The 255,425-nt window shown below is 44.9% G+C and overlaps 5 protein-coding genes and 1 non-coding gene across 9 annotated transcripts in view; 1 reads left to right on the top strand and 5 right to left on the bottom strand.

Annotated features, from left to right (window-relative positions):
* Positions 1 to 13,285: 13,285 nt before the first annotated feature.
* On the bottom strand, positions 13,286 to 144,063 carry kiaa0586 (KIAA0586 ortholog). The gene is made up of 26 exons (XM_056296270.1): positions 143,992 to 144,063; positions 143,484 to 143,577; positions 143,236 to 143,389; positions 134,799 to 134,948; positions 133,249 to 133,372; positions 111,387 to 111,537; positions 110,791 to 110,925; positions 103,891 to 104,090; positions 97,543 to 97,615; positions 97,185 to 97,415; positions 96,051 to 96,234; positions 95,749 to 95,934; positions 93,851 to 94,011; positions 78,727 to 78,825; positions 74,799 to 74,980; positions 67,493 to 67,617; positions 66,962 to 67,125; positions 60,196 to 60,358; positions 58,906 to 59,068; positions 49,863 to 50,155; positions 49,653 to 49,726; positions 40,214 to 40,315; positions 39,190 to 39,409; positions 33,272 to 33,429; positions 28,859 to 28,940; positions 13,286 to 14,293 (listed from the first exon to the last, which is right to left on the bottom strand). Exons 2-26 carry the CDS (start codon positions 143,568 to 143,570, stop codon positions 14,145 to 14,147), a joined length of 3,810 nt encoding a protein of 1,269 aa, XP_056152245.1. The 5' UTR covers positions 143,571 to 143,577; positions 143,992 to 144,063; the 3' UTR covers positions 13,286 to 14,144.
* On the bottom strand, positions 127,104 to 129,962 carry irf2bpl (interferon regulatory factor 2 binding protein-like). The gene has a single exon (XM_056295992.1). The coding sequence runs from the start codon at positions 129,524 to 129,526 to the stop codon at positions 127,691 to 127,693; it is 1,836 nt and encodes a 611-aa protein (XP_056151967.1). The 5' UTR covers positions 129,527 to 129,962; the 3' UTR covers positions 127,104 to 127,690.
* An 11,136-nt stretch (positions 144,064 to 155,199) lies between the features above and the next one.
* LOC130126660 (uncharacterized) lies at positions 155,200 to 166,923 on the bottom strand. The gene is made up of 6 exons (XM_056296269.1): positions 166,557 to 166,923; positions 163,254 to 163,330; positions 162,858 to 162,930; positions 159,210 to 159,279; positions 155,382 to 155,610; positions 155,200 to 155,211 (listed from the first exon to the last, which is right to left on the bottom strand). Exons 1-6 carry the CDS (start codon positions 166,900 to 166,902, stop codon positions 155,200 to 155,202), a joined length of 807 nt encoding a protein of 268 aa, XP_056152244.1. The 5' UTR covers positions 166,903 to 166,923.
* Positions 166,924 to 186,020: 19,097 nt separating this feature from the next.
* On the top strand, positions 186,021 to 188,157 carry timm9 (translocase of inner mitochondrial membrane 9 homolog). Of its 3 annotated transcripts, none has more exons than XM_056295969.1 (4): positions 186,021 to 186,481; positions 186,776 to 186,836; positions 186,935 to 187,030; positions 187,621 to 187,758. In XM_056295969.1, exons 1-4 carry the CDS (start codon positions 186,114 to 186,116, stop codon positions 187,627 to 187,629), a joined length of 534 nt encoding a protein of 177 aa, XP_056151944.1. In that variant the 5' UTR covers positions 186,021 to 186,113; the 3' UTR covers positions 187,630 to 187,758. The 3 variants fall into 3 exon arrangements, with proteins under 3 accessions (XP_056151944.1, XP_056151945.1, XP_056151943.1); XM_056295970.1 differs by having other exon boundaries at positions 186,215 to 186,503; positions 187,616 to 188,157; XM_056295968.1 differs by having other exon boundaries at positions 186,218 to 186,481; positions 187,616 to 188,157.
* Positions 188,158 to 216,848: 28,691 nt separating this feature from the next.
* The window catches only part of arid4a (AT rich interactive domain 4A (RBP1-like)), a 68,590-nt gene continuing 30,013 nt past the window's right edge, over positions 216,849 to 255,425 (bottom strand). Inside the window, exons 12-25 of one of the 2 annotated variants that reach the window (XM_056296128.1) lie at positions 248,025 to 248,097; positions 247,242 to 247,336; positions 244,538 to 244,635; positions 236,960 to 237,194; positions 235,742 to 236,013; positions 232,027 to 232,188; positions 231,712 to 231,796; positions 230,082 to 230,289; positions 227,440 to 227,502; positions 224,948 to 226,345; positions 220,070 to 220,174; positions 219,718 to 219,945; positions 219,209 to 219,355; positions 216,849 to 218,188 (exon numbers count right to left, since the gene is read on the bottom strand). In XM_056296128.1, coding sequence (XP_056152103.1) covers positions 218,085 to 218,188; positions 219,209 to 219,355; positions 219,718 to 219,945; positions 220,070 to 220,174; positions 224,948 to 226,345; positions 227,440 to 227,502; positions 230,082 to 230,289; positions 231,712 to 231,796; positions 232,027 to 232,188; positions 235,742 to 236,013; positions 236,960 to 237,194; positions 244,538 to 244,635; positions 247,242 to 247,336; positions 248,025 to 248,097 — 3,273 coding nt within the window. In that variant the 3' untranslated portion in view covers positions 216,849 to 218,084. The remainder of the gene's footprint in view (positions 218,189 to 219,208; positions 219,356 to 219,717; positions 219,946 to 220,069; positions 220,175 to 224,947; positions 226,346 to 227,439; positions 227,503 to 230,081; positions 230,290 to 231,711; positions 231,797 to 232,026; positions 232,189 to 235,741; positions 236,014 to 236,959; positions 237,195 to 244,537; positions 244,636 to 247,241; positions 247,337 to 248,024; positions 248,098 to 255,425) is intronic. The other variant, XM_056296129.1, reaches the window with a different exon arrangement.
* LOC130126939 (small nucleolar RNA SNORD53/SNORD92) lies at positions 237,884 to 237,964 on the bottom strand. Its single transcript, XR_008811786.1, has one exon. It is a non-coding gene; the product is annotated as a small nucleolar RNA SNORD53/SNORD92 (small nucleolar RNA).

Raw genomic sequence — 255,425 nt, 5'->3', positions numbered from 1 at the left:
CAGACTCACAGATAGTCACAAAGACACAGACGGAGAGACAGACACACAGATAGACACACAGACACACAAACAGAAAGACACACAGACAGAGGGACGGACAGATACACAGATAGACTCACAGACAGTCACAAAGACACAGACAGACACACACACAGACAGACACACAGATAGTCACAAAGACACAGACGGAGAGACAGGCACACAAACAGAAAGACACACAGACACACAAACAGAAAGACACACAGACAGATGGACGGACAGATACACAGATAGACTCACAGACAGTCCCAAAGACACAGACAGACACACACACAGACAGACACACAGACAGTCACAAAGACACAGACGGAGAGACAGGCACACAAACAGAAAGACACACAGACACACAAACAGAAAGACACACAGACAGATGGACGGACAGATACACAGATAGACTCACAGACAGTCACAAAGACACAGACAGACACACACACAGACAGACACACAGACAGTCACAAAGACACAGATGGAGAGACAGACACACAGATAGACAGACAGACACACAAACAGAAAGACACACAGACAGAGGGACGGACAGATACACAGACAGACTCACAGACAGTCACAAAGACACAGACGGAGAGACAGACACACAGATAGACACACAGACACACAAACAGAAAGACACACAGACAGATGGACGGACAGATACACAGATAGACTCACAGACAGTCCCAAAGACACAGACAGACACACACACAGACAGACACACAGACAGTCACAAAGACACAGACGGAGAGACAGGCACACAAACAGAAAGACACACAGACACACAAACAGAAAGACACACAGACAGATGGACGGACAGATACACAGATAGACTCACAGACAGTCACAAAGACACAGACAGACACACACACAGACAGACACACAGACAGTCACAAAGACACAGATGGAGAGACAGACACACAGATAGACACACAGACACACAAACAGAAAGACACACAGACAGAGGGACGGACAGATACACAGACAGACTCACAGATAGTCACAAAGACACAGACGGAGAGACAGACACACAGATAGACACACAGACACACAAACAGAAAGACACACAGACAGAGGGACGGACAGATACACAGATAGACTCACAGACAGTCACAAAGACACAGACAGACACACACACAGACAGACACACAGACAGTCACAAAGACACAGACGGAGAGACAGACACACAGATAGACAGACAGACAGATGGACGGACACACTGACACTCAGACAGACAGACAGACGGACGGACAGACACACAAACAGACAGACACACAGACACAGATGGAGAGACAGACAGACAGAGACAGACACACAGACAGACAGATGGACGGATGGACGGAGACACAGGCGGACAGACACACAGAGATGGACGGACAGACAGATTAACAGACACACAGACACATGGACAGACAGACACACAGACAGACAGACAGACAGTACTACCACGGGATACCTGTTACCATGACTACCACTCTATCCAGTACTACCACAGCATACCTGCTACCATGACTACCACTGTATGCAGTAATACTACAGGATACATGTTACCATGACTACCATAACCAGCAGTATTACAGGAAAGATGAAGGATGATTGATGGATGGGTGAAGCAGGATAAATGAAGAGTAGAACAGACAGACAGGATGGACAGCACAAAAGACATGATCCATTTTGGTCCACAGTCAACAGAGCAGAACACAGAGTCCATCTTCACGTCAGGCTTTCTATATTACTAGACTTGCTGCATTATTTATGTCAGCTTTGTTACAAAAGACAACACACACACACACACACACACACACACACACACACACACACACACACACACACACACACGGCAAGCTCCCTAAAGAATGAAGGACAGAATCCCCCAAGATTTAGAGGAAAGAAGAGAGACTAGAAGTACACACACCTCCCACTTCCTGCAGCTGCAGAGAACAGCTGCAGGAAGTGGGACAATATGTGCGTAAGTGTATGTGCGTATGTGTGTATATGTGTATGTGTGTATATGTGTATGTGTGTGAGCGTGGGGGGACAGACAGTGTGATCACCTTTCCTTTCTTTTCCTTTCTCAGTTGTTCTTCTGTCGTTGCTTTCAACTAAAGCAAATCCTGTCTTCCAGACCGCTGCGGTGCTCTCTCACGCTACAGCTGTGTGTCTGTGCCTGTGTGTGCGCGTGTTGTGAGCTACTGTACACGTGTCGACAGTATCCATGTAAGTATTAAATATTAAAAATGGAATATTACTTAATAAAACAAGGTATAGTATCAGAGGGGTGGGGCTAAATTGGCTGAAAAGTTATACGGGAAACAGACAATTTGTGCAGATAGGTGACTACAAGGAACATGCATGGACATTACTTGTGGAGTCCCACAGGGGTCAGTATTAGGCCCTAAATTATTTGCTCTGTAATATCAATGGCATACGTAAGGTATATCAAGTCTGCTGAAATTCATTTTATTTGCAGATGACACAAACATTTTTTGTTCCGAGGAACGTTTACAGGCGTTTTTGGAGTTGATTACAGCTTAAATGAAAAAATTAAAAAACCATTAAATCTGAACAAAACTAAGTTTATGTTATCTGAAAATCGTAAAATCGACACACAAGTAGAAGTAATGATCAACAATATTAACATTGAAAGAGTATATAAAAATAAATTGCTGGGTGTGATACGTGAGCATAACATCTGCTGGAAGATGCCATTTTTATTCGTGAGAATAAAAATGGCGAGGAGCACTGGAGCTGTGGGGAAGGCAAGGCACATGGTGGATCATAAAGCATGGTACATTGTGTACTGTTGACTTGTGTTGCCATATGTGAGTTAGGGTGTGGGGGTGTGGGGGAACACCTACAAAAGCATCCTACAATCGTTATGTGTACTACAAAAAAAGAGCAACAAGGACAGTAAACAACGTAGGCTATAGGGAACACACTCACAGACTGTTTTTAAACTCACGGGCTATGGAGTTCATGGGCCTGGTAGAATTCAGGACTGCACAAACGTTGCACACAGCAGATATAATCTACTTCCTGGCAGCATACAACAACTGTTCTCAGATGGGGGGGGGGGGGGCAAGGTAAGAGGAAAACTTAAATAAAAAATCCAGGGCTCCTGTGTGTACCCAAAGTTAAAAGAGGTCAGCTGGTGGCAGCAGGGCCTTTTCCTATCGGGCTCCATTGTTGTGGAATAACCTGCCTGCTGCCATCAGACCATCAGAGTCTGTTGAGTCTTTAAAGCCAAACTTAAAACTCATCTTTTTGTCTTAGTTTACAGTTAGCTGCCTTTTAGTTGAGTGCTTCCCAACCTGTACTGCATGGTGGGTCGGTTTCTGTCTCAATTAATTTACCAACCACTCTTCTGCCCACAAGATTATAGATTATAGAGAACAGATTATAGAGTACAGATTATAGAGTATAGATTATAGAGTACAGATTATAGAGTATAGATTATAGAGTACAGATTATAGAGTATAGATTATAGAATACAGATTAGAGTATAGATTATACAGTACAGATTATAGAGTACAGATTATAGAGTATAGATTATAGAATACAGATTATAGAGTATAGATTATTGCGTATAGATTATAGAGTACAGATTATAGAGTACAGATTATAGAGTATAGATTATAGAATACAGATTATAGAGTAGATTATTGCGTATAGATTATAGAGTACAGATTATAGAGTATAGATTATATAATACAGATTATAGAGTATAGATTATTGCGTATAGATTATAGAGTACAGATTATAGAGTATAGATTATATAATACAGATTATAGAGTATAGATTATTGCGTATAGATTATAGAGTACAGATTATATAATACAGATTATAGAGTACAGATTACAGTGTATAGATTATAAATATATTTTATAGATTATTGACTAATGCAAACTGTTCTCTTCTCTCCCGTTTTTTCTCCCTCTGAACGATGTCTCCTCCTTTCTCTTCTTGTGTGTGTGAATGGTGTGATGTGAGTCTCCCTTGTGTGCACGTGTAGTCTGTCCTCCTCCCTGGTTTCCATGGTGATGGTGGTCGCCACCTGGACACTGTTTGGCATTCCTCTCATCACATTTTCTTTTTATATATCTTATAAATCCATATAATTTTGTTGTCCTGTTTCACTGTTACATGCTTCTCTCACTCTGATGTGTTACTAATGTGTTTTGCTTTGTTTTGTTTTTTTAACAAGGTGGTGCTGGTCATGTGGCTCAGGTCCTGCGCTGTTCCGGTGGCATCTGGACACTGCTTGGCATCCTCCTCATCATATTCTTCATACATTTTACAATTCCATTATAATTGTGTTATCCTCTTTCAATGTTGTATTGTGTAAATTGTGTAAACACAACATCCATTGCACGTTGTGCGTCTGGGGAGAGAGATCCTCCTCTGTTGCTCTCCCTGAGCTTTCTTCCTGGTTTTCTCCCTGTTAAAGGGTTTTAGGGAGGTGTTCCTCATCTGATGTGAGGGTCTAAGGACAGGATGTTGTGTTGCTGTAAAGCCCACTGAGGTACATTTGTAATTTGTGATATTGCGCAACACAAATAAAACTGCATGTGTTTGGAGTCAGTGGCGTGCTCAGCCTCTCTGTAGTTAAGTAATACATTTGTGTTGGGTGCTCTTTGGTCCAAGGTTAGTAGTTTCAGATGAGGAAAAGAGAACAAATCTGTGTGAGCGAGGCCCTCCGTGTCATTAAAATGTCTTTGTTGGAACTTGGACATGTCCAGAAAGGACCTAAAGATGCCCACGCGTAGCGGCTCGGGCCTTCTGCAGGGCACAGCGACACACAACAGGGCTGAATGGGTTTTGTGCAGCACAGAGCACAGGTGGTAGTTGCTTGATTGGATCTGAAGCAGCCAATTGCTAAGACCCGCCCCTCACTAAGACCCGCCCCTCACTAAGACCCGCCCTCACTAAGACCCGCCCCTCACAGTGATCCTAGAGAGCAGTCACGTGCCAAACACAGTTCACTGTAAAGAGAAAACAAAAACACAGATTAAGTGTACACACACCCACAACTACTATAGCACAATAAAGGTACATGTTCACAGTGACTCAGAAAGACAGTAGACTATAAATTAGACATTTTTATAAAAAAGGCCTATAGTCTGTCTCCTCCTTCAAACCGGGATATTCCATTGCCTTAAAATTCCAGATCCAAACAGTTTCCTGCTGCAGCAACTTTTTCAATCTATCCCCCCCACGTACAGCTTTCTGTATCATCTCAACACCCCGGACTCTTAAGGATGAAGGGTCGCTATGGTGCATTTCTCTATAGTGTTTGGCCACTGGATGATCTTCATTGTTGATCCTTATTGCATGTTTGTGTTCAGAAAACCTTCTTTTAGTTTCCTCTTTGTCCTACCTACGTAAAAGCACCCACATGGGCACTGTAGGCGATACACAACAAACTCAGCATTACAACTGATAAAGCCGTTGGTTTTGTCTTCTTTTGGGGTTTTCAGGTCAAGGAATGTCTTGCACTGAATGACACCCACACAGTGTTTACATCACCCGCACTTATGAGTCCCCCAAAGGTCTTCATGCAACCATGCTTATTCTTTGGAGCCTGGCAGGTAGTAACTCCTGACAAGAGTCAGGAGTTTTATAAAACCTTGAGTGCGGGATCTCCCGTCTTTCATTGAGGACACCACTGATGTTTTATGCAAACTGATGAATATCAACAATGCTACTGACTGTTTCATGGGGACTTTGGATGTAGCCTCTCTTTATACTAATACTGACCACCAGGAAGGCCTGTTAGCTTTACAGCATTATCTGTCATTCCGCTCTGATAGCGCACCACCCAACCAGTTTTTACTCACTCTGACAGAATGGACTTTACACAATAATGTCTTTCTTCTCCAGGACTCTTTTGACAGACAGCTTAAAGGCACAGCTATGGGTGCGTGTTTTGCGCCGAATTATGCAAACCTTTTCTTGGGTCACTGGGAAGAAACATTCATATACAATCAATTGAATAATCATTTTTGTGATGAGATTGTATTTTGGGGTCGCCTTAATGATGACATCCTTTTAATTTGGTCAGGAAGTGAGGGTGAACTCTTACAATTCCATGGTTACATCAATGCGACAAATTCTAACATCAACTTGTCAACTGTCTATTCCAAAGTGTCTGTAAACTTTCTAGACTTATCGATTTCTATTGATGGGAGGAGTGGCTCTCTACAAACCACAATATCTAGAAAGAGTACAGACAGGAACACTTTACTCAGATCTGACAGTTTCCATGCCAAGGGACTTAAAGACAACATTCCCTTTGGACAGTTTCAGCGTTTGAAACGCATTTGCAGCAATGATTCAGATTTTGAAAAACAGGCCAAAGACATGAAACTGAGATTTTGTGAAAGGGGTTATTCCCCAATTTTGATTGATGGTGCAGTAAAAAAAGCCCAGTTCCAAAATCGGTCTGACCTCTTAACGAAGAATAAAAAAACTAATATGGTTAAAAACAATCCCAGACCAGGCTTCATAACACAACACGGCCGCTGTGCCTCCAGGATGAAACACATAATCAGCTCCAATTGGAACATGATTAATAGTGATCCACTTCTAAAGGAACTTTTCCCAAATCCACCTATGACAGTGTTCAGAGAAGCACCGTCTATAAAAGACAAACTAGTCAGGAGTTACTACCTGCCAGGCTCCAAAGAATAAGCATGGTTGCATGAAGACCTTTGGGGGACTCATAAGTGCGGGTGATGTAAACACTGTGAGGGTGTCATTCAGTGCAAGACATTCCTTGACCTGAAAACCCCAAAAGAAGACAAAACCAACGGCTTTATCAGTTGTAATGCTGAGTTTGTTGTGTATCGCCTACAGTGCCCATGTGGGTGCTTTTACGTAGGTAGGACAAAGAGGAAACTAAAAGAAGGTTTTCTGAACACAAACATGCAATAAGGATCAACAATGAAGATCATCCAATGGCCAAACACTATAGAGAAATGCACCATAGCGACCCTTCATCCTTAAGAGTCCGGGGTGTTGAGATGATACAGAAAGCTGTACGTGGGGGGGGGGATAGATTGAAAAAGTTGCTGCAGCAGGAAACTGTTTGGATCTGGAATTTTAAGGCAATGGAATATCCCGGTTTGAAGGAGGAGACAGACTAAAGGCCTATTTTATAAAAATGTCTAATCTATAGTCTACTGTCTTTCCGAGTCACTGTGAACATGTACCCTTATTGTGCTATAGTAGTTGTGGGTGTGTGTACACTTAATCTGTGTTTTTGTTTTCTCTTTACAGTGAACTGTGTTTGGCACGTGACTGCTCTCTAGGATCACTGTGAGGGGCGGGTCTTAGTGAGGGCGGGTCTTAGTGAGGGGCGGGTCTTAGTGAGGGGCGGGTCTTAGCAATTGGCTGCTTCAGATCCAATCAAGCAACTACCACCTGTGCTCTGTGCTGCACAAAACCCATTCAGCCCTGTTGTGTGTCGCTGTGCCCTGCAGAAGGCCCGAGCCGCTACGCGTGGGCATCTTTAGGTCCTTTCTGGACATGTCCAAGTTCCAACAAAGACATTTTAATGACACGGAGGGCCTCGCTCATACAGATTTGTTCTCTTTTCCTCATCTATCACAAATAAAACTGACTTGACTTGACTCCTTGCTGGTTCATTAAAGCTTTATCTACTGTTTATCTACCAAAAGAACCAAGTCAATACCTGACATTAATAAATAGATCCAAACACAGACACAGACATGTGACCACACAACCTCCTCCTACCAGCACTACCTGCAGCACTGTGTAACCTGTCTGTCCGTAGAAGAAGAAAGAAAGCCACAGTCTACAGTTACAATGAAGGTGTCCTCTGCATGTAACCCTCCTATTGTATAGGAGCAGTGGGCAACTGCCGTGCCCGGGGACCAACTCCAGTTCTTCCCATTGCCTTGCTCAGGGGCAAAGACAGGAGTATTAACCCTAACATGCATGTCTTTTTGATGGGGGAGGAAACCCACGCAGACAAGGGGAGATCATGCAAACTCCGTACATAAAGGACCTGGGACCGCCTTGGGTTCGAACCCAGGACCTTCTTGCTGTGAGGCAACAGTACTAACCACTGGGCCACCGTGCCGCCCCATAAGATTCTTCTTCTTTCAGCTTGGTCCCTGTTTCTCAGGGGTTGCCACGGCAGATTTTTGCCCTCCATAGCGTTCTTCATGAAGCATCCCTCTCTGGAAGTCCAACCCTCCTCATGTCCTCCTCTATCTGGTCTCTCCATCTTTTCCTTGGTCTTCCTCTTTTTCTTTTGCCAGGTATTTCCAGGTCCAATACCTTCTTTCCTATATAGTCTATGCCTCCTCTCTGTACGTGTTCAAACTGTCTCAATCTTGTCTCGCTCAACTTCTCATTCATTCCTCTGATCTTGAACGTAGCTCTCATGTCCTCATTTCTCTTCCAGTCTAGTCACTCCCAAGGACCAACGCAGCATGTTCATCTCTGCTACCTGTAATGTGAATTCTAGCCTCTCTGTTGTTGTCACTGCTTCCATAACATCGAGCATGGCAGGCCTAACCATCAATTTGTATACTTTGCCCTTTACCATCAACGGTATTCTTTTGTCACCAAGTACTCCAGCTACCTTTCTCCATGAATTCCACCCAGATGGTGTCCTTTTCTTGACTTCCTTCTAACAACTGTCAATCCTAGGTACTTGAATTCGTTAACTTCTGGGACATCTCCTCCTGGGGTCAATCCTGGACTTTCTACTTGCGTATTTATACACAGGTACTCAGTCTTTGTTCTGCTGATCTTTAGTCCTGTAATCTCTTGTGCTTCTCGACAGTCTTCAAGATCTCTCGCCAACCTTTCCTTGTCCTCATTTGCTAGCACGATGTCATCAGCAAACATCAAGCTCCATGGTGGCTCTGTCTTAAGTTGTTCCGTGAGGCTGTCCATCAGTACCACAAACAGGAAAGGGCTCAACGCCCGTCTTTGATGCAGTCCTACCTTTACCTCAAACTTGCTTGTTGTTCCCACTGCACATTTAACTACGATCTTGCAGTCCCTGTACGTGCCCTGAATTGTGCTGATGTAAATTTCTGCCACTCCCTTCAGTCTCAGGCAATATCACAACTCCTCTCTCGGTACTCTGTCATATGCCTTCTCCAGATCAATAAATACGCAGTGCAATTCTTTCTCTCTTTCAATGTATTGTTCAGCGAAGGTCCTGAGTACATATTGCATGTGGTACTTCTTCCCGGCATGAATCCAAATTCTTCTTCCCCTGTAGTCACTTCCTTCCTAAGTCTCACTTCAATCACTCTCTCCCATAGCTTCATTGTATGTCCCATCAATTTTATCCCTCTGTAGTTGCAAATTTGAGCATCCCCTTGTTTCATGTAAATTGGTACCACTATGCTCTTTCTCCATCCACAAGATTATCATAATTATATAATGTATTCATGGTTTAACTTTGACTCATTTTCGTGAATCACCATTGTCCAGTGGGGTCCTGCACCAATGGTTTTGGGGATGTACCACCATGTTTGACAAGAGTGATGTTTTGACTTTCTTCCTATCAAAACTCTCCAATTGTTGGGGATGCCTGACAGCTAACGCCCATCATGCACCGCTCCTCCTTTGGCTTACACATGCCGTTGGCTGGTGTGTCTTCTGTGTGTGTGTGTTTGAGGGTTCACACAGTGTGTTCATTGAGAGAGAGAGAGAGAGAGAGAGAGAGAGAGAGAGAGAGAGAGAGAGAGAGAGAGAGAGAGAGAGAGAGAGAGAGAGTTGGCGGAGGAGAGAGAGCGAGAAAGAGAGAGGGGGAAGCAGGGCCAAAGACATGGTTGATTTAATTCAATCTGACTTCCTGTCCAGTTGGTCCATCTGCTGCTAGGAACGGGGGAGGGGCTGAGGAGAGGGAAAAAAGGAAGAGAGAGAGAAGACTGAAAGCTGGGAAATGCCAAGACAGACAGACAGTCACATTGTACTATTACTACTATTACTACTACTACTACTACTACTACTACTTTCGGCTGCTCCCGTTAGGGGGCGCCACAGCAGAACATCTGTTTCCATCTCTTCCTGTCCTCTGCATCTTCCTCTGTCACACCAGCCACCTGCATGTCCTCTCTCACCACATCCATAAACCTCCTCTTTGGCCTTCCTCTTCTCCTCTTCCCTGGCAGCTCCATATTCAGCATCCTTCTCCCAGTATACCCAGCATCTCTCCTCCACACATGTCCAAACCATCTCCATCTTGTCTCTCTTGCTTTGTCTCCAAACCGTCCAACCTGAGCCGTCCCTCTAGTATACTCGTTCCTAATCCTGTCCTTCTTCATCACTCCCAATGAAAATCTTATCATCTTCATCTCTGCCACCTCCAGCTCCTCCACCTCCTGTCTTTTCATCAGTGCCACTGTCTCCAAACCATACAACATAGCTGGTCTCACCACCATCTTGTAAACCTTCCCTTTAACTCTTGCTGGTACCCTTCTGTCAGACATCACTCCTGACACTCTTCTCCACCCACTCCACCCTGCCTGCACTCTCTTCTCCACCTCTCTACTGCACTCCCCATTACTTTGGACAGCTGACCCCAAGTATTTGCACTCATAGCCTCTATACAATGTATTTCCTATGCTTGTGTTTTGGAGGACATCATGTAAGACGACTGCACAGATGAACTGTTGGTGTTTTCATATATTTCATTCTTTATAGGAATTCAGATGGATCCCTGAACACCTCTCCTCCCTCACAGGCTCTACTGTGGCAAGTGGGTGGGGCAGGTATCTGTAGGCAGGGCGGATGTCTGTAGGTGGGGTAGGGTGTGTAAGTGGGTGGTGTCACAAGTAACAGCAGTGTGAACTGAAGTTTCTTGTTTGTAACATTAACAGATATTGAAATTGCTCAAACATTTTTGACGTCCTGAGGGCGTCCGGGCGGCGTGGCGGTCTATTCTGTTGGCTACCACCACGGGGATCGCTGGTTCGAATCCCGTGTTACCGCCGTCTTGGTCGGGCGTCCCTACAGACACAATTGGCCGTGTCTGCAGGCGGGAAGCTGGATATGGGTATGTGTCCTGGTCACTGCACTAGCGCCTCCTCTGGTCGGTCAGGGTGCCTGTTAAGGGGGAGGGAGAACTGGGGGGAACAGCGTGATCCTCCCATGTGCTACGGCCCCCTGGTGAAACTCCTCACTGTCAGGTGAAAAGAAGCGGCTGGCGACTCCACATGTATGGGAGGAGACATGGTAGTCTGCAGCCCTTCCCGGATCAGCAGAGGGGGTGGAGCAGAGACCGGGACGGCTCGGAAGAGTGGGGTAATTGGGCGGAAAAAAAGGGGGACACATAAACAGAATGTTTTTTTGACGTCCCCTCACTGCTTCACCTTCACTCCATGAAGACGCGACAACTTGAGAGGACATGCGTTTGATCTTGTTTCTCATATTGTCTTCCGTCTCAAAACACCACCACAAGTCTGTCAACTCTGACTTGTGTCCCTGAAAAACCTCAACAATACTTTATTGCCTGACTCAAATGTTGTCAGAATTACAGTATATGAAAATAATAAATACAAATACATCAGAACCCCTTGTCCTGCTGGTAGAAATACACACCTACATGTAGACTATATGTGATGTTCATATTCCTATTCCTATTCATATGAATATTAATGAATATCAATGTGAATATTATTATGAATATGAATATTCAAATGCTATGACTGATAAATGTTGACAAAAGTTGGATTTCCATCTGTGTAATAAAGTTTATTAAAAGACTTTAGTGTAAAATGCTGACTTTAAACACACGCGCGCACACACACACTTTTCTTACAGTGACTTATCATGTGGACTGGTCTACAGGGACGTCGCGCTGTGCCGTCGACAATATGAGTACACGCTACTACTGTTGTAGTTTAACCACAATAACATCATAGTATACAGAGTACAACACAGTACAACCACAGTACTACTGTGTATGACATCCAATGGCGTGATATCATGTCTGTCTACCACCCACACTTTCTTCTATAGATATCATGCCTACCACTGGCAATTTCTTCTAGATGTCATGTCTGCCACTCACACTTTCTTCTAGATATCATGTCTACCACCCACACTTTCTTCTAGATATCATGTCTACCACCCACACTTTCTTCTAGAGATCATGTCTACTGCCCACACTTTCTTCTAGATATCATGTCTACCACCCACACTTTCTTCTAGAGATCATGTCTACTGCCCACACTTTCTTCTAGATATCATGTCTACCAGCCACACTTTCTTCTATAGATATCATGCCTACCACTGGCAATTTCTTCTAGATGTCATGTCTGCCACTCACACTTTCTTCTAGAGATCACGTCTACCACCCACACTTTCTTCGAGAGGTCACGTCTACCACCCACACTTTCTTCTAGAGATCACGTCTACCACCCACACTGTCTTCTAGAGATCACGTCTACCGCCCACACTTTCTTCTAGAGATCATGTCTACTGCCCACACTTTCTTCTAGAGATCACGTCTACCACCCACACTTTCTAGATATCATGTCTACTGCCCACACTTTCTTCTAGATATCATGTCTACCACCCACACTTTCTTCTAGAGATCATGTCTACTGCCCACACTTTCTTCTAGAGATCATGTCTATCACCCACACTTTCTTCTATAGGTCATGTCTATCACCCACACTTTCTTCTAGAGGTCACGTCTACCACCCACACTTTCTTCTAGAGGTCATGTCTACTGCCCACACTTTCTTCTAGATATCATGTCTATCACCCACACTTTCTTCTAGAGGTCATGTCTATCACCCACACTTTCTTCTAGATATCATGTCTATCACCCACACTTTCTTCTAGAGGTCACGTCTACTGCCCACACTTTCTTCTAGATATCATGTCTAACAGCCACACTTTCTTCTATAGATCATGTCTACTGCCCACACTTTTTTCTAGATATCATGTCTACCAGCCACACTTTCTTCTATAGATATCATGCCTACAACTGGCAATTTCTTCTAGATGTCATGTCTGCCACCCACACTTTCTTCTAGAGATCACGTCTACCACCCACTTTCTTCTAGATGTCATGTCTACCACCCACACTTTCTTCTAGAGATCACGTCTACCACCCACACTTTCTTCTAGAGATCACGTCTACCACCCACACTTTCTTCTAGAGATCATATCTACCATCCACACTTTCTTCTAGAGATCACGTCTACCACCCACACTTTTTTCTAGATATCATGTCTACTGCCCACACTTTCTTCTAGATATCATGTCTACCACCCACACTTTCTTCTAGAGATCATGTCTACTGCCCACACTTTCTTCTAGAGATCATGTCTATCACCCACACTTTCTTCTAGAGGTCATGTCTATCACCCACACTTTCTTCTAGAGGTCACGTCTACCACCCACACTTTCTTCGAGAGATCATATCAACTGCCCACACTTTCTTCTAGATAGCATGTCTATCACCCACACTTTCTTCTAGAGGTCATGTCTATCACCCACACTTTCTTCTAGATATCATGTCTACTGCCCACACTTTCTTCTAGAGATCACGTCTACCACCCACACTTTCTTCTAGATATCATGTCTACTGCCCACACTTTCTTCTAGAGATCACGTCTACCACCCACACTTTCTTCTAGATATCATGTCTATCACCCACACTTTCTTCTAGAGGTCATGTCTATCACCCACACTTTCTTCTAGAGATCACGTCTACCACCCACACTTTCTTCTAGATATCATGTCTACTGCCCACACTTTCTTCGAGAGATCATGTCAACTGCCCACACTTTCTTCTAGATATCATGTCTATCACCCACACTTTCTTCTAGATATCATGTCTATCACCCACAACTTTCTTCTAGAGGTCACGTCTATCACCCACACTTTCTTCTAGATATCATGTCTACTGCCCACACTTTCTTCTAGAGATCACGTCTACCACCCACACTTTCTTCTAGATATCATGTCTACTGCCCACACTTTCTTCTAGAGATCACGTCTACCACCCACACTTTCTTCTAGATATCATGTCTGCCACCCACACTTTCTTCTAGAGGTCATGTCTGCCACCCACACTTTCTTCTAGATATCATGTCTACCACCCACACTTTCTTCTAGAACACTCCATTGGCAGAGGAATCTGTGTCTGCTGGTCCCTCCAAACCGACCTCCTCCTCCTCCTCTCTCTGCTCCGGCACCACACTGGGAAGATGGACGGACGTCTTCCTGGATGCTCCACTGGGCTCCTCCTGCTCTGTGTGTCCTACAACATGAAACAAACACACCTCAGTCACAGAGGTCAAAGGTGTTCCCATTAAAACATGTCAACCATGTTTTCAACAAGTTCAGGGTTCCCTCTTCTCTCCAGCGCGTGCACGCACACGCACACCAATATTGAGGAACCTTGTTGACTGAGGAATGTATCATTGTGTTTGTTTGAAAGGGGCCCAGAAGTCTGAAGATCTTTAACCCTGACGTTGTGTGTGTCTGTGTATGTCAGTATGTGTGTGTGTATGTCCGCATGTATGTGTATGTCAGTATGTGTGTGTATGTCAGCATGTGTGTGTATGTCAGCATGTGTGTGTATGTCAGCATGTGTGTGTATGTCAGCATGTGTGTGTATGTCAGTATGTGTGTGTATGTCAGCATGTGTGTGTATGTCAGCATGTGTGTGTATGTCAGTATGTGTGTGTGTATGTCCGCATGTGTATGTGTATGTCAGTATGTGTGTGTGTATGTCAGCATGTGTGTGTGTGTATGTCCGCATGTGTGTGTGTATTTCAGTATGTGTGTGTATGTCAGCATGTGTGTGTGTGTATGTCAGTATGTGTGTGTATGTCAGCATGTGTGTGTATGTCAGCATGTGTGTGTATGTCAGCATGTGTGTGTGTGTATGTCAGTATGTGTGTGTATGTCAGCATGTGTGTGTATGTCAGTATGTGTGTGTGTATGTCAGTATGTATGTGTGTGTATGTCAGCATGTGTGTGTGTATGTCAGTATGTGTGTGTGTATGTCCGCATGTGTATGTGTATGTCAGCATGTGTGTGTGTATGTCAGCATGTGTGTGTGTATGTCAGCATGTGTGTGTGTATGTCAGTATGTGTGTGTGTGTGTCAGTATGTGTGTGTGTATGTCAGCATGTGTGTGTGTATGTCAGTATGTGTGTGTGTATGTCAGTATGTGTGTGTGTATGTCAGTATGTGTGTGTGTGTGTGTGTGTGTGTGTGTGTGTGTGTGTGTGTGTGTGTGTGTGTGTGTGTGTGTATGTGTGTGTGTGTGTGTGTGTGTGTGTGTGTGTGTTGTTTAGTCCACCCTGTCAGTTGCACTGCAGCAAGTCTTGTATGTGTTGTGTTCTCTCCAGTCCAGTCAGCTCAGTGTTGGAGTCTGAACTCTTGTCCTTACTGCCAGTCATGACACATGACAGGGGACATGTGTCACCATCTTACAGTGCTGTGAGGGAACCTACTGCCCAGTCCACATGACCCCTGTAACCCCAGTCCACATGACCCCTGTAACCCCAGTCCACATGACCCCTGTAACCCTGTAACCCCAGTCCACATGACCCCTGTAACCCTGTAACCCCAGTCCACATGACCCCTGTAACCCTGTAACCCCAGTCCACATGACCCCTGTAACCCTGTAACCCCAGTCCATATGACCCCTGTAACCCTGTAACCCCAGTCCACATGACCCCTGTAGCCCTGTAACCCCAGTCCACATGACCCCTGTAGCCCTGTAACCCCAGTCCACATGACCCCTGTAACCCTGTAACCCCAGTCCACATGACCCCTGTAACCCTGTAACCCCAGTCCACATGACCCCTGTAACCCTGTAACCCCAGTCCACATGACCACTGTAACCCCAGTCCACATGACCCCTGTAACCCTGTAACCCCAGTCCACATGACCCCTGTAACCCTGTAGCCGCAGTCCACATGACCCCTGTAACCCTGTAACCCCAGTCCACATGACCCCTGTAACCCTGTAACCCCAGTCCACATGACCCCTGTAACCCTGTAGCCGCAGTCCACATGACCACTGTAACCCTGTAGCTGCAGTCCACATGACCCCTGTAACCCTGTAACCCCAGTCCACATGACCCCTGTAACCCTGTAGCCGCAGTCCACATGACCCCTGTAACCCTGTAACCCCAGTCCACATGACCCGTAACCCTGTAGCCGCAGTCCACATGACCACTGTAACCCTGTAACCCCAGTCCACATGACCCCTGTAACCCTGTAACCCCAGTCCACATGACCCCTGTAACCCTGTAGCCGCAGTCCACATGACCCCTGTAACCCTGTAACCCCAGTCCACATGACCCCTGTAACCCTGTAGCCGCAATCCACATGACCCCTGTAACCCTGTAGCCGCAGTCCACATGACCACTGTAACCCTGTAACCCCAGTCCACATGACCCCTGTAACCCTGTAGCCGCAGTCCACATGACCACTGTAACCCTGTAACCCCAGTCCACATGACCCCTGTAACCCTGTAGCCGCAGTCCACATGACCACTGTAACCCTGTAACCCCAGTCCACATGACCCCTGTAACCCTGTAACCCCAGTCCACATGACCACTGTAACCCCAGTCCACATGACCCCTGTAACCCTGTAGCCGCAGTCCACATGACCACTGTAACCCTGTAACCCCAGTCCACATGACCACTGTAACCCTGTAACCCCAGTCCACATGACCACTGTAACCCTGTAGCCGCAGTCCACATGACCACTGTAACCCTGTAACCCCAGTCCACATGACCACTGTAACCCTGTAACCCCAGTCCACATGACCCCTGTAACCCTGTAACCCCAGTCCACATGACCCCTGTAACCCTGTAACCCCAGTCCACATGACCCCTGTAACCCTGTAGCCGCAGTCCACATGACCACTGTAACCTTGTAACCCCAGTCCACATGACCCCTGTAACCCTGTAGCCGCAGTCCACATGACCACTGTAACCCTGTAGCTGCAGTCCACATGACCACTGTAACCCTGTAACCCCAGTCCACATGACCCCTGTAACCCTGTAGCCGCAGTCCACATGACCCCTGTAACCCTGTAACCCCAGTTAATGGCACACACATATCTGCATATGAACTGGTTGTTTCTTTCAGTTGTTATGCCACTGTATTGTTTATAAGGGTGGGACACCTGCAGTCAGGTGAGGACACTGTATTGTTTATAAGGGTGGGACACCTGCAGTCAGGTGAGGACACTGTATAGTTTATAAGGGTGGGACACCTGCAGTCAGGTGAGGACACTGTATTGTTTATAAGGGTGGGACACCTGCAGTCAGGTGAGACACTGTACTGTTTATAAGGGTGGGACACCTGCAGTCAGGTGAGACACTGTACTGTTTATAAGGGTGGGGACACCTGCAGTCAGGTGAGACACTGTACTGTTTATAAGGGTGGGGACACCTGCAGTCAGGTGAGACACTGTATTGTTTATAAGGGTGGGACACCTGCAGTCAGGTGAGACTGTATTGTTTATAAGGGTGGGACACCTGCAGTCAGGTGAGGACACTGTATTGTTTATAAGGGTGGGACACCTGCAGTCAGGTGAGACACTGTACTGTTTATAAGGGTGGGGACACCTGCAGTCAGGTGAGACACTGTATTGTTTATAAGGGTGGGACACCTGCAGTCAGGTGAGACTGTATTGTTTATAAGGGTGGGACACCTGCAGTCAGGTGAGGACACTGTATAGTTTATAAGGGTGGGGACACCTGCAGTTAGGCGAGGACACTGTATTGTTTATAAGGGAGGGGACACCTGCAGTCAGGTGAGGACACTGTATCGTTTATAAGGGTGGGGACACCTGCAGTCAGGTGAGGACACTGTATCGTTTATAAGGGTGGGACACCTGCAGTCAGGTGAGGACACTGTATCGTTTATAAGGGTGGGACACCTGCAGTCAGGTGAGGACACTGTATCGTTTATAAGGGTGGGGACACCTGCAGTCAGGTGAGGACACAGTCGTTTATAAGGGTGGGACACCTGCAGTCAGGTGAGACACTGTATTGTTTATAAGGGTGGGGACACCTGCAGTCAGGTGAGGACACTGTATCGTTTATAAGGGTGGGGACACCTGCAGTCAGGTGAGGACACTGTATCGTTTATAAGGGTGGGGACACCTGCAGTCAGGTGAGGACACTGTATCGTTTATAAGGGAGGGGACACCTACAGTCAGGTGAGGACACTGTATCGTTTATAAGGGAGGGGACACCTGCAGTCAGGTGAGACACTGTATTGTTTATAAGGGAGGGGACACCTGCAGTCAGGTGAGACACTGTATCGTTTATAAGGGTGGGGACACCTGCAGTCAGGCGAGGACACTGTATCGTTTATAAGGGTGGGGACACCTGCAGTCAGGTGAGACACTGTATCGTTTATAGGGTGGGACACCTGCAGTCAGGTGAGGACACTGTATCGTTTATAAGGGTGGGGACACCTGCAGTCAGGTGAGGACACAGTCGTTTATAAGGGTGGGACACCTGCAGTCAGGTGAGACACTGTATTGTTTATAAGGGTGGGGACACTGTATTGTTTATAAGGGTGGGGACACCTGCAGTCAGGTGAGGACACTGTATTGTTTATAAGGGTGGGGACACCTGCAGTCAGGTGAGGACACTGTATTGTTTATAAGGGTGGGGACACCTGCAGTCAGGTGAGACACTGTATCGTTTATAAGGGTGGGGACACCTGCAGTCAGGTGAGACACTGTATCGTTTATAAGGGTGGGACACCTGCAGTCAGGTGAGACACTGTATCGTTTATAAGGGTGGGACACCTGCAGTCAGGTGAGACACTGTATCGTTTATAAGGGTGGGACACCTGCAGTCAGGTGAGACACTGTATTGTTTATAAGGGTGGGGACACTGTATTGTTTATAAGGGTGGGGACACCTGCAGTCAGGAGAGGACACTGTATTGTTTATAAGGGTGGGGACACCTGCAGTCAGGTGAGACACTGTATTGTTTATAAGGGTGGGACACCTGCAGTCAGGTGAGGACACTGTATTGTTTATAAGGGTGGGGACACCTGCAGTCCAAGATGTCCCTTAGGGCCCAGACAGACCAGACCGACTGCTGCATCGCCTCACGTCGCCTGCCGTTTGGGCCACAAAGCAGCACTGAACACACTGCAAGTAGTACAGCCAGCTAGCATGTAGCTTCTGCACTGACTGGCTAAGCTGAACAGCCAATCAGAGTGACCTGTCTCACCCACGGGCTCCACTGATTCAACATGCTGACTCGGCGGATGGGTCCGACTAGTGCCGACGGTAGGGTCACAGACGCTCACCGACGGCCCGACATTGTTCCAGGGCGCCTTCGGCTGAAGAGGTGACTTCGCTGAGGGATGAAGGCTCATTAAGTATAAGGCCGAGTTGTTTAAGTTGCGTTGTAACTCCTGCAGTCGTGCCGTCTTTAGTTCTCAAGGCTTTTGTGTCTTCATGCAGTCTTTACTTCTGGTGTAAGACAGGGTCTACTGTTGGGACAGACCACCACTTCCCTCGTGGCTACCACCCTGTCGACGCAGAACGTCATGTAATCCGTTATGGTGAGAGAAGCCTCATGCAGGTCTGGAGCATGGAGCATGGACCAAGCTGCAGACATAACCCCCCCCCCCACTCCACTGGCAGGACGTGCCAGAGCGGTCAGTAACCATCCAGGTGGACCCCCCCCCCCACTCCACTGGCAGGACGTGCCCGAGCGGTCAGTAACCATCCAGGTGGACCCCCCCCCCCCCCCACTCCACTGGCAGGACATGCCAGAGCGGTCAGTAACCATCCAGGTGGACCCCCCCCCCACTCCACTGGCAGGACGTGCCAGAGCGGTCAGTAACCATCCAGGTGGACCCCCCCCCCCCACCCCGCTGGCAGGACGTGCCCGAGCGGTCAGTAACCATCCAGGTGGACCCCCCCCCCCACTCCGCTGGCAGGACATGCCAGAGCGGTCAGTAACCATCCAGGTGGACCCCCCCCCACTCCGCTGGCAGGACGCGCCAGAGCGGTCAGTAACCATCCAGGTGGACCACCCCCCCCCACCCCCCCACTCCGCTGGCAGGACACGTCAGAGCGGTCGGCTCACACAGCGAGTAGCCATCCAGGTGGAGCAGAAAGTCCGGGACTCCCTGGTGAAGCCAGGTCTCAGTGAACACCACAAGATTAGAGTCCCGGTATTCAGCTCCTTCTTGTTGACGCGACGCTCGCCCATCTTACTTATCAAGACGTCTCATCTGACGACACAGCAGTGATGTACCAGTTCATCAGTGGAGACGTTATGCTCTGCTACTACAGCTACTGCTAATACTGCTGCTACTACTACTGCTACTGCTACTACTACTACTGCTACTGCTACTGCTACTACTACTACTGCTACTGCTACTGCTACTACTACTGCTACTGCTACTGCTACTACTACTACTGCTACTGCTACTGCTACTGCTACTACTGCTACTACTACTACTGCTACTGCTACTGCTACTACTACTACTGCTACTGCTACTACTACTACTGCTACTACAGCTACTGCTAATACTGCTACTACTACTGCTACTACAGCTACTGCTACTACTGCTACTGCTACTACTACTACTGCTACTGCTACTGCTACTGCTACTACTGCTACTACTACTACTACTACTGCTACTACAGCTACTGCTAATACTGCTACTACTACTACTGCTACTGCTACTACTACTACTGCTACTGCTACTGCTACTACTACTACTGCTACTGCTACTGCTACTACTACTGCTACTGCTACTACTACTACTGCTACTGCTACTGCTACTACTACTGCTACTGCTACTACTGCTACTGCTACTGCTACTACTACTGCTACTGCTACTACTACTACTGCTACTGCTACTGCTGCTACTGCTACTGCTACTGCTACTACTACTACTGCTACTACTACTACTACTACTGCTTTCAGCTGCTCCCGTTAGGGGGCGCCACAGCGGATCATCCCTTTCCTTCTATTCCTGTCCTGTGCATCTTCCTCTGTCTCACCAGCCACCTGCATGTCCTCCCTCACCACATCCATAAACCTCCTCTTTGGCCTTCCTCTTCTCCTCTTCCCTGGCAGCTCCATATTCAGCATCCTTCTCCCAGTATACCCAGCATCTCTCCTCCACACATGTCCACACCATCTCAACCTTATCTCTCTTGCTTTGTCTCCAAACCAAAAAGTGGAGACGCTATCCTGATCCAAACTTGCGTCATAATCATAACATCTTTTTTATTACTTTTTTACCTTTTCCACCTTCATTGGATAGTGACAGTAGAGAGAGACAGGAAAGGCAGGGGATGAGATGCAGAAAAGGGCTCGGGCCGGATTTGAACCCAGGCTGCTGCAGTAAGGACTCAGCCTTATGTGGTACCCCTCTAGCAGGTGAGCCCCGGGGCGCCCCCACAATCTAAACATTTGTCCCGTTTTTAGCGCCACCACCATCCAGCTTCAACAAAAGCAGCTCATTTCTGCCATACGCCTGTTTGACTGGTGAAACACGAAAGAATTTGTGATTTTAGGGTTCATATTTGTACAGGAAGTAATCACCAGCTGGTCAGTACCGTACTGTGTCGTTCTCTGCATGCCTGTGATTTTAGGGTTCATATTTGTACAGGAAGTATCACCAGCTGGTCAGTACCGTACTGTGTCGTTCTCTGCTTGCCTGTGATTTTAGGGTTCATATTTGTACAGGAAGTAATCACCAGCTGGTCAGTACCGTACTGTGTCGTTCTCTGCTTGCCTGTGATTTTAGGGTTCATATTTGTACAGGAAGTAATCACCAGCTGGTCAGTACCGTACTGTGTCGTTCTCTGCTTGCCTGTGATTTTAGGGTTCATATTTGTAAAGGAAGTAATCACCAGCTGGTCAGTACCGTACTGTGTCGTTCTCTGCTTGCCTGTGATTTTAGGGTTCATATTTGTACAGGAAGTAACCATCAGCTGGTCAGTACCGTACTGTGTCGTTCTCTGGTTGCCTGTGATTTTAGGGTTCATATTTATACAGGAAGTAATCACCAGCTGGTCAGTACCGTACTGTGTCGTTCTCTGCTTGCCTGTGATTTTAGGGTTCATATTTATACAGGAAGTAATCACCAGCTGGTCAGTACCGTACTGTGTCGTTCTCTGCTTGCCTGTGATTTTAGGGTTCATATTTGTACAGGAAGTAATCACCAGCTGGTCAGTACCGTACTGTGTCGTTCTCTGGTTGCCTGTGATTTTAGGGTTCATATTTGTACAGGAAGTAATCACCAGCTGGTCAGTACCGTACTGTGTCGTTCTCTGGTTGCCTGTGATTTTAGGGTTCATATTTGTACAGGAAGTAATCACCAGCTGGTCAGTACCGTACTGTGTCGTTCTCTGGTTGCCTGTGATTTTAGGGTTCATATTTGTAAAGGAAGTAATCACCAGCTGGTCAGTACCGTACTGTGTCGTTCTCTGCTTGCCTGTGATTTTAGGGTTCATATTTGTACAGGAAGTAATCACCAGCTGGTCAGTACCGTACTGTGTCGTTCTCTGCTTGCCTGTGATTTTAGGGTTCATATTTATACAGGAAGTAATCACCAGCTGGTCAGTACCGTACTGTGTCGTTCTCTGGTTGCCTGTGATTTTAGGGTTCATATTTGTAAAGGAAGTAATCACCAGCTGGTCAGTACCGTACTGTGTCGTTCTCTGCTTGCCTGTGATTTTAGGGTTCATATTTTTACAGGAAGTAATCACCAGCTGGTCAGTACCGTACTGTGTCGTTCTCTGCATGCCTGTGATTTTAGGGTTCATATTTGTACAGGAAGTAATCACCAGCTGGTCAGTACCGTACTGCGTCATTCTCTGCTTGCCTGTGATTTTAGGGTTCATATTTGTACAGGAAGTATCACCAGCTGGTCAGTACCGTACTGTGTCGTTCTCTGCTTGCCTGTGATTTTAGGGTTCATATTTATACAGGAAGTAATCACCAGCTGGTCAGTACCGTACTGTGTCGTTCTCTGGTTGCCTGTGATTTTAGGGTTCATATTTGTACAGGAAGTAATCACCAGCTGGTCAGTACCGTACTGTGTCGTTCTCTGCATGCCTGTGATTTTAGGGTTCATATTTGTACAGGAAGTAATCACCAGCTGGTCAGTACCGTACTGTGTCGTTCTCTGCTTGCCTGTGATTTTAGGGTTCATATTTGTACAGGAAGTAATCACCAGCTGGTCAGTACCGTACTGCGTCGTTCTCTGCTTGCCTGTGATTTTAGGGTTCATATTTGTACAGGAAGTATCACCAGCTGGTCAGTACCGTACTGTGTCGTTCTCTGCTTGCCTGTGATTTTAGGGTTCATATTTGTACAGGAAGTAATCACCAGCTGGTCAGTACCGTACTGTGTCGTTCTCTGGTCGTCAGGGATGGTGAAGTTGCAAGAACTTATCATGTGGTGAAACAAAACTACAGTTTTCTGTCCTCTCAGCACATCCACAAGCCCGAGTTCAGCAGTCCTGATAAACCAGCTCCACCAGCTCCTGCTGGTCCTCTGGCCAGGTCGGGTCGATCTGGTTTATCAGGACTGTTTGTGAAGCTCTGATGGAGGGAAGAACACGGGACGTGAATGGAGGACGAGCTCTATGTTGAACTGCAGAGAATCTGGTTTCATGTCTACACATGATAAAGGCAGCTGGACCAAGCAGATAAAACCAGATCCACATACAGAGGAAAACAGACCCCTCTGTGTGTGTGTGTGTGTGTGTGTGTGTGTGTGTGTGTGTGTGTGTGTGTGTGTGTGTGTGTGTGTGTGTGTGTGTGTGTATATGTGTGTCATCCTCCCACCTCCTTACTCATGTGTCCACAGTGGTCTAACACAAAACAATGGCAGATCTTTAGTTAGCGTGTCATGTGTGTGTTCTTGTTCTTCCATCTTTGTGAGGACCAGTTTGAGTGAGGACATTTCGACCGGGCCTCACTTCTTGAAGTGTGTGTTAGGGTCAGGACTTTGGTTTAGGGTTAAGGTTGGAACTAGGATTAGGTTAAACGTAGGGTAAGTGTTCAGGTTAGGCATGTAGTTGTGATGGGGAAGGCCATTGTTAAGGGTAGGGAGTTGGATGTAGTCAATGAGGGTCCTCACAAAGATAGAGGTACAAGAATGTGCCTGTGTGTGCATGCGTGTGCGTGTCTGTGTGTGTGTGTGTGTGTTTGTGTCTGTGTATTGTCCGGTCATTTCCTGATCCCTGTAATCCTGCAGCATCCTGTACAGAACTCCCCTCAGCTCTGGAAGGTCTCTTGTATGTTGGCCGTGTGACCTACTGACCCGCGCTGCTGATATTCATCACTCACATGCAGATTTACTATTTGCCATTCTAATATGTACTACTTCAATACTACTGCTCATGTTATGAAATGTACTAGTCTCATCATATGATGTCCCATTGTGTTTTAGGACAACACAAATGTTGTAGATGGAACATGTGAGTCACATTTCAGGGGAATAAATCAGGTTAGTGGAGGACTGCAGCTATAAACAAAATGTTCCAGACTCTCTCTCGCTCTCTCTCTCTCTCTCTCTCTCTCTCTCTCTCTCTCTCTCTCTCTCTCTCTCTCTCTCGCTCTCTCTCTCTCTCTCTCTCTCTCTCTCTCTCTCACACACACACACACACACACACAGTCTTACTAATTCAGGCCTGTTGTGTTGTGTAAACATTACCATATATGGCCTGAGCTGACTACAGTAACACACAGACGGAGACACATCATTCCAAAATGTCTCATTCTTGGATGCTTAAATTCACATTTGCAGATCTTGAGCAAACCATAAATAACTCGTTGGGTTTGGATGATCAACCAACAGAGTGACGAAGAAGAACGAGTATATTAGAGGGACAGCTCAGGTTGGACGGTTTGGAGACAAAGCAAGAGATAAGGTTGAGATGGTTTGGACATGTGTGGAGGAGAGATGCTGGGTATATTGGGAGAAGGACGCTGAATATGGAGCTGCCAGGGAAGAGGAGAAGAAGAAGGCCAAAGAGGAGGTTTATGGATGTGGTGAGGGAGGACATGCAGGTGGCTGGTGTGACAGAGGAAGATGCAGAGGACAGGAAGAGATGGAAACGGATGATCCACTGTGGCGCCCCCTAACAGGAGCAGCCGAAAGTACTATTAGTAGTAGTAGTAGTAGTAGTAGTAGTAGTAGTAGTTTTGATGATCTACCAACAGGGATTTCAGTACAGCTGTGGATGAGCTGAGAGAGAAGGGAAGAACAGCTTTCTTCACCAACTGAACAAAAGTCAAATTGAAATCCCAGTATCCACTAAGTCCACTAACCAACCCAAACCATCAGAACCTGCAGCATAGGGGCAGAACCAGGCCAGTATCCACTACATACTCCACGTTCTACTATCATGTCAAGTCCAGTACCAACCAGGATCAGCGCTGAACCAGGTCCAGCTGTCTTCCTGTTGGCTGGTCCTGAAACAGCCCAAGAACCAGACAAGGAGAGCATCCACTAAACCTCCCAGTAGAGCTGTGCGATATGACCAAAATCTCATATCACGATATAGGTCATTCATATCACGATACTGATACATATCATGATATATGTCTTTCATAACACGATACCGATTCATATCACGATATAGATCATTCATATCAAGATACTGATACATATCATGATATATGTCTTTCATAACACGATACCGATTCATATCACGATATAGGTCATTCATATCACGATACTGATACATATCATGATATATGTCTTTCATAACACGATACCGATTCATATCACGATATAGATCATTCATATCAAGATACTGATACATATCATGATATATGTCTTTCGTAACACGATTCCGATTCATATCATGATATAGATCATTCATATCAAGATACTGATGCATATCATGATATATGTCTTTCATAACACGATTCCGATTCATATCATGATATAGATCATTCATATCAAGATACTGATACATATCATGATATATGTCTTTCATAACACGATTCCGATTCATATCATGATATAGATCATTCATATCAAGATACTGATGCATATCATGATATATGTCTTTCATAACACGATACCAATTCATATCACGATATAGATCATTCATATCAAGATACTGATACATATCATGATATATGTCTTTCATAACACGATACCGATTCATATCACGATATAGATCATTCATATCACGATACTTATACATATCATGATATATGTCTTTCATAACACGATACCAATTCATATCACGATGTAGATCATTCATATCACGATACTGATACATATCTCGTTATGGGTCATTCATATCACGATACTGATACATATTACGTTATGGGCCATTCATATCACGATACCGATACATATCATGATATATGTCTTTCATAACACGATACCAATTCATATCGCGATGCCGATACATATCATGATATAGATATATGCCATTCATATCACGATACCGATACATATCACGGTATGGGTCATTCATATCATGATACGATACATATTATGATATAGATATATGTCGTTCATATCACGATACCGATACATATCACGATGTGGCATTCATGTCACAATACCGATAATATCACGATATGCCATTAATGTCACGATACCGATACATATCACGATGTGGGTCGTTCATATCACGATACTGATAGATATCACGATACAGCACGTTTTCTGTAAATTCACTGAATAAATGGTTTATATAAACTGACCACATGGAAAGGCCTATTTCCTATTACATTTTGAATTATATACTTGACAAAAAAGGTACTTACTAATATTTTATTATTTTTCTCCTTTTATTCAGAACCTTTGCGCAAATTTTCAGTTAAGCATGTAAAAATTGCACATATACCTTACGGATTTCCTCCTCTAGTTTGGCTGACACTCTTGATATAAATGAGGCAACCCGACTTGAGTGAAGTGTTTGTGGCTTGGCATTGTGTACCTTGGTCGAGTGTTCATACCAACTCACAAAACCCCCGTTTCTCCACCATGTAAATTGGGGCCATGTCTTTGCAGATGTAAGTTGCAGCAGCAGTCGTTATCTCCTTCCATCTCTGTGATTCTTTGACATATGGCGTGCTACGGGCAAACGCCTCTTGCAACGTCTGAGCCTGGGGTTTGTTTTGAGCACTCGACTGTGCTTTTGCGGCTCTCATGTAGACTCTCTCCGCACTGTTTGACATGACTCTTGTGCAGGTGGTAAAAGAGGCTAGTGGTGTTTGAGTCTGTTGTGGGGACCGGCGTGCGGCATATTTTGCGAAGTACGGTTTTTCTGGTCCGTGTCAGACTTTTCATACCCAAACCAACTCCATACGACAGAAGTAGCCCCTCTTTTAGGTACAAGCTCCTCGTTTTGTCCTGGCTGGTTGGAGGAATTACCCCGTTCTTTGTTTATGTTCACTGTCCTCCATGTTTGTATTGCCTTCATGCAAATCTTCTGCCTGTGTCCGTGCTGTGCAAAGAGCAGAAAGGGTCGTCCAAATGACGACAAATATTGCTGTAAAGTGTGATTTGTGACACAACGAAATAAACGATAGAGTTTAATATGAAACGATAGACGTTTTCTATCGTCACACGATATATCTGGTCGTATTGCACAGCCCTGCCTCCCAGTGAAGCTGAATTGTGTTTGGCCAAACAGACAAACAAAGCCAGGAGAGCAGGAAGTGTTGCAGGCCGACTGACAGGACGAAGAGGACGTGCTAACATGAACAGACTGCTGATAGACACAGGCAGACAGACGGGCCAACGAGCTGACGCTCAGTCTGCTCTGATCAAATGAACAGGATCTCCTCACTCCATGTTCTGCCACAGAGCCTGCAGGTCTTCAGGGTGGAAAACTCGTGGCCTGCTGTCACATGAGGAGAAATAAGCATCACTGCTGATGAAGAGCTCCACCCATACCATGATGATACATGATACAGTGGAACTAGATGAGTGCTCTCAGTAGAGAGCAGATCTCCACCAGCCGTATCTCCTCTTCTCCGGTGCTCCGAGTTGGACCAAAAAGCAGCTCAGCAGTTAGAACTCCATCACAGTATCAAACAGGTTCTTCAAAGGTTCTGAATCACCACAACCATGAGAGGTCCTTCATCATACGTACAGTTGTAACTGTGCACAAACACTATCAGGCTGACAGGCCCAGTAGTAGGGAGATTAGCAGCACACACACACACACACACACACACGTACACACACACCCATAGACACACATACACACACAAACACACATACACACACACACATACACACACGTACACACACATACACACACGTACACACACACACATACACACACACACACACACACACACTCACATACACACATACACACACAAACACACACACACTATTATATGACTTTTAGGCAGCGTCCACGTCAGTCTTGCTCATCCTGGAAGCAAACAGTGGCCCAGGACCAACTTGCTCTCCTACGGCCAGCAAAACCTCCTGCACCGTCTCGCTGGGCTCCAGCGGGACTATCCCAATCCCATGACGGATGGACAGAGTCAGCGTCTCGGAGGACACCATTCCTCCTAACAACAACCCGACTAAACCACTAACACTCGGTAAAAAGTCCTGAGAGAGTCTACCTGATCATTCACTTAGCACAGCTGAGGATTACAGGGAAATCCCCAGAAATACAGCACACAACTCAAACCTCACACTCACCACCCAACCTCCCAGCATGCACTGCAGAGAGAGAGAGAGAGAGAGAGACAGACAGACAGACAGAGAGGGGGGCACATTGCCTTCTCGTGTGGAGTAGGAGACAGCAGAGTGAAGGTGCAGACAGCCAGAACTGGTGTATGTGTGTGTGTGTGTACCTGGGTCTGTCTCCTCATACTGTCTGACCATGATGGGAGCCGGCCTGAGGGCCTCAGGGGTCTGTAGGGGTCCAGCCTCAGCCTGGACACACACACACACACACACACACAACACGAAGAATGTGTTTGGTCTGGTCCGTGGGATAAGTTTATTTTAATGACGTTAAGATTAGTTTAGTCTATTTAGTTTATGTGAACTTTGTTTAATCTAGGATGATCTAGTTTAAAGGTTCCTGCCGGGTCTGGCCTAGTGGACTCCATTTTGGACCAGTCTATTTTGTCAGGCCTTCATCATCCCTGCTACACATATCACAGACATCACAAGTAAACCAGCTGACACCAGAAATAACAGCTTTGTCCTGTCTCATCTAGTGTGTGATGGTTTTGAGGTTCTGAGGAAGAGGAAGAGGGGAAGAGAGACCGAGACGTGAGGTTGGGTGAAAGAGGAAGAGGGGAAGAGAGAGACAGAGACGTGTGAGGTTGGGAGAAAGAGGAAGAGTGGAAGAGAGAGACAGAGACATGTGAGGTTGTGAGGAAGAGGAAGAGGAGAAGAGAGAGACAGAGACATGTGAGGTTGTGAGGAAGAGGAAGAGGGGAAGAGAGAGACAGAGACATGTGAGGTTGGGAGAAAGAGGAAGAGGGGAAGAGAGAGACAGAGACATGTGAGGTTGGGAGAAAGAGGAAGAGGGGAAGAGAGAGACAGAGACATGTGAGGTTGGAAGAAAGAGGAAGAGGGGAAGAGAGAGACAGAGACATGTGAGGTTGTGAGGAAGAGGAAGAGGAGAAGAGAGAGACAGAGACATGTGAGGTTGGGAGAAAGAGGAAGAAGAGAAGAGAGAGACAGAGACGTATGAGGTTGGGAGAAAGAGGTAGAGTGGAAGAGAGAGACAGAGACATGTGAGGTTGTGAGGAAGAGGAAGAGAGGAAGAGAGAGACAGAGACATGTGAGGTGGCAGAAAGAGGAAGAGAGAGAAGTGTGAGGTTGTGAGGAAGAGGAAGAGGGGAAGAGAGAGACAGAGACGTGTGAAGCTGGGAGAAAGAGGAAGAGGAGAAGAGAGAGACAGAGACGTGTGAGGTTGGGAGAAAGAGGAAGAGGAGAAGAGAGAGACAGAGACATGTGAGATTGGGAGAAAGAGGAAGAGGAGAAGAGAGAGACAGAGACGTGAGGTTGGGAGAAAGAGGAAGAGGGGAAGAGAGAGACAGAGACGTGTGAAGCTGGGAGAAAGAGGTAGAGGAGAAGAGAGAGACAGAGACTTGTGAGGTTGGGAGAAAGAGGAAGAGGAGAAGAGAGAGACAGAGACGTGAGGTTGGGAGAAAGAGGAAGAGGGGAAGAGAGAGACAGAGACTTGTGAGGTTGGGAGAAAGAGGAAGAGGGGAAGAGAGAGACAGAGACGCGAGGTTGGGAGAAAGAGGAAGAGGGGAAGAGAGAGACAGAGACGTGAGGTTGGGAGAAAGAGGAAGAGGAGAGAGACAGAGACATGTGAGATTGGGAGAAAGAGGAAGAGGAGAAGAGAGAGACAGAGACTTGTGAGATTGGGAGAAAGAGGAAGAGGGGAAGAGAGAGACAGAGACATGTGAGGTTGGGAGAAAGAGGAAGAGGAGAAGAGAGAGACAGATACGTGTGAGGTTGGGAGAAAGAGGAAGAGGAGAAGAGACAGACAGAGATGTGTGAGATTGGGAGAAAGAGGAAGAGGGGAAGAGAGAGACAGAGACGTGCGAGGTTGGGAGAACGAGGAAGAGGAGAAGAGAGAGACAGAGACATGTGAGGTTGTGAGGAAGAGGAAGAGGGGAAGAGAGAGACAGAGACATTTGAGGTTGGGAGAAAGAGGAAGAGGGGAAGAGAGAGACAGAGACATGTGAGGTTGGGAGAAAGAGGAAGAGGGGAAGAGAGAGACAGAGACATGTGAGGTTGGAAGAAAGAGGAAGAGGGGAAGAGAGAGACAGAGACATGTGAGGTTGTGAGGAAGAGGAAGAGGAGAAGAGAGACCAAGACGTGACGTTGGGAGAAAGAGGTAGAGTGGAAGAGAGAGACAGAGACATGTGAGGTTGTGAGGAAGAGGAAGAGGGGAAGAGAGAGACAGAGACATGTGAGGTGGCAGAAAGAGGAAGAGAGAGACGTGTGAGATTGTGAGGAAGAGGAAGAGGGGAAGAGAGAGACAGAGACGTGTGAAGCTGGGAGAAAGAGGAAGAGGAGAAGAGAGAGACAGAGACGTGTGAGGTTGTGAGGAAGAGGAAGAGGAGAAGAGAGAGACAGAGACGTGTGAGGTTGGGAGAAAGAGGAAGAGGGGAAGAGAGAGACAGAGACATGTGAGATTGGGAGAAAGAGGTAGAGGAGAAGAGAGAGACAGAGACTTGTGAGGTTGGGAGAAAGAGGAAGAGGGGAAGAGAGAGACAGAGACATGTGAGATTGGGAGAAAGAGGAAGAGAAGAGAGAGACAGAGACTTGTGAGGTTGGGAGAAAGAGGAAGAGGGGAAGAGAGAGACAGAGACGTGAGGTTGGGAGAAAGAGGAAGAGGAGAAGAGAGAGACAGATACCTGTGAGGTTGGGAGAAAGAGGAAGAGGAGAAGAGACAGACAGAGATGTGTGAGGTTGGGAGAAAGAGGAAGAGGGGAAGAGAGAGACAGAGACGTGTGAGATTGGGAGAAAGAGGTAGAGGAGAAGAGAGAGACAGACACGTGTGAGGTTGGGAGAAAGAGGAAGAGGGGAAGAGAGAGACAGAGACCTGTGAGATTGGGAGAAAGAGGAAGAGGGGAAGAGAGAGACAGAGACATGTGAGGTTGTGAGGAAGAGGAAGAGGGGAAGAGAGAGACAGAGACATGTGAGGTTGGGAGAAAGAGGAAGAGAGAGACGTGTGAGGTTGTGAGGAAGAGGAAGAGGGGAAGAGAGAGACAGAGACGTGTGAGGTTGGGAGAAAGAGGAAGAGGAGAAGAGAGAGACAGAGATGTGTGAGGTTGGAAGAAAGAGGAAGAGGGGAAGAGAGAGACAGAGACATGTGAGGTTGGAAGAAAGAGGAAGAGGGGAAGAGAGAGACAGAGATGTGTGAGGTTGGGAGAAAGAGGAAGAGGGGAAGAGAGAGACAGAGACATGTGAGGTTGGAAGAAAGAGGAAGAGGGGAAGAGAGAGACAGAGATGTGTGAGGTTGGAAGAAAGAGGAAGAGGGGAAGAGAGAGACAGAGATGTGTGAGGTTGGGAGAAAGAGGAAGAGGGGAAGAGAGAGACAGAGACATGTGAGGTTGGAAGAAAGAGGAAGAGGGGAAGAGAGAGACAGAGACATGTGAGGTTGTGAGGAAGAGGAAGAGGAGAAGAGAGACCAAGACGTGACGTTGGGAGAAAGAGGTAGAGTGGAAGAGAGAGACAGAGACATGTGAGGTTGTGAGGAAGAGGAAGAGGGGAAGAGAGAGACAGAGACATGTGAGGTGGCAGAAAGAGGAAGAGAGAGACGTGTGAGATTGTGAGGAAGAGGAAGAGGGGAAGAGAGAGACAGAGACGTGTGAAGCTGGGAGAAAGAGGAAGAGGAGAAGAGAGAGACAGAGACGTGTGAGGTTGTGAGGAAGAGGAAGAGGAGAAGAGAGAGACAGAGACGTGTGAGGTTGGGAGAAAGAGGAAGAGGGGAAGAGAGAGACAGAGACATGTGAGATTGGGAGAAAGAGGTAGAGGAGAAGAGAGAGACAGAGACTTGTGAGGTTGGGAGAAAGAGGAAGAGGGGAAGAGAGAGACAGAGACATGTGAGATTGGGAGAAAGAGGAAGAGAAGAGAGAGACAGAGACTTGTGAGGTTGGGAGAAAGAGGAAGAGGGGAAGAGAGAGACAGAGACGTGAGGTTGGGAGAAAGAGGAAGAGGAGAAGAGAGAGACAGATACCTGTGAGGTTGGGAGAAAGAGGAAGAGGAGAAGAGACAGACAGAGATGTGTGAGGTTGGGAGAAAGAGGAAGAGGGGAAGAGAGAGACAGAGACGTGTGAGATTGGGAGAAAGAGGTAGAGGAGAAGAGAGAGACAGACACGTGTGAGGTTGGGAGAAAGAGGAAGAGGGGAAGAGAGAGACAGAGACCTGTGAGATTGGGAGAAAGAGGAAGAGGGGAAGAGAGAGACAGAGACATGTGAGGTTGTGAGGAAGAGGAAGAGGGGAAGAGAGAGACAGAGACATGTGAGGTTGGGAGAAAGAGGAAGAGAGAGACGTGTGAGGTTGTGAGGAAGAGGAAGAGGGGAAGAGAGAGACAGAGACGTGTGAGGTTGGGAGAAAGAGGAAGAGGAGAAGAGAGAGACAGAGATGTGTGAGGTTGGGAGAAAGAGGAAGAGGGGAAGAGAGAGACAGACACGTGTGAGGTTGTGAGGAAGAGGAAGAGGGGAAGAGAGAGACAGAGACATGTGAGGTTGAGAGAAAGAGGTGAAGAGAGACAGAGACATGTTTGTCACCTGTGCTGAAGTGTGTGTGTCCTTCAATGATGGGTGGGGAAATGATTGATCAGTCTGGAGGTCAGAGATCACCACACTAGTCCTGACTAGTTCAACTGCCAGGTCTCCCATGGTAACAAGGCTCTGATTGGTCACTTCAAAACTCAGCTGGGTGAGATCTGAGATGAGAGAGAACAAATAGAACACAGCCTTCAAGTCACATGTGTTCAAAACCAAACCAGATCCAGTAGAATCCCATTCACTCATGTGCTGAACACCAAAAACCAACACATGGAATACAGATGTCGACCACACACACACATACACACACATACACACACACACACACACACACACACACACACACACACACACACTGCAAAGTGTGACGTGCAGGCTGGTGTGACACAGTGTGAAATGAGGGCTGGTGTGAGAAAGTGTGGGGTGCAGGCTGGTGTGAGACAGTGTGAAATGCAGGCTGGAGTGAGACAGTGTGGGGTGCAGGCTGGTGTGAGACAGTGTGAAGTGCAGGCTGGTGTGAGACAGTGTGGGGTGCAGGCTGGTGTGAGACAGTGTGGGGTGCAGGCTGGTGTGAGACAGTGTGGGGTGCAGGCTGGTGTGAGACAGTGTGGGGTGCAGGCTGGTGTGAGACAGTGTGGGGTGCAGGCTGGTGTGAGACAGTGTGGGGTGCAGGCTGGTGTGAGACAGTGTGAGGTGCAGGCTGGTGTGAGACAGTGTGAGGTGCAGGCTGGTGTGAGACAGTGTGAAATGCAGGCTAGTGTGAGACAGTGTGAGGTGCAGGCTGGTGTGAGACAGTGTGGGGTGCAGGCTGGTGTGAGAAAGTGTGGGGTGCAGGCTGGTGTGAGAAAGTGTGAGGTGCAGGCTAGTGTGAGACAGTGTGGGGTGCAGGCTGGTGTGAGACAGTGTGAGGTGCAGGCTGGTGTGAGACAGTGTGGGGTGCAGGCTGGTGTGAGACAGTGTGGGGTGCAGGCTGGTGTGAGACAGTGTGGGGTGCAGGCTGGTGTGAGACAGTGTGGGGTGCAGGCTGGTGTGAGACAGTGTGGGGGGCAGGCTGGTGTGAGACAGTGTGGGGTGCAGGCTGGTGTGAGACAGTGTGAAATGCAGGCTGGTGTGAGACAGTGTGGGGTGCAGGCTGGTGTGAGACAGTGTGGGGTGCAGGCTGGTGTGAGACAGTGTGAGGTGCAGGCTGGTGTGAGACAGTGTGGGGTGCAGGCTGGTGTGAGACAGTGTGAGGTGCAGGCTGGTGTGAGACAGTGTGGGGTGCAGGCTGGTGTGAGACAGTGTGGGGTGCAGGCTGGTGTGAGACAGTGTGGGGGGCAGGCTGGTGTGAGACAGTGTGGGGTGCAGGCTGGTGTGAGACAGTGTGAGGTGCAGGCTGGTGTGAGACAGTGTGGGGGGCAGGCTGGTGTGAGACAGTGTGAGGTGCAGGCTGGTGTGAGACAGTGTGGGGTGCAGGCTGGTGTGAGACAGTGTGGGGTGCAGGCTGGTGTGAGACAGTGTGAGGTGCAGGCTGGTGTGAGACAGTGTGGGGTGCAGGCTGGTGTGAGAAAGTGTGAGGTGCAGGCTGGTGTGAGACAGTGTGGGGGGCAGGCTGGTGTGAGACAGTGTGGGGGGCAGGCTGGTGTGAGACAGTGTGGGGTGCAGGCTGGTGTGAGACAGTGTGGGGTGCAGGCTGGTGTGAGACAGTGTGAGGTGCAGGCTGGTGTGAGACAGTGTGGGGTGCAGGCTGGTGTGAGACAGTGTGGGGTGCAGGCTGGTGTGAGACAGTGTGGGGGGCAGGCTGGTGTGAGACAGTGTGGGGTGCAGGCTGGTGTGAGACAGTGTGAGGTGCAGGCTGGTGTGAGACAGTGTGGGGGGCAGGCTGGTGTGAGACAGTGTGAGGTGCAGGCTGGTGTGAGACAGTGTGGGGTGCAGGCTGGTGTGAGACAGTGTGGGGTGCAGGCTGGTGTGAGACAGTGTGAGGTGCAGGCTGGTGTGAGACAGTGTGGGGTGCAGGCTGGTGTGAGAAAGTGTGAGGTGCAGGCTGGTGTGAGACAGTGTGGGGGGCAGGCTGGTGTGAGACAGTGTGGGGGGCAGGCTGGTGTGAGACAGTGTGGGGTGCAGGCTGGTGTGAGACAGTGTGGGGGGCAGGCTGGTGTGAGACAGTGTGGGGTGCAGGCTGGTGTGAGACAGTGTGAGGTGCAGGCTGGTGTGAGACAGTGTGGGGTGCAGGCTGGTGTGAGACAGTGTGAGGTGCAGGCTGGTGTGAGACAGTGTGAGGTGCAGGCTGGTGTGAGAAAGTGTGAGGTGCAGGCTGGTGTGAGACAGTGTGGGGTGCAGGCTGGTGTGAGACAGTGTGGGGGGCAGGCTGGTGTGAGACAGTGTGGGGGGCAGGCTGGTGTGAGACAGTGTGGGGGGCAGGCTGGTGTGAGACAGTGTGGGGGGCAGGCTGGTGTGAGACAGTGTGGGGGGCAGGCTGGTGTGAGACAGTGTGGGGTGCAGGCTGGTGTGAGACAGTGTGGGGGGCAGGCTGGTGTGAGACAGTGTGGGGGGCAGGCTGGTGTGAGAAAGTGTGAGGTGCAGGCTGGTGTGAGACAGTGTGGGGGGCAGGCTGGTGTGAGAAAGTGTGAGGTGCAGGCTGGTGTGAGACAGTGTGGGGGGCAGGCTGGTGTGAGAAAGTGTGAGGTGCAGGCTGGTGTGAGACAGTGTGGGGTGCAGGCTGGTGTGAGACAGTGTGGGGTGCAGGCTGGTGTGAGACAGTGTGGGGTGCAGGCTGGTGTGAGACAGTGTGGGGTGCAGGCTGGTGTGAGACAGTGTGGGGTGCAGGCTGGTGTGAGACAGTGTGGGGGGCAGGCTGGTGTGAGACAGTGTGGGGTGCAGGCTGGTGTGAGACAGTGTGGGGTGCAGGCTGGTGTGAGACAGTGTGGGGTGCAGGCTGGTGTGCCTTCAGCACCTCTGGTAGCGTCTGCATTACATCACATTAAATATAAGCTAAAGTGTCCTGTGTGGCACACGGCACTAAATCCGTCAGGGTGAGGACAGGACAAACATCTAATTTGTCATCTTGACCTGGATGGTGTGTCAGTATCAAGTTAGCCAGTAAACTGGATGGTGTGTCAGTATCAAGTTAGCCAGTAAACTGGATGGTGTTTCAGTACCAAGTTAGCCAGTAAACTGGATGGTGTGTCAGTATCAAGTTAACCAATAACCTAGATCGTGTTTCAGTACCAAGTTAGCCAGTAAACTGGATGGTGTTTCAGTACCAAGTTAGCCAGTAAACTGGATGGTGTTTCAGTACCAAGTTAGCCAGTAAACCGGATGGTGTGTCAGTATCAAGTTAGCCAGTAAACTGGATGGTGTTTCAGTACCAAGTTAGCCAGTAAACTGGATGGTGTTTCACTACCAAGTTAACCAGTAAACTGGATGGTGTTTCAGTACGAAGTTAACCAGTAAACTGGATGGTGTTTCAGTATCAAGTTAACCAGTAAACTGGATGGTGTTTCAGTACCAAGTTAACCAGTAAACTGGATGGTGTTTCAGTACCAAGTTAGCCAGTAAACTGGATGGTGTTTCAGTACCAAGTTAGCCAGTAAACTGGATGGTGTTTCAGTATCAAGTTAGCCAGTAAACTGGATGGTGTTTCAGTACCAAGTTAACCAGTAAACTGGATGGTGTTTCAGTATCAAGTTAACCAATAACCTAGATCGTGTTTCAGTACCAAGTTAACCAGTAAACTGGATGGTGTTTCAGTACCAAGTTAACCAGTAAACTGGATGGTGTTTCAGTACCAAGTTAGCCAGTAAACTGGATGGTGTTTCACTACCAAGTAAGCCAGTAAACTGGATGTTGTTTCAGTATCAAGTTAGCCAGTAAACTGGATGGTGTTTCAGTACCAAGTTAACCAGTAAACTGGATGTTGTTTCAGTATCAAGTTAGCCAGTAAACTGGATGGTGTTTCAGTACCAAGTTAACCAGTAAACCGGATGGTGTTTCAGTACCAAGTTAGCCAGTAAACTGGATGGTGTTTCAGTACCAAGTTAACCAGTAAACAGGATGGTGTTTCAGTATCAAGTTAACCAATAACCTAGATCGTGTTTCAGTACCAAGTTAGCCAGTAAACTGGATGGTGTTTCAGTACCAAGTTAGCCAGTAAACTGGATGTTGTTTCAGTATCAAGTTAGCCAGTAAACTGGATGGTGTTTCAGTATCAAGTTAGCCAGTAAACTAGATGGTGTTTCAGTACCAAGTTAGCCAGTAAACTGGATGGTGTTTCAGTATCAAGTTAACCAGTAAACTGGATGGTGTTTCAGTATCAAGTTAGCCAGTAAACTGGATGGTGTTTCAGTACCAAGTTAACCAGTAAACTGGATGTTGTTTCAGTACCAAGTTAGCCAGTAAACTGGATGGTGTTTCAGTATCAAGTTAACCAGTAAACTGGATGGTGTTTCAGTATCAAGTTAGCCAGTAAACTGGATGGTGTTTCAGTATCAAGTTTACCAGTAAACTGGATGTTGTTTCAGTACCAAGTTAGCCAGTAAACTGGATGGTGTTTCAGTACCAAGTTAACCAGTAAACAGGATGGTGTTTCAGTATCAAGTTAACCAATAACCTAGATCGTGTTTCAGTACCAAGTTAGCCAGTAAACTGGATGGTGTTTCAGTACCAAGTTAGCCAGTAAACTGGATGTTGTTTCAGTATCAAGTTAGCCAGTAAACTGGATGGTGTTTCAGTATCAAGTTAGCCAGTAAACTGGATGTTGTTTCAGTACCAAGTTAGCCAGTAAACTGGATGGTGTTTCAGTATCAAGTTAGCCAGTAAACTAGATGGTGTTTCAGTACCAAGTTAGCCAGTAAACTGGATGGTGTTTCAGTATCAAGTTAACCAGTAAACTGGATGGTGTTTCAGTATCAAGTTAGCCAGTAAACTGGATGGTGTTTCAGTATCAAGTTTACCAGTAAACTGGATGGTGTTTCAGTACCAAGTTAGCCAGTAAACTGGATGGTGTTTCAGTATCAAGTTAGCCAGTAAACTGGATGGTGTTTCAGTATCAAGTTAGCCAGTAAACTGGATGTTGTTTCAGTATGAAGTTAGCCAGTAAACTGGATGGTGTTTCAGTACCAAGTTAGCCAGTAAACTGGATGGTGTTTCAGTACCAAGTTAGCCAGTAAACTGGATGGTGTTTCAGTATCAAGTTAGCCAGTAAACTGGATGGTGTTTCAGTATCAAGTTAGCCAGTAAACTGGATGTTGTTTCAGTATGAAGTTAGCCAGTAAACTGGATGGTGCCTCAGTAACACGTTAGCCAGTAAACTGGAATGTGTTTCAGTACCACGTTAGCCAGTAAAGGTGTCAGGGTGCTTTGTGGAGTGGTGTTTCTATGATGGCTAAGTGGTGTTGATGAAGTTCTTCTAAAGCCAGGTTTGAAGAGATATTTTGTTTTCTAGGCTCTTCACCTCTCCACAGCTGCTTCCTGTTGGAGGGTCAATATTGGTGTTGGCTGCAGTGGGGGGGGGGGGTTCCAGTTAGAGCAGCAACTTAGACGTACTGTCTGTGCGAGAGCAAGGAAACAGAGCAGCATTCACGACTCTGAAAACACATCACACACTGTTTCCAACGCAGGAATGTGTGGACCTCCCACTGGATTCACCCCTCCACCCCCAACAGCCTCCGTCCAGCCTGCAAAACTGGGGGATAACCTGAGAAACACCCACTCCTAATACAGCTTCCATACACATCAACACACACACACAAACAGACACAACTTGACATACTGTACTTTCAGCCTGTTAACAGCTTTCATTCTGGCTTGGTAAGTCATTTTAACCACAGACCATCACATTCTGAACTATTCTAGAACCACTGTTTCTGTTTTAGCAGCCAGAAGTTCAGAACAGAACTGGATCAGAACCACAGGTCAGTCCTCTAAAGACTCCTGATTACCTTCACACATAGACAGTTGTCCAGGAGAGGACGCTTGCCTCTGCCCGGCTGACAAACTCCTCCCACAGCTGATGGAATTTGTAGTCTCTGAGACCATGCTCCTGGCATTTGTAGTCCTTTTTGGTTTGGTATTCCTGTCACTGGGTTCCAGCAGGGAGAACCTCTGATGTCCATTTACCTCCCCCATGCTCACCTCCTCCCCCTCCTCCTCCCAGAAGCCCTGAGGATGCAGACGGTCAGAGGTCATGTGACAAAGATGATAAAACATGTTTGTGATGCCTAAACTGGAGAAGAGGAGGAGAGAAGAGAAGAGAAGTGAGAAGAGAGTTTTGCATGTACAGATGGGTAACAAGTGAAAGGAAAAACCAATATAGAGTGTCTCTTAGAAAGGTATTGGGCTACCACGAGCCTCCAGAACATCTTCAGTGCTCCTTGTCATACAAGTGTCTGAACTCTAATGGAGGGATGGAACACCATTCTTCCCAAACATATTTCCTCAATTGTTGTTTTGATGGTGATGGAAAGCGCTGTCTACTTGGTCCAGCATCTCCCATAGGTGTTCAACTGGGTGACGATCTGGTGACTGAAGGCCATAGCATGTGATTTACTTCATCTTTATCCTCATTAAACCATCAGTGAACCCTCATGCCTGTGGATGGGGGAATTGTCATCCCGGAGGAGACTGCTCCCATCAGGATGGAAATGTTTCATCATAGGATGAAGGCGGTCACTCAGAATAACTTTTTATTGATCTGCAATGACCCTTCCCTCTAAGGGGACGAGTGGACCCAAACCATGCCAGAAAAATGCCCCCCACAGCATAGCAGACCCCCGGACCCCCTCGCTGTAGGGGTCCAGCATTCAGGTTTTTCCTACAATTTGGCACCTGTCTGGATGTGTTCTTCAAACATGTGATAATCGTGCCATCTAGTGGTCAGACATATAGTTACAATTTATGGTCAAGAAGTGTGTGTGTGCGTGTGTGTGTGTGTGTGTGTGTGCGTGCGTGCGCGCATGCGTTTACCTCGCGCTGAGTGTGCGAGAGTCCCCGGTCGATCTTGGCCAGCAGGGTCAGGAGAGGGTTGTGGTGAACTTTGACCTGCCCCTCACTGGGGGGGTCAAATTCCTGACGGAGGAAAACTGTCATTATGGAAACTTCAGAGTGCAGGTTGATTGACTTCATGCAAAACCTTTTTTAGCGTCTCTTAAATTTGTTCTTGGCCTGGTTTGATGTCATGATACCATGCCTGGTTTGATGTCATGATATCATAACTGGTTTGATGCCATGATACCATGGCTGGTTTGATGTCATGATATCATAACTGGTTTGATGCCATGATACCATGGCTGGTTTGATGTCATGATATCATAACTGGTTTGATGTCATGATATCATAACTGGTTTGATGCCATGATACCATGGCTGGTTTGATGTCATGATATCATAACTGGTTTGATGTCATGATATCATAACTGGTTTGATGTCATGATACCATGCCTGGTTTGATGTCATGATATCATAACTGGTTTGATGCCATGATACCATGGCTGGTTTGATGTCATGATATCATAACTGGTTTGATGCCATGATACCATGGCTGGTTTGATGTCATGATATCATAACTGGTTTGATGTCATGATACCATGCCTGGTTTGATGTCATGATACCATGGCTGGTTTGATGTCATGATACCATGGCTGGTTTGATGTCATGATACCATGCCTGGTTTGATGTCATGATACCATGGCTGGTTTGATGTCATGATATCATAACTGGTTTGATGTCATGATATCATAACTGGTTTGATGTCATGATACCATGCCTGGTTTGATGTCATGATATCATAACTGGTTTGATGCCATGATACCATGGCTGGTTTGATGTCATGATATCATAACTGGTTTGATGTCATGATACCATGCCTGGTTTGATGTCATGATATCATAACTGGTTTGATGCCATGATACCATGGCTGGTTTGATGTCATGATATCATAACTGGTTTGATGTCATGATATCATAACTGGTTTGATGTCATGATACCATGCCTGGTTTGATGTCATGATACCATGGCTGGTTTGATGTCATGATACTATGGCTGGTTTGATGTCATGATATCATAACTGGTTTGATGTCATGATACCATGCCTGGTTTGATGTCATGATACCATGGCTGGTTTGATGTCATGATACCATGGCTGGTTTGATGTCATGATATCATAACTGGTTTGATGTCATGATACCATGCCTGGTTTGATGTCATGATACCATGGCTGGTTTGATGTCATGATACCATGGCTGGTTTGATGTCATGATACCATGCCTGGTTTGATGTCATGATACCATGGCTGGTTAGATGTCATGATACCATGGCTGGTTTGATGTCATGATACCATGCCTGGTTTGATGTCATGATACCATGGCTGGTTTGATGTCATGATACCATGCCTGGTTTGATGTCATGATACCATGCCTGGTTTGATGTCATGATACCATGGCTGGTTTGATGTCATGATACCATGGCTGGTTTGATGTCATGATATCATAACTGGTTTGATGTCATGATACCATGCCTGGTTTGATGTCATGATACCATGGCTGGTTTGATGTCATGATACCATGCCTGGTTTGATGTCATGATACCATGGCTGGTTTGATGTCATGATATCATGCCTGGTTTGATGTCATGATACCATGCCTGGTTTGATGTCATGATACCATGGCTGGTTTGATGTCATGATACCATGGCTGGTTTGATGTCATGATACCATGCCTGGTTTGATGTCATGATACCATGCCTGGTTTGATGTCATGATACCATGCCTGGTTTGATGTCATGATACCATGGCTGGTTTGATGTCATGATACCATGGCTGGTTTGATGTCATGATACCATGCCTGGTTTGATGTCATGATACCATGCCTGGTTTGATGTCATGATACCATGGCTGGTTTGATGTCATGATACCATGGCTGGTTTGATGTCATGATATCATAACTGGTTTGATGTCATGATACCATGCCTGGTTTGATGTCATGATACCATGGCTGGTTTGATGTCATGATACCATGGCTGGTTTGATGTCATGATACCATGCCTGGTTTGATGTCATGATACCATGGCTGGTTTGATGTCATGATACCATGGCTGGTTTGATGTCATGATACCATGCCTGGTTTGATGTCATGATACCATGGCTGGTTTGATGTCATGATATCATGCCTGGTTTGATGTCATGATACCATGCCTGGTTTGATGTCATGATACCATGGCTGGTTTGATGTCATGATACCATGGCTGGTTTGATGTCATGATACCATGCCTGGTTTGATGTCATGATACCATGGCTGGTTTGATGTCATGATACCATGCCTGGTTTGATGTCATGATACCATGGCTGGTTTGATGTCATGATACCATGCCTGGTTTGATGTCATGATACCATGGCTGGTTTGATGTCATGATACCATGCCTGGTTTGATGTCATGATACCATGGCTGGTTTGATGCCATGATACCATGGCTGGTTTGATGTCATGATACCATGCCTTGTTTGATGTCATGATACCATGCCTGGTTTGTAAAATGAATGTGATACCATTAAACCTTCAGTAAGCAAAGTCAGCACGCTTAAGGCAGAGGATGAGGATGGCTGGCTGTGAGGACTGTACATAAAACAGAACTACAGTCTGTGAGCTATCTGATGAGCTGTTGAAGATGTGTCAGTGAGATTAGTCTCTATTAAACAGGTCATCTTGACTCTTATTCCTCCAGCTCAACATCTGAGTTAATCATTTATAGACAGAGAAAGACTTAAAAACTAAGAACTGACAAAAAAGAATTGAATTACAATCCAGAGTGCAGCCTGGTTTCAATTCAGCTGAGTATATACTATACACACACACACACACACACACACACACACACACACACACACACACACACACACACACACACACACACACACACACACACACACACACATATACTACTACTACTACTACTACTACTACTACTGTGGGCTACTCCCATTAGGGGTCGCTATATTTATATATATAAATACAAATATATACATGTATATATATTTGTGTTTTTGTGTGTAAATGTGTGACTTTGTTAAAAGAAACACTCAACGGTAGGGAAAGTACTCAACAAATAAGGAGCAAAATAATCCAGTGAGTTAAGTAAATTCTTTGTGAGACAGTACAAGCCTGTTTCATGCCATAAGCTAATATATGTGTGTGTATATATATATATATCCATCCATTATCCAAACCGCTTATCCTGCTCTCAGGGTCGCGGGATGCTGGAGTCTATCCCAGCAGTCATTGGGCGGCATGCAATATATGTACATATGTTTGTATGTATCAAAACAGAGACTATCCTAGACTAGTCTAAACTTGATTATGCAATACCCATGTGTAGACCTATTGTATTTAAATTTATTTTTGATTTTGTCTCATACTGAACTACTCTTCTCATGAGGTAACAATGCATGAAGGCATGCAGGTCTCTCCTCCACAGAAAGGCATGTTGTATGGATTCACATACGTCAGGTCTGCTCCGCTCATCACTTTTAATCTTTTTCTTTTTTTTTTGTGAATTTTTCCCTCTTTTGCCCCCCAGTTGTACTTGGCCAATTACCCACTCTTCTGAGCCGTCCCGGTCTCTGCTCCACCCCCTCTGCTGATGCGGGGAGGGCTGCAGACTACCACATGCCTCCTCCCATACATGTAGAGTCACCAGCCGCTTCTTTTCACCTGACAGTGAGGAGTTTCACCAGGGGGACATAGCACGTGGGAGGATCACACTATTCCCCCCAGTTCCCCCTTCCCCCCAAACAGGCACCTCGACTGACCAGAGGAGGCGCTAGTGCAGTGACCAGGACACATCCCCACATCCGGTTTCCCACTCACAGACACGGCCAATTGTGTCTGTAGGGACGCTCGACCAAGCCGGAGGTAACATGGGGATTCGAACCGGCGATCCCCATGTTGGTAGGCAACGGAATAGACCACTACACTACCCGGATGCCCCACTTTTAATCTTACCAACAAAAGAACCTAGAAAATTGAGGTAATTGCTGAATGACATGCTTTTTTAATTAGTTCTTTCTCATTGTTTAAGAACTACTGTGGGTGTTAACACTTATATGATTCATGTCATAGTTACATATTCAGATGATGTTGACGATGTTTACAGGAAACTTTAGGTCTAGTTTTAGTTTGATCATTATAACTGGATCACATGCTACAATACCACAACCAAACCCAGATCAGCAATGCATAACAGTCACCTCTCTGTGAAGATCAGCACTGCGTAACAGTGACCTTTCTGTGAAGATCAGCACTGCGTAAGTGACCTCTCTGTGAAGATCAGCACTATGTAACAGTGACCTCTCTGTGAAGATCAGTCCTGCGTACCAGTGACCTCTCTGTGAAGATCAGCACTATGTAACAGTGACCTCTCTGTGAAGATCAGTCCTGCGTACCAGTGACCTCTCTGTGAAGATCAGCACTGCGTAACAGTGACCTTTCTGTGAAGATCAGCACTGCGTAAGTCACCACCCTGTGAAGATCAGCACTATGTAACAGTGACCTCTCTGTGAAGATCAGTCCTGCGTACCAGTGACCTCTCTGTGAAGATCAGCACTATGTAACAGTGACCTTTCTATAAAGATCAGCACTGTGCAACAGTCACCTCTCTGTGAAGATCAGCACTGTGTAAGTCACCACCCTGTGAAGATCATCACTGTGTAACAGTGACCTCTCTGTGAAGATCAGCACTGTGTACCAGTGACCTCACTGTGAAGATCAGCCTTGCGTAACAATGACCTCACTGTGAAGATCAGCACTATGTAACAGTGACCGCTCTGTGAAGATCAGCACTGCGTAACAGTGACCTTCCTTTGAAGATCAGCACTGCGTAAGTCACCACCCTGTGAAGATCATCACTGTGTAACAGTGACCTCTCTGTGAAGATCAGCACTGTGTACCAGTGACCTCACTGTGAAGATCAGCCTTGCGTAACAATAACCTCTCTGTGAAGATCAGCACTGCGCAACAGTGACCGCTCTGTAAAGATCAGCACTGCGTAAGAGATCTCTCTGTGAAGATCAGCACTGTGTAACAGTGACCTCAGCACTTTTTTGATCATTTGGTCTTAGTTCAGCCGTAACAGTAACAGTGACCTCTCTTTGAACACCAGCACTGTGTAACAGTGACCTCTCTGGGAAGATCAGCACTGCATAACAGTGACCTCTCTTTGAACACCAGGACTGTGTAACAGTGACCTCTCTGGGAAGATCAGCACTGCGTAACATTGACCTTTCTGTGAAGATCAGCACTGCGTAAGTGACCTCTCTGTGAAGATCAGCACTGTGTAACAGTGCCTGCTCTGTGAAGATCAGTCCTGCGTAACAGTTACCTCTCTGTGAAGATCAGCACTGCGTAACAGTGACCTCTCTGTGAGATCAGCAATGTGTAACAGTGACCTCTCTGTGAAGATCAGCAATGTGTAATAGTGACCTCTCTGTGAAGATCAGCACTACGTAAGTGACCTCTCTGTGAAGATCAGCAATGTGTAACAGTGACCTCTCTGTGAAGATCAGCACTATGTAACAGTGACCTTTCTATAAAGATCAGCACTGTGTAACAGTGACCTCTCTGTGAAGATCAGCACTGTGTACCAGTGACCTCACTGTGAAGATCAGCCTTGCGTAACAATGACCTCTCTGTGAAGATCAGCACTATGTAACAGTGACCTTCCTTTGAAGATCCGCACTGCGTAAGTCACCACCCTGTGAAGATCATCACTGTGTAACAGTGACCTCTCTGTGAAGATCAGCACTTTGTACCAGTGACCTCACTGTGAAGATCAGCCTTGCGTAACAATGACCTCTCTGTGAAGATCAGCACTGCGTAACAGTGACCTTCCTTTGAAGATCAGCACTGTGTAACAGTGACCTCTCTGTGAAGATCATCACTGTGTAACAGTGACCTCTCTGTGAAGATCAGCACTGTGTACCAGTGACCTCACTGTGAAGATCAGCCTTGCGTAACAATGACCTCTCTGTGAAGATCAGCACTATGTAACAGTGACCGCTCTGTGAAGATCAGCACTGCGTAACAGTGACCTTCCTTTGAAGATCAGCACTGCGTAAGTCACCACCCTGTGAAGATCATCACTGTGTAACAGTGACCTCTCTGTGAAGATCAGCACTGTGTACCAGTGACCTCACTGTGAAGATCAGCCTTGCGTAACAATGACCTCTCTGTGAAGATCAGCACTGCGTAACAGTGACCTTCCTTTGAAGATCAGCACTGCATAAGTCACCACCCTGTGAAGATCATCACTGTGTAACAGTGACCTCTCTGTGAAGATCAGCACTGTGTACCAGTGACCTCACTGTGAAGATCAGCCTTGCGTAACAATGACCTCTCTGTGAAGATCAGCACTGCGCAACAGTGACCTCTCTGCAAAGATCAGCACTGCGTAAGAGATCTCTCTGTGAAGATCAGCACTGTGTAACAGTGACCTCAGCACTTTTTTGATCATTTGGTCTTAGTTCAGCCGTAACAGTAACAGTGACCTCTCTTTGAACACCAGCACTGTGTAACAGTGACCTCTCTGGGAAGATCAGCACTGCATAACAGTGACCTCTCTTTGAACACCAGCACTGTGTAACAGTGACCTCTCTGGGAAGATCAGCACTGCGTAACAGTGACCTTTCTGTGAAGATCAGCACTGCGTAAGTAACCTCTCTGTGAAGATCAGCACTGCGTAACAGTGACCTCTCTGTGAAGATCAGCACTACGTAAGTGACCTCTCTGTGAAGATCAGCAATGTGTAACAGTGACCTCTCTGTGAAGATCAGCAATGTGTAATAGTGACCTTTCTGTGAAGATCAGCACTGCATAACAGTGACCTCTCTGTGAAGATCAGCAATGTGTAACAGTGACCTCTCTGTGAAGATCAGCAATGTGTAATAGTGACCTCTCTGTGAAGATCAGCGCTGTGTAATAGTGACCTCTCTGTGAAGATCAGCACTGCGTAACTGTTATGTCCCTGCCCATTCTGTCATCTGAGGTGGTGCCTGAGAAGGCGGAGCCAGTGAAGTGGTGCTGATTGCTGCACTGACTGCAGACGGGCAATACCTGAGGTCTTCCCCTACTGACCCCTATAAAAGCTCACAAGTCCATGTAGTCAGGCGGCTTAGCAAAATGATGGGGACAAGCCGGACAAAAGCACCAAATTTTTTCCACGTGCTCTCCATCACCATAGCTTTCAATTTTTGATGGGAGCCACTTCATCAAGATGGCGGCCATCTTGGATTTCAAGATAATTTCCAATATCTCAGCTTCCAAGCCAGAAGGTCAATCCTGATGTCAAAATATACATTTTCTGGGTCAACAAATGTATTAAAGCTATTGAGAATATCAATAGATGACTATTTTTTCTGATATTAGATAATTTAGTTCATTCTGGCAATATATCTGCACAATTATGTACATTATGCACAACATATTTTTGTAACACACAGCGTGAGCATTCCAGTAGACAATAAGGTAAGTAAAGTTCATGCAGGCCTTCAACTACATGGCAGCGAATCTGCACACTCCCGTGACCATAGATGCCCAACACTTTTGACTTCTGGAGCGCTACACAGTTGTCCTTTACGACAAGACGAGTGATTTGGAATCTGTCAATGAAGCACGGAGAGAGTTGTTCTGCCAGAAGAACAAAATGATGGAACACATTCCACCAACGCAAGATTCACTGCTGCAGCACGTGAAGTGAGTTGCTTACCAGTCTGGGATCTGGGCGACATCTGAACTGGCCCAGCAGCCGACACCCAGTCCAGAAGGATGGGGATGGACACTGGATGGAGACAGCCAGATCTGGCTTCCTGTGTGGAGCATTCTACTGATGGCGTCAAAAGCCTGCAGCGAACTAGTCAAGTGCAGTTGTCAAAGCACAAGTGGTTGTGGTGCAAGGTGCTCATGCAAGAAGGCACACTGGAATTGCACAGATCTTTGCAGTTGTAAATGTGACATAATTTGAATATACTTTATCTTAGAATATTATATATTATCTTAGTAAAGATAATAAAGTTCAATTCAATTCATGCATGTTGTCAGTTTTTCAGTGTACATGTATATGACCTATATTAACATATGTCTGACCGTTTAGAAACGGAGTTGAAAATTATGTAAATATATTGTCAGAATGAACATATTTATTTGATCTTGGCACAAATAATCATCTAGTGATATTCTCAATAGCTTTAATGCATTCATTGACCCAGAAAATGTATATTTTGACACCAAGATTGACCTTCTAAGTGGCTTGGAAGCTGAGATATTGGCACTTAAAGATTTTACATCCAAGATGGCCACCATCCGTCATCTTGATGAAGTGGCTCCCATCAAAAATTGAAAGCTATGGTGATGGAGAGCATGTGGAAAAAATTTGGTGCTTTTGTCCAGCGTGTCCCCATCCTTCTCAAATCTGGTCCTAAGCCGCCTGACTAATGGACATGGAGAGGTCCTCTCACATTTTTGAATGCTGTTTGTTTGACTTTTTGTAAACTTTAGTTAACTTTTGCCTGGCACTCATGCTTATGTTCTATATCCTTTCTTTTTTTGATTTTGGGACCCTCCTTTCATTTTCATTTTTTATTTTGGCTTTACCAGGCAGGGCAGTGAGTATTGTTTCCGTTGTCCGTTTGTGTGTAGTGTATTCATCTTAGTTTACCCTTATCACTGCCCTGCCTTAGTTATCCATGAGTTTGCCGTTTGGTTCTTTGTTGTTGTTGTTTTGTTTTTGTTTTTTATGCATTGACCAAGTTGTAATAAAATGGAAATAGTGACTCTGAACTGTTTTCTTTAGCGGCTTTCTTATGGTGTGGCTCTTGCAGCACTTTTTTGGTCTTAGTTCAGCCATAACAGTAACAGTGACCTCTCTGTGAAGCTCAGTACTGTGTAACAGTGCCCTCTCTGTGAAGATCAGCACTGCATAACAGTGACCTCTCTGTGAAGATCAGCACTGTGTAACAGTGACCTCTCTGTGAAGATCAGCACTGTGTAACAGTGACCTCTCTGTGATGATAAGCGCTGCGTAACAGTGACCTCTCTGTGATGATCAGCGCTGCGTAACAGTGACCTCTCTGTGATGATCACAGCTGCGTAACAGTGACCTCTCTGTGAAGATCAGCACTGCCTAACAGTGACCTCTCTGTGAAGCTCATATGCAGAAGCTCTTGGGCTCAACAGAAGACTGGCTTTACTGGGCCACTCCCAACAAACACTGCTGGTACTGGTGGTACTGTATGATTGTGTAGTACTGGTGGTACTAGTGTATGAATTTGCAATACTGCATTGGTACTGGAGTATGAATGTGTAGTACTGGTGGTACTGTTATATGACTGTGTAGTACTGGCTGTACTGGTGGTGAAATTCTCACCATGTCCTGTAGCTCCTGGAGAGAACTTGAGAAGCTACTAGTGCCTAGAAAAGATACACTGTCCTCCTGCAGAGCTAAGAGACAGAGAGACAGAAAGTCAGGGATAATCTCCAGGTAGTAGTTCCATGCTCAGATGAACATACTGATCTGTTTCTGTGTGTATTTGTGTTTGTCTGCATGTCTCAGGATTTCTCAGTAAGTCAGTCTTACCTGTCGTAGTCAGTAGCTGGTTGGGGTTGATAATCAGTTCTCCCTCTGAGATGTGTTTCATGGCTGTGTCCGTCCCCACTGTGACTGAGGACCTACTACCAGTACTACTACTGCTAGAAGTACTACTACTAGTACTACTGTCTCCGGAGGAAGTGGGGGGTAATTGTGTCGGCTCAGGCCTGGGGGCAGAGGTTGAAGAGAGGGTGGGAGAAGAGGGAGTCTGGGGTGGAAGTCTGGAGGGAGGTGGAGAAGGAGAGGAAAGAACAGGCTCCTTTTCTTCGACTGACATCACCCTGAAGACAGGCAGAATGAGACACAGAGAAACAAATGAGAGACAGAGAGACAAACGGTAAAAATAAAATGGTACATGTTCAATTTTTTTGGCTTAGAGTTTATTTTATTAGAGCGGCACCAGAGTAATACTGTTTACTTATTATCTTTTTCCAGCTCTTATCAGGGATCAACAGCCATATTTCCACTGGCGAATAAACGGATTATACAGATATTAACAGGTGAATTGACTGAAAAAAGAGATGAAAGCAAAACACTGTTGAAAAGTCTCCATCATAGAGTTGCTGTTGTAAGTCAAGGTGACCAGCCGCAGCCTTGCCTGTCTTTAGTCTAATCCAAATTTGTCAGCTAGTTTCTGAATCACATTTGGTTCTATCATTCACAACTAGTATGTAAGAAAAGGCCCTCACACCACTACTGACTCCAACACAACAAAAGTCATTCAGCTTGACTTCCAGTATGGCAGACTAGGCAGCAAGTCGGAAAAGCTCTGTCACCATTCAACATTTATTTGATAATTGCTGTATTTAACCAAAAAACAGTAAATTGGTTGGGATTATGAATGGGAAAACCTAGTGCATACTGCGTAGAGGCAATACCAATGGCACATAGGACGCTTAGGGGATGGACAAGAGACAGACAGGGGACCGTTTTCCCCATTCTAAAATTTCATATCAAATCTTTAAAAATTCCAAATCGACACATTTTGAATTGAATTACTTACAACTCAGTGCAGTACTAAGCTCATGGGCTTGAAATATAAAAGTGTCGAGTAACGTTGACAACTAAAATCAAACTGGAATGTGGAAAATTCCTGAAGTAGCAGTCCCGTTGAGAGTTTTTATAGCAGTCCCGTTTAGAGTCAGTTCCGTTAACAGTCTCAGCAGAGTTCCGCTAAAGTACCACAAGTCCGTTTAGAGTCCCGTCCAAGTACCAGTTCCGTTACATTCCCATCCGAGTATCAGTTCTGTTTTACCAGAGTTCCGTACCACTATCATTTCCGTGACAATACAGTCCCGCCTGAGTCTCGCCCAGGTCCCCTGACCGTCCCCTGTCCGTCTCTTGTCCATCCCCTGAGTGTCCCATGTCCCGTTGGTATTGATGGTATTGCCCCTACGCAGTACGCACTAGGTTTCCCCATTCATAATCCCAACCAATTTATTGGTTTTTGGTTAAATATCAATCTTTTTGGAAGCATGTAGCGCAAAAATACAGCAGGTTTTAGGTATTGATATTTACAGATTGGATCACCACCACAGGTGTTGGACGTAGTATAGAAACCAAGGTACTTAACGCACTTTTAAAACCGTTATTAACGGGGGGGTAGTTTCGGCAGGTAACTTGTACGAAATATAAAAATATTGTATGTCATCCTTTTTACACATCATAACAAGTTGGACGGGCAGAAGCAAGTCATGTAGGTGTGCAGCGTTAAGTGGACATCCATTAGCAGATATGATCCCTTTTTGAAGTTACGTTGATTGTATAACAGGTCTTTACTGGAAGTTTCGTTTATTTAATGAGGCATGCTACCGCCTTTATCAATACACCCAACAGATCTTTACGTTAAAGATTCAGAAATTATTCATAAAAGAGAAACACCCTGACACGGCAGTGTCACCACTGAACCTAGAAACTCAACCCCATTAAATATTGTCTTTGAGTGATGAGTAATAAGGTGGGACACGCTGCTTGCTAAAATCGACTTTAACGAGCTATAATTGAGGTTATTACATGATAATTTATGGTTAGAGCTACTCAGTAGATTGCAGGAGACTTTTGCCATCTTGTATTTCAAGCACTACCTAAGAGAACTGAGAAGGGTAGGATGTAATCATAAATATCTTATTAAAACGTTAACCCGCTTTTTTATAGCAACAGTTTTGGAAATTTCATGTTTAATGATTCAATACCACCTCATTATATCATAACCCATCAGCTGTGACATATTAGTGATGTCATAATGGCTTCAGGTACGTGACAAAAGGTGGAATTGTTATTATTATTGAGTTTGCATTGGCAGCATCCATCGAAGTATGTAACACTAACATACGTAGGAGCCCAACAGTGAACACTAACAGTAACAGCATAGGAACCCAAAAGTGAACACTAACAGTAACAGCATATGAACCCAACAGTGAACACTAACAGTAACAGCATATGAACCCAACAGTGAACACTAACGGTAACAGCATATGAACCCAACAGTGAACACTAACGGTAACAGCATAGGAACCCAACAGTGAAGACTAACGGTAACAGCATAGGAACCCAACAGTGAACACTAACAGTAACAGCATAGGAACCCAACAGTGAAGACTAACATTAACAGCATAGGAATCCAACAGTGAACACTAACAGTAACAGCATAGGAACCCAACAGTGAACACTAACGGTAACAGCATAGGAACCCAACAATGAACACTAACAGTAACAGCATAGGAACCAAACAGTGAACACTAACAGTAACAGCATAGGAACCCAACAGTGAACACTAACGGTAACAGCATAGGAACCCAACAGTGAACACTAACGGTAACAGCATAGGAACCCAACAATGAACACTAACGGTAACAGCATATGAATCCAACAGTGAACACTAACAGTAACAGCATAGGAACCCAACAGTGAACACTAACGGTAACAGCATATGAACCCAACAATGAACACTAACGGTAACAGCATATGAACCCAACAGTGAACACTAACGGTAACAGCATATGAACCCAACAATGAACACTAACGGTAACAGCATATGAACCCAACAGTGAACACTAACGGTAACAGCATATGAACCCAACAATGAACACTAACGGTAACAGCATATGAACCCAACAGTGAACACTAACAGTAACAGCATAGGAACCCAACAGTGAACACTAACGGTAACAGCATATGAACCCAACAATGAACACTAACAGTAACAGCATATGAACCCAACAGTGAACACTAACAGTAACAGCATAGGAACCCAACAGTGAACACTGACAGTAACAGCATAGGAACCCAACAGTGAACACTAACAGTAACAGCATAGGAACCCAACAGTGAAGACTAACAGTAACAGCATAGGAACCCAACAGTGAACACTAACAGTAACAGCATAGGAACCCAACAGTGAACACTAACAGTAACAGCATATGAACCCAACAGTGAACACTAACGGTAACAGCATATGAACCCAACAATGAACACTAACGGTAACAGTATATGAACCCAACAGTGAACACTAACGGTAACAGCATAGGAACCCAACAGTGAACACTAACAGTAACAGCATAGGAACCCAACAGTGAAGACTAACAGTAACAGCATAGGAACCCAACAGTGAACACTAACGGTAACAGCATATGAACCCAACAATGAACACTAACGGTAACAGTATATGAACCCAACAGTGAACACTAACGGTAACAGCATAGGAGCCCAACAGTGAACACTAACGGTAACAGCATAGGAGCCCAACAGTGAACACTAACGGTAACAGCATAGGAACCCAACAGTGAACACTAACGGTAACAGCATATGAACCCAACAGTGAACACTAACAGTAACAGCATATGAACCCAACAGTGAACACTAACAGTAACAGCATATGAACCCAACAGTGAAGACTAACAGTAACAGCATATGAACCCAACAGTGAACACTAACAGTAACAGCATATGAACCCAACAGTGAACACTAACGGTAACAGCATAGGAACCCAACAGTGAACACTAACGGTAACAGCATAGGAACCCAACAGTGAACACTAACAGTAACAGCATATGAACCCAACAGTGAACACTAACGGTAACAGCATATGAACCCAACAGTGAACACTAACAGTAACAGCATAGGAACCCAACAGTGAACACTAACAGTAACAGCATAGGAGCCCAACAGTGAACACTAACGGTAACAGCATAGGAACCCAACAGTGAACACTAACAGTAACAGCATATGAACCCAACAGTGAACACTAACGGTAACAGCATAGGAACCCAACAGTGAACACTAACAGTAACAGCATATGAACCCAACAGTGAACACTAACGGTAACAGCATAGGAACCCAACAGTGAACACTAACGGTAACAGCACAGGAACCCAACAGTGAACACTAACAGTAACAGCACATGAACCCAACAGTGAACACTAACGGTAACAGCACAGGAACCCAACAGTGAACACTAACGGTAACAGCACAGGAACCCAACAATGAACACTAACGGTAACAGCATATGAACCCAACAGTGAACACTAACAGTAACAGCATAGGAACCCAACAGTGAACACTAACGGTAACAGTATATGAACCCAACAATGAACACTAACAGTAACAGCATATGAACCCAACAGTGGACACTAACAGTAACAGCATAGGAACCCAACAGTGAACACTGACAGTAACAGCATAGGAACCCAACAGTGAACACTAACAGTAACAGCATAGGAACCCAACAGTGAACACTAACGGTAACAGCATAGGAACCCAACAGTGAACACTAACGGTAACAGCATATGAACCCAACAGTGAACACTAACGGTAACAGCATAGGAACCCAACAGTGAACACTAACGGTAACAGCATAGGAACCCAACAGTGAACACTAACGGTAACAGCATAGGAACCCAACAGTGAACACTAACGGTAACAGCATATGAACCCAACAGTGAACACTAACAGTAACAGCATATGAACCCAACAGTGAAGACTAACAGTAACAGCATATGAACCCAACAGTGAACACTAACAGTAACAGCATATGAACCCAACAGTGAACACTAACGGTAACAGCATAGGAACCCAACAGTGAACACTAACGGTAACAGCATAGGAACCCAACAGTGAACACTAACAGTAACAGCATATGAACCCAACAGTGAACACTAACGGTAACAGCATATGAACCCAACAGTGAACACTAACAGTAACAGCATAGGAACCCAACAGTGAACACTAACAGTAACAGCATAGGAGCCCAACAGTGAACACTAACGGTAACAGCATAGGAACCCAACAGTGAACACTAACAGTAACAGCATAGGAACCCAACAGTGAACACTAACGGTAACAGCATAGGAACCCAACAGTGAACACTAACAGTAACAGCATATGAACCCAACAGTGAACACTAACGGTAACAGCATAGGAACCCAACAGTGAACACTAACGGTAACAGCACAGGAACCCAACAGTGAACACTAACAGTAACAGCACATGAACCCAACAGTGAACACTAACGGTAACAGCACAGGAACCCAACAGTGAACACTAACGGTAACAGCACAGGAACCCAACAATGAACACTAACGGTAACAGCATATGAACCCAACAGTGAACACTAACAGTAACAGCATAGGAACCCAACAGTGAACACTAACGGTAACAGTATATGAACCCAACAATGAACACTAACAGTAACAGCATATGAACCCAACAGTGGACACTAACAGTAACAGCATAGGAACCCAACAGTGAACACTGACAGTAACAGCATAGGAACCCAACAGTGAACACTAACAGTAACAGCATAGGAACCCAACAGTGAACACTAACGGTAACAGCATAGGAACCCAACAGTGAACACTAACGGTAACAGCATATGAACCCAACAGTGAACACTAACGGTAACAGCATAGGAACCCAACAGTGAACACTAACGGTAACAGCATAGGAACCCAACAGTGAACACTAACAGTAACAGCATAGGAGCCCAACAGTGAACACTAACGGTAACAGCATAGGAACCCAACAGTGAACACTAACAGTAACAGCATAGGAACCCAACAGTGAACACTAACAGTAACAGCATAGGAACCCAACAGTGAACACTAACGGTAACAGCATAGGAACCCAACAGTGAACACTAACGGTAACAGCATAGGAACCCAACAGTGAACACTAACAGTAACAGCATATGAACCCAACAGTGAACACTAACGGTAACAGCATAGGAACCCAACAGTGAACACTAACGGTAACAGCATAGGAACCCAACAGTGAACACTAACAGTAACAGCATAGGAACCCAAAAGTGAACCGCCCGTTTAGTTGAAATGTGTGCCCTTCTTGGACTGTGACGTCCACATTGGGGAAGACAGGAGCCTCCACATTGGGGTTTACAGGAAACCTACACACACAGACCAATATCTACTTTTTGACTCACACCACCCTCTGGAACACAAACTGAGCATCATCAGAACTTTGCAACAGAGTTGACAATGTGCCCAGCAGCACTCAGGCCCAACGAGAAGACCACAAACACCTGAGGGGAGCTTTAAAAACCTGCAGCTACCCCAGTTGGACCTTTGTGAAAACTGCAACACGTTCCAAAAAGACCAACCAGGTGAGCGACAAGGAGAAAAGGAACAGAAGGAAGAACACAGTCATCTCGTATGTTTCTGGGGTCTCCGAGAAACGCAGGAGAATTTTCAACAAACACCGCATCCTGGTATACTTCAAACCCAGCAACACACTCCCACAAAGACTGGTTCATCCCAAAGACCGTGTACCACACACCCGCAACAGCAATCTGGTGTATGCTGTACAATGCAATGAGGACTGCACTGACCTATACATAGGAGAAACCAAACAACCACTACACAAACGGATGGCCCAACACAGAAGGCCACACTCCTCAGGACAAGACTCAGCAGTCTATCTACACCTAAAGGAGAAGACACACTCCTTCCAGGACAGCAACGTACACATTTTGGACAGGGAAGATAGATGGTTTGAAAGAGGGGTGAAGGAAGCCGTCTATGCGAAACTGGAAAAACCATCCCTCAACAGAGGAGGATGTCTGCCACACCACCTACCTCCCACTTACAATGCCGTCCTTTCATCTCTACCCAGGAGACTCAAGATGCCTAGCCTCCAAGAACAACAGTCGCTCACTAACGGCTCCAACGACTCATGACCACTGAATAATGAAGTCGAAATTAACACCCCCAATGACCGTCGCTGCTAAACAAACGCAAATCAATAGCTCCGATGGTGACGGGCACAGCTGGACATCGGAGCACAGGAGAGTCACGCATATCTATGGCTCTGTTAGCGACGGGCGTTGGTAAACATCGGGACACAAAGAGCCATGGACATCTATAGCTCTGACAACGACTCCAAAGAAAATTCTGGGTGATTTTCGGAAACCTCAAATAATTGCCCACTAACGATTTTTTTGTCAAATCAAACCTATCTCAACTTCTTCTGGGTGTAAAATTAATTTTAAAACGTGTGGTTCTCTCAAAAATCCATGATAACATTCTGAATTGATGACGTCATAATGACGTCACAATGAAGTCCGAATTTTCTCAATGCTTTTAATGCACAGTCCAAACGATTATCTTTCAGACTCCTGTTGGAATAAGGCTGTATCTATTATGGTTTTCTCAAAATAAGGCCGCCCGTTTAGTTGAAAAACCGTCTATCCCGTCGTCGTATATACTATATATATATGTTACACTGAATTACGGAGAATTTCGAGCGATCACTACACAAAAACCAAACACTCTAGGGGCTTGAAATTTTGTGGGGTCCCTAACTCGTACCGAAACATAAAGCTTTAAAATTTTCAGCGATATTGATGGACTTTAAGGTACTTAAACAGAGCCCTGAAATTAAACTTTTTTCTTTATCTTGTTGAGCTACAGAACTGTTGATGGAGACAATGGTTGGAAGTTCGTTTTCACTATATCATGGCTTAGATACATAAGTAGCGGGATACCAAGTTTAAATTAATTTTTCTTTGTTCTTCTCAATTTGCCATAAAGACAGCGTGAAGTGCAGGATTTAAGCACAAAGTGAATAGCAGTAAAAGGGAAAGGGTCAACAGGTTTACAGGTACATGGGATTTGAGTATCCCCCCCCGTTTTTTTTGTTTTGTCCCCCCCCCTTCTCTTTGCTTTCTTATTACCACACTAAAAGGATCATCTGGAACCTTTGCTAAGATATGGAGGCCCTTTCTGGGTTTCTGTGACTCTCTACAAGAACCCCTTGAAAGAGTAGGGTAGAAGCCATAAATGTCCTATTACAGTAATGAGCACCCCCCCCCGTTTTTTTCTGTTTTGTTTTTACTTTCCCCCTTCATCTTTTCTTCCTTTTGTTTAAAAATTAATACAATTATTTGATTATCTTATGTTTTCCCTTCTTTACCTAAATGTATTCTGTAACCTGTGATCCTATGAGTGAGTGGGTGAGTGGGGTGGTAGTGATGGGAATGGGGTTTTCAATTTGTTAATACATGTGATGAATAATACTTCGTATCTGGGGATGAGTAGCTGATTTGACGTTATACATGTTTTGTAATTCTTGTGAGATAAAACATTTGAAAATCAATAAAATATATTTACCAAAAAAAAAAAAAAAAAAAAGTCATTCAGGTTTTTTCCAAATCAGAGTAAAAGTTTATTTCCTCTCCTGTCTCAAATCTGTAGCCACTTTTACTAGAAGACAAGAGGTGACAGGACATTTAAAATGTCAGTCTATCTTTTGTGCATCCAGTGTGTATCTTCTTTTTCTTTCGGCTTATTCCCTGTTTCTCGGGGGTTGCCACAGTGGATTTTACAGTTTCCATCAGGACCCTGTGAGGGCACAGCACCGATGGCAGTCGTTGTTAACCCGGGCCTTGACCGATCCGGTATGGAGCCTCGATCGATCCAATATGGTCTTGTCAAACCACACACTTATAGTCATCTACACAAGTAAACAAAAAATATGTCGTACCTGTATGTGTGTATGTATGAGTCTGTGTGTATACACGTACAGAGGTCGTGGTCTGGACTGTGCGTGTGTCTTCAGTTTGTAGTTTGGGTCCTCCTCATCCAGGGGGAGATGAGTGTCTACCCGGGGCAGGAGGCTGTGGGAGGTGCCAGGAGGGGAGGGCTCTGGGGTGGAGAGGGGTGTGGCTACTGGCTCTGGATCAGTCTCTGAGGCCAAAGGGAGGGAGTCAGTCAATGGTTAAAGCAGGTCTCGTTCATCTTACGTGTTAACAGTAACCTCTGGTAATCTGGTGAGAAGCAGCTGGTTATCCCACCTACACAACACCACGTGCACACACATGAAGCCATTCTCTTCCTGCCTGTCATAAGATCTGAATGCTGTCAGCTGTTATAACCCATGCAAACTGATCAGCTAGTAAAATTAAGCTGTTGTAGTTACACTATAAGATCGATAGAGGGCATTCAAATACTTCTATTTTGTTACCTAGCGTGCTATACAGGAAGCGTTTCTAGACTTCCTGTACGCCACGTTTAGAAGAGTGAGAGAAGGAGATGGGAAACAACTGCCGAGGGGAAAGAGTTGCAGTTGTAGAGTGTTGTGTTGTTTAAAGAAGTAGTCCTTGGTTCTTTTAACTTGCTTTAATAGCATATATTCCAGTTCAAATCAGAGCATTCACTTTTAATCTACCATCTCAGTTCCCTGTCGTTCTCGGTCCTCCTCTTCTTGCGATATCTCATCAACTCTCTGTCTAATCAGCTATACCAGTGTTTCCCAACCCAGTCCTCAAGGATCCCCTATCCTGCAGTTTCATTGAAACCCTGCTTGTACTTACTAAACCAATAATCTCACAGCACTGAATTATGCAAGGTGTACAAAGTCTAACATAATTCATTGCTGATTGGTTGAATAACTACAAACAGGTACCTATTCAGGGTTGCAAAGCAAATCTGCAGGACAGGGGGTCCTTGAGGACTGGGTTGGGAAACACTGAGCTATACTACATAGAGTATTGAAGTTATTAAATTGTGTTATACTGTCATATGTTCTCTGCCTACTGCACATGTTGTATTATTTGTACTATTTCACTATCCTAGGATGCCTAACAACATCAAGCAAAGAGACTGCTGATGGAAACTAGCCTTTTAGCTAACTCGGGTACATTTACATTTGTTCCATTGTTGATTAATGTACATTGTCCCTCCCCAAATAAACGCTAAAAAACTACTTCGAACTTGTGAGGCCAAGTTCAGTGTTGCAGTACCCAGGTCAGCATCCGATCTGTAGCTGAACACGTATTAATTGACAGAAGAACAACTCAATGCTGGTTTCCAACCTGTGGCTGAAGCCTGTTGCGTGGCCTCTGTGGGCTCTGGATGGGGGCTGTGCTCCAGGCTGGTGGGCTCAGAGGGAAGAGGCGTGGCCAGGAGGGGGAGCTGTTGGCTGGGCTCAGCTGAATTGGGCTCTGGGGTGAGGACTGGGGTAGGAATCAAACTCTCCTGAAACAAAGAGACTACCAGGATTCAGTATTGATTCAGTCTAGACCAAGTTTATATTTAGTCTAGACTCAATTTAGATTCAGTGATGAAGGGGTTTCAGTCTAGTGTGTTACAAGTTCACTCAGCTTGAAGTGAATAAGTGCTAAAATGTACCACAGACTACTATGGTGACATCAAGAGAAAGTCGTCTACTTTAATGCCAGTCATTTTATTCATGTATTAATAACAGATTTTTGAAATGGTGAATCATGAGAGAAACCTCTTTCGGTTCTCGCGCTCATCTATCTCAAATCTACTCTATCAGAACAGACACAGTGTCAGTTCAGATAGTCTCAGCCTAGAATTAGAACATGATGATATTAAAGCAGCAGTACACACCCTTTTTGCTTTAACGTATCATTATGATTGCACAGTGTAATGACTACAGAATAAGGACACCACCATCAGCATTTAGATTAGTTCCCTATGCAATTCTGTCTGCCACCGGGTACGATCTCGCGAGAAAATGAAGGCTCAATTTATGGCACAAAGGAAGTGCGTCAACCACTGCACAGCCAAAATAGGAAGAGGACAGAACAAAAGGTAGATGTACCTTTTGTTCTTCAGACACTGTACTCATATTATTATTATCTTTATGACTGATTTGAAGTTCAACTCATTAAAAACTGTTTCTCTTAATGCTACGGGAACAGTATTAAAAGAAAAGAAATAGTCCTCTTCATGTGCAAAATGGATGCCAACATTATTCTTTTACAAGAAACGCATTCATGTGATACAGACAGTAAATTTTGGAAAAGACATTGGGGAGATCGAGCATATTTTTCTCATGCTTCTCATCACTCAGCAGGTGTCGCTCTTCTGTTTAACAAATTTACAGGCGACATCTTAGAAACGTTCAGTTCTGAGGATGGCAGATGGATTATGGCTACAATCAAACTAAATAACCTTCTGGTCATAATATGTAATGTATATGGCCACAATGCAGTAGCCCAAGCTGAAATGATGTTCACTCAAAAGTAAGGGCTCTACAAGACAAAACAAAGATGTGTTTCTGATTCTAGGAGGGGATTTTAATGACGCTCCGAATGACTTGATAGACAGGATACCGGAAAGAATCTCTCAAAATTCCCAGTTCAAAGCCACATGTTATCTAAGTGAGAAGTTGTCAGTAACGGATGCATGGCGATTCTTTAACCCTGGCTGTAAAGAGTTTACTTGGTGTAATGCTAGATGTACACAACATTCCAGAACAGACTTATAGTTAATTTCTACATCTTGCATACGATACATATCCGAAGTCTCACATTGTTATGCTGCTTTATCTGATCATAAAATGATTTCTATACACTTAGTTGGTTCCAAAGAAAGTAATAAGAAACTACAAGGGTACTGGAAACTAAATAATAACTTATTAAAAGACAAAACCTTTCAAGATTATTTGAACAGATGGCACAAATCATTTTTAGGAAAAACGAAATGAGTAATACTCAGAAATGGGAATACTCTAAATCTTAAGATTGGAGAAACTGCTATTAATCGCAGCAAAAACATTAAAAAAGCTAACAATGCAAAAGAAAATTAAATTATGAAAATTTGAAGGTTTTATTATATAAAGAAGGTCTTTCAGAAAATGAGAAAGCAAAACTAATGCAACTCCAGAACGAAATAGATAATTTATAAGTTAATGCTGCTAAAGGAGCCTTTGTATGATCCAGGGCAAGATGGTTAGAACAAGGTGAAAAAAACTCCAATTATTTTTTTGCGCTTGAAAAACGTAATTGCAAAAGAAACAATATGTCAGCATTAAATAATGAATGGCAACGTTACTACCAATCCCAAAGAAATAGCTGAACATTTAGGATCCTTTTACAAAGAACTACATACATCTAGATTTGAACCAGAACGCTGTGAAGAATTCTTAAATAACATTACAGAATATAGCCCTACCATTTCAGAACAGTTTAAAACTAATTGTGACAAACCCATTCTCAACAGTGAATTTATAGAAGCCCTAAAATGTATGAAAACTGAGAAATCACCCGGGACTGACGGTTTATCCTCTGAATTCTACTTTTGGGATATTATTGAAGCCCCACTTATGAATATGGAAAGAGAATGTATTGCTAACTGACAACTACATGAAACAAGGAAAAACTGTATAGAGAATGTATTGAATATGTATAGAGAATGTATTGCTAAATGACAACATTGTATAGAGAATGTATTGTACAGAGAATGTATTGTTAACTGACAACATGAAATAAGGACTAATTAGTTTGATACCCAAACCAAACAAAGACTCTGTGTATAGAAAATTGGAGACCAATCACTCTTCTAAATGTAGATTATGAATTATTTGCACTTGTATTTGCCAAACGTTTAAAAAGAGATCTTGGAGAGATTATTAATGAAACCCAAACGGGCTTCATGGCTAACCGACATATAAGTAATAATATAAGATTGGTTCCAGATTTGCTTGACTATTCTGAATATGTGGAGTCACAGGCAGTCATTGTATTTCTCAACTATAAAGCATTTGATACAGTGGGACCATTTATATACAAGGTTTTAGACTTAATGGGTTTTGGAGAAAACTTCATTTCGGTAGTAAATGTGCTATACAAGGACATCAACAGTAATTTAATGATTTAACCCAGTACTTCCAAAAGAGTCCCTGTTAATAGAGCGGTGCGTCAAGGTTGCCCAATGTCCCCTTTTTTATTTGTGGTTGCTACAGAGTTCCTCTCATTGAAGGTTTTGAATAGTCCCAATATAAATGGTCTGTCTATATTTCAAAGAGAAATTCAAATAACACAACTAGCTGATGATACAGTTTTATTTTTAAAAGACAAACACCAAACTGAACCAACTAAACAACTAATTACAGAATTTTCAAAAGCTTCAGGATTACATCTTAACACAGGAAAATGTGAAATCTCAAGCCTATATAATACTGATAATGGAAGCACATACAATATTCCGGTGGAAAAAACTGTCAAATACTTAGGAACTGATGTTACTAAAGCTATGACAACTAGACAACAACTTAACTTCTTTCCTAGACTTAAAAAACAGAAAGTGTTATGAAAATGTGGCTTCAACTTGACCTATCTATTTTTGGCAGAATCCTTTTAACCAAGGCGGGAGGTATTTCAAGGCTTGTATATCCCACTCTATCATTATTTGTCCAAGATTCAACATCTCAAGAAATTAACAAAATACTCACTAACTTTACATGGAAAAATAAACAACACCGCCTAAAGAAAGATGTTCTTTCAGGATCCAGAAAAGAAGGGGGATTTGAATTACTAAATGTTGATTTAAGTAACACATTTAAGATAAAATGGATTAAGGAATGTCTTAAAGCCCCAAACTCTATTTGGTGTTTTATCCCATAAAATATTTGTAGAAAACTGGGTGGACTTCATCTCATACTCACCTGTAACTTCTGTATTAATATTCAGCCTCTGAAATCATCTAAATTTTACCAACAGGCTCTCCTAGCTTGGACATTGTGTTACACCCATCATTTTCCCCACATAAAACTATTATATGGAATAATGGAGATGTTATGGTTAGGAAAAAATCTCGATTTAAGCAGAACTGGGTTGACAAAGGTATCGTTTATGTAAATGACCTCTTTGACACTAGGAGCGTATTGTTAAGCTATGAACGTTTCCTTCTTATCAAATCCTTCCCTGTTACGAGCAGAGAGTCAAACTGTGTAATAAAATCTACTCCTGATGCTCTGTCCCTTCTACTGACAAGTCACCTCCAGTTCCAAGAAGCACTGAGAGGAGAAGCCCTGCTGGTGAGAAACGCTGTTGATATGAGGGACTCTGAATGTAACAACCAACATCTTATGGCAGAAGGACAACATCTCCTAGAGGGACAGTGTTTTGGGACAACGTTTTTATAGACATCGACTGGCAGAAGACCAGATGGTTACTGCCATGTAAGTTCTGTATTACTAACACGATAAATGAAGTGCATATCAACATTTTACACAATATATATCCAACGGATTTGTATTTCTCTAAACTCTTAGACATTGGTAACAAATGTAGCTTTTGTAATGATGAACCAGAATCTGTAACACATTTATTTTACCACTGTACACACACCATTACTTTTTGGGCCCAAATGGAAAATTATACATTGTGTAAAATTAATGATAATATTAAAATTGAATGTAAACATGTCATTATGTATTTCAAACAAGACATTGAGTTTATTGTGAATTTGTTAATTTTGTATGGTAAATTTCATGTACATAAATGCCGATTTACAAAGGTTTCCCCCAGTTTTATTGGTTTCTATGCGAATGTAAGGAATATATTAAAACTCTGACTTTCAGCTCACTACAAAAAGTAACAAACCCATGAAGCTGTACAAGCATATTTTCAAAGAGGAATGATGTCACTTGTTTCTTTTGTTCGTTTTTTCTCCTTTCTTTCTTTGTCTTCTTTCATTCTGTTTGTTTGTGTGGGTTGTTTCTCATTTTCATAATCCCTAGTAGATTTGTTTGCATGTGTTGTTTATTCAGGATCCTGTCTTGCTGTACCACTTTGTGGCGTGCATGTCTGCTGTGTTTGTACATGTCAATATTTTGCAATAAAGTTTATTAAGATGTAAAAAAAAAAACAGGACAGCACTTTTGTTTTTCCTGGTAGTAGCAGAAATGGCGGCAGGTGGAACAACCGACATGAGGTAGGAAATACTGCCCGGAAAAAGAAAAAGAACCCCGGTGACAGAGGAGGAAGAGAAGGGAAAGAGACAGAAACACAAGTCAAACAAGAGCGAACCTCAGACGGGCACTCACTCGATAGAGCGAGGCGAGCTCCGCTGTTGTAAAAAAAACTCTGGCTGGGGGGAAAGGGATCTCGACGGGATAGCAGAGTTCGACACAACACATGGGACTTCAGGGGAGTCCGAACTAATATTCAGTTGGCATTCTTTCTGCAGGATCCGCGAGGAACACAACCTGCCTACTTATCACGACAATGTTACACTTTCATTCAGCAGACGCTCTTATATGAAGTGACGTACATCTGACAGTTACAACACAACACAAGCAAGGCTCTAGTGAGGAGGCAACAACACAAGTGGCAAAAAATTTGGTCAAGTCCGATAGCACACAGGTGTCAACAGCAGCGCACAAAGGCAATGCATAGTGTGCATAGAAGCCATTTTTTTCTTTAATATTAATACCATCAGGTGTGGAGGTGTGGGGGGCGGCACGGTGGCGCAGTGGTTAGCGCGGTCACCTCACAGCAAGAAGGTCCTGGGTTTGAGCCCCAGGGTAGTCAAACCTTGGGGGTCGTCCCGGGTGGTCCTCTGTGTGGAGTTTGCATGTTCTCCCCATGTCTGCGTGGGTTTCCTCCGGGTGCTCCGGTTTCCTCCCACAGTCCAAAGACCTGTAGGCCAGGTGACTCACCATACTAACTTGTCCCTAGGTGTGTGTGTATGTGTGTGTGTGTGTGTGTGTGTGTGTGTGTGTGTGTGTGTGTGTTGGCCCTGTGATGGCCTGACGGCCTGTCCAGGGTGTCTCCCCGCCTGCCACCCAATGACTGCTGGGATAGGCTCCAGCACCCCCGCGACCCTGAGAGCAGGATAAGCGGTTTGGATAATGGAAGGTGTGGAGGCGTTGGAGAAAGCCTATCTCTTAGGCTGAGCCCAGACACCCTACGGAGGAAACTCATTCCAGCCGCATGTATCCGCGATCCCATGCGATCTCAGAAAGGGTGAAATCGCGATACGAGCGGCTGAAATGAGTTTCCTCCGTAGCGTGTCTGGGCTCAGCCTTAGAGATAAGGTGAGTAGCTCGGACATCTGGAGGGAGCTCGGAGAAGAGCCGCTGCTCCTTTGCGTCGAAAGGAGTCAGTTGAGGTGGTTCGGGCATCTGATTAGGATGCCTCCTGGGCGCCTTCCTTTGGAGGTTTTCCAGGCATGTCCAACTGGGAGGAGACCCCAGGGTAGATCCAGAACTCGCTGGAGGGACTACATGTCCAATCTATCCTGGGAATATCTTGGGATCCCCCAGGAGGAGCTGGAGGGCGTTGCTGGGGAGAGGGACATCTGGAGTGCCCGAATTAGCTTGTTGCCACCGCGACCCGACCCCGGAGAAGTGGCTGAAGATATAATACACTAATGATACTACCAGATGTTTTATTCTGCCTGTATCATAGCACTGAGATCAGGGTTTGTAGTTCAAATTAGGATTCTTACAGTTGTTTCTTGCTTTGGACAGTAACAACTAATAAATGGAAAGCGATCCAGTTGTCCTTGTGACAGCGGCGCAAACAATAAAAACACTTGGAAACGCGGGGGGGGTGTTTGAAAGGTTGTCTACAGCCGCTTTAATTAAGTGCATTTCTTATTCTTCTGGCTAAAATCAAGATTCTAAGTCTTCAGTCTCCTTCCAGTAAAATATTATAAAGACATCAGAGTGGCATCTGTCCACTTCACTCTCTGGTACCAGCCTGTACTTGTGGCTTGTGGTAGTGCCTGTGGTAGTAGCAGTGGTAGTACCCATGGTAGTATACATGGTAGCACTCGTGGTTGCAGGGGTGGTAGTACCTGTAGTAGTAGTGGTAGTAGTACCTGTGGTGCTGTTGGTTCCTGGCCGGGTATCTTTGTGTTCTGTCCCAGCATCACAGACACAGTCTCAGCCACCGCTTCACACACCAGCTGTCTGAGCAGCACCGAATCCACTGGAAGACCTGCATCGACAAAGAGCTGGACACACCCTCCCTCTGCACCCTGCACTGCAACACATAGACACACACACACACAGATATATATACACATACACACACATATACAGACACATATACAAACAAACACAGATACACAGCTATATGATTAAATCATGTCAAACGACAGAGCGTTTTTACAGAACTAGTATAGTAATAACACCGAACTAATTCTGCACCAACATAGTAATCATACAGTGCTAACACACTATCAAAGGTAATAACAGTACTAGCTAGCATGGTACTAATACAGCACTAACTTAGTACGGTAATAACGTGTTACTGATATAGTGTTATCTCTGTAGTAGTGTGTGCTTTGAATAAGTCAAAATAAGTACTGAACTCTGACGTTCTCATCAGTGTCAGCCAGTCTGCTCACCAATCTCTGAGGCCACGCTCTGATGCTCCAGCTCTGATTGGAGGATGGAATCATTGTGGGCGGGGTCAGAGGGAGGAGGGCGGTACATTTCTGAGATCATCCTGGCCATCAACTGTTGCTCCACCCTGATTAAAATAAAACAAGATAAAACAAATCTTCAAGTCTTGGAAGTGACAAGGACTCACTATCCATTTCAAACTCAAATCCCACTGCACTGTGGAGTTCAAATCCCACTGCACTGTGGAGTTCAAATCCCACTGCACTGTAGAGTTCAAATCCCACTGCACTGTGGAGTTCAAATCCCACTGCACTGTAGAGTTCAAATCCCACTGCACTGTGGCGTTCAAATCCCACTGCACTGTGGAGTTCAAATCCCACTGCACTGTAGAGTTCAAATCCCACTGCACTGTGGCATTCAAATCCCACTGCACTGTGGCGTTCAAATCCCACTGCACTGTGGAGTTCAAATCCCACTACACTGTGGAGTTCAAATCCCACTGCACTGTGGCGTTCAAATCCCACTGCACTGTGGAGTTCAAATCCCACTGCACTGTAGAGTTCAAATCCCACTGCACTGTGGCATTCAAATCCCACTGCACTGTGGAGTTCAAATCCCACTGCACTGTGGCGTTCAAATCCCACTGCACTGTGGCGTTCAAATCCCACTGCACTGTAGAGTTCAAATCCCACTGCACTGTGGAGTTCAAATCCCACTGCACTGTAGAGTTCAAATCCCACTGCACTGTAGAGTTCAAATCCCACTGCACTGTGGAGTTCAAATCCCACTGCACTGTGGAGTTCAAATCCCACTGCACTGTGGCATTCAAATCCCACTGCACTGTGGAGTTCAAATCCCACTGCACTGTGGCATTCAAATCCCACTGCACTGTAGAGTTCAAATCCCACTGCACTGTGGCATTCAAATCCCACTGCACTGTAGAGTTCAAATCCCACTGCACTGTGGAGTTCAAATCCCACTGCACGTTGTGCTGCACAGCACACACTCAACTACTTTGAACAATAAGACAAAAAAGAAAAAAAACACATCAAAAACACATGAGAGAGGGGGCGTCCGGGTAGTGTATCGGTCTACTCCGTTGCCTACCAACACGGGGATCGCCAGTTCAATCCCTGTGTTACCTCCGGCTTAGTCGGGCGTCCCTACAGGCACAATTGGCCGTGTCTGCGGTTGGGAAGCCGGATGTGTCTTGCTCGCTGCACTAGCGCCTCCTCTGGTCAGTCGGGGCGCCTGTTCAGGGGGGAGGGGGAACTGGAGGAAATAACGTGATCCTCCAAAGTGCGACGTCCCCCTGGTGAAACTCCTCACTGTCAGGTGAAAAGAAACGGCTGGTGACTCCACATGTATGGGAGGAGACATGTGGTAGTCTGCAGCCCTCCCGAGATCAGCAGAGGGGGTGGAGCAGAGACCGGGACGGCTCGGAAGAGTGGGGTAATTGGATGGATACAATTGGGGAGAAAAAGGGGGAAAAATCAACAACAACAAAAAAACGGAAAGAAGAAAAAGTAAAACATACCCAAAGTCATGTAGCAAGAATAAACATGTCAGTGCTCCGTACTACCCACATGTCAACCAGGTGTCATGGGAAGAAAAATATAGTAAATGTTTAGCGATAAATTAAACTTATACAGTTACACAACTCTTCATCGTCCCTATATCTCTTGATAATAAGATCTTTGTACTTTTTCTTGAACTATGCAGTGTTTGTACTGTGTTTGAGTTCCATGCTCACACTGTTCCAGTTTTACCCCACAGGTTGAAATGCCCCTGCTCTTCACAGTTGTACCAACACGTAATTTCTTGAAGTTTAATTTCCCTCTCACATTATATTCCCCTCTCTAGCTGAGGACATTTGAGTGTATTACTGGGTAGTAAGTAGAGTGTTTCTTGTGTATTACTGGGTAGTAAGTAGAGTGTTTCTTGTGTATTACTGGGTAGTAAGTACAGTGTTTCTTGTGTATTATTGGGTAGTAAGTAGTAAGGAGAGTGTTTATTTTATATTACTGGGTAGTAAGTAGAGTGTTTCTTGTGTATGACTGGGTAGTAAGTAGTAGAGTGTTTCTTGTGTATTACTGGGTAGTAAGTAGAGTGTTTCTTGCATATTACTGGGTAGTAAGTAGAGTGTTTCTTGTGTATTATTGGGTAGTAAGTAGTAAGGAGAGTGTTTATTTTATATTACTGGGTAGTAAGTAGAGTGTTTCTTGTATATTACTGGGTAGTAAGTAGAGTGTTTCTTGTGTATTACTGGGTAGTAAGTAGAGTGTTTCTTGTGTATGACTGGGTAGTAAGTAGAGTGTTTCTTGTGTATTACTGGGTAGTAAGTACAGTGTTTCTTGTGTATTATTAGGTAGTAAGTAGTAAGGAGAGTGTTTATTTTTTATTACTGGGTAGTAAGTAGAGTGTTTCCTGCATATTACTGGGTAGACTTGTCCGCGGTGGCGTAGCGGTCTAAGCATCGGCTTGGTGTCGATGCAGTTGCCCACTGGGGACTGGGGTTCGCGCCCCGGTCTCGTCAGATCCGACTATGGCCGGACTCGGTGAAGCAGCAATCATTGGCAACGCTGTCTTCGGGAGGGGGGCGGAGTCGGTTTGTGTTCGTCATGTGAATGCGTCTCTGTGTGTGTCGGAAAAACAGTGGTTCGGCTTGGATTCGCCTTGTCACGAAAGTGGGGAGGCGCTTTCCTTCGAGACTGCCGGCCGGAGAGATGCAGTTGGCGAACGCATGCAATACGAGGGTGGGTGTTTGAATTAAGATAGGGATCAATTGGCCACTAAATTGGGAGAAAAAAGGGAAAAATCAGAAATAAATTTATAAAAAAAAAAAATATTACTGGGTAGTAAGTACAGTGTTTCTTGTGTATTATTGGGTAGTAAGTAGTAAGGAGAGTGTTTATTTTATATTACTGGGTAGTAACTAGAGTGTTTCTTGTGTATTACTGGGTAGTAAGTAGAGTGTTTCTTGTGTATGACTGGGTAGTAAGTAGTAGAGTGTTTCTTGTGTATTACTGGGTAGTAAGTAGAATGTTTCTTGCATATTACTGGGTAGTAAGCAGAGTGTTTCTTGTGTATTATTGGGTAGTAAGTAGTAAGGAGAGTGTTTATTTTATATTACTGGGTAGTAAGTAGAGTGTTTCTTGTATATTACTGGGTAGTAAGTAGAGTGTTTCTTGTGTATTACTGGGTAGTAAGTAGAGTGTTTCTTATGTATTACTCGGTAGTAAGTACAGTGTTTCTTGTGTATTATTGGGTAGTAAGTAGAGTGTTTCTTGTGTATTACTGGGTAGTAAGTAGAGTGTTTCTTGTGTATGACTGGGTAGTAAGTAGAGTGTTTCTTGTATATTACTGGGTAGTAAGTAGAGTGTTTCTTGTGTATTACTCGGTAGTAAGTAGAGTGTTTCTTATGTATTACTGGGTAGTAAGTAGAGTGTTTCTTGTGTATGACTGGGTAGTAAGTAGAGTGTTTCTTGTGTATTACTGGGTAGTAAGTACAGTGTTTCTTGTGTATTATTAGGTAATAAGTAGTAAGGAGAGTGTTTATTTTTTATTACTGGGTAGTAAGTAGAGTGTTTCTTGTATATTACTGGGTAGTAAGTAGAGTGTTTCTTGTGTATTACTGGGTAGTAAGTAGAGTGTTTCTTGTGTATTACTGGGTAGTAAGTAGAGTGTTTCTTGTATATTACTGGGTAGTAAGTAGAGTGTTTCTTGTGTATGACTGGGTAGTAAGTAGAGCGTTTCTTGTGTATGACTGGGTAGTAAGTAGAGTGTTTCTTGTGTATTACTGGGTAGTAAGTAGAGTGTTTCTTGTGTATTACTGGGTAGTAAGTAGAGTGTTTCTTGTGTATGACTGGGTAGTAAGTAGTAGAGTGTTTCTTGTGTATGACTGGGTAGTAAGTAGAGTGTTTCTTGTGTATTACTGGGTAGTAAGTAGAGTGTTTCTTGTGTATTACTGGGTAGTAAGTAGTAGAGTGTTTCTTGTGTATGACTGGGTAGTAAGTAGAGTGTTTCTTGTGTATGACTGGGTAGTAAGTAGAGTGTTTCTTGTGTATGACTGGGTAGTAAGTAGTAGAGTGTTTCTTGTGTATGACTGGGTAGTAAGTAGAGTGTTTCTTGTGTATGACTGGGTAGTAAGTAGAGTGTTTCTTGTGTATTACTGGGTAGTAAGTAGAGTGTTTCTTGTGTATTACTGGGTAGTAAGTAGAGTGTTTCTTGTGTATGACTGGGTAGTAAGTAGTAGAGTGTTTCTTGTGTATGACTGGGTAGTAAGTAGAGTGTTTCTTGTGTATTACTGGGTAGTAAGTAGAGTGTTTCTTGTGTATTACTGGGTAGTAAGTAGTAGAGTGTTTCTTGTGTATGACTGGGTAGTAAGTAGAGTGTTTCTTGTGTATGACTGGGTAGTAAGTAGAGTGTTTCTTGTGTATGACTGGGTAGTAAGTAGAGTGTTTCTTGTGTATGACTGGGTAGTAAGTAGAGTGTTTCTTGTGTATGACTGGGTAGTAAGTAGAGTGTTTTTGTATAATACTGGGTAGTAAGTAGAGTGTTTCTTGTGTATTACTGGGTAGTAAGTAGTAGAGTGTTTCTTGTGTATTACTGGGTAGTAAGTAGTAGAGTGTTTCTTGTGTATGACTGGGTAGTAAGTAGAGTGTTTTTGTATAATACTGGGTAGTATGTAGAGTGTTTTTGTATAATACTGGGTAGTATGTAGAGTGTTTTTGTATAATACTGGGTAGTAAGTAGAGCGTTTTTGTATAATACTGGGTAGTAAGTAGAGTGTTTCTTGTGTATTACTGGGTAGTAAGTAGAGTGTTTTTGTATAATACTGGGTAGTATGTAGAGTGTTTTTGTATAATACTGGGTAGTATGTAGTGTTTTTGTATAATACTGGGTAGTATGTAGAGTGTTTTTGTATAATACTGGGTAGTATGTAGAGTGTTTTTGTATAATACTGGGTAGTAAGTAGAGTGTTTTTGTATAATACTGGGTAGTAAGTAGAGTGTTTTTGTATAATACTGGGTAGTAAGTAGAGTGTTTTTGTATAATACTGGGTAGTAAGTAGAGTGTTTTTGTATAATACTGGGTAGTATGTAGAGTGTTTTTGTATAATACTGGGTAGTAAGTAGAGTGTTTTTGTATAATACTGGGTAGTAAGTAGAGTGTTTTTGTATAATACTGGGTAGTAAGTAGAGTGTTTCTTGTGTATTACTGGGTAGTAAGTAGAGTGTTTCTTGTGTATTACTGGGTAGTATGTAGAGTGTTTTTGTATAATACTGGGTAGTAAGTAGAGTGTTTTTGTATAATACTGGGTAGTAAGTAGAGTGTTTCTTGTGTATTACTGGGTAGTAAGTAGAGTGTTTCTTGTGTATTACTGGGTAGTAAGTAGAGCGTTTTTGTATAATACTGGGTAGTAAGTAGAGTGTTTCTTGTGTATTACTGGGTAGTAAGTAGAGTGTTTTTGTATAATACTGGGTAGTATGTAGAGTGTTTTTGTATAATACTGGGTAGTATGTAGTGTTTTTGTATAATACTGGGTAGTATGTAGAGTGTTTTTGTATAATACTGAGTAGTATGTAGAGTGTTTTTGTATAATACTGGGTAGTAAGTAGAGTGTTTTTGTATAATACTGGGTAGTAAGTAGAGTGTTTTTGTATAATACTGGGTAGTAAGTAGAGTGTTTTTGTATAATACTGGGTAGTAAGTAGAGTGTTTTTGTATAATACTGGGTAGTATGTAGAGTGTTTTTGTATAATACTGGGTAGTAAGTAGAGTGTTTTTGTATAATACTGGGTAGTAAGTAGAGTGTTTTTGTATAATACTGGGTAGTAAGTAGAGTGTTTCTTGTGTATTACTGGGTAGTAAGTAGAGTGTTTCTTGTGTATTACTGGGTAGTATGTAGAGTGTTTTTGTATAATACTGGGTAGTAAGTAGAGTGTTTTTGTATAATACTGGGTAGTAAGTAGAGTGTTTCTTGTGTATTACTGGGTAGTAAGTAGAGTGTTTTTGTATAATACTGGGTAGTATGTAGAGTGTTTTTGTATAATACTGGGTAGTAAGTAGAGTGTTTTTGTATAATACTGGGTAGTATGTAGAGTGTTTTTGTATAATACTGGGTAGTATGTAGAGTGTTTCTTGTATAATACTGGGTAGTAAGTAGAGTGTTTTTGTATAATACTGGGTAGTAAGTAGAGTGTTTTTGTATAATACTGGGTAGTAAGTAGAGTGTTTCTTGTGTATTACTGGGTAGTAAGTAGAGTGTTTCTTGTGTATTACTGGGTAGTAAGTAGAGTGTTTTTGTATAATACTGGGTAGTATGTAGAGTGTTTTTGTATAATACTGGGTAGTATGTAGAGTGTTTTTGTATAATACTGGGTAGTATGTAGAGTGTTTCTTGTGTATTACTGGGTAGTATGTAGAGTGTTTCTTGTGTATTACTGGGTAGTAAGTAGAGTGTTTTTGTATAATACTGGGTAGTATGTAGAGTGTTTTTGTATAATACTGGGTAGTATGTAGAGTGTTTTTGTATAATACTGGGTAGTAAGTAGTAGAGAGTTTCTTGCTTTGAACATTATTTGTGCTGTGTTAAATTCAGCGAAATCCCTGACCTTCAAGGCACGTGACTTTAAAAACAGCTTCTTGGTGTGTTCACCATATCCTACACTATAAACTACCCTCATGGCTCGTTTGTGTAGTATACATAATGTTTGTAGGTTGTGCAGTATACACAATGTTTGTAGGTTGTGTAGTATACACAATGTTTGTAGGTTGTGTAGTATACATAATGGTTGTAGGTTGTGTAGTATACACAATGTTTGTAGGTTGTGTAGTATACATAATGGTTGTAGGTTGTGCAGTATACACAATGTTTGTAGGTTGTGTAGTATACACAATGTTTGTAGGTTGTGTAGTATACATAATGGTTGTAGGTTGTGCAGTATACACAATGTTTGTAGGTTGTGTAGTATACACAATGTTTGTAGGTTGTGTAGTATACATAATGGTTGTAGGTTGTGCAGTATACACAATGTTTGTAGGTTGTGTAGTATACACAATGTTTGTAGGTTGTGTAGTATACATAATGTTTGTAGGTTGTGTAGTATACATAATGGTTGTAGGTTGTGCAGTATACACAATGTTTGTAGGTTGTGTAGTATACATAATGGTTGTAGGTTGTGTAGTATACACAATGTTTGTAGGTTGTGTATGCCAAGCCTGCCGACAGCACAGGTTAAAAAAAATAAAAAGATAAAACAAAACAACAAAACGGAACTAAATGGAACAAAAGAGGTGTCTTACCAGTCCACCAACCGAGACTCCAGGGTCTCTCTCTGCTGGATGAGGCCAAAGGCGGAGGTGTGCTCCTGCTCAGGTGGAGCCACAGAGGGCTGAGGAGGGAAGGAGGGTCCATGGTACATGACAACTGGAGAAGATGCCTGGCCAGACAACTCCATCACCTTCTCAGACACAGCACTCTCCTCCTGACAGACCAAAGGAGAGGGGGGGGGGGAGAGAATAGAGGGGAGGAGAAGAGAGGTATCATCTTCATATTGTGACAGAGAAGTGTTTTCTTGTCCATTTGCTGTGTGAACTGATCTATTGTAATTTGAAAGTTCTCAATTCACTTGGTGTTTCATGATAATGAAGATGAAGTTCATGCAGTGGATTGTGATTATTTTGATTTACAGTTTATTCCAGGTTGGGTTTTGAATATTTATTGGAGCTACTGTTAAACTAGAATAAACACGACGTTTATTATCTTTTGAGAAACTTTATTTCTCTCAACGCACCGGCCATCACGCCAGCCAGCTGCACTCACAACAAGTAAAACATTTCCCTCCAAGACCGTCTGGTCCACCGTGCATGCGTCCCCAGTATCCACAAAAGCCATGCTGCGAACATTTACTGTACTGAACATAATATAGTGAGAATACATGTTAACAATCTCGCTATACTTTTTAAAAGAAAAAAAACACAGTGAAGTCTGTTGTTACAAAGCAGGGATATAGTGAACATCAACAGTTACATTCCCAAACATGTAGTCAAACAAAAATAAAAAATTGCCATCCATAAAGGCTGTGTTAAGAGCAAGGCATGAAAACACCTTTTAGGAAATGTCCCATAGTCCTTCACTAAGAGCTTTCAAAAGCACAAGGGCAGATGCTCCTTTCTTAGTTAAACAGTCAGCAAGTTGAGTTTTAGTGTCTGACCAGAGAACCCTTCCGATTTTCTTGCTGTGTATGAGCTCCTTTATGCTGCTTATTTCCAGACGGAGTCTCTTCTCTGTCACTTGTTTCGTTGACTTCAGAGCATCATACAGAGAATGATTGTCAGTCACACACACCAGTGAGGGAGCGTTTAGCCCAGCGTTCCCAGTGGTGAGCTCCGAAAAGAGAGTTGCTAGAAAAACTGCAGTGTCTATTCCATCTGACATAGCAAGAGTACTCCACACTACACGTCTAATTCTTTTAGACTGCCAAGAAAGAGGTGAAAACTTCCCTTTCTCTCCCATGAGGACAATAAGAATACCCCCCTGTGTGCCACCATCTGGTAGATTTCCAAGAGATGCGTCACTGAAGACAACCAACTTTAAAGCATCATTGTTTCCCAAGTCTTGGAATCTAAGAGTCACCTTTTCTGATTTGAGCTTACGAATAACTTTATTCACCTCATGAATAGACTGCACTGTGGCATGTTTAGTACTCGATGCCAAACTACAAGCATCAAACATAACATCGGGTCGAGGTTGCTTGGCAACCCATAGGATCTGTCCTATTTTTGACCTAAGTTGTTCTTTTTCCGTTTCGCTAAGAGGGGCATCCCTCTGGATAGCACGAGCTGCTTGTAAAGGAATAGGCTGAAGGTTTTCAATGTAACCGCACTGATGTACTTCTACTACACCATTAACAGTAACAAACTCCATGCCAACATAGTTAAAGTTGTCATTCTCCTCACGCCCAACAAGGAATGCTGCCTTGAGTTGGGGAATCACTTCTGCTGAGAAATGTTCTGAGCCTGCCCAAAAAAAATCATCGACATGGCAAGCAAGTAGCCCAGTTACCCTTAACTCTTTATCTAACCAATAAAATACTGCTGGATCTACTTGTGACATTTTCCCTCCTGTGCATATCATTATTTCTTTTACTGTACAGTCTCTGAGGGGGACCATGAACACTTATCCAAGTGTGGATGATGGAGTTGACTATTTCAGACGACCTCTTTGTTTTTACGATGTTTCCGGCGCTGAAGCGGGTGAAACGGTCGATGATGTGGAGATACCATACACCAGGTTCAAGCTCATGCAAGTCCACCGCGACAGTTTCATTATACTCTGAAGCTAATGGTAAACCCACAGCGGGCTTTGGCTTTGTGTTACTGTAACGTTGACAAATGTCACAGTCCTGTACTATTTGTTCTAACACAGTCCCACATTCTTTATCTCTATTTCCTAAGCTGTGAAGAAGCCTTAGTAGTCTCTCCGCAGAAGCGGGACCAAACTGCTTATGCAGCTTCAGGAGAACTTTGTGTTTCTCATCTGGGGACATGTTCTCTGTGACTGTAAGGACCTCATCCTTTTCACTGGGGGACATATTTTCTTTACCTCTGATGTCTACACAGTAATGTCCAGAACTTGTTAACTCAAGAGGCACTGGTTGCTTGAACATCACAACTCTGTCATTTTCCATATCCAAAACAGTGCCTGCCTTTTTCAGGGATGTCTTACTCAGTAATAGTGGTATGTCAGCTTTGACTACTTCTGTCTCAACTTTGCACTTAGTCTGTCCAATTGTTGCAGGTACCTTAACTCTTCTGGTGGAGTATACTACATTTCCATCTCCAAATCTAAACGGTCTAGAACTGGGCACTTCTGTTTTCATCAACTGGTTTACCTGGACTTCGCTAAGATCATTAACATAGCTGTCTAGCCACTTCTCGCCACATACAGTGCGAGTACAAGCAGTATCAATAATAGCTGATCCTAAAGATTCAGTCAAAAGGATCTCTGAATCTGACATAGTAGATTTTGAGTGCAGTGTAATATTACATTCTTCTACATCTTCAGTGACTTTCACTTGTTCACTCTCTCTGTGTGGGCAATTTTTAGCCCAATGAAAAGTGCTCTGACAAATGGCGCATCTAGACCTTTTACCAAACTTATCAAGAGGATTAGTCCCAGGTAATGGTTGCTTATGTTGTCCACCCTGCGACGTCACATTTAGTTTATTAACGTAACCCTTTCCGCGGGATCTCTGTTCTGTGAAAAAAGCTTCATCTTGATTCACTTGAATTCCACTTGTGGCGCTTGCCAGCTTGCCACCGAATATCCGCTTCAGTGCCGATTTCATCGAAGAAAACGTCAAATCCTGAGTCAGTGCTAAGTGTCTGTTCCTTTCATCAAGACAGGCTGTGTCTAGTAGCTTAAAGGCTAACACAGCATCGGGCAGCGTCATGTTATATCTTTTCATCCGGTTATATCGCTGCTCAAACTCAATGACATAGTCCGCCTTGGACAAGGCACTGTCTTTTGTAATACTGTCAAAATGAGAGTACGCTTCGTATGCGCGGTCTTTTTCCTCTCTAAGAAACACTCCATCTAATTTCGCCAATAAAGTTGTCATACCATTGTTCTTGTCTAAATCTTCCACAGGTATTTCCAATGCCGTTTCTCTCGCTCGCCCGTCAAGTCCCAAAGCAACCGCGAGAGAGAGCCTGCTGCTTCTTGTCAAGTTCTGTAACTCGCATCCATATGTTGACTTCATTCTTCCAACATTCATACGGCCTAGCCTCGTCAAATTTCGGCGGAATTTTATAACTTGCAGCCATCTTCTAACCGTCCTCTGCTACCAATGTTAAACTAGAATAAACACGACGTTTATTATCTTTTGAGAAACTTTATTTCTCTCAACGCACCGGCCATCACGCCAGCCAGCTGCACTCACAACAAGTAAAACATTTCCCTCCAAGACCGTCTGGTCCACCGCGCATGCGCCCCCAGTATCCACAAAAGCCATGCTGTGAACATTTACCGTATTGAACATAATATAGTGAGAATACATGTTAACATTACAGTCCATGGTTGGTATCCTTCCACAGTAAAATATCCTGTCTGCAAAAGACGATCATTCTCTTTTTAACCAGAAAGAGGCACTGTGGAGCTACAGCCATTCTCCCTGAGGAGGTTGCTCTGTGAGGGAGAGGATGTGGGCATGGCCTACAGGATGGTTACCTGGACGACATCAGTGACTGACAGGAAATCTGTTCCAGGAAACATGCTTTCCTCTTCCTCCTCCTCTTCTTCAAGCTCACTCTCAGCTATGGCCATCATCTGCAGAAAAAAGCAAGACACAAAACACAGAACACAACATCATTCAATCATTCATCTCTCCGTCACGTCTCGATCATCCATCATCATTCTGAAAGTCTCTCTGGATAACAGAGTAAGAAAAATGACCAGCATGTAAATGAACCAGGATCAGGGGTGCCAGTCACATGGTGCCCTTATGCCTGACAATCAGATGTACCCCTCCATAGACACACACACACATACATACATACACACACACACACACACACACGCACACACACACACACATTCATACCTAGGGACAATTTAGTACGGCCGATTCACCTGACCTACATGTCTTTGGACTGTGGGAGGAAACCAGAGCTCCCGGAGGAAACCCACACAGACACGGGGAGAACATGCAAACTCCACACAGAGGACGAGCATCAAGGTTTGACTATCCCAGGGCTCAAACCCAGGACCTTCTTGCTGTAAGGCGACCACGCTATTCATTGCACCACTGTGCCGCATATATATATATATCTATATAAATATAGATATATATATATATAGATAGATAGATATATAGACATACAGATATAGATAGATATATAGCATATAGATAGATAGATATATAGATAGATCAATACTGATACAGGAAAAACGTTTTAATACATAGCAGTACGAGCCTGTTTCGTGCGTCGTGCACTCATCAGCTGCTAACGTGTGTGTGTGTGTGTGTGTGTATATATATAAATAATCCACTGAGTCAAGTAAATTCTTTATGAGACAGTACAAGCCTGTTTCATGCCATAAGCATGAAATGATTTTGCTCTTTTTGGTGAGCACTTTCCCTACCGTTGAGTGTTTCTTTTAACCTTTTAACAAAGTTTTATATATACACTACCGTTCAAAAGTTTGGGATCACCCAAACAATTTTGTGTTTTCCATGAAAAGTCACACTTATTCACCACCATATGTTGTGAAATGAATAGAAAATAGAGTCAAGACATTGACAAGGTTAGAAATAATGATTTGTATTTGAAATAAGATTTGTTTTACATCAAACTTTGCTTTCGTCAAAGAATCCTCCATTTGCAGCAATTACAGCATTGCAGACCTTTGGCATTCTAGCTGTTAATTTGTTGAGGTAATCTGGAGAAATTGCACCCCACGCTTCCAGAAGCAGCTCCCACAAGTTGGATTGGTTGGATGGGCACTTCTTGCGTACCATACGGTCAAGCTGCTCCCACAACAGCTCAATGGGGTTCAGATCTGGTGACTGCGCTGGCCACTCCATTACCGATAGAATACCAGCTGCCTGCTTCTGCTCTAAATAGTTCTTGCACAATTTGGAGGTGTGTTTAGGGTCATTGTCCTGTTGTAGGATGAAATTGGCTCCAATCAAGCGCTGTCCACTGGGTATGGCATGGCGTTGCAAAATGGAGTGATAGCCTTCCTTATTCAGAATCCCTTTTACCCTGTACAAATCTCCCACCTTACCAGCACCAAAGCAACCCCAGACCATCACATTACCTCCACCATGCTTAACAGATGGCGTCAGGCATTCTTCCAGCATCTTTTCATTTGTTCTGCGTCTCACAAACGTTCTTCTTTGTGATCCAAACACCTCAAACTTGGATTCATCCGTCCACAACACTTTTTTCCAGTCTTCCTCTGTCCAATGTCTGTGTTCTTTTGCCCATCTTAATCTTTTTCTTTTATTGGTCAGTCTCAGATATGGCTTTTTCTTTGCCACTCTGCCCTGAAGCCCAGAATCCCGCAGCCGCCTCTTCACTGTAGATGTTGACACTGGTGTTTTGCGGGTACTATTTAATGAAGATGCCAGTTGAGGACCTGTGAGGCGTCTGTTTCTCAAACTAGAGACTCTAATGTACTTATTTTCTTGCTCAGTTGTGCAACGCGGCCTCCCACTTCTTTTTCTACTCTGGTTAGAGCCTGTTTGTGCTGTCCTCTGAAGGGAGTAGTACACACCGGTGTAGGAAATCTTCAATTTCTTAGCAATTTCTCGCATGGAATAGCCTTCATTTCTAAGAACAAGAATAGACTGTCGAGTTTCAGATGAAAGTTCTCTTTTTCTGGCCATTTTGAGCGTTTAATTGACCCCACAAATGTGATGCTCCAGAAACTCAATCTGCTCAAAGGAAGGTCAGTTTTGTAGCTTCTGTAACGAGCTAAACTGTTTTCAGATGTGTGAACATGATTGCACAAGGGTTTTCTAATCATCAATTAGCCTTCTGAGCCAATGAGCAAACACATTGTACCATTAGAACACTGGAGTGATAGTTGCTTGAAATGGGCCTCTATACACCTATGTAGATATTGCACCAAAAACCAGACATTTGCAGCTAGAATAGTCATTTACCACATTAGCAATGTATAGAGTGTATTTCTTTAAAGTTAAGACTAGTTTAAAGTTATCTTCATTGAACAGTACAGTGCTTTTCCTTCAAAAATATGGACATTTCAATGTGATCCCAAACTTTTGAACGGTAGTGTATATATAAAGCAAGAGTGTACGTTTGTATGTTCGCTTAAAACTGCAGAAATACTCATTGTAGAACAAAAAGAAAGGTATCTTTAGAATCAGCACTTTCTAAGGATTGCACAGTATGAAAAATATTTCAAAAACCAAGTAAAATTTTTTATTTATTTGCGAAATTGAGTTTATCTTGCTCGCTCTGGTTTTTCTTCTTCTGTCCCCTTACAGCAGTCCCTCTCCACCATCCATCGTCTCACAGTGCCACCGAGTGGCAATGGAGTGTAGTATCCACAAACAAAACATCTCCCTCATTACTCATGGAAATATTACTATCTCATTATGACTTGAACTTAGCCTAAGCAGCTTTAATCAGAATCATAATACTTTATTTATCCCCGAGGGGAAATTGAATTGAATTTAAACATTTTCCATCTGGAGAGGCAAGCAAAAAAAAAAAAAGATCTTCACATGGACCACATACAACTTCCAAAAAAAACAAAAACAAACAAACAAACAAACAAAAACCCCTGAAATACAGGAGCACAATTTGGTGGGTGTGTAAAACGACAGGTTAGGCGTCTTACACTGTGAAATTGCAGCTGGTGATGGGGGACATTTGATTGTTGATGTTTGCCATAAACCAAAACGGACTTTTGAAACAACTGGAGTAAATCTTTCTGCTCCATGTTTCTCATGTAGCTGCCCCCACAACTGGTAGTGCAGAAAAGCTTTCTATCCTAGCGCCAAATAGTGAGACATGCAGCGTGGTTTACCCTGAGGTGCATGAGTACTGAGTGACTAATACACACTGGCAAAGAAGCTTGATGAATGGATTGAAATTATGAAATTTGATAATTTTCGTTAATAAGATTCGTTTATTTCACATTCGTTTATCACATGTATCATATCATAAATTATCCTATATTTATTTCATCATCCATGATATCGTAAAGATCACATCGTGTTGGTTGTTTTGGTGAGAACACTTTCCCACTTTCCCCGGGCAACACCAGGTACCTCTCCTAGTATATATATATATACATATACACACCACTACTACCACTACTTTCGGCTGCTCCCGTTAGGGGGCGCCACAGCGGATCATCCGTTTCCATCTCTTCCTGTCCTCTGCATCTTCCTCTGTCACACCAGCCACCTGCATGTCTTCCCTCACCACATCCATAAACCTCCTCTTTGGCCTTCCTCTTCTCCTCTTCCCTGGCAGCTCCATATTCAGCATCCTTCTCCCAATATACCCAGCATCTCTCCTCCACACATGTCCAAACCATCTCAGTCTTGTCTCTCTTGCTTTGTCTCCAAACTGTCCAACCTGAGCTGTCCCTCTAATATAATCGTTCCTAATCCTGTCCTTCTTCATCACTCCCAGTGAAAATCTTATCATCTTCATCTCTGCCACCTCCAGCTCCACCTCCTGTCTTTTCATCAGTGCCACTGTCTCCAAACCATACAACATAGCAGGTCTCACTACCATCTTGTAAACCTTCCCTTTAACTCTTGCTGGTACCCTTCTGTCACAAATCACTCCTGACACTCTTCTCCACCCACTCCACCCTGCCTGCACTCTCTTCTTCACCTCTCTCCTGCACTCCCCGTTACTTTGGACAGTTGGCCCCAAGTATTTAAACTCATACACCTTTGTCACCTCTACTCCTTGCATCCTCACCATTCCACTGTCCTCCCTCTCATTCACGCATATGTATTTCGTCTTGCTCCTACTGACTTTCATTCCTCTTCTCTCCAGTGCATACCTCCACCTCTCCAGGCTCTCCTCCACCTGCACCCTACTCTCACTACAGATCACAATGTCATCTGCGAACATCATCGTCCATGGAGACTCCTGCCTGATCTCGTCCGTCAACCTGTCCATCACCACTGCAAACAAGAAAGGGCTCAGAACCGATCCTTGATGTAATCCCACCTCCACCATGAACCCATCTGTCATTCCAACCACACACCTCACCACTGTCACACTTCCCTCATACATATCCTGCACCACTCCCACATACTTCTCAATACCACACCTCCTCTCTCGGCACCCTGTCGTATGCTTTCTCTAAATCCACAAAGACACCATGTAACTCCTTCTGGCCTTCTCTATACTTCTCCACCAACATTCTCAAAGCAAACATCACATCTGTGGTGCTCTTTCATGGCATGAAACCATACTGCTGCTCGCTGATCATCACCTCTCCTCCTCTTAACCTAGCTTCTATTACTCTTTCCCAAATCTTCATGCTGTGGCTGATCAACTTTATACCTCTGTAGTTGCTGCAGTTCTGCACATCACCCTTGTTCTTGAAAATCGGTACCAGTCTGCTTCTTCTCCACTCCTCAGGCATCCTCTCACTTTCCAAGATTGTGTTAAACAACCTAGTTAAAACCCCCACTGCCATCTCTCCTAAACATCTCCATGCCTCCACAGGTATGTCATCAGGACCAAGTGCCTTTCCACTCTTCATCCTCTTCTTAGCTGCCCTCACTTTCTCCTTGCTAATTCACTGCACTTCCTGATTCACTATCCCTACATCATCCAACCTTCTCTCTCTCTCTCATTTTCTTCATTCATCAGCCCCTCAAAGTACTCCTTCCACCTTCTCAACACACTCTCCTCACTTGTCAGCACATTTCCATCTCTATCCTTGATCGCCCTAACCTGCTGCACATCCTTCCCAGCTTGGTCCCTCTGTCTAGCCAATCAGTACAAGTCCTTTTCTCCTTCCTTAGAGTCTAACCTGTCATACAACTCACCATACACCTTTTCCTTTGCCTTTGCCACCTCTCTCTTTGCTTTACGCTGCATCTCCTTGTACTCCTATCTACTTTCTTCATCTCTCTTACTATCCCACTTCTTCTTTGCCAACCTCTTCCTCTGTATAATTTACTGTACTTCCTCATTCCACCACCAAGTCTCCCTGTCTTCCTTCCTCTGTCCTGATGACACACCAAGTACCTTCCTAGCTGTCTCCCTCACTATTTCTGCAGTGGTTGCTCAGCCATCTGGCAACTCTTCACTACCACCCAGTGCCTGTCTTAACTCCTGCCTGAACTCCACACAACAGTCTTCCTTCTTCAACTTCCACCATTTGATCTTCAGCTCTGCCTTCACTTGCTTCCTCTTCTTGGTCTCCAAAGTCATCCTACAGACCACCATCCGATGCTGCCTAGCTACGTTCTCCCCTGTCACCACCTTGCAGTCTCCAATCCCTTTTAGATCGCGCCTCCTACATAAGATATAGTCCACCTGTGTGCACTTTCCTCCACTCTTGTACGTCACCCTGTGTTCCTCCCTCTTCTTGAAATATGTATTCACCACAGCCATTTCCATCCTTTTCACAAAATCCACCACCATCTGTCCTTCCACATTTCTCTCCTTGACACCATACCTACCCATCACCTCCTCATCACCCCTGTTCCCTTGACCAACATGTCCACTGAAGTCCGCTCCAACCACCACTCTCTCCTCCTTGGGTTCCCTCTCCACCACATCATCCAACGCACCCCAGAATTCTTCTTTCTCTTCCATCTCACACCCAACTTGCGGGGCATATGCACTGATAACATTCATCAATACACCTTCGATTTCCAGCTTCATACTCATCCCTCTGTCTGACACTCTCTTCACCTCCAACACACTCTTGACATACTCTTCCTTCAGAATTACCCCTACCCCATTTCTCCTCCCATTCGCACCATAGTAGAAGAGTTTGAAACCACCTCTGATACTCCTGGCCTTACTCCCCTTCCAACGGGTCTCTTGCACACACAGTATGCCTACCTTTCTTCTTTCCATCATATCAGCCAGCTCTCTCTCTTTACTAGTCATACTGCCAACATTCAAAGTTCCGACTCTCACCTCCACACTCCTAACTTCCCCCTCTCTAGCTGCCTCTGGACATGCCTTCCCCATTGCCTTCTCCTTCGCCCAACAGTAGCAGAGTTTCCACCAGCACCCTGCTGGTTAACAGTACCAGTGGTGGTCGTTGGTACAATCTGGTATGGAAAGCTTATTTATGAGCAGCATATTTCATTTGGTAAAGATTTTATGCCGGATGCCCTTCCTGACGCAACCCTCCCCATTTGTCCGGGCTTGGGACCGACACTAAGAATGCACCGGTGATTCAAGTAAAAATTTTAATAGACAGTACAAGCCTGCTGCATGCCATAAGCAATCATCAGCTGTCAATAAAGCTACACAGGAAAGAACTTATCATATTACTGCCTCGTCATGCACATCACATGCACAACGTCCAGTGGGGAAGGGAGAGGTGCCTACATTCAAAAATTCAAAAACACGTGATCGCTAACTGTCCACTGGGGGGGGGGGGGGTTACATACAAGGTTAATGGTGTTTGTCTATTGTCATGATTTATTTATAATTACAAAATAGGTGCTTATATCTATGTGTGCAACTGCTGGCCAATTCATTGCTGTTATTCAGTGTGGACATTTCTGGTTTGCAGATGATAAAATATTGTTCAGTAAGACATAAATTGCGCATTTTACTACTGGTTGAATATGCTTTGTTCTTTGAGAGGATTTTCCAGGTGGTTGAATAATTAATGTTTCTGTCCACCAATGACCAAATATAAGGGCTTAAACATGTGACATTCTTTAAACAGTTGTTTCTGAAGCTACACATGTGTGCATTAAACCTCTTTTTGAATGTTCCCTCTGTTAGACCCACATCTCTGTTTTGCCGTTGTCATCTCTCGTCAACATAGCTTGGTAGATAACTCCTTTCGTCTGCCATTTTCTCTTGAGGGGGCGTGAGTCCTTCACACGGCAGTTGCAGTTGGGGGTGCCAGTATGTAATGGTGGGTTGTACTTGAGCTTAAAATTGTAGCTGCTCTTTTGTAATGCATCTTGGTATGGGGGTGCAGCTTCATTGAAGTTAGACTCATTTGATGATAATTTTCAGAGTCTTCTAGTAATGTTTTTTGGGATGTTAGAACATTCCAGAAAACATTAATAAGAATTACTGCTCTGATGGCCAAGCAGAATACACCGCCGTTCTTGCAATCCGCTCGTCATGTGGCTAGGAGGTTCATATCCCAGACTCGCTGTAACTGGTCACGGCCATAGCATCCACGGGGTAAGGCATTCGTTAGGCCACCCTTACCCGAGGGATAGTGGGTGTAGATTGGTGTAGTGTTCGGGGACTCGTCGTTCTCCAGCGACCCCTCTGGCCCATCCGGGCACCTGCAGCCAAGCCACCGAAAGCATTCTCCCTACGCCTCCTTCGTGGCCTGAAAGTGATGCAATCCATGCGAGGAGGCTTCAGCGTGTAAAATAACGAGAGCAGCCGACACGAGTTTGAAGGAAACTGGTGTTATGACTATCTCCTTTCTGTGGAAATGTGAGCCAGGGGAGTTATTCGACAACAGTTCCAGCCATATGCCATTGGGTTAATCGGGTGGGATAAGGGGAAAAACTAGAAATACATTTATAAAAAATAAAAAAAAACATTAATAAGAATTACAAAATTGCAGCATTACAAAAGAGCAGCTACACTTTTAAGCTCAAGTATTTTTGAATGTAGGCACCTCTCCCTTCCCCACTGGACGTTGTGCACATGATATGCATGATGAGGCAGTAATATGGTATGTTCTTTCCCGTGTAGTTTTATTACATTACATTACAGTCATTTAGCCGAAGCTTTTATCCAAAGCGACTTACAATAAGTGCATTTCACGTAGGAGATCAGGAGAACTACAAGTCATCCGAGATCATAAGTGCATCTAAACAAGCATCTAAGAGCAAAACCAATGCTTAAGTAAAAGTGCAAGAAAGAGATTTTTTTTAACGAGTGAATACAATAAGTGCTAAGAACAAGTAACAGGCTAGAAGTTCTTAAAGAGGTGAGTTTTCAACCTGCGCCGAAAGATGGGCAGCGACTCCGCTGTCCTGACATCAGTGGGGAGTTCATTCCACCACTGTGGGGCCAGGACAGAAAAGAGCCGTGACCGGGTCGATCGGCAGCAGGGGCCTCTGAGCGACACGGCAACCAGGCGTCCCAAGGCAGCAGAGCGAAGTGGTCGGGTGGGGGTGTAGAGCTTGACCATGGCCTGGAGATAGAAATGAGCTGTTCCTTTCACTGCCCTGTAGGCTAGCACCAGAGTCTTAAACTGGATGCGAGCAGCTACTGGGAGCCAGTGTAGGGACATGAGAAGGGGAGTTGTGTGGGAGAACTTAGGGCGGTTGAACACCAGACGAGCTGCAGCTTTCTGAACAAGCTCCAGAGGTCTGATGGCCGACGCCGGGGCACCAGCAAGGAGGGAGTTGCCGTAGTCCAACCGGGAGATGACCAGAGCCTGGATGAGCACCTGTGTCGTCTCGTCGGTGAGGAATGGGCGAATCCTCCTGATGTTATAGAGGAGATATCTGCAGGAGTGAGCAACCGATGCAACGTTTTCAGCAAACGACAGTTGGTCAACCAGGATCACACCCAGATTCCTCACAGTCCGAGTTGGCGTCACCACAGTGTTGTCAATGGTGATGGCCAGGTCTCGGTGCGGGCAACCTTTCCCCGAGAGGAACATCAGCTCTGTGTTGTCCAGCTTGAGCTTCAGGTGGTGTGTCGCCATCCACTCTGAGATGTCAGTCAAGCCCGCAGCAATGCACGTCTCTACTTGTGTGTCAGAGGGAGGAAAGGACAAGATCAGCTGGGTTTCATCGGCATAACAATGGTAAGAGAAGCCATGCGAGCGAATAATAGAACCCAGGGATGTCGTGTACACGGAGAAAAGGAGAGGACCCAGAACCGAACACTGTGGAACGCCTGTAGTCAGTCTGCGAGGCTCCGACACAGATCCCCTCCATATCCGCTGGTAGGAGCGACCTATCAGGTAGGTTGAAAACATTGAGAGTGCAGAGCCTGTGACACCCAGCCCCTCAAGGGTAGAGAGGAGGATCTGGTGGTTCACTGGGTCGAACACAGCTGACAGGTCCAGGAGTATCAGAACAGAGGAGAGAGAGTTTCCTCTCGCAGAGTGCAGGGATTCTGTCACTGCAAGGAGGGCAGTCTCTGTCGAGTGACCCATCCTGAACCCAGACTGGTTGGGGCCCAGGAGGTTGTTCTGGTGGAGGTACAAAGAAAGTTGGTTAAAGACAGCACGTTCGAAAGTTTTGGATAGAAAGGGTAGAAGGGAAACCGGTCTGTAGTTTTTCACATCAGAGGGGTCAAGTGATGGTTTCTTGAGAAGGGGGGCGACTCTAGCAGTCTTGAAGGCAGATGGAAAGCATCCTGCCTGAAGGGAAGTGTTGATGAGGTGGGTTAGAAAGGGAAGGAGTTCAGGTGCTATAGACTGAAGAAGAGGGGAGGGGACCGGGTCGAGGGAGCATGTGGTGGGGCGACTGGATGTGATGAGATTGAGGACCTCGTCGGGGGAGAGGGGAGTAAGGTGGGATAGGGTGGGACATGGAGAGGTGAGGGACGGTGCAAGCAGCACTAACAAGGTGGTGAGAAAAAGAGGATCTGATGTCATTTACCTTCATGTCAAAGAAGTTAGTGAAGTCATCAGGGAGAAGGGAGAAAATTGGAGGAGGAGGTGGGGGTTGAAGAAGTGTAGAGAAAGGGTCCGCGGTGGCGTAGCGGTCTAAGCGTCGGCTTGGTGTCGATGCAGTTGCCCACTGGGGACTGGGGTTCGCGCCCCGGTCTCGTCAGATCCGACTATGGCCGGACTCGATGAAGCAGCAATCATTGGCAACGCTGTCTTCGGGAGGGGGGCGGAGTCGGCTTGTGTTCGTCATGTGAATGCGTCTCCGTGTGTGTCGGAAAAACAGTGGTTCGGCTTGGATTCGCCTTGTCACGAAGGGGGGGAGGCGCTTTCCTTCGAGACTGCCGGCCGGAGAGATGCAGTTGGCGAACGCATGCAATACGAGGGTGGGTGTTTGAATTAAAATAGGGATCAATTGGCCACTAAATTGGGAGAAAAAAGGGGAAAATCAGAAGAAAAAAAAAGAAAAAAAAAAGAAGTGTAGAGAAGGTTTCAAAGAGTTTCTTAGGATTAGAGGCAGAGGATAGGATTTTAGAGCGATAGAAGGCAGCCTTACCAGCAGAAAGGGAGGAGGAGAAAGTGGAAAGAAGAGATTGGAAGTTGAGAAGGTCCTCTGGGAGTTTGCCTTTTCTCCATTTGCGCTCTGCCACTCTCAGGCTCCATCTGTCAGTACGTACTGAGTCGGTCAGCCAAGGGGCAGGTGGAGTTGGGCGTGCAGGCCTGGAGGTGAGGGGACAGAGATTGTCCAGAAAAGAGCAGAGGGTAGAGAGAAGAAGATCAGTAGCAGTGTCAGGGGGTAGGAGAGAGAAAGATTCAGGTGTAAGGAGGATAGAGGTAACAGAGGAAGAAAGATCAGTGGCAAAGAGAGAGTGGAGGTGTCTATGGGTGGAAACCATGTGGGTAGGGGAAGGGGCTGAGGGGGGTGAAGAGAGGGAGAGAGAGTAAGACATGAAATAGTGGTCAGAGAGCTGGAGGGGAGTAACAGAGAGATTGGAAATAGGACAGTGTCTAGTAAAGATAAGGTCCAGCTGGTTGCCGGCCTTGTGGGTAGGAGGAGAGGGTGAGAGGTGAAGGTCAAAGGAGGAGAGGAAAGAGAGAAGAGGATCTAGCTTGTTAGTGTGGATGTTGAAGTCACCGAGAAGGATAAGTGCAGAGTCATCAAGAGGGAAGTGCGAGGCAAGTGTGTCGAGCTCCTCCAGAAACTCACCAAGGGGGCCTGGTGGATGGTACACAACCACAATGGTGAGTTTGACTGGATAAGAGACAGTAACAGCATGAAATTCAAAAGAGGGCAGAGAAAACTGTGGAATGGAAACAAGAGAGTATTTCCATTTCAGGGAGATTAGCAGGCCAGTACCACCACCCCGCCTCCCAGCTCTGGGAGTGTGAGAAAAAGAGTATACATCAGACAGAGCTTCGGGTATGGTAGTGTTTTCTGGCATGATCCGGGTCTCAGTTAGAGCAAGAAAGTTGAGGGAGAGCAAGGATGCATAGCCTGAGATAAACTCAGCTTTCGGCACCGCAGACTGGCAATTCCAGAGCCCTCCCGTCACCACCTGCTCAACGTGAGTGAAGAGAGGGGGATAGATGAGATTGGTAGGGTCACAGCGCCTAGGAGTGACCCAACGTCTATGCCAGCCCGGGGAAGAGGAAAGGACAGGAATGTGAAGGAAACACATAGTCTATACTAGGTACATAAAATACAGATGACTGACCGGATCTAAAAAGAGCAGTCCATGCTTGACGAAGTCTTGGCTTGAAAAAGTCGCGCTTGCCTTTGTTCACTCTAGCCTTCGTTCAACCTAGGCTTGTTTGCCTGACGCGTATCAGCAGTGATTTAAAGAACACTGATTGCTAACTGTCTGCCATGAGTGCAGGCAACACCCTGGCCACTTAACACCCAATTGGCTAAAGAGGTACACTGAAAATAGGTTTATTGCCCAGAAACGGGATACTTATGTAAAACTCTATCAAACCTCACACAATACTATTAAAACTGCAAACAGCAAATTACCAAGGAATATATTTATAAGCTAAAAGGATAACTAGGTCAAAACGGCTGGGCAACAAGAAATATTTAAGGGCACACTAGGTGAAAAACAGCTACAGCTAGAATAAATAAATAAGACATGTAAGTAAATAAAATAAGACAGCTACAGCTAGAATAAGATCCCACTAGGAACCAGCAGCAGATGTATAGAGAAAATTACTAATACTCAAGCAGCTGGAGTAAGACTAATAGCAACTTGTTAAGCAAGAAAGATGATACTTACTCTATTCTAGATGAACCAACAATTCAGAATCACTCCAGAAGTTAAGATGCACACTGTACTGACAGCTGACGATTGCTTATGGCATGAAGCAGGCTTGTACTGTCTATTAAAGATTTTCTTGAATCACTGGATTATATATGTGTGTGTGTGTGTGTGTATGTATGTATATATGTATGTATGCATGTATGTATGTATATATACATACATATACACATACATACATGCATGCATACATGCATACATACACACATACATACACACGCACGCACGCACGCACGCACGCACGCACGCACGCACGCACGCACGCACGCACGCACACATACATACATACATACATACATATGTAAATCCAGATAAGGATATATATATATACACTACCGTTCAAAAGTTTGGGATCACATTGAAATGTCCGTATTTTTGAAGGAAAAGCACTGTACTTTTCAATGAAGATAACTTTAAACTAGTCTTAACTTTAAAGAAATACACTCTATACATTGCTAATGTGGTAAATGACTATTCTAGCTGAAAATGTCTGGTTTTTGGTGCAATATCTACATAGGTGTATAGAGGCCCATTTCAAGCAACTATCACTCCAGTGTTCTAATGGTACAATGTGTTTGCTCATTGGCTCAGAAGGCTAATTGATGATTAGAAAACCCTTGTGCAATCATGTTCACACATCTGAAAACAGTTTAGCTCGTTACAGAAGCTACAAAACTGACCTTCCTTTGAGCAGATTGAGTTTCTGGAGCATCACATTTGTGGGGTCAATTAAACGCTCAAAATGGCCAGAAAAAGAGAACTTTCATCTGAAACTCGACAGTCTATTCTTGTTCTTAGAAATGAAGGCTATTCCATGCGAGAAATTGCTAAGAAATTGAAGATTTCCTACACCGGTGTGTACTACTCCCTTCAGAGGACAGCACAAACAGGCTCTAACCAGAGTAGAAAAAGAAGTGGGAGGCCGCGTTGCACAACTGAGCAAGAAGATAAGTACATTAGAGTCTCTAGTTTGAGAAACAGACGCCTCACAGGTCCCCAACTGGCATCTTCATTAAATAGTACCCGCAAAACACCAGTGTCAACATCTACAGTGAAGAGGCGGCTGCGGGATTCTGGGCTTCAGGGCAGAGTGGCAAAGAAAAAGCCATATCTGAGACTGACCAATAAAAGAAAAAGATTAAGATGGGCAAAAGAACACAGACATTGGACAGAGGAAGACTGGAAAAAAGTGTTGTGGACGGATGAATCCAAGTTTGAGGTGTTTGGATCACAAAGAAGAACGTTTGTGAGACGCAGAACAAATGAAAAGATGCTGGAAGAATGCCTGACGCCATCTGTTAAGCATGGTGGAGGTAATGTGATGGTCTGGGGTTGCTTTGGTGCTGGTAAGGTGGGAGATTTGTACAGGGTAAAAGGGATTCTGAATAAGGAAGGCTATCACTCCATTTTGCAACGCCATGCCATACCCAGTGGACAGCGCTTGATTGGAGCCAATTTCATCCTACAACAGGACAATGACCCTAAACACACCTCCAAATTGTGCAAGAACTATTTAGAGCAGAAGCAGGCAGCTGGTATTCTATCGGTAATGGAGTGGCCAGCGCAGTCACCAGATCTGAACCCCATTGAGCTGTTGTGGGAGCAGCTTGACCGTATGGTACGCAAGAAGTGCCCATCCAACCAATCCAACTTGTGGGAGCTGCTTCTGGAAGCGTGGGGTGCAATTTCTCCAGATTACCTCAACAAATTAACAGCTAGAATGCCAAAGGTCTGCAATGCTGTAATTGCTGCAAATGGAGGATTCTTTGACGAAAGCAAAGTTTGATGTAAAACAAATCTTATTTCAAATACAAATCATTATTTCTAACCTTGTCAATGTCTTGACTCTATTTTCTATTCATTTCACAACATATGGTGGTGAATAAGTGTGACTTTTCATGGAAAACACAAAATTGTTTGGGTGATCCCAAACTTTTGAACGGTAGTGTATATATATATTTAAAATAAACACTCAACAGTAGGGAAAGTGCTCAACAAATAAGGAGCAAAATAATCCAGTGAGTCAAGTAAATTCTTTATATGAGATTATGGCATGAAACAGGCTTGCACAAGACTTTACTTGACTCACTGGAATATATACATATACATATATTATATACATACAAACTGAGCGTACTGCATTGCTGTGATTGTTTCCTGTAGTATGCTGCCTGCAGAATGCCACTTTTCAAGCCCCTTTCCCTCCCACTCTTCCAATCCCGTATCAAGACACACCTTTTCTCCATTGCCTTCTTGTGCCCTCCCCCCCCCCGTCCTCTCTCATCCACCCCTGGTCTGGGGCAGGCTGGGGACCGAGCGCTCGACCTGCCCCCTCCCTCGACTCCTTCCCCAAGCGCATCGGACACTGCTTGGGTCTGCCCACATTCAGGTCATTGGTCGGGACTCACCTCTTCAGACTTCATCTGTGATTTATGTGATTTGTGATGTTTGTTTTTCTTTCCCTTTTGTATCTGACCAAGTGGGAGAGTACTGCTGGCGTCATGTGTGACTGCCGCTTCTCCCTCTCGTAGCCCCCCTTCCTATCCACCCCTGTATGTCTGCGTTATGTTTAGCTGTCATCTTGTTTCACCCCATTTATTGTAAAGCAATTTTGAGTATTAGAAAAGCGCTATATAAGATTGGTTTATTACTATTATTATCATTAGATAAAGAAACAAAGAAACAGGTGGGGCCTGGTGTGTGGCTAAGGGGCACTTAAGTGGTAATTTCACCTGTGACTGAGCTGCTGTGACGCTCTCAGAAATGCCCGGCAGGGTGGCCTTGTTGGACATCTGGGGCCCTGAGGGGGTGGTGGTCTGGGCTTGGGAGAGGGAGTCATCAAACAAGAGAACCCTGGAGGGCTGAGGAAGAGCAGTGTCTATCCTCGGCTGGCCTGGAACAAAGAAAGAGAGAGAAAGGGTGGGGGTGGGTGGGGGGGTAATAGATTAGATTTACTAACCAAACACAGGAAATGAGGGGCATCTGGGTGGCATAGTGGTCTATTCTGTTGCCTATCAAACCGGGGCTCTCCGGTTCGAATCCCCGTGTTACCTCCAGCTTGGTTGGGTGTCCCTACAGACACAATTGGCCGTGTCTGCGGGTGGGAAGCCAGATGTGGGTATGTGTCCTGGTCGCTGCACTAGCGCCTCCTCTGGTCGGTTGGGGCGCCTGTTCAGGAGGAAGGGGGAACTGGGGGGAATAGCGTGATCCTCCCACACGCTACGTCCCCCTGGTGAAACTCCTCACTGTCAGGTGAAACGAAGCCGCTGGTGACTCCACATGTATTGGAGGAGACATGTGGTAGTCTGCAGCCCTCCCCCGATCAGCAGAGGGGTTGGAGCAGAGACAGGGACAGCTCAGATGAGTGGGGTAATTGGCCAAGTACAATTCAGAGAAAAATGGGGGGGGGGGCACAGGGAATGAATGGTATTAGCCTTCAGATCATAATGGTCATGGATTAGCAAGGAGGAAGTGAGGGCAGCTATGAAGAGGATGAAGAGTGGAAAGGCAGTTGGTCCTGATGACATACCTGTGGAGGCATGGAGATGTTTAGGAGAGATGGCAGTGGGGTTTTTAACTAGATTGTTTAACACAATCTTGGAAAGTGAGAGGATGCCTGAGGAGTGGAGAAGAAGCATACTGGTACCGATTTTCAAGAACAAGGGTGATGTGCAGAACTGTAGCAACTACAGAGGTATAAAATTGGTCAGCCACAGCATGAAAATATGGGAAAGAGTAATAGAAGCTAGGTTAAGAGGAGAGGTGATGATCAGCGAGCAGCAGTATGGTTTCATGCCATGAAAGAGCACCACAGATGTGATGTTTGCTTTGAGAATGTTGATGGAGAAGTATAGAGAAGGCCAGAAGGAGTTACATTGTGTCTTTGTAGATTTAGAGAAAGCATACGACAGGGTGCCGAGAGAGGAGGTGTGGTATTGCATGAGGAAGTCATGAGTTGTGGAGAAGTATGTAGGAGGCGGTGGTGTATAAGGCTGGTGTGACAGAGGAAGATGCAGAGGACAGGAAGAGATGGAAACAGATGATCCACTGTGGTGCCCCCTAACGGGAGCAGCCAAAAGTCGTAAAAGTAGTAATAGTAATAATAGTAGTAGTAGTAGTAGTAGTAGGTGTGGAAATTGACTGGCCTGCAAAGAGCCCTGATTTCAACCCCATCCAACACCTTTGGAATGAATTGTAACACTGACTGCAAGCCAGGCCTCTTCCCCAACATCAGTGCCCGACCTCACTAATGCTCTTGTGCTGAATGAGAGTGAATGTCAGCAGCCATGTTCCCAAAATCTCATGAAACATCGTCACAGAAGCGTGGAGACTGTTTAGCACCAAAGGGGAACCAACTCCAAATTAATGGGCATAGTTTTGAAATTAGATGTTCAACAAGCACATATGGGTGTGATGTTTGGGTAACCACATACTGTGGGCCATGCAGTATAACTTATAATGCCTGCTCACACGATGACAACAATCCAAACTACAATGTTTGGGAAGGAGATGCTAATTGAACAATGAATTTTCTGCTGCCAAACAGGATCCATCAGCCGATATTTCAGTATGGAATTCATTTCCACAAAAGACTAATTGCGACTGACCATTACAGACATTAGTTACTGACCGAGAGGAATGGCCATGGGGATGAGGGAACCCTCCACAGGGTTCACTGGACGCTCACAGGTCACACCGGGGGTCATGTGGAAGGGTCTGAAGATGTAATGGAGTGGTTGCCCAGCTGATGAGCAAAGAGGAGAAGAAATGGGTGGAGCCAAGTTGGTCTGTGTCTTTGTGGTTTTCACTTTCACTCCTGAGTAACATACATACATAAAGACAGAAAGGCAGACAGAGAGAGTCAGACAAACACAGACACACAGACTGTAGGCGTATCAAAGATGGTTGGATTTGATTGGTTGGTGAGGTGACCTGTGATCCTCTCCACCAGACGAGGCCGGGCTGACTTCCTTCTGGGCGAGGCAGGTGAGCTGAATCGCAGGTATGGGCTCCTCAGGGTCCGCCTGTGGCCCTCATATGGAGCCCTGCCATAGAGACGCATCAGACATTTCTGTCTTTCTCCCTCTCTCTCTCCACGGCCGGGATCTGCTGCACTCTAGTCGTGTGTGGGGAAGCAGAGAGAATGAAATGCCCTTTAGTGGAGTAAGGTGTTCAAAACCTCATGGATGGGTAAATAATGTGTGTATGTACAGTGTGATAATGTGTGTGTCTACCTACGCAGACTGAAAACATGTTTGTGTTCTGTACAGACTCACTCTGTGTGTTATACACAGGGTGATGTGTTCTTGTATTAGGAATTCTTCCTCCCTGATTTAATCCAAATTAACCTCAACAATGTTTTGCCATGAAGCCATGCAACATAACAGTGTTGTGCACTATTTTCTAAAATGTATTTCTGATTTTTCCCTTTTTTCTCCCAATTTAGTGGCCAATCGATCCCCCCCCCCTTTTTTTTTTTAGTTCAAACACCCACCCTCGCACTACATGTGTTCGCCAACTGCATCCCTCCGGCCGGCAGTCTCGAAGGAGACGCCTCGCCACTTCCGTGACAAGGCGAATCCAGGCCGAACCACTGCTTTTTCTGACATACACAGAGACGCATTCATGTGACGAACCTAAGCCGACTCCGTCCCCCTCCTGAAGACAGCATTGCCAATTATTGCTGCTTCACTGAGAGCGGCCATAGTCGGATCTGACGAGACCGGGGCGCGAACCCCGGGCCCCAGTGGGCAACTGCATCGACACAAAGCCGATGCTTAGACCGCTACACCACCGGGGACCCAGTGTTGTGCACTATTAACACAAAGAGAAGGGAGGGCAAAGAGTTGCTCCTCCACAGCATTCACTGGTAAAGACACCATGTAATGAGAGCAGACTGTATAGGACCGATATGTCCAGAGGGAAAAAGATGTTTAAAATATAATAAAAAAATAAACACAACAGGTACTTCCTGTACAGTCTGTGACTGAAATCATTCTTGTTTCAAGGGAAGAAAAAAGTAAATAAGATAAACTTGAACAGGACAACCGCTCCAGACTGTCGCACCGCTCTCTGTCCAGCTCGGAGTCGACCAGATGCTTCCTTCTGTTCCAAGTTCCTGTCCGTCTGTCCTCCACCTCCTCTCTCCTCCATCTTGATCCCTGCTTTTCTGGGCATGCTCTGTAGCCGCTCCTTCACTTTTCTGCTCCCGGTGGCTTTCTTCTGGAGCGTGAGAGGAGCATCTCTGCCTTTAGAGGAGTCTTTGACTGGACTGTTGGTGTGTGAGGTCATTTCAGCCTGCAGGACGAAAGAATCAGTGTGGCATTTAGGATGTGAAGCTGACACCACTCAGCCAGAGAACAGAGTTTGGAGAACAAATGAGGGAGAAATGAATGAGGTGCTGTTTGGACGAAGTGAGGCTGACCTGGATGTCTTTGGTAAGGCTGCTGATCCAAGCGTCCACCATCCTCTTAATATGCACCTCTTCACTGTAATCTCTGCAGAAAAAGAGAGGAGGACGAGAGACAGAGAGACTATGGTCTTCATGTCTGACTGCTGCCAGTCAAAGTGACAGTTCAATCTGGGACTGCCTCTTCACCGCTCTGTTTATATCCACCATCCATAACCACACAGGCCTACAGTCGTGCAAACACACACGCACACATACACACATATATACACACAGAAACACACACACGAGCACATCTAGGCTTCCCCGTATGAGCAAGCTGTGAATATATGTGTATCATCTGGTTGAGCAACTCACTAACCATCACACCCAGACAGACCCTGACTCAGACCACTGACATCCTCATCTCCTGTCACACCAAACTGAAACCCAGGCTTGTTACTGGCATTTCTTTTTGCCATGAAAGGGTCCATGACTTGAAATCCAAGGAAACAGCTTCCAGAAACAGTAGAGTATACTTCAGCATTTTCCCTGAGTCCTGTCAATGTGAACCGGTCTCACATAATCCCAGAATTCCCACATGTCAGCCAACATGCTGAACACACCACCAATATCCATATTCCACACATAGAACAGGAGACGACAACAGCTCCACATTCTACCAACCAGATGTCCTGTCTGCTCCGCAGTGTGAACAGCCGACAGAAGAACAGCAACACAAACCTGCATGTGGTGAAAATAGACAACGTACATGAAAAAGAACAACACACCCATCTACCATTTATAAGAGTCAGTCTGAACAAAGAGGTGACACACACAGGTGTTCAGACGACAGGATGGAGTCTGGATCCTCTGCATGTGAATGAAAGGGGGATTCATCAACAGTTGCAGGATTTTTTTTTGACCCCCCCCCCTTTTTCTCCCAAATTGTACTTGGCCAATTACCCCACTCTTCTGAGCCATCCCAGTCTCTGCTCCACCCCCTCTGCTGATCCGGGGAGGGCTGCAGACTACCACATGCCTCCTCCCATACATGTGGAGTCACCAGCTGCTTCTTTTCCCCTGACAGTGAGGAGTTTCACCAGGGGGACGTAGCGCGTGGGAGGATCACACTATTCCCTCCAGTTCCCCCTCCTCCCTGAACAGGTGCCCCGACTGACCAGAGGAGGGGCTAGTGCAGCGACGAGGACACATACCCTGATCCAGCTTCCCACCCGCAGACACAGCCAATTGTGTCTGTAGGGATGCCCGACCAAGCCGGCAGTAACACGGGGATTTGAACCGGCGATCCCTGATGTTGGTAGGCAACGGAATAGACCCCCACACCACCCGGACGCCCCCAGTTGCAGGATTTTAATGTGAAAGAGGCTCACATGTAACTCTCTGATATTAGCTATCTGAATCTCTCAAAAAGCCAAAGACAACAAGAGAAGTGAGAGAAAAAATACAAATACTTGAAAAGACATCGTTTCACACCAGTATGTCTTTCTACAAGCTAAGACATCGTTTCACACCAGTATATCTTTTTACAAGCTAAGACATAGTTTCACACCAGTATGTCTTTCTACAAGCTAAGACATAGTTTCACACCAGTATGTCTTTCCACAAGCTAAGACGTAGGTTCACACCAGTATGTCTTTCTACAAGCTAAGACATAGTTTCACACCAGTATGTCTTTCCACAAGCTAAGACATAGTTTCACACCAGTATGTCTTTTTACAAGCTAAGACATAGTTTCACACCAGTATGTCTTTCTACAAGCTAAGACATAGTTTCACACCAGTATGTCTTTCCACAAGCTAAGACATAGTTTCACACCAGTATGTCTTTCTACAAGCTAAGACGTAGGTTCACACCAGTATGTCTTTCCACAAGCTAAGACGTAGGTTCACACCAGTATGTCTTTCTACAAGCTAAGACATAGTTTCACACCAGCATGTCTTTCTACAAGCTAAGACATCGTTTCACAACAGTATGTCTTTCCACAAGTTAAGACATCGTTTCACACCAGTATGTCTTTCTACAAGCTAAGACATAGGTTCACACCAGTATGTCTTTCCACAAGCTAAGACATCGTTTCACACCAGTATGTCTTTCTACAAGCTAAGACACAGGTTCACACCAGTATGTCTTTCCACAAGCTAAGACATAGTTTCACACCAGTATGTCTTTCCACAAGGTAAGACATAGGTTCACACCAGTATGTCTTTCCACAAGCCAAGACGTAGGTTCACACCAGTATGTCTCTCCACAAGCTAAGACATCGTTTCACACCAGTATGTCTTTCCACAAGCTAAGACGTAGGTTCACACCAGTATGTCTTTCCACAAGCTAAGACATAGTTTCACACCAGTATGTCTTTCTACAAGCTAAGACATAGTTTCACACCAGTATGTCTTTCTACAAGCTAAGACATAGTTTCACACCAGTATGTCTTTCCACAAGGTAAGACATCGTTTCACACCAGTATGTCTTTCCACAAGCTAAGACGTAGGTTCACACCAGTATGTCTTTCCACAAGCTAAGACATCGTTTCACACCAGTATGTCTTTCCACAAGCTAAGACATAGTTTCACACCAGTATTTCTTTCCACAAGCTAAGACGTAGGTTCACACCAGTATGTCTTTCCACAAGCTAAGACATAGTTTCACACCAGTATGTCTTTCTACAAGCTAAGACATAGTTTCACACCAGCATGTCTTTCCACAAGCTAAGACGTAGGTTCACACCAGTATGTCTTTCCACAAGCTAAGACATAGTTTCACACCAGTATGTCTTTCCAAAAGCTAACACGTAGGTTCACACCAGTATGTCTTTCCACAAGCTAAGACATAGTTTCACACCAGTATGTCTTTCCACAAGCTAAGACGTAGGTTCACACCAGTATGTCTTTCCACAAGCTAAGACGTAGTTTCACACCAGTATGTCTTTCTACAAGCTAAGACATAGTTTCACACCAGCATGTCTTTCCACAAGCTAAGACGTAGGTTCACACCAGTATGTCTTTCCACAAGCTAAGACGTAGTTTCACACCAGTATGTCTTTCTACAAGCTAAGACATAGTTTCACACCAGCATGTCTTTCCACAAGCTAAGACGTAGGTTCACACCAGTATGTCTTTCCACAAGCTAAGACATCGTTTCACACCAGTATGTCTTTCCACAAGCTAAGACGTAGGTTCACACCAGTATGTCTTTCTACAAGCTAAGACATCGTTTCACACCAGTATGTCTTTCCACAAGCTAAGACATAGTTTCACACCAGTATGTCTTTCCACAAGCTAAGACGTAGGTTCACACCAGTATGTCTTTCCACAAGCTAAGACATAGTTTCACACCAGTATGTCTTTCTACAAGCTAAGACATAGTTTCACACCAGCATGTCTTTCCACAAGCTAAGACGTAGGTTCACACCAGTATATCTTTCCACAAGCTAAGACATAGTTTCACACCAGTATGTCTTTCCAAAAGCTAACACGTAGGTTCACACCAGTATGTCTTTCCACAAGCTAAGACATCATTTCACACCAGTATGTCTTTCCACAAGCTAAGACGTAGGTTCACACCAGTATGTCTTTCTACAAGCTAAGACATAGTTTCACACCAGCATGTTTTTCTACAAGCTAAGACATCGTTTCACAACAGTATGTCTTTCCACAAGCTAAGACATCGTTTCACACCAGTATGTCTTTCTACAAGCTAAGACATAGGTTCACACCAGTATGTCTTTCCACAAGCTAAGACATCGTTTCACACCAGTATGTCTTTCTACAAGCTAAGACACAGGTTCACACCAGTATGTCTTTCCACAAGCTAAGACATAGTTTCACACCAGTATGTCTTTCCACAAGGTAAGACATAGGTTCACACCAGTATGTCTTTCCACAAGCCAAGACGTAGGTTCACACCAGTATGTCTTTCCACAAGCTAAGACATAGTTTCACACCAGTATGTCTTTCCACAAGCTAAGACGTAGGTTCACACCAGTATGTCTTTCCACAAGCTAAGACATAGTTTCACACCAGTATGTCTTTCTACAAGCTAAGACATAGTTTCACACCAGTATGTCTTTCTACAAGCTAAGACATAGTTTCACACCAGTATGTCTTTCCACAAGGTAAGACATCGTTTCACACCAGTATGTCTTTCCACAAGCTAAGACGTAGGTTCACACCAGTATGTCTTTCTACAAGCTAAGACATCGTTTCACACCAGTATGTCTTTCCACAAGCTAAGACATAGTTTCACACCAGTATTTCTTTCCACAAGCTAAGACGTAGGTTCACACCAGTATGTCTTTCCACAAGCTAAGACATAGTTTCACACCAGTATGTCTTTCTACAAGCTAAGACATAGTTTCACACCAGCATGTCTTTCCACAAGCTAAGACGTAGGTTCACACCAGTATGTCTTTCCACAAGCTAAGACATAGTTTCACACCAGTATGTCTTTCCAAAAGCTAACACGTAGGTTCACACCAGTATGTCTTTCCACAAGCTAAGACATAGTTTCACACCAGTATGTCTTTCCACAAGCTAAGACGTAGGTTCACACCAGTATGTCTTTCCACAAGCTAAGACGTAGTTTCACACCAGTATGTCTTTCTACAAGCTAAGACATAGTTTCACACCAGCATGTCTTTCCACAAGCTAAGACGTAGGTTCACACCAGTATGTCTTTCCACAAGCTAAGACATCGTTTCACACCAGTATGTCTTTCCACAAGCTAAGACGTAGGTTCACACCAGTATGTCTTTCCACAAGCTAAGACATCGTTTCACACCAGTATGTCTTTCCACAAGCTAAGACGTAGGTTCACACCAGTATGTCTTTCTACAAGCTAAGACGTAGGTTCACACCAGTATGTCTTTCTACAAGCTAAGACATCGTTTCACACCAGTATGTCTTTCCACAAGCTAAGACATAGTTTCACACCAGTATGTCTTTCCACAAGCTAAGACGTAGGTTCACACCAGTATGTCTTTCCACAAGCTAAGACATAGATTCACACCAGTATGTCTTTCTACAAGCTAAGACATAGTTTCACACCAGTATGTCTTTCTACAAGCTAAGACATCGTTTCACACCAGTATGTCTTTCCACAAGCTAAGACGTAGGTTCACACCAGTATGTCTTTCCAAAAGCTAAGACATAGTTTCACACCAGTATGTCTTTCCACAAGCTAAGACATAGTTTCACACCAGTATGTCTTTCCACAAGCTAAGACATAGTTTCACACCAGTATGTCTTTCTACAAGCTAAGACATAGTTTCACACCAGCATGTCTTTCCACAAGCTAAGACGTAGGTTCACACCAGTATGTCTTTCCACAAGCTAAGACATAGTTTCACACCAGTATGTCTTTCCACAAGCTAAGACGTAGGTTCACACCAGTATGTCTTTCCACAAGCTAAGACATAGTTTCACACCAGTATGTCTTTCCACAAGCTAAGACGTAGGTTCACACCAGTATGTCTTTCCACAAGCTAAGACGTAGTTTCACACCAGTATGTCTTTCTACAAGCTAAGACATAGTTTCACACCAGCATGTCTTTCCACAAGCTAAGACGTAGGTTCACACCAGTATGTCTTTCCACAAGCTAAGACATCGTTTCACACCAGTATGTCTTTCCACAAGCTAAGACGTAGGTTCACACCAGTATGTCTTTCCACAAGCTAAGACATCGTTTCACACCAGTATGTCTTTCCACAAGCTAAGACGTAGGTTCACACCAGTATGTCTTTCTACAAGCTAAGACGTAGGTTCACACCAGTATGTCTTTCTACAAGCTAAGACATCGTTTCACACCAGTATGTCTTTCCACAAGCTAAGACATAGTTTCACACCAGTATGTCTTTCCACAAGCTAAGACGTAGGTTCACACCAGTATGTCTTTCCACAAGCTAAGACATAGTTTCACACCAGTATGTCTTTCTACAAGCTAAGACATAGTTTCACACCAGTATGTCTTTCTACAAGCTAAGACATCGTTTCACACCAGTATGTCTTTCCACAAGCTAAGACGTAGGTTCACACCAGTATGTCTTTCCAAAAGCTAAGACATAGTTTCACACCAGTATGTCTTTCCACAAGCTAAGACATAGTTTCACACCAGTATGTCTTTCCACAAGCTAAGACATAGTTTCACACCAGTATGTCTTTCTACAAGCTAAGACATAGTTTCACACCAGCATGTCTTTCCACAAGCTAAGACGTAGGTTCACACCAGTATGTCTTTCCACAAGCTAAGACATAGTTTCACACCAGTATGTCTTTCCACAAGCTAAGACGTAGGTTCACACCAGTATGTCTTTCTACAAGCTAAGTGATCCGGAATGACTTCATATCAGCACCATCAGCTACCTGTTCGTAGACACGGCCTCCAGCTGATAGTTCAGAAGCTCTGTGTCTTTTGCTCGTAACATGGCCTCCAGGTTCTCCTCTAGAACCTTCCGCTGTCTCTGGACCTGGCGCAGAACCTGGCCAGCCTCCTCAAACATGGAGGGAACCACGGGCTTTCTGTGGAGAGACAGGATGCTGCTGTCCTGGCTGTGTTGAGGCTGCTACAGGACAGATGGAGAGAGAGATCAGGAAAGACAGACATGTATCCCAGTAAATGTTCCTCAATTGCCTTCCTGTCTCAATCCCTTTCTTCGCAGCCAGAAAACACACACACACACACACACACACACACACACAAACACAAACACACACACACACACAAACACAAACACGTGTGGTTTGTCAAGCTTAACAGATGTTATAAATAGTAAGTATTAAAAGGTTTAACTACTCCTGCCATTTCATGTTGGAGAATAAATCAGCTACAGGTGCTGGACATCAACGTGGGGCTATATATAGAAACGACGGGCTGGCAGTCTGCAACAAACCGGCAAGAGAAGTCGAGAGAATAAACAATAAAATGTGCAGCATATTCGCAAGCAATGGGCTGAAAATGTCAGTTGAGGTGAGGGGGCGCTGCTGAGCAGGCTTGCTGTAGGACGTGTTTTGCAGGTGCTCCGCCGAAATGTGACTTAATTTATACTTTTTTGCACTATTTTACACTTTTTAATCTTTCGAGCTTTAGTTTTGCAGCTACTTGCGTTAAGTGACTTATTTTTCAACTGAGGACGATCTATGATGGCAAACAGAGGGAAAGCCGACGCTCCCAAACCAGGCCGCGGCAACAGGCCTCGGCCTTCTCCTGAGCCAGAGCTCTACTACTGTCACACTACTGCCCTTGTATATAGCACTGTATATGCTTAGTGATGTCTCATACTAATTTAAAAGTGCCTTCAAATGGGGGGGGGGGCATTAAATTCATTAGTTTTAACTGTAAAGGACTCATAACCCCACAAAACATAGCAAGGTGTTGCATCATCTTCACACTCTTGGTGCTCAGGTGATCTTTTTACAAGAAACCCATCTTATAGCTTCTGATCACGCCAGACTGAAAAGGGGATGGGTGGGTCAGATGTACCATTCTACATTCCAGGGCAAATCACGGGGGGTTGCTATTCTGCTGCACAAATCTGTTCCATTTATTTATTCATCTGCTATTTCTGATCCAAATGGTAGATTCGTTATTGTTACTGGCTAAATACATAACACTTACTTGATTTTGGCAAATGTATATGCTCCTAATTATGATGATGAGGCCTTTTTTAAACGTCTCTTCTCAACTCTCCCTGATATGTCCTCACACTGTTTGATTTTAGGAGGTGACTTTAATTGCTGACTCAAGCCTCAGTTGGACCGCTCCTCCTCTAAGGTTTGCTCACCTTCGATATCTGCCAGAGTAATCCAGTCTTTCATGGAAGAGTTTGCAGTTTCTGATGCCTGGCGCTTTTTCAACCCTTTTAAAAGGGAATATTCTTTCTTCTCCCATGTGCATCACACTTTCACCCGTATTGACTTTTTCTTGGTTGATAATAGACTACTTTCATCGGTGTCAGACTGTAAATACAATGCTATTGTTATATCTGACCATGCTCCAATCTCAATGAACATTTTTTTAAAAACATAATCAACACGCACTCACCATGGCGTCTTAATACACGCTTACTATCGAATGAGAATTTTGTTAACTTTGTTTCACAACAGATTGACTTTTTTGTGAGTGTAAACAAAACACCTGATGTGTCTGCTTCTTTGCTGTGGGAGACATTAAAGGCATATATTAGGGGGGAAATAAGTTCTTATTCAAGACATGAGAGAAAAGTTAGAGAGGAAAAATTATCTAGGCTGGCAAAGAGTATTTCTCAACTTGATAACTTGCATGCTTCCTCCCAGTCCCCAGATATTTACAAGGAACGTCTCTCCTTACAAGCTGAGTACGATGCCCTCATGACTCATCGCACTACTGAGCTCCTGCTCCAGTCGAGTTCCTGGTTCTATGAACATGGTGATAAGGCCAGCAAGCTACTATCACACCAGTTGCGCCAAATGGCTACATCGCGTCACATTTCTCAGATCCAAACAGATTCAGGTAAAACTACTGACCCTTTAGAAATTAATAATATTTTTAAGGAATTTTATGTATCTCTTTACTCTTCTGATCAAGGTCCATCTCCTCCTAATTATGATACCTTCTTTGAAAATTTAGCTATTCCCTGTATTGGTCTATCAGACGTGAAAGAATTAGAGAATCCAATTACTATTTCAGAACTTCACGCAGCTGCTACATCTCTGCAAAATGGGAAGTGCCCAGGCCCAGATGGTTTTCCGTTAGAATTTTATAAGAGGTTTTGGCACAAGCTGGCCCCTTTACTATTAGATATGTTTAACGAATCACTTATCACTGGTCATCTTCCTCAAACTCTTAATCAAGCCTCTATTTCTCTTCTCTTGAAAAAAGACAAAGATCCCTTAGCTTGCTGCTCTTATCGCCCAATAAGTTTACTTAATGCTGACTTTAAATTGTTATCCAAATTACTAACACTACGCCTTGAATCTGTTCTCCCTTCTATAATTTCTCAAGATCAAACAGGATTTATTCGAAATAGGCATTCATTCTCTAATCTTAGACAAAGGGAGTCATCTACCAGGCACCGGTGACAAGAGAAGACAACTGCAATGTGGACACTTAGGTGGGATTAACAGAGGGCCCTTTTAAAATGAGGTTTAACGCCCATATGAGTAGCTTCAGAAATGAGCATGCAAGAAATGCAGCGGCCTTAAGCCGCCACATTTGGTCATTGGTGGACAAGAATATCAGTGACTCTATGTCATGGAAAATCCTTACAAAGAGCAATGCACATTCACCTGACAACAAAAGATGTGACCTGTGCCTAGCAGAGAAACATTTCATTATTTGCAGACACCGAAACAAATATCTGCGTTGTAACTACAAGTAAACCGGTGTCTTTATTACCCCCCTCATTAGATAATACACATGTGATGACCTTTATTAGATGTAGTATTTTTATATTTTAACTGTCTGCTCTTCCAGCTGTGCTCCAGCACCACTCCACTATATGATACACATAAAGTACCCCAACTGGATGTTATCTTGTTATATTTTATTTAAATGTATGCTTTTTCAACAGTGTCCCAGCCCTTTAAGTCCTTGCTTCTTCAAAACGAGCCCCAGTCCCTACCTCACTGGTCGTAATGCTTTCTAGCCCCCCACTGGTTGCTGAGCATCGCAACTACCTACCCCACTGGTTGTAATGCTTTCTAACTCCCCACTGGTTGCTCAACAACCCATCAACGAGAATATGGGAGCACCACCCAGTCAGAACGAGGTGCAGGATGCCATAAGGAAGATGAAGAACAACAAGGCCGCTGGACCCGACGGCATCCCAGCAGAAATCCTGAAGGATGGTGGGCCAGTTCTCCTTAGTCACATCCATGCCCTGCTCCTCAAAATATGGGAAAAGGAGGAAATCCCTGCACAAGTTAGGGATGCCCTCATTGTCTCCATCTTTAAGAAGGGAGACAAGGCAGACTGCGGAAATTATCGTGGCATATCCCTCCGGTCCACCATTGGGAAAACTCTCACCCGGGTTTTGGCTAATAGGCTCCTCCCCCTGTCAGAGAACATTCTCCCTGAGTCTCAGAGTGGATTTTGCCCAAATAGAGGTACCATGTACATGATTTTCACTGCTCGCCAACTACAAGAAAAATGCCGGGAACAAAATCAACCACTATACATGGCCTTCATAGACCTCACCAAAGCCTTTGACTCCGTGAACCGTCAGGCTCTGTGGCTGGTTCTGGCAAAATTGGCTGCCCGGACAAATACATCTGGACACTGAGACTATTGCATGACAATATGGCAGCCACAGCACTCAGTGGCAGTGGAGATGAAACGGAACCCTTCAGGGTTCACACTGGAGTCAAGCAGGGCTGTGTCATTGCTCCTACCCTGTTCTCCATCTTCATTTATGCTATCCTCCATCTTACAGGTAAACACCTGCCACAAGGAGTCAGAATCATGTACAGAACCGACGGACAACTCCTGAACATCAACAGATTCAGGGCTAAAAGCAGAACCACCACCATATCAATCATGGAGCTGCAGTATGCCGATGACAATGCCCTTGTGGCCCATTCAGAAGAGGACCTACAGTGCATTCTGGATGCTTTTGCCAAGGCATACAAGCAGCTTGGTCTGGCCCTTAACATAAAAAAGACCCAGATCCTCTACCAGCCACCACCCAACACAAATAACCCTGCTCCAGCCCCAACTATCTATGCTGACAAAACCAGACTGGAAAATGTGGACCACTTTACATACCTCGGAAGCCTTCTATCATCCAAAGTTAATATTGATGAGGTAATACACCACCGCCTCAGCTGTGCCAGTGGGGTTTTCTCAAGACTGAGGAAAAGGGTCTTTGAAAACCGCGACCTCCAGTCCAGGATGAAAATTCTGGTCTACAGAGCGGTAGTGTTGCCCACCCTACTGTATGGATCACAATCCTGGACCACATACAGCAGGCACCTGAAGGCACTAGAGGCACATCATCAGAGGTGCCCCCGAAAAATCCTCAAGATCACCTGGGAAGATAGTCGCACCAACACCAGCATCCTGGAGGGGGCTAACATTCCCACTATCACTGCCACCATCACCCAACACCAGCTCAGATGGACTGGCCATGTCATCCATATGCCTGACTCTCGCCTTCCAAAACAAGTCCTATACTCCCAGCTTCTCACAGGACAACGGGCCCCGGGTGGTCAAAAGAAAAGGTATAAGGATAACATCCAAACAAACATCAAAAAATGCCACATAGACCCTAAGACCTGGGAGGATACAGCAACCAACAGGGCGACCTGGAGAAAACTTGTCCGGGAAGGAGCTGCACTTTATAATAATGATCTCCACTGTGCTGCAGAAGACAAGTGCAGACTCAGAAAGGAGGGAGTTTCCACCAAAAAGGCCCAAACCAATCCCACGACTACCAGCGTCCACCGCTGCCCACACTGTACCAAAATATGCAGCTCCAGGATCGGCCTCTTCGCCCACCTGAAGACCCACAAGGACCAAGAAGGAGGACAGTCATACTCGACCCCGAGCGACCGCCAATGATGATGGTTGCTGTGCATCGTAACTACTTACCCCACTGGTCGTAATGTTTCTGATGTTATTTTTCAAATGCTTTCTATCCTCCCATTGGTTTCTGTGCACCGTAACTAGGGGCGTGGCACAGGGTAACGTAGTATTTATTGGCTGTGTGTTTTTTCTTTGTTTTTTAACCACACTGGCAGCGGATGAGTGCGTGACACACAAAACAGGCTTGTACTGCAATGTATTAAAGTTTTTTTCCTGCATCTATCTTATGTATATATAGATAGATAGACACACAGACAGACAGAGACAGATAGATAGACAGACATAGATAGATAGATAGATAGATAGATAGATAGATAGATAGATAGATAGATAGATATAGGTATATATATATATATACACTACCGTTCAAAAGTTTGGGATCACCCAAACAATTTTGTGTTTTCCATAAAAAGTCACACTTATTCCCCACCATATGTTGTGAAATGAATAGAAAATAGAGTCAAGACATTGACAAAGTTAGAAATAATGATTTGTATTTGAAATAAGATTTTTTTTACATCAAACTTTGCTTTCGTCAAAGAATCCTCCATTTGCAGCAATTACAGCATTGCAGACCTTTGGCATTCTAGCTGTTAATTTGTTGAGGTAATCTGGAGAAATTGCACCCCACGCTTCCAGAAGCAGCTCCCACAAGTTGGATTGGTTGGATGGGCACTTCTTTGAGCAGATTGAGTTTCTGGAGCATCACATTTGTGGGGTCAATTAAACGCTCAAAATGGCCAGAAAAAGAGAACTTTCATCTGAAACTCGACAGTCTATTCTTGTTCTTAGAAATGAAGGCTATTCCATGCGAGAAATTGCTAAGAAATTGAAGATTTCCTACACCGGTGTGTACTACTCCCTTCAGAGGACAGCACAAACAGGCTCTAACCAGAGTAGAAAAAGAAGTGGGAGGCCGCGTTGCACAACTGAGCAAGAAGATAAGTACATTAGAGTCTCTAGTTTGAGAAACAGACGCCTCACAGGTCCCCAACTGGCATCTTCATTAAATAGTACCTGTTAGAGCCTGTTTGTGCTGTCCTCTGAAGGGAGTAGTACACACCGGTGTAGGAAATCTTCAATTTCTTAGCAATTTCTCGCATGGAATAGCCTTCATTTCTAAGAACAAGAATAGACTGTCGAGTTTCAGATGAAAGTTCTCTTTTTCTGGCCATTTTGAGCGTTTAATTGACCCCACAAATGTGATGCTCCAGAAACTCAATCTGCTCAAAGAAGTGCCCATCCAACCAATCCAACTTGTGGGAGCTGCTTCTGGAAGCGTGGGGTGCAATTTCTCCAGATTACCTCAACAAATTAACAGCTAGAATGCCAAAGGTCTGCAATGCTGTAATTGCTGCAAATGGAGGATTCTTTGACGAAAGCAAAGTTTGATGTAAAAAAAATCTTATTTCAAATACAAATCATTATTTCTAACCTTGTCAATGTCTTGACTCTATTTTCTATTCATTTCACAACATATGGTGGTGAATAAGTGTGACTTTTCATGGAAAACACGAAATTGTTTGGGTGATCCCAAACTTTTGAACGGTAGTGTATATATATATATATAGAGAGAGAGAGAGAGAGAGAGAGAGAGAGAGAGAGAGAGAGAGAGAGAGAGAGATATGTGGGTTTTCCTGGGAGTTTAAAAGAAAGCTATAGACCAATACCACTTTATGCAGGCTGACACTTTGGAAACCTACTCTGGAGATGACGGGAGGAGGAAGAGGAGGCTGAGAGGAGGAGGAGGAGGAAAGGCAGGCTCTCCCTCCAGGGCTAAAGACAGCAAGAGGGTTTGGGTTGGATGGTCTGATCTCCTTGGCATGGAACCACTCCATCTGTGAGAAGGAGAGAAACAGAGACAGAAGGAAAGAGAGACAGAGACAGACAGAGAGTCAAGTCTGATGCTCTAGACACACAGAAATACACACATGAACACTCAGTGCTTTGTAACAACTTCTCAAATACATACACATGCAAAGACAATAACAACCACATACACACACTCCATCCAACCTGATGAATAAGTGTTTGTGTTCTGAACTGAGAGAGGACTGCTATTACCACCGCATTTACTACTACTATGTTATCATTATATCTGAGACTGTATTGTTGAATATATGCTATGGCAATATTTGCAAAAAATGCTGAATTCCATGCCAGTAAAGCAAATCAAATGAAGATGAAGAGATGGACAGATACAGAGTGGCAAACGGTGAATTGATAGTTGATGTTTACCCACCTGGCATCTGCTTAAATGTAACGCAATTCTATTCTAATCTATTCTATTCCATCTCACCTGCGTGTTCTGCTGTGCCGTCTCCTGCAGCACCTGTTTGGCTCGCTTCACTGCAGACTGGCGGTGATTGGCTAAAGCCTGAACATGACTTCCAGCAGGTGACTGGATTGCTGTAGGAATGGCAGGAGCCTCTGGGTGGTGCTGGTTGCTCCTGCATGGGACAAAGCAGCGATGACCAACCTCTCCATATCTATATGTACTAATATGTATATTCTGCCCTCTAGATGTACTAATGTGTATATTGTATAGTCTACATGTAGTGATATGTATAGTGTACTGTGTATATGTATATTCTGCTGTCTATATGTAGTAATATGTATAGTGTACTGTGTATATGTACTGATATGTATAGTCTGATGTCTATATGTAGTAATATGTATAGTGTACTGTGTATATGTAGTGATATGAATATTCTGATGTTTATATGTAGTGATATTTATAGTGTACTGTGTATATGTAGTGATATGTATAGTCTGATATCTATATGTAGAGATATTTATAGTGTACTGTGTATATGTATTGATATGTATAGTCTGATATCTATATGTAGTGATGTTTATAGTGTACTGTGTATATGTAGTGATATGAATATTCTGATGTCTATATGTAGAGATATGTATAGTCTGATATCTATATGTAGTAATATGTATTGTGTACTGTGCATGTGTAGTGATATGTATAGTGTACTGTCTACATAATAACAATAACTTTATTTATATGGCACTTTTCTAAAACAATGTTACAAAGTGCTTTACAAACAGTACTGTCTATATGTAGTTAAAATTCAACCACTGAGGATGCGCAAGCCAGTGCATTCTTAGTGCCGGTCCCAAAACGGGATAAATAGGGAGGGTTGCGTCAGGAAGGGCATCCGGCATAATTTCTTTTTGCCAAATCAAAAATGCGGCTCATACATCAGATTTCCATACCAAATCGGTCAAGGCCCGGGTTACCAACGACCGCTAGCGCTACTGCTGGCCAGCAAGGTGCTGGTGGAAACTATGCTACTGTTGGGTGAAGGAGAAGGAGAGGGGGAAGGCATGTCCAGAGGCAGCTAGAGAGGAGGAAGGGTAGGAGTGTGGAGGTGAGAGTTGGAACTTTGAATGTTGGCACTATGACTGGTAAAGGGAGAGAGCTGGCTGACATGATGGAAAGAAGAAAGGTAGGCATACTGTGTGTGCAAGAGACCAGGTGGAAGGGGAGTAAGGCCAGGAGCATCGGAGGAGGGTTCAAACTCTTCTACCATAGTCCAAATAGGATGAGTAATGGGGTAGGAGTAATTCTGAAGGAAGAGTATGTCAAGAGCGTGCTGGAGGTGAAGAGAGTGTCAGACAGAGTCATGAGTATGAAGATGAAAATCGAAGGTGTATTGATGAATGTTATCAGTGCATATGCCCCGCAAGTTGAGTGTGAGATGGACGAGAAAGAAGAATTCTGGGGTGAGTTGGATGACGTGGTGGAGAGGGTACCCAAGGAGGAGAGAGTGGTGATTGGCGTGGACTTCAATGGACATGTTGGTGAAGGGAACAGGGGTGATGAGGAGGTGATGGGTAGGTATTGTGTCAATGAGAGGAATGTGGAAGGACAGATGGTGGTGGATTTTGTGAAAAGGATGGAAATGGCTGTGGTGAATACATATTTCAAGAAGAGGGAGGAACACAGGGTGATGGACAAGAGTGGAGGAAAGTGCACACAGGTGGACTATAATGTAGAACGCACGATTTAAAAGAGATTAGAGACTGCAAGGTGGAGACGGGAGAACGTAGCTAGGCAGCATCGGATGGTGGTCTGATTTTGGAGACCAAGAAGAGGAAGAGAGTGAAGGCAGAGCTGAAGATCAAATGGTGGAAGTTGAAGAAGGAAGACCGTTGTGTGGAGTTCAGGCAGGAGTTAAGACAGGCGCTGGGTGGTAGTGAAGAGTTGCCGGATGGCTGGGCAACCAATGCAGAAATAGTGAGGGAGACAGCTAGGAAGGTACTTGGTGTGTCATCAGGACAGAGGAAGGAAGACAGGGAGACTTGGTGGTGGAATGAGGAAGTACAGTAAATTATACAGAGGGAGAGGTTGGCAAAGAAGAAGTGGGATAGTCAGAGAGATGAAGAAAGTAGACAGGAGTACAAGGAGATGCAGTGTAAAGCAAAGAAAGAGGTGCCAAAAGCAAAGGAAAAGGCGTATGGTGAGTTGTATGACAGGTTAGACACTAAGGAAGGAGAAAAGGACTTGTACCGATTGGCTAGACAGAGGGACCGAGCTGGGAAGGATGTGCAGCAGGTTAGGGCGATGAAGGATAGAGATGGAAATGTGCTGACAAGTGAGGAGAGTGTGCTGAGAAGGTGGAAGGAGTACTTTGAGGGGCTGATGAATGAAGAAAATTAGAGAAAGAGAAGGTTGGATGATGTGGGGATAGTGAATCAGGAAGTTCAGTGGATTAGCAAGGGGGAAGTGAGGGCAGCTATGAAGAGGATGAAGAGTGGAAGGGCAGTTGGTCCTGATGACATACCTGTGGAGGCATGGGGATGTTTAGGAGAGATGGCAGTGGGGTTTTAACTAGATTGTTTAACACAATCTTGGAAAGTGAGAGGATGCCTGGGGAGTGCAGAAGAAGCATACTGGCACTGATTTTCAAGAACAAGGGTGATGTGCAGAACTGCAGCAACTACAGAGGTATAAAGTTGATCAGCCACAGCATGAAGATATAGGAAAGAGTAATAGAAGCTAGGTTAAGAGGAGGAGAGGTGATGATCAGCGAGCAGCAGTATGGTTTCATGCCATGAAAGAGCACCACAGATATGATGTTTGCTTTGAGAATGTTGATGGAGAAGTATAGAGAAGGTCAGAAGGAGTTACATTGTGTCTTTGTAGATTTAGAGAAAGCATACGACAGGGTGCCGAGAGAGGAGGTGTGGTATTGTATGAGGAAGTCGGGAGTGGCAGAGAAGTATGTAGGAGTGGTGCAGGATATGTATGAGGGAAGTGTGACAGTGGTGAGGTGTGTGGTTGGAATGACAGATGGGTTCAAGGTGGAGGTGGGAGGTGGGTTCTGAGCCCTTTCTTGTTTGCAATGGTGATGGACATGTTGACGGACGAGATTAGGCAGGGGTCTCCGTGGACGATGATGTTTGCAGATGACATTGTGATCTGTAGTGAGAGTAGGGTGCAGGTTGAGGAGAGCCTGGAGAGGTGGAGGTATGCACTGGAGAGAAGAGGAATGAAAGTCAGTTGGAGCAAGACGTAATACATATGCGTGAATGAGAGGGAGGACAGTGGAATGATGACAATGCAAGGAGTGGAAGTGATGAAGGTGTATGAGTTTAAATACTTGGGGTCAACTGTCCAAAGTAACGGGGAGTGCAGAAGAGAGGTGAAGAAGAGAGTGCAGGCAGGGTGGAGTGGGTGGAGAAGAGTGTCAGGAGTGATTTGCGACAGAAGGGTACCAGCAAGAGTTAAAGGGAAGGTTTACAAGATGGTAGTGAGACCAGCTATGTTGTATGGTTTGGAGACAGTGGCACTGATGAAAAGACAGGAGGTGGAGCTGGAGGTGGCAGAAATGAAGCTGATAAGATTTTCACTGGGAGTGATGAAGAAGGACAGGATTAGGAACGAGTATATTAGAGGGACAGCTCAGGTTGGACGGTTTGGAGACAAAGCAAGAGAGGCAAGATAGAGATGGTGTGGACATGTGTGGAGGAGAGATGCTGGGTATATTGGGAGAAGGATGCTGAATATGGAGTTGCCAGGGAAGAGGAGAAGAGGAAGGCCAAAGAGGAGGTTTATGGATGTGGTGAGAGAGGACATGCAGGTGGCTGGTGTGACAGAGGAAGATGCAGAGGACAGGAAGAGATGGAAACGGACGATCCGCTGTGGCGCCCCCTAATGGGAGCAGCTTAAACAAAAACAAGATTGTCTATATGTAGTAATATGTATAGTAACTGTCGACATGCAGAGTGATCTGTATACAGTCTAATATGTACAGTATAACATAGGCATCCCTGTACATGATTTTCTATGAACACATATGCAGAGTGAAACTCAACTGTTAGTTGACTATCACTACAGCCTTCAACCTGCTGTGACTAGAAAGCATGACATGACATGAAGCCATGTGGGAGGATATGAATATTATTAAACCATTTCTATGAAACGGTTCTGCTCTGCTGTTCCTTCAACATGGGAATAAGAAAACAAACACATTTGCATCCAATCTGATGGTGTGCGTGTGTTACAGACAAGACTAGTGATGGTTAGTGATAGCTCTGCCATCAAAAGTTCCAACTGGCGGGAGATCTGCCACAGAGGTATAGAACAGCTGGAAATGGAGAGAAATGTGAAAAAAAAACAGCAGAAAAGGGCGTCCGGGTAGCGTAGCAGTCTACTCCATTGCCTACCAACGCAGGGATCACCGGTTCAAATCCCCATGTTACCTCCGGCTTGGTCGGGCGTCCCTACAGACACAACTGGCCTTGTCTGCAGGTGGGAAGCCGGATGTGGGTATGTGTCCTGGACGCTGCACTAGCGCCTCCTCTGTTCGGTCGGGACGCGTGTTCAGGGGGGAGGGGGAATTGGGTGGGAAAAGCGTGATCCTCCCATGCACTATGTCCCCCTGGTGAAACTCCTCACTGTCAGGTGAAAAGAACCGGCTGGCGACTCCACATGTATTGGAGGAGACATGTGGTAGTCTGCAGCCCTCCCTGGACCAGCAGAGGGGGTGGAGCAGCGACCCAGACAGCTCATTAGAGTGGGATAAATAGCCAAGTACAACTGAGGAGAAAAAATGGGGGGGGGGCAACAAAAAAGACTAAGGAGACACACAACCATGCCTGCCCCCACTAACTCAGACTTCATGTGCCCAACATGCGGTAAAACTTATAGATCAAGAATTGGACTCTACAGTCATCAAAGAACACACCATTAACGAGGAGGGACATCATCATCGAACTCCATGGACTACCAGCAAGCAAGCGTGTGTGTGTGTGTGGGGGGGGGGGTCGCGTGGTAATCTGCCCATGGGGGCAATAGTAGTGACATCATCCTGTATCGCTTCAGTGCTATGTGACACATAGCGAGGCTGAGGCAGCCGAGACACATGAGAACATAAGGCTGTGCCGCCCCACACAGCAGGCTGTACTGTGTGAAAACATAAGGCTGTGCTGCCCCACACAGCAGGCTGTACTGTGTGAAAACATAAGGCTGTGCTGCCCCACACAGCAGGCTGTACTGTGTGTATGAAAACATAAGGCTGTGCTGCCCCACACACCAGGCTGTACTGTGTGAAAACATAAGGCTGTGCTGCCCCACACAGCAGGCTGTACTGTGTGAAAACATAAGGCTGTGCTGCCCCACACAGCAGGCTGTACTGTGTGTATGAAAATATAAGGCTGTACTGCCCCACACAGCAGGCTGTACTGTGTGTATGAAAACATAAGGCTGTGCTGCCCCACACAGCAGGCTGTACTGTGTGTATGAAAACATAAGGCTGTGCTGCCCCACACAGCAGGCTGTACTGTGTGTATGAAAACATAAGGCTGTGCTGCCCCACACACCAGGCTGTACTGTGTGAAAACATAAGGCTGTGCTGCCCCACACAGCAGGCTGTACTGTGTGAAAACATAAGGCTGTGCTGCCCCACACACCAGGCTGTACTGTGTGTATGAAAACATAAGGCTGTGCTGCCCCACACACCAGGCTGTACAGTGTGTATGAAAACATAAGGCTGTGCTGCCCCACACAGCAGGCTGTACTGTGTGTATGAAAACATAAGGCTGTGCTGCCCCACACACCAGGCTGTACTGTGTGTATGAAAACATAAGGCTGTGCTGCCCCACACACCAGGCTGTACTGTGTGTATGAAAACATAAGGCTGTGCTGCCCCACACAGCAGGCTGTACAGTGTGTATGAAAACATAAGGCTGTGCTGCCCCACACAGCAGGCTGTACTGTGTGTATGAAAACATAAGGCTGTGCTGCCCCACACAGCAGGCTGTACTGTGTGTATGAAAACATAAGGCTGTACTGCCCCACACACCAGGCTGTACTGTGTGTATGAAAACATAAGGCTGTGCTGCCCCACACACCAGGCTGTACTGTGTGAAAACATAAGGCTGTACTGCCCCACACAGCAGGCTGTACAGTGTGAAAACATAAGGCTGTGCTGCCCCACACACCAGGCTGTACTGTGTGTATGAAAACATAAGGCTGTGCTGCCCCACACAGCAGGCTGTACTGTGTGTATGAAAACATAAGGCTGTGCTGCCCCACACACCAGGCTGTACTGTGTGTATGAAAACATAAGGCTGTGCTGCCCCACACACCAGGCTGTACTGTGTGAAAACATAAGGCTGTGCTGCCCCACACACCAGGCTGTACTGTGTGTATGAAAACATAAGGCTGTACTGCCCCACACACCAGGCTGTACTGTGTGTATGAAAACATAAGGCTGTGCTGCCCCACACAGCAGGCTGTACTGTGTGAAAACATAAGGCTGTGCTGCCCCACACAGCAGGCTGTACAGTGTGTATGAAAACATAAGGCTGTGCTGCCCCACACACCAGGCTGTACTGTGTGTATGAAAACATAAGGCTGTGCTGCCCCACACAGCAGGCTGTACTGTGTGTATGAAAACATAAGGCTGTGCTGCCCCACACAGCAGGCTGTACTGTGTGTATGAAAACATAAGGTTGTGCTGCCCCACACAGCAGGCTGTACTGTGTGAAAACATAAGGCTGTGCTGCCCCACACAGCAGGCTGTACTGTGTGTATGAAAACATAAGGCTGTGCTGCCCCACACAGCAGGCTGTACTGTGTGTATGAAAACATAAGGCTGTGCTGCCCCACACACCAGGCTGTACTGTGTGAAAACATAAGGCTGTACTGCCCCACACAGCAGGCTGTACAGTGTGAAAACATAAGGCTGTGCTGCCCCACACACCAGGCTGTACTGTGTGTATGAAAACATAAGGCTGTGCTGCCCCACACAGCAGGCTGTACTGTGTGTATGAAAACATAAGGCTGTGCTGCCCCACACACCAGGCTGTACTGTGTGTATGAAAACATAAGGCTGTGCTGCCCCACACACCAGGCTGTACTGTGTGAAAACATAAGGCTGTGCTGCCCCACACACCAGGCTGTACTGTGTGTATGAAAACATAAGGCTGTACTGCCCCACACACCAGGCTGTACTGTGTGTATGAAAACATAAGGCTGTGCTGCCCCACACAGCAGGCTGTACTGTGTGAAAACATAAGGCTGTGCTGCCCCACACACCAGGCTGTACTGTGTGTATGAAAACATAAGGCTGTGCTGCCCCACACAGCAGGCTGTACTGTGTGTATGAAAACATAAGGCTGTGCTGCCCCACACAGCAGGCTGTACTGTGTGTATGAAAACATAAGGTTGTGCTGCCCCACACAGCAGGCTGTACTGTGTGAAAACATAAGGCTGTGCTGCCCCACACAGCAGGCTGTACTGTGTGTATGAAAACATAAGGCTGTGCTGCCCCACACAGCAGGCTGTACTGTGTGTATGAAAACATAAGGCTGTGCTGCCCCACACACCAGGCTGTACTGTGTGTATGAAAACATAAGGCTGTACTGCCCCACACAGCAGGCTGTACTGTGTGTATGAAAACATAAGGCTGTGCTGCCCCACACACCAGGCTGTACTGTGTGAAAACATAAGGCTGTGCTGCCCCACACACCAGGCTGTACTGTGTGTATGAAAACATAAGGCTGTGCTGCCCCACACAGCAGGCTGTACTGTATGAAAACATAAGGCTGTGCTGCCCCACACACCAGGCTGTACTGTGTGTATGAAAACATAAGGCTGTGCTGCCCCACACAGCAGGCTGTACTGTGTGTATGAAAACATAAGGCTGTACTGCCCCACACACCAGGCTGTACTGTGTGTATGAAAACATAAGGCTGTACTGCCCCACACAGCAGGCTGTACTGTGTGTATGAAAACATAAGGCTGTGCTGCCCCACACACCAGGCTGTACTGTGTGTATGAAAACATAAGGCTGTGCTGCCCCACACAGCAGGCTGTACTGTATGAAAACATAAGGCTGTGCTGCCCCACACAGCAGGCTGTACTGTGTGAAAACATAAGGCTGTGCTGCCCCACACAGCAGGCTGTACAGTGTGTATGAAAACATAAGGCTGTGCTGCCCCACACAGCAGGCTGTACTGTGTGTATGAAAACATAAGGCTGTGCTGCCCCACACAGCAGGCTGTACTGTGTGTATGAAAACATAAGGCTGTGCTGCCCCACACACCAGGCTGTACTGTGTGTATGAAAACATAAGGCTGTGCTGCCCCACACACCAGGCTGTACTGTGTGAAAACATAAGGCTGTACTGCCCCACACACCAGGCTGTACCATCAGTGTTGTGTTTTTATGGAACTGGACAACATTTCTGAATGACATGCATTTGCCTGAACATGCCTGTCATCACCCATCATGCTACAGATGAGTATTTGTCCTTTGACCTCCTTATTACTGGTGACCTCTCTGTGATGGTCATTATGTGTGAATGTAAGTGTGTCTGAACGAGACCAACATGGTGTAAAAAGCTTTTGAATGAACAACACAAAGGCAGCACAAGTACAGCCTGCTTCCAGTGTGTTAAGGGTTAACCAGAAAACTGCCTCTCTGTGTCCAGAGCACATTCCTGAATAAATGATGTTTTCAGTCAGGCAGGTCACCATGGAAACCAGGAGGGGGAGAACCGAATGGGGGGAAGGGAGGAGAAAAAGGTTCCCCGTCTGTGTGTCTCTCTCTGCAGGAGCTCGGTGTCTCTGCTGGACTGGGTACTGGCTGGACATCAACACCATGACAACTGTTATTAGTGTCAGTTCACACGGACGTGATTAAACCACACTAAGTCAGAGGACAGTCTGTCAAAATCTACAGAACCACCAAACTGGTTTACTACTGAGCTGTCAATCATAATGTCAGAAGTCAGCTCTACCCCCCCAACACACACACACAAGTTTCTGTTTATTTTCAGGTGCAGTGCTTTCAACTGTGTGTGTATGTGTGTGTGTGTGTGTGTGTGTTGCCAGCCAAGGGCACCTTAAGCACATCTGTCAGGTAGAATAACAATGAAGGCACTTCCCACATGCACACCCTACATACAATCTCTCTCTCTCTCTCTCTCTCTCTCTCTCTCTCTCTCTCTCTCTCTCTCTCTCTCTCTCTCTCTCTCTCTCTCTCTCACACACACACACACTCACACACACACACACACACACACACACACACACACACACACACACACCAGGTGTTTTTTGGTTTGGCTCAGAAGATGAGGAGAGACTCATCACAGAGACAGAAATCTCTGCAATGCACCAAACCACCATGATTTCTACTGTCACCATGACAACTACACTGTCACCATGACTACTACTACTGTCACCATGCTACTACTACTACTATTACTACTACTACTGTCACTATGACTACCACTACTACTGTCACAATGACTACTACTACTGTCACCATGACAACTACAACTGTCACCATACTACTACTACTACTAGTGCTGCTGCTGCTACTACTACCGTCACCATGACTACCACTACTACTACTACTACTACTGTAACATGACTACTACTGTCACATGACAACTACAACTGTCACCATGACTACTACTACTACTACTACTACTACTACTACTGTCACCATTACTACTACTACTGTCATCAAACTACTACTACTATCACCATTACTACTACTACTGTCATCAAACTACTACTACTGTCACCATTACTACTACTACTGTCATCAAACTACTACTACTGTCACCATTACTACTACTACTGTCATCAAACTACTACTACTGTCACTATGACTACTACTACTTTCATCATTACTACTAATCCCACCACCACCACCAATACCTACTACTACTACTACTACTACTACTACTACTAATATGACTAGCAGCAGTACTGCCATGGCTACTACTATGAGGTTAAAGCGGACTTCAGAAATTGGACTATGTTCCTCTGTTCATATTTCCACGAACACAACAACTTTCACTCCAAATGTATTGGACTGACAGAGGACTTAGTGTGTCAGGTCATCATGGTGGTCTGTCTGTCTGTCTGTCTGTCTGTCTGTCTCTCCTCTGTCAGGCAGGCTGATTGTAAAGAGAGCAACAGATGAGATCTGTCTTGTGTTCTCTGACCACACCGTCTCTCTGTAGGCCTCCTCCACCACCATGCCAGACAGCAGCTCTGCCACTGCAGTGTGTGTGTGTGTGTGTGTGTGTCTGTCTGTCTGTCTGTCTGTCTGTACAAACCTCTACAACCGCCTGTGAAACTGTTTCTGTGCAGCAGAAATGTCTGGATGTGTGTAACACTGCAATGTGTTCATAAGTGTGTGTGTGTGTTTTGCAGCCTTTTGTAGGCACACACTGACTGCTTGGAGTGTGCACTGATGATGCACCGTGCACAAGCATGGATGTCAGTCTATTCTGAGGAAGGCCTGCAGCAGTGCATGCTCCAATGTGTGTGTGTGTGTGTGGGGGGGGGGGGATCTTAACTGATGAGACCCGGTTCTTGAAATGCCTCTATGTTGCCATGGTTACTATCAGCCGATAACAGACCTCCTGGATGCTGCATGACAAATACAATCCAGCACCATCCATCACACATGCTGCTGCTGTAAACAGATGTAAGAGGCTTCAGGTCCATTTCTGCAGAAATGAAGACATGGCAGAGGCGAGACTGTGGACACAACTGTCATGTCACTAGAGTGACTTAATCCAACACATAAGTATGATAGGGATTCAAACAGTAACAGACTCATTGGAAGTAATAGACTAGTCATCCATCATCATTTTATCTCTCCGTCACGTCTTTGTCATTCCTGGTTGTTGGCTAACAGACACCATGTCAGGGTGTTGGGACTATGGACTTCCTGGTTGTTGGCTAACATACACCATCTCAGGGTGTTGGGACTATGGACTTTTTGGTTGCTGGCTAACAGACACCATGTCAGGGTGTTGGGACTATGGACTTCCTGGTTGTTGGCTAACAGACACCATCTCAGGGTGTTGGGACTATGGACTTCCTGGTTGTTGGCTAACAGACACCATCTCAGGGTGTTGGGACTATGGACCTCCTGGATGTTGGCTAACAGACACCATCTCAGGGTGTTGGGACTATGGACTTCCTGGTTGTTGGCTAACATACACCATCTCAGGGTGTTGGGACTATGGACTTTTTGGTTGTTGGCTAACAGACACCATCTCAGGGTGTTGGGACTATGGACTTCCTGGTTGTTGGCTAACAGACACCATCTCAGGGTGTTGGGACTATGGACTTCCTGGCTGTTGGCTAACAGACACCATCTCAGGGTGTTGGGACTATGGACTGTTGGTTATTTCTATGATCTAATAAAACCAAAAGTTTGCGGAAGGTTTTGTGAATGTGTATTCAGTATGGATGAGTAACGTGGCGCATTGAAGTAATAAAATCCTCAGTGTGTGTATTGATGGAGAAATCAGTTTTTTTACCCAAGTGCCTACGCGTACCAGAATGCATTGCAGCATGCTAGCTTCTGTATCATCGCCCATCAAATCCTTTGCACTAAAGTTGTAGGACATGATTACTGAAGTTTGAAACATAGCTTGGCCAAGAGAATGAGGATGCTCTTTCAGAACCGCATCTTTACAGTAGATTAGAGTGGAGATTAAAAACCCAGGATAAACTAGACTGTAGATTTTCTCTCTGCCAACTGACATCACAATACATCAGTTAACGGATGGAAAAATCTCAGTTTCACTTCTAGCCAGAGATACAGAAAAATCAGGACTGACAGGTGTTCTTAATATGCTAGTAAAGATAATGAGACATAAGGTGGAAAATTGGCAGAAGTTCCCTTTAAGAGTTGCTCTGTCCTTGAAAATATTCACCTGTTGACGTTTTGCACATTTTGTGAAGGAATTGTGAGTACAGAAAAGTTATGAAATTGTAAAACAGAAGTGGTCAGACTGTAAAAAAGGAATAGTCTCAGTATTGTCTTGGGTTAAATGTCTATGGTGGCGCCCCTCTGGCCAGAAGACGTCCCAGCTCGCTACACCAGCACTCTGTTGAATCCCACACAAAGCATTTAGACATGATTTCACACCACCGTATGAATACGTTCATGATGCCACAGGCCTGAACACCTCTGACAGGAAGAGAGCGGTCAGGAAATGTCCAGCCCCCGACCGTCTACTTCCAGCAGACAGACCAACAGACAGACCAACACAACAACAGTCAGACAAACAGGTAGAGCAACAGTCAGACCAGCAAACACTGCAATACATAATCCAACAGACAGTCCAACAGTCAGAACAGCAGACATTCCAATACATAATCCAACAGACAGTCCAACAGTCAGAACAACAGACAATCCAACAGTCAGAACATCAGACAGTCCAAAACATAATCCAACAGTCAGAACAACAGTCAGAACAGCAGACAGTCCAACAGTCAGAACAGCAGACAGTCCAACACATAATACAACAGTCAGAACAACAGTCAGAACAGCAGACAGTCCAACACATAATCCAACAGACAATCCAACAGTCAGAACAGCAGACAGTCCAACACATAATACAACAGTCAGAACAACAGTCAGAACAGCAGACAGTCCAACACATAATCCAACAGACAATCCAACAGTCAGAACAGCCGACAGTCCAAAACATAATCCAACAGTCAGAACAACAGTCAGAACAGCAGACAGTCCACCACATAATCCAACAGTCAGAACAGCAGACAGTCCAACACATAATCCAACAGTCAGAACAACAGTCAGAACAGCAGACAGCCCACCACATAATCCAACAGTCAGAACAACAGTCAGAACAGCAGACAGCCCACCACATAATCCAACAGTCAGAACAGCAGACAGTCCAACACATAATCCAACAGTCAGAACAGCAGACAGTCCACCACATAATCCAACAGTTAGGACAGCAGACAGTCCAACACATAATCCAACAGTCAGAACAGCAGACAGTCCAACACATAATCCAACAGTCAGAATAGCAGACAGTCCAACGCATAATCCAACAGTCAGAACAGCAGACAGTCCACCACATAATCCAACAGTCAGAACAGCAGACAGTCCAACACATAATCCAACAGTCAGAACAGCAGACAGTCCACCACATAATCCAACAGTCAGAACAGCAGACAGTCCACCACATAATCCAACAGTCAGAACAGCAGACAGTCCAACACATAATCCAACAGTCAGAACAGCAGACAGTCCACCACATAATCCAACAGTCAGAACAGCAGACAGTCCACCACATAATCCAACAGTCAGAACAGCAGACAGTCCAACACATAATCCAACAGTCAGAATAGCAGACAGTCCAACGCATAATCCAACAGTCAGAACAGCAGACAGTCCACCACATAATCCAACAATCAGAACAGCAGACAGTCCACCACATAATCCAACAGTCAGAACAGCAGACAGTCCACCACATAATCCAACAGTCAGAACAGCAGACAGTCCACCACATAATCCAACAGTCAGAACAGCAGACAGTCCACCACATAATCCAACAGTCAGAACAGCAGACAGTCCACCACATAATCCAACAGTCAGAACAGCAGACAGTCCAACACATAATCCAACAGTCAGAATAGCAGACAGTCCAACGCATAATCCAACAGTCAGAACAGCAGACAGTCCACCACATAATCCAACAATCAGAACAGCAGACAGTCCACCACATAATCCAACAGTCAGAACAGCAGACAGTCCACCACATAATCCAACAGTCAGAACAGCAGACAGTCCACCACATAATCCAACAATCAGAACAGCAGACAGTCCAACACATAATCCAACAGTCAGAACAGCAGACAGTCCAACAGTCAGAACAGCAGACAGTCCAACAGTCAGAACAGCAGACAGTAACACATAATGCAACAGACTAGGGCTGGGTGGGACATCGGCTTTTTACGTTATATCGATATATTTTCAAACAAGATACAGGATGAGACAATACCGTTCATATCGATATAGTCTGACGTTGCGTTAAAATACATAACACCCGTTTCTTAACACCAGAACGAGCAGGACTTCAGTCCTACCCAAAACCACCGTGGGCGGTCAACATGACGGCCGGTGTTTAAACTCTACATATATGTGTCAAGATAAATACCCAGCTGAGATATTAATGCATTACATGTGTTAGTGTGTCTGTTAAGAAACTAACTGACACCAACAGTAACATTTTAACAACTATAATACTAGTTTTAAACAAGTTAAACTTCAGAGACACATGGTCCAACTTGAATAGCAAAACTGAAAAAGTGAAGATATTACCTGAAAAACCAAACAGAAAACACATACTGTTAATCTAACAAACGTAACAAGGCTGGTAAAACCGGAAATGTAAGAAAAGAACTGAAAATAAATATTGAAAGTCCCAAACAACGACCGCAGTTTAAAAACTACTAGAACGACCGTGGGCGGTCATTTTGACCGCCGCGGTTTTTAAACTCTATATTGCGTCAAGGTAAATACCCACCTGAGATATTAATGCATTACATATGTTAGTGTGTCTGTTATGAAACTGCTGACAACCAAATTACCGTTTGAACAACTTTAATACTGTTTTTAAACAAGTTAAAATGGCCGCTGTCCAACGCCTGTAAATACTAAGGCGCCTCGGTGGTAGTCACGGTGCGTCTGTAACCAGACATGTTGGACATCACACGTCAAGCTGAGACTGTTTGTCTACACTAGAGGGCGCTAGTGTGTTTCTAGGACACAGCCACGAACTTCACACAGGAAATGATGCGGCCAACACACGTCACAAATACTGACATGACGCACACCATCACGCAGACATTACGAGACGGTCATTTTGACCGCCCACGGTCGTTTTAGGTAGATCTGCGTAACTTTTTTTATGTGCGATTTATCTAAAACGCATTTTAAATGCAAATACATGCAATTTCAGGAGAATTCGGGGAGGTCTGTAGCTTCTTTTTTTTTCTTTACCAAGTTATTAGACTCTTAAAATCCAAAATGCGGTTTGCATTATCAGAGATAGGCTTATTCTTATTGAAAATAGGCCTATCTAGTTTAGATAAGTTTTCATGTACATGTTTGATGTATTGTGCAGCGGTGTGTTTTAACACAGGGAAGGAAACCCTGCCTGCATTTTATTTGGATGCTCTGCAATAAACGTGCTAGTGACGTCTCACATGCTTCGGCCCACAACTGACCATTTCGCCCACGTCGTAGGAAATACCCACATATACAGCGTGTATCGCCACGCAGCCTGAAAATACCCAGATATAGGTTTTGGTCCATATCGCCCGGCCCCACCACACACAGTCCAACAGACAGACGGGTGGATGTGCGCTAGTCGACAGTTGAGTTTCTACGTCAGGAGGAGAAGCAGAGATCGGCCGCAGGTGCATTTGGTGGAGGAGACGATGGAGACCTAGGCAGTTCCACTGGACTCTGGCACTTGGTTCCACGGTGTTGCGCTCTTTACTCCGAATCCAGCAGTCCAGCTGCACACACGCGCGGAAGCGTCGTAAAGGCAGCTAGCTCGCTGATATGACCGTGATGTAACTGTGTGGAGCAGACATTAAAACGCCAGACAAGAAAGCCAAACGGCCACTTTAATGTCCTCTTAGATTCACGCCCGTTTTAGAGAAAAGAAAAGTCACATTTCACCACTGACATTCATATCAACCAAATTTATTAGCATTAAGTCAGCTCAAGGCACGTTACAACATGTGGTCTTCTTTTTCTGTCACTACAGAACGGAAATAAAAAGGTCCATGACTACGCCAGCTTCCGGTCCAGCCTCCGTCACGTCCCCCGTGAACCAATGGGCTGGCTGGATGAGAGCGACTGAACCGAGAAAACATTCAATTAAAAAGGTTTTACGTTTCAAAAAAGTACTATTAAATAGTTTAAAGGCCTTTTATAAAAATAAAACAATGTTTTAAATTATTTAATAATCCAAAAACATGACATCATTTTTCGTAAAAGGCCTTTAAACTATTTAATATTGTTAAATAGTTTAAAGGCCTTTGATAAAAAATAAGTAACGTTTTAAATGTCCCCGTGTCTGTCTACACGCGTTACGTCAGCCTCCCACGTGACATGACGTCACACACTTACTGTAGCCTGCGGCGTCTCGGCCAGACAGCGGCAGCGGCGGCGCGCTGCTGGTTCCACTATTCATATTCACATGTAGGTCCTATTGATATTCACATGTAGGTCCTGCTCCTAACCTGTCTTGTGCTCTGCTTTGTTGCGGGCCGTCATCACGGGTCTCTCTCCTTTTTTACCTTCACGTCTCCCGCGAGGATTGTGGCTATCTCGCCCTGCATGAAAGCCCAGGGCACGTTGGAGCCGACCAGGGGGCATTTGTCCCCGCTGGGGCAGTAGACCTCCCCGGAGGCGCCCTGAGCCTTGATGCTCTCTCGGGAGCAGGGGAAACAGAACTTGTGTCCGGGGACGGAGGGACACTGGACGAAGTGCGTGTCCTCCAGCCGTTCGTGGCAGATGGTGCAGCAAAGTGCCCCGTTGGCCGCCATGGGGCAGTCGGGAGCGGGGGACGCGTGTGTCTGCTCCATGCCGGAGTGCGCGCTCCCGCCGCTGGAGTGGGAAGGCACGCCCCCTCCGGCCAGCTCTAGCTCCGCGCTGCGGGAGGCCAGCCTCCTCTGTCCGGAGGCGGAGGCGGGGGACGACGGGCTGCTGCTGCTGGCGTGTCTGGATGAGGAGGTAGTGGAGTGAACGGAGTCTCTATCCTTCGGGGAGTGCGCATTCCCCAGTGTGTCCGCGACGGACATGAGCGCGGCCATGGGCGACTGGCCGCTGTGCGGCGGTGCGGACTCGGGGGGCGTGGTGCGGCTCGAGTGGACGGAGTGTCCGGGACCGGTACCCAGAGGAGGAGGTCCGCAGTGAGAGGCGGAGAAGGAGCCTGCAGTCATCCACTGTCTGTGCTGCTCCTCGGCGGAGTCCGGCTCCGGGGACGCTCTTCTCTTCCGCACGCCGGCGCGGGCTGGGCTACCGCCGCTGCCGGAGGCCGGACCGCGGCCGGACAGGAGCAGGGAGGTGGGCAGGAGGGGGCAGCTGCCGTCCACGTGGGGCTGAGGGAGCATATCTCCACCCAGCGCCTCCTTGAAGAAGCGGAGCGGCTCCGGCAGTAATTCTCCGAGCAGGCGCCAGTCTCCGGAACCGGGTTTCTTCTCGTACTCCAGATACTTGAAGCCAGACGACAGACCGCGTCCCAAGTCCTTCATACAGTCCTGGTACATCTGCTTGGCCACGCCCGAGGCGCTGGAGAACACGGTACCGGAGCCGGTGGGGTACTCGATGAAAATCCTTAATTCGTAGTCCAGTCCGGCTTTGGACACGGCGTCAAAGGCGAACACGCGACCCAGCAGGCCGTGGTCCTTCTTGAAGCGGACGTGAAACGGACTGCAGCCAGAGAGGGTGAGCAGAGTCTCCCGGACCAGTTTGGGCTTGTTGGTCCACTCCTCCTGCCGGTTCCGGAGGCTCTCACTCAGCTCCATCAGAACCTCCGCGTTCCTCTGTTTCTCCTTCAGCTCCTGGTCCTGCTCCGTACTGGACACTGAGCCCGGTCTCTTCCCTCCCTGCTCGCACGACAGGGCGGCTCGATTCGGCAGAGTCTGCGGCAGGAGGTTTGGAGGGACGTTCAGCGGTCCGGACACGGACACCAGCCCGTGACTTCTGCTTCTGTTCGGGCTCTGTCGGTTCAGTTCCGGAGGTCCGTCGTCTGGTTTAGGAAAGCCGTTTGGAGCCGCCGGTCCGTTGGACAGTCTGCTGCCGTAGTCGAACCGAGTCCGACCGTCAGAGCCCAGACAGTAGCGGTCCAGACCGGCCTGCAGCGGTCTGGCCGCTCCGTCGCTGTGGCTCGTCGGGCCGCCCGCCTCTCTGGCCGCCACCTTGGTCGCTCCGCCGTGCGCTCTCTTAAGGTTCCGTGCGGTCCCGATAACGAACTCCACCCGGTCTGCGCCCTCGTAGTTGGCGCAGCCGCGGCAGACGGGCTCGCTGAAGTCCCAGATCATGGCCCAGGGCATGCGGGGGAGGTCGCACAGATAACACGACTGTCTCCGGGAGGAGCTGGAAGACATGGTGGCTCCTATTCGCCTCCTCCGCCAAACTGATTCAGCAGCGAGTCTGGAGAAAACAAAACCTCCTCCTCCTCCTCGGCAAACAGATGTGGGGGTTCGGCTTTTTTTCCCCACGCGTCTCACATCCTGACTCCAGGACTGAGGAATTTAGATGGTGTAACCCCCCATCACACACACCCCTCCTCCGGTTGGAATGCCACCCGGTTGGTTGGTTGGGTGACGTCATCCCCTCCATGTCCCACACTTCTCTTTGAACGAGAATGACATGACACTTGTTGGTCTCTCTCGCTCTGTCTCTCTGTCTGTCTCTCGCTCTCTCTCTGTCCGTCTGTCCGTCCGTCTCTCTCTGTCGCTCTCTGTGTCTCGAGCATGGAAACGTTTCATAAAGACGTGTGTGTTGCTAGGCAGCTTCCCCTGGTGTGTTCCTCATATTACACCTCCAGCTGCAGGGAACATGTGTTTCCCGTCATGCACGTTCACATGTGGCATGTACTGGAGCACAATAACATTCTTACGCTCTCTGCTTCAACACGATGGACACAAGGACCCCCCCCCCCAAAAAAAGACGGAACAGAGACAGATGACAGAGTACATTACAAATAGTGTGTGTGTGTGTGTGTGTGTGTGTGTGTGTGTGTGTGTGTGTGTGTGTGTGTGTGTGTGTGTGAGGACGGTAGTGGTGGGGGAAGGGGAGAAACATGAAACCAACAGTAGGGGGTGAGAGAATCACAGCTGTGTGTGTAATCCACACTTAAACTATTATCATACTGTAGTCTCTGTCTGTCTCTATCTGTCTGTGTCCAACTGTCTGTCTGTTTCTCTGCCTGTCTGTGTCTCTGTAAGTCTGTCTGTCTGTCTCTGCCTGTCTGTGTCTTTGTAAGTCTATCTGTCTCTGCCTGTAAGTCTGTCTGTCTGTCTCTCTGGCTGTCTCTCAATGTATGTCTGTCTATCTGCCTGTCTCTCTGCCTGTGTCTGTAAGTCTGTCTGTTTCTCTGCGTGTCTGTCTCTGTAAGTCCGTTTCTCTGCCTGCCTGTCTGTCTGTAAAGTCTGTCTGTTTTGCTGTCTCTGCCTGCCTGTCTGTCTCTATCTGTCTGTGTCTCTCTGCCTGTCTGTAGCTTAGGTGAAATCAGTTGGGCTGAATAGGACATGTCTTTCTGTGTCCATTGCATTTAATTAGCTGTGACCATCAGTGGTCCATCACCACATGATGTTCAGTAGGTGTGTTCATCACACGGCGCTGCATGCTGAGATATGCAGGAGCTTCATGCTGAGACATGCAGGAACTGCATGCTGGGATATGCAGGAACTGCATGCTGAGATATGCAGGAGCTTCATGCTGAGACATGCAGGAACTGCATGCTGGGATATGCAGGAGCCGCAGGCTGAAATATGCAGGACCTGCATGCTGGGATATGTAAGAGCTGCATGCTGGGATATGCAGGAAATGCATGCTGAGACATGCAGCAGCTGCACGATGAGACATGCCTAGCTGCATGCTGAGACATTCGGGAGCCGCATGCTGAGACATGCGGGAGATGCATGCTGAGACATGCGGGAGCTGCATGCCGATACATGCATGAACTGCATATGCAGGATCTGCATGCTGAGACATTCGGGGAGCTTCATGCTGAGACATGCAGGAACTGCATGCTGGGATATGCAGGAACTGCATGCTGAGCCATGCGGGAGCTGCATGCTGAGACATGTGGGGAACTGCATGCTGAGCCATGCAGGAGCTGCACGCTGAGACATGCAGGAACTGCATGCTGAGCCATGCGGGAGCTGCACGCTGGGTTATGCAGGGGCTGCATGCTGAGACATGCAGGAATTGCATGCTGAGCCATGCGGGAGCTGCATGCTGGGTTATGCAGGGGCTGCATGCTGAGACATGCAGGAACTGCATATGCAGGAGCTGCATGCTGTACTACACATGAGGGAAGAGGAATTATTTTGTACGGTAGATTTTTGTTCGCTTACGATGACTTTAATGCAACATTGATGATTCAAGAGGAAACATAAAATGTGCACTGAGGTCTGCTGCACTTCTTGAATACCTTCAGATTTCAAAGTATTTGCAATTGATAGTTTTGTTCCTGCACTTATGAAACCTATTTACAATATTTGCTTGTTTATTTTTGCCCAACACAATTGTTCATGTCTAAACCTCACGATAAAAATACAATAGATAATTCACATCATTTCATTAAAATACAAAAAGCTGCGGTGCCAACGATAATGCGAAAGATTTAAAAGATCATATAATACGTACGCACAGAGTCAAATCCTCTTCGCAAACACAATTCAAAGACTTGATGTCGGAAATCGTCACAGTAAACAGCAGCTGAAGCTGATCTGCGACACGTATCATTCATATTATCATCACCCGGTCTGCCGCGTTCACTACAACTACCTCCACCCAATGCGAACTACATCCTGAAGTATTGCCGACATGGAGTACCTATCAGAGCAGTGCATGCTAACATGGGTCCAGGAAATCACAGACACCGAGCGACTGACCGTCCAAAACAGCCTACTGACTGTTTGATCACACAACTTGAGCTACAATTATGTCTTTATTTGTATTAAACAACTTGAACCTCTCTCTCTCTCTCACTCTCTCACTCACACACACACACACATACACAATATGTGTCGTGTTTATGTGCACGAGTCATCAGTTTCAGGCTGGACTATCACACACGTCAGCAGCACACTATCAGAATGTGTGCTGGATGATATTTTCTCTGTCTCTGCTTACTGAAAATGTACGGGTGTGTTGGTGTGTTGGTCAGCTGGTGTGTTGACATGACTGTCAAACCACCAGCCTTGCTGACGCAGCTGCAGATCATGGACAACACACACAGGAAGGACCTGTAACACTTCCTACAGGTCCTATCAGATGACAGCAAACAGGGAGGGGAGATAGGAAAATAGCTCTGGTTTTGTCTATTTGATTTTTTTTTACCCCCCCCCCCAACCTTTTCTCCCCAATTGTATCTGGCCAATTACGCCACTCTTCCGAGCATTCCCAAATTCTGCTCCACCCCCTCTGCTGATCAGGGGAGGGCTGCAGACTACCACGTCTCCTCCGATACATGTGGAGTCACCAGCCGCTTCTTTTCACCTGACAGTGAGGAGTTTCACCAGGGGGACGTAGCACGTGGGAGGATCACGCTATTCCCCCCAGTTCCCCCTCCCCCCCAAACAGGCGCCCCGACTGGCCAGAGGGGACGCTAGTGCAGCAACCAGGACACACACCCACATCCGGCTTCCCATCCGCAGATACGGCCAATTGTGTCTGTAGGGACGCCCGACCAAGCCGGGGGCAACACGGGGATTCGAACCGGGATCCTCGTGTTGGTAGGCAACGGAATAGACCGCCACGCTACCCGGGTGCCCCCTGTCCATTTGATTTAGTTCTCACCTGTACCAGAACAGAACACAGTTAATATTCAGTTTTCCTTCTCTAAGGTTTTGGTGCCATGCCAAACTGTTGCATTCTGGGAACTAAAAAAACCTTCAGCAGGCGAGGCTCATGAGCAAGAACAAAAACACAACATTCTCTTCATTCGTCCAAAGGGCTTTTTCGTTTAAGATGTGAACAACAGACAGACACAGAGCAAGCTCAAAGTCACACACACACACACACACACACAGAGCCAAAGACAGGTGAACCGGAGCATGACGACATGGTCTAAACATTGAGACTGGCCCAACCCCACCTGTTTTGCTGCGGGAGGTCGTTGCTGGGTGTTGCTATGGTAACTGGGTCAGTCTCTGCTGCAGTGGCTCCAGTTTGGGGGCTACGTTGGTTACTGACGGCCTCAAGGTGTCTGTCACTTCCTCCTGTACAAGCACATACACACACACACATAAAGGACAGGCCACAGTAAGCAGTTCGTATGCATCCTGAACTCTGACCTTCTGCCAGAAGCCAGTTACTGCAAGGCTGCAGGATATTATACGTCTGTCTCTCTATCTGCCTGTCTGTCTTTTTATATATATATATATACACACGCATACCCACATCCGGCTTCCCACCTGCAGACACAGCCAATTGTGTCTGTAGGGACGCCCGACCAGGCCAGAGATAACACGGGTATTCGAACTAGAGCGCCCTGTGTTGGTAGGCAACGGAATAGACCGCTACGTTACCCGGACGCCCCCTGCCTGTCTGTCTTGATTCATAACACTGTGTGTGTATGTTGGTCTGTATATGTTTTTCCATCGATATCCATGTTTCCATCAAGATATTTGTTCCAACCAGAAACGTAAAAAGCCAAAAAAAACCATAGTCCTGCACAAGCACCGTTCCTGCTACTGCGTGTAGTGGGATCCTGCAGGCCATCGCAGACCAATCCTGTCACTGTTTCTACTGGTTTATTCTGTTGTTTGCATGGCCGTCCTGCTGCCCGTGTGTACAGGGATGTTTTATCTGCTTTAAACCAGGCAGTGGCACCACACTCACATCTGGTTCAACACCTGCTTCATAAGAGTTATGCTACATGGTCTGTGATGAAACCAACAGGATTCAAACACCAATCCATCCATCCATCCATCCATCCATCCATCCATCCATCCATCCATTATCCATCCATTATCCATCCATCCATCCATCCATCCATTATCCATCCATTATCCATCCAGCCATCTATCCATCCATTATCCAAACCGCTTATCCTGCTCTCAGGTTCGCGGGGATGCTGCAGCCTATCCCAGCAGTCATTGGCAGCAGGTGGGCAGACACCCTGGACAGGCTGCCAGGCCATCACAGGGCCGGCCTGCCCGCCCACACACACACACACGCATGCACACACACACACACACACAACAGAGCGTTGTCGTTGGGGATGCTGAGATTTGACTGCTGAAACAGCACAGTTGCTATGACAACCTGTTTTCTGGGACCCCAGCACTGAAACCAATTCAAAACGGAGTTACTTTTACATGAAACACAACCCTTTATACAACTATCATAAAGCAATACGTTCACAACCCATACCAACACACAACAGATGGATGGATGGATGGATGGATGGGTGGGTGGGTGGATGGATGGATGAAAGATAGATGGTTGGATGGTCAGATGATTGATTCAAAATAAAGAAAATTTGGGGCAGTTTTGAACTTGTTGATTTTCAGGATCTGTTCAGAGACTCAAGACCGTTCTAGGTGTGTGTCAGGTAGATCCTACAGCAAATAACAGCAACACTTGTAAGAGTGTGACATGCTGAACGATGGCATGTGGTTTAGGCCAGACTAGCACACTGACCATGCTTTGTGCTGGCTGTTGTCGCTGCTCTCTGTGGTCTGGTCCAGACCAGCGACCCTGAACTGGACCTGGGAACCATCCCACAAGGGCCAGGGGTCTCCAGGGGCCTCTGACCAGCTCCTCCAACTCTCTGCTGGGCGGTGGACGGTGCTGGAGAGGAGGGACAAGGAGGGACAACCACAGCTTATAAACCACAGCAGACGGAATGAGATGAGTGACATTTAATCCATCAATCAATAAAATCTAAATAGAAATCTCTAGGTGTAGCATGACCTCAAAGATCCTGTTAAACCTTCCACTCTGAGAGGAAACAGCAGACTTCTGATGTGTTGTGTGTCAGCCATCATGCTAAACACAGCACCAGTGTAAATTCATATCAATGTTCCACACATAGACAGGAGAAGACAACAGCTCCACATTCTACCAACCAGATGTCCTCTGTGCTCTGCGGTGTGAACAGCTGACAGAAGAACAGCAACACACACCTGCATGTGGTGAAAGTAGACAACCTACATGAAAAAGAACAACACACCCATCTACCATCTTTAAGAGTCAGTCTGACAAAGAGGTGACACACACAGGTGTTCAGACGACAGGATGGGGTCTGGATCCTCTGCATGTGAATGAAAGGGGGAATCATCAACACTTTCAGGATTTTGGTGAGTCTTAATGTGTGAACCAGCTAGTGTGAGAGTACAGGTCATGTCTCTAGCACCGCCTACTGGACGAAGGTATAAAAGCACTTTAGCTTAGATTAACACTATTCGATAATGATAATAAACTTTATTTGTATAGCACCTTTCATACATAAAATGCAGCTCAAAGTGCTTTACATTAAAAACAGGGGAGACAATAAAACTCAACAACAATACAGATAAAATAAGTTAAAAGTAATAAAACACAGACCTAGGCAAAAAACACAAAAAAGGCAAGAAATAAAACCACAGTACAAGATAAAAAATAAGAGTAAAAGAAATATAAAGTGGAATTAATTAAAAGCAAGAGCATGAAGATGGGTCTTGAGCTGATTCTTAAAACTATCTATGCACGTTGCTTCTCTTATTTGTTGGGGGAGTCTATTCCAAGCCGTCGGTGCATAAAAACAAAATGCTGCTTCGCCATACTTTTTGCAGTTCATTCTAGGGACCGTGAGCAGGCCAGCACCAGAGGATCTAAGAGAGCGGCTCGGAACAGCATCAGATCAGCAGTCAGACAGGTATGAGGGTGCTGAACCATGTAGAGCTTTAAACACCAGTAAAAGAATTTAAAAATCAATCCTCAATGCTACAGGAAGCCAGTGTAAAGATGCTAAAACTGGGGTAATGTGATTTCTCATCCTGGTTTTTGTTACGACCCTTGCTGCCGTGCTCTGTACAAGTACTGTATTGTGTTGACTCAATACCATACTAACAACAACTTTTTATAGCGCCTATCACGGAACCAAGGACGCTTTACACTAGATAAGAAAAAAAGATTAAAACAAAGATCAAAAGACTCACATATCACAATACGAGTCACAATATGACTCACATATCACAATACGAGTCACAATATGACCCACATGTCACAAGTCACAATATGACTCACATATCACAATACGAGTCACAATATGACTCACATATCACAATACGAGTCACAATATGACTCACATATCACAATACGAGTCACAATGACTCACATATCACAATACGAGTCACAATATGACTCACATATCACAATACGAGTCACAATATGACACATATCACAATATGACTCACTTATCACAATACGAGTCACAATATGACTCACATATCACAATGAGTCACAATATGACACATATCACAATATGAGTCACAATATGACACATATCACAATGAGTCACAATATGGCTCACATATCACAATGAGTCACAATATGACTCACATATCACAATACGAGTCACAATATGACTCACTTTTAACGTGTGTGTTAAACACACGTCCATATTTCAAGATGAGGGAGGAACACAGGGTGACGTACAAGAGTGGAGGAAAGTGCACACAGGTGGACTATATCTTATGTAGAAGGCGCAATCTGAAAGGGATTGGAGACTGCAAGGTGGTGACAGGAGAGAACGTAGCTAGGCAGCATCGGATGGTGGTCTGTAACATGACTTTGGAGACCAAGAGGAAGGGAGTGAAGGCAGAGCCAAGGATCAAATGGTGGAAGTTGAAGAAGTAAGACTGTTGTGTGGAGTTCAGGCAGGAGTTAAGACAGGCACTGGGTGGTAGTGAAGAGTTGCCAGATGGCTGGGCAACCACTGCAGAAATAGTGAGGGGGACAGCTAGGAAGGTACTTGGTGTGTCATCTGGACAGAGGAAGGAAGACAAGGAGACTTGGTGGTGGAATGAGGAAGTACAGCAAAGTATACAGAGGAAAAGGTTGGCAAAGAAGAAGTGGGATAGTCAGAGAGATGAAGAAGGCAAAGGAAAAGGCGTATGGTGAGTTGTATGACAGGTTAGACACTAAGGGAGGAGAAAAGGATTTGTACCAATTGGCTAGACAGAGAGACCGAGCTGCGAAGGATGTGCAACAAGTTAGGGTGATCAAGGATAGAGATGGAAATGTGCTGACAAGCGAGGAGAGTGTGTTGAGAAGGTGGAAGGAGTACTCTGAGGGGCTGATGAATGAAGAAAATGAGAGAGAGAGAGAGAGAGAGAGAGAGAGAGAGAGAGAGAGAGAGAGAGAGAGAGAGACGGCTGGATGATGTGGGGATAGTGAATCAGGAAGTTCAGTGGATTAGCAAGGAGGAAGTGAGGGCAGCTATGAAAAGGATGAAGAGTGGAAAGGCAGTTGGTCCTGATGACATACCTGTGGAGGCATGGAGATGTTTAGGAGAGATGGCAGTGGGGTTTTTAACTAGATTAACACAATCTTGGAAAGTGAGAGGATGCCTGAGGAGTGGAGAAGAAGCATACTGGTACCGATTTTCAAGAACAAGGGTGATGTACAGAACTGTAGCAGCTACATAGGTATAAAGTTGATCAGCCACAGCATGAAGATTTGGGAAAGAGTAATAGAAGCTAGGTTAAGAGGAGAGGTGATGATCAGCAGCAGCAGTATGGTTTCATGCCATGAAAGAGCACCACAGATGTGATGTTTGCTTTGAGAATGTTGATGGAGAAGTATAGAGAAGGCCAGAAAGAGTTACATTGTGTCTTTGTAGATTTAGAGAAAGCATAAGACAGGGTGCTGAGAGAGGAGGTCTGGTATTGTATAAGGAAGTCGGGAGTTGCAGAGAAGTATGTAGGAGTGGTGCAGGATATGTATGAGGGACGTGTGACAGTGGTGAGGTGTGCGGTTGGAATGAGAGATGGGTTCAAGTTGGAGGTGGGATTACATCAAGGATCGGCTCTGAGCCCTTTCTTGTTTGCAATGGTGATGTACAGGTTGACGGGGGAGATCAGGCAGGAGTCTTCATGGACGATGATGTTCGTGGATGACATTGTGATCTGTAGCGAGAGGAGGGCACAGGTTGAGGAGAGCCTGGAGAGGTGGAGGTATGCACTGGAGAGAAGAGGAATGAAAGTCAGTAGGAGGAAGACGGAATACCTATGCGTGAATGAGAGGGAGGGGTAAAGGTGACGAAGGCATATGAGTTTAAATACTTGGGGTCAACTGTCGAAAGTAATGGGGAGTGCAGAAGAGAGGAGAATTTCAATTTCAATTTCAATTTTATTTGTATAGCCCAATATCACAAGTGGGCTTAACAGCAACACAACATCCTGTCCTTAGACCCTCTCATCGGATGAGGAACACCTCCCTAAAAACCTTTAACAGGGAGAAACAATAGGAAGAAACCTCAGTGAGAGCAACAGAGGAGGGATCTCTCTCCAAGACGGACAGCATGCAATGGATGTTGTGTTCACGCAATTTACATAATACAACATTGAAAGAGGATAACAGAATTATAATGGACATAGAATTTATGAAGAACATGATGCACAGGATGCCAAGCAGTGTCCACGTGCCAACGGAGCAGTCCAGGACCCAAGCCACGCAACCAGCATCATCATGTAATAAGAAAAACTTAGGTGAGGAGAGGAAGGGCAGGCAGCATCCAAATGGCGGCCACCATCACCACGGAGACCTGGGAGGAGAACCGACTGCACATGCATGCAGGAGAGACTCACATGACACCATTCACACACAGAAAAGGAGAAGACATCATTCAGAGAGAGAGAAAAGACATGTTAGAGAAGAGAACAGTTTGCAATAGTCATTAGCCGTAATCAATTAAGTCATCAATTCGTCATAATCTATACTCTGTAATCTATACTCGATAATCTCGTCGGCAGAAGAGTGGTTGGTAAATTCATTGAGACAGAAAACCGACCCACCATGCAGTACAGGTTGTGAAGCACTCAACTTAAAGGCAACTAATTGTAAACTAAGGCAAAAAGATGAGTTTTAAGTTTGGATTTAAAGGACTCAACAGACTCCGATTGTCTGATGGCAGCAGGCAGGTTATTCCACAACAATGGAGCCCGATAGGAAAAGGCCCTGCTGCCACCAGCTGACTTCTTTTTAACTTTGGGTACACACAGGAGCCCTGTATTTTGAGAACGAAGAGCTCGAGATGGCATGTGAGGTTTAAGGAGATCAGACAGGTAGGATGGAGCAAGCCCATTTAGGATTTTATAAGTCAGCAGAAGCACCTTGTATTGTGATCTAACATGGATAGGAAGCCAATGAAGGGAGGCAAGAATTGGTGTAATATGGTCAAATTTCCTAGATTTAGTTAGGATTCTAGCAGCAGCTTTCTGAACCATCTGAAGACTTTTAGTACTAGAATGTGACAGACCTGAGAACAGAACATTACAGCAATCAAGTCTGGATGAAACACATGCATGTATTAGAATCTCTGCGTCAGCCATGGAGAGAAAAGACCGAATTTTAGATATGTTACGTAAATGAAAAAAGGCAGTCTTGGTGATTTCTTTAATGTGCTTATCAAAAGAAAGGCTGGGATCAAACGTAACACCAAGATTTTTGGCTGCCACACTTTGTGAAACCACAGAGTGCAGGCAGGGTGGAGTGGTGGAGAAGAGTGTCAGGAGTGATGTGTGACAGAAAGGTACCAGCAAGAGTTAAAGGGAAGGTTTACAAGATGGCAGTGAGACCAGCTATGTTATATGGTTTGGAGACAGTGGCACTGATGAAAAGACAGAAGGAGGAGCTGGAGGTGGCAGAGATGAAGATGATAAGATTTTCACTGGGAGTGACGAAGACAGACAGGATTAGGAACGATTATATTAGAGGGACAGCTCAAGTTGGACGGATTGGAGACAAAGCAAGAGAGGCAAGATTGAGATGGTTTGGACAGGTATGGAGGAGAGATGCTGGGTATATTGGGAGAAGAATGCTGAATATGGAGCTACCAGGGAAGAGGAGAAGAGGAAGGCCAAAGAGGAGGCTTATGGATGTGGTGAGGGAAGACATACAGGTGGCTGGTGTGACAGAGGAAGATGCATAAGATAGGAAGAAATGGAAACGGATGATCCGCTGTGGCGACCCCTAACGGGAGCAGCCAAAAGTAGTAGTAGTAGTAGTAGATCACAATGAGTCACAATATAACTCACATATCACAAGGAGTCACAATATGACTAACATATCACAATGAGTCACAATATGACTCACATATGACAATATTACACTACATTACATGACATGACATTCCAGTCATTTAGCCGACGCTTTTATCCAAAGCGACTTACAATAAGTGCATCATTTAACGTAGGAGATCAGGAGAACTACTAGTCATTAGAGGTCATAAGTGCATCTAAACAAGCATCTAAGAGCAAAACCAGTGCTAAAGTAAAAGTGCAAGAAAGAGTTTTTTTTTTAATGAGTGAATACAATAAGTGCTAAGAATAAGTAACAGGGTAGTAGTTCTTGAAGAGGTGAGTTTCCAACCTGCGCTGAAAGATGGGCAGGACTCCGCTGTCCTGACATCAGGGTGGAGTTCATTCCACCACTGTGGGGCCAGGACAGAACAGAGCCGGGACCGGGTCGATCGGCAGCAGGGGCCTCTGAGCGACAGGGCAACCAGGCGTCCCGAGGCAGCAGAGCGAAGTGGTCGGGCAGGGGTGTAGGGCTTGACCATGGCCTGGAGATAGGAAGGAGCTGTTCCTTTCACTGTCCTGTAGGCTAGCACCAGAGTCTTAAACTGGATGTGAGCAGCTACTGGGAGCCAGTGTAGGGACATGAGAAGGGGAGTTGTGTGGGAGAACTTAGGGTGGTTGAACACCAGATGAGCTGCATTTTTCTGAACAAGCTCCAGAGGTCTGATGGCCAACGCCGGGGCGCCAGCAAGGAGGGAGTTGCCGTAGTCTAGCCAGGAGATGACCAGAGCCTTGATGAGCACCTGTGCCGTCTCACCGGTTAGGAATGGGCGAATCCTCCTGATGTTATACAGGAAAAACCTGCAGGAGCGAGCAACCGATGCAACGTTTGCAGCAAATGACAGCTGGTCGTCCAGGATCACACCCAGATTCCTCACAGTCTGAGTTGGCGTCACCACGGTGTTGTCAATGGTGATGGCCAGGTCTCGGTGCGGGCAACCTTTCCCCGAGAGGAACATCAGCTCTGTCTTGTCCAGATTGAGCTTCAGGTGGTGTGTTGCCAACCACTCCGAGATGCCAGTCAAGCACGCAGCAATGCGTGTCTCTACTTGTGTGTCAGAGGGAGGAAAGGACAAGATCAGCTGGGTGTCATCGGCATGACAATGGTAAGAGAAGCCATGCGAGCGAATAACAGAACCCAGGGATGTTGTGTACAGGGAGAAAAGGAGAGGACCCAGAACCGAACCTTGTGGAACACCTGTAGTCAGTCTGCGAGGCTCCGACACAGATCCCCTCCATGTCACCTGGTAGGAGCGACCCGTCAGGTAGGATGTAAACATTGAGAGTGCAGAGCCTGTGACACCCAGCCCCTCGAGGGTGGAGAGGAGGAACTGGTGGTTCACTGTGTCAAAGGCAGCTGACAGGTCCAGGAGTATCAGGACAGAGGAGAGAGAGTTTGCTCTCGCAGAGTGCAGCGATTCTGTCACTGCAAGGAGGGCCGTCTCTGTTGAGTGACCCACCCTGAACCCAGACTGGTTGGGGTCCAGGAGGTTGTTCTGGTGGAGGTACAAAGAAAGTTGGCTAAAGACAGCACGTTCGAAAGTTTTGGATAGAAAGGGTAGAAGAGAAACTGGTCTGTAGTTTTTGACATCAGAGGGGTTAAGTGATGGTTTCTTGAGAAGGGGGGTGACACTAGCAGTCTTGAAAGCAGATGGAAAGCATTCTGCCTGGAGGGAGGTGTTGATGAGGTGGGTTAGAAAGGGAAGGAGTTCATGTGCTATAGACTGAAGAAGAGGGGAGGGGACCGGGTCAAGGGACCATGTGGTGGGGCGACTAGATGTGATGCGGTTGAGGACCTTGTCGGGGGAGAGGGGAGCAAGGTGGGATAGGGTGGGACATGGAGAGGCGAGGGAGGGTGCAGAGGGTGGGCTAGTGCAAGGACCGCTAACCGGGTGGTGTGAAAAGGAGGATCTGATGTCGTTTAACTTCTTGTCAAAGAAGTTGGCAAAGTCATCAGGGAGAAGGGAGGAAGTAGGAGGAGGAGTTGGGGGTTGAAGAAGTGTAGAGAAGGTTTCAAAGAGTTTTTTAGGATTAGAGGCAGAGGGTATGATTTTAGAGCGATAAAAGGCAGCCTTAGCAGCAGAAAGGGAGGAGGAGAAAGTGGAAAGAAGAGATTGGAAGTTGAGAAGGTCCTCTGGGAGTTTACCTTTGCTCTATTTGCGCTCTGCCACTCACTTATCACAATATGAGTCACAATATGACTCACATATCACAATATGCGCCACAATATGACTCACATATCTCAGTGAGTCACAATATGACTCACATATCACAATGAGTCACAATAAGAGTCACAGTATAACTCACATATCACAATGAGTCACAATATAGCTCACATATCACAATGAGTCACAATATGACTCACATATCACAACACAATGAGTCACAATATGACTCACATATCACAACACAATGAGTCACAATATGACTCACATATCACAATATGACTCACAATATGACTCACATATCACAATATGACTCACAATATGACTCACATATCACAATGAGTCATAATATGAGTCACAATATGACTCACATATCACAATGAGTCACAATATAACTCACATATCACAGTGAGTCACAGTATGGCTCACATATGAGTCACAATATGATTCGCATATCACAATGAGTCACAATATGACTCAAGTAGACCATATTGCTCTATAACTGACCATTATTCTAACATTAACTGTCAAAATTAGTCTACTACTCCATAAACCCAGTTTTCTGTTGCCTGTACATTTCTTCAGTTTTCAAGATGAAAAAGAAGAAAAAAGTTGTTTTTATGTTCCCACCTGTGGAAATCTGAAGAGGAGCAGGCTGACAGCTGGACTGATGGCTACACTCCATAGGGTCACGTAGAGGGCAGAGGGCAGGGTTCACTCTGGGGTTAGAGGTCACATGAGCTTGACCTGCCATCACAGTGAGCGCAGACCCCAGGAGCTGACTCTGATTGGACAAGAGGAGACCCCGTTAATAAGTGACTCAGCGATGGAGTGAATCATTGACTGAGTGACTCGGTGATGGAGACAGCCAGTTGTACCTGGAGTTGTATGTAGTGGCTGTGGATTCGCTCCAGGTTCTGTATTGTGTTCTGGGTTTGAGTGCTGGGATCTCTCTCTGAGTCCATCTTTTTCCTGACAGAACACACACATGTCAGAATGTCAGACTGCCTTCAGAAAACCTTGTGTCTGTAGGAAAACTTCACTGTTCCACCGGCCAACACACCAAACCTACACAAAGCAGTGCTAGTATGCAGATGAGGAGTGGGGATGAAAGGAGATGTGGGGATGTGTACTGACTCCACGGCTGCTGCCACAGAACGCCAAGAAAACTTCCCATGAGGAACCTCTGATGATGGCCAGAGGACTCAGAGAACTAGACTGACGCCGGAGTGTCTGGCCAACTGCCGGCGTTACCCTGGCAGCAGATCACGTCTCCAGGCAGCGTTCATTTCCACGACAACTTGATGAATATTCTATCACACAGACACACACACACACACACACACACACACACACACACACACACACACACACACACACACACACCTGTCAGCTTCCAGCAGTCTGGTGAGATCAGCAGTCAACTGGGACACCCGGACTTCAATGTCACTCTGAGCCTGGAGAGAGACAATACACACTCCATTACAACACAACACAACACCACACGTGTTCCAAAACATGCACATTACAAGACATACACACACACACACACACGTTACAAGAAAACACACATATTACATCACAAACACACGCGTTAAAAGACAACATACACATTACAAGACACACACACACATTAAAAGACAACACACACATTACAATACACACACACACCCGTTACAAGACAACACACATATTACATGACACACACGCATTACAAGAAACACACACACACATGTTACAAGACAACACAGTCAGGTTACAAGACAACACACACATTACAAGACAACACACTCAGGTTAAAAGACAACACACTCAGGTTACAAGAAAACACACTCAGATTAAAAGACAACACACACATATAACAAGACAACAAACACACGTTACAAGACAACACACCACACAGGCTACAAGACAACACACACAGGTTACAACACAACACATACAGGTTAAAAGACAACACACTCAGGTTACAAGAAAACACACTCAGGTTAAAAGACAACACACACATGTAACAAGACAACATACACACGTAACAAGACAACACACACACGTTACAAGACAACACACACAGCCTACAAGAAAACACACACAGGTTACAAGACAACACACCACACAGGCTACAAGACAACACACACAGCCTACAAGAAAACACACACAGGTTACAAGACAACACACACAGGTTAAAAGACAACACACACAGGTTACAAGACAACACACACAGGTTAAAAGACAACACACACAGGTTAAAAGACAACACACACATGTAACAAGACAACATACACACGTAACAAGACAACACACACAGCCTACAAGACAACACACACAGGCTACAAGACAACACACACAGGTTACAAGACAACACACACAGGTTACAAGACAACACACCACACAGGCTACAACACAACACATACAGGTTAAAAGACAACACACACATGTAACAAGACAACATACACACGTAACAAGACAACACACACACAGCCTACAAGACAACACACACGTTACAAGACAACACACCACACAGCCTACAAGACAACACACACAGGTTACAAGAAAACACAAAGGTTAAAAGACCAAACACACATGTTAAAAGACAACACAAACGTCACAAGACAACACAGAGGTTACAAGACAACACACACAGGTTACAAGACAACACAAACATGTTACAAGACAACACCCCACACAGGCTACAAGACAACACACACAGGTTACGAGACAACACACACACACATTACAAGACCAAACTCACATATTACAACACACACACACATTACAAGACCAAACACACGTATTACACTCAGGTTACAAGACAACACACACGTTTACAAGACAACACAGACAGGCTACAAGACAACATACACAGGTTACAAGACAACACACACAGGTTACGAGACAACACACACAGGTTACGAGACAACACACACACACATTACAAGACCAAACTCACATATTACAACACACACACACATTACAAGACCAAACACACGTATTACACTCAGGTTACAAGACAACACACACGTTTACAAGACAACACACTCAGGTTACAAGACAACACACACGTTACAAGACAACACAGACAGGCTACAAGACAACACTCAAAGGTTACAAGACAACACGTTACAAGACAACACACACATTACAAGACACACACGCGTTACAGGACAACACACACATTACATGACACACACAGACGTTACAAGAAACACACACACACACACACACACACACACACACATTACATTACAATCATTTAGCCGACGCTTTTAATCCAAAGCGACTTACAATAAGAGCATCATTTAAGGTAGGCGGTCAGGAGAACTACTAGTCATCAGAGGTCATAAGTGCATCTAAACAAGCATCTAAGAGCAACACCAGTGCTACAGTAAAAGTGTAAGAAAGAGATTTTTTTTTTAAATGAGTGAATACAATAAGTGCTAAGAACAAGTAACAGGGTAGTAGTTTTTGAAGAGGTGAGTTTTCAACCGCGCCAAAAGATGGGCAGCGACTCCGCTGTCCTGACATCAGTGGGGAGTTCATTCCACCACTGTGGGGCCAGGACAGAAAAGAGCCGGGACCGGGTTGATCGGCAGCAGAGGCCTCTGAGCGACGGGGCAACCAGGCGTCCCGAGGCAGCAGAGCGAAGTGGTCGGGCAGGGGTGTAGGGCTTGACCATGGCCTGGAGGTAGGAAGGAGCTGTTCCTTTCACTGCCCTGTAGGCTAGCACCAGAGTCTTAAACTGGATGTGAGCAGCTCCTGGGAGCCAGTGTAGGGACATGAGAAGGGGAGTTGTGTGGGAGAACTTAGGGCGGTTGAACACCAGACGAGCTGCAGCTTTCTGAACAAGCTCCAGAGGTCTGATGGCCGATGCCGGGACGCCAGCAAGGAGGGAGTTGCTGACCAGAGCCTGGATGAGCACCTGTGGCGTCTCGTCGGTGAGGAATGGGCGAATCCTCCTGATGTTATAGAGGAGAAATCTGCAGGAGCGAGCAACCAATGCAACGTTTGCAGCAAACGACAGTTGCTCATCCAGGATCACACCCAGATTCCTCACAGTCCGAGTTGGCGTCACCACGGTGTTGTCAATGGTGATGCCCAGGTACGGGCAACCTTTCCCCGGGAGGAAAATCAGCTCTATCTTGTCCAGATTGCGCTTCAGGTGGTGTGTCGCCATCCACTCCGATATGTCAGTCAAGCACACAGCAATGTGTGTCTCTACTTGTGTGTCAGAGGGAGGAAAGGACAAGATCAGCTGGGTGTCATCGGCATAACAATGGTAAGAGAAGTCTTGCGAGCGAATAACAGAACCCAGGGATGTTGTGTACAGGGAGAAAAGGAGAGGACCCAGAACCGAACCCTGTGGAACGCCTGTAGTCAGTCTGTGGGGCTCCGACACAGATCTCCTCCATGTCACCTGGTAGGAGCGACCCGTCAGGTAGGTTGCAAACATTGAGAGTGCAGAGCCTGTGACACCCAGCCCCTCGAGGGTGGAGAGGAGGATCTGGTGGTTCACTGTGTCGAACACAGCTGACAGGTCCAGGAGTATCAGGACAGAGGAGAGAGAGTTGGCTCTCGCAGAATGCAGCGATTCTGTCACTGCAAGGAGGGCCGTCTCTGTTGAGTGACCCACCCTGAACCCAGACTGGTTGGGGTCCAGGAGGTTGTTCTGGTGGAGGTACAAAGAAAGTTGGTTAAAGACAGCACGTTCGAAAGTTTTGGATAGAAAGGGTAGAAGGGAAACCGGTCTGTAGTTTTTGACGTCAGAGGGGTTAAGTGATGGTTTCTTGTGAAGGGGGGTGACTCTAGCAGTCTTGAAAGCAGATGGAAAGCATCCTGCCTAGAGGGAGGTGTTGATGAGGTGGGTTAGAAAGGGAAGGAGTTCATGTGCTATAGACTGAAGAAAAGGGGAGGGGACCGGGTCAAGGGAGCATGTGGTGGGGCGACTGGATGTGATGAGGTTGAGGACCTCGTCGGGGGAGAGGGGAGCAAGGTGGGATGGGGGGGACGTGGAGAGGTGAGGGAGGGTGCAGAGGGTGGGATAGTGCAAGCAGCACTAATAAGGTGGTGAGAAAAGGAGGATCTGATGTCGTTTACCTTCTTGTCAAAGAAGTTAGCGAAGTCATCAGGGAGAAGGGGGGAAGTAGGAGGAGGAGGTGGGGGTTAAAGAAGTGTAGAGAAGGTTTCAAAGAGTTTTTTAGGATTAGAGGCAGAGGATAGGATTTTAGAGCGATAGAAGGCAGCTTTAGCAGCAGAAAGGGAGGAGGAGAAAGTGGAAAGAAGAGATTGGAAGTTGAGAAGGTTTTCTGGGAGTTTTCCTTTTCTCCATTTGCGCTCTGCCACTCTCAGGCTCCATCTGTCAGTACGTACTGAGTCGGTCAGCCAAGGGGCAGGTGGAGTTGGGCATACAGGCCTGGAGGTGAGGGGACAGAGATTGTCCAAAGAAGAGGAGAGGGTAGAGAGAAGAAGATCAGTAGCAGTGTCAGGGGGTAGGAGAGAGAAAGAGTCAGTTGTAAGGAGGATAAAGGTAACACAGGAAGAAAGATCAGTGGCAAAGAGAGAGTGGAGGTGTCTACGGGTGGAAACCATGTGGGTAGGGGAAGGGGCTGAGGGGGGTGAAGAGAGGGAGAGAGAGTAAGACATGAAATAGTGGTCAGAGAGCTGGAGGGGAGTAACAGAGAGATTGGAAATAGGACAGTGTCTAGTAAAGATAAGGTCCAGCTGGTTGCCGGCCTTGTGGGTAGGAGGAGAGGGTGAGAGATGAAGGTCAAAGGAGGAGAGGAAAGAGAGAAGAGGATCTAGCTTGTTAGTGTGGATGTTGAAGTCACCGAGAAGGATAAGTGCAGAGTCATCAGCTGGGAAGTGTGAGACAAGTGTGTCAAGCTCCTCCAAAAACTCACCAAGGGGGCCTGGTGGATGGTACATAACCACAATGGTGAGTTTGACTGGATAAGAGACAGTAACAGCATGAAATTCAAAAGAGGGCAGAGAAAACTGTGGAATGGAAACAAGAGAGTATTTCCATTTCAGGGAGATCAGCAGGCCAGTACCACCACCCCGCCTCCCAGCTCTGGGAGTGTGAGAAAAAGAGTACACATCAGACAGAGCTTCGGGTATGGTAGTGTTTTCTGGCATGATCCAGGTCTCAGTTAGAGCAAGAAAGTTGAGGGAGAGCAAGGATGCATAGCCTGAGATAAACTCAGCTTTCGGCACCGCAGACTGGCAATTCCAGAGCCCTCCCGTTACCACTTGCTCAACGTGAGTGAAGAGAGGGGGATAGATGAGATTGGTAGGGTCACAGCGCCTAGGAGTGACCCAACGTCTATGCCAGCCCGGGGAAGAGGAAAGGACAGGAGTGCGAAGGAAACACATAGTCTATACTAGATACACAAAATACAGATGACTGACCGAATCTAAAAAGAGCAGTCCATGCTTGACGAAGTCTTGGCTTGAAAAAGTCGCGCTTGTCTTTGTTCACTCTAGCCCTCGTTCAACCTAGGCTTGTTTGTCTAACGAGTACCAGCAGTGATTTAAAGAACACTGATTGCTAATTGTCTGCCATGAGTGCAGGCCACACCCTGGCCACTTAACACCCAATTGGCCGAAGAGGTACACTGAAAATAGGCTTATTGCCCAGAAACTGGACAACTATTTAAAACTCTATCAAACCTCACACAATACTATTAAAGCTGCAAACAGCAAGTTACCAAGGAATATATTTATAAGCTAAAAGGATAACTAGGTCAAAACGGCTGGGCAACAAGAAATATTAAAGGGCACACTAGGTGAAAAAACTAGCTACAGCTAGAATAAATAAATAAGACATGTACAGCTAGAATAAGATCCCACTAGGAACCAGCAGCAGATGCACAGGTTACAAGACAACACACACAGGTTACAAAACACACACACGTTACAAGACCAAACACACATGTTAAAAGACAACACACACAGGTTACAAGACAACACACACAGGTTACAAAACACACACACGTTACAAGACCAAACACACATGTTAAAAGACAACACACACAGGTTACAAGACAACACACACACATTCCAAGACCAAACACACATGTTACAAGACAACACACACAGGTTACAAGACAACACACACAGGTTACAAGACAACACACACAGGTTACAAGACCAAACACACATGTTAAAAGACAACACACACAGGGTTACAAGACCAAACACACACACGTTACAAGACAACACACACATGTTACAAAGCAACACACACACGTTACAAGACAACACACACAGGTTACAAGACCAAACACACATGTTAAAAGACAACACACACAGGTTACAAGACAACACACACACATTCCAAGACCAAACACACATGTTACAAGACAACACACACAGGTTACAAGACAACACACACAGGTTACAAGACAACACACACAGGTTACAAGACCAAACACACATGTTAAAAGACAACACACACAGGGTTACAAGACCAAACACACACACGTTACAAGACAACACACACATGTTACAAAGCAACACACACACGTTACAAGACAACACACACAGGTTACAAGACAACACACACAGGTTACAAGACAACACACACAGGTTACAAGACCAAACACACATGTTAAAAGACAACACACACAGGTTACAAGACAACACACACACGTTCCAAGACCAAACACACATGTTACAAGACAACACACACAGGTTACAAGACAACACACACAGGTTACAAGACAACACACACAGGTTACAAGACAACACACACAGGTTACAAGACCAAACACACACACGTTACAAGACAACACACACGTTACAAAGCAACACACACACGTTACAAGACAACACACACACGTTACAAGACAACACACACAGGTTACAAGACCAAACACACACACGTTACAAGACAACACACACGTTACAAAGCAACACACACACGTTACAAGACAACACACACAGGTTACAAGACAACACACACAGGTTACAAGACCAAACACACATGTTAAAAGACAACACACACATTACAAGACAACACACACAGGTTACAAGACCAAACACACACGTTACAAGACAACACACACAGGTTACAAGACCAAACACACATGTTAAAAGACAACACACACATTACAAGACAACACACACAGGTTACAAGACCAAACACACACGTTACAAGACAACACACACAGGGTTACAAGACAACACACACAGGTTACAAGACCAAACATACATGTTACAAGACAACACACACAGGGTTACAAGACAACACACACAGGTTACAAGACAACACACACAGGTTACAAGACAACACACACGTTACAAGACAACACACACAGGGTTACAAGACAACACACACATGTTAAAGACAACACACACATTACAAGACAACACACACAGGTTACAAGACCAAACACACATGTTAAAAGACAACACACACACGTTACAAGACAACACGCACAGGGTTACAAGACAACACACACAGGTTACAAGACCAAACATACATGTTACAAGACAACACACACAGGGTTACAAGACAACACACACAGGTTACAAGACCAAACATACACGTTACAAGACAACACACACAGGGTTACAAGACAACACACACAGGTTACAAGGCAACACACATAACAAGACAACACACACAGGTTACAAGAAAACACACACAGGTTACAAGACAGTACACACATTACAAGACAACACACACAGATTACAAGACAACACACACACGTTACAAGACAACACACACACGTTACAAGACCAAACACACATGTTACAAGACAACACACACACGTTACAAGACAACACACACACATTACAAGACAACACACACATGTTACAAGACAACACACACACATTACAAGACAACACACACACATTACAAGACAACACACACAGGTTACAAGACCAAACACACACACGTTACAAGACAACACACACAGGTTACAAGACCAAACACACACACGTTACAAGACAACACACACACGTTACAAGACCAAACACACACACGTTACAAGACAACACACACGTTACAAAGCAACACACACACGTTACAAGACAACACACACACGTTACAAGACAACACACACAGGTTACAAGACCAAACACACACACGTTACAAGACAACACACACGTTACAAAGCAACACACACACGTTACAAGACAACACACACAGGTTACAAGACAACACACACAGGTTACAAGACCAAACACACACACGTTACAAGACAACACACACGTTACAAAGCAACACACACACGTTACAAGACAACACACACAGGTTACAAGACAACACACACAGGTTACAAGACAACACACACAGGTTACAAGACAACACACACAGGTTACAAGACCAAACACACACACGTTACAAGACAACACACACGTTACAAAGCAACACACACACGTTACAAGACAACACACACACGTTACAAGACAACACACACAGGTTACAAGACCAAACACACACACGTTACAAGACAACACACACGTTACAAAGCAACACACACACGTTACAAGACAACACACACAGGTTACAAGACAACACACACAGGTTACAAGACCAAACACACATGTTAAAAGACAACACACACATTACAAGACAACACACACAGGTTACAAGACCAAACACACACGTTACAAGACAACACACACAGGTTACAAGACCAAACACACATGTTAAAAGACAACACACACATTACAAGACAACACACACAGGTTACAAGACCAAACACACACGTTACAAGACAACACACACAGGGTTACAAGACAACACACACAGGTTACAAGACCAAACATACATGTTACAAGACAACACACACAGGGTTACAAGACAACACACACAGGTTACAAGACAACACACACAGGTTACAAGACAACACACACGTTACAAGACAACACACACAGGGTTACAAGACAACACACACATGTTAAAGACAACACACACATTACAAGACAACACACACAGGTTACAAGACCAAACACACATGTTAAAAGACAACACACACACGTTACAAGACAACACGCACAGGGTTACAAGACAACACACACAGGTTACAAGACCAAACATACATGTTACAAGACAACACACACAGGGTTACAAGACAACACACACAGGTTACAAGACCAAACATACACGTTACAAGACAACACACACAGGGTTACAAGACAACACACACAGGTTACAAGGCAACACACATAACAAGACAACACACACAGGTTACAAGAAAACACACACAGGTTACAAGACAGTACACACATTACAAGACAACACACACAGATTACAAGACAACACACACACGTTACAAGACAACACACACACGTTACAAGACCAAACACACATGTTACAAGACAACACACACACGTTACAAGACAACACACACACATTACAAGACAACACACACATGTTACAAGACAACACACACACATTACAAGACAACACACACACATTACAAGACAACACACACAGGTTACAAGACCAAACACACACACGTTACAAGACAACACACACAGGTTACAAGACCAAACACACACACGTTACAAGACAACACACACACGTTACAAGACCAAACACACATGTTAAAAGATAACACACACATGTTACAAGACAACACACACACATTACAAGACAACACACACACATTACAAGACAACACACACAGGTTACAAGACCAAACACACACACGTTACAAGACAACACACACACGTTACAAGACAACACACACACGTTACAAGACAACACACACAGGTTACAAGACCAAACACACACACGTTACAAGACAACACACACAGGTTACAAGACCAAACACACATGTTAAAAGACAACACACACACGTTACAAGACAACACGCACAGGGTTACAAGACAACACACACAGGTTACAAGACCAAACATACATGTTACAAGACAACACACACAGGGTTACAAGACAACACACACAGGTTACAAGACCAAACATACATGTTACAAGACAACACACACGTTACAAGACAACACACACAGGTTACAAGACAACACACACAGGTTACAAGACCAAACATACATGTTACAAGACAACACACACAGGGTTACAAGACAACACACACAGGTTACAAGACCAAACATACATGTTACAAGACAACACACACGTTACAAGACAACACACACAGGGTTACAAGACAACACACACAGGTTACAAGGCAACACACATAACAAGACAACACACACAGGTTACAAGAAAACACACACAGGTTACAAGACAGTACACACATTACAAGACAACACACACAGATTACAAGACAACACACACACGTTACAAGACAACACACACACGTTACAAGACCAAACACACATGTTACAAGACAACACACAGACGTTACAAGACAACACACACACATTACAAGACAACACACACATGTTACAAGACAACACACACACATTACAAGACAACACACACACATTACAAGACAACACACACAGGTTACAAGACCAAACACACACACGTTACAAGACAACACACACAGGTTACAAGACCAAACACACACACGTTACAAGACAACACACACACGTTACAAGACCAAACACACATGTTAAAAGATAACACACACATGTTACAAGACAACACACACACATTACAAGACAACACACACACATTACAAGACAACACACACAGGTTACAAGACCAAACACACACACGTTACAAGACAACACACACACGTTACAAGACAACACACACACGTTACAAGACAACACACACAGGTTACAAGACCAAACACACACACGTTACAAGACAACACACACAGGTTACAAGACCAAACACACACACGTTACAAGACAACACACACAGGTTACAAAGCAACACACACACGTTACAAGACAACACACACAGGTTACAAGACAACACACACACGTTACAAGACAACACACACACGTTACAAGACAACACACACAGGTTACAAGACCAAACACACACACGTTACAAGACAACACACACAGGTTACAAGACCAAACACACACACGTTACAAGACAACACACACAGGTTACAAAGCAACACACACACGTTACAAGACAACACACACAGGTTACAAGACAACACACACACGTTACAAGACCAAACACACATGTTAAAAGATAACACACACATGTTAAAAGACAACACACACAGGTTACAAGACAACACACACATTACAAGACAACACACACAGGTTACAAGACCAAACACAAATGTTACAAGACAACACACACAAGTTACAAGACAACACACACAGGTTACAAGACCAAACACACACAGGTTACAAGACAACACAGCTGATGGTGCTGCAGGTGTGCAGACAGACAGAAGCCTGCTGTGGGCAGATGACGTTCTGACTAAATGATAAATTCATGTTTCAGTAAACTGATGGGAAAACACAAGTTCATCTAGGAGCCTGAAGACCACGTTCCCACTAACAGCTTCCATCCATCTTTTATCCAAACCACTCATCCTGCTCTCAGGGTCGCGGGGATGCTGGAGCCGATCCCAGCAGTCATTGGGCAGCAGGCGGGGAGACACCCTGGACAGGCCGCCAGGCCATCACAGGGCAACTAACAGCATGTGATTCATTAAACCAACATCTTGTTAGTTACATCTATGTAGGCGCTCATTTCTCTAGCTATAATAGTCAAGTAATATGAGTTATAATGTAAAGCAATAAGAGCATGGCTCTGGTATTTCAGATGTTAGCTACTTAGCAGGACGAAGGTTAACAGTGGGCAGTGCCTTTAAATAAGGGTGGGGCTCAGTGAGACAGTGGGCTGTACTATGGTGAAGGGTAGGTGTTACCTTGAGAAGAGGGGCAGTCGCAGCAATGGTAGCAGCAGAAACAACCGCTGCTGTGTTTGCAGCCTCTCCCAGCAGCACTGAGGACACACAGGGGACACGCTGGGGCCCTGCGGCAGACTCTAAGGAGGCCTGGCAGGAAGAGACCACATCCTTTGGATGTGTGAAACTCTGGATAGTCCTGGATCCAGGGTCTAAAAGCTGAACTTTCACCTCCTTCCTCAAGGGGGCGCTATGACACATGCAGACGACAGAGAAAACCGACAGATAACGAAAGAATGCAGATGTAGGAGGGCAAGAGAGGGAACAGTAGAGAAGAGAAGGGGAGAAAATGGTATCATTGTTATAATTAAAACTTTACAATATTACCATCAGAAGATAGTGAGAACATAATTTCAGATATTTCCCAAACAAAGAATTGAATGGATGATAGACAGAGAGAGAAAGAGACAGACAGACAGACAGAATGATGATGAATGATGGGGAAATGAAAGCCACTTTATTTCGTCATTGTACAGGTTACAATGAAATGTGTTCTCTGCATTTAACCCATACTATTGTGTAGGAGCAGTGGGCAGCTGCCCCAGTTATTCTTCCCATTGCACTTCTTCCCAATGCCTTGCTCAGGGGCACAGGCAGGAGTATTAACCCTAACATGAATGTTTTGCTGATGGTGGGAGGAAACTGGAGCACCCAGATGAAACCCACGCAGACATGGGGAAAACATGCAAACTCCACACAGAAAGGACCTGGGACGGCCTGGGTTCCATCTTGCTGTGAGGAATAGTGCTAACCACTGGACCACCGTGCTGCCCAGAAGTGACAGAGAGACAGAATGATGATGGATGATAGAGAAGTGACAGAGCGAGATTGAATGATGATGGATGACAGGGAAGTGACGGAGAGACAGAATGATGATGGATGATAGAGAAGTGACAGAGACAGAATGATGATGGATCACAGAGAAGTAACAGAGAGACCGAATGATGAAGGATGGTAGAGAAGTGACAGAGTGAGATCAAACGATAATGGATGATAGAGCAGTGACGGAGAGACATAATGATGATGGATGATAGAGAAGTGACAGAGAGAGATCAAATGATGATGAATGATAGAGAAGTGACAGAGAGACAGAATGATAATGTAGGGTAGAGAAGTGACAGAGAGAGATGGAATGATGATGGATGATAGAGAAGTAACAGAGAGACAGAATGAGGATGGATGGTAGAGAAGTGACAGAGATAGAATGATAATGGATGATAGAGAAGTGACAGTGAGACCGAATTATAATGGATGGTAGAGAAGTGAGAGAGAGAGATCGAATGATGAGGGATGGTAGAGAATTGACAGAGAGAGATCGAATGATGATGGATCGTATAGAGAAGTGACAGAGAGACAGAATGATGATGGATGGTAGGGAAGTGACAGAGAGAAATCAAATGATGATGGATGGTATAAAGAAGTGACAGAGAAACAGAATGATGATGGATGGTAGAGAAGTGACCGAGAGAGATCGAATGATGATGGATGGTAGAGAAGTGACAGAGAGACAGAATGATGATGGATGATAGAGAAGTGACAGAGAGAGATTGGATGATGATGGATGGTAGAGAAGTGACAGAGAGACAGAATGATGATGGATGGTAGAGAAGTGACAAAGAGACAGAATGATGATGGATGCTAGAGAAGTGACAGAGAGACAGAATGATGTTGGATGGTAGAGAAGTGACAGAGATAGAATGATAATGGATGGTAGAGAAGTGAGAGAGAGATCGAATGATGATGGATGGTAGCTAATTGACAGAGACAGAATGATGATGGATCCCAGAGAAGTAACAGAGAGACAGAATGATGAAGGATGGTAGAGAAGTGACAGAGTGAGATCAAACGATAATGGATGATAGAGCAGTGACGGAGACACATAATGATGATGGATGATAGAGCAGTGACAAAGAGACAGAATGCGAATGGATGGTAGAGAAGTGACAAAGAGAGATCGAATAATGATGGATGATAGAGAAGTGACAGAGACAGAATGATGATGGATGGTAGAGAAGTGACAAAGAGACAGAATGCGAATGGATGGTAGAGAAGTGACAAAGAGAGATCGAATGATGATGGATGGTAGAGAAGTGACAGAGAGACAGAATGATAATGTAGGGTAGAGAAGTGACAGAGAGAGATGGAATGATGATGGATGATAGAGAAGTGACAGAGAGACAGAATGATGATGGATGGTAGAGAAGTAACAGAGAGACAGAATGATGATGGATGATTGAGATGTGACAGAGACAGAATGATGATGGATGGTAGAGAAGTGACAGAGAGACAGAATGATGATGGATGGTAGCGAAGTGACAAAGAGACAGAATGATGATGGATGCTAGAGAAGTGACAGAGAGACAGAATGATGTTGGATGGTAGAGAAGTGACAGAGATAGAATGATAATGGATGGTAGAGAAGTGAGAGAGAGATCGAATGATGATGGATGGTAGAGAATTGACAGAGAGAAAGAATGATAATGGATACTAGAGAAGTGAGAGAGAGATCGAATGATGATGGATGGTATAGAGAAGTGACAGAGACAGAATGATGTTGGATGGTAGAGAAGTGACAGAGATAGAATGATAATGGATGGTAGAGAAGTGAGAGAGAGATCGAATGATGATGGATGGTAGAGAATTGACAGAGAGAAAGAATGATAATGGATACTAGAGAAGTGAGAGAGAGATCGAATGATGATGGATGGTATAGAGAAGTGACAGAGACAGAATGATGTTGGATGGTAGAGAAGTGACAGAGATAGAATGATAATGGATGGTAGAGAAGTGAGAGAGAGATCGAATGATGATGGATGGTAGAGAATTGACAGAGAGAAAGAATGATAATGGATACTAGAGAAGTGACAGAGAGAGATCGAATGATGATGGATGATAGAGAAGTGACAGAGAGAGATCGAATGATGATGGATGGAAGAGAAGTGACAGAGATCAAATAATGATGGATGGTAGAGAAGTGACAGAGAGAGAGAATGATGATGGATGGAAGAGAAGTGACAGAGATCAAATAATGATGGATGGTAGAGAAGTGACAGAGAGAGATTGCATGATGATGGATGGTAGAGAAGTGACAGAGATCAAATAATGATGGATGGTAGAGAAGTGACAGAGAGACAGAATGATGTTGGATGGTAGAGAAGTGACAGAGATAGAATGATAATGGATGGTAGAGAAGTGAGAGAGAGATCGAATGATGATGGATGGTAGAGAATTGACAGAGAGAAAGAATGATAATGGATACTAGAGAAGTGAGAGAGAGATCGAATGATGATGGATGGTATAGAGAAGTGACAGAGACAGAATGATGTTGGATGGTAGAGAAGTGACAGAGATAGAATGATAATGGATGGTAGAGAAGTGAGAGAGAGATCGAATGATGATGGATGGTAGAGAATTGACAGAGAGAAAGAATGATAATGGATACTAGAGAAGTGACAGAGAGAGATCGAATGATGATGGATGATAGAGAAGTGACAGAGAGAGATCGAATGATGATGGATGGAAGAGAAGTGACAGAGATCAAATAATGATGGATGGTAGAGAAGTGACAGAGAGAGAGAATGATGATGGATGGAAGAGAAGTGACAGAGATCAAATAATGATGGATGGTAGAGAAGTGACAGAGAGAGATTGCATGATGATGGATGGTAGAGAAGTGACAGAGAGACAGAATGATGATGGATGATAGAGAAGTGACAGAGAGACAGAATGATGATGGATGGTAGAGAACTGACAAAAAGAGTGATAGTGATAATAAAGGTATAAAGTGACCTGTGTCTGAGGGCAGCCAGCAGCGCTCCTCTGCCTCCTGCAGGGTAATGGCAGGTGAGCAGGTCGTGTTCTGGCAAAACAAACACAAACACCTGTCTGGTTTAACCAACAGATAGAGACACACTCACACAGCTTCAGTTAAACCTCATACATTTGTAAATGCTTTGTTTGTGAATGCTTGGTGAATGCTTTCAAATTATACATGTAAATAAGTTCATGTAAAGTGAATTGCAATGCATTTTAATGCATAAAAGTTGTTTTATAATAAACTCTGGTTGATTGATAGATGAAGTAAAAGCCATTTTAAAACTGCACATGATGTGACTTCCTTTTGTAGCAGTCCTTCATGTAGTTTAAGTCTCATCTAAATCATACAGGGTTTCCAAATCAGGCTTGGGTGATATAAGGATAATATCATTCAGCACAATTTTGGAAATCCACAATAATAGTTGTCATTCTGTCCAATAAAAAGAAAATAAACTTGTCATTATGGGGCGTCTGGGTGGCATGGTCATCTATTCCGCTGCCTACCAACACGGGGGTCACCGGTTCGAATCCCTGTGTTACCTCCGGCTTGGTCGGGCATTGCTACAGACACAATTGGCCGTGTCTGCAGGTGGGAAGCCGGATGTGGGTATGTGTCCTGGTCACTGCACTAGCGCCTCCTCTGGTCAGTCGAGGCGCCTGTTCAGAGGGAAGGGGGAACTGGGGGGAACAGCGTTATCCTCCCACGCGCTACATCCCCCTGGTGAAACTCCTCACTGTCAGGTGAAAAGAATCGGCTGGTGACTCCACATGTATCAGAGGAGGCATGTGGTAGTCGCTGCACTAGCGCCTCCTCTGACGCTAGTGCAGCGACCAGGACACATACCCACATCCAACTTCCCACCCGCAGACACAGCCAACTGTCACTGTAGCAACGCCCAACCAAGCCAGCAGTAACACGGGGATTTGAACCAGCGATTCCCGTGTTGGTAGGTAACGGAATAGACCTCTATGCTAATAGTGCCTTGGGGGGAAAGCCATGTTTGGCAACCATTTCGGGGGCAAATAAAAGCATACTTCGGGGGTTGTGCAGTGTATGGGACACGGGAGCTGCCATTAAAATGATATCTCTGCTCTTGCCTCCTTCTTTCACGCCAGCTCACCACAGTACCTACTCTATCTGTTAAGTCCCCCTCCTCTTTCATCTGCTTCTGTCTACGGATATCTCTCGTTTTTGGAAGACTCACTCTGTATTGTTACAATTTGACAGGCAAATTTACAAAGAATGGATTGTGGCCGCTGACAGCACCAGGAATTTCGCATCACTTGTAACCGCTATCTGCCCCGTCTCAAGGTCCAATTCACAAAAGATATTGGTAATGATATTGCAGCACAAACATGCCCATAAAGTTTTGCAGTTGAGTGTAATTTGCCCTTTTTTGTGTCTGGTTTCTATTATCCGTTTGGCAAAGTGGTGGCTTTACACCAAGATCAGTCACAGTCAAGAGCGTGTTTTTACACATGTTCAATAATCCATCCATCCAGCCCTATCCGAACCGCTCATCCCGCTCTCAGGGTGGCGGGGATCCTGGAGCCTATCCCAGCAGTCACTGGGTGGCAGGCAGGGAGACACCCTGGACAGGCCGCCAGGCCATTACACAGGACCCACACACCCACACGCACACACACACACACACTTTCATACCTAGGGACAATTTAGTACGGCCGAGTCACCTGACCTACACGTCTTTGGACTGTGGGAGGAAACCGGACCTCCTGGAGGAAACCCACACAGACACGGGGAGGACATGCAAACTCCACACAGAGGACAACCCAGGATGACACACCCAAGGTTGGACTAGCCCGAGGCTTGAACCAAGAACCTTCATGCTGTGAGGTGACTGCGCTAACCACTGCACCACCGTGTCGCCTGCTCAATAATCCAGGTAAGAAAATCACAAAAAGTTGATTCAGTTCATCCGGACACAGCGTTTATTGGGATAATGTTCCTGCCTGTTCCCCTGACCAAGGTATCAGTAAAAGAGCTGGAGTTGGTTCCCGGGCGCTGCAGCTGCCCACTGCTCCTGTACAACAGGATGGGTTAAATGCAGAAAACAAATTCGTTGTAAGAATACAATGACAAAGTAAAGTGGCTTTCTTCTGCTTGATGTTGTGTCCAGATGAACTGATTCAGCTTCCTGTGATAGGCAGGTTCAATGCCATCCTTGATGTCATCAAGTATAGCAAGAATTGTTTAACCTGGTAACCTGTATCTGCAAATGACTTGGGTCTCTGTTGAATCAAAAAGTCATATTCTCCTGTGAAATATCCGCTCATGAGCACGCCTGGCATGACGACGCCTTCACCTGGCTACAGTCACTGCTGCCCTGAGCACTGGAAAGTCTGGGCATCACCAACTCTCTGAAGACACTAATCATTATCAATCTAACTGCGTGTGGCTGTTAGTGCTGGTGTTCTGCAATGTGGCTCATTTGCAGAGACAGGGGCCAATTTTGCACCAAATGTATACATATTACTTAATGTAAATATGTGCAAATAGCACCGTAGCACCTAGATGTTATTTGCTTGGCAGCAGAGTTAGGGGTGCATTTCACCGTTTGTGGTTACTTTGAGAATTACACGGTTTATTTTTGTCTTATTTGTGCAGGTTTTGCGCCCTCAAAAGCCACACAATCCTTCTGCGAGCTCACCAGAGAGTGATTGTTATTTGGGGTGCTTTAACTGTGCCTCTCCCTCATGCCTCTCAGCGCTTGGTCGACCAATCGTGTAACTTTAGTGACATAGTTGGTCACCTGATCCAGCAGCCCAATCATCTGGTCGGTCGGTCAGTCAGTCAGTCAGTCAGTCAGTCAGTCAGTCAGTCAGTCAGTCAGTCAGTCAGTCAGTCAGTCAGTCAGGGACATTAGAGTTTGCAGGGCTGGCCTGCCAAAAAAGATAAAACTATTCATATGGTTGATTTATTCGTGTAGACTGACAACAGCATGCGCTTGCTTAAGTCACTCAAACTCAAATCACTTATTTCCCAACAAGCACAATGTCGCTGCTTCACTGTAACTTTGGTTGAGAATAAAATGAGCCTTAATAATTAAAGACACAAGATACAAACGTATTCTAGGATTGCTAGGTAGAAGCTTGTTGAGTAAGGGGTCCGCGGTGGTGTAGCGGTCTAAGCATCGGCTTTGTATCGATGCAGTTGCCCACTGGGGACCGGGGTTCGCGCCCCGGTCTCGTCAGATCTGACTATGGCCGGACTCAATGAAGCAGCAATAATTGGCAGCGCTGTCTTCGGGAGGGGGCGGAGTCGGCTTGTGTTCGTCACATGAATGCGTCTCTGGGTGTGTCGGAAAAAGCAGTGGTTCGGCCTGGATTCGCCTTGTCACGAAAGTGGCGAGGCGAATCCTTCGAGACTGCCGGCCGGAGAGATGCAGTTGGCGAACGGATGCAGTACGAGGGGAGGTGTTTGAACTAAAATAGGGATCGATTGGCCACTAAATTGGGAGAAAAAGGGAAAAATTAGAAATAAATTTATAGAAGAAGCTTGTTGAGGAAAGACCAAATGTAGTAAGACAGTCTATGAGCAAATTTTCAACCAAACTCATATAGTAAAGATAATATTGCATATCCTTAGCAGACATGTCTCACCTTTGTCTCCACTGGTCTGCGTCTGAGTTAAAGGTCTACTTGCAGCAATCTCCTGTCTGTCTCTACCAGTGTCCTGGAAGACATGAAGAGAATATTAGCTACTTAAACCTCTCCTCTTCCTTGTTGATGATCTGTTAGACAGGGTCACAGAGACAGACAGGGTTTGTGGCACACATCAGTTGTTTTAACGTGATTTAACAACCGGGATGCCATACTTGAACCTCGTCTTCCCTTTTCCAGATTCAGTCAATGAACAGAAGCAGCACATGCATCCAGAGAGAGAGCGACAGATTGAGATGATCTACAAACTACCAGCAGCACCATGACACCAGATGGAAGTTCACCTGTACCTTAGCACTGCTGTTGGCAATAGAGGTGACATGCAACCAGACTCACACATTCTGGAGGTTGTTGGTTCTCTTTCCAGGCTCCAGGTTTGGCTCTGCTTGGCCCTTTCGACCCTCCATGTGTTTCTGACAACAGAAGACATTCAAGATACACTGTTTATTTCTACAGCAGGAGAACACACACCCAGCCCCAAAAAAATATAATCCAGAGCCCCATTCAGATCACTGGATGAGAACAAATGATGGATGACAGAGAAATGACGAGAGAGGGGCATAATGAGAAGAATGCTAAGAACAACAACAACAAAAAAAGAGAAATTGAAGATTTCACAGAATCAGTCTGAAAGAAAAAATGCTCTTTATGTTTTGTGTTTGGTAAATAGTGCATGAGCCTTTGTATGTATGTATGTAGGTATGTATGTATGTATGTATCCATGCTTTGTCCTTCAGCAACATTACATTAAGGTCTAATAATATCTGTGGCCAGGTTCTTAAAACCTGTGCTGAACTGTTGTGTGGAATATTTCACACTATTTTCACACCATCCCTTCAGCAACAGAGGGTCCCTAAATTATGGAAACATTCCACAGTTGTACCAGTTGCCAAGACCAGAACCCCTGTGACATTAAATGATTATAGACCAGTAGCGTTGACTTCTCTAATCATGAAGATGTTTGAGAAGCTCATTAAAAACGAGGTTTTATCGCAGGTGGAGAAATCCCTTGATCCACTGCAATTTGCATACAGGCCCGATAAGGGTGTACAAGATCTCATGATAACACTATTAAATTTTCTGTACTACCATCTTGAGGGGACAAATGCTCATGCCAGGCTGCTTATAGATTTCTCCTCAGCCTTTGACACAGTCCAGCCACATCTGTTAGGTACTACTACTACTTTCAGTTGCTCCCGTTAGGGGGCGACACAGCAGATCATCTGTTTCCATCTCTTCCTGTCCTCTGCATCCTCCTCTGTCACATCAGCCACCTGCATGTCCTCCCTCACCACATCCATAAACCTCCTCTTTGGCCTTCCTCTTCTCCTCTTCCCTGGCAGCTCCATATTCAGCATCCTTCTCCCAGTATACTCAGCATCTCTCCTCCACACATGTCCAAACCATCTCAATCTTGTCTCTCTTGCTTTGTCTCCAAACCGTCCAACCTGAGCTGTCCCTCTAATATACTCCTTCCTAATCCTGTCCTTCCTAATCCGGTACAGCCACATCTGTTAGCAGATAAACTAATTCATTTCTTCAGACTGGATCTCAGTTGGCTGGATACTGGACTTCTTGACTGATTGGTCCCAGTGTGTGAGGGTTAATGGCTCTTTTCCAATTAGCTGTACTCTTCCACCGGTTCCCCTCAGGGCTGTTGCCTCCCCGTTACTCTACATCTTGTACACTAATGACTGTTGCCATAGCAACCATACCAACAGACACATTCACATTAGCGGATGATTCTGTGATTGTAAGTCTTCTTGAAGGGGAGGAGGAACAACTCGGACCTGTGGTCGATGATTTTTCTGTATTGGTGTGATGAGTCCTTTCTCAACTTAAATGTGTCTAAAACTAAAGACATGATGATCAGTTTTAGAAAGACTCCTCCTAGTCCTGTACCAGCCAGCATTAAAGGTGCTGGCATTGAGCTTGTGGACAGCTACAGATATCTGGGGGTTGTTCTCCACAACACGTTGTGCTTTGAAACTCACGTTGCTTCCACATCCAAGGTCCAACAAAGACTTTTTTCCCGAGGAACATGTGGACATGTAATGTCTCCTGCCAGATGATGACTCTCTTCCATATGGACATGTAATGTCTCCTGCCAGATGATGACTCTCTTTCATATGGACATGTAATGTCTCCTGCCAGATGATGACTCTCTTCCATATGGACATGTAGTGTCTCCTCCCAGATGATGACTCTCTTCCATATGGACATGTAGTGTCTCCTGCAAGATGATGACTCTCTTCCATATGGACATGTAATGTCTCCTGCCAGATGATGACTCTCTTTCATATGGACATATAATGTCTACTCCCAGATGATGACTCTCTTTCATATGGACATGTAGTGTCTCCTGCCAGATGATGACTCTCTTCCATATGGACATGTAGTGTCTCCTCCCAGATGATGACTCTCTTCCATATGGACATGTAGTGTCTCCTCCCAGATGATGACTCTCTTCCATATGGACATGTAGTGTCTCCTCCCAGATGATGACTCTCTTCCATATGGACATGTAATGTCTCCTCCCAGATGATGACTCTCTTTTATATGGACATGTAGTGTCTCCTCCCAGATGATGACTCTCTTCCATATGGACATGTAATGTCTCCTGCCAGATGATGACTCTCTTTCATATGGACATATAATGTCTACTCCCAGATGATGACTCTCTTTCATATGGACATGTAGTGTCTCCTGCCAGATGATGACTCTCTTCCATATGGACATGTAGTGTCTCCTCCCAGATGATGACTCTCTTCCATATGGACATGTAATGTCTCCTCCCAGATGATGACTCTCTTTTATATGGACATGTAGTGTCTCCTCCCAGATGATGACTCTCTTCCATATGGACATATAATGTCTACTCCCAGATGATGACTCTCTTCCATATGGACATGTAGTGTCTCTTGCCAGATGATGACTCTCTTCCATATGGACATGTAGTGTCTCCTCCCAGATGATGACTCTCTTTTATACAAGTTTTACTGAAACAGGTTTAAGGTGCTGGGTTGTGGCTTGGTTTGGTAAACTTGACTCTGGCCAATAAAAAACGGCTTGATAGACTCATCATGTGGGCTGGCAAGATTTGAGGGGGAAGCCAAGCCCAGCTTGCCGACCTTTATAATAGGAGGGCGTTCAGGAAGGCTACTTCCCTTCTGGCGTGCCAAGGTACTTCCCTTCTGGAGTACCCCCCCCCCCCCCTTCGGCCAGAGTTGGAGCTGGTACCTTCAGGACATAGTGGGTTGAGGAGGTGCTGTATCAGGACTAAGAGATACAGCGCTTCCTTTGGCCCACTGCCATCCAGCTGTTCAATGGTAGATAGTGTTCGTCTGTTGTCTGCAGTTGGCTAGTTTCCTTGGTCCGTATATATTTTATATTTTTTATATTTCATGTTTCATATTCTATATTTGAGCTACTTTGGTTCTCCGTGCCCACCATGTGCTGTTGTCAATTCCGCCTTGGTGTGTGTGTGTTTTGTCTTTGTGTGAGAGTTTTCATACCGGCTGCAAACTGATGTCCCTGCAAGGGACACTAAAGACACGTTGAGCCGACTTGGAGGTGGACAAAATGACGTTTTAGCTCATCCTCCGACTTACTGAGCAGCTCCACTCTACGGTGACCCACCTGTGCCAATAGGGACGCCGTGCTGGTCAGGAAGAGCTCGACCCAGCTGCTTCCGGTGCTGACCGGGTGGAGGGTGTGTGTGCTGCTCACCGGCGCGGGGCGGCGGCGGCGGCGGAGGGACGTCCGTCTCCCACGTCTCCATATGGGACGTCCGGTTGTGTCTGTCCGCGGTTACCCGGGACACACGTCCGCCGTCCCGCCGTCTCCCTCCGCCCCGGTAAAGGAAACACGGTCCGGTTGATCGGATCAAAACTTGTCCGGCATCAGAACTTAAGCTGGACTCGTCGTCCACACGACTACCTCCCAATGACCCGGATATGTGGTCCGCCCCCGGCCCGTGATCCATGTTGCGCGGGGCTTCAGCTTGTGGCCGGTGTCTGACGGCAGCTCTAACGGCTCCTTGCGCGCCTTCCCCGGCCGGCCGGGAGCTTTTCAAACTTCCCGCTCCTCCAGCCGCGGGAAGCAGAGGCCGACGGCAGAGTGGTGAAAAGCCAATGACAGGCGTTGCTCGGACGCGCGCCCGCTCAGCAGTCCGCACGGCACCCCGTCTGCGGCGGAAACGGAAGAGAGAGCACGGCGGCGTAAACACCAGTTGGTCTGACGTCACCACTGGCGGGACCCTGCTGACGTCACTTCCTAAGCGGCCCACCCAACACAGTATCGCGACAAGTAAGTATCGAAGTCTCGTGTCACGTGATCACCAGAGCAACAGGCTTTTTTGGACAAATCTTTATTAACACAACAGATGTGGAACACAGAGAACAGCACACAGAACCAAGACTGATCAATTAATAGAATAATAACAAATTAAACTTATATAGCGCTTTTCTAACACGCCAAGTCGCTTCCACACATTCAATTACATAAAGATATTAAAAGACATACATGAATTTAAAGTTCTTAGTAGAATAAGAAATAAGATTCACATGTGGTTCAATTTCTTTCAAGAAAACAACAAAAAAGGGTTTTTTTGTTTGTCAATTTGCTGTTATGAACAAAAATATTTGCCAATATTATTAATAGATTTATTATGAAAAACTATTTGTCGCCTTTGTTGAGGGGCTTAAAGAAACCAAACGCTACATTGTCCCATAACAAAACAAAGTCTTGAAAAGACGATGAATGACAAATGTGCAGAGGTGCTGCAGCATTGCTGGTGTGGGACAGCAGCAGAACAAGAGGAAGGTGCTGCAGCATTGCTGGTGTGGGACAGCAGCAGAACAAGAGGAAGGTGCTGCAGCATTGCTGGTGTGGGACAGCGGTAGAACAAGAGGAAGGTGCTGCAGCATTACTGGTGTGGGACAGCAGCAGAACAAGAGGAAGGTGCTGCAGCATTGCTGGTGTGGGACAGCAGCAGAACAAGAGGAAGGTGCTGCAGCATTGCTGGTGTGGGACAGCGGCAGAACAAGAGGAAGGTGCTGCAGCATTGCTGGTGTGGGACAGCGGTAGAAGAAGAGGAAGGTGCTGCAGCATTGCTGGTGTGGGACAGCGGCAGAACAAGAGGAAGGTGCTGCAGCATTGCTGGTGTGGGACAGCGGTAGAAGAAGAGGAAGGTGCTGCAGCATTGCTGGTGTGGGACAGTGGTAGAAGAAGAGGAAGGTGCTGCAGCATTGCTGGTGTGGGACAGCGGTAGAACAAGAGGAAGGTGCTGCAGCATTGCTGGTGTGGGACAGCGGTAGAAGAAGAGGAAGGTGCTGCAGCATTGCTGGTGTGGGACAGCGGTAGAAGAAGAGGAAGGTGCTGCAGCATTGCTGGTGTGGGACAGCAGCAGAACAAGAGGAAGGTGCTGCAGCAGCTGCTGGTGTGGGACAGCGGTAGAAGAAGAGGAAGGTGCTGCAGCATTGCTGGTGTGGGACAGCGGTAGAAGAAGAGGAAGGTGCTGCAGCATTGCTGGTGTGGGACAGCGGCAGAACAAGAGGAAGGTGCTGCAGCAGCTGCTGGTGTGGGACAGCGGTAGAAGAAGAGGAAGGTGCTGCAGCATTGCTGGTGTGGGACAGCAGCAGAACAAGAGGAAGGTGCTGAAGCATTGCTGGTGTGGGACAGCGGTAGAAGAAGAGGAAGGTGCTGCAGCATTGCTGGTGTGGGACAGCAGCAGAACAAGAGGAAGGTGCTGCAGCATTGCTGGTGTGGGACAGCAGCAGAACAAGAGGAAGGTGCTGCAGCATTGCTGGTGTGGGACAGCGGTAGAAGAAGAGGAAGGTGCTGCAGCATTGTTGGTGTGGGACAGCGGTAGAAGAAGAGGAAGGTGCTGCAGCATTGTTGGTGTGGGACAGTGGTAGAAGAAGAAGAAGGTGCTGCAGCATTACTGGTGTGGGACAGCAGCAGAACAAGAGGAAGGTGCTGCAGCATTGCTGGTGTGGGACAGCGGTAGAAGAAGAGGGAGGTGCTGCAGCATTGCTGGTGTGGGACAGCAGCAGAACAAGAGGAAGGTGCTGCAGCAGCTGCTGGTGTGGGACAGCGGCAGAACAAGAGGAAGGTGCTGCAGCATTGCTGGTGTGGGACAGCGGCAGAACAAGAGGAAGGTGCTGCAGCATTGCTGGTGTGGGACAGCGGTAGAAGAAGAGGAAGGTGCTGCAGCATTGCTGGTGTGGGACAGTGGTAGAAGAAGAGGAAGGTGCTGCAGCATTGCTGGTGTGGGACAGCGGTAGAACAAGAGGAAGGTGCTGCAGCATTGCTGGTGTGGGACAGCGGTAGAAGAAGAGGAAGGTGCTGCAGCATTGCTGGTGTGGGACAGCGGTAGAAGAAGAGGAAGGTGCTGCAGCATTGCTGGTGTGGGACAGCAGCAGAACAAGAGGAAGGTGCTGCAGCAGCTGCTGGTGTGGGACAGCGGTAGAAGAAGAGGAAGGTGCTGCAGCATTGCTGGTGTGGGACAGCGGTAGAAGAAGAGGAAGGTGCTGCAGCATTGCTGGTGTGGGACAGCGGCAGAACAAGAGGAAGGTGCTGCAGCAGCTGCTGGTGTGGGACAGCGGTAGAAGAAGAGGAAGGTGCTGCAGCATTGCTGGTGTGGGACAGCAGCAGAACAAGAGGAAGGTGCTGAAGCATTGCTGGTGTGGGACAGCGGTAGAAGAAGAGGAAGGTGCTGCAGCATTGCTGGTGTGGGACAGCAGCAGAACAAGAGGAAGGTGCTGCAGCATTGCTGGTGTGGGACAGCAGCAGAACAAGAGGAAGGTGCTGCAGCATTGCTGGTGTGGGACAGCGGTAGAAGAAGAGGAAGGTGCTGCAGCATTGTTGGTGTGGGACAGCGGTAGAAGAAGAGGAAGGTGCTGCAGCATTGTTGGTGTGGGACAGTGGTAGAAGAAGAAGAAGGTGCTGCAGCATTACTGGTGTGGGACAGCAGCAGAACAAGAGGAAGGTGCTGCAGCATTGCTGGTGTGGGACAGCGGTAGAAGAAGAGGGAGGTGCTGCAGCATTGCTGGTGTGGGACAGCAGCAGAACAAGAGGAAGGTGCTGCAGCAGCTGCTGGTGTGGGACAGCGGCAGAACAAGAGGAAGGTGCTGCAGCATTGCTGGTGTGGGACAGCAGCAGAACAAGAGGAAGGTGCTGCAGCATTGTTGGTGTGGGACAGCGGCAGAACAAGAGGAAGGTGCTGCAGCATTGCTGGTGTGGGACAGCGGCAGAACAAGAGGAAGGTGCTGCAGCATTGCTGGTGTGGGACAGCGGCAGAACAAGAGGAAGGTGCTGCAGCATTGCTGGTGTGGGACAGCGGTAGAAGAAGAGGAAGGTGCTGCAGCATTGCTGGTGTGGGACAGCGGTAGAAGAAGAGGAAGGTGCTGCAGCAGCTTCTGGTGTGCGACAGCAGCAGAACAAGAGGATGGTGCTGCAGCAGCTGCTGGTGTGGGACAGCGGTAGAAGAAGAGGAAGGTGCTGCAGCAGCTGCTGGTGTGGGACAGCGGTAGAAGAAGAGGAAGGTGCTGCAGCATTCCTGGTGTGGGACAGCAGCAGAACAAGAGGAAGGTGCTGCAGCATTGCTGGTGTAGGACAGCAGCAGAACAAGAGGAAGGTGCTGCAGCATTGCTGGTGTGGGACAGCAGCAGAACAAGAGGAAGGTGCTGCAGCATTGCTGGTGTGGGACAGCGGTAGAAGAAGAGGAAGGTGCTGCAGCATTGCTGGTGTGGGACAGCGGCAGAACAAGAGGAAGGTGCTGCAGCAGCTGCTGGTGTGGGACAGCAGCAGAACAAGAGGAAGGTGCTGCAGCATTGCTGGTGTGGGACAGCGGTAGAAGAAGAGGAAGGTGCTGCAGCATTGCTGGTGTGGGACAGCGGTAGAAGAAGAGGAAGGTGCTGCAGCATTGCTGGTGTGGGACAGCGGCAGAACAAGAGGAAGGTGCTGCAGCAGCTGCTGGTGTGGGACAGCAGCAGAACAAGAGGAAGGTGCTGCAGCAGCTGCTGGTGTGGGACAGCAGCAGAACAAGAGGAAGGTGCTGCAGCATTGCTGGTGTGGGACAGCGGCAGAACAAGAGGAAGGTGCTGCAGCATTGCTGGTGTGGGAGAGCAGCAGAACAAGAGGAAGGTGCTGCAGCATTGCTGGTGTGGGACAGCGGTAGAAGAAGAGGAAGGTGCTGCAGCATTGCTGGTGTGGGACAGCGGCAGAACAAGAGGAAGGTGCTGCAGCATTCCTGGTGTGGGACAGCGGCAGAACAAGAGGAAGGTGCTGCAGCAGCTGCTGGTGTGGGACAGCAGCAGAACAAGAGGAAGGTGCTGCAGCATTGCTGGTGTGGGACAGCAGCAGAACAAGAGGAAGGTGCTGCAGCAGCTGCTGGTGTGGGACAGCGGAGAACAAGAGGAAGGTGCTGCAGCATTGTTGGTGTGGGACAGCGGCAGAACAAGAGGAAGGTGCTGCAGCATTGCTGGTGTGGGACAGCGGTAGAAGAAGAGGAAGGTGCTGCAGCAGCTTCTGGTGTGGGACAGCAGCAGAACAAGAGGAAGGTGCTGCAGCATTGCTGGTGTGGGACAGCAGCAGAACAAGAGGAAGGTGCTGCAGCAGCTGCTGGTGTGGGACAGCGGCAGAACAAGAGGAAGGTGCTGCAGCATTGCTGGTGTGGGACAGCGGTAGAAGAAGAGGAAGGTGCTGCAGCATTGCTGGTGTGGGACAGCAGCAGAACAAGAGGAAGGTGCTGCAGCAGCTGCTGGTGTGGGACAGCGGAGAACAAGAGGAAGGTGCTGCAGCATTGCTGGTGTGGGACAGCAGCAGAACAAGAGGAAGGTGCTGCAGCATTGCTGGTGTGGGACAGCAGCAGAACAAGAGGAAGGTGCTGCAGCATTGCTGGTGTGGGACAGCGGCAGAACAAGAGGAAGGTGCTGCAGCATTGCTGGTGTGGGACAGCAGCAGAACAAGAGGAAGGTGCTGCAGCATTACTGGTGTGGGACAGCAGCAGAACAAGAGGAAGGTGCTGCAGCAGCTGCTGGTGTGGGACAGCGGTAGAAGAAGAGGAAGGTGCTGCAGCAGCTGCTGGTGTGGGACAGCGGTAGAAGAAGAGGAAGGTGCTGCAGCATTGCTGGTGTGGGACAGCAGCAGAACAAGAGGAAGGTGCTGCAGCATTGCTGGTGTGGGACAGCAGCAGAACAAGAGGAAGGTGCTGCAGCATTGCTGGTGTGGGACAGCGGTAGAAGAAGAGGAAGGTGCTGCAGCATTGCTGGTGTGGGACAGCGGCAGAACAAGAGGAAGGTGCTGCAGCAGCTGCTGGTGTGGGACAGCAGCAGAACAAGAGGAAGGTGCTGCAGCATTGCTGGTGTGGGACAGCAGCAGAACAAGAGGAAGGTGCTGCAGCATTGCTGGTGTGGGACAGCAGCAGAACAAGAGGAAGGTGCTGCAGCATTGCTGGTGTGGGACAGCGGTAGAAGAAGAGGAAGGTGCTGCAGCATTGTTGGTGTGGGACAGCGGTAGAAGAAGAGGAAGGTGCTGCAGCATTGTTGGTGTGGGACAGTGGTAGAAGAAGAGGAAGGTGCTGCAGCATTACTGGTGTGGGACAGCAGCAGAACAAGAGGAAGGTGCTGCAGCATTGCTGGTGTGGGACAGCGGTAGAAGAAGAGGGAGGTGCTGCAGCATTGCTGGTGTGGGACAGCGGTAGAAGAAGAGGAAGGTGCTGCAGCAGCTGCTGGTGTGGGACAGCGGTAGAAGAAGAGGAAGGTGCTGCAGCATTGCTGGTGTGGGACAGCAGCAGAACAAGAGGAAGGTGCTGCAGCATTTCTGGTGTGGGACAGCAGCAGAACAAGAGGAAGGTGCTGCCAGCATTGCTGGTGTGGGACAGCAGCAGAACAAGAAGAAGGTGCTGCAGCAGCTGCTGGTGTGGGACAGCGGCAGAAGAAGAGGAAGGTGCTGCAGCATTGCTGGTGTGGGACAGCGGTAGAAGAAGAGGAAGGTGCTGCAGCATTGCTGGTGTGGGACAGCAGCAGAACAACAGGAAGGTGCTGCAGCAGCTGCTGGTGTGGGACAGCGGAGAACAAGAGGAAGGTGCTGCAGCATTGTTGGTGTGGGACAGCGGCAGAACAAGAGGAAGGTGCTGCAGCAGCTGCTGGTGTGGGACAGCGGAGAACAAGAGGAAGGTGCTGCAGCATTGCTGGTGTGGGACAGCGGCAGAACAAGAGGAAGGTGCTGCAGCATTGCTGGTGTGGGACAGCGGCAGAACAAGAGGAAGGTGCTGCAGCATTGCTGGTGTGGGACAGCGGCAGAACAAGAGGAAGGTGCTGCAGCATTGCTGGTGTGGGACAGCAGCAGAACAAGAGGAAGGTGCTGCAGCATTGCTGGTGTGGGACAGCAGCAGAACAAGAGGAAGGTGCTGCAGCATTGCTGGTGTGGGACAGCAGCAGAACAAGAGGAAGGTGCTGCAGCATTGCTGGTGTGGGACAGCGGCAGAACAAGAGGAAGGTGCTGCAGCATTGCTGGTGTGGGACAGCGGTAGAACAAGAGGAAGGTGCTGCAGCATTGCTGGTGTGGGACAGCGGTAGAAGAAGAGGAAGGTGCTGCAGCATTGCTGGTGTGGGACAGCGGCAGAACAAGAGGAAGGTGCTGCAGCAGCTGCTGGTGTGGGACAGCAGCAGAACAAGAGGAAGGTGCTGCAGCATTGCTGGTGTGGGACAGCAGCAGAACAAGAGGAAGGTGCTGCAGCATTGCTGGTGTGGGACAGCGGTAGAAGAAGAGGAAGGTGCTGCAGCATTGCTGGTGTGGGACAGCAGCAGAACAAGAGGAAGGTGCTGCAGCATTGCTGGTGTGGGACAGCAGCAGAACAAGAGGAAGGTGCTGCAGCATTGCTGGTGTGGGACAGCGGTAGAAGAAGAGGAAGGTGCTGCAGCATTGTTGGTGTGGGACAGCGGTAGAAGAAGAGGAAGGTGCTGCAGCATTGTTGGTGTGGGACAGTGGTAGACGAAGAGGAAGGTGCTGCAGCATTACTGGTGTGGGACAGCAGCAGAACAAGAGGAAGGTGCTGCAGCATTGCTGGTGTGGGACAGCGGTAGAAGAAGAGGGAGGTGCTGCAGCATTGCTGGTGTGGGACAGCAGCAGAACAAGAGGAAGGTGCTGCAGCAGCTGCTGGTGTGGGACAGCGGCAGAACAAGAGGAAGGTGCTGCAGCATTGCTGGTGTGGGACAGCAGCAGAACAAGAGGAAGGTGCTGCAGCATTGTTGGTGTGGGACAGCGGCAGAACAAGAGGAAGGTGCTGCAGCATTGCTGGTGTGGGACAGCGGCAGAACAAGAGGAAGGTGCTGCAGCATTGCTGGTGTGGGACAGCGGCAGAACAAGAGGAAGGTGCTGCAGCATTGCTGGTGTGGGACAGCGGTAGAAGAAGAGGAAGGTGCTGCAGCAGCTTCTGGTGTGGGACAGCAGCAGAACAAGAGGAAGGTGCTGCAGCAGCTGCTGGTGTGGGACAGCGGTAGAAGAAGAGGAAGGTGCTGCAGCAGCTGCTGGTGTGGGACAGCGGTAGAAGAAGAGGAAGGTGCTGCAGCATTGCTGGTGTGGGACAGCAGCAGAACAAGAGGAAGGTGCTGCAGCATTGCTGGTGTGGGACAGCAGCAGAACAAGAGGAAGGTGCTGCAGCATTGCTGGTGTGGGACAGCGGTAGAAGAAGAGGAAGGTGCTGCAGCATTGCTGGTGTGGGACAGCGGCAGAACAAGAGGAAGGTGCTGCAGCAGCTGCTGGTGTGGGACAGCAGCAGAACAAGAGGAAGGTGCTGCAGCATTGCTGGTGTGGGACAGCGGTAGAAGAAGAGGAAGGTGCTGCAGCATTACTGGTGTGGGACAGCAGCAGAACAAGAGGAAGGTGCTGCAGCAGCTGCTGGTGTGGGACAGCGGTAGAAGAAGAGGAAGGTGCTGCAGCAGCTGCTGGTGTGGGACAGCGGTAGAAGAAGAGGAAGGTGCTGCAGCATTGCTGGTGTGGGACAGCAGCAGAACAAGAGGAAGGTGCTGCAGCATTGCTGGTGTGGGACAGCAGCAGAACAAGAGGAAGGTGCTGCAGCATTGCTGGTGTGGGACAGCGGTAGAAGAAGAGGAAGGTGCTGCAGCATTGCTGGTGTGGGACAGCGGCAGAACAAGAGGAAGGTGCTGCAGCAGCTGCTGGTGTGGGACAGCAGCAGAACAAGAGGAAGGTGCTGCAGCATTGCTGGTGTGGGACAGCAGCAGAACAAGAGGAAGGTGCTGCAGCATTGCTGGTGTGGGACAGCAGCAGAACAAGAGGAAGGTGCTGCAGCATTGCTGGTGTGGGACAGCAGCAGAACAAGAGGAAGGTGCTGCAGCATTGCTGGTGTGGGACAGCGGTAGAAGAAGAGGAAGGTGCTGCAGCATTGTTGGTGTGGGACAGTGGTAGAAGAAGAGGAAGGTGCTGCAGCATTACTGGTGTGGGACAGCAGCAGAACAAGAGGAAGGTGCTGCAGCATTGCTGGTGTGGGACAGCGGTAGAAGAAGAGGGAGGTGCTGCAGCATTGCTGGTGTGGGACAGCGGTAGAAGAAGAGGAAGGTGCTGCAGCAGCTGCTGGTGTGGGACAGCGGTAGAAGAAGAGGAAGGTGCTGCAGCACTGCTGGTGTGGGACAGCAGCAGAACAAGAGGAAGGTGCTGCAGCATTGCTGGTGTGGGACAGCAGCAGAACAAGAGGAAGGTGCTGCCAGCATTGCTGGTGTGGGACAGCGGCAGAACAAGAGGAAGGTGCTGCAGCAGCTGCTGGTGTGGGACAGCGGCAGAAGAAGAGGAAGGTGCTGCAGCATTGCTGGTGTGGGACAGCGGTAGAAGAAGAGGAAGGTGCTGCAGCATTGCTGGTGTGGGACAGCAGCAGAACAACAGGAAGGTGCTGCAGCAGCTGCTGGTGTGGGACAGCGGAGAACAAGAGGAAGGTGCTGCAGCATTGTTGGTGTGGGACAGCGGCAGAACAAGAGGAAGGTGCTGCAGCAGCTGCTGGTGTGGGACAGCGGAGAACAAGAGGAAGGTGCTGCAGCATTGCTGGTGTGGGACAGCAGCAGAACAAGAGGAAGGTGCTGCAGCATTGCTGGTGTGGGACAGCAGCAGAACAAGAGGAAGGTGCTGCAGCATTGCTGGTGTGGGACAGCGGCAGAACAAGAGGAAGGTGCTGCAGCATTGCTGGTGTGGGACAGCGGCAGAACAAGAGGAAGGTGCTGCAGCATTGCTGGTGTGGGACAGCAGCAGAACAAGAGGAAGGTGCTGCAGCATTGCTGGTGTGGGACAGCAGCAGAACAAGAGGAAGGTGCTGCAGCATTGCTGGTGTGGGACAGCGGCAGAACAAGAGGAAGGTGCTGCAGCATTGCTGGTGTGGGACAGCGGTAGAACAAGAGGAAGGTGCTGCAGCATTGCTGGTGTGGGACAGCGGTAGAAGAAGAGGAAGGTGCTGCAGCATTGCTGGTGTGGGACAGCGGCAGAACAAGAGGAAGGTGCTGCAGCAGCTGCTGGTGTGGGACAGCAGCAGAACAAGAGGAAGGTGCTGCAGCATTGCTGGTGTGGGACAGCAGCAGAACAAGAGGAAGGTGCTGCAGCATTGCTGGTGTGGGACAGCGGTAGAAGAAGAGGAAGGTGCTGCAGCATTGCTGGTGTGGGACAGCAGCAGAACAAGAGGAAGGTGCTGCAGCATTGCTGGTGTGGGACAGCAGCAGAACAAGAGGAAGGTGCTGCAGCATTGCTGGTGTGGGACAGCGGTAGAAGAAGAGGAAGGTGCTGCAGCATTGTTGGTGTGGGACAGCGGTAGAAGAAGAGGAAGGTGCTGCAGCATTGTTGGTGTGGGACAGTGGTAGAAGAAGAGGAAGGTGCTGCAGCATTACTGGTGTGGGACAGCAGCAGAACAAGAGGAAGGTGCTGCAGCATTGCTGGTGTGGGACAGCGGTAGAAGAAGAGGGAGGTGCTGCAGCATTGCTGGTGTGGGACAGCGGTAGAAGAAGAGGAAGGTGCTGCAGCAGCTGCTGGTGTGGGACAGCGGTAGAAGAAGAGGAAGGTGCTGCAGCATTGCTGGTGTGGGACAGCAGCAGAACAAGAGGAAGGTGCTGCAGCATTGCTGGTGTGGGACAGCAGCAGAACAAGAGGAAGGTGCTGCAGCATTGCTGGTGTGGGACAGCGGCAGAAGAAGAGGAAGGTGCTGCAGCATTGCTGGTGTGGGACAGCAGCAGAACAAGAGGAAGGTGCTGCAGCATTGCTGGTGTGGGACAGCGGTAGAACAAGAGGAAGGTGCTGCAGCATTGCTGGTGTGGGACAGCGGTAGAAGAAGAGGAAGGTGCTGCAGCATTGCTGGTGTGGGACAGCGGTAGAAGAAGAGGAAGGTGCTGCAGCATTGCTGGTGTGGGACAGCGGTAGAACAAGAGGAAGGTGCTGCAGCATTGCTGGTGTGGGACAGCGGTAGAAGAAGAGGAAGGTGCTGCAGCATTGCTGGTGTGGGACAGCGGTAGAACAAGAGGAAGGTGCTGCAGCATTGCTGGTGTGGGACAGCAGCAGAACAAGAGGAAGGTGCTGCAGCATTGCTGGTGTGGGACAGCGGTAGAAGAAGAGGAAGGTGCTGCAGCATTGCTGGTGTGGGACAGCGGCAGAACAAGATGAAGGTGCTGCAGCATTGCTGGTGTGGGACAGCGGTAGAAGAAGAGGAAGGTGCTGCAGCATTGCTGGTGTGGGACAGCGGTAGAAGAAGAGGAAGGTGCTGCAGCATTGCTGGTGTGGGACAGCAGCAGAACAAGAGGAAGGTGCTGCAGCAGCTGCTGGTGTGGGACAGCGGTAGAAGAAGAGGAAGGTGCTGCAGCATTGCTGGTGTGGGACAGCGGTAGAAGAAGAGGAAGGTGCTGCAGCATTGCTGGTGTGGGACAGCGGTAGAAGAAGAGGAAGGTGCTGCAGCATTGCTGGTGTGGGACAGCGGTAGAACAAGAGGAAGGTGCTGCAGCATTGCTGGTGTGGGACAGCGGTAGAACAAGAGGAAGGTGCTGCAGCATTGCTGGTGTGGGACAGCGGTAGAAGAAGAGGAAGGTGCTGCAGCATTGCTGGTGTGGGACAGCGGTAGAAGAAGAGGAAGGTGCTGCAGCATTGCTGGTGTGGGACAGCGGTAGAAGAAGAGGAAGGTGCTGCAGCATTGCTGGTGTGGGACAGCGGTAGAAGAAGAGGAAGGTGCTGCAGCATTGCTGGTGTGGGACAGCGGTAGAACAAGAGGAAGGTGCTGCAGCATTGCTGGTGTGGGACAGCAGCAGAACAAGAGGAAGGTGCTGCAGCATTGCTGGTGTGGGACAGCGGTAGAAGAAGAGGAAGGTGCTGCAGCATTGCTGGTGTGGGACAGCGGTAGAAGAAGAGGAAGGTGCTGCAGCATTGCTGGTGTGGGACAGCGGTAGAAGAAGAGGAAGGTGCTGCAGCATTGCTGGTGTGGGACAGCGGTAGAAGAAGAGGAAGGTTCTGCAGCATTGCTGGTGTGGGACAGCGGTAGAAGAAGAGGAAGGTGCTGCAGCATTGCTGGTGTGGGACAGCGGCAGAACAAGAGGAAGGTGCTGCAGCATTGCTGGTGTGGGACAGCGGTAGAAGAAGAGGAAGGTGCTGCAGCATTGCTGGTGTGGGACAGCGGTAGAAGAAGAGGAAGGTTCTGCAGCATTGCTGGTGTGGGACAGCGGCAGAACAAGATGAAGGTTCTGCAGCATTGCTGGTGTGGGACAGCGGCAGAACAAGAGGAAGGTGCTGCAGCATTGCTGGTGTGGGACAGCGGCAGAACAAGAGGAAGGTGCTGCAGCATTGCTAGTGTGGGACAGCGGCAGAACAAGAGGAAGGTGCTGCAGCATTGCTGGTGTGGGACAGCGGCAGAACAAGAGGAAGGTGCTGCAGCATTGCTGGTGTGGGACAGCGGTAGAAGAAGAGGAAGGTGCTGCAGCATTGCTGGTGTGGGACAGCAGCAGAACAAGAGGAAGGCTGTTTCCGGAGGGTCATCACAAAAAGGACACGAAGACTCCTTTACGTTTCAGCATGTGGTGGTCGGCAGGATCATGTTTATGAAGGATCTAACGGACATCTCCTTAATCCTGTTCGTGATTAGGTGTTTATGTGGAAGCATCCGGACCTTCTTCCAGTGTATGTCATTTACTAACTGGCTCCAATACGCCGTGACATGTGGCACACACACACAACATCTGTTTGAAACAGGGCACGTATGACTCGATTGTTATTCTGTCCTACGTGTTTGTGTCCATGTATAGACAGGCCGACAGATAGCCAACATGAAGAATCCCAAAGAAATACAGAGTCCCGGTCCAAGTTGAGGAACTTTACTGAAGAACTTTGAGGATTCAAACCTTTTGTAAAACTGTATAGGGGGGCAATACAGAGAAAGAATGTTTCAATAAACATTGCATATATTATAAAATGTTATCACATGTCTATGACATAACTACATAACATATGTAAATAACTGCACATGACTGCATGTAGATAATAATTGTAGGCTACATAACTGCATGTAAATAGCTGCACATAACCTAGGAATGACGAAATCACACATGAATGATGAATGACTTATGAGCTAATTGTAAATAATGTACATATAACATAGATCCATATGCTATAATATAGGCGGAATACGGGCAGACAGAATAACGTGACATTTCTACCACGGAGCTGACACAGCTAACTAGCAACCGAAAGCCTGGCTGGCTAACTAGCTAACAGAAAATGGGAGAAGCTAACGTTACACATAGCTATTCATATTAACATGAATACAACGAAGTTCTTATAACAGACATCATCAATCACTTCAATAATGTCACAACTGAACTTACAGACGATGCTCTCCAAGGCACAAACGTAGATAGGAGCAGTAAACACAGGAGCTGGGCAAACACATGAAACTCCGCATGGAAAGCTGGACTGTACCGTTACCATGACTACCAGGCAGCAAACTGTTCTCTGAAGTAAAGCCACGTGAGGGAGGCTAGAGGGAGTAAATAAACTTCAAAATAAAAGTACTCTTCTCACATTCTAATAAAGTAACGTCACACAATTGTTGTTTTTGTTTTTTTATAATTATTTCAGGGACGCAATGAAAAGCAAATCTTCCCTCCTGGAGACTCCGCTGCATATCTGGGGGAGGATTAGCTACATTTCTGAAAAGCATTAGGGTGCCAGTTGGAATGCCATCAAAAACTATCACAAATTCCTTGGGGGTTACTGGGAAATCGTCCATCCATCCATCCATCCATCCATCCAACCATCCATTATCCATCCGTCCGTCCATCATCCTGGAGCCTATCCCAGCAGTCATTGGGCCCCAGGCGGGGAGACACCCTGGACACACACACACACACACCAGTCAAACCAAGGGTCATTATTCCACATCCAACAGCCAAACCAAGGGTCATTATTCCACATCCAACAGCCAAACCAAGGGTCATTATTCCACATCCAACAGCCAAACCAAGAGTCATTATTCCACATCCAACAGCCAAACCAAGGGTCATTATTCCACATCCAACAGCCAAACCAAGGGTCATTATTCCACATCCAACAGCCAAACCATGAGTCATTATTCCACATCCAACAGCCAAACCAAGAGTCATTATTCCATATCCAACAGCCAAACCAAGGGTCATTATTCCACATCCAACAGCCAAACCAAGGGTCATTATTCCACATCCAACAGCCAAACCAAGAGTCATTATTCCACATCCAACAGCCAAACCAAGAGTCATTATTCCACATCCAACAGCCAAACCAAGGGTCATTATTCCACATCCAACAGCCAAACCAAGGGTCATTATTCCACATCCAACAGCCAAACCAAGAGTCATTATTCCACATCCAACAGCCAAACCAAGAGTCATTATTCCATATCCAACAGCCAAACCAAGGGTCATTATTCCACATCCAACAGCCAAACCAAGAGTCATTATTCCACATCCAACAGCCAAACCAAGAGTCATTATTCCATATCCAACAGCCAAACCAAGGGTCATTATTCCACATCCAACAGCCAAACCAAGAGTCATTATTCCATATCCAACAGCCAAACCAAGGGTCATTATTCCACATCCAACAGCCAAACCAAGGGTCATTATTCCACATCCAACAGCCAAACCAAGGGTCATTATTCCACATCCAACAGCCAAACCAAGGGTCATTATTCCACATCCAACAGCCAAACCAAGGGTCATTATTCCACATCCAACAGCCAAACCAAGGGTCATTATTCCACATCCAACAGCCAAACCAAGGGTCATTATTCCACATCCAACAGCCAAACCAAGAGTCATTATTCCACATCCAACAGCCAAACCAAGAGTCATTATTCCACATCCAACAGCCAAACCAAGGGTCATTATTCCACATCCAACAGCCAAACCAAGGGTCATTATTCCACATCCAACAGCCAAACAAAGAGTCATTATTCCACATCCAACAGCCAAACCAAGAGTCATTATTCCATATCCAACAGCCAAACCAAGGGTCATTATTCCACATCCAACAGCCAAACCAAGAGTCATTATTCCACATCCAACAGCCAAACCAAGAGTCATTATTCCATATCCAACAGCCAAACCAAGGGTCATTATTCCACATCCAACAGCCAAACCAAGAGTCATTATTCCATATCCAACAGCCAAACCAAGGGTCATTATTCCACATCCAACAGCCAAACCAAGGGTCATTATTCCACATCCAACAGCCAAACCAAGGGTCATTATTCCACATCCAACAGCCAAACCAAGGGTCATTATTCCACATCCAACAGCCAAACCAAGAGTCATTATTCCACATCCAACAGCCAAACCAAGAGTCATTATTCCACATCCAACAGCCAAACCCTTCAATTTGGGTAAAAAAGATCAAGTACACTATGATGAGGACCACTACAACTGGTAATGGTTATGTAGTAGTACACTATGATGACGACCACAACAACTGGTAATGGTTATGTAATAGTACACTATGTTGAGGACCACTGAAACTGGTAATGGTTATGTAATAGTACACTATGATGAGGACCACTACAACTGGTAATGGTTATGCAATAGTACACTATGATGAGGACCACAACAACTGGTAATGGTTATGTAATAGTACACTATGTTGAGGACCACTAAAACTGGTAATGGTTATGTACTAGTACACTATGATGAGGACCACTACAACTGGTAATGGTTATGTACTAGTACACTGTGATGAGGACCACTACAACTGGTAATGGTTATGTACTAGTACACTATGATGAGGACCACTACAGCTGGTAATGGTTATGTAATAGTACACTATGATGAGGACCACAACAACTGGTAATGGTTATGTAATAGTACACTATGTTGAGGACCACTAAAACTGGTAATGGTTATGTACTAGTACACTATGATGAGGACCACTACAACTGGTAATGGTTATGTACTAGTACACTGTGATGAGGACCACTACAACTGGTAATGGTTATGTACTAGTACACTATGATGAGGACCACTACAACTGGTAATGGTTATGTAATAGTACACTATGATGCGGACCACTACAACTGGTAATGGTTATGTACTAATACACTATGATGAGGACCACTACAACTGGTAATGGGTATGTACTAGCACACTATAGTACAACTAGTAATGGGTATGTACTAGTGCACTATAGTACAAGTACTAATGGGTATGTACTAGCACACTGTAGTACAACTAGTAATGGCTATGTACTAGCACACTGTAGTACAACTAGTAATGGCTATGTACTAGCACACTGTAGTACAACTAGTAATGGCTATGTACTAGCACACTGTAGTACAACTAGTAATGGCTATGTACTAGCACACTATAGTACAACTGGTAATGGGTATGTACTAGCTCACTATAGTACAACTAGTAATGGGTATGTACTAGCTCACTATAGTACAACTAGTAATGGGTATGTACTAGCACACTATAGTACAACTAGTAATGGGTATGTACTAGTACACTATAGTACAACTAGTAATGGGTATGTACTAGCACACTATAGTACAACTAGTAATGGGTACGTACTAGCACACTATAGTACAACTAGTAATGGGTACGTACTAGTACACTATAGTACAACTAGTAATGGGTACGTACTAGTACACTGTAGTACAACTAGTAATGGGTACGTACTAGCACACTGTAGTACAACTAGTAATGGGTACGTACTAGCACACTAGTACAACTAGTAATGGGTACGTACTAGCACACTATAGTACAACTAGTAATGGGTACGTACTAGCACACTATAGTACAACTAGTAATGGGTACGTACTAGTACACTGTAGTACAACTAGTAATGGGTACGTACTAGTACACTATAGTACAACTAGTAATGGGTATGTACTAGCACACTATAGTACAACTAGTAATGGGTACGTACTAGCACACTATAGTACAACTAGTAATGGGTACGTACTAGTACACTATAGTACAACTAGTAATGGGTACGTACTAGTACACTGTAGTACAACTAGTAATGGGTACGTACTAGCACACTGTAGTACAACTAGTAATGGGTACGTACTAGCACACTAGTACAACTAGTAATGGGTACGTACTAGCACACTATAGTACAACTAGTAATGGGTACGTACTAGTACACTGTAGTACAACTAGTAATGGGTACGTACTAGTACACTGTAGTACAACTAGTAATGGGTATGTACTAGCACACTGTAGTACAACTAGTAATGGGTATGTACTAGCACACTGTAGTACAACTAGTAATGGGTATGTACTAGCACACTGTAGTACAACTAGTAATGGCTATGTACTAGCACACTGTAGTACAACTAGTAATGGCTATGTACTAGCACACTGTAGTACAACTAGTAATGGCTATGTACTAGCACACTGTAGTACAACTAGTAATGGCTATGTACTAGCACACTATAGTACAACTAGTAATGGGTATGTACTAGTACACTATAGTACAACTAGTAATGGGTATGTACTAGTACACTATAGTACAACTGGTAATGGGTATGTACTAGCACACTATAGTACAACTGGTAATGGGTATGTACTAGCTCACTATAGTACAACTGGTAATGGGTATGTACTAGCACACTATAGTACAACTGGTAATGGGTATGTACTAGCTCACTATAGTACAACTAGTAATGGGTATGTACTAGCTCACTATAGTACAACTAGTAATGGGTATGTACTAGTACACTATAGTACAACTAGTAATGGGTATGTACTAGCAAACTATAGTACAACTAGTAATGGGTACGTACTAGTACACTATAGTACAACTAGTAATGGGTACGTACTAGTACAATTTAGTACAACTAGTAATGGGTACGTACTAGCACACTGTAGTACAACTAGTAATGGGTATGTACTAGCACACTAGTACAACTAGTAATGGGTATGTACTAGCACACTATAGTACAACTAGTAATGGGTATGTACTAGCACACTATAGTACAACTAGTAATGGGTATGTACTAGCACACTATAGTACAACTAGTAATGGCTATGTACTAGCACACTATAGTACAACTAGTAATGGGTATGTACTAGTACACTATAGTACAACTAGTAATGGGTATGTACTAGCACACTATAGTACAACTAGTAATGGGTATGTACTAGTACACTATAGTACAACTAGTAATGGGTATGTACTAGCTCTAATACCAAGACAGATGGCAGTTGAAGGCATTACGTTAAAGGAGGATTTACATAAAGTGCCTGCAAAAATAAACACCCGAGACACACACACACACACACACACACACACACACACACACACACACACACACACACACACACACACACACACCTATTCATTGCTAGGAGCAATGTAGTACGGTGATCCACCTGACCTACAGGTCTTTGGACTGTGGGAGGAAACCGGAGCCCCCGGAGGAAACCCACGCAGACACGGGGAGAACATGCAAACTCCACACAGAGGACGACCCGGGACGACCCCCAAGGTTGGACTACCCCGGGGCTCGAACTCAGGACCTTCTTGCTGTGAGGCGACCGCGCTACCCACTGCGCCACCGTGCCGCTGTGGACGGATAGCGGTAACTGGTCCTCCTGTCCACAAGGGGGCGGTGGAGCCGCGGTGCACCGCAGCCATCAGGCCGTGGAAGTCTCCTGGCATCAGGCATGAAGACTTCCATGTGTGGTGGGCGCCGGCTTTTGCCACGCCAGGTTTTCAGAGCGCCAACGGGTCTCCCCGATGTCCCACTCCGGTCTCTGGATCTCCCTGAACATTTTTAAGTGAGATCCCACTTTGACACCAGTCTTAGTCACGGTCCTACAGTCAGTCAGTCAGTAAAATGGTCGTCTAGCCAGAATAACACAACACCAACACAACATTACTACTACTACCACTACTTTCGGCTGCTCCCGTTAGGGGTCGCCACAGCGGATCATCCGCAACACCAACACAACATTACTGAACAATATCTGAACATCCGCGTTAACAGTCCCAGAATCCCTTGCGCTCCTCCAGCGCATAGCTGTCAATAGTCCAGCGTCCGCCCTCCCGCTCGCTGCAATACCTTGTCATTAAACGCGGCTCATTCCTCTGGGGCCCAGAAGGACCAGCGCCGGGGAGCGCACACTTCCCACCGCTACCGATCGCCCCCTAGAGGCTAGGAGTACCAGCGCGGGGAATACATGTTACAAGCCGCTACCGATCGCCCCTTAGAGGCCAGGAGAACCAGCGCCGGGGAGCGCACACTCCCCACCGCTACCGATCGCCCCCTACAGGCTAGGATGACCAGCGCAGTTAGTTCTGGCCGGTTCTGACGGTGCGTAAATAAAAAGAGCACTCCCGGGCGGGGTCGTGCGGTGTATGGGGCAGGCGAGTCGCCATTAAGAGAGTTCTGCCTCTCGTTCCTCCACACCCGCTCGCCACAACACCGGACAGCGGTGACTTCATTTGTGTTTTATCTCACCGCGTGGCGTCACGACGCGTCGCCTGGACTCCTTCCATGCAGAACTACGTATTGGCCAGCAGATGTCGCCATGTTGCAGTGAACCGCATTGACTGTATCGAAGGCTTCGGAACAACGAACCTTTTTGGGCACAGTTGTTTGAAAAAGGCTCCGTGCCGCGGAAAGCCTTGTGTCCTCGTCACTGCCGGACTCTAGCAGATAAATGAAGACGGTTCAGTATTTGGCTGATGACGGTTAGTTCTGCTGAAAGGACGCCGTCCCACTATCTGCGAGTCGGCGCGGCTTCCGGGAACTCACGTTTTCAGTTGCGCCAAGCCGGAAGCTCTGCTCCGCAGCACACTAACGGAGTTTTCCTTTCAAGTTACACGTTTCGTCAAATTACGTGCTACGTTTTCATTCCGCCAATATTTTACCACAAACTCCGTTTTTTTTTAAAAAAACGTGATAAAAATATACGGACTTGGGATGAAGGTCAGTGGTCTGGTTTTAATGGAGAACCAGTGACGGAAATCTGTCTAGCGAATCTGCGCCCGCGGAACCGCCTGCAGGCCACTCGTCATTTGGAAGCTGGTTTCCGCTGCTGGACTGAGCGCAGGTTCGACAGAGCACATGTTATTGTGAGCCGTTTGTCTGGATTATCTAGACCACAGGTCTGCCGTGAGCTGCGGCCCAACGGCGACTTTCCGTATCGAAAGGACGGTTGTTAGAAGAAAAACTAGCCTAGCTGTTAGCCTGGTCCACGCTTCCGTGGCGACTGTTTGACGTGTGTGTGTGTGTGTGTGTGTGTGTGTGTGTGTGTGTGTGTGTCAGTTGCTGGTGGGTTCTGTGTAAAGGGCTCTAGAACCAAGCGCTGCTCTGATTCTCTAACTGTGTTTCGGTTCCCCTCCAGAGAACCCTCCCACGTCTGCAGCATGGCGGTGCAGGTCTCCGAGTCAGACCAGATAAAACAGGTGAGCCTTTAACTCGCAGTGGACGGCACAGACAGGACGCACGTCGGACGTGTGGCCGGGCTGACGGGGTAACTGTGTGCTCTTATTTACACCACCAGTTTAAAGAGTTTCTGGGCACTTACAACAAGCTGACGGAGAACTGCTTCATGGACTGTGTCAAGGACTTCACCAGCCGGGAGGTCAAACCAGAGGAGGTAAGGAGCTTTACATCACAATGCACCACCCCCACCACCACTACAGGGGTCACATGTCAGGACGACACCCTGGTACAAGAGGGGAACAAACATGGCAGACGACAGTTGGAATGAGATGCATGATGAAGAACTGCCTCTGACCATATCTAGAACTGATCTGAATCGAAAAGCATCTGCACATTTGGGAATATCAAGGTAGTAAAACAACTCCGTAAACAATACATTTGGTCGTCCTCTGTGTGGAGTCTGCATGTTCTCCCCGTGTCTGTGTGGGTTTCCCCCCACAGCCCAGAGACATGTAGGTCAGGTGGAGCACCCGTACTACACTGCCCCTAGGCGTGAATGTGTGTGTGTGTGTGTGGGCCCTGTGATGGCCCGGTGGCCTGTCCAGGGTGTCTCCGCGCCTGCCGCCCAGTAACTGACTGCTGGGATAGGCTCCAGCATCCCGCCACCCTGAGAGCAGGATAAGCGGTTCAGATAATGGATGGATATATAAAGTGCAAAAAATAGACAGAACATTTGCAACCAACTGAACTGACTGTGTGAAGGATGATTCCAGTTAAACCGAGTGTCTCCTCTCCTCAGAGCAGCTGTTCTGAGAACTGCCTCCAGAAGTACCTGAAGGTGACCCAGAGGATCTCCATGCGTTTCCAGGAGTACCACATCCAGCAGAATGAAGCGCTGGCCGCCAAGGCCGGCCTGCTTGGTCAGCCCCGCTAGAACCAGCCATCTGTTCTGGGCGAACTGGACCAGTCATCCAAACCTCTGAAACTCTGGTTGTTAACCCTGTTTGACCATTAGATGGGTTAATAGATTTGCTCATTCACAGATCACATCTAGTTTTAAATCTAGTTCTCTGCTCCTGTTGAGACACAGGAAGAGATTTTCCCTGTTAAAGAGGTGAAGGGCCACAGGTTTCTGTCTAAAATCACTTAAGATACAAATGAGTCGCAGCACCATGAAGAATCCTCCAGTAATCCAGATTTCGTGAACTAAACACTTTGAACATGGAGACCAGCACAACGACAGACACCCAGATTTCAAGGTGATGTTTGCCTCATCAACATGTAGTATTCTGAAAACAGACCAGGATTGTATTTATTAAAATACCCTCAAGGTTCACTTGATGTTGTAACTGTGTTGCTTCCGTGTTATTTTCCACGTAACTGATTTCAGACCAGATGTTACGCAGGTCCACTACAACTCCATGAATACCACTTGGCCCTGTCAGATATCAAATGGTCAATCTGAGGTTAACCAGACTAACAGCCTCCAGATCACAGTGTAGTATTTTTACTGAAGTTAATTTTGAGTGGTTGTCCTGCTGGCAACCTCAGCGTTAACATCAGAGTCCATTCAGTCCAGCAGGGAGATTACAGAATGCAGTCCTTCATGTCAGCGATGAAGGCGCTGGTCCTCAACCTTGTTCCATCCAAATGAAAGCAGCTGATTTCACCAGCTAGCTGACCAGTGTAACCAGCAGGTAAACTGGGATGGAAACCTGCCAGGAGAAACTCGTTGTTCTTCGAGTTTGAATAAAGCTCCTCTGCTGTGGTCTGGCCTGTGGATCCTGTTGGTAATGACACGGTGCTAACTTAATGAAGCTGAAACCCTTCAAACATGACCCAATAATGTCACCATAGTTAAAATTCTTCTGTTCTGAGATATTAAGACATGTGGACCAGAGATGGAGATCTGCTTTCACCGTAATCCAGATCTGAAACAGAAAGTAGCATGAACCGCGTAACAGCATCATGTTTAGGTATCGTCCACTGGACTCTGGGGTCAGTTGTCCAATGTAAAGTCAGCACTCAAAGATCAACCTGAAAGTAGGCAAATGTGACTCTGATAAACTCTTTCCTATCGTGGTTTAGATTGTGTAATTCTATGTTCTGTCAAAACAACACACATGTTGACTTAGATGTCAAAACAACAGACATGTGGAGGTAATATCAAAACAACAGACAAGTTAGATATTAAAACGACAGACATGTTGAATTAGATATCAAAACAACAGACATGTTGAGTTAGATGTCAAACCAACAGACATGTAGAGGTAATGTCGAAACAACAGACAAGTAGAGGTAATGTCAAAACAACAGACAAGTTAGATGTCAAAACAACAGACATGTTGAGTTAGATGTTAAAACAACAGACATGTTGAGTTAGATGTCAAAACAACAGACATGTTGAGTTAGATGTCAAAACAACAGACATGTAGAGGTAATGTCAAAACAAGACATGTTGAGTTAGATGTCAAAACAACAGACAAGTTAGATGTTAAAACAACAGACAGGTTGAATTAGATGTCAAAACAACAGACATGTAGAGGTAATGTCAAACAACAGATATGTAGAGGTAATGTCAAAACAATAGACATGTTGAGTTAGATGTCAAAACAACAGACATGTAGAGGTAATGTCAAAACAACAGACATTTTGAGTTAGATGTCAAAACAGACATGTTGAGTTAGATGTCAAAACAACAGACATGTAGAGGTAATGTCAAAACAACAGACATGTTGAGTTAGATGTCAAAACAACAGACATGTTGAGTTAGATTTCAAAACAACAGACAAGTTAGATGTTAAAACAACAGCCATGTTGAATTAGATATCAAAACAATAGACATGTAGAGGTAATGTCAAAACAACAGACATGTTGAGTTAGATGTCAAAACAACAGACATTTTGAGTTAGATGTCAAAACAACAGACATGCTGAGTTAGATGTCAAAACAACAGACATGTTGAGTTAGATGTCAAAACAACAGACATGTTGAGTTAGATGTCAAAACAACAGACATGTAGAGGTAATGTCAAAACAACAGACATGTAGAGGTAATGTCAAAACAAGACATGTTGAGTTAGATGTTAAACCAACAGACATGTTGAATTAGATATCAAAACAATAGACATGTAGAGGTAATGTCAAAACAATATACATGTAGAGGTAATGTCAAAACAATAGACATGTTGAGGTAATGTCAAAACAACAGACATGTAGAGGTAATGTCAAAACAATAGACATGTTGAGTTAGATGTCAAAACAATAGACATGTTGAGTTAGATGTCAAAACAACAGACATGTTGAGTTAGATGTCAAAACAACAGACATGTAGAGGTAATGTCAAAACAACAGACATGTTGAGTTAGATGTCAAAAAAACAGACATGTTGAGTTAGATGTCAAAACAATAGACATGTTGAGTTAGATGTCAAACCAACAGACATGTAGAGGTAATGTCGAAACAACAGACAAGTAGAGGTAATGTCAAAACAACAGACAAGTTAGATGTCAAAACAACAGACATGTTGAGTTAGATGTCAAAACAACAGACAGGTTGAATTAGATGTAAAAACAACAGACATGTAGAGGTAATGTCAAAACAACAGACAGGTTGAATTAGATGTCAAAACAACAGACAAGTTAGATGTTAAAACAACAGACAGGTTGAATTAGATGTCAAAACAACAGACATGTAGAGGTAATGTCAAACAACAGATATGTAGAGGTAATGTCAAAACAATAGACATGTTGAGTTAGATGTCAAAACAACAGACATGTAGAGGTAATGTCAAAACAACAGACATTTTGAGTTAGATGTCAAAACAGACATGTTGAGTTAGATGTCAAAACAACAGACATGTAGAGGTAATGTCAAAACAACAGACATGTTGAGTTAGATGTCAAAACAACAGACATGTTGAGTTAGATTTCAAAACAACAGACAAGTTAGATGTTAAAACAACAGCCATGTTGAATTAGATATCAAAACAATAGACATGTAGAGGTAATGTCAAAACAACAGACATGTTGAGTTAGATGTCAAAACAACAGACATTTTGAGTTAGATGTCAAAACAACAGACATGCTGAGTTAGATGTCAAAACAACAGACATGTTGAGTTAGATGTCAAAACAACAGACATGTTGAGTTATATGTCAAAACAACAGACATGTTGAGTTAGATGTCAAAACAACAGACATGTAGAGGTAATGTCAAAACAACAGACATGTAGAGGTAATGTCAAAACAAGACATGTTGAGTTAGATGTTAAACCAACAGACATGTTGAATTAGATATCAAAACAATAGACATGTAGAGGTAATGTCAAAACAATAGACATGTTGAGGTAATGTCAAAACAACAGACATGTAGAGGTAATGTCAAAACAATAGACATGTTGAGTTAGATGTCAAAACAATAGACATGTTGAGTTAGATGTCAAAACAATAGACATGTTGAGTTAGATGTCAAAACAACAGACATGTTGAGTTAGATGTCAAAACAACAGACATGTAGAGGTAATGTCAAAACAACAGACATGTTGAGTTAGATGTCAAAAAAACAGACATGTTGAGTTAGATGTCAAAACAATAGACATGTTGAGTTAGATGTCAAAACAACAGACATGTAGAGGTAATGTCAAAACAAGACATGTTGAGTTAGATATAAAAAAACAGACATGTTGAGTTAGATGTCAAAACAACAGACATGTTGAGTTAGATGTCAAAACAACAGACATGTAGAGGTAATGTCAAAACAACAGACATGTAGAGGTAATGTCAAAACAATAGACATGTAGAGGTAATGTCAAAACAATAGACATGTTGAGTTAGATTTCAGAACAATAGACATGTTGAGTTAGATGTCAAAACAATAGACATGTTGAGTTAGATGTCAAAACAATAGACATGTTGAGTTAGATATCAAAACAACAGACATGTTGAGTTAGATATCAAAACAACAGACATGTTGAGTTAGATGTCAAAACAACAGACATTTTGAGTTAGATGTCAAAACAACAGACATGCTGAGTTAGATGTCAAAACAACAGACATGTTGAGTTAGATGTCAAAACAACAGACATGTTGAGTTATATGTCAAAACAACAGACATGTTGAGTTAGATGTCAAAACAACAGACATGTAGAGGTAATGTCAAAACAACCGACATGTAGAGGTAATGTCAAAACAACAGACAGGTTGAATTAGATGTCAAAACAACAGACATGTTGAGTTAGATGTCAAAACAACCGACATGTAGAGGTAATGTCAAAACAAGACATGTTGAGTTATATGTCAAAACAACAGACATGTTGAGTTAGATATCAAAACAACAGACATGTTGAGTTAGATGTCAAAACAACAGACATTTTGAGTTAGATGTCAAAACAACAGACATGCTGAGTTAGATGTCAAAACAACAGACATGTTGAGTTATATGTCAAAACAACAGACATGTAGAGGTAATGTCAAACAACAGACATGTTGAGTTAGATGTCAAAACAACAGACATGTTGAGTTAGATGTCAAAACAACAGACATGTTGAGTTATATGTCAAACAACAGACATGTAGAGGTAATGTCAAACAACAGACATGTTGAGTTAGATGTCAAAACAACAGACATGTTGAGTTAGATGTCAAAACAATAGACATGTTGAGTTAGATGTCAAACCAACAGACATGTAGAGGTAATGTCGAAACAACAGACAAGTAGAGGTAATGTCAAAACAACAGACAAGTTAGATGTCAAAACAACAGACATGTTGAGTTAGATGTTAAAACAACAGACATGTTGAGTTAGATGTCAAAACAACAGACAGGTTGAATTAGATGTAAAAACAACAGACATGTAGAGGTAATGTCAAAACAACAGACAGGTTGAATTAGATGTCAAAACAACAGACAAGTTAGATGTTAAAACAACAGACAGGTTGAATTAGATGTCAAAACAACAGACATGTAGAGGTAATGTCAAACAACAGATATGTAGAGGTAATGTCAAAACAATAGACATGTTGAGTTAGATGTCAAAACAACAGACATGTAGAGGTAATGTCAAAACAACAGACATTTTGAGTTAGATGTCAAAACAGACATGTTGAGTTAGATGTCAAAACAACAGACATGTAGAGGTAATGTCAAAACAACAGACATGTAGAGGTAATGTCAAAACAATAGACATGTTGAGTTAGATGTCAAAACAATAGACATGTTGAGTTAGATGTCAAAACAACAGACATGTTGAGTTAGATGTCAAAACAACAGACATGTAGAGGTAATGTCAAAACAACAGACATGTTGAGTTAGATGTCAAAAAAACAGACATGTTGAGTTAGATGTCAAAACAATAGACATGTTGAGTTAGATGTCAAACCAACAGACATGTAGAGGTAATGTCGAAACAACAGACAAGTAGAGGTAATGTCAAAACAACAGACAAGTTAGATGTCAAAACAACAGACATGTTGAGTTAGATGTCAAAACAACAGACAGGTTGAATTAGATGTAAAAACAACAGACATGTAGAGGTAATGTCAAAACAACAGACAGGTTGAATTAGATGTCAAAACAACAGACAAGTTAGATGTTAAAACAACAGACAGGTTGAATTAGATGTCAAAACAACAGACATGTAGAGGTAATGTCAAACAACAGATATGTAGAGGTAATGTCAAAACAATAGACATGTTGAGTTAGATGTCAAAACAACAGACATGTAGAGGTAATGTCAAAACAACAGACATTTTGAGTTAGATGTCAAAACAGACATGTTGAGTTAGATGTCAAAACAACAGACATGTAGAGGTAATGTCAAAACAACAGACATGTTGAGTTAGATGTCAAAACAACAGACATGTTGAGTTAGATTTCAAAACAACAGACAAGTTAGATGTTAAAACAACAGCCATGTTGAATTAGATATCAAAACAATAGACATGTAGAGGTAATGTCAAAACAACAGACATGTTGAGTTAGATGTCAAAACAACAGACATTTTGAGTTAGATGTCAAAACAACAGACATGCTGAGTTAGATGTCAAAACAACAGACATGTTGAGTTAGATGTCAAAACAACAGACATGTTGAGTTATATGTCAAAACAACAGACATGTTGAGTTAGATGTCAAAACAACAGACATGTAGAGGTAATGTCAAAACAACAGACATGTAGAGGTAATGTCAAAACAAGACATGTTGAGTTAGATGTTAAACCAACAGACATGTTGAATTAGATATCAAAACAATAGACATGTAGAGGTAATGTCAAAACAATAGACATGTTGAGGTAATGTCAAAACAACAGACATGTAGAGGTAATGTCAAAACAATAGACATGTTGAGTTAGATGTCAAAACAATAGACATGTTGAGTTAGATGTCAAAACAATAGACATGTTGAGTTAGATGTCAAAACAACAGACATGTTGAGTTAGATGTCAAAACAACAGACATGTAGAGGTAATGTCAAAACAACAGACATGTTGAGTTAGATGTCAAAAAAACAGACATGTTGAGTTAGATGTCAAAACAATAGACATGTTGAGTTAGATGTCAAAACAACAGACATGTAGAGGTAATGTCAAAACAAGACATGTTGAGTTAGATATAAAAAAACAGACATGTTGAGTTAGATGTCAAAACAACAGACATGTTGAGTTAGATGTCAAAACAACAGACATGTAGAGGTAATGTCAAAACAACAGACATGTAGAGGTAATGTCAAAACAATAGACATGTAGAGGTAATGTCAAAACAATAGACATGTTGAGTTAGATTTCAGAACAATAGACATGTTGAGTTAGATGTCAAAACAATAGACATGTTGAGTTAGATGTCAAAACAATAGACATGTTGAGTTAGATATCAAAACAACAGACATGTTGAGTTAGATATCAAAACAACAGACATGTTGAGTTAGATGTCAAAACAACAGACATTTTGAGTTAGATGTCAAAACAACAGACATGCTGAGTTAGATGTCAAAACAACAGACATGTTGAGTTAGATGTCAAAACAACAGACATGTTGAGTTATATGTCAAAACAACAGACATGTTGAGTTAGATGTCAAAACAACAGACATGTAGAGGTAATGTCAAAACAACCGACATGTAGAGGTAATGTCAAAACAACAGACAGGTTGAATTAGATGTCAAAACAACAGACATGTTGAGTTAGATGTCAAAACAACCGACATGTAGAGGTAATGTCAAAACAAGACATGTTGAGTTATATGTCAAAACAACAGACATGTTGAGTTAGATATCAAAACAACAGACATGTTGAGTTAGATGTCAAAACAACAGACATTTTGAGTTAGATGTCAAAACAACAGACATGCTGAGTTAGATGTCAAAACAACAGACATGTTGAGTTATATGTCAAAACAACAGACATGTAGAGGTAATGTCAAACAACAGACATGTTGAGTTAGATGTCAAAACAACAGACATGTTGAGTTAGATGTCAAAACAACAGACATGTTGAGTTATATGTCAAACAACAGACATGTAGAGGTAATGTCAAACAACAGACATGTTGAGTTAGATGTCAAAACAACAGACATGTTGAGTTAGATGTCAAAACAATAGACATGTTGAGTTAGATGTCAAACCAACAGACATGTAGAGGTAATGTCGAAACAACAGACAAGTAGAGGTAATGTCAAAACAACAGACAAGTTAGATGTCAAAACAACAGACATGTTGAGTTAGATGTTAAAACAACAGACATGTTGAGTTAGATGTCAAAACAACAGACAGGTTGAATTAGATGTAAAAACAACAGACATGTAGAGGTAATGTCAAAACAACAGACAGGTTGAATTAGATGTCAAAACAACAGACAAGTTAGATGTTAAAACAACAGACAGGTTGAATTAGATGTCAAAACAACAGACATGTAGAGGTAATGTCAAACAACAGATATGTAGAGGTAATGTCAAAACAATAGACATGTTGAGTTAGATGTCAAAACAACAGACATGTAGAGGTAATGTCAAAACAACAGACATTTTGAGTTAGATGTCAAAACAGACATGTTGAGTTAGATGTCAAAACAACAGACATGTAGAGGTAATGTCAAAACAACAGACATGTTGAGTTAGATGTCAAAACAACAGACATGTTGAGTTAGATTTCAAAACAACAGACAAGTTAGATGTTAAAACAACAGACATGTTGAATTAGATATCAAAACAATAGACATGTAGAGGTAATGTCAAAACAACAGACATGTTGAGTTAGATGTCAAAACAACAGACATTTTGAGTTAGATGTCAAAACAACAGACATGCTGAGTTAGATGTCAAAACAACAGACATGTTGAGTTAGATGTCAAAACAACAGACATGTTGAGTTATATGTCAAAACAACAGACATGTTGAGTTAGATGTCAAAACAACAGACATGTAGAGGTAATGTCAAAACAAGACATGTTGAGTTAGATGTTAAACCAACAGACATGTTGAATTAGATATCAAAACAATAGACATGTAGAGGTAATGTCAAAACAATAGACATGTTGAGGTAATGTCAAAACAACAGACATGTAGAGGTAATGTCAAAACAATAGACATGTTGAGTTAGATGTCAAAACAATAGACATGTTGAGTTAGATGTCAAAACAATAGACATGTTGAGTTAGATGTCAAAACAACAGACATGTTGAGTTAGATGTCAAAACAACAGACATGTAGAGGTAATGTCAAAACAACAGACATTTTGAGTTAGATGTCAAAAAAACAGACATGTTGAGTTAGATGTCAAAACAATAGACATGTTGAGTTAGATGTCAAAACAATAGACATGTTGAGTTAGATGTCAAAAAAACAGACATGTTGAGTTAGATGTCAAAACAATAGACATGTTGAGTTAGATGTCAAAACAATAGACATGTTGAGTTAGATGTCAAAACAACAGACATGTAGAGGTAATGTCAAAACAAGACATGTTGAGTTAGATATAAAAAAACAGACATGTTGAGTTAGATGTCAAAACAACAGACATGTTGAGTTAGATGTCAAAACAACAGACATGTAGAGGTAATGTCAAAACAACAGACATGTAGAGGTAATGTCAAAACAATAGACATGTAGAGGTAATGTCAAAACAATAGACATGTTGAGTTAGATTTCAGAACAATAGACATGTTGAGTTAGATGTCAAAACAATAGACATGTTGAGTTAGATGTCAAAACAACAGACATGTTGAGTTAGATATCAAAACAACAGACATGTTGAGTTAGATATCAAAACAACAGACATGTTGAGTTAGATGTCAAAACAACAGACATTTTGAGTTAGATGTCAAAACAACAGACATGCTGAGTTAGATGTCAAAACAACAGACATGTTGAGTTACATGTCAAACCAACAGACATGTTGAGTTAGATGTCAAAACAACAGACATGTTGAGTTAGATGTCAAAACAACAGACATGTTGAGTTAGATGTCAAAACAACAGACATGTTGAGTTATATGTCAAAACAACAGACATGTAGAGGTAATGTCAAACAACAGACATGTTGAGTTAGATGTCAAAACAACAGACATGTAGAGGTAATGTCAAACCAACAGACATGTAGAGGTAATGTCGAAACAACAGACAAGTAGAGGTAATGTCAAAACAACAGACAAGTTAGATGTCAAAACAACAGACATGTTGAGTTAGATGTTAAAACAACAGACATGTTGAGTTAGATGTCAAAACAACAGACAGGTTGAATTAGATGTAAAAACAACAGACATGTAGAGGTAATGTCAAAACAACAGACAGGTTGAATTAGATGTCAAAACAACAGACAAGTTAGATGTTAAAACAACAGACAGGTTGAATTAGATGTCAAAACAACAGACATGTAGAGGTAATGTCAAACAACAGATATGTAGAGGTAATGTCAAAACAATAGACATGTTGAGTTAGATGTCAAAACAACAGACATGTAGAGGTAATGTCAAAACAACAGACATTTTGAGTTAGATGTCAAAACAGACATGTTGAGTTAGATGTCAAAACAACAGACATGTAGAGGTAATGTCAAAACAACAGACATGTTGAGTTAGATGTCAAAACAACAGACATGTTGAGTTAGATTTCAAAACAACAGACAAGTTAGATGTTAAAACAACAGCCATGTTGAATTAGATATCAAAACAATAGACATGTAGAGGTAATGTCAAAACAACAGACATGTTGAGTTAGATGTCAAAACAACAGACATTTTGAGTTAGATGTCAAAACAACAGACATGCTGAGTTAGATGTCAAAACAACAGACATGTTGAGTTAGATGTCAAAACAACAGACATGTTGAGTTATATGTCAAAACAACAGACATGTTGAGTTAGATGTCAAAACAACAGACATGTAGAGGTAATGTCAAAACAACAGACATGTAGAGGTAATGTCAAAACAAGACATGTTGAGTTAGATGTTAAACCAACAGACATGTTGAATTAGATATCAAAACAATAGACATGTAGAGGTAATGTCAAAACAATAGACATGTTGAGGTAATGTCAAAACAACAGACATGTAGAGGTAATGTCAAAACAACAGACATGTAGAGGTAATGTCAAAACAACAGACATGTTGAGTTAGATGTCAAAACAATAGACATGTTGAGTTAGATGTCAAAACAATAGACATGTTGAGTTAGATGTCAAAACAACAGACATGTTGAGTTAGATGTCAAAACAACAGACATGTAGAGGTAATGTCAAAACAACAGACATGTTGAGTTAGATGTCAAAAAAACAGACATGTTGAGTTAGATGTCAAAACAATAGACATGTTGAGTTAGATGTCAAAACAATAGACATGTTGAGTTAGATGTCAAAACAACAGACATGTAGAGGTAATGTCAAAACAAGACATGTTGAGTTAGATATAAAAAAACAGACATGTTGAGTTAGATGTCAAAACAACAGACATGTTGAGTTAGATGTCAAAACAACAGACATGTAGAGGTAATGTCAAAACAACAGACATGTTGAGTTAGATGTCAAAACAACAGACATGTAGAGGTAACGTCAAAACAAGACATGTTGAGTTAGATATCAAAAAAACAGACATGTTGAGTTAGATGTCAAAACAACAGACATGTTGAGTTAGATGTCAAAACAACAGACATGTTGAGTTAGATGTCAAAACAACAGACATGTAGAGGTAATGTCAAAACAACAGACATGTAGAGGTAATGTCAAAACAATAGACATGTAGAGGTAATGTCAAAACAATAGACATGTTGAGTTAGATTTCAGAACAATAGACATGTTGAGTTAGATGTCAAAACAATAGACATGTTGAGTTAGATGTCAAAACAATAGACATGTTGAGTTAGATATCAAAACAACAGACATGTTGAGTTAGATATCAAAACAACAGACATGTTGAGTTAGATGTCAAAACAACAGACATTTTGAGTTAGATGTCAAAACAACAGACATGCTGAGTTAGATGTCAAAACAACAGACATGTTGAGTTAGATGTCAAAACAACAGACATGTTGAGTTATATGTCAAAACAACAGACATGTTGAGTTAGATGTCAAAACAACAGACATGTAGAGGTAATGTCAAAACAACCGACATGTAGAGGTAATGTCAAAACAACAGACAGGTTGAATTAGATGTCAAAACAACAGACATGTTGAGTTAGATGTCAAAACAACCGACATGTAGAGGTAATGTCAAAACAAGACATGTTGAGTTATATGTCAAAACAACAGACATGTTGAGTTAGATATCAAAACAACAGACATGTTGAGTTAGATGTCAAAACAACAGACATTTTGAGTTAGATGTCAAAACAACAGACATGCTGAGTTAGATGTCAAAACAACAGACATGTTGAGTTATATGTCAAAACAACAGACATGTAGAGGTAATGTCAAACAACAGACATGTTGAGTTAGATGTCAAAACAACAGACATGTTGAGTTAGATGTCAAAACAACAGACATGTAGAGGTAATGTCAAAACAACAGACATGTTGAGTTATATGTCAAACAACAGACATGTAGAGGTAATGTCAAACAACAGACATGTTGAGTTAGATGTCAAAACAACAGACATGTTGAGTTAGATGTCAAAACAATAGACATGTTGAGTTAGATGTCAAACCAACAGACATGTAGAGGTAATGTCGAAACAACAGACAAGTAGAGGTAATGTCAAAACAACAGACAAGTTAGATGTCAAAACAACAGACATGTTGAGTTAGATGTTAAAACAACAGACATGTTGAGTTAGATGTCAAAACAACAGACAGGTTGAATTAGATGTAAAAACAACAGACATGTAGAGGTAATGTCAAAACAACAGACAGGTTGAATTAGATGTCAAAACAACAGACAAGTTAGATGTTAAAACAACAGACAGGTTGAATTAGATGTCAAAACAACAGACATGTAGAGGTAATGTCAAACAACAGATATGTAGAGGTAATGTCAAAACAATAGACATGTTGAGTTAGATGTCAAAACAACAGACATGTAGAGGTAATGTCAAAACAACAGACATTTTGAGTTAGATGTCAAAACAGACATGTTGAGTTAGATGTCAAAACAACAGACATGTAGAGGTAATGTCAAAACAACAGACATGTTGAGTTAGATGTCAAAACAACAGACATGTTGAGTTAGATTTCAAAACAACAGACAAGTTAGATGTTAAAACAACAGCCATGTTGAATTAGATATCAAAACAATAGACATGTAGAGGTAATGTCAAAACAACAGACATGTTGAGTTAGATGTCAAAACAACAGACATTTTGAGTTAGATGTCAAAACAACAGACATTTTGAGTTAGATGTCAAAACAACAGACATGCTGAGTTAGATGTCAAAACAACAGACATGTTGAGTTATATGTCAAAACAACAGACATGTTGAGTTAGATGTCAAAACAACAGACATGTAGAGGTAATGTCAAAACAACAGACATGTAGAGGTAATGTCAAAACAAGACATGTTGAGTTAGATGTTAAACCAACAGACATGTTGAATTAGATATCAAAACAATAGACATGTAGAGGTAATGTCAAAACAATAGACATGTTGAGGTAATGTCAAAACAACAGACATGTAGAGGTAATGTCAAAACAATAGACATGTTGAGTTAGATGTCAAAACAATAGACATGTTGAGTTAGATGTCAAAACAATAGACATGTTGAGTTAGATGTCAAAACAACAGACATGTTGAGTTAGATGTCAAAACAACAGACATGTAGAGGTAATGTCAAAACAACAGACATGTTGAGTTAGATGTCAAAAAAACAGACATGTTGAGTTAGATGTCAAAACAATAGACATGTTGAGTTAGATGTCAAAACAATAGACATGTTGAGTTAGATGTCAAAACAACAGACATGTAGAGGTAATGTCAAAACAAGACATGTTGAGTTAGATATAAAAAAACAGACATGTTGAGTTAGATGTCAAAACAACAGACATGTTGAGTTAGATGTCAAAACAACAGACATGTAGAGGTAATGTCAAAACAACAGACATGTTGAGTTAGATGTCAAAACAACAGACATGTAGAGGTAACGTCAAAACAAGACATGTTGAGTTAGATATCAAAAAAACAGACATGTTGAGTTAGATGTCAAAACAACAGACATGTTGAGTTAGATGTCAAAACAACAGACATGTTGAGTTAGATGTCAAAACAACAGACATGTAGAGGTAATGTCAAAACAACAGACATGTAGAGGTAATGTCAAAACAATAGACATGTAGAGGTAATGTCAAAACAATAGACATGTTGAGTTAGATTTCAGAACAATAGACATGTTGAGTTAGATGTCAAAACAATAGACATGTTGAGTTAGATGTCAAAACAATAGACATGTTGAGTTAGATATCAAAACAACAGACATGTTGAGTTAGATGTCAAAACAACAGACATTTTGAGTTAGATGTCAAAACAACAGACATGCTGAGTTAGATGTCAAAACAACAGACATGTTGAGTTAGATGTCAAAACAACAGACATGTTGAGTTATATGTCAAAACAACAGACATGTTGAGTTAGATGTCAAAACAACAGACATGTAGAGGTAATGTCAAAACAACCGACATGTAGAGGTAATGTCAAAACAACAGACAGGTTGAATTAGATGTCAAAACAACAGACATGTTGAGTTAGATGTCAAAACAACCGACATGTAGAGGTAATGTCAAAACAAGACATGTTGAGTTATATGTCAAAACAACAGACATGTTGAGTTAGATATCAAAACAACAGACATGTTGAGTTAGATGTCAAAACAACAGACATTTTGAGTTAGATGTCAAAACAACAGACATGCTGAGTTAGATGTCAAAACAACAGACATGTTGAGTTATATGTCAAAACAACAGACATGTAGAGGTAATGTCAAACAACAGACATGTTGAGTTAGATGTCAAAACAACAGACATGTTGAGTTAGATGTCAAAACAACAGACATGTTGAGTTATATGTCAAACAACAGACATGTAGAGGTAATGTCAAACAACAGACATGTTGAGTTAGATGTCAAAACAACAGACATGTAGAGGTAATGTCAAAACAACAGACATGTTGAGGTAATGTCAAAACAACAGACAGGTTGAATTAGATGTCAAAACAACAGACATGTTGAGTTAGATGTCAAAACAACCGACATGTAGAGGTAATGTCAAAACAAGACATGTTGAGTTATATGTCAAAACAACAGACATGTAGAGGTAATGTCAAACAACAGACATGTTGAGGTAATGTCAAAACAACAGACAGGTTGAATTAGATGTCAAAACAACAGACAAGTTAGATGTTAAACCAACAGACATGTTGAATTAGATATCAAAACAACAGACATGTAGAGGTAATGTCAAAACAATAGACATGTTGAGTTAGATGTCAAAACAACAGACAAGTTAGATGTTAAACCAACAGACATGTAGAGGTAATGTCAAAACAATAGACATGTAGAGGTAATGTCAAAACAATAGACATGTTGAGGTAATGTCAAAACAACAGACATGTAGAGGTAATGTCAAAACAATAGACATGTTGAGTTAGATGTCAAAACAATAGACATGTAGAGGTAATGTCAAAACAATAGACATGTTGAGTTAGATGTCAAAACAACAGACAAGTTAGATGTTAAACCAACAGACATGTTGAATTAGATATCAAAACAATAGACATGTAGAGGTAATGTCAAAACAATATACATGTAGAGGTAATGTCAAAACAATAGACATGTTGAGGTAATGTCAAAACAACAGACATGTAGAGGTAATGTCAAAACAATAGACATGTTGAGGTAATGTCAAAACAACAGACATGTAGAGGTAATGTCAAAACAATAGACATGTTGAGGTAATGTCAAAACAACAGACATGTAGAGGTAATGTCAAAACAACAGACATGTTGAGTTAGATGTCAAAAAAACAGACATGTTGAGTTAGATGTCAAAACAATAGACATGTTGAGTTAGATGTCAAAACAATAGACATGTTGAGTTAGATGTCAAAACAACAGACATGTAGAGGTAATGTCAAAACAAGACATGTTGAGTTAGATATAAAAAAAACAGACATGTTGAGTTAGATGTCAAAACAACAGACATGTTGAGTTAGATGTCAAAACAACAGACATGTAGAGGTAATGTCAAAACAACAGACATGTTGAGTTAGATGTCAAAACAACAGACATGTAGAGGTAATGTCAAAACAAGACATGTTGAGTTAGATATCAAAAAAACAGACATGTTGAGTTAGATGTCAAAACAACAGACATGTTGAGTTAGATGTCAAAACAACAGACATGTAGAGGTAATGTCAAAACAACAGACATGTAGAGGTAATGTCAAAACAATAGACATGTAGAGGTAATGTCAAAACAACAGACATGTTGAGTTAGATTTCAGAACAATAGACATGTTGAGTTAGATGTCAAAACAATAGACATGTTGAGTTAGATGTCAAAACAACAGACATGTTGAGTTAGATATCAAAACAACAGACATGTTGAGTTAGATGTCAAAACAACAGACATGCTGAGTTAGATGTCAAAACAACAGACATGTTGAGTTAGATGTCAAAACAACAGACATGTTGAGTTATATGTCAAAACAACAGACATGTTGAGTTAGATGTCAAAACAACAGACATGTAGAGGTAATGTCAAAACAACCGACAGGTTGAATTAGATGTCAAAACAACAGACATGTTGAGTTAGATGTCAAAACAACCGACATGTAGAGGTAATGTCAAAACAAGACATGTTGAGTTATATGTCAAAACAACAGACATGTTGAGTTAGATATCAAAACAACAGACATGTTGAGTTAGATGTCAAAACAACAGACATTTTGAGTTAGATGTCAAAACAACAGACATGCTGAGTTAGATGTCAAAACAACAGACATGTTGAGTTATATGTCAAAACAACAGACATGTAGAGGTAATGTCAAACAACAGACATGTTGAGTTAGATGTCAAAACAACAGACATGTTGAGTTAGATGTCAAAACAACAGACATGTTGAGTTATATGTCAAACAACAGACATGTAGAGGTAATGTCAAACAACAGACATGTTGAGTTAGATGTCAAAACAACAGACATGTTGAGTTAGATGTCAAAACAATAGACATGTTGAGTTAGATGTCAAACCAACAGACATGTAGAGGTAATGTCGAAACAACAGACAAGTAGAGGTAATGTCAAAACAACAGACAAGTTAGATGTCAAAACAACAGACATGTTGAGTTAGATGTTAAAACAACAGACATGTTGAGTTAGATGTCAAAACAACAGACAGGTTGAATTAGATGTAAAAACAACAGACATGTAGAGGTAATGTCAAAACAACAGACAAGTTAGATGTTAAAACAACAGACAGGTTGAATTAGATGTCAAAACAACAGACATGTAGAGGTAATGTCAAACAACAGATATGTAGAGGTAATGTCAAAACAATAGACATGTTGAGTTAGATGTCAAAACAACAGACATGTAGAGGTAATGTCAAAACAACAGACATTTTGAGTTAGATGTCAAAACAGACATGTTGAGTTAGATGTCAAAACAACAGACATGTAGAGGTAATGTCAAAACAACAGACATGTTGAGTTAGATGTCAAAACAACAGACATGTTGAGTTAGATTTCAAAACAACAGACAAGTTAGATGTTAAAACAACAGCCATGTTGAATTAGATATCAAAACAATAGACATGTAGAGGTAATGTCAAAACAACAGACATGTTGAGTTAGATGTCAAAACAACAGACATTTTGAGTTAGATGTCAAAACAACAGACATGCTGAGTTAGATGTCAAAACAACAGACATGTTGAGTTAGATGTCAAAACAACAGACATGTTGAGTTATATGTCAAAACAACAGACATGTTGAGTTAGATGTCAAAACAACAGACATGTAGAGGTAATGTCAAAACAACAGACATGTAGAGGTAATGTCAAAACAAGACATGTTGAGTTAGATGTTAAACCAACAGACATGTTGAATTAGATATCAAAACAATAGACATGTAGAGGTAATGTCAAAACAATAGACATGTTGAGGTAATGTCAAAACAACAGACATGTAGAGGTAATGTCAAAACAATAGACATGTTGAGTTAGATGTCAAAACAATAGACATGTTGAGTTAGATGTCAAAACAATAGACATGTTGAGTTAGATGTCAAAACAACAGACATGTTGAGTTAGATGTCAAAACAACAGACATGTAGAGGTAATGTCAAAACAACAGACATGTTGAGTTAGATGTCAAAAAAACAGACATGTTGAGTTAGATGTCAAAACAATAGACATGTTGAGTTAGATGTCAAAACAATAGACATGTTGAGTTAGATGTCAAAACAACAGACATGTAGAGGTAATGTCAAAACAAGACATGTTGAGTTAGATATAAAAAAACAGACATGTTGAGTTAGATGTCAAAACAACAGACATGTTGAGTTAGATGTCAAAACAACAGACATGTAGAGGTAATGTCAAAACAACAGACATGTTGAGTTAGATGTCAAAACAACAGACATGTAGAGGTAACGTCAAAACAAGACATGTTGAGTTAGATATCAAAAAAACAGACATGTTGAGTTAGATGTCAAAACAACAGACATGTTGAGTTAGATGTCAAAACAACAGACATGTTGAGTTAGATGTCAAAACAACAGACATGTAGAGGTAATGTCAAAACAACAGACATGTAGAGGTAATGTCAAAACAATAGACATGTAGAGGTAATGTCAAAACAATAGACATGTTGAGTTAGATTTCAGAACAATAGACATGTTGAGTTAGATGTCAAAACAATAGACATGTTGAGTTAGATGTCAAAACAATAGACATGTTGAGTTAGATATCAAAACAACAGACATGTTGAGTTAGATATCAAAACAACAGACATGTTGAGTTAGATGTCAAAACAACAGACATTTTGAGTTAGATGTCAAAACAACAGACATGCTGAGTTAGATGTCAAAACAACAGACATGTTGAGTTAGATGTCAAAACAACAGACATGTTGAGTTATATGTCAAAACAACAGACATGTTGAGTTAGATGTCAAAACAACAGACATGTAGAGGTAATGTCAAAACAACCGACATGTAGAGGTAATGTCAAAACAACAGACAGGTTGAATTAGATGTCAAAACAACAGACATGTTGAGTTAGATGTCAAAACAACCGACATGTAGAGGTAATGTCAAAACAAGACATGTTGAGTTATATGTCAAAACAACAGACATGTTGAGTTAGATATCAAAACAACAGACATGTTGAGTTAGATGTCAAAACAACAGACATTTTGAGTTAGATGTCAAAACAACAGACATGCTGAGTTAGATGTCAAAACAACAGACATGTTGAGTTATATGTCAAAACAACAGACATGTAGAGGTAATGTCAAACAACAGACATGTTGAGTTAGATGTCAAAACAACAGACATGTTGAGTTAGATGTCAAAACAACAGACATGTTGAGTTATATGTCAAACAACAGACATGTAGAGGTAATGTCAAACAACAGACATGTTGAGTTAGATGTCAAAACAACAGACATGTAGAGGTAATGTCAAAACAACAGACATGTTGAGGTAATGTCAAAACAACAGACAGGTTGAATTAGATGTCAAAACAACAGACATGTTGAGTTAGATGTCAAAACAACCGACATGTAGAGGTAATGTCAAAACAAGACATGTTGAGTTATATGTCAAAACAACAGACATGTAGAGGTAATGTCAAACAACAGACATGTTGAGGTAATGTCAAAACAACAGACAGGTTGAATTAGATGTCAAAACAACAGACAAGTTAGATGTTAAACCAACAGACATGTTGAATTAGATATCAAAACAACAGACATGTAGAGGTAATGTCAAAACAATAGACATGTTGAGTTAGATGTCAAAACAACAGACAAGTTAGATGTTAAACCAACAGACATGTAGAGGTAATGTCAAAACAATAGACATGTAGAGGTAATGTCAAAACAATAGACATGTTGAGGTAATGTCAAAACAACAGACATGTAGAGGTAATGTCAAAACAATAGACATGTTGAGTTAGATGTCAAAACAATAGACATGTAGAGGTAATGTCAAAACAATAGACATGTTGAGTTAGATGTCAAAACAACAGACAAGTTAGATGTTAAACCAACAGACATGTTGAATTAGATATCAAAACAATAGACATGTAGAGGTAATGTCAAAACAATAGACATGTTGAGGTAATGTCAAAACAACAGACATGTAGAGGTAATGTCAAAACAATAGACATGTTGAGGTAATGTCAAAACAACAGACATGTAGAGGTAATGTCAAAACAATAGACATGTTGAGGTAATGTCAAAACAACAGACATGTAGAGGTAATGTCAAAACAACAGACATGTTGAGTTAGATGTCAAAAAAACAGACATGTTGAGTTAGATGTCAAAACAATAGACATGTTGAGTTAGATGTCAAAACAATAGACATGTTGAGTTAGATGTCAAAACAACAGACATGTAGAGGTAATGTCAAAACAAGACATGTTGAGTTAGATATAAAAAAAACAGACATGTTGAGTTAGATGTCAAAACAACAGACATGTTGAGTTAGATGTCAAAACAACAGACATGTAGAGGTAATGTCAAAACAACAGACATGTTGAGTTAGATGTCAAAACAACAGACATGTAGAGGTAATGTCAAAACAAGACATGTTGAGTTAGATATAAAAAAAACAGACATGTTGAGTTAGATGTCAAAACAACAGACATGTTGAGTTAGATGTCAAAACAACAGACATGTAGAGGTAATGTCAAAACAACAGACATGTAGAGGTAATGTCAAAACAATAGACATGTAGAGGTAATGTCAAAACAACAGACATGTTGAGTTAGATTTCAGAACAATAGACATGTTGAGTTAGATGTCAAAACAATAGACATGTTGAGTTAGATGTCAAAACAATAGACATGTTGAGTTAGATGTCAAAACAACAGACATGTTGAGTTAGATGTCAAAACAACAGACATGTAGAGGTAATGTCAAAACAACAGACATGTAGAGGTAATGTCAAAACAACAGACAGGTTGAATTAGATGTCAAAACAACAGACAAGTTAGATGTTAAACCAACAGACATGTTGAATTAGATATCAAAACAACAGACATGTAGAGGTAATGTCAAACAACAGACATGTTGAGTTAGATGTCAAAACAACAGACATGTTGAGTTAGATGTCAAAACAACAGACATGTAGAGGTAATGTCAAAACAACAGACATGTTGAGTTAGATGTCAAAACAACAGACATGTAGAGGTAATGTCAAAACAACAGACAGGTTGAATTAGATGTCAAAACAACAGACAAGTTAGATGTTAAACCAACAGACATGTTGAATTAGATGTCAAAACAACAGACATGTAGAGGTAATGTCAAAACAATAGACATGTTGAGTTGATGTCAAAACAACAGACAAGTTAGATGTTAAACCAACAGACATGTTGAGTTAGATGTCAAAACAATAGACATGTAGAGGTAATGTCAAAACAATAGACATGTAGAGGTAATGTCAAAACAATAGACATGTTGAGTTAGATGTCAAAACAATAGACATGTTGAGTTAGATGTCAAAACAACAGACATGTAGAGGTAATGTCAAAACAAGACATGTTGAGTTAGATATAAAAAAACAGACATGTTGAGTTAGATGTCAAAACAACAGACATGTTGAGTTAGATGTCAAAACAACAGACATGTAGAGGTAATGTCAAAACAACAGACATGTTGAGTTAGATGTCAAAACAACAGACATGTAGAGGTAATGTCAAAACAAGACATGTTGAGTTAGATATCAAAAAAACAGACATGTTGAGTTAGATGTCAAAACAACAGACATGTTGAGTTAGATGTCAAAACAACAGACATGTAGAGGTAATGTCAAAACAACAGACATGTTGAGTTAATGTCAAAACAACAGACAAGTTAGATGTTAAACCGACAGACATGTTGAGTTAGATGTCAAAACAACAGACATGTAGAGGTAATGTCAAACAACAGACATGTTGAGTTAGATGTCAAAACAACAGACATGTTGAGTTAGATGTCAAAACAACAGACATGTAGAGGTAATGTCAAAACAACAGACATGTTGAGTTAGATGTCAAAACAACAGACATGTAGAGGTAATGTCAAAACAACAGACATGTAGAGGTAATGTCAAAACAACAGACAGGTTGAATTAGATGTCAAAACAACAGACAGATTAGATGTTAAACCAACAGACATGTTGAATTAGATATCAAAACAACAGACATGTAGAGGTAATGTCAAACAACAGACATGTTGAGTTAGATGTCAAAACAACAGACATGTTGAGTTAGATGTCAAAACAACAGACATGTAGAGGTAATGTCAAAACAACAGACATGTTGAGTTAGATGTCAAAACAACAGACATGTAGAGGTAATGTCAAAACAACAGACAGGTTGAATTAGATGTCAAAACAACAGACAAGTTAGATGTTAAACCAACAGACATGTTGAATTAGATGTCAAAACAACAGACATGTAGAGGTAATGTCAAAACAATAGACATGTTGAGTTGATGTCAAAACAACAGACAAGTTAGATGTTAAACCAACAGACATGTTGAGTTAGATGTCAAAACAATAGACATGTAGAGGTAATGTCAAAACAATAGACATGTAGAGGTAATGTCAAAACAACAGACATGTTGAGTTAGATGTCAAAACAACAGACATGTTGAGTTAGATGTCAAAACAATAGACATGTTGAGTTAGATGTCAAAACAATAGACATGTTGAGTTAGATGTCAAAACAATAGACATGTTGAGTTATATGTCAAAACAATAGACATGTTGAGTTAGATGTCAAAACAACAGACATGTAGAGGTAATGTCAAAACAAGACATGTTGAGTTAGATATCAAAACAACAGACATGTTGAGTTATATATCAAAACAACAGACATGTTGAGTTAGATGTCAAAACAACAGACATGTTGAGTTACATGTCAAACCAACAGACATGTTGAGTTAGATGTCAAAACAACAGACATGTTGAGTTAGATGTCAAAACAACAGACATGTTGAGTTAGATGTCAAAACAACAGACATGTTGAGTTATATGTCAAAACAACAGACATGTAGAGGTAATGTCAAACAACAGACATGTTGAGTTAGATGTCAAAACAACAGACATGTAGAGGTAATGTCAAACAACAGACATGTTGAGTTAGATGTCAAAACAACAGACATGTTGAGTTAGATGTCAAAACAACAGACATGTAGAGGTAATGTCAAAACAACAGACATGTTGAGTTAGATGTCAAAACAACAGACATGTAGAGGTAATGTCAAAACAACAGACATGTTGAGTTAGATGTCAAAACAACAGACATGTAGAGGTAATGTCAAAACAACAGACATGTTGAGTTAGATGTCAAAACAACAGACATGTAGAGGTAATGTCAAAACAACAGACATGTTGAGTTAATGTCAAAACAACAGACAAGTTAGATGTTCAACCAACAGACATGTTGAGTTAGATGTCAAAACAACAGACATGTAGAGGTAATGTCAAACAACAGACATGTTGAGTTAGATGTCAAAACAACAGACATGTTGAGTTAGATGTCAAAACAACAGACATGTAGAGGTAATGTCAAAACAACAGACATGTTGAATTAGATATCAAAACAATAGACATGTAGAGGTAATGTCAAAACAACAGACATGTTGAGTTAGATGTCAAAACAACAGACATGTAGAGGTAATGTCAAAACAACAGACATGTTGAGTTAGATGTCAAAACAACAGACATGTAGAGGTAATGTCAAAACAACAGACATGTTGAATTAGATATCAAAACAACAGACATGTAGAGGTAATGTCAAAACAATAGACATGTTGAGTTAGATGTCAAAACAATAGACATGTTGAGTTATATGTCAAAACAATAGACATGTTGAGTTAGATGTCAAAACAACAGACATGTAGAGGTAATGTCAAAACAAGACATGTTGAGTTAGATATCAAAACAACAGACATGTTGAGTTATATATCAAAACAACAGACATGTTGAGTTAGATGTCAAAACAACAGACATGTTGAGTTACATGTCAAACCAACAGACATGTTGAGTTAGATGTCAAAACAACAGACATGTTGAGTTAGATGTCAAAACAACAGACATGTTGAGTTATATGTCAAAACAACAGACATGTAGAGGTAATGTCAAACAACAGACATGTTGAGTTAGATGTCAAAACAACAGACATGTAGAGGTAATGTCAAACAACAGACATGTTGAGTTAGATGTCAAAACAACAGACATGTAGAGGTAATGTCAAAACAACAGACATGTTGAGTTAGATGTCAAAACAACAGACATGTAGAGGTAATGTCAAAACAACAGACATGTTGAGTTAGATGTCAAAACAACAGACATGTAGAGGTAATGTCAAAACAACAGACATGTTGAGTTAGATGTCAAAACAACAGACATGTAGAGGTAATGTCAAAACAACAGACAAGTTAGATGTTAAACCGACAGACATGTTGAGTTAGATGTCAAAACAACAGACATGTAGAGGTAATGTCAAACAACAGACATGTTGAGTCAGATGTCAAAACAACAGACATGTTGAGTTAGATGTCAAAACAACAGACATGTAGAGGTAATGTCAAAACAACAGACATGTAGAGGTAATGTCAAAACAACAGACATGTTGAATTAGATATCAAAACAATAGACATGTAGAGGTAATGTCAAAACAATAGACATGTTGAGTTAGATGTCAAAACAATAGACATGTTGAGTTAGATGTCAAAACAATAGACATGTTGAGTTATATGTCAAAACAATAGACATGTTGAGTTATATGTCAAAACAATAGACATGTTGAGTTAGATGTCAAAACAACAGACATGTAGAGGTAATGTCAAAACAAGACATGTTGAGTTAGATATCAAAACAACAGACATGTAGAGGTAATGTCAAAACAAGACATGTTGAGTTAGATATCAAAACAATAGACATGTAGAGTTAGATGTCAAAACAATAGACATGTTGAGTTAGATGTCAAAACAATAGACATGTTGAGTTAGATGTCAAAACAATAGACATGTTGAGTTAGATGTCAAAACAACAGACATGTAGAGGTAATGTCAAAACAAGACATGTTGAGTTAGATATCAAAACAACAGACATGTAGAGGTAATGTCAAAACAACAGACATGTTGAGTTAGATGTCAAAACAACAGACATGTAGAGGTAATGTCAAAACAACAGACATGTTGAGTTAGATGTCAAAACAACAGACATGTAGAGGTAATGTCAAAACAACAGACATGTTGAGTTAATGTCAAAACAACAGACAAGTTAGATGTTAAACCAACAGACATGTAGAGGTAATGTCAAACAACAGACATGTTGAGTTAGATGTCAAAACAACAGACATGTAGAGGTAATGTCAAAACAACAGACATGTTGAGTTAGATGTCAAAACAACAGACATGTAGAGGTAATGTCAAAACAACAGACATGTTGAATTAGATATCAAAACAATAGACATGTAGAGGTAATGTCAAAACAACAGACATGTTGAGTTAGATGTCAAAACAACAGACATGTAGAGGTAATGTCAAAACAACAGACATGTTGAGTTAGATGACAAAACAACAGACATGTAGAGGTAATGTCAAAACAACAGACATGTTGAATTAGATATCAAAACAACAGACATGTAGAGGTAATGTCAAAACAATAGACATGTTGAGTTAGATGTCAAAACAATAGACATGTTGAGTTAGATGTCAAAACAACAGACATGTAGAGGTAATGTCAAAACAAGACATGTTGAGTTAGATATCAAAACAACAGACATGTTGAGTTATATATCAAAACAACAGACATGTTGAGTTAGATGTCAAAACAACAGACATGTTGAGTTACATGTCAAACCAACAGACATGTTGAGTTAGATGTCAAAACAACAGACATGTTGAGTTAGATGTCAAAACAACAGACATGTTGAGTTATATGTCAAAACAACAGACATGTAGAGGTAATGTCAAACAACAGACATGTTGAGTTAGATGTCAAAACAACAGACATGTAGAGGTAATGTCAAAACAACAGACATGTTGAGTTAGATGTCAAAACAACAGACATGTAGAGGTAATGTCAAAACAACAGACATGTTGAGTTAGATGTCAAAACAACAGACATGTAGAGGTAATGTCAAAACAACAGACATGTTGAGTTAATGTCAAAACAACAGACAAGTTAGATGTTAAACCGACAGACATGTTGAGTTAGATGTCAAAACAACAGACATGTAGAGGTAATGTCAAACAACAGACATGTTGAGTTAGATGTCAAAACAACAGACATGTTGAGTTAGATGTCAAAACAACAGACATGTAGAGGTAATGTCAAAACAACAGACATGTTGAGTTAGATGTCAAAACAACAGACATGTAGAGGTAATGTCAAAACAACAGACATGTTGAATTAGATATCAAAACAATAGACATGTAGAGGTAATGTCAAAACAATAGACATGTTGAGTTAGATGTCAAAACAACAGACATGTTGAGTTAGATGTCAAAACAACAGACATGTTGAGTTAGATGTCAAAACAATAGACATGTTGAGTTAGATGTCAAAACAATAGACATTGGCCCGCGGTGGCGTAGCGGTCTAAGCATCGGCTTGGTGTCGATGCAGTTGCCCACTGGGGACCGGGGTTCGCGCCCCGGTCTCGTCAGATCCGACTATGGCTGGACTAGATGAAGCAGCAATCATTGGCAACGCTGTCTTCGGGAGGGGGGCGGAGTCGGCTTGTGTTCGTCATGTGAATGCGTCTCTGTGTGTGTCGGAAAAACAGTGGTTCGGCTTGGAGTCGCCTTGTCACGAAAGTGGGGAGGGGGTCTCCTTCCAGACTGCCGGCCGGAGAGATGCAGTTGGCGAACGCATGCAATACGCGGGTGGGTGTTTGAATTAAAATAGGGATCAATTGGCCACTAAATTGGGAGAAAAAAGGGAAAAATCAGAAATAAATTTAAAAAAAAACAAAAAAACAGACATGTTGAGTTAGATATCAAAACAATAGACATGTTGAGTTAGATGTCAAAACAACAGACATGTAGAGGTAATGTCAAAACAACAGACATGTTGAGTTACATGTCAAACCAACAGACATGTTGAGTTAGATGTCAAAACAACAGACATGTTGAGTTATATGTCAAAACAACAGACATGTTGAGTTAGATGTCAAAACAACAGACATGTTGAGTTAGATGTCAAAACAACAGACATGTTGAGTTAGATGTCAAAACAACAGACATGTTGAGTTACATGTCAAACCAACAGACATGTTGAGTTATATGTCAAAACAACAGACATGTTCAGTTAGCTGGAAAACAGATAAAAACAAAGTCCTTAAGATCGATGATGAGTATGGTTTGCTTGATCAAGCTGAATGAGCGTTGGGGTTGCACCTTGAGAACTGGTACTGTATTTCACACCTTGAGAGCTGGTACTGTATTCCAGACCTTGAGAACTGGTGCTGTATTCCAGACCTTGAGAGCTGGTACTGTATTTCACACCTTGAGAACTGGTACTGTATTCCAGACCTTGAGAACTGGTACTGTATTTCACACCTTGAGAACTGGTACTGTATTTCAGACCTTGAGAACTGGTACTGTATTTCAGACCTTGAGAGCTGGTACTGTATTTCACACCTTGAGAACTGGTACTGTATTTCACACCTTGAGAGCTGGTACTGTATTTAAGACCTTGAGAACTGGTACTGTATTTCACACCTTGAGAGCTGGTACTGTATTTCACACCTTGAGAGCTGGAACTGTATTTCACACCTTGAGAGCTGGTACTGTATTTCACACCTTGAGAACTGGTACTGTAATACACAACTTGAGAGCTGGTACTGTTTTCCAGACCTTGAGAACTGGTACTGTATTCCAGACCATGAGAGCTGGTACTGTATTTCAGACCTTGAGAACTGGTACTGTATTTCACACCTTGAGAACTGGTACTGTATTCCAGACCTTGAGAGCTGGTACTGTATTTCACACCTTGAGAACTGGTACTATATTTCACACCTTGAGAACTGGTACTGTATTCCAGACCTTGAGAACTGGTGCTGTATTCCAGACCTTGAGAACTGGTACTGTATTTCACACCTTGAGAACTGGTACTGTATTTCAGACCTTGAGCACTGGTACTGTATTTCACACCTTGAGAGCTGGTACTGTATTTCACACCTTGAGAACTGGTACTGTATTTCACACCTTGAGAGTTGGTACTGTATTTCACACCTTGAGAACTGGTACTGTATTTCAGACCTTGAGAACTGGTACTGTATTTCACACCTTGAGAGCTGGTACTGTATTTCACACCTTGAGCACTGGTACTGTATTTCACACCTTGAGAGCTGGTACTGTATTTCACACCTTGAGAGCTGGTACTGTATTTCACACCTTGAGAACTGGTACTGTATTTCACACCTTGAGAGCTGGTACTGTATTCCAGACCTTGAGAACTGGTACTGTATTCCAGACCTTGAGAGCTGGTACTGTATTTCACACCTTGAGAACTGGTACTGTATTCCAGACCTTGAGAGCTGGTACTGTATTTCACACCTTGAGAGCTGGTACTGTATTCCAGACCTTGAGAGCTGGTACTGTATTTCAGACCTTTAGAGCTGGTACTGTATTTCAGACCTTGAGAACTTGTACTGTATTCCAGACCTTGAGAGCTGGTACTGTATTCCAGACCTTGAGAGCTGGTACCATATTCCAGACCTTGAGAGCTGGTACTGTATTTCACACCTTGAGAGCTGGTACTGTATTTCACACCTTGAGAGCTGGTACTATATTTCACACCTTGAGAACTGGTACTGTATTTCACACCTTGAGAGCTGGTACTGTATTCCAGACCTTGAGAGCTGGTACTGTATTTCACACCTTGAGAACTGGTACTGTATTTCAGACCTTGAGAGCTGGTACTGTATTTCAGACCTTGAGAACTGGTACTGTATTTCACACCTTGAGAACTGGTACTGTATTCCAGACCTTGAGAACTGGTACTGTATTTCAGACCTTGAGAGCTGGTACTGTATTTCACACCTTGAGAACTGGTACTGTATTTCAGACCTTGAGAACTGGTACTGTATTTCATACCTTGAGAGCTAATACTGTATTCCAGACCTTGAGAGCTGGTACTGTATTTCACACCTTGAGAGCTGGTACTGTATTTCACACCTTGAGAACTGGTACTGTATTTCACACCTTGAGAACTGGTACTGTATTTCAGACCTTGAGAACTGGTACTGTATTTCAGACCTTGAGAACTGGTACTGTATTTCACACCTTGAGAGCTGGTACTGTATTTCACACCTTGAGAGCTAGTACTGTATTCCAGACCTTGAGAGCTGGTACTGTATTTCAGACCTTGCATAAACACTGGCAGTCCACTCCACCCATATTTAAAAACTTTATTAGAAACCAAGAGAGCTCTGCTTATTTTACATGAAGATACAACCATGGCTTTACCGAGGATCCAAGGGTCCGTGACAGACAGCCGTGTATTTACACTCCCCTGCTCTCTACCCAACAACACATAAAAAAACTAGCTGCTCATACAACGGTACAAACAGTCTTCTTAGAAAACGATACAAATCCTTCTTTACAGTTGTGTAAAACGTTTTCAAATGCGTGGTGTGGTTCCCAGGAGGGTCAACGTCGGTTCCAACTTAACGGCTGAAAGTCAAAACAGGTTGAAAACCAGGAGAGGAAAGCAATGGAGAGAGGAGGAGGAGGAGGAGGAGATGGAGAGGAGAGCCCCTCTTCCTCCCCGTGGACAACAAACACAAACTAAATAAATATACTGGACAATATGCCACACACCTTTATTTTACACAAAACAAAATGTTGAGCTCTAGGAAATATTCATTAAATAATTTCTCCACTGAGATTTATGCTTAGTGAAACTTTGCCATACCAAAATAAATGCTCTGATTCTGTAGAAAAGGGACACATAAACCATGAGGGGGCCACCAGTCTGCTGAAGACCTCCCAGGATCACTTCACTTTGGCCTCCTCAAAAAGAGCGCTGACCAAAAAACAAAAAAGAGCTTGCATAATGAGCTGTGCTGTGACATCATGTCGCCATGGAGAAGCCACTTCCCGTCTTTCTCTCCCGGATCGGGACCACCTCTGGCAGCACTGACGGAGAACTGAACTCAACCGATTTGGCCTTTGACCTTTTTAAAGAACAGAACCATAAAAACTGCGGACTCCTCTGGGTTTGTCTCCAATACCATCAAAGAAGACCGGGAGGAAGAGTGAGACATGGAGAGAGAGACACACTCATTTACATTCATCCCTCCCTCTGTCTGGCTTCACTACAGGAAGCGACGCTCGCTCGCTCTCTCTCTCTCTCTCTGTCTCTCTCTCTCTCTCTGTCTGTCTGTCTCTCTCTGTCTCTGTTTAGACAGGGACTCGACCAGTTACCACAAGTCTCAACATTAGGAAGCACTTCCTGTCTCCCTCCTCAGTCTGGTTTGAAATGGCTTCCAGAGAGACAAAGACAGAAAAACTAACCAGTCATTGTCTCAACCGCCAGCAGAGCAGGACTTCCAGAGGATTACCCAGCATGCCCTGGGGCAGGATGTGATTGGGTGGGTGGAGTAGAGGGGGCTGGGTTAGCGGTGTGTGGGCGTGTCACCTGCATTCCACAGCCACAGTGTTCTGAGAGGGGGAGGCAGCAGACGGACTCATCCCTGTGTCTGACGAGCCAGACGAGGTACAGGCCGTCGTATTAGTTACTAGAGAGGTGGACACAGAAACAGACAGGTCAGAGGTCAGACAGACGCAGTCAGACAGACAGGCATACAGAGATGTGGCAGGCAGGTACATGTGTCTCAGAAAAGGCAACAACCTGCAAACAAACAAGTTCAGTAGAATAAAGTGTTTTAAATGTGACTATCTTCTGGTAGATCTTTCTCTCTCTGTTCCCCCCCCCGTCCTCTCTTTCTGTCTCCCTCTCTCTCTCTCTCTCTCTCTCAGGAGAATCAGCTCAATTTACCCCCAGTTTGCCCTCCTGGCACATGGGGGGTAAAGGGTGTTGTGACGGTTGGGCAAGAGCGATGGCTTGGCAGTGTCAGCAGAGCCAACCCCCCCCCCCCTTTCTCCCCAACTGTACTTGGACAATCACCCCACTCTTCCGAGCCGTCTCAGTCGCTGCTCCACCCCCTCTGCTGATCTGCTCCAACCCCTCTGTTGATCCGGGGAGGGCTGCAGACTACCAAATGCCTCCTCCCATACATGTGGAGTCACCAGCCACTTCTTTTCACCTGACAGTGAGGAGCTTCACCAGGGGCACGTAGCACATGGGAGGATCACGCTATTCCCCGCAGTTCCCCCTCCCCCCTGAACAGGCACCCTGACCAACCAGAGGCGGCACTAGTTCAGCGACCAGGACACATACCCACATCCGGCTTCCCACCCGCAGACATGGCCAATTGAGGCTGTAGGGACGCCCAACCAAGCCGGAGGTAACATGGGGATTTGAACTGGCGATCCCTGTGTCGGTAGGCAATGGCCTAGACCGCTACGCTACCCGGACACCCCAGCAGATCCAATGTTGACCAACCTGAGCCAACTGACCTGTGCAGAGCGGCTGTTAAAAAACATGTCTGACATTTATGTGTTCAGGACAACTGACTAGTTCTCATACAGACGAGCCACAATCAACGAGTCTGTCTGTTCAGACTCCGTTTTTAAAGTCAATAAAACAACTAAAACCAAAAGTGACCCTACATTTCCCAGAACTCTCTTCTCCATACCTTCTCTCTCCTTCTTTTTTAATCTCTTCCTGCGTCTGTCAATGGAAGCCACCTCCGACTTCAGTGTCATATAGTATCTCCTGATCTCCTGTAGCTTCTCCTGCAGGAAGGAGATCCTCTCTGTACTTGACATACTGTCCAACTCATCTGGAGGAGAGAGACAGACAGGAAGAAAGACAGACACAGAGTCAGACGGAGAAAGAGAGAGACAGAAAGAAAGAGAGAAAGAGTCAGACAGGGGGAAAGAGAAACAACAGGAAGAAAGAGAGACAGACAGGAAGAAAGAAAGAGTCAGACAGTGAGAAAGAGAGACAGAGACAGACAGGAAGAATGAGAGACAGAGTCAAATGGAGAAAGAGAGACAGGAAGAAAGATGTATAGAGAGAGCCAGATTAAGACAGAGACAGACAGGGAGAAAGATGTAGAGAGAGACAGACAGGTAAAGAGATGGACAGCATTGCCAGGTCGGAGCCCCTGCGTGAAGCATGGTGTGTAGTGTGTGTCCTTACTGAGCTGAAAGGTCCATTTGTATGTGCGCTGTGGCGAGGGGAAGCCCTGCTTGTCTTTGTGCTTGTCTCGCTCCTGCTCTCTGCTTGGGCAAGAAGGTGAGGCCAGGCCATGGCCTGGGCCTGGTGAGCGGCTGACCTTCTGACCTTTGACCAGGGCGGGTTTGAGTGGAGTGCTCAGCTTGGCGGAGTGCTCAAGCGTGGCCAGATCCTCACTGTCACTGCTGTGGCCTGAAGAAGACACAAACACACTTACTCTGGTGTCACACCGACACAACACCTCAACAATCTAGTATGTGTACACGCATGCGCGCGCACACACACACACACACACACACACACACACACTACATACCAGTCCCATTCTTCTCGGCCTTGCCGAGTGTGTTTGGTCTTTTGTTGCTGCGTCTCTGTTTCTTAGCAGAGGGGCTGGAGTTAGAATCCATCAGCCTCTTCTGACCTGAGGGGTCAGAGGTCAGTTCAGTCAAACACTCAACACAACATACTGACAGGCTGGAGACAGGCTGGAGACAGGCTGGTTAGGAGCTGTCGTCATGTACCTGACACCGGCTGTGTCTCTATTCAAATGTGAAGCAACGTTTTGGAAAGCTGAAAGTAGCTGAAAGTAAGCCATTATTAAGCGTCTCAGGAGCGACTCAGTCCGAACTCCCTGACAAGTCAGAGTGACATGTGCTGCTCCTACTTCTGATACAGAGGAGACACAAATGTTATCATCACTACTGCACAGCACATGTTAGCAGACCTGGAGAGGAGTCTTCATACGCTGGGAGTTCCCAGCAGACCGCAGTGAGACAAGCATGCGTATCTACATTATGAGCCAGGACGTTCAGGAACACCAGGAAACCTCCATGACTTAGGACTGGTAGAAGACTAAATCAAGCGCTCATCACCATACTTCCTCAACCCATGAGCACACTCCTTCATGCTCCCACCAGTCACACAGAAACAAACTGTCTTCATGTGAGCTGGTGATGTTATAAGTGTATAAATTAATATTACTGACCCAAGCTGGGACCAGGATGCATTTGTGAATCTCAAACAACTTCATAGTATAAACATGTGACTATGGATATAGTCAGATGGCAGCTCTATGAAACGTCTCAACACTTGTTCGAGCAAAACCACAAAGACCCTTCATGTCAACCAGTTGAGGCCATTAACAAAAGTGTATGAAACATGTGAGGCAGTCACACTGCAGAGAAGCTACAACAGACTGTCATCACTTCCTCCTACAGCTCAGCATCATGAAACATGTGAAGTAGTCACACTGCAGAGAAGCTACAACATACTGTCACCACTTCCTGCTGCAGCTCAGCATACTGTCATCACTTCCTCCTGCAGCTCAGCATACTGTCATCACTTCCTCCTGCAGCTCAGCATACTGTCATCACTTCCTCCTGCAGCTCAGCATACTGTCATCACTTCCTCCTACAGCTCAGCATACTGTCACCACTTCCTCCTGCAGCTCAGCATACTGTCATCACTTCCTCCTGCAGCTCAGCATACTATCACCACTTCCTCCTGCAGCTCAGCATACTATCACCACTTCCTCCTGCAGCTCAGCATACTGTCATCACTTCCTCCTGCAGCTCAGCATCATGAAACATGTGAGGCAGTCACAATGCAGAGAAGCTACAACATACTGTCATCACTTCCTGCTGCAGCTCAGCATACTGTCATCACTTCCTCCTGCAGCTCAGCATACTGTCATCACTTCCTCCTGCAGCTCAGCATACTGTCATCACTTCCTCCTACAGCTCAGCATACTATCACCACTTCCTCCTGCAGCTCAGCATACTGTCATCACTTCCTCCTGCAGCTCAGCATACTGTCACCACTTCCTCCTGCAGCTCAGCATACTGTCATCACTTCCTCCTGCAGCTCAGCATACTATCACCACTTCCTCCTGCAGCTCAGCATACTGTCACCACTTCCTCCTGCAGCTCAGCATACTGTCACCACTTCCTCCTGCAGCTCAGCATACTGTCATCACTTCCTCCTGCAGCTCAGCATACTGTCAACACTTCCTCCTGCAGCTCAGCATACTGTCATCACTTCCTCCTGCAGCTCAGCATACTATCACCACTTCCTCCTGCAGCTCAGCATACTGTCACCACTTCCTCCTACAGCTCAGCATCATGAAACATGTGAGGCAGTCACAATGCAGAGAAGCAACAACATACTGTCACCACTTCCTCCTGCAGCACAACATACTGTCACCACTTCCTCCTGCAGCTCAGCATACTGTCATCACTTCCTCCTAAAGCTCAGCATACTGTCACCACTTCCTCCTGCAGCTCAGCATACTGTCACCACTTCCTCCTGCAGCTCAGCATACTGTCACCACTTCCTGCTGCAGCTCAGCATACTATCACCACTTCCTCCTGCAGCTCAGCATACTGTCATCACTTCCTCCTGCAGCTCAGCATCATGAAACACGTGAGGCAGTCACACTGCAGAGAAGCTACAACATACTATCATCAATTCCTCCTACAGCTCAGCATCATGAAACATGTGAGGCAGTCACACTACAGAGAGGCTACAACATACTGTCATCACTTCCTGCTGCAGCTCAGCATACTGTCATCACTTCCTCCTGCAGCTCAGCATACTGTCATCACTTCCTCCTACAGCTCAGCATCATGAAACATGTGAGGCAGTCACTGCAGAGAAGCTACAACATACTGTCATCACTTCCTCCTACAGCTCAGCATACTGTCACCACTTCCTCCTGCAGCTCAGCATATTGTCATCACTTCCTCCTGCAGCTCAGCATACTATCACCACTTCCTCCTGCAGCTCAGCATACTGTCAACACTTCCTCCTGCAGCTCAGCATACTGTCATCACTTCCTCCTGCAGCTCAGCATACTGTCACCACTTCCTCCTACAGCTCAGCATCATGAAACATGTGAGGCAGTCACAATGCAGAGAAGCTACAACATACTGTCACCACTTCCTCCTGCAGCTCAGCATACTGTCATCACTTCCTCCTAAAGCTCAGCATACTGTCACCACTTCCTCCTGCAGCTCAGCATACTGTCACCACTTCCTCCTGCAGCTCAGCATACTGTCACCACTTCCTGCTGCAGCTCAGCATACTATCACCACTTCCTCCTGCAGCTCAGCATACTGTCATCACTTCCTCCTGCAGCTCAGCATCATGAAACACGTGAGGCAGTCACACTGCAGAGAAGCTACAACATACTATCATCAATTCCTCCTACAGCTCAGCATCATGAAACATGTGAGGCAGTCACACTGCAGAGAGGCTACAACATACTGTCATCACTTCCTGCTGCAGCTCAGCATACTGTCATCACTTCCTCCTGCAGCTCAGCATACTGTCATCACTTCCTCCTACAGCTCAGCATCATGAAACATGTGAGGCAGTCACTGCAGAGAAGCTACAACATACTGTCATCACTTCCTCCTACAGCTCAGCATACTGTCACCACTTCCTCCTGCAGCTCAGCATATTGTCATCACTTCCTCCTGCAGCTCAGCATACTGTCATCACTTCCTCCTGCAGCTCAGCATCATGAAACATTTGAAGCAGTCAAACTGCAGAGAAGCTACAACATACTGTCACCACTTCCTGCTGCAGCTCAGCATACTGTCATCACTTCCTCCTGCAGCTCAGCATACTGTCATCACTTCCTCCTGCAGCTAAGCATCATGAAACATGTGAGGCAGTCACTGCAGAGAAGCTACAAAATACTGTCATCACTTCCTCCTACAGCTCAGCATACTGTCACCACTTCCTCCTGCAGCTCAGCATATTGTCATCACTTCCTCCTGCAGCTCAGCATACTGTCATCACTTCCTCCTGCAGCTCAGCATCATGAAACATGTGAAGCAGTCAAACTGCAGAGAAGCTACAACATACTGTCACCACTTCCTGCTGCAGCTCAGCATACTGTCATCACTTCCTCCTGCAGCTCAGCATACTGTCATCACTTCCTCCTGCAGCTAAGCATCATGAAACATGTGAGGCAGTCACTGCAGAGAAGCTACAAAATACTGTCATCACTTCCTCCTACAGCTCAGCATACTGTCACCACTTCCTCCTGCAGCTCAGCATACTGTCATCACTTCCTCCTGCAACTCAGCATCATGAAACATGAGGCAGTCACTGCAGAGAAGCTACAACATACTGTCATCACTTCCTCCTACAGCTCAGCATAACGTCACCACTTCCTCCTGCAGCTCAGCATACTGTCATCACTTCCTGCTGCAGCTCAGCATACTATCACCACTTCCTCCTGCAGCTCAGCTACTGTCATCACTTCCTCCTGCAGCTCAGCATCATGAAACATGTGAGGCAGTCACAATGCAGAGAAGCTACAACATACTGTCATCACTTCCTCCTACAGCTCAGCATACTGTCATCACTTCCTCCTACAGCTCAGCATACTGTCATCACTTCCTCCTGCAGCTCAGCATACTGTCATCACTTCCTCCTGCAGCTCAGCATCATGAAACATGTGAAGCAGTCACACTGCAGAGAAGCTACAACATACTATCATCACTTCCTCCTACAGCTCAGCATCATGAAACATGTGAGGCAGTCACACTGCAGAGAGGCTACAACATACTGTCACCACTTCCTCCTGCACCTCAGCATACTGTCATCACTTCCTCCTGCAGCTCAGCATACTGTCATCACTTCCTCCTACAGCTCAGCATCATGAAACATGTGAGGCAGCCACTGCAGAGAAGCTACAACATACTGTCATCACTTCCTCCTACAGCTCAGCATACTGTCATCACTTCCTCCTGCAGCTCAGCATACTGTCATCACTTCCTCCTGCAGCTCAGCATACTGTCACCACTTCCTGCTGCAGCTCAGCATACTGTCACCACTTCCTCCTGCAGCTCAGCATCATGAAACATGTGAATCAGTCCCTTTGCTTTAGCGGTAATCTTACTCCTAGCTGAATGTGTGTAGGAAGCTTCATGACTCCTTAGTCCTCCACTGAGGAAGGATTATTTTATGTTCGACACACTTTCAGGGAGATTCTGAGGAGTAACTCCGAGATGCCTGACTCCTGACTCCGAGGTCAGTTGTTTATTTGGTTTTAAGAGCTTCAACACTGGTTAATCAAAACATTCATTAAACAGTTTTTTTATACTGAAGATCTAAAAATAAAAGATTTGCATCCTTCCTTAAACCTTTTTATCAAGACGTCAGCTTTCCCATCTGAACATACCTCTGTCTCTGCCCTCCTGCAGAGACAAAGAGGAGCTGCTGGAGGAGGTGACAGCATCAAGGCCATGATGGATGTCCTCTCCCATCACGTCCTGTAACTCCACACTCGCTGCTCCTCGCTCCTTCTCTGAAGCAGCTCTGCCTTCACTCCTCCCCACATGGCTCTCCTCTAAACAGGAGGAGGTGGGGGGGAGGGCCTGGGGTAGGGGAGCAGAGAGAGGAGTCTGGAGGAGGTGCTGAGGCTGCTCCCTCATCATCAGGAGGAGATGTTCTCCTCCAGAGGACGGTTTCTCCTTATCGTCTAGGTCATCCAGGTCGACCTCGTGGCAGACCAGGGCCTCCGGGCCCATCTGAGGGAGTTCCTCCACCGATGGAGCCTCCTCCTGTCCTGCTCCTGCTACTTCCTGGCAGAGCTGTGGCTCCAGGCTCAGAGGCTTTGCACCCCCCATCAGACACTCCTCAACACCCTCATTTGGTTTCTCCTCCTTGCCCCTCAGCCACTCCTCTCCCTTCAGCTCTTCCTCACTTCTCTTGTCGACCTCTGTCCTCCTCAGTGGCGAAGGGAAGGGTTTGGGTGAGGTGGTGGCCATCTTGGGCAGGACTCCCGTTTTGGTCTCATCTCTGCGGTCTAATCGAACTTTCTTGTCGGGTGATCCTTGGTCCAGGGCTTTACGCTTGGTTGCTGTGACAACACCTCCTGCTGGGCTGCTCCTCTCCTCCTCCTCCTCAGAAGCAGAGTCAGTGTCGGAAGCCTCGGGTGGGAGGTGCTGGGAGGGCAGGCAGTGCAGAACCACCATGGGCTCCTCCTGTCGCTTTAAGACTCCTCGTGGAGGAGAGGGCAGCGCCCCCTTGTGGTTGGGGGTGATAGTGAGCATAGCAGGTGTGGCAGTAGTGGTGCAGTTGGGGTTTGTGGGTGGAGTTTCAGATCCCACCTCTCTCAGGTTTGACCTACGACCTTTGGCCCTAGGGGAAATAGGGGAGGACTCCTCAGGGAGGGGGGAGGAGGTGGGAGGTGTATGACTCTGCTGCTCATGTACCTCAGCCAAAGACTCCTCCCCTTTCTCCACCTCCTTCTTCTCTGATTGGATGAGGGGATTCTCAGGCTGCTCGTGGGGCATGCTGGGACATGGCGGTATGGCAGCAGCTGCCTCTTGAGCTGCTGCTGCTGTTGTCATGGTGATGGCGGTGTTGGCAACAGGAGGGGCATCATTGGCCAAACCATCAGCAGGTTTCTTCTCCTCCTCTTCCTCCTGTTTCACCTCCTGTACCTCCTCTGGCATCTCTGGACCCTCTTCCTGAGGACAGGAGGAAGCTGGCTCCAGTCTGTCACTCCACACCAGATGCTTTTTATCAGGACACTCGTCTGATTCGCTGTCCTCTGATGAGTTCCCCGAATCCTCTGTGGGAGAAAGATGACAGGTCAACTTATCACTTTATGACCACAAACCAGTTAACCACCTAACTGACTGACTGGTTCAACCACTCACTGGTCTTTATCACCGCAAACCAGTTAACCATCTAACTGACTGACTGGCTCAACCACTCACTGGTCTTTATCACCGCAATCCAGTTAACCACCTAACTGACTGACTGGTTCAACCACTCACTGGTCTTTATCACCGCAAACCAGTTAACCACCTAACTGACTGACTGGCTCAACCACTCACTGGTCTTTATCGCCGCAAACCAGTTAACCACCTAACTGACTGATTGGTTCAACCACTCACTGGTCTTCATCACCCCAAACCAGTTAACCACCTAACTGACTGACTGGTTCAACCACTCACTGGTCTTTATCGCCGCAAACCAGTTAACCACCTAACTGACTGATTGGTTCAACCACTCACTGGTCTTCATCACCGCAAACCAGTTAACCACCTAACTGACTGACTGGTTCAACCACTCACTGGTCTTTATCACCGCAAACCCGTTAACCACCTAACTGACTGACTGATTCCACCACTCACTGGTCTTTATCACCGCAAACCAGTTAACCACCTAACTGACTGACTGGTTCAACCACTCACTGGTCTTTACCACCGCAAACTCGTTAACCACCTAACTGACTGACTGGTTCAACCACTCACTGGTCTTTATCACCGCAAACCAGTTAACCACCTAACTGACTGACTGGTTCAACCACTCACTGGTCTTTATCACCGCAAACGAGTTAACCACCTAACTGACTGACTGGTTCAACCACTCACTGTTTTTTTATCACCGCAAACCCGTTAACCACCTAACTGACTGACTGGTTCAACCACTCACTGGTCTTTATCACCGCAAACCAGTTAACCACCTAACTGACTGACTGGTTCCACCACTCACTGGTCTTTTTCACCACGAACCAGTTAACCACCTAACTGACTGACTGGTCAAGCACTCACCTGTGTCCCTACAGGAACATATCAAATATAAACCTCTGACCACAAACACCTCCAGACTTTCTGTTCTGCCTCCAGACACAGCTGACAGAAGGAGGTGTATTCTCACCGTTTGAAGCCCTGTCGGAGTCGTACATTCCAGAGGTTCTCCTGGTGCGCCTCCTTGGGGTATCTGGTGAGGACAGCAACAGTCTAATGAACTTTCTTTAATGGTTTCATCCGAACTTAACGTCTCCTTTAGCTAATGCTCTTTCATCTACAGAGATGAAACTGTTGTGAACGACATCTGGATTTTTGGTTGAGTTTCCTTCCTCTTCCACTCTCTACTGGTGTCTAACTGGTGCCAAAGTCAGCAAACTGTCTTTGATCTCTGGAGAGGTTCTAGCTAAGAAAATATATTATTTTTCTCCCCAATTGTACTTGGCCATTTACCCCACTCTTCTGAGCCGTCCCAGTCTCTGCTCCCCCCCTCAACTGATCCTGGGAGGGCTGCAGACTACCACATGCCTCCCCCCATACATGTGGAGTCACCAGCTGCTTCTTTTCACCGGGCAGTGAGGAGTTTCACCAAGGGGACATAGCGCATGGGAGGATCACAACATTCCCCCCAGTTCCCCCCCCCCCAACAGGTGCGTCAACCGACCAGAGGGGGCGCTAGTGCAGCGACCAGGGCACATACCTACATCCAACTTCCCACCTGCAGACACGGCCAATTGTGTCTGTAGGGATGCCCAACCAAGACAGAGGTAACACGGGGATTCGAACCAGCGATCCCTGTGTTGGTAGGCAACGGAATAGACCGCTACACTACCCGGACGCCCTTAGAAGATATTCTTATTCTTAGCTGTGAATATGTGAAAGAGTGTGTGTATATGTGTGTGTGGTGTGGTGTGGTGTGGTGTGTGTGTGTGTGTGTGTGTGTGTATGTGTGGTGTGGTGTGGTGTGTGTGTGTGTGTATGTGTGGTGTTTGTGCGTGTCTGTGGTGTGGTGTGGTGTGTGTGTGTGTGTTTGTGTGTGTGGTGTGTGTGTGTGGGTGTGGTTTGGTGTGAAATCCTCAAGGAAGGAGGCTATCTCTGTACGAGGACACTATATCTCTATATCCTTGAGGTGTGGAGTCGCGAGTGTGTCCCCCAACAGTGGAAAGATGCCAACATTGTGGCCATTTATAAAAACAAAGGAGACAAATCCATCTGCTCCAACAGTAGGGGTATTTCACTACTGGCCATTGCTGGAAAGGTTTTAGCCAAGATCATGCTCTGCAGACTAACACTCACAAGAGCCGAACAGGTCATACCAGAGTCACAATGCGGCCTCTGAAAGGATAGAGGGACCGTTGACATGATGTTTGTGACACGCCAGCTCCAGGAGAAATGCTGAGAACAGCACAAGGATCTATACACAGCATTCATAGACCTCTCAAAGGCATTTGATACAGTTAACCGGGCCCTGCTGTGGCAAGTCCTGAAGAAATTTGGATGTCCACCCAAGTTTCTTACCCTTCTTGGACAGTTTCACTCAGGAATGATGATGGCCCAAGTGGTAGTGGGGAACCACAGTTCTGAGCCCTTTGGTGTGCAGACTGGAGTCAGACAAGGCTGTGTGCTAGCCCCAGTCCTGTTCAATATCTTCTTAGTCTCTGTTACAACACTGTTACGAAGGAGGTTGGAGAAGCAGGCTGGAGTTACCATTGACTTCAGGCTCGATGGAAACCTATTCAACATCAGGAGGTTTCAGGCAACCACCAAGTTGACCTCTGAGAGCATTATTGAGCTACAGTAAGCCGACGACTGTGCCCTGGTAGCCCACACACCAGAAGCTCTACAAAACACTCTGTCGGCAGTTGTAACTGCATACAGGAGAATGGGACTGATTATTAACACCCAAAAGACAGAGGTAATCTGTCAGTTGACTGCCGGCCTCCCAAACCACCCAACAACCTTCACAATAGAAGGGCAACGACTGGCCACTGTTCCTGCCTTCAAATATCTGGAAAGTATGCTATCCGACACCTGCACAATGGACGATGAGATTCAGCACCGTCTCAAACGAGCCTCAACATCTTTTGGCTGTCTAAGGAGAAGGGTTTTCCAAAACAGCAACCTCAGTCTCCACACCAAAGGGCTTGTTTACAGAGCAGTGTGCATCTCCACACCACTCTATGGATGTGAGGCATGGACCATCTACAGCCACCATCTCAGAAGCCTGGAGGCCTTCCATGTGAAATGTCTCCAGAGGATCCTCGGCATTACTTGGGAGGACAGAGTGCCACACACATAGGTGTTGGAGCAGGCAGGCAGCTGCAGCGTGGAGTCTACCCTAAACCACCATCAACTCAGGTGGCTTGGGCATGTTATCCGCATGCCCAGTGAACGACTCCCACGTAAAGTCCTCTACGGCCAACTACGCCTTGGCTAACGCACTGCTGGTGGGCAGAAGAAGCGGTTCAAAGACCAAATGAAGACCACACTGAAAAGATGTCAGATCAACCCCTCTTCTTTGGAGGAACTTGCTTCCTGCCGCACAACCTGGCGCTCTCACATCTCAGAGGGAGTGAAGTACATGGAAAACCAGCGCACACAACACCGTGTAGCAAAGCGTGCCAAAAGGGATGCTCGCAAAGCTGCCCCTACCCCCTCCAGCACCACTTTTACATGCCCGGTCTGCAACCGCAACTGTGCATCCAGGATCGCACCATTCAGTGTGTGGTGTGTGTGTGGTTTGGTGTGTGTGGTGTGTGTTAGGGTTCATACTCTCTCCATTAGGAAGGCTGACGGAGGCCTCTGTCCGGCTGGTCTTGCTGCCTGAGCAACTCTCAGTGCTCGGTGTTTTCGACACGCTGCGGCCGGTGGGGTTAGTTGGTGGAGTCCTGACCTGGGGACGACCCCTCCTCACCCCCCCAACCTTCAACACCTTCTCCTCCTCTCCCCTCTCAGCATCGCCCTCCTCTCTGTCTTTATTCTAAAGGAGAATGAAAGACGGAGTGAAATGGACAGAAAGAAATGCAGAGAGACAGAGAGAGGGAGAGAGACAGAGAGAGGGGGAGAGAGAGAGAGAGGTAGCGAGAGAGACAGACAGAGACGGAGACAGAGAGAGAGAGATGGGGGAGAGAGGGAGACAGAGAGTGGGGGAGAGAGAGAGAGAGACGGGGGGGGGGGGGGGGGGCGAGAGAGGGAAAACGATAAAAAGAAAACAAATGTTAGTGTCCAGTCAGTCACAAGAGCAACAGAGAAACATCAAGTAAACATAGTCACTTTCACTTCCCTGAGTGAGAGACAGAGGGACAGGGTGGGAGAGAGAAAGAGAAAGTGAAAAAGAAAGAAAGAGGGGATGTGGTGATGGACAGAACAGCAAAGTGTCAGTAAAAAAGGAGAGGGAGACTGAACAGATATGAGCTACATGAACATGAGGTGTGGTTTCATACACTGTTCAGGTCTGTACTGACTGTGCTCCAGCACTGTTTGACACTGTTGATGTGCTTATGAAGTGAACTGACTGAGAGACCGCACACAGTCCACCCACAGTCCACTCGCAGTCCACCCACAGTCCACTCACAGTCCACCCAGTCCACCCACAGTCCACTCACAGTCCACCCAGTCCACCCACAGCCCACCCAGTCCACCCACAGTCCATCCACAGTCCACCCAGTCCACCCACAGCCCAACCAGTCCACCCAGCCCACCCACAGCCCACCCAGTCCACTCACAGTCCACCCACAGTTCACCCACAGCCCACCCAGTCCAGCCGCAGCCCACCCAGTCCACCCACAGTCCACCCAGTCCACCCACAGTCCACCCACAGCCCAACCACAGTCCAGTTCACCCACAGCCCACCCAATCCACCCACAGTCCAGTCCACCCACAATCCAACCACAGTCCACCCACAGCCCAACCACAGTCCAGTTCACCCACAGCCCACCCAATCCACCCACAGTCCACCCACAGTCAATCCACAGTCCACTCCACCCACAGCCCACCCAGTCCACCCACAATCCACCCACAGTCCAGTCCACCCACAGCCCACCCAGTCCACCCACAATCCAACCACAGTCCACCCACAGCCCAACCAGAGTCCACCCACAGTCCAGTTCACCCACAGCCCACCCAATCCACCCACAGTCCACCCACAGTCCATCCACAGTCCAGTCCACCCACAGCCCACCCACAGTCTACCCACAGCCCACCCACAATCCACACACAGTCCACCCACAGTCCTGGGCTTCTACTCCAGTTAAACCACAGGGAGCTGCAACAGACCCGCCCCACTGGCACAGTTCCTGCACAGCCCTGCTCCACATTTCACTCATCACAAGATGAACACCTCTCTCTGACCAAGAAACACAAGCCACACCGTTTCATCACTTCATTCAGGTGAAAGTCTGACCTTTGCCCTCTTCCTGGCTCTTCTCTTTGTTCCTCCTTTGTCCACTGGCCAGATAATGCGGTCGGCCTTCACCCACTCGTCATACCTGCAAACAACATCCTGGTCAAACTCAGCACTCACCTGCACAGCCCTGCACGACCCACCCTGCTAAACAGTGGCGCCATCTAGCTGAATGTGGGGCAAACTCACGTGGCTCTCATCACACTTAATTGGCATGCTCCTTATTGACCAGTAGGAAGCGCTGGAGTAATTACAGAAAACTACATAGACATAAACAAACCCCACAGAGCAACACCCCCCCCCACACACACACACCTGACGTTCCAGCCGTAGTAATGGACGAGGTAGATCTGCTCTCCATCGTCGGTGTCTGTCCTCTTGATGTTTGCCTCGTAGATCTTCTGGGTCTTTCCTCTGCCATATTTTACCCTGACCTTTGTCCCAGTCACTGAGTCCCCATCCTCCTCTTCCTCAGTCCTGACACACACACACACACACACACACACACACACACACACACACACACACACACACACACACACACACACACACACACACACAGATGAACACAGGACAGATAGTTTAGAGTAGTAGTTAAACTATATACCATGATGGATTTTTATTTCAAATTCGACCTCTTCTACGTCACTTCACTCGAGCACTTCCCCTCGTAGAAGATGAGAACAAGCCTTGCTGTACCAACAGAGAACACACTGGTTCAGTACTGAACCAGTACTGCCTCTTACTGCTACAATCATGACCTACACCCGCAAACATTAACTCAGTGACATCACTGGTTTCTACAGGGTTCCCACTTTTGTATGGCATCAGTGGGAGTCTGTAGTATCTACACTTTTGTATGGCATCAGTGGGAGTCTATAGTCTCTACATGGACTGTGTGTGACTGAACACACCGCCCACACTTCACACACCGACTCCACATCTCTACACACACACGCAGGCAAACATCACAGCTACACAATCACACCAAAAATACATCTCTCAGCGGCTAAGTAATGTTTCCAGGATATCTGATCAATATGATCATTTTCCAGGTGTTTTCCATGTTTGGAAAAATAGTCTATAACGTCCCAAGTTTTCCAGGAAGCATGGTGACCCTGACAAATCAGCCCATCACTACTTCCTACCCTGTCTGAATAGTAGCACGAGTTGATGTACAGTGGTGAGCCAGCTTACATTCATGGATCTTTTCAACATAATGCTCTCAAAGGATGAGAACAATTCTGCTGCCTACCAACACGAGGATCGCTGGTTTGAATCCCCATGTTACCTCCGGCTTGGTCGGAATGTCCACAGAATTGGCCGTGTCTGTGGGTGGGAAGCTGGATGTGGGTATGTGTCCTGGTCACTGCACTAGCGCCTCTGGTTGGTCAGGGCACCTGTTCAGGGAGGAGGGGGAACTAGGGGGAATAGTGTGATCCTCCCACATGCTACGTCCCCCTGGTGAAACTCCTCACTGTCAGGTGAAAAGAAGCAGCAGGTGACTCCACATGTATGGGAGGAGGCATGTGGTAGTCTGCAGTCCTCCCCGGATCAGCAGAGGGGGTGGAGCAGCGACCGGGACAGCTTGGAAGAGTGGGGTAATTGGCTGGATACAATAGAGGGTATGCATTGATGTCACTTTCCCACTGGAACATGCCCCCTCAGTCGCAGTGAGTGACAAAACAAATCGCAACATGATGATCGGCAGTCTGTAAAAAGATAACTCCGATTTCGTGTGAACTCTACTAGTGCAGTCCATCATCGCACAACAGCTCTTTCCCATTTTCACACAAGCTGCACGCTGCCACTCGGTCTTTCTTTCTGCCGCTCAAAGCGTGGTCCCGCTGTAAATTCCGCATCTGTGATGTCACGTGCATACCCTCTATTGGGGAGAAAAGGGGGGGAAAATGCAAAAGAAAAAAAGAGAACAAATAGATCCAGGAACTCCAAGTGTCTCACTGACCTTCTACCGTGTCTGTGGTTTCATATTTTCCATCACAACAGTACATTGTTTTGACATGATCATATAACTTTGGGAAGCAGCATACAACAACAACCGTGTTTTTCTTCATCTTCACCAGATCTTCAGGAGTGGGAGTGGCTTCCTTGCAGCCATGCTTAAACTGTTCGGTTATCGCTCTTCACACAAAACTGAACACAGGTGTGCCAAACGAAGGAGATCATGCTGTGTTTTTACATTAAACTGGTACTGCTGAGATTATGTTGCATTAAAATGGTATTGGTGAGATTATTTTACATTAAACTGGTACCACTGAGATTATTTTGCATTAAACTGGTACTGGTGAGAATGTTTGCATTAAACTGGTACTGGTGAGATTTTTTGCATTAAACTGGTACTGCTGATTATGTTGCATTAAACTGGTACTGCTGAGATTATGTTGCATTAAAATGGTATTGGTGAGATTATTTTGCATTAAATTTGTACTGCTGAGATTATTTTGCATTAAACTGGTACCGCTGAGATTATTTTGCATTAAACTGGTACTGGTGAGATTATTTTGCACTAAAATGGTACCGCTGAGATTATTTTGCATTAAACTGGTACTGTTGAGATTATTTCGCATTGAACTAGTACCGGTGAGATTATTTTCCATTAAACTGGTAGTGCTGAGATTATTTTGCATTAAACTGGTACTGGTGAGATTTTTTGCATTAAATTGGTACTGATGAATTATTTTGCATTAAACTGGTACTGGTGAGATTTTTTGCATTAAATTGGTACTGGTAAATTATTTTGCATTAAACTGGTACTGGTGATATTATTTTGCATTAAACTGGTACTGCTGAGATTTTTTGCATTAAATTGGTACTGGTGAATTATTTTGCATTGAACTGGTACTGGTGAGATTATTTTGCATTAAACTGGTACTGCTGAGATTATGTTGCATTAAAATGGTATTGGTGAGATTATTTTACATTAAACTGGTACCACTGAGATTATTTTGCATTAAACTTGTACTGCTGAGATTATGTTGCATAAAAATGGTATTGGTGAGATTATTTTACATTAAACTGGTACCACTGAGATTATTTTGCATTAAACTGGTACTGGTGAGATTGCATGCATTAAACTGGTACTGCTGAGATTATTTTGCATTAAACTGGTACTGGTGAGATTTTTTGCATTAAACTGGTACTGCTGAGATTATTTTGCATTAAACTGGTACTGCTGAGATTATTTTGCATTAAACTGGTACTGGTGAGATTTTTTGCATTAAATTGGTACTGGTGAATTATTTTGCATTAAACTGGTACTGGTGAGATTTTTTGCATTAAATTGGTACTGGTGAATTATTTTGCATTAAACTGGTACTGGTGAGATTATTTTGCATTAAACTGGTACTGGTAAGATTGTTTGCATTAAACTGGTACTGGTGAGATTTTTTTGCATTAAACTGGTACTGCTCAGATTATGTTGCATTAAAATGGTATTGGTGAGATTATTTTGCATTAAACTGGTACCGCTGCGATTATTTTGCATTAAACTGGTACTGCTGAGATTTTTTTGCATTAAACTGGTACTGCTGAGATTATTTTGCATTAAACTGGTACTGGTGAGATTTTTTGCATTAAACTGGTACTGCTGAGATTATTTTGCATTAAACTGGTACTGCTGAGAGTATTTTGCATTAAACTGGTACTGGTGAGATTTTTTGCATTAAACTGGTACTGCTGAGATTATTTTGCATTAAACTGGTACTGCTGAGATTATTTTGCATTAAACTGGTACTGGTGAGATTTTTTGCATTAAACTGGTACTGCTGAGATTATTTTGCATTAAACTGGTACTGCTGAGATTATTTTGCATTAAACTGGTACTGGTGAGATTTTTTGCATTAAACTGGTACTGCTGAGATTATTTTGCATTAAAGTGGTACAGGTGGGCGGCAGATGTATGTTGAGTGTATGTCTTCACACCTGGCTCTGATTAAGACTAACTACAAAAAAACCCCCCAAAAAACTGGGTTGTAATGAGGACTCTATGCCTGAATGAACTACTCCTTACCTCTCTCCCCTTCCATCTTCTTCCTCCTCTTCCTCCTCGTCTTCTTCCTCCTCTTCCTCCTCATCGTCTTCTTCCTCCTCCTCCTCCTCATCAGATTCCTTATCTGAGTCATCAATGCGCCGATTACCGCGCCTCCTGGTCAGAGCCTCTTTCTCAACATCCTTTTGCTCCTCCCCGCTGGTCTCATCAGCTCCACCCCGGTTCTCCTCCTTCAGGTGTCTCTCCCTCATTCGCTCCCCTCTGCCCTCACTCCTCACACACCTCCTCCGCCCCTGAGCAGAGAGAGACAGACAGACAGACAGAAAGAGGTTAGTATGGAGTGATACCAGAGGAAGGTCCAGGCTTTAACTGACTGATTCATCATTGACTGCAACTATTCCCCAGTCCTCTGTGAATAGTACACATGGCCGTTGAAACTCTAGTTAATGGTCACACCATATTTGCATATGAAATTGGTCGTGGTTTTGGTCATTATGCATCTGTGCTGTTTATAAGGACCCTGACACACCAGGCCGATGGTCAGCTGTTGGCCAATGTCGGGCCGTCGGTGAGCGCGCGTGACCCTAGTTTTTGCAGTGTGTCCCGCAGTCGGCACTAGTTGGACCCGTCAGCAGCTTTTCGGCCAATTCAGCATGTTGAATTGGTGGATTCCGTCGGTGAGAGAGATCACTCTGATTGGCTGTTCAGCTTAGTGAATCAGTGCAGAACCTACATGCTAGCTGGCCGTTCGCTGTAATCTGCAGTGTGTTCAAGTGCTACTTTTCGGCCCATACGGCAGGCGATGTGAGGCGACGCAACAGTCCACCTTCGTCCCCGCTAGTTGGTTTGGTGTGTCTGGGCCCTAAGGTTGGGGATATCTGCAGACAGCTGAGACTGAAGAGGTCAGGTCACTCGGATAGGTGATGAAATGTTTCTCGCACTAAACGTTATGTCCAGATGAACTGATTCACCATTCTGTGGTCAGTGATTCTAGTAATAAAATGTACCACGTGTTGGTGTGTTCATTAGTCCACTTTACCAGTCATTATTACAAATCCATTTCACTTAGACCACTACCTGGTTGATGTCACCATTTCACAGCCAACTAGATGTTTAAAATGGTGACGTATGTGGTGTCTCACTGACAGTGTCCATGTACCAACTAGTGAGTTTCAAGGATTTTAACTGAAGATGGACGAACTAATGAAACCTCATTAAGACACTCTGCCAACTACTCACCCTGGAGGAAACATGTCTCTCCTTCACATCTCCCTTCTCACTCTCACACTCAGACTCCACCTCTTCCTTCGCCTTATCCTCAGCAGGCTCCATCTTGATGGGTGCAGAGTCCTTGAGCTCTACTCCTGCAGTCTTGTGATTGGACGGTGTTGGGGAAGGGCGAGGGTTGTTGTGATGGATGGTTCTGAAGGTGATTGCGGCTGAACGACAGTATTCCTCAAAACCATACAGGTACCTAACACCCACCCACACACACACGCACACACACACGCACACACGCACATACACACACACGCACACACACGCAGACACACACGCACAGTATTTATTCCATTTGTCCAGTTGAAGTAACAAGTGTTACATCGGTCTCTCACAGTAACGATGGAACTGGTTCAAGTCAAACCAGAACCAGTGGTCACACTTGACTTGTCACGTCTACAAGTCTTGGAGCGTCATAATAACACATTCAGCAACACTTTTCATTTGTTAAACACTAATTCTGTGTTTTTTTATATCTTCATCCGTAACTGTTCCCTGTTGTTTCAAGAACTGTGACTGGCCTGGGCCTCATTAATATTCATCATCTCATTAATATTCATTAATATTCATCAGCTGACCCTGACAGGTACAGTTAATTGTTGGTGGGGAGAGTGGGCGGGGATTCATATTTTGATATGATCCGATAAACTGTATGCAAATGAGTGTCTAATGACATCATGAGAACGAGAAGAAAATGTCAGCTGAGAGAAATTAAACTAGGGGGAGCTCTTTTAAAAAGAGAAAAGAAAAACCAAATTCTAATTTTCATGTTTTTTTCTCCAGAAGACAGACAATGTACAAAATGCATAAAGTAATAAGTAAATTAAAACATAATAATCATTCCACTTCAGCCCAACTTTAAATATCAGTTATCTCTTACAGGGACTGGTCAGATAGCCAAGAGAATCATGACATCACATGACTTCAGCCTAACATGCGAAACCATTCTCAGTATCATCACTCCTCCTGTCGCCCTGCACTGGTCTGACCACAAGAGTGTTACCATGTCTTCATGCTGTCGCCCTGCACTGGTCTGACCACAACAGTGTTACCATGTCTTTATGCTGTCGCCCTGCACTGGTCTGACCACAGCACTGTTACCATGTCTTCATGCTGTCGCCCTGCACTGGTCTGACCACAGCACTGTTACCATGTCTTCATGCTGTCGCCCTGCACTGGTCTGACCACAGCACTGTTACCATGTCTTCATGCTGTCGCCCTGCACTGGTCTGACCACAGCACTGTTACCATGTCTTCATGCTGTCGCCCTGCACGTGTCTGACCACAGCACTGTTACCATGTCTTCATGCTGTCGCCCTGCACGTGTCTGACCACAGCAATGTTACCATGTCTTCATGCTGTCGCCCTGCACTGGTCTGACCACAGCACTGTTACCATATCTTCATGCAGTCGCCCTGCACTGGTCTGACCACAGCACTGCTACCATGTCTTCATGCTGTAGCCCTGCACTGGTCTGACCACAGCACTGTTACCATGTCTTCATGCTGTAGCCCTGCACTGGTCTGACCACAGCACTGTTACCATGTCTTCATGCTGTAGCCCTGCACTGGTCTGACCACAGCACTGTTACCATGTCTTCATGCTGTAGCCCTGCACTGGTCTGACCACAGCACTGTTACCATGTCTTCATGCTGTAGCCCTGCACTGGTCTGACCACAGCACTGTTACCATGTCTTCATGCTGTAGCCCTGCACTGGTCTGACCACAGCACTGTTACCATGTCTTCATGCTGTCGCCCTGCACTGGTCTGACCACAGCACTGTTACCATATCTTCATGCAGTCGCCCTGCACTGGTCTGACCACAGCACTGTTACCATGTCTTCATGCTGTCGCCCTGCACTGGTCTGACCACAGCACTGTTACCATGTCTTCATGCAGTCGCCCTGCACTGGTCTGACCACAGCACTGTTACCATGTCTTCATGCTGTCGCCCTGCACTGGTCTGACCACAGCACTGTTACCATGTCTTCATGCTGTCGCCCTGCACTGGTCTGACCACAGCACTGTTACCATGTCTTCATGCTGTCGCCCTGCACGTGTCTGACCACAGCACTGTTACCATGTCTTCATGCTGTCGCCCTGCACTGGTCTGACCACAGCACTGTTACCATGTCTTCATGCTGTCGCCCTGCACTGGTCTGACCACAGCACTGTTACCATGTCTTCATGCTGTCGCCCTGCACTGGTCTGACCACAGCACTGTTACCATGTCTTCATGCTGTCGCCCTGCACTGGTCTGACCACAGCACTGTTACCATGTCTTCATGCTGTCGCCCTGCACGTGTCTGACCACAGCACTGTTACCATGTCTTCATGCTGTCGCCCTGCACTGGTCTGACCACAGCACTGTTACCATGTCTTGATGCTGTCGCCCTGCACTGGTCTGACCACAGCACTGTTACCATATCTTCATGCAGTCGCCCTGCACTGGTCTGACCACAGCACTGTTACCATGTCTTCATGCTGTCGCCCTGCACTGGTCTGACCACAGCACTGTTACCATGTCTTCATGCAGTCGCCCTGCACTGGTCTGACCACAGCACTGTTACCATGTCTTCATGCTGTCGCCCTGCACTGGTCTGACCACAGCACTGTTACCATGTCTTCATGCTGTAGCCCTGCACTGGTCTGACCACAGCACTGTTACCATGTCTTCATGCTGTCGCCCTGCACTGGTCTGACCACAGCACTGTTACCATATCTTCATGCTGTCGCCCTGCACGTGTCTGACCACAGCACTGTTACCATGTCTTCATGCTGTCGCCCTGCACGTGTCTGACCACAGCAATGTTACCATGTCTTCATGCTGTAGCCCTGCACTGGTCTGACCACAGCACTGTTACCATGTCTTCATGCTGTCGCCCTGCACTGGTCTGACCACAGCACTGTTACCATGTCTTCATGCTGTCGCCCTGCACTGGTCTGACCACAGCACTGTTACCATGTCTTCATGCTGTCGCCCTGCACGTGTCTGACCACAGCACTGTTACCATGTCTTCATGCTGTCGCCCTGCACTGGTCTGACCACAGCACTGTTACCATGTCTTCATGCTGTCGCCCTGCACGTGTCTGACCACAGCAATGTTACCATGTCTTCATGCTGTCGCCCTGCACTGGTCTGACCACAGCACTGTTACCATATCTTCATGCAGTCGCCCTGCACTGGTCTGACCACAGCACTGTTACCATGTCTTCATGCTGTAGCCCTGCACTGGTCTGACCACAGCACTGTTACCATGTCTTCATGCTGTAGCCCTGCACTGGTCTGACCACAGCACTGTTACCATGTCTTCATGCTGTAGCCCTGCACTGGTCTGACCACAGCACTGTTACCATGTCTTCATGCTGTAGCCCTGCACTGGTCTGACCACAGCACTGTTACCATGTCTTCATGCTGTCGCCCTGCACTGGTCTGACCACAGCACTGTTACCATGTCTTCATGCTGTCGCCCTGCACTGGTCTGACCACAGCACTGTTACCATGTCTTCATGCTGTCGCCCTGCACTGGTCTGACCACAGCACTGTTACCATATCTTCATGCAGTCGCCCTGCACTGGTCTGACCACAGCACTGTTACCATGTCTTCATGCTGTCGCCCTGCACTGGTCTGACCACAGCACTGTTACCATGTCTTCATGCTGTCGCCCTGCACGTGTCTGACCACAACACTGTTACCATGTCTTCATGCTGTCGCCCTGCACGTGTCTGACCACAGCAATGTTACCATGTCTTCATGCTGTAGCCCTGCACTGGTCTGACCACAGCACTGTTACCATGTCTTCATGCTGTCGCCCTGCACTGGTCTGACCACAGCACTGTTACCATGTCTTCATGCAGTCGCCCTGCACTGGTATGACCACAGCACTGTTACCATGTCTTCATGCTGTCGCCCTGCACTGGTCTGACCACAGCACTGTTACCATGTCTTCATGCTGTCGCCCTGCACTGGTCTGACCACAGCACTGTTACCATGTCTTCATGCTGTCGCCCTGCACTGGTCTGACCACAGCACTGTTACCATGTCTTCATGCTGTCGCCCTGCACTGGTCTGACCACAGCACTGTTACCATGTCTTCATGCTGTCGCCCTGCACTGGTCTGACCACAGCACTGTTACCATGTCTTCATGCTGTCGCCCTGCACGTGTCTGACCACAGCACTGTTACCATGTCTTCATGCTGTCGCCCTGCACGTGTCTGACCACAGCAATGTTACCATGTCTTCATGCTGTAGCCCTGCACTGGTCTGACCACAGCACTGTTACCATGTCTTCATGCTGTCGCCCTGCACGTGTCTGACCACAGCACTGTTACCATGTCTTCATGCTGTCGCCCTGCACTGGTCTGACCACAGCACTGTTACCATGTCTTCATGCAGTCGCCCTGCACTGGTCTGACCACAGCACTGTTACCATGTCTTCATGCTGTCGCCCTGCACTGGTCTGACCACAGCACTGTTACCATGTCTTCATGCAGTCGCCCTGCACTGGTCTGACCACAGCACTGTTACCATGTCTTCATGCTGTCGCCCTGCACTGGTCTGACCACAGCACTGTTACCATGTCTTCATGCTGTAGCCCTGCACTGGTCTGACCACAGCACTGTTACCATGTCTTCATGCTGTCGCCCTGCACTGGTCTGACCACAGCACTGTTACCATATCTTCATGCTGTCGCCCTGCACGTGTCTGACCACAGCACTGTTACCATGTCTTCATGCTGTCGCCCTGCACGTGTCTGACCACAGCACTGTTACCATGTCTTCATGCTGTCGCCCTGCACGTGTCTGACCACAGCAATGTTACCATGTCTTCATGCTGTAGCCCTGCACTGGTCTGACCACAGCACTGTTACCATGTCTTCATGCTGTCGCCCTGCACTGGTCTGACCACAGCACTGTTACCATGTCTTCATGCTGTCGCCCTGCACTGGTCTGACCACAGCACTGTTACCATGTCTTCATGCTGTCGCCCTGCACGTGTCTGACCACAGCACTGTTACCATGTCTTCATGCTGTCGCCCTGCACTGGTCTGACCACAGCACTGTTACCATGTCTTCATGCTGTCGCCCTGCACGTGTCTGACCACAGCAATGTTACCATGTCTTCATGCTGTCGCCCTGCACTGGTCTGACCACAGCACTGTTACCATGTCTTCATGCAGTCGCCCTGCACTGGTCTGACCACAGCACTGTTACCATGTCTTCATGCTGTAGCCCTGCACTGGTCTGACCACAGCACTGTTACCATGTCTTCATGCTGTCGCCCTGCACTGGTCTGACCACAGCACTGTTACCATGTCTTCATGCTGTAGCCCTGCACTGGTCTGACCACAGCACTGTTACCATGTCTTCATGCTGTAGCCCTGCACTGGTCTGACCACAGCACTGTTACCATGTCTTCATGCTGTAGCCCTGCACTGGTCTGACCACAGCACTGTTACCATGTCTTCATGCTGTAGCCCTGCACTGGTCTGACCACAGCACTGTTACCATGTCTTCATGCTGTAGCCCTGCACTGGTCTGACCACAGCACTGTTACCATGTCTTCATGCTGTCGCCCTGCACTGGTCTGACCACAGCACTGTTACCATGTCTTCATGCTGTCGCCCTGCACTGGTCTGACCACAGCACTGTTACCATGTCTTCATGCTGTCGCCCTGCACTGGTCTGACCACAGCACTGTTACCATATCTTCATGCAGTCGCCCTGCACTGGTCTGACCACAGCACTGTTACCATGTCTTCATGCTGTCGCCCTGCACTGGTCTGACCACAGCACTGTTACCCTGTCTTCATGCTGTCGCCCTGCACTGGTCTGACCACAGCAATGTTACCATGTCTTCATGCTGTCGCCCTGCACGTGTCTGACCACAGCAATGTTACCATGTCTTCATGCTGTAGCCCTGCACTGGTCTGACCACAGCACTGTTACCATGTCTTCATGCTGTCGCCCTGCACTGGTCTGACCACAGCACTGTTACCATGTCTTCATGCTGTCGCCCTGCACTGGTCTGACCACAGCACTGTTACCATATCTTCATGCTGTAGCCCTGCACTGGTCTGACCACAGCACTGTTACCATGTCTTCATGCTGTCGCCCTGCACTGGTCTGACCACAACAGTGTTACCATGTCTTCATGCAGTCGCCCTGCACTGGTCTGACCACAGCACTGTTACCATGTCTTCATGCTGTCGCCCTGCACTGGTCTGACCACAACAGTGTTACCATGTCTTCATGCAGTCGCCCTGCACTGGTCTGACCACAGCACTGTTACCATGTCTTCATGCTGTCGCCCTGCACTGGTCTGACCACAACAGTGTTACCATGTCTTCATGCAGTCGCCCTGCACTGGTCTGACCACAACAGTGTTACCATGTCTTCATGCTGTCGCCCTGCACTGGTCTGACCACAACAGTGTTACCATGTCTTCATGCTGCTCCATAACCCATGTGCGGATCCATACAAGGTGAATCAGGTCATCTGGACACAGTGTATAAGAAACATCATCACTCATTCAAGTGACTTTGTCAGTCTCACCTGACTGCAGGTGTCCCCACCCCCTTATAAACAATACAGTGCCTAACGACCCACACCAACGACCAGTTTCACATGCACATATGTGTGTGACATTAACTAGAGTTACAACGGCCATGTGTACTATTCACAGAGGATTTGGGAATGTTTGCAATCACAGCATTGTAAGATGGTGACAGATGTACTCTTAGACCCCCTCTCAGTTCAGGGATGGTCGTTTCCTCTTAACAGAGATGGCCTCTTTGACTCCCAGTTCAAACCGCCAAGACCCCGTCTCAGTTGGTTTCAAACGCCAAAACATGCTGCGCCAGAAGTTGGTCCACCCGAAGGATTGGGTCCCCCGGCACAAACAGAGCAATATAGTGTACGCTGTTAAGTGCCAGCAGGATTGCTGTGACTTGTACGTTGGGGAAACTAAACACACTGGCCAAGACGATGGCACAACACAGGAGAGCTTACATGTCAGACCAGGACTCCACAGTCTACACCATCTACAGGCCAGTGGCCACTCTTTCAAGGATGAGGATGTGCACATCCTTGATAGGGGAGGAACGGTGGTTTGAACGGGGCGTCAGAGGCCATCTATCTAAAGAGGAAACGGCCATCCCTGAACTGAGGGGAGGTCTAAGAGTACATCTGTCACCATCTTACAATGCTGTGCTTGCAAACATTCCCCAATCCTCTGAGAACAGTACACATGGCCATTGTAACTCTAGTTAATGGTCACACCCACATGTGCATACGAAACTAGTCATTGGTTTCGGTCGTTAGGCAGTATTGTTTATAAGGGTGGGGGTACCTGCAGTCAGGTGAGACTGAAGAGGTCACTTAGATGATGATGAAACTATCCGTTGATAAACGTTGTGTCCAGATGAACTGATTCAACCCTCTGTGACAGTTAACTCTAAACATTGAACATGAATACAGAAAAACCACCAGAATGGGGTTTATAATGTTTACACATGATGAATATAAAAAACCTACTTCCTGTAGGCGGTCTTGACATTGTAGGAAGCAGCAGAGTTGAGGACTGGGATTCCAAGGTCCATATAAACCTGTTTCCAGACCGTACCACTCTCAATCTGCCAGATGGACACATGCACATATGCACAAGGTAAAATATATACTTTGTTGGCTAATGTAAGAAACATTCCAATGCACTGGGCTCAGTGTCTCCAGAATTACTGGCCAGATGTATTCAGTGTTTTATCTATGTGCACACAGCAGCAGTGTATTGCAGCTGTAGAAGTTTCACTGGCCTGCTGTGAGATGTAAACATGTTCTGACCATCTGCTCTGGTGTTGCCAACAACTGCTGCACATGAACCATGTCCCCATAGACTGTTACTGCTGTCTGGTCACATGACCCATCTCTCCATAGACTGTTACTGCTGTCTGGTCACATGAACCATCTCCCCATAGACTGTTACTGCTGTCCTGTCACATGACCCATCTCTCCATAGACTGTTACTGCTGTCTGGTCACATGACCCATCTCTCCATAGACTGTTACTGCTGTCTGGTCACATGACCCAACCCCCCATAGACTGTTACTGCTGTCTGGTCACATGACCCATCTCCCCATAGACTGTTACTGCTGTCTGGTCACATGAACCATCTCCCCATAGACTGTTACTGCTGTCTGGTCACATGAACCATCTCTCCATAGACTGTTACTGCTGTCCTGTCACATGACCCATCTCTCCATAGACCGTTACTGATGTCCGGTCACATGACCCATCTCTCCATAGACTGTTACTGCTGTCTGGTCACATGAACCATCTCCCCATAGACTGTTACTGCTGTCCTGTCACATGACCCAACCCCCCATAGACTGTTACTGCTGTCTGGTCACATGAACCATCTCTCCATAGACTGTTACTGCTGTCTGGTCACATGACCCGTCTCCCCATAGATTGTTACTGCTGTCTGGTCACATGACCCATCTCCCCATAGACTGGTACTGCTGTCTGGTCACATGAACCATCCCCCATAGACTGTTACTGATGTCTGGTCACATGAACCATCTCCCCATAGACTGTTACTGCTGTCTGGTCACATGAACCATCTCCCCATAGACTGTTACTGCTGTCTGGTCACATGAACCATCTCCCCATAGACTGTTACTGATGTGTGGTAACATGAACCATCTCCCCATAGACTGTTACTGCTGTCTGGTCACACGAACCATCTCCCCATAGACTGTTACTGATGTGTGGTCACATGACCCATCTCCCCATAGACTGGTACTGCTGTCTGGTCACATGAACCATCTCCCCGTAGACTGTTACTGCTGTCTGGTCACATGAACCATCTCCCCATAGACTGTTACTGCTGTCTGGTCACATGAACCATCTCCCCATAGACTGTTACTGATGTGTGGTAACATGAACCATCTCCCCATAGACTGTTACTGATGTGTGGTAACATGAACCATCTCCCCATAGACTGTTACTGCTGTCTGGTCACATGAACCATCTCCCCATAGACTGTTACTGATGTGTGGTAACATGAACCATCTCCCCATAGACTGTTACTGCTGTCTGGTCACACGAACCATCTCCCCATAGACTGTTACTGATGTGTGGTCACATGACCCATCTCCCCATAGGCTGGTACTGCTGTCTGGTCACATGAACCATCCCCCATAGGCTGTTACTGATGTCTGGTCACATGAACCATCCCCCATAGACTGTTACTGATGTCTGGTCACATGAACCATCTCCCCATAGACTGTTACTGCTGTCTGGTCACATGAACCATCTCCCCATAGACTGTTACTGATGTGTGGTAACATGAACCATCTCCCCATAGACTGTTACTGCTGTCTGGTCACATGAACAATCTCCCCATAGACTGTTACTGCTGTCTGGTCACATGAACCATCTCCCCATAGACTGTTACTGATGTCTGGTCACATGAACCATCTCTCCATAGACTGTTACTGCTGTCTGGTCACATGAACCATCTCCCCATAGACTGTTACTGATGTCTGGTCACATGAACCATCTCCCCATAGACTGTTACTGCTGTCTGGTCACATGAACCATCTCCCCATAGACTGTTACTGCTGTCTGGTCACACGAACCATCTCCCCATAGACTGTTACTGATGTGTGGTCACATGAACCATCTCCCCATAGACTGTTACTGATGTCTGGTCACATGAACCATCTCCCCATAGACTGTTACTGCTGTCTGGTCACATGAACCATCTCCCCATAGACTGTTACTGATGTCTGGTCACATGAACCATCTCTCCATAGACTGTTACTGCTGTCTGGTCACATGAACCATCTCCCCATAGACTGTTACTGATGTCTGGTCACATGAACCATCTCTCCATAGACTGTTACTGATGTCTGGTCACATGAACCATCCCCCCATAGACTGTTACTGCTGTCTGGTCACAGCGGTGGGTCGTGGCCAGAGTGTATGCTCAGAATATTTTTCTCACAGCGAGATAAGAACAGTACAACACCAGTGAGTCACAAGACACTGAGCACCCAGCTGCAAAAGATGGCATTGGCTTAATGTTAGGTAGGTTTAGCAGTTTAAATTAATGTTCATAAAGTATTCTACTTTCATGTGATAACCAACTCCAACAGTGTTTATGTTCGGCAAGCTAACCTTCAAATGATCTACAAATATCATAGGCTAGCTAGAAAAGAGAAGATGGACAGATACTGACTTTATGACAGCCTCCCAGATGGTAAACCAGCCTGAAGAGCTTGAAGAGGTTGAGGTCTTTATAGCCGAGGACTGGAGGCTTGTTAATAGGAGTCCCTGCAGGTTGGGTTTAAAAATCAGAGTGACATATTCATCAGCAAACAAAATCAGCATTATTAATGATGACACCAGATACAGTAGGCCATGTCAAGTCTGAACACTGTACGTGCCTATCCGTGCTAACAGGGCAGTGTGATTAGTCGCACTGTGACCCATAACATTGTGCTACACAAACACACAACATCTAGACACAACAAGCAGACTGAACAGGAGTCTCCTCAGACACTACCAGAAACCACATGACCAGTGAGGAACACAGATTCACACTCTCAGTGAGCGGTACACAACTAACACGACTTACAATTGTTGCACAATGGGTACGTAAAAGTTGAATTTCACATCTTGCAGGTCACATTCAATCGTTCCGATTCCCAAACTTCCGTTTTTGTTTTTTTCCCCTTTTTATCCACAATTCTACATGTACTACCAAATTTCCTCTTGGGGATGAATAAAGTATTTTGATTCTGATAATAAAATCAGTATCATTTATGAAACCACCTACCAACATCTGGGAGTACAGACTAGGGGCACAGACTAGGGGTAAAGACAAGCAGGTACAGACTAGGGGGTACAGACTAGGGGTAAAGAGTAGTGGGTACAGACTAGGGGGTACAGACTAGGGGTAAAGACTAGCGGGTACAGATTAGGGGTACAGACTAGGGGTAACAATAGGGTCATGTCTCACCTCTGTCTTCCATGAATTTATATAGCTGCTGCAGGAATTGGTCTCTCTCCTCTGGGTCTGGCTCCTCCTCCGGCTGCAAGTGAAACAAAAGGAGAGAGACAGACAGGTTAAGGTCTATCTGTCTATCCAGTCATCTCATCACATCCACCTATAAAACAGTCAACAGAACCAGTGCCTATGTTTTGTGAATGTATATAAATGGGGCAATAGAGATGGCATTGATTAATTAAATTTGATTTCTAATATCAGCAATCCCTGTTGATATTTACCAGTTCTACTGTATGTACTAGTCATACCATGATATGCTGTGCTCATATTATATTTACCAGTTCTACTATATGTACTAGTCATACCATGATATGCTCTGCTCATATTATATTTACCAGTTCTACTATATGTACTGGTCATATCATGATATGCTCTGCTCATATTATATTTACCAGTTCTACTATATGTACTAGTCATACCATGATATGCTCTGCTCATATTATATTTACCAGTTCTACTGTATGTACTAGTCATACCATGATATGCTCTGCTCATATTATATTTACCGGTTCTACTATATGTACTAGTCATACCATGATATGCTCTGCTCATATTATATTTACCAGTTCTACTATATGTACTAGTCATAACATGACATGCTCTGCTCATATATTTACCAGTTCTACTATATGTACTAGTCATACTATGATATGCTGTGGTCATATTATATTTACCAGTTCTACCATATGTACTAGTCATACTATGATATGCTGTGGTCATATCATATTTACCAGTTCTACTATATGTGCTAGTCATAACACGATATGCTCTGATATTATATTTACCAGTTCTACTATATGTACTAGTCATACCATGATATGCTCTGCTCATATTATATTTACCAGTTCTACTATATGTACTAGTCATACCATGATATGCTCTGCTCATATTATATTTACCAGTTCTACTGTATGTACTAGTCATATCATGATATGCTCTGCTCATATTATATTTACCAGTTCTACTATATGTACTAGTCATACCATGATATGCTCTGCTCATATTATATTTACCGGTTCTACTATATGTACTAGTCATACCATGATATGCTCTGCTCATATTATATTTACCAGTTCTACTATATGTACTAGTGATAACATGACATGCTCTGCTCATATTATATTTACCAGTTCTACTATATGTACAAGTCATACTATGATATGCTGTGGTCATATTATATTTACCAGTTCTACTATATGTACTAGTCATACTATGATATGCTGTGGTCATATCATATTTACCAGTTCTACTATATGTGCTAGTCATAACACGATATGCTCTGATATTATATTTACCAGTTCTACTGTATGTACTAGTCATAACATGATATGCTCTGCTCATATTATATTTACCAGTTCTACTATATGTACTGGTCATATCATGATATGCTCTGCTCATATTATATTTACCAGTTCTACTATATGTACTAGTCATACCATGATATGCTCTGCTCATATCATGTTTACCAGTTCTACACGAGTCATATGATGATAATTACTTGTCATGATATTTACTGGTCATACTATGACTCTCCCATCATTGTTCCATCATCCATGACCATTCAAAGCTCACAGGAATATTTGCTCCATTTACTGTCAGTGGGTTGGAGCCTTACCTCACCTTTAACCTCCTAACTATTGGTGACCCAAGATTTGGAGCCTTTTCTACCATTACAGAAAGAGTCTGTCAAGCACAGCCTGCACTGTCCCTTTATCACAGTGTCACAGTGTAGTAGTCTTTCTAATATATGGTGTTTACATTGCACAGTGTAATTTTTTATTTTTTTTATTTTGAGCCAGCTAGTTGAGGTGGTGCAACATCTGATGAGGATGCCTCCTGGGTGCCTTCCTTTGGAGGTTTTCCGGGTAAATCCAACTGGGAGGAGACCCCGGGGTAGACCCAGAACTCGCTGGAAGGACTACATGTCCAATCTGACCTGGGAACGCCTTGGGATCCCCCAGGAGGAGCTGGAGGGCGTTGCTGGGGACAGGGACGTCTGGAGTGCCCTACTTAGCTTGCTGCCACCACGACCCAACTCCAGAAAAGCGGCTGATGATGAAATGAGATGTTGTTGTACATGCATGTTCTGTACATGCAACATCAATTGCACGTTGTCTGTCTTGGGAGAGAGAGCCTCCTCTGTTGCTCTCCTAGAGGTTTCTTCCTATTTTTTCTCCCTGTTAAAGGAGTTTTTTTGGGAGTTGTTCCTTATCTGATGCGAGGGTCTAAGGACAGGATGTTGTGCTGCTGTAAAGCCTCCTGAGGCAAATTTTTCATTTGTGAAATTGGGCTATACAAATAACATTGACTTAACTTGAAAGTGTAATAATATTTAGAATGTACAGTATAATAGCATTTATAGTGTCCAGTATTTATAGTGCAGTATAATAGTGTTTATAGTATCCAGTATTTATAGTGCAGTGTAATAGTGTTTGTAGTGTAAAGTATCAGTGTTTACAGTGTACAATGTAATAGTTTTTAATGATACACAGCAGGGATGGAAATTAGCACCCGCTACACGCCAAATGCGGGTGGATTTGCGTATTGGCGGGTGGATTTGCTCAACCTACCAGCCACGGTGGCGGGTAAAGAAAAGTAGCAATTTGTGACATACTGAATCACGAATCTGCCTTATTTTCCCCCCTATGACCTGCCCTACTCTGCCTCTGATTGGCTAGTACTTGTTGCCATTGTTGGTTAGGCAATCAGAGGCAGAGTATAGGGACGCTTGTCTTGCGAGTCTGCTAATTCCCACAGACACTTCCGAGGACGAGGAGAGAGCCAGAAAACACAATGTGGCGTCACATCGCAGGGGTTAAGAGGTCTGCAGAGAAAACATCCCAGCAGGAGACAGGTTAAAGAGGCGAAGATGAAATGAAAAGGTTTTTTTAATGAGAAGTGGAGAATAACTGACAACGGAGACAGAGAGTCCCGTGATTGGTTAGTTTACGAGGAGACAAGCCAGACAATGTTCTGTTGGGTATGTCGTCAACACGCTTCGGATGCCGACAAGAAAGCTAAGTTTCATTAAAGGGACTAAAAACCTAAAATTGGAAGCCATAAAAGACCATGAATCATCCAAATGCCACATCCATGTAATAAAGATAGTACAGGGGAAATCGACCCCGCAGGATACCGCTGCCATGAACACGTCCCAGTTGGAGAAGATGAGCCTACTGTTTAGAAATGCCCACGCAATCGCCAGAAAAGGAAGGCCATTTACAGATTACGTGTGGCAATGCAAGTAAATTGTAATTTTTTAAAAATCTATTCGCTAACGTTAGATGAAGTGTTGAATTAAGGTCAGAATATAGCTGTCATGTAATGTCATTAGCTAGCTAACGATACGTGTAGTTAGCAAGTAAATGGTCATTTACTAACGTTAGATTAAGTGTTGAATTAAGACCCATACTGACACAATTCCTTCTACTTGTTACAGTCTTGATTTATGTAATAATAAAGGGAATTTTGGTGGCACTGATACACTGGTTATTTTTTGACAAATATGTTAAATGTTTTAAAGGTAGTGTACACAATTTTGAAAACCATAGAAGAGTAAACTAGATTTTGAAAATAGTATTTTAAGAGTTTAAATATTTAAAAAAGCCTATTGCTTGAATATTGTAGAACTTGTTTTATTATTTTTCACATGCAGTTACACACTGCCGGTTAAAACAAGAAAGTGGCTGGTAAAGAAATTGAGTGGCTGGTAGATTTTGGAATCCACCAGCCACAGTGGCAGGTGGACAAGAAAGTTAATTCCCACCCCTGATACACAGTGTAATATGTTTATAGTGTATACACTGCGTGCACAATTATTAGGCAAGTTGTATTTTTGACGATTAATTTTGTTTCTTAACAACTACAGCGCTCTCGCTCAATCCAAAATGTTAATAAAGCTGAAACCTGAATATTTAAGAAAGTAAAAGTCAGTTTTGTCTTTCTTAAGAGAATATCTCAGTGTTTACAATTATTTGGCAAATATTGGTGCGCAGAATTATTAGGCAACTAAATGAAAAACAAATATTTTCCCATCTCACTTGTTTATTTTCATCTGTTAAAGTGAAAATAATGAACAAACCGAAAATTTACAAATAAACATTTCTAACATTTCCACAAAAAAAAAAAAAAATCAGTGACCAATATAGCCACCCTTCTTTTCAATAACCGTCACAAGCCTTCCATCCATGGAGTCTGTCAATTTCTTTATCTGTTGACAATCAACTTTTTGTGCAGCAGCAACCACAGCCTCCCAGACACTGTTCAGAGAGGTGTACCATTTTCCTTCATGGTAAATCTCCTGTTTAAGAAGAGCCCATAAGTTCTCAATAGGGTTTAAGTCAGGTGAGGAAGGGGCCATGTCATTTTCCTGTCATCTTTAAGGCCTTTACTGGCAAGCCATGCAGTGGAGTACTTTGATGCATGTGATGGAGCACTGTCCTGCATAAAAATCATGGTCTTCTTGAGCTTTTTTCTGTACCACTGCTTAAAGAAAGTGTCCTCTAAAAACTGGCAGTAGTTCTGGGAGTTGATTTTTTAAGTCCATCTTCAACCCGAAAAGGTCCAACTAGGTCATCTTTAATGATACCAGCCCATACCAGAACCCCACCTCCACCTTGCTGGCGTCTGAATCGAAGTGGAGCTTTGTGCCCATTACTGATCCAGCCACGGGCCCATCCATCTGGTTCGTCAAGAGTCACTCTCATTTCATCAGTCCATACAACCTTTGAAAAATCTGTCTTCAGGTATTTCTTGGCCCAGTCTTGACATTTCCACTTATGTGTCTTGTTCAATGGTGGTCAGATTTCAGCCTTCCTTACCTTGGCCATGTCTCTGAGCACTGAACACCTTGCACTTGTGGGTACTCCAAGTAGGTTACAGTTCTGGAATATGCCAGCACTGGGGGACAATGGGTTCCTAGTAGCTTCACGCTTGATTTTTCGTAAATCTTTGGCAGTTAATTTGCGTCTTTTTTTCTCAACACCTTTCTTTAGACCCTGTTGACTTTTTGCAACAAAACGTTTTAGTTCTGTGATCATGACCGAATATCTTTGCAATTTCAAGCATGCTGCATCCCTCTGAAAGATTTTTTTTTACAATTTTTGACTTTTCAGAGTCAGTCAAATCTCTTTTTCGGCCCATTTTGCCTGAGGAAAATAATCTAATAATTATGCACACCTTGATATAGGGTGTTGATCTCCTTAGGCCACACCCTCCCTCATTACACAAATACACATCACCTGATATGCTCAAATCCAATAAGCACTCAAGTTTATACAGTTTGGAGTTGGAAAATATGCATAAAAATGGTGATATGGTCAAAATACTCACTTGCCTAATAATTGTGCACAGTGTAGTTTAAAGTGTCATAGTGTGTACAATGTAATAGTGTTTATAATGCACAGTGTAACAGTGTTTATAGTGTACAGGAGAGGTGGGATTAAGTCACACATGTGCAAGTCATAAGCAAGTCTCAAGTCTTAACCTTCAAGTATCAAGCAAGTCCCAAGTTACTGTGGTGAGAATCAAGCAAGTAAAGTGGAGTCCCAGCTGTAAGTCAAGCAAGACAAGTGGAGTCCGAGCTGTAAGTCAAGTAATACAAGTCAAGTCATTGCTCAGGTCAAGCAAGTCACAAGTCAAGTCATAGGAAATTCTGATTACCTACCCGAGTTTCCACATGTAAATCAGTTAAAAGTCAGTAGTCATGCAAAGTTGAGTTTTAGTTCAACATTAACAAGAACTGTTTAACTATTGCAGCCTGCTTTTGTGTCGATGCAGTTGCCCACTGGGGACCAGGGGTTCGCGTCCCGGTCTTGTCAGATCCAACTATGGCCGGACTCGATGAAGCAGCAATAATTGGCAACGCTGTCTTCGGGAGGGGAGCGGGGTCGGCTTGTGTTTATCACATGAATGCGTCTCTGTGTGTGTCGGAAAAAGCAGTGGTTCGGCCTGGATTCACCTTGTCACAAAAGTGGCGAAGCGTCTCTTTCGGGACTGCCGGCCGGAGAGATGCAGTTGGCTAACGCATGCAGTACGAGGGTGGGTGTTTGAACTAAAATAGGGATCGATTGGCCACTAAATTGGGAGAAAATCAGAAATAAATTACAAAAAAAAAAAACGATTGCAGCCTGCTTACTGCTTACTTAGCCCCTTCAGGAGGGTCCCACCATTTCTCCTTGGTCTATTAATGCATCCGTCTAAGGCGCTTCTATATGACACTGTCATTGTTTTACTTAACCATTTCTCTGCACAAAAAGTATTACATCAAAGCCAAATACAACTGAATAGTGTATAAAATAAAAACAAGTATATAAAAATAAATAAAAAAATATATAGCCTAAAATGTAAACATTACTGACATTACTAAACATTACTCAAAAAACGTGAAAACTTATTATTCAAACTATTCAAGAAAAATTATTTTATTATGCCACTAAATACTGACATTACTAAATATTACATCACACCATGTCATGGGGAGCCGGACACCTTGGAGAATGGTGGTGTGGACATGAGGAGCCGGACACCTGGGAGGAATGGTGGTGTGGACATGAGGAGCCTGACACTTGGGAGGAATGGTGGTGTTGACATGAGGAGCCTGACACCTGGGAGGAATGGTGGTGTTGACATGAGGAGCTTGACACCTGGGAAGAATGGTGGTGTGGACATGAGGAGCCTGACACCCGGGAGGAATGGTGGTGTGGACAGCGGATCACAGGGACAGCAGTGGTTGCTAACTTATTTGTAGATGCACTCTCCTGGAACCCTTTCCGAGCTTTTCCCCATGGATTGTGGAGTAAAGCAAGGCTGTGTTCTAGCACCTACGTTATTTTCCATATACCTTGTTGCTCTCTTGCAGAAGACAGGTCGGTCACTCGACGGTAAAGTAAACATCCGTTACCGCTTCGATGGCAGCCTGTTCAATCTCCAGTGTCATCATTGAGCTTCAATATGCCGATGATAATGCTGCTCCTGCCATGACTCCAGAAGGTCTTCAGTCGATCACCAACTCCTTTGTTCAGGCCTACGAAACTTTTGGCTTTTCTGTGAACATCAAGAAAATCAAAACACTTGCTGTTGCGCCTCAGGATACCCCCAGAAGTTCCGCTTCAAATCACCATCCATGGCCAACCTATAGAACAAGTTCAATCCTTTCAGTACCTTGGAAGTATCCTCGAAGAAACATGCAGTCTAGAAGCGGATATCACCAACAGACTGAAAGCTGCCCACACTGCCTTTGGCCGACTTTCTCACCGTGTTTTCAATGATTGTGATCTCAAGACATCAACCGAAATCATGGTTTACCATGCAGTGGTTCTTTCAACCCTCCTGTACGGTTGTGAAGGCTGGACC

The sequence above is a fragment of the Lampris incognitus genome, chromosome 16 (genome assembly GCF_029633865.1).
Source record: "Lampris incognitus isolate fLamInc1 chromosome 16, fLamInc1.hap2, whole genome shotgun sequence".
NCBI lineage: Eukaryota > Metazoa > Chordata > Actinopteri > Lampriformes > Lampridae > Lampris > Lampris incognitus.
This window is presented reverse-complemented; position numbering and strand designations above follow the sequence as displayed.

Coding starts and splice junctions, on each gene's coding strand:
- irf2bpl (XM_056295992.1), bottom strand. CDS start 129,526: ATGTCTTCCAGCTCCTCCCGGAGACAGTCGTGTTATCTGTGCGACCTC.
- kiaa0586 (XM_056296270.1), bottom strand. CDS start 143,570: ATGGACTCAGAGAGAGATCCCAGCACTCAAACCCAGAACACAATACAG. Junction 134,949..143,235: donor TCCTCTTCAGATTTCCACAG/GTGGGAACATAA, acceptor CCTCCTCTCCAG/CACCGTCCACCGCCCAGCAG. Junction 97,416..97,542: donor GCCTTACCAAAGACATCCAG/GTCAGCCTCACT, acceptor TTCGTCCTGCAG/GCTGAAATGACCTCACACAC.
- LOC130126660 (XM_056296269.1), bottom strand. CDS start 166,902: ATGGATCACGGGCCGGGGGCGGACCACATATCCGGGTCATTGGGAGGT. Junction 162,931..163,253: donor ACCAACAACCTCCAGAATGT/GTGAGTCTGGTT, acceptor CATGTCTTCCAG/GACACTGGTAGAGACAGACA. Junction 159,280..162,857: donor GCAGACCAGTGGAGACAAAG/GTGAGACATGTC, acceptor TTGTTTTGCCAG/AACACGACCTGCTCACCTGC.
- timm9 (XM_056295969.1), top strand. CDS start 186,114: ATGACGGTTAGTTCTGCTGAAAGGACGCCGTCCCACTATCTGCGAGTC. Junction 186,482..186,775: donor CGCTGCTGGACTGAGCGCAG/GTTCGACAGAGC, acceptor GTTCCCCTCCAG/AGAACCCTCCCACGTCTGCA. Junction 186,837..186,934: donor AGTCAGACCAGATAAAACAG/GTGAGCCTTTAA, acceptor TTACACCACCAG/TTTAAAGAGTTTCTGGGCAC.